The sequence below is a fragment of the Carcharhinus amblyrhynchos genome, chromosome 9 (genome assembly GCF_965287045.1).
Source record: "Carcharhinus amblyrhynchos chromosome 9, sCarAmb.v2.hapA, whole genome shotgun sequence".
Lineage (NCBI taxonomy): Eukaryota > Metazoa > Chordata > Chondrichthyes > Carcharhiniformes > Carcharhinidae > Carcharhinus > Carcharhinus amblyrhynchos.
Window position 1 is genome coordinate 13284711 of NC_137332.1, and position 288358 is coordinate 13573068.

A 288358-nucleotide genomic window follows, 5' to 3' on the forward strand; every position below is an offset into this window, starting at 1 on the left:
ATAAAACTCAGACAGTGAATTACACACATCAAAATTTTCAAATATGTATCAATATTCTATTGATAAGAGTAGGCCACTAGGGTCAAGTGTTATTTGGGAGGAAGCTGATCTTATCAGATCCCTCTTGATCTGCATTGCTGTGATGCAAATTTAAAGAAAGGCTTTATACTGAATCTGTAATATCTCCACTCACCCAATTATTTGGAAATTATCAATTGTATTATGCTTATACAATCATAGAATCCGAGAATCCCTAAAGTACAAAAGGAGGCCATTCGGCCATGTGAGCCTGCACCGACCACAATCCCACCCAGGTCCTATACGATAACCCCACATATTTACCCTGCTAATCCCCTTGACACTAAGGGGTAATTTAGCATGGCCAATCCACCTAACCTGCACATCTTTGGAGTGTGGGAAGAAACTGGAGCACCCGGAGGAAGCCACAGCCGACACAGGGAGAATGTGCAAACTCCACACAGAAATGACCAAGCAACCCACTCAGTTCAAGTGGCTTTCAAGTGGCTGTCTGTCTGTCTGAATGTCTGTCTGTCTATCTATCTGTCTATCTCGCTCTGTCTGTCTATCTATCTATTGCTCTGTCTGTCTCTCTCTGTCTGTTTGTCTATCTATCTATGTATTTATCGATCTGTCTTTCTATCTGTCTCTCTGTCTGTCTATCTGTCTGTCTGTCCAGCTGTCTGTCTGTCTGTCTGTCTATCTATCTATGTATCTATCTATCTAATGTAAACTAATTAGAAAGGTCATAGGCATGGGTAACTATGGCAAATTTAATAACCATGAACTTAAACTCCATGTCTCGAGTTTTTAACCTTGATTGGGATTTGGTGTTAACTTGAGGATTTTCAGAGTGTGTGTAGTTTGTACAGAGAAATCTCCTAATTTTAAGTAACATTTGATCCTGTCGCAGCTTTTCCCAAGCATTTCTTATTTGCACTACAGTAAAATTTAGCTTTAATTATTTACTGAATACACTCAATCTACTTGACATAAATATAATTAATTGATTTGTGAGTTTCAAAACATTTCCATTTTCTCGGTGGAATTATTTTAGCATCAATATTAATCCAGATCTATGTAAATGTCAGAGGGAAACAAGCTGCTATTTGTGTGAATTGCCTCTTTATATGAAGCCTAATAGTTGAGGTGAACTATCAGCATTAGGTCAGCACTATAGCTTTAACTCTAACTGCAGCACGTCACAATGCTCCTGGCCTGGTTCTAATGAGTGCACACCTAAAAATAAAGACAGGTTACAAAACAGCCATGTGACTGTGAAATGAATATTGGACTCTGATTTAACATGGAGACTGTTTACAGCTCAATTTAATTCCGTTTCATCTCAATCGCTGAAAGCAGGTTGTGCCAACTCATCTGTTATTTAATAGATAGTGAGGTACAGTAACAGAGAGTACGAGAGATAGATAGATAGATAGATAGATAGATAGATAGATAGATAGATAGATAGATAGAGACAGGCAGACAGATAGACAGAGATACAGTGATACAGATAGAAATACAGAAAGAAATACAGATACATAGATAGACATTTAGATAGATAGAGACAGGCAGACAGATAGACAGAGATACAGATAGACAGACAGAAGGAGAGACAGATAGATAGAAAGATAGACAGACAGAGGGATGGATGGATGGATGGACGGACAGACTGACAGACAGAGAGCTGGGGGGACACACACCGATAGGAACTGTTGTTGCGTTGTTGCTCTGTCACTTTAACAGTCTAATCACGTGTATGGCTCATGACGTCACCAGCTATTTCACGAGCTTTTGCTTCAGTCTAGACCAAGCCTTTGTTCAGTCAACAACAACGCAATAAAGCTGCTCATTGTTTTTTACCCAATCCCATGTGCTATCATGTCACGTTCTTTTTACCCAACAAGTATAGTATATAACAGAAAGATAGATGGGAGGGAGAGACATAAGAACATAAGAAATAGGAGCAGGAGTAGGCCATCTAGCCCCTCGAGCCTGCCCCACCATTCAATAAGATCATGGCTGATCTGTCGTGTCTCAGTTCCACGTTCCCGCCCTCTCCCCATAACCCTTAATCCCCTTGCCTATCAAAAACCTATCAACCCGCGTCTTAAATATATTTAGCGAAGCAGCCTCCACCACTTCAACAGGCAGAGAATTCCAGAGATTCACCACCCTTTGAGTGAAGAAGTTCCTCCTCAACTCCGTTCTAAACCACCCCCCCCTTTATCTTGAGGCTGTGCCCGCTAGTCCTACTGTCCTTTCTGAGCGGGAAGAGCCTCTCCACCTCTATCCTATCCATCCCATTCATCATCTTATATATCTCAATGAGATCTCCCCTCATTCTTCTAAACTCTAATGAGTACAAGCCTAGTTTATTCAGCCTCTCCTCATAGTTCAACCCCCTCAACTCCGGTATCAGCCTAGTAAACCTCCTCTGCACTCCCTCCAAGGCCAAAATATCCTTGCATAAGTGCGGTGACCAAAACTGCACACAGCACTCCAGCTGCAGCCTCACCAGTGCCCTGTACAGTTGCAGCAAGACCTCCCCACTTTTATATTCAATCCCCCTCGCTATGAAGGCCAGCATCCCATTCGCCTTCCTGACCACCTGCTGCACCTGCAGGCTGGGTTTTTGCGACTCATGCACAAGGACCCCGAGGTCCCTCTGCACCGTCGCATGCTGCAGTTTTTCGCCATGTAAGTAATAGTCCTTCCTACCATTATTCCTACCAAAGTGGACAACTTCACACTTGCCAACATTAAATTCCGTTTGCCAGTTCCTGGCCCATTCACCCAGCCTATCTAGATCCTTCTGCAGACTCTCCACACCCTCCGCACAATTTGCCGTTCCACCAATCTTGGTGTCATCAGCAAATTTCGACACCATACACTCGGTTCCCTCCTCCAGATCATCTATTTTTAAATGGTAAATAGCTGAGGCCCCAGCACTGACCCCTGGGGCACTCCACTAGTCACCAACCGCCAATCCGAATAGCACCCATTGACCCCCACTCTCTGCCTCCTCTTTGACAGCCAATCCCCTATCCACGCTAACACCCTACCCCCAACTCCATGCCCCCTGACCTTCTGTAATAACCTCTTGTGCGGCACCTTATCAAACACCTTCTGAAAATCAAGAAACACTACATCCACCGGCTCTCCTCTATCCACCGCCCTAGACACATCCTCATAGAACTCCAATAAATTTGTCAGACACGACTTCCCCTTAACGAAACCATGCTGCATCTGCTCTATCAAACAATTCTCCTCAAGATGCCTCGCTATTTTCTCCTTGATCACGGATTCTAACATTTTACCTACAACAGACGTTAAACTAACCGGCCTGTAATTCCCTGCCTTTTGCCTGCCACCCTTCTTAAACAACGGCGTAACATTAGCCGTTTTCCAATCTTCCGGCACTTCCCCGGAATCCAGCGACGTTTGGAAAATAATCACCAAGGCATCCACTATCACCTCCGCCATTTCTTTCAGAACCCTTGGACAGAAAGGTAAAAAGAAAAGAGACAGAAAGGTAAAAAGACAGATGGATGGATGAAGCAACAGAAAAATCCAGAAATTGTCCACTGAGGGCTGCTCAATAGCCACCCTCATTGACCCTACCACTTACTACAGCCACTGGCTCATTTCCAGATGTCTACCAAAAGTACCAAGAGCCTCTGCAACAGTCTCCAAAGGGAAAGTATCCAATAAATGGCTCCACTTTCATTGGAATATCCTAAACCTGGATCTCTCTGTGCTGTCTAGTATCAAACCAGGTACCACAACCAACTAGGACAACATATGCCCTCAAAGCTGGTAGAACCTTGACCAATAGGTTTGTAATGGGCCAAGACCTTTCTGCAGTTCTTGTTGATATGACGGCCTCATTATGCCAGGATGGAACTGAGTAGAAGACCATTGGCTTACTGAAAACTAGATAAGAGCCCACAATTAGTCAGTGTTTGTTGGAGTGACTGTTTCTCCAGCGTATATGTTCAGTGGTGGGGACGCTTTTGGAGAAGATACTGAGGGACAGGATATATGCATATTTGGAAGAAAATGGACTAGTTGGTGACAGGCAGCATGGTTTTATATGAGGAAGCTCATATCTCACCAACTTGATTGGGTTTTTTGAAGAGGTAACATAGATGATTGATGAGTGAAGGGCTATGGATGTAGTTCATATGGACTGTGGTAAGGCAGTTGACAAGGTCCCACATGGCAGACGGTACAAAAACTAAAATCACATTGGATTTGGGGTGGGCTGGCTAGATGGATACAGAACTGGCTTGGTTATAGAAGACAGAGTGGTTGTGGAGGAATGTTTTTCAGAATGGAGATCTGTATCTAGTTGTGTTCTGAAGGGATCGGTGCTGTGACCTCTGTTGTTTGTAGTATATATAAATGATCTGGAGGAAAAGGTGGGTGGTCTGTAAGTTTGCAGATGACACGAAGATTGGTGGAGTTACTGATTGTGCCGAGAATTGCCAGAGGATACAACAGGATATAGGTAGAATGGAGCCTTGGGCACAGAAATGGCAAATGGAGTTTAATCCAGACAAATGTGAGGAAATGCATTTTGGAGGATCAAATTTAGGTGTGAATTATATGTAAATGGCAGAACCTTTTGGTACATTAGCATACAGAGGGATCTCGGCAAGCAGGTCAACGGTTCCCTACAAGTGCAATGCAGATGGCCAAGGTGATTAAGAAGGCGTATGGCATGCTTGCCTTCATCAGCTGGGGCACTGAGTACAAGAGTTGGGAAATCATGTTTCAGCTATATGAAACCTTGGTTAAGCTGTATTTGGAGTAACGCATGCAGTTCTGGTCACCACACTACAAGAAGGACATGGAAGCTTTGGAGAGAGTGCAAAGAAGGTTCACCAGGGTGTTACCTAGTCTCGAGGGTGTTGGCTACGAGGAGAGATTGAATAAACTAGGATAGGAAGCTGAAGAGAGAACTGATAGAGATCACCTGAGGGTGCAAGTGCACAAGTCCCTGAAGGTGTCGGTGCAGGTGCAGAATGTGATGAGGAAAGCGTATGGTATGTTAGCCTTCATAGGAAGAGGTATAGAATATAAGAGTAGGAGTCTGATGTTGCAGTTGTATAGAACGTTGGTTAGGCCTCACTTGGAGTACTGCGTCCAGTTCTGGTCGCCGTACTACCGGAAGGATGTAGAGATCCTGGAGAGAGTGCAGAGGAGATTTACCAGGATGCTGCCTGGTATGGAAGGGCTGTCTTACGAGGAAAGATTGAACGAACTTGGGCTGTTTTCCCTTGAGAGACGTCAGCTGAGGGGGGATCTAATAGAGGTTTATAAGATTATGAAGGGGATAGATAGAGTAAATGGTGGTAAGCTTTTTCCGCTATTAGAAATGGATAGAACGAGGGGTCACGGGCTTAGGGTGAGGGGGGCTAGGTATAAGACAAATATTAGAGGGCAGTTTTTCACGCAAAGGGTAGCGGGGGTGTGGAATGCACTACCGAGTAAGGTGGTGGAAGCAGGCACGCTAAGGTTGTTTAAGAGTCACTTAGACAGCCACATGAGCGGGCTAAATATAGGGGGATATAGTAGGCCTTACTAAACATTGTAGGCTTGGGATTACGTTTTTGCCTCAGGGATGTTACAGTCTTTGCCTGTTTAATAATGAATTTTTTTGTCTCCACAGGCATTTAAGTCCAGCAAGGGGCATGCATGCAGCAGGTTGTAGTGGGCTGCTCTTGGACGTTGCTTCGGGAGTTGCCTATTGCTTCATGTCGTTAGTGTGCTTAAATTGGACCATCTCGAGGGCAACATGACAGCTCAGAGACTATCTCGGTTGCTGTGCGGACACATGGATTTGGGCCTGTGTCTGTGGGAGTTTGCACGTTCTCCCCGTGGTTGCGTGGGTTTCCTCCGGGTGCTCCGGTTTCCTCCCACATCCCAAAGATGTGCTTTTAGGCTGATTGGGTAACAAATTGTCCCTATATTGGACCTCCCTGATCCTCGCACATTAGGCGTAGACTAAAATCATGAATAGGTCACTGAGACAGTGGGACGGCGGCGCGGGCTCGTTGGGCCGAAGGGCCTGTTTCCCGTGCTGTGTGTTGTTCTTTGTTCTTTGTTCTCTTTATCTACAAAATTATGAGAGGGATAGACAGGGTGGATAATCAGGGGCTTTTCTCCAGGGTAGAAGTGTCAATTACAAGTGGGCACATGTTCAAGGTGAGAGGGGGAAAGTTTAAGGGAGATTAGGTTTAAGGAGGAACTTCTTCACTCAAAGGGTGGTGAATCTCTGGAATTCTCTGCCCGTTGAAGTGGTGGAGGCTGCCTCGCTAAATATTTTTAAGACGCGGGTTGATGGGTTTTTGATAAGAGAGGGGATTAAGGGTTATGGGGAGAGGGCGGGAATGTGGAACTGAGCAGCGACAGATCAGCCATGATCTTATTGAATGGCGGGGCAGGCTCGAAGGGCTGGATGGCCTACTCCTGCTCCTATTTCTTATGTTCTTATGTTCTTATGTGTGGGGTAAGTTTTTCACACAGAGAGTGTGGGTGCCTGGAACTCACTGCCAGAGGAGGTGGTGGAAGCGGGTACATTAACAACATTTAAGAGGCACCTGGATGGCCACGTGAATATGGAGGGAATAGAGGGATACAGACCGAGTAAGGGCAGAAGGTTTTTTTTTAGTTTAGTTAGGGCATCATGATCAGCATGGGCTTGGAGGGCTGAAGGGTCTGTTTCTGTGCCATACTTTTCTTTGTTCCCTTTGTTCGTTACAGTAGTCCATGTAGGGTGACACAGTGGCACAGTGGTGAGCACTACTGCCTCGCAGTGCCATGGACAAGGGTCACTATCTGTGTGGAGTTTGCTCATTCTCCACGTGTCTGCGTGGCTTTCCTCCAGGTGCTCTGGTTTCCTCCCACAGTCTGAAAGATGTGCTGGTTAGGCACATTGGCCACGCTAAATTCTCCCTCAGTGTGTCCAGGTAGGCACCGGAGTGTGGCGACTAGGGGATTTCCACAGTAACTTCACTGCAGTGTTAATGTAAGCCTTACTTGTGACAGTAATAAATAAACTTTGTGCTGTACTGAACATGGTTCCCCATGTAACCACAGGATGTTTCTTCATTCATGGGATGTATTATTGCTGGAAAAGAGAGCATTTATTGTCCATCCCTAATTTCTCTTGTGAAGGTGGTGGTGAACCTGGTGGCCAACTATTATCCAAATCATATTCATTAAAAATTGGTTCCAGAGAAGCTGAACTCTTGGGTTGCCTTCCTGGCTCTAACTATGGTCTATGTCACAATCTGACATATTGGCCTTTGAGCGAAAATTTTGAGAATCCTGCTCTAATGGACGACTTTTTTGATTGAATAAATGTGACAGAGTTAATGTTTCAGAGTACACATTGTATAGTGGTTAGTGCTGCTGTTTCACAGTGCCAGAGACCTGGGTTCAATTCCGGCCTGAGGTCACTATCTGTGTGGAGTTTGCATGTTTTACTTATGTCCGAATGGATTTCCTCTGGGTGCTCTGCTTTCCTCCCACAGTCCCAAAAATGTGTGGGTTAGGTGGATTGGCTTTGATAAATGCATGAGGTCACAGGGAAAAGCCTGCATGGGATACCCTTTCAGAGAGTTGGTGCAGACCTAATGAGCCAAATGGCCTCTTTTTGCACTTTAGGGATTTGATGATTCCTGTCCTTGATTTTGCTCTTCAAAACAGATTATCTGGCCATGTGTTCCATTGTTGTTCATGAAATCTGGCTGTATCTAAATTGACATCTAAATTCACCTGTATAATCAACAGTGACTACATTTCAATAGTAAATTCACCAGATGTAAAGGGTTTTGGGAGTCTAGAGAATGTGTTTCATAAATGAAGGTGTTTTTCATTCTTAAGGAAGGATTTCAGGGGAGGTGTAATTTAGAAAAAGATTGGAAAATGACCAGTGCAATCAAGTTTGTTAAATAAAGGCCCTCACCAAAATAATCGCTGCAAATAATGTATCTGACTGAGGAATTGGGCCACAGCCAAGCCCAGTAACCAAACAAAAAGTTTTTAAAAATCATCATCAAACACTGAGGCAGGAATTATTCAACTTCATCCGTGGCTGGGAGTCTCCAGTCCTGCTGCTGTGAACAGAGATTTGGCTGAGTGCCAAATTCTCCATTCTTTTGATTTGATTTATTATTGGCACATGTGTTCATATACAGTGAAAGGTATTGTTTCTTGCATGCTGTACAGACAAAGCATGCCATTCATAGAGAAGGAAATGATAGAGTGCAGAATGTAGTGTTACAGTCACAGCTAGGGTGTAGAGAAAGATCAACTTAATGTGAGGCAGGTCCATTCAAAAGTCTGACAGCAGCAGTGAAGAAGCTGTTCTTGAGTCGGTTGGTATGTGACCTCAGACTTTTGCATCTTTTTCCCAACGGAAGTAAATGGAAGAGAGAACATCCAGGGTGAGTGGAGCGTGGGTGTGTGGATTATGCTTTGCCAAGGCAGCGGGAAGTGTATTCAGAGTCAATAGATGGGAGGTTGGTTTGAGTAATAGACTGGGCTTCATTCACAACTGTTTGTAGTTTTTTGTGGTCTTGGGCAAAGCAGGAGCCATACCAAGCTGTGATACAACCAGAAAGAATGCTTTCTGTGTTGCATCTGTAAAATTTGGTGAGAGTCGTGGTGGACAAATCAAATTTCCTTAGTCTTCTGAGAAAGTAGAGGCATTGATGGGATTTCTAACTAGGGTGTCGGCACGGGGGGACCAGGACAGGGTTGTTGGTGATCTGGACACCTAAAACTCTCAACCGTTTCCACTTCATTGTAGACAGGGCCATATGTCCTCCACGATGCTTTCTCGCTGGCACCAAGGCGCGAGACCAGAGGATTCCAGCCTGGATTTTTCCGAACCAAATATCTCCACAAACTGAGGCAGAAAGAGTTACACAGAGTAATCTCTGAGCCATTGAAGAGATCTACAATTTTTAAGTACATTTGAGATCACCTTCAGAATCCCAAACCTCCCAGAATTACTTTGAGTGGCTGTTAAAATAGATATTTACCATTTACGTCAGTTGAACAGTCTCCGCAATGAAAACAGTCAAAAAGTTCTGACACAGTAACTGCCATAAAAATGTTCCTTGGGCTTCTTTTTGCAAGAGGTGAACACATTTTTACGGGTTCCGTGTTTTCACATTAAGAATTCCACGCTTAAGGAAGAAGTCTGAAGTACAAAACCTGTACTTTGATGACATCCATTACAAAACAAATTAACATTCCACCCAAACCCATTTCATTAATTCCCATGCTCTCTGGCCCAACCTCAGGAGCTTGTACAGATTTTTTGGCTTTGCCTGGGATGCCCCAGGCAATAATCAGAAGCGAATGTTCTCGCACACGGTGCTAATCCACTTTCCCTGCAGGTCAGCCTGCAGCAGTGTTTTTACTAGCCTTTTAGTTCTATTTAGGACAAGGCTGTCTTCAATGTAGCAAAACATTAAATGCAGCACAAAGCACATACTGAGGCCAAATTAAGGAGCTTATAGGCGATTGCTACTGGTTCAGCATTTTAATGTTGGTGTTAATTTATATACGCATCTTCTGTTGCCCAACAAATTTGAACCAGTCTAAAACAATGTACAGACATTCAGAATTCTCAGTTTATCTTCCATGCTGCTTTTTGAGGATTTATCGGCAGTCTTCACTACAGGTGACTCTGTATGGATTGATTCACACGGTTGAGATGTTAAAACAAGGTGCTGCCTGTCACCTCAGGTAGATGTAAAAGATCCCACAGCACTATTACTGTGCAGGGCAAGCTGCTTTTCCCCAGGGTCCCAGCCCATATTTATCCCTCAGACTATCTGGTCGTTATCTTTGATACATCTGGGAGCTTGCTGTGCACAGTTTGATTGCAGCATTTCTTCCAACGACAACAGCAGGCTACATTTCAAATGTAATCCAGTAGAAGGACTAAGGCGTTGTGAATTTGGCAAAGGTGCTATATAGATGCAAATTTTTTTTCTTTCTACTCACCATTACAGATGCTTTATCACAATGAGGTGGGGAGGGGGTTGAAGGAGAGGGTGGTTGGGGGTGTGCGCATGGATCTGGTGCTAGCTGATCTTTTTGTGGACTCAGCTCCACTTACCCACCCGCTCACCATAACCCTTAATTCCTTTACTGTTCAAAAATGTATCTACTCTTGCCTTAAAAACATTCAATGAGATAACCTCAACTGCTTCACTGGGCAGGGAATTCCGCAGATTCACAACCCTTTGTGTGAAGAAGGTCCTCCTCAACTCAGTCCTAATTCTGCTTCTTCTTATCTTGAGGCCATGCCCCCTAGTTCTAGTTTCACCTGCCAGTGGAAACAACTTCCCTGCTTCTATCTTATCTATTTTCTTCACAACCTTATGTGTTTGTATAAGATTCCCCCCTCATTCTTCTGGATTCCAATGAGTATAACCCCAATCTACTCAGTCTACCCTCATAAGCCAACCCATTCAACTCCAGAATCAACCTAATGAATCTCCTCTGCACCCTCTCCAGTGTCAGTATATCCTTTCTCAAGTAAAGAGACCAAAACTGTACATAGTACTCCAGGTGTGGCCTCACCAGCTGCAACATAACCTACCTGTTTTTAAACTCCGTCCCTCTAGCAATAAAGGATAAAATTCCATTTGTCTTATTAATTCCTGCTGCAAATCAATTCCTTGAGAATCCTGCACAAGGACACCCAGGTCCCTCTGCACAGCAGCATGCTGCAATTTTTTTACCATTTAAATAATAGACCGTTTTGCTGTTGTTCCTACTAAAATGAATGACCTCACATTTACCAACATTGTACTGCATCTGCCAGATCCTCGCCCACTCACTTAGACTATCTATATCCCTTTGCAGACTTTCAGCATCCTCTGCACACTTTGCTCTGCCACCCATCTTAGTGGCATCCACGAATTTTGACACACTACGCTTGGTCCCCAACTCCAAATCATCAATGTAAATCAGAAACAATTGCAGTCCCAACACTGATCCCTGAGGCACACCACTAGTCACTGATTGCCAACAAGAGAAATACCCATTTACCCCCTGTTATTCTTTACTTCCTGTTAGTTAACTAATTCTCTATCCATGCTAATACATTAGCCGTAACACTGTGCACCTTTATCTTATGTAGCAGTTTTTGGTGCAGCACCTTGTCAAATGCCTTCTGGAAATCCAGATACACCACACCCACAGGTTCCTCATTGTCCGTTGCACATGTAATGTTCTCAAAGAATTCCACCAAATTAGTCAAACATGACCTTCCCTTCATGAACCCATGTTGCATCTTACCAATGGGACGGTTATATCCAGATGTCTCGTTATTTCTTCCTTGATGATAGAGTCAAGCACTTTCCCTACTATAGAAGTTAAGCTAACTCATCCATAGTTACCCACCTTTTGTCTACCTTCTTTTTTTAACAGTGGTGTCACATTTGCTGTTTTCCAATCTACGGGAACTTTGGTAAATTACCACTAGTGCATTTGCTATTTCTCCCGCCATCTCTTTTAGTACGCTGGGATGCATTCCATCAGGACCAGGAGACTTGTCTACCTTTAGCCCCATTAACTTGCCCAACGCTACCTCTTTCGTGATAAGTTTTTAGGTTCTCACCTGCCATAACCTTCCTGTCATCAATTTTTGACATGTTATTTTGTGTCTTCCACTGTGAAGACCGACACAAAATACCTGTTCAATATCTGAGCCATTTTCTCATCCCCTTCTCATCCTCGAAAGGACCAATGTTTATAACAGGTTTGAGGTTCTTGCTTCCAGTCTGGACGAGGACGAGGGAGGTGAGGTCGGTGAGCAGACTGCACACGGTACAGTGATGCAGCAGGACATAGGCAAAGAGAAGGGGAAAAGGAACATAGTTGTAATTGGGGATAGTGGGGTGAAGGGTATTGACACTGTCCTTTGTCACAATGACAAAGTCCACAGAAAGGTGTGTTGTCTGCCTGGTGCTCGGGTCCGGGATGTCACATCTGGGCTGCAGAGGAACCTGGAGTGGGAGGGTGAGAATCCGGTCATTGTGGTTCATGTGGGTGCCGACGACGTAGGCAAAATGCAAACTGAGGATCTGGGGAGGGAGTATGAAAAGCTGGGAATGGAATTAAAAAGTAGAACCGACAAGGTGGTTATCTCTGGGCTACTGCCTGAACCGAGTGCAGACGGGCGTAGGGTTGATAGGATTAAGGAAGTGAATGGGTGGCTCAGGGATTGGTGTGGGAGGAATGGGTTTGAATTTATGGGGCATTGGCACCAGTATTGGGGTAGGTGGGACCTGTTTGGGCGGGATGGGGTTGGTCTGAACCGTGCTGGGACCAGAGTGCTAGCGAATCGTGTAAAGAGGACTGTAGACAGGGCTTTAAACTAATTGGGGGGGGGGGGGGGGAGGGTGTGAGGGTAGGTGACATTACGGGGTCTAAAGTTAAGGAGACGGTACAGGTAAGGATAGAGGCCGAGGATGTCCCAATAATAGAGGGAGTAAGGGGCGTGAGTATGGTTGGTGGCGTTCCAGCAAATAAGGTCCAGGTGAAGGCTGGGATGAAAGCGCTTTATCTGAATGCACGAAGCATTAGGAATAAAGTGGATGAGCTGGTGGCGCAGATCGACACAAATGGATATGATCTGGTGGCCATTACAGAGACGTGGCTGCAAGGTGACAGGGACTGGGAGCTGAATGTCCAGGGGTATCAAGTGTTTAGGAAGGATAGGCGGGAGGGAAAAGGGGGGCGCGTAGCTCTGCTGATTAAGGATAGCATCGGGGTGGTAGCAAGGGATGATATTGGAGCCAAGGAGCAGAACGTGGAATCGTTGTGGGTAGAGATTAGGAACAGCAAAGGGAGGAAGACGCTGGTGGGTGTCGTCTATAGGCCCCCGAATAATGATCTGGAGGTGGGGCGGGCTGTTAACGCGCAAATAAGTGCGGCGTGCAGGAATGGGACGGCCGTAGTTATGGGGAATTTCAATCTGCATATTGATTGGTCGACCCATGTTGGACGCGGTGGGCTCAAGGAGGAGTTCTTGGAATGCTGCCGGGATAGTTTCCTGGAACAGTGTGTGTTGGAGCCGACGAGGGAGCGAGCTATCTTGGATCTGGTGCTATGTAATGAGGCAGGTAGAATTAGGGAACTTGCGGTGAAGGATCCTCTTGGGGAGAGTGATCATTGTATGGTGGAGTTTCTGGTGCAGATGGAGGAGGAGAAAGTGGGTTCCCGGACACGCGTCCTTTGTTTGAACAGAGGGGAGTATGGTAGGATGAGAGAAGAATTGGCGAATGTGGACTGGGGGAGCGCATTGGAAGGTAGGTCTGCTGAGGAGCAGTGGAGGATCTTTAAGGAGATCTTTCTTGGTGCTCATCAGAAATTTATTCCGATGGTCAAAAAGGACCATAGGAGGAGAGGTAATAAGCCGTGGATAACGAAGGAGGTGAAGGAAAGTGTTAAATTAAAAGCGGAGGCGTTTAGAGTAGCTAAGAGTAGTGGGCGAGAAGAGGATTGGGAGAGGTTTAAATGTCAACAAAGATTGACAAAGAAGTTGATAAAGAAGGGTAGGAGAAACTATGAAGCTGGGCTAGCGCTTAATATAAAAAAGGATAGCAAGAGTTTTTATAAATATATAAAAAGGAAGAGGCTGGCTAGGGTGAACGTTGGTCCCTTAAAGGATGAGAAGGGGGACTTAGTGGTAGGGGATGGGGATATGGCTGAGGTCTTGAATAACTTTTTTGTTTCTGTCTTCACGGAGGAGGACGTGAATAATTTGCCGGATGTTAGAGATGGAAAGATGGTAGGACTGGAGGGTCTCGATGACATTACTGTTACTAGAGAGGTGGTGCTCAACAGACTGGAGGGGCTGATTGTGGACAAGTCCCCAGGACCGGATGGAATGCATCCGAGGGTCCTGAAAGAAATGGCAGAGGTGATAGTGGATGCCTTGGTGGTTATTTTCCAGACGTCGCTGGATTCCGGGGAAGTGCCGGAAGATTGGAAAACGGCTAATGTTACACCGTTGTTTAAGAAGGGTGCCAGGCAAAAGGCGGGGAATTATAGGCCTGTTAGTTTAACGTCTGTTGTAGGTAAAATGTTAGAATCCGTCATCAAGGAGGAAATAGCGAGGCATCTTGAGGAGAACTGCTTGATAGAGCAGACGCAGCACGGTTTCGTTAAAGGGAAGTCGTGTCTGACAAATTTACTGGAGTTCTATGAGGATGTGTCTAGGGCGGTGGATAGAGGAGAGCCGGTGGATGTGGTCTTTCTGGATTTTCAGAAGGCGTTTGACAAGGTACCTCACAAGAGGTTATTGCAGAAGGTCAGGGGGCATGGAGTTGGGGGTAGGGTGTTAGCGTGGATAGAGGACTGGTTGTCAAATAGGAGGCAGAGAGTGGGGGTCAATGGGTGCTATTCGGATTGGCGGATGGTGACTAGTGGAGTGCCCGAGGGGTTAGTGCTGGGGCCTCAGCTATTTACCATTTATATAGATGATCTGGAGGAGGGAACCGAGTGTAGGGTGTCGAAATTTGCTGATGACACCAAAATTGGTGGAAAGGCAAATTGTGCGGAGGGTGGGGAGAGTCTACAGAAGGATCTAGATAGGCTGGGCGAATGGGCCAGGAAATGGCAAATGGAATTTAATGTTGGCAATTGTGAGGTGGTCCACTTTGGTAGGAAGAATGGTAGGAAGGATTATTACTTACATGGAGAAAAACTGCAGCAGGTGACGGTGCAGAGGGACCTCGGGGTCCTTGTGCATGAGTCGCAAAAGCCCAGCTTGCAGGTGCAGCAGGTGGTCAGGAAGGCGAATGGGATGCTGGCCTTCATCGCGAGGGGGATTGAATATAAAAATAGGGAGGTCTTGCTGCGGCTGTATAGGGCATTGGTGAGGCCGCAGCTGGAGTACTGTGTGCAGTTTTGGGCACCGTACTTACGCAAGGATATTTTGGCGTTGGAGGGAGTGCAGAGGAGGTTTACTAGGCTGATGCCGGAGTTGAGGGGGTTGAGCTATGAGGAGAGGCTGAATAAATTAGGCTTGTACTCGTTAGAGTTTAGAAGAATGAGGGGAGATCTCATTGAGACGTATAAGATGATGAATGGGATGGATAGGATAGAGGTGGAGAGACTCTTCCCGCTCAGAAAGGATAGCAGGACTAGGGGGCACAGCCTCAAGATAAAGGGGGGGTGGTTTAGAACAGAGTTGAGGAGGAACTTCTTCACTCAAAGGGTGGTGAATCTCTGGAATTCTCTGCCCGTTGAAGTGGTGGAGGCTACCTCGCTAAATATTTTTAAGATGCAGGTTGATGGGTTTTTGATAAGCGAGGGGATTAAGGGTTATGGGGAGAGGGCGGGAATGTGGAACTGAGCCACGACAGATCAGCCATGATCTTATTGAATGGCGGGGCAGGCTCGAAGGGCTAGTTGGCCTACTCCTGCTCCTATTTCTTATGTTCTTATGTAGAAACGTTTGCTATCTGTTTTTCTATTCTGAGATAGTTTATGCTCATAATCCACTTTACTTTTCTTTATAGTCTTTTTGTGGCTTTCTGCTGACCTTTAAAGATTTCCCAATCCTTTAGGTTCCCATTAATCTTTGCTACTTTGTATGCACTTTCTTTTCATTTGATACCCTCCTTTATTTCTTTAGATATCTATGGCTGATTATCTCTTTTTCTACAATCCTTCCTTATCACTGGTATACACTTTTGCTGAGCACTGTGAAAGCTTGCTTTGAAAGTCCTCCACTGTTCCTCAATTTTCCCACCGTAACGTTTTTCACCTCAGAGAGGTGAGAATTGTCAGGGTACAGAGGGGTGCATATTGTCAAGGTGCAAAGAGATGGGCATTGCCGGGGCACAGAGGGGTGAACATTGTCAAGGTACAGAGAAGTAGGCATTGCTGGGGTACAGTGCAGTGAACATTGTCGGGGTACAGTGCAGTGAACATTGTCGGGGTACAGAGCAGTGAACTTTGTCGGGGTACAGTGCAGTGAATATTGTCGGGGTACAGAGTGGTGAGCATTGTCAGGGTACAGAGGGGTGAGCGTTGCCGGGGCAGGGGAGGGGCAGTGGTGTTGTTTGTTGCATCTCTCCTGTTGTTAGTTACTTTCCTCAGCCAGATATTAAAGGCAGGCAGTGAGTGGGTGGGTAAGTAATTGGTAAGTATAGTGTATCAAGCCCAACTCCACGACACAAGGTCAGTGTTGGAGACACTGTGCATGGGCAGCATATCTTTATCCACAGGAAGGCTAAAATACCCGAGTCAATGCTGGACGGGTGAGCAATTTGGGATGTCCGCCAGGCCCTGACACACCAGTGGCGAATATCTGAACATACGACCAGAATATCCAACTAATTTACAAATATTTTAGAGTTTGAGAAACATTTGACCTCAATGACGGCGATTAGATCATTATTTTGGGGTTTCTATCTGTGTGTTTGGAATGAGTGTCCGTGGGCAAACAGGGATAAGGATCTGGTGGGATATGAATTCTCTGTGTAAGGAGAATTTTGCTACCTCGCTGTTTATTGATTTCTGGCTTTGCAGTAACTATTGGATAATGCAGACAGGAACTCGCAGAGCAAAACACAGAAATCACTTGAGTTTGATTGTAATAAATAATTATTCACTGTTATGTCTATTTTTATAATGGTGGGAATTCTCCAACCTTGCCCACTGGAGTTCTCAGATCCTGTACGTTATGAACCCCAGGTTTTGGAATGAGCAGCACAGTGGCACAGCGGCTAGCACTGCTGCCTCACAGCACTGGGAACCTGGGTTCGATTCCAGCCTTGGGTGACTGTCTATGGGGAGTTTGTATGTTTTCCCCGTGTCTGCGTGGGTTTCCTCCCACAGCCTGAAAGATGTGCAGGTTGGGTGGATTGGTCGTGCTAAATTACCCCTTAGTGTCCCATGGTGCGTAGGATAGGGGGATTAGCAGGACAAATACGTGGGGTTATGGGGATAGGGCCTGGGTGGGATGCTCTGTTGGAAACTCGGTGCAGGCTCAATGCGCCAAAATACACTGTAGGGATCCTATGATTCTGTTCTAAGAATCTGGATCTCAGAGAGTTAGCTAAAACAATTCCCCTTTCACCCATGCTAGCTGCACCCTTCTGTTCCAGTACAACCATCCCCTGATGAAATCTTCCAGTCAGTGTTTTTTTGAAAAAGACCATTGTTTGTACACATTGATGGAAAAGGGAAGGAAATGAACTACAAGATTTATGGCTCTTGGAACAAAAGGTAAGTCAATAAAAGATCTGTGGTAAAATAATTGTAAAATATGGATATCAAATTGCATCATAGTGACTGGTCATTAAAAATAGTGAGCTCCTGAGAAGTAGTGGATAAACAAATCAGTCCTTATAGAACAAAGAACAAGAACAAAAGAAAATTACAGTGCAGGAATAGGCCCTTCGGCCCTCCAAGCCTGCATCGGCCAAGCTGCCCATTTACTTAAAATATTGATGAGATGGGAGAAGTAGACAAACACTGGCTGGTTGGCCAAGTGATGTCGCACTTAATTGTCAGTCATACAATCAGATTTGCCTTTTGGTTGTACAACTGGCCACAGTTATGAATGGGAATATTGACTAGCTTTCCTGCTCGTAATCACTGTGGCACAAAAGTTAAAAGGCAATATTCAAGTAAATCGCATGGGGGAGCCAGAGAGGCCGGAGACTTTCCGAGAGCCTCAAAAATAAATCTATTTTGAAATCCTGACGACACGGTGGCGCAATGGTTAGCACTGCTGCCAACAAGCATTAGGGTTCCAGGTTCAAATCTGGCCTTGGGTCACTGTCTTTGTGAAGTTTGCACTTTCTGCCCATGTCTGTGTGGGTTTCCTCCAGGGGCTCAGGTTTCCTCCCACAGTCCAAAGACGTGCAGGTTAGGTCGATTGGTCACAATAAATTGACACTTAGTGTAGGAGGATTATAAGGTAAATGTTTGGGATAACGGGAATAGGGCCTGGATGGGACTGTGGTCAGTACAAATTTGATGGGCCAAATGGCCTCCTTCCGTATTGTCAGGATTCTGTGGATTACCTGAATTACAACAGCAGATGATACTCCGCAGTGGCTATGAATGATGGAAAGCTATCTGATGAAGCCCAAAATAAACAATCTTTGCAAATGGAAAATGAAATAAGGTTAGAAAATGTCTGAATTGGAAGATTTCAAACTCAAGATTCAAGCTGAGTATATACCTATGGAAACACATGAAATACTAAAGCTGTCAATGAACCAAACTATTCAAGAGATGAACAAGTGTACCTTTGAGGTGTCACAGAGGTACAAGAAAGCGACTACAGAGTGGAAAACAATGGTTGGATATCTGGGAGAAAACGTGGTCTTAACCAAGTCCAGATTGGGCACAATATACATTTTCAGTCGTGGTCACTGCAACCGCAATTTCACATTGCCTGACCAATTAACAAGCAGCCAAATTGGATCGTGCGCTGAGAAAGGCCCAGCACTGCCTGGGCAGCGGGAAGAGGGTGGGTGCCGACAAATGTGAGAGCTCTTAACGTGCACCCAGAAGGCACACAGCCTCTCCAGAGCAGCCTGAGGGAACCGCAGGCACGTACACACTGCAGGAAGCTGTGTCTATGCAGCATATTCAAGCACCCAACAGCACAGCATGTTATAAAATCTCAGTCCACAGTCATCTTTTTTCACTTTGTTTGACCCCTGACATTTCATCCCGCCCTGGATCGAGGCTGTAGCCAAAACATGACAGCCACCTGGCTGACTGGCTCACTCGCCAATTATAAAAGTGGATGGGCCATGTAAAATCACCAATAATTGCCCCCTCCCCCCTTACAAAGATCAAAGAAAATTACAACACAGGAACAGGCCCTTCGGCCCTCCAAGCCTGCACCGACCATGCTGCCTGACTGAACTAAAACCGCCTACCCTTCCGCGGACTATATCCCTCTATTGCCATCCTATTTATGTACTTGTCAAGGTGCCCTTAAAAGTCCCTACCATATCCGCTTCCACTACCTCCCCCGGCAACGAGTTCCAGGCACCCTCCACTCCCTGTGTGAAAAACCTGCCTCATACATCTCCTTTAAACTTTGCCCCTCACACCTTAAATCTGTGGACCTAGTAATTGACTCTTCCACCCTGGGAAAACGCTTCTGACTATCCACTCTGTCCATGCCTCTCATAATCTTGTAGACTTCTATCAGGTCTCCCCTCAACCACCGTCACTCCAGTGAGAACAAACCAAGCTTCTCCAACCTCTCCTCATAGCTACTGTCCTCCATACCAGGCAACATCCTGGTAAATCTTTTCTGTACCCTGTCCAAAGCCTCCACATCCTTCTGGTAGTGTGGTGACAAGAATTGAACACTGTATTCCAAGTGTGGCCTAACTAAGGCTCTATAAAGCTGCAACACGACTTGCCAATTTTTAAACTCAGTACCCCGGCCGAGGGAGGCAAGCATGCCGTATGCCTTCTTGACTACCTTCTCCACCTGCATTGCCAGTTTTAGTAACCTATGTACCTGTACACCCAGATCCCTTTGCCTATCAATACCCTTAAGGGTTCTGTTATTTACTGTGTATTTCCTGTCTGTACTAGATCTTCCAAAATGCATTACCTCACATCTGTCCACATTAAACTCCATCTGCCATCTCTCCGCCCCAGTCTCCAACCGATCTATGTCCTGCTGTATGCTCCTCATCGCTATCTGCAAATCCACCAACCTTTGTGTCATCCGCAAACTTACTAATCAATACAATTTTGTTTTCCTTCAAATCATTTATATATCTTACAAACAGCAAAGGTCCCAGCACTGATCCTGAAGGACACCACTTGTCACAGCCCTCCATTCAGAAACGCACCCTTCCACTGCTACCCTCTGTCTTCTTTGACCAAGCCAAAGTGGGCCTAGTGGGCTTAATGTCAGCAGGCGGACCCGTGCCAACTGACCAGAATGTTGTATGAGACTGCGATAACACCGCAATGCATTTTAACATACACCCACCCAATCGATGTAAAATTCTGGCCTTGGAGAAACATCACAGTTCCAAGGAGAAGGACAAAGAGATGAAAATCAAGAACCTAGAATGGCAAGAGAGAATAGAGGTTTCAAAAGAACGTGTAGACTCTCAAAAACAATTATTAGCAGCACAATTATAGAATGTGAGCTTGAAGGATAGCACAGAGGAATTCCATTCTGCCAAGAAAAAACTGTTTGGTGTGGACAATCAACTTTCACACACAAAAGATATGTTTGTTAAGGATAAACGAGAACAAATGAGAGCGCTGGAGTGTTGCTCACAGGAAGCAGAACACCTGAAAGAGGGCTTGAAATGCTTAAACAATGAACTTGTAAAAAAAATTCAACGCGACATGGTGGCAGAGTGGTTAGCACTGCTGCCTCACAGTATCAGGGACCCAGGTTCAATTCCAGCCTCAGGTGACTGTCTGTGCGGAGTCTGCACATTCTCCCCGTGTCTGGGTTTCCTCCGGGTGCTCCGGTTTCCTCCCACGCCAGAAAGATGTGTGGGTTAGGTTGATTGGCCATGCTAAATTGTTCCTTCGGGTCAGGGGGCTAGTAGGGTAAATACATGGGATTACGGGGATAGGGCTTGGGTGGAATTGTTGTTGGTGCAGACTCGATGGGCCACTTTGCTTCCTTCTGCACTGTAGGGGTTTTATCCTCTGTTAAAACTTGACGAACTTCAAGCGTAGAAGGGTCCTGTAAGCAAAGCGCTGAGAAGTGGAGATGAAATTGCTCATAAATCAGAAGTTTAATGAAAGCAGAATTAACAACCAAGACTGATAAACTTCTTGAACCTCAGTCCAATCTGAATAACATAAAGGATGAGATGTGCCATATGGAAGAGCAAATCCAAATGTTAAAAGCAGGAAAGGTGAATTCTACAGAGCGGATTGAAGATCTAATGAATGAATGGAAAGAGTGTAAGAAACAGTCAGTGACCATGCGAGAAAGATTCCAAAAGTTGCTGAGCTGAATGCAAAGATTTTAGAAGCTCAAAGAACAACTGGAAAAGAGGAATGTGGTCAAAATTTTGGCTATAATAGTGAAACAAGTGGGAACAAAGGTTCCATTGGTGAAAGGTGATCTTCCATAGGAACTGCAGTGAGCTGTGCAATCAAAAAAGAGGAAAAAGTGTTGTGGGGATAAACAAAACGTTTATCCATCCCAGAAGAAAATGGAACAAGTTAACAACCATCTATCGCCACAACTGCCAAGTCAATGAAGAGTCAACACTAAGGAATGGGAAAAGGGGATATCAGGATGTCAAAATCAATATATGAAATTGATATGATTGAAATATATAAGATTCTGAATGGTATTGGCACGGTAGATGTTGAAAAAAACGTTTCCTTTTGTGAGTGAGTCCAGAACTCAATGCCCATGGGTGACACGATGGTACAGTGATTAGCACTGCTGCCTCACAGCACCAGGTTTGATTCCAGCCTTGGGTGACTGTCTGTGTGGAGTTTGCACGTTCTCCCCTTGTCTGCGCGTGTTTCCCCCGGGTACTCCGGTTTTCTCTCACAGTCTAAAGATGTGCAGGTTAGATGGATTAGCCATGGTAAATTGCCCCTAAGTTTGCCAGGTTATGTAAGCCAGGGGTACTAGCTGAGTAAATACATGGGGTAACAGGGATAGGGCCTGGGTAATCTACTCTGTTGGAGAGTTGGTACAGACTTGATGGGCCGAATGGCCTCCTTCTGCACTGTCGGGATTCTAAAATTCTATAATTCTATGAACATGGAGGTACTGTTTTAAAATGAAGTGTTGCCTTTATCGGACAGAGATCAGGAGAATTTTTTTTTCTCAGGGCTTATGCGATGTTGGAACTCTCTGCCTCAGAAGGCATTGAATACCTTAGATAGATTCTTGTGGGGCAAGGGAATCAAAGATTATTAGGGGTCTTGTATAAATTCAACATAACCTCCTTGCTCTTGTACTCTATTGCTTCTATTAATATAGCCCAGGATACTCTATGCTTTATTAACAGTTCTCTTCACCTGCTCTGCCATCTTCAATGATCTACACACCAGGTCACTCTGCTCCTGCATTTTACCCCTTATTTTATATTGTCTCTTCATGTTCTTCCTACAAAAATGCACCACATCAGCGTTCTCCAATTGAACTTCATCTGCTACCTATCTGCCCACTCCATCAACGTGTCTGTTCTTTTGAAGTTCTGCACTGTGTTCTTCACATTTTGCAATAGTTCCAAGTTCTGTATCATCTGCAAACTTTAAAATTGTCCCCTGCACACCAACACCTGGATCTATATCAGGAAAAGCAAGGGTCCCAATACCGACCCCCGGGAAACACCACTACAAACCTCATAGAGTCACAAAGTCATAGAGGCTTACAGTATGGAAACAGGCCCTTCAGCCCAACTTGTCCATGTCGCCTTTTCCTTTTTAAATCCCTAAGCTAATCCCAATTGCCTGCATTTGGCCCATATCCCTTAATACCCATCTTACCCATGTAACAGTCTAAATGCTTTTTAAAAGACAAAATTGCACCCGCCTCTACTACTACCTCTGGCAGCTTGCTCCAAACACTCATCACCCTCTGTGAAAAGAAAATGCCCCTCTGGACACTTTTGTGTCTCTCCTCTCTCACCTTAAACCTATGCCCTCTAGTTTTAGGCTCCCCTACCTTTGGGAAAAGGTATTGTCTAACTAGCTGATCTATGCCTCTCATTATTTTATAGACCTCTAAGATCACCCCTAAGCCTCCTACACTCAGATGAAAAAGTTCCAGTCTATCCAGCCTCTCCTTATAACTCAAACCATCAAGTCCCAGTAGCATTCCAGAAAATCTTTTCTGTACTGTTTCTAGTTTAATAATATCTTTTCTATAATAGAATATTTTTCAAGCTGGTAACCTTTCACCAGACTGAAAAATATCCATGGACCATTACTTCTACTTCCTAATATGCAGCCAAATTTGTATCCTAATTACTACTGTCTCTTTTATTCCATGCGCTGTAACTTTTCTCAAAAGTCTGTTTTGTTGACACTGTATCGAATGCCTTTTGAATATCTGCGTACACCACATCAACAACCTCATCAACCTTTTCTGTTACCTCCTTAAAAAAACTTCAATCAAAAATTAGTTAAACATGATTTTTCCTTTAGAAATCGATGCTGGCTCTTCCTAATTAACCCGCATTTTTCCATGTGACTAGTAATACTGTTCTGAATAGTTGCTTCTCGAAGTTTGCCCATCACTGGTGTTAAGCTGATTGTTTATACTTGCTGGTTTATAATCGATCCTTTAAAATAGAGATGAGGAGGAATTTCTTCAACCAGAGAATGGTGAATCTGTGGAACTCTTTGCCGCAGAAGGCTGTAGAGACCAGCTCATTGAGTATCTTTAAGACATAGATAGATAAGTTCTTGATTAATAAGAGGATCAGAGGTTATGGGGAAAAAGCAGGAGAATGGGGATGAGAAAAATATCAGCCATGATTGAATAGCAGAGCAGACTTGATGGGCCGAGTGGCCTAATCCTATTCCTATGTCTTATGGACTTATGGTCTTATGCTGGGCTTTTCCTTACAGTCTTATTTGAACAAGAGTGTAACATGTGGAATTCTCCTGTCCTCTGGCACCTCCTCTGAGTCTAGAGGAGATCAGAAGATTATGGCCTGAAGTTTCCATTCTCACTTCCTTTCAGATCCTTCATGACATAATTCACTTTCAAAGCAGATGCGAGACAAGCTTATGAAAAGGCAAGGAGGCCCGCGATGACTTACGTCAAGCCTGCAAGTGCCAGCAAAGCTGGGTGCTAATTGAATTCATCCCTGCTCTCAATTAATTCTGTTCTGGTGACCTGCGCTAATGCATTAGCACTTTAACAAACGTTATACTGATCATCTGCCATTGCCAAAGTGTTCAACATCTCGTTCTGTAAGTCCACACTCATGGGTTGCCTCAGTAACACAATCCACATGGTGAGCTCATACCAGGGACTACCTCAGGGTAGGGGCGGTGGGGGGAGGGATGGGAGAAAGAAATCCAACCATTAATTTTGCTTAAGCAGGGACAAATAACATGACAGGTACTACTGCCGTTTAAATTAAAATGGCCAAAGGAAACTGTAGCACTAATATTTCTTATTAACAAGCAAGAACGAAGGCTTATTAAAGGCATGTATTGCAAATCAGTTCACTCTGAAATGTATTTGCAAATCAGAGGAAACTCTTAAAGCAGAAGTTAATCAGAATATAATTAACAAAATGACATCTACAGTGTTCGTATGACTGTAGGAAAATAATTTGAGAGTGAGCAGTTTCAATTAAAATGCCAAATGGTGGTAAATTACAAAGATATCGGCTTTCTGCGAAAAATTAATCAGTAATATTATAAGCTGGTAACTGGAGTGTGAGCTTCCAACTAACTAGATCAATTGAAAATCACTGCTCTGAGTTAGTTCTGATGTAATTTTTTTTCTGTAAATTTTCAAAAAAAGCTTTGATAATATCAACCAATGTCTGATGTCTAAAGAACAAAGAAAATTACAGCACAGGAACAGGCCCTTCGGCCCTCCACAAGCCTCCACCAATCAGGCTGTCCGTCTGAACTAAAACCCCCTGCCCTTCCAGGGACCATATCCCTCTATTCCCATACTATTCATGTATTTGTCAAGACACCCCTTAAAAGTCACTACCGTATCTGCTTCCACTACCTCCCCCGGCAGCCAGTCCCCGACAACCCCCACCCTCTGTGTAAAAAAAACTTGCCTCGAAATGAGTTGCTAGTTGTGATGTTCCACCAATTGTCACATTCCCAGTGCCCAGGCAGAGATGCAAATCTCCCAAACTGAACAGTGACAAGTGCCAGAAGTGCCAGGTGACACTGAATTTAAAAAAAAAGTATTGGAGATTTCGGGATTATTACAGATCCCAAGCATCTGGGGCTAACACACATAAAAGTGAAATACTACGGGAATCTGAAATAAAAGCAGAAAATGGCAGGGTAGGATGGTGGCACAATGGCTAGCATTGCAGCCTCACAGCACCAAGGAGCTAGGTTCGATTCCCGACTTGGGTGACTGTCTGTGTGAAATTTGCACATTCTCCCCGTGTCTGTGTGGGTTTCCTCCTGGTGTTCCGGTTTCCTCCCATAGTCCAAAGATATGCTAAATAGCCCCTTAGTGTTGAAAGATGTACAGGTTAGGGGGATTAGTAGGGTAAGTGTGTGGTAAGTATATATCGTCTGAAACTGCTCGTTGAAATCTGTGCAGTTGCCTGTGTCGAAACATCTGAGAATATGCTGTCACAATAACACAAAAGAAAATGTCAAGAATATCAAGGGTAGGGCCTGAATGAGATACAAAGGTAAGCCAGTGCAGATTCAATAGGCTGCATGGCCTCCTTCTGCACTGTAGGGATTCTATGAAAGGAAATATGGACAAACTTGTCCTGGACATAAGATGATGGGGAGTGTTAATGGTGCCATTAAGAGATGACAAGTGCTAATAGTGGTAGCGAGTGAGATAGTGGAATGTGTTATTGAGGACAGCTGAACAGCCAAGGACAGTGGCCATGTAGCGGAGGGGCTGGGTCGTGCTGGGGTTGGTCGGAGAGCTGTAAAACAACCAATAATATATAATTCTTTACACTTCTACCTTTCTTCAGTTCTGTAGAAGGGCCATTTAGACTCAAAATGTTAACTCTGTGGGGAGAATTTTCCCGTCCCACCTGCACGGGAATCGTAACGGGTAAGGGGATGGACCATGCAAAGATCCGTTGACCTCAGGTGAGATTTTCCGGAAAAGTCCCATCCTGTGTCTCTCTTCACAGATGCTGCCAGATCTGCTGAGCTTATGCGCCATTTTCTGTTTTTACGATGGGTGTTGCGTCCATTCATTTGTTTGAAGAGACGAGGGGACAGCACTTGGTATGAGTTTTTTAATTCTTTTCTTTTATTGAACAGAGCTTAAAAGGTTACCATGACAGAATCAGTAAAAAGGAAACTTGGGGACTGGTTTTGTAGCCAGGTCCTTGAACTGTACTGAAACTGAACTGAATATTGAACACACTGAATTGAACTGAACACACAGTTCCAAAATATATCTTGACGCTTATCTCGTTATTGGAAGTGTTTTTCACAGGCTGTCTCTGTCTTAGAAAAACAATCCTTGCAGCTGCTGTTGTTTGCCTGCATTGTGTATCCTTCAGGAATGCAGTCAATTTTTAACTAACCTGCAGCTTTCTGATGCTGCATGTAGTCAAGTTAGCAGTCAGTTTTTCAGCCTGGCAAAACTAATTAACCCCTACAGTCTAGCATTTAAATGTTGCTGTGCATAGGTAGAAATATATTAAATTGAAGTCTTTGCATAGACTGAAGCAAACAGAGCTACATATATACAGGATCTCTCAATGGACATGTCGTAAACCCTTCCTTCTTTTAATTGATTCACAGTATGTGGCAGTCATACCAGGCAATACCAGAATTTATCACCCAAGTACTTTTGACCATTCCCCATTGCATTCTTTGTAGTGGTTTGATAAAACCAAGTGGTTCACTTCAAAACATTGACATGGTAAGGACAGCCGGATTTTTATCCTTAAAGATGTAACAATCTGGTGAAAAGTGATGGACCATCTCCCCTCTCTCTCGCCACCTCTTGGTTAAACACAAAAAATTATTTTTGCCTGGTGAAACAGTAATCCCTTGGCCATAATGCACGTCTAGGCCTTTTGGCCGAGTCAAGGGTCAGGTCACACCCAAAATCAGGTGCAATGACTCATCCTCTCAGCTTGTATCTCATTTGTATCACTTGTGGAGACCATTAATTAGATTCAGTTCAGTTTTTGGAGCTAACAAGGAGATAGATTCGAGTCCGCCCATTCTGCTCCGCGCATTGGCTTTGTAACTTTAAGAATAGAGGGAAAGAAAGATGCTTCTTTTTAAAGATTTTGCTTGCCAATTCAATGAATGTTTAAGTGTTGTGACTATAAAATACACACACAAGCAAGATTCTTGCTGCTTAAAAAGAAAAGGAAATAGTATTTATTGTTCTTAACACCAAATTTCAATAAAAGTAATAAAAATGCACTGACTCTCACTCACTTACACATTCAGGAGTTTATACACACACACACACACACACACACACACACACACACACACACACACACACACACACACACACACACACACACACACACACACACACACCAGTAAATTACAAAGTGGGGAGGGTCGGTTAAATTATTTAAGAGTCAAACAAATGTTAATTACATATGGGATCCTATAGTTTGATGGCTTGTACGGTTTCAAAGCCTCCTCGATTTTGCTTTGAGATGATTTAAATAGGTTGATGGATGATTTTTGCCCTCTCTCTCCATTGAGCAGTCCTGGATTAATATTTTGGACATTGCCCATGTCTTGTGGCTGGTCAAAAAGCAGGTGGGGAACAAGCTTGCAGGATTGCTGGAGATACAGAGTGCCAACTCAGTTTCATTCTGGTCTCCTCTATGGCTTCACTTTGATTGACTTGGAAAGAAACAGTTTTTTAACAAATAAAGAGGGTTTATTGGCTCATCATACAATCTCCTCTCACAAATTGGCCAGTTACCAAAATATGGTCATAGCAGTCCGGTGCTGCAGCAAACCTTTACTCAGTCTCATATTTATTCACGGCATTAAACATTACAAGCATACACCTCCTAACTCAACCCCACCACCATTTCAATAAGTATCTCTTTGCACTCTTGCAATAACATAATAATCAATAAACTAAACAAAAAAATGACAGGGGTACCAGCCCCTGGTGGGGCACTGTAACTAAACTTCTTAAAAGATCAAAAGGAAAATTAACTAATTAAACCAAAGAGTCATTCCTGGGGGTGATGGTACTCTCTAGCCCTGGTGGTTGCAGAAGGTAGACAACACAAGTGTCAGTTTGTATGTGCTCAAGTCAAATGCTAATTAATGTCCATCACCTGCATACAACGAAACACAATTAATATGGATGAATGCAGATAGTAAACGGGATTACTTGTTAAATAGAGGAGGCTATTATTACTAGACTATTGATCCAGAATGTTCTGGGGACCTAGGTTCGAATCCCGCCATTGCAGATGGTGGAATTTGAATTCAATAAAAATTATCTAGAATTAAGAATCTACTGATGATCATGAAACCATTGCAAGGATGTCAGAAAAACTCATCCGGTTCGCTAATGTCATTTAGGGAAGGAAATCTGCCATCCTTACCTGGAATGGCCTACATGTGACTCCAGAACCACAGCAATGTGGTTGACTCTCAACTGCCCTCAGGCAAGATGGGCAATAAATGCTGGCCAGCCAGCAACACCCATGTTCAATGAATGAGTGAAAAATATATATATAATCATTACTTTTGTTAATGAAAAGTTGCTGATACAGAGGTAGCTGTTGGGATGTGAGAAGTAAGGCAGAGCTGGAAGGAAAATTGTTTGATGTTACAGTATATGAATGCAAAACACCCACTTTTTCATTACGTTTAGGTTCTTTAAGTAGAGAGCAATGACAACACCTCATGTGGAAAGGTATGTTTTGCAGTACAACCTGCAGTAAACTTGCTAAATTAGCAGATAGTCTTCAATAAAATTCATTCAGATAATTAGACCACTAGGGGACACATTTGCAACCAGGATAATGATTTCTGGAAATGCTTCAATGCTGGAAGTAGGATCAGAAACACAGCAGACCTTAGATCCAACACTGTTTTTGATACTCAGCTCACTGCATTACCAATTGTTATTTAGCAGTATTAAGAATATGACAGGAGTAAATGTTGGCTTCTGCCACATCTGCCTTCATAACAATAGAGATTGCATTGCAAAAAAACTCACGAGTCAATACACATTTGAGGACGACTCGAAAAGTTGTACTGAGGCGCATTGTAAATGTGAGATCTTCCTCTATCTTGTGTTTCGCTATATAATGAGAACATGTTATCTGGACTGAGTGCTGCGTGGTGTCAAAAAAGGTGGCCCAAAGGGATCAACACCAGGAGCTCAGCTCCCAGGGTGGGACTGCAATGCCAGAAAAGGTTCAATGGCCTCATCAGAGTTGCCAGGTCAGAATTTAGCTCTCTGACCGATTGCTCGCTCCTCATATCTGCCACATCTGCAGATCCACTACTCTAAACACACCCCTCCTCTACCTCCTTCCACTCTCCTGCACTTACTGCTCTATCTTCCCCCTGGCCCCCACTCACACAATCTGCACCTTCCACTCTCAACACTATTGTGACTCTCACCTATCACGTTTCAAATGTAACACCCATGCACATTGGACACACCCTCAAAACATCACACAAGGCAGGCAATAACACGTAGGAGAAAGTCACGCTTGATATGTCGTGACCAGGAAACTAGAAGCCCTGAGGAATTTGTTCTAGGCAGCAGGACTGGGGGGGTGTCATGGCTGTGGCTTCTATTACTATGAGAGGAGACATCCCATTGGAATATTCCAGCTCCTCTACTCTTTTACCTGCTCAGCCAATCCCCAGAGATCTACCTCAAGAACCTTGTACATTAACTCCACAACTACTCAACAGATTGCCCATCCCTTGCAAAGGACAGAATAAATATCAATGAGTTGGACGTAGTCACATTCATATCGCTGAATCATAGCGTTCTTACAGTGAAGAAGAAGGCCATTCAGCCCATTGGGCCACAATCCCACCTAGGCTCTATTTCCGTAACTCCAAAAGTTTACTCTGCTAATCCCCTGAGACTAGGGTCAATTTAGCATGGCTAATCAACGAAACCCACACATCTTTGGACAATGGGAGGAAACGAGAGCACTCAGAGAAAACCCACACAGAAACAGGGAGTACGTGTAAACTCCACACAGACAGGATGCTGAGGTTGGAATTGAACCTGGGTTCCTGACGATTTGAGGCAGCAGTGCTAACCACCAGGATTAGTATTGTTAACTCTCACCATCATGACAATGCAGCTCCTCAAACTGCAACCAAACATGGTAATAAGTCAACCAGAGCCTGGCCCCCTCACATGAACACCAGTGAATGTAAAGGAAGTGCCCATGCCATCCAAACCATGCCCACAATGCAGAGAGGGACATGATTGTAGATTTTAAACCCCAATACATGCTGTTAGGATGGTATGTTGCAGATAAAGCCTATGACACATGAGGACCCTTTAAAAGGAGAGTCGGGGTTTAGTGGTGTTGTCACTGGACTAGTAATCCAGAGACCTAGGCATTACACCCTAGGGACCTGAGCTCGAATCCCACCCATAGCAGATGGTGAAATTTGGATTCAATAAAAATATAGAACTAAAGGTGACAATGAAACTGCTGACTGTTGTTAAAACCTATCTGGTTCACTAACGGCCTTTATGGAAGGAAAAATTTTGTCTTTAGCTGGTGAGTGCAGATTCACAGCAATGTGGTTGACTCTGAAATGGCCTAGTGGGCAATTACGGATGGGGCCAAAGTGACAGCCAGAGCCCATGAATAAAAAAAACTGTGCAACAACAACTCTTTGAAAGGAGTTGTGCATCAACTATTCCAGTCAATGGTGTCATATACAATGTCCCTGCCTTCCAAAGTCAAAGTTTGTTTATTAGTCACAAGTAAGGCTTACATTAACCCTGCAACAAAGTCACTGTGAAATTCCCCTAGTCGCCACATTCCAGCACCTGTTTGCGTCAATGTATCTTATCAGCATGTCTTTCAGACTGTAGGAGGAATCCAGAGCACCCAGAGGAAACCCATACAGAGACACAAGGAGAACGTGCAAACTCCACACAGACAGTGACACAAGCCGGGAATTGAACCCAGGTCCCTAGCGCTGTGGGGCAGCTGTGCGAACCATTGTGCCACCATGCCACTCCATATGCCTCTGTTTACCGTACAAAGTACATTGTGTGACACCTGGATTGTCTCGCAGCTTTGAAGTCCTCAAAGGTCCAGGTGAGAGCAAGGAAAAGAGAAGATGGTGGAGTGAGATGGGCAATAGGCAAGAAAGGGAAGCAGTTATGGGGCGAGGGAGTCTTGCAGTGAGGGAGAAAGCGGCTATGAGAGTGTGAAAGATGTCTGTTAAATTTGTTATGATTTAACCGCAGGAGGTAATTAATCTAAAAAGCATCCATAAAAATTAAAGACTGAATGCCTTCAGTTGCTGTCACTTTTCAATAGTTCAAAGAAATGTAAATATTATAAATTTGCACATGCTATTTCCAATCTGTTGTTTGCAGTGCCACAGTTGAACACACTAATTGTTGTAAGCTTTATACGAGATAATTGACGATCATAAAGTGAATGTAACATATGTGTTTACTGTCCTTAATATATCTCATTTTATTTGGTTTTTTTGTTGGTTATTCTTACCGTCCTAATTAAGCAATTTCCTGCGAGCCACCAAGCAGGGGAATGAGTTACAACACTGTCCTTTCAACTCTCTGACCTGTATTCAAATCCAGGAGAGGCAGATGGAATGAACTTTGTCTCTCTTTCAAGACCATTAAGTCCTCTGAATGAAACATGTCCTGGGAGTGCGGCAAGACTCCACCTAATCCCCAGTGGATGAAAGACCACAGTCTGAAACCACGCTGTTTAAAAACCACGAGGGCAGAGCATAGGGATGGCAGACGGGATCCAGAGCAGACATTTTGTACTGGCCCAGTAAGGCACTGACAATGTTTGGCAATTGCGACCAAATTGAATCCAGTGACCAAAGCCATTTTTAAAGGGAGCCTCTTCCCATCAGCCTCGGTCTGACTGGATCCTTGGACCACCTGCACCCACACATTATATGCGGACAAGCATATCTCTGTAAAAATTGCTCCAATTAGGGATAAACAAAAAGAGGAGTGAGAGTGAATGAATCTACAAAAAGGATTATTTATTAGTTACAAGTAAGGCTTACATTAACACTGCAATGAAATTATTGTGAAAATCCCTGAGTTGCCACACTCCGGTGCCTATCTGGACACACTGAGGGAGAACTTAGCATGGCCAATCCAACTAACCAGCACATCTTTCGGACTGTGGGAGGAAACTGGAGCACCCTGAGGAAACACATGCAGACATGTGCCGAAGGGAGAACATGCAGACTCCGCACAGACAGTGACCCAAGCCGGGAATCAAACTCGGGTCCCTGACACTGTGAGGCAGCAACGCTAACCACTGTGCCACCAGGTAGCGCAGTAATTGGAATGTTGTTCTCCCTTTTGATCTGTAAAGTCATGTTCAAAGTTACTTGTGGGGGCTGAGCTCTTTGCTCTAGTCTATGTTTACCAAGGTATATGTCACTGTGACTGTTATTGAATGAAAGAGAGAATGCATTCTGCGCCCCAATCTTCCACAATAATGAGCAGAAAATAAGCCACACAGTTTATCTTGGGAAACAGAAGCTAATAAAGTGGAACAATGTTAGGGCATCATGATAACAAGGTGAACACACTCTCATTATAGCTTCTCCTTAGCAAATTCTTTTTAAAACATTTCTGCATTTTTTTTTGCAAAGCACCATCCCAATCATTAATTACTTAACCTGGTCGGGTCACCATTGCTTCCCAAGAGAACTGTGACAACTATACAACTACTTGGTTAAACTTACAGGAAGGTGACCTACAAACTCTGATATGAATCACACCGCTGAATTTCTTAAACACCAGGAATAAAAAAAAACATGCAAAGCTGGGAGGCCATTCAGCCCATCAAGGTTGCTCCTTCTGTAGGACACGGGCAGCTAGAATTTCTGTGGGGGGGGGGGGGGCGTATGGCGGGGATGCGGGTAAGGGGTACAGGAATGATTGGTCATCCTGTGCAAATTAGAGGAAATCCCCAGAGAGAAAAGACATTAATGCTTTATCCAGGATTTCCACCAATCCTCTTCCAAGGCCATGTCGGGAGATTGGGACGACTCCTATGGAAATTACCGCTGGTAGGATGTACCATCTCCTCATATTTCACGCCAGCTCTTCATCTCCAGCATCTTGCATTTACATAGCCTCTTTAATAGAGGAAAATATCCCAAGACAATTCACCAGAGAGTTATCAAACATAATGTAACCTGCATACCGAGGTAGGAGGACAGGTAAGCAAAAGTTTAGTCCGAGAAGGTAGGCTTTGATGAACTTCTTAAAGGTGAGAGAGGTAGGAGAGCTTCAAGGAAAGAATTCCAGAGCTTAGGGCCCAGGCGACTGGAGGTTTGGCTGCCAAGAGGTAAAGGATGAAAATTGGGGTTGGGTGAGAGGCCAGATTGGAGGAATAGCAAGATCTCTGAGAGTTATGATGATGATACAGAGGTCTTGGATGGAGAGAACATATAGTATTTGAAAACAAGGATGGGTCATAAAGTCATTGGGGTTTGCAGCACAAAAAGAGACCCTTTGGCCCATCATATTTGCACTAGCCATCATGCACCTATCTATTCTAATCCCATTTTCCAACAATTGGTTCATAGCCTTGGATGCTACAGCATTTCAAGCCCTCATTTAAATGTTTCTTAAATGTTAGAATCGTAGATCATAGAATCCTACAGTGCAGAAGGAGGCTATTCGGCTCATTGAGTCTCCACTGACCAGCATCCTGTCCAGTCCCTGTCCCCATAACCCCATGCATTTACCCTAGGTAGTCCCCCTGACACTAAGGGGCCATTTATCATGGCCAATCTACCTAACCAACACATCTTTGGACTGTGGGAGGAAACTGGAGCATCCTGAGGAAACGCACGCAGGCACAGGGAGAATGTGCAAACTCCACACAGATGTGACTTAAGCCAGGAATCGAACCTGGGTCCCTCGTGCTGTGAGACAGCAGTGCTGACCACTGTGTCACCATGCTGCCTGTGTTGTGAGGGTTCCCGCCTCTACCACCCTTTCAGGCACAGAGTTCCAGATTCCAACCACCCCCTGGGTGAAAAAAGAATGGTCCTCAAATCTCCTGCCCCTTTACCATAAATCTATATTAATTTTGAGCTGTCTCAGATTTGTCAGAGGAGAACACTGAGAATCACCAAAGTAAAATCACATGAAATTTGGGATTGGAACCCACACCTACACCGGACTGGAATCTGAATCCAGCATCTTAGACTGCCCGGCTGTGCTACCACACTCCATATTCCACAGAAGCAGCCTGACCTGCTGAACATTTCCTACATTTTCTGTTCTTTTTAAAGGTTCTTATCTTGCGGCCTATCTCCCAGTGCCTGCGGATTCCTGCCTGATACCTAGAGTTGTTGCAGCAGTTTACTATTATTGATCTGTTAAACTGATATAATTCTATTCAGAATGTTGTCTTTGGAAGCTTTAAGGGGCAGTAACTCTGTTCATCTTGAAGACGATGTGGCGTCTTCAACGTATCATTGATGAAGACGAACATCTCGCCAGGGTCATCCCCACACCCCCACTTCTTGCCTTCAAACAACCACACAACTCAAACAGACCGTTGTTCGCAGCAAACTACCCAGCCTTCAGGAGAACAGTGACCACAGCATCACACAACCCTGCCAACAGCAACCTCTGCAACCTCTGCAAGACATGCTGGATCATCAACACGGATGACATCATCTCACGTGAGAACACCATCCACCAGGTACACAGCACGTACTCTTGCAACTCAGTGTCTGATGAGGGTTACTTCACACAGGAGTTAAGGTTTGGGTGCGTTCAGTTAGTTGGCAGCAAGTGTTGTAGAATTCTTTCCAAGTTGCTGATGATGCAGCAAGATAAGTTTAGTGTGCCAATACTTGGTCCATTCTACAGGTGATGGCAAGAACCTTCCAAAGAACCAGGCTTCAAGGAGGTTTAGACTGAAGCATGTTTTGCTGTCAGCCTGGAGTCCTGCTTTGATGTTGACAGGCTGGAAGTTTAACAACAGACTGCCCTGGATGTCCAGGAATGTAACATTTAAACTGTTCAAAAATCAAAGCAGCTGAGATCATGGGATGTTGTCCATTGATGAGTCCATTTCAGGGTAACAATCAGTTTCTATTGGCGGGATTCTCTGGTCTCATCTATGGCACGGCCCATTGCGAGTTTGGCATTCCAGCTGAAACTCCATTCACATTCAACTGCACCGAGCGAGGAAGAACATTTTCAGCCTATGCCTCTGGTCAAAATCCATTGTTCATTTTTGGAGATAGGTGGTGGCTTTTAGCAACAATGTTTCAATGGTTCTCTCTATTTCTTATAGGTCCAGACTGGCGAAACAGGCCACTTGCTGCTCCCTTGTTCACTATTCACTACCACAGAATGTACTTGAGGCCAGAACACTGCGTGATTTCAAGAGGAAATTAGATATAGCTCTTGGAGCTAAAGGGATCAAGGGTTATGGGGGAAAGGAAGGATCAGGATATTGAATTTGATGATCAGCCATGATCAAAATGAATGGTGGAGCAGGCACGAAGGACCAAATGGCCTGCTCCTGCTTCTAGTTTCTACGTTTTATGTATTGTAATGGGTCCACACAATGATAGGTGTGAGATTCAACAAGGATGAGGGTTGAGCATTCTTCTGTAATTATGGCTGAAAATTTCCACAAGTGTAGACATGACAACTATGTTCTTGGTCCATCAAAGTGCATTTTTAAATAAGCAAAAAGTAAGGCTTGATTTACACAGTTTATAATCTCTTTAATGGACATGACACTTAGGCCTCAGAAGTGAGAGCACCACCAATGGAACCAAGCAGGAAGGCACGTCTAAAATTAAGTTGAATTTTCAGCTCCAAAGCCAGCCATTCATCCCATCATGCCCATGCCAGTGATTATGTTCCACATGAGACTCTTCCTACCCTCATTAGTTCTCCCCATCAACATATCCTACTATTCTTTTGTCCCTCATTGTTTTTTACCTTCCCCTTAAATTCACCCATACTATCCACCTTGACCACCTACTGTGATAGTAAGACCTATATTCTGACCATTTAACCATTCTCAGTGGAGCAGGAGCAGGCCATTTGGCCCTTTGAGCCTGCTCCACCATTCAATAAGGTCATAACTGACCTGGTTGTGAAATCAGCTCCACTTCCCTGCTCTGGCTGTCCCCCTTTTGACTGTGTCCCCCTCCCCCCACCCTCTCCCAGAACCCTTGACCAGTGAGAATTTGGCGCTCAGCCAAAACTCCATTCACTGCAGCGGGACTGGAGAATCACAGCCATGGGTGAGGTCGAAGGTTTCCAGCGCCTGCCTCTATTGTTTAATGGAGAAATTCCTCCCGAACTCCTTATCTAGTCTCCTGATCACTATCTTACTTCAATGACTCCCAGTTTTTTGTCTCCTGACAAGAGGAAACGTAGGCCGGAATTTTACCGGAACACCTCCCTCCCCACCCCCGATCCCGGCTCGCAGAACGGAATTCTCCGTTAGCCTCGGGCGGGATTTTACGAGCCTTGCCCAAGTGAGGTCGTAAAATATCGACTGTGTTCTCTACCCAGTCTAGCCCTCTCATCATTTTGAAGATCTCTATTCGCTCACCCCCCCAGCCTTCCATTTTCTATTGAAAACCCAGGGCAAATTTTGAGCTTACTCCAGACTAATCCTTTCCCAAGCCGGAAACTACATCACAAATATTAACAAATTAGCAAGGGGGTCTGGAATGTTCACCCCTGCTAGAACTTGCTAAGATGAATTGAAGTTTTAATTTTTGCATTGCTGTACTCTGGATGACCCTGCATACTTGAACCTTATTTATTGCTGTAATTTCAAACAAATCAGTTTTTTAAAAGAAGAGGTTTATGTGAGTGTACAGCTAATGCTAGAGTGGAGCTGTTAAGTATTCAGTCACTGTGGGAACTGAAAAAAGAGTTTGTTTGCATGCAGGATAATGGGAATTGTACATCCCAGTTAAATAAGCACTTTGCTTATGTACATAATAATTTAAACTAGAATATTTAAAGTAGAGGTTATTTATTAATCACAAGTAAGGCTTACATTAACACTGCAACAAAATTACTGTGAAATTCTGCTAGTTGCCACACTCTGGGTCAATGCACCTTAACCAACACGTCTTTCAGAAAGTGGGATGAAAGTGGAGCACCCGGAGAAAACCCACGTGGACACGAGGAGAACATGCAAACTCCACACAGACAGTGACCCGAAGTGGGAATCTCTGGTGCTGTGAAACAGCAGTGCTGACCACTGTGCCCCCACCTTGCCACCCAAATATTTCTTCTGTGGGTATATGTGTAAGATCATTTTAGATGACAAAAGAGACATCTCTCTAAAACTTGAGCAACTTTGAGTGGCAGGGTGGCACAGTGGTTCGCACTGCTGCCTCAGGGCACAAAGGACACGGGTTCAAACCCCAGCTTGGGTCACTGACTGTGTGGAGTTTGCATGTTCTCTCCACGTTCTATGCGGGTTTCCTCCAGGTGCTCCGGTTTCTTCCCATGGTACTAAAGACATGCAGGGGCCATGCTAAGTTCTCCCTCAGTGTACCTGAACAGGTGCCAGAGTGTGGTGACTAGGGGATTTTCACAGTGACTTCATTGCAGTGTTAATGTAAGCCTTCTCATGATACTAATTAATAAACTTTGACTTTTATTTTAAGCCGCTAAGGTCCACATTGCTGCCTCTGTCTCTCTCCCTCAATGCAATATAACCATTGTTGACTGGAAAACTTGGAGCTGTATGTGGTTCCCACTCCATTTCCGTGGTCAACCTCGAACCAAATGCAGGAGTTGCACTTGACTTAGCCAGATCAAAGCAGACAATTTATTTTTCTTCTCCAGATCAAGAGCTCCACTCCATCTAGTGGCTGTCCATCAACAAGCACATCTCATTCAAGAGGTAAATTAAATCAGTCAGTTAATTCAATGCTTCGGTGTTACGAACTGTCAGGTCACCCTGAAGCATAAATTTTACCCCGAATACACCAATACTTCCAAGCAACAATCAGGTGGTAATAAATAACTAGCATTTTTAAAATAGCGCATTTAAATCAATTATATAAACATCAATTAAATAAGCCGATTAATCTATATTATGTGAAGTAATGAGCAAAAAAATGCAAAAGAGAAAAGTCTTTTCTACGCAGTGAATAGTTAGGGTTTGGAATGCATTGCCTGAGAGTGTAGTGGAGGCAAATTCAATCAGGATGGAATTGAACTGTTATCTGACAAAGAGGAACGTGCAGGGAAGATGGTAGAGAATGGCACTAATGAATTGCTCACACGAAGAGCCAGTGCAGACTCAATGGGCCAAATGGCCTCGTTTTGCCCTGCCCTGCGATCCTGTGAGTTTATATGGCCACCTTGGTACCAGCTTCCTTCTGGTACTTTGATATTCATCAAATAAAAACCCAGTCAGGCATAACTGGGTCAATCAAACTGATATCTAACTGATTCTCTTTCACAGCTTCCTCTCTTCACCAATTTTCCTTTAGATCTGCAACGATTTCTGCCCCAAACCATTCCCTGTGATAAACATTTTAGATTCCAACGATCCTCCTTGTAAAGAAATTTCATCTCATATCGCTTCTCACTTCCTTAAAAACAGATTTAAATTGAAGAACCCCCTCTTTGCTGACACCTTAACAGGAGAATATAGTGTTTACCCACATCATTCTATCGAAAGCGTTCTTAATTTGAAAATCTCTTCACACTTTCTTTGATCAAGTTGATTTGATTTATTATTGTCACATGTATTGGGATATAATGAAAAGTATTGTTTCTTGAGCGCTATACAGACAAAGCATACTGTTCATAAAGTACACAGGGGAGAAGGAAAGGAGAGGGTGTAGAATATAGTGTTATAGTCACAGGTAGGAGAAAAATCAACTTAATATATGATAGGACCATTCAAAAGTCTGGTAACAATAGGGAAAATGTTGTTCTTGAGTTGGTTGGTACATCTTTTCAGACTTTTGCAAGCTTTTCCCAATGGAAGAGGTTGGAAGAGAATATGTCCAGGGTATGTGAGGTCCTTGATTATGCTGGCTGCTTTCCCAAGTGAGCAGGAAGTGCAGATGGAGTCAATGGGGGGAGGCTGGTTTGCATGGTGGAATGGGTTACGTTCACAATCCTTTGTAGTTTCTTGCAGTCTTGGTCAGAGTAGGAATCACACCAAGCTGTGATACAACTGGAAAGGATGCTTTTTATAGTGCACCTGTAAACATTAGTAAGAGTCGTAGTGGACATGCCAAATTTCCTTAGCCTTCTGAGAAAGTAGAGGCGTTGGTGGCTTTCTTAACTATAGCGTCAGTATGGAAGGATCGGGACAGATTGTTGGTGATCTGAACACCTAGAAGAATAATCTGTAATTTCTTTTATTGATTCATGATTGCTTGCTCCTGGATCTTGTCAGCAGATGACACCCTAGTTCTGACTGTAACACTACATTCTGCACTCTTTTGTTTCCTTCTCTATGAATGGTATATTTTGTCTGTGTAGCTCGCATGAAACAATACTTTTCACTGTATGTCAATACCTGTGACAATAATAAATCAAATCAAATGAAGAAGGTGATGAAATTATGACAATTCAGGCTTTGTGTGTTTTACCAGTTGTTCAATGCATTATTCCTTATCATTTATAGAGGAGGTGATAACCTAGCAGTATTATCGCTTAGATTTTTAATCCAGAAGCTCAGCTAATGTTCTGGGGGCTCGGGTTTGAATCTCACCATGGCAGCTGGTGGAATTTGAATTCAGCAAAAGAAATCTGAAATTAAGAATCTACTGATGACCATGAAACCATTGTCGATTGTTGGAAAAACCCATCTGGTTCACTAATGTCCCTTTGATATAGGAAATCTGCCATGCTTACCTGGTCTGGCCTACATGTGACTCTAGAGTTACAGCATTAAGGAATCAGGAGAGCTGCAGAAGGATTTGGACAGGTTAGGAGAGTGGGCAAAGAAGTGACAGATGGAGCACAATGTGGAAAAGTGTGAGGTTATGCACTTTGGAAGGAGGAATGGAAACATAGACTACTTTCTAAATGGGAAGATGCTTAGGAAATCAGAAGCACAAAGGGACTTGGGACTCCCTGTTCAAGATTCTCTTAAGGTTAATGTGCAGGTTCAGTCAGCAGTTCGGAAGGCAAATGCAATGTTAGCATTCATGTCGAGAGGACGAGAATACAAGAGCAGGGATGTACTTCTAATGCTGTATAAGACTCTGATCAGACTCCATTTGGATATTGTGAGCAGCTGTGGCCCCATCTTTCGGATCATAAGACCATAAGGCATTATAGTACAATTAGGCCACTCGGCCCATCAAGTCTGCTCCGCCAGTCAATCATGGCTGATATTTTTCTCAACTCCATTCTCCTGTTTTTTCCCTATAACCCCCGATCCCCTTATTAATCAAGAACTGATCTATCTCTGTCTTAAACACACTCAATGACCTTGCCTTCACAATCTTCTGCAGCAAAGAATTCCACAGATTCATCACTCTCTGGCTAACGAAATTTCTCCTCATCTCTGTCTTAAAGGAGAGTCCTTCTAGCATTAGACCTTGGAAAGAGTCCAGAGGAGGTTAACAAGAATGATCCCTGGAATGAAGAGTTTGTCATATGAGGAACGGTTGAGGACACAAGTCTGTACTCTGTAGACTTTAAAAGGATGAGGGGGCGATCGTATTAAAACTTACAGGATGCTGCGAGGCCTGGATAGAATGGACGTGGAGAGGGTGTTTCCACTAATAGAAAAAACTAGAGCCAGAAGGCCCAACCTCATGCTAGAAGACTCTCCTTTAAGACAGAGATGAGGAGAAATTTCTTCAGCCAGAGAGTGGTGAATCTGTGGACCATGCAGAAGGCTGTGAAGGCCAGGTCATTGAGTGTGTTGAAGACAGAGATAGATAGGCTCTTGATTAATAAGGGGATCAGGGGTTATGGGGAAAAGGCAGGAGAATGGGGATGAGAAGAATATCAGCCATGATTGAATAGTGGAGCAGACCAATGGGCCGAGTGGCCTACTTGTACTCCAATGACTTATGGTCTTATGGTCAATGTGGTTGACCCTCAACTGCCCTCAGGCAACTAGGAATGGGCAACAAATGCTGGCCAGCCAGCGACGCCTATCTCCCATGAATAAATAAAAAGAGAAAACTCGATGCACTACTTGTGGTAGCGTAGCCCCTTTAATGGGTGATCCTTTGCGGGCTACATGACTGGGCCAGAACCAATGGAGCGCGAGCACATGAACCTGGGCCTATCGGGAGCACCCCCAGAGCAGTGAGACTACAGTTGGAGTCAGGGCATTATTAAGAGTAAACCAGTATAGTTGAGCTGCTAAACCCTTCATTATATATAGATCTTCTCAATCAATAGAACTGTTACTTACCACATCGAGTCTCCTCGAGGTACTATTGTGTTTATCTGATTGAGACCTACCTGAAAAAATTAACAGTGATTTGAATAACTTTCATAGTTCCCGCACCCAGTTATATTTTCAACAGAATGCTATCGGAATCGCAGCTTAAAAAGTACAAAATGTTTACATTTCAATGTGACCCTCCTGTTCAGATAAATTTAACAGCAGTCACTAAGTTGTGTAAGTGGGTCATGCTTTGTCAATGAAGTTACTACCATACTCAGGTTAAAAGGAAGGAGTCCTACCTCCCTCTAGTGGTCAACATGGAGATGTCCTTCAGAAACATTGACAAAATCCAGCTTCCACTGTGATGCGTTTTATTTTTAACAATGCTGTAGGCTTCTGCTTTTTAGAAATCAAAGCTCTAGATAGGCTGGGCGAATGGGCCAGGAAATGGCAAATGGAATTTAATGTTGGCAAGTGTGAGGTGGTCCACTTTGGTAGGAAGAATGGTAGGAAGGACTATTACTTACGTGGCGAAAAACTGCAGCAGGCGACGGTGCAGAGGGACCTCGGGGTCCTTGTGCATGAGTCGCAAAAACCCAGCCTGCAGGTGCAGCAGGTGGTCAGGAAGGCGAATGGGATGCTGGCCTTCATCGCGAGGGGGATTGAATATAAAAGTAGGGAGGTCTTGCTGCAGCTGTATAGGGCATTGGTGAGGCCGCAGCTGGAGTACTGTGTGCAGTTTTGGGCGCCGCACCTGCGCAAGGATATTTTGGCTCAAAAAAGACAGTAGGACTAGGGGGCACAGCCTCAAGATAAAGGGGGGGCGGTTTAGAACGGAGTTGAGGAGGAACTTCTTCACTCAAAGGGTGGTGAATCTCTGGAATTCTCTGCCCGTTGAAGTGGTGGAGGCTGCCTCACTAAATATTTTTAAGAAGCAGGTTGATGGGTTTTTGATAAGCGAGGGGATTAAGGGTTATGGGGAGAGGGCGGGAAAGTGGAACTGAGCCAAGACAGATCAGCCATGATCTTATTGAATGGCGGGGCAGGCTCGAAGGGCTAGATGGCCTACTCCTGCTCCTATTTCTTATGTTCTTATGTTCTTATGTAAACACAGTCATAATCCTCATGTTAACTGCCTGATGAATGATTCCTCCTATTTTTCCCCCACACCTTTGTTATTCCGGTCTTTGTATCAACTCTGTCCTGAGGAGTTAATTCTGGGAAGGGCAGCATTGCTCAAAAATATAATGTGCCCATGTTACGCTAACCAACCTTTCCTTAATCGCCTGCTTCAGCCATCTTGGCGTTTTCCCATAAAGGAAAAAGCGTTAAATAAAAGAGGGAAAGTCAGACAACCAAAGTCAGTCAGAGGAATAACTGTGTCACCATCCCTGTTCCAGGTCCAGGATACAATACAGAAACCACACAGTGAATGAACCGATTAGCTGGCACAGTGGTTAGCGCTGCTGCCTCACAGCGCCAGGGGCCCGGGTTCGATTCTCGGCTTGGGTCACTGTCTTTGCGGAGTTTGCACATTCTCCTTGTGTCCGCATGGGTTTCCTCCAGGTGCTCCAGTTTCCTCCCACAGTCCAAAAGATGTGCTGGTTAGGTGCCTTGGCCATGCTCAATTCTCCCTCAGTGTACCCGAACAGGTGCTGGAGTGTGGTGACTAGGGGATTTTCACAGTAATTTCATTGCTGTGTTAATGTAAGTCTACTTGTGACACCGATAAATAAACATAAACACTTCATATTAAAAGCTCTCTTACAGATGAAACAAAACGTCATTCATGCTTTTGTTGTCTCCAGACTTGACTCTGCCAACACACTCCTGGCTGCTGTCCCACATTTTACGCTCTGTAAACTTGAGGTCATCCAAAACTCTGCTGCCCAAGTCTGAACTTGCAACATGACTCATTCCCCTATCACCCTTGTGCTCATTGACCTATATCGGTTCCCAGTCAAGTGACAGCTTGCATGCGATTCACCTGTTTTCACTCAAAAGTTTTTCCGCTTGGGTGAAAACCCGAGTAAATTGCGCTGTCGCTGGGAGCATCTGTCAGGTGGGATTCTCCCAGAATCTGAAATGTTGCCCCCCCCCCCCCCCCACCGCACCCCCCCCTCCTCCAAGCAGGGAGAACTACCAACCCCTCAGCAAAGAGGGGCACCCTCTCCCCACCATGCAAATGATGGGTCACCCACACCATTCCCTCAACAAACCACACAAGCATAAGGGTGACCCAACCTGAACCCCCCCTCCTCAAACCCCACCCCCCTCAGAACCCTACTAGGCCCCCTCCCTCATTAGATCCTCACTTAGACTCCCTCCCCCCATATCCCCACTCAGCTCCCCTTCCCTCTCAGACCCCCATTCGGGCCCCCCTTTAGGCCATATGCCTTGGCAGTTCCATTGGCACACTGCCTCCTGGCATTGACAACATGGTCTGGTGCCTTGGACCCTGTTGGGGGGGGGGTCATTCAGTGCCCATGTGCCCTCTGCCACTGCCAGGCTGCAGAGGGAGGAAGAGCTCTTCACTGTACAAGAGCTGGATCTTGACTCTTGCAAAGCCCACGAAATACCAGATGACATCACGGAATGATCACGTAATTGCTCTCTTAAAGTAGCCATGCGACAACACAACAACAACTTAAATATATAACATCCTTCCCCCTTTACATCTCAGGTCCACAACAACAAATAACTATAGTATTCATACATATTCATCAGAATATTCAGGATACAGAAGGCAATGTCTCACTACACTATAACACTACAATCCAGAGGAAAGACAGTCAGGTGGGAATCTATTCCACATTGGTTGCCTGCATGCTTCAGAGATTTGGTTGTTCTTGCGTTTAGAAGTACTCTCCTGTTCTTCAGAGGACGTCTCTACCCTTGAGGGTTAACAGTCTCTTTTGCATAAGGAAGACGAGTAACCAGCAATCTCAATCTCGGCTCATTGACCTGAAGCTGCAGTTACTGTATCCGATGTTCTGGACAGCGGGTCATTCAGAGAGAGTTCTGACAATCACAGTACTGATACATTGATGTGTGTGGCTAATAATTGATCCACATGTCGCCTCCACACTAGCTGATCTTCAGTTTGCACTATATAGGAGATAGGGTCAGTTTGAGCTAGTACAGTTGGCTCAAACTGGGCAGCACGGTGGCACAAACTGGGCAGCACGGTGGCTCAGTGGTTAGCACTGCTACCTTACAGCGCCATGGGCCCAACTCCAACTCCAGCTCACTGTCTATGTGAAGTTTGCATGTTCTCCCTGTATCTAGGTGGGTTTCCTCCCAGTGTTCCGGTTTCCTCCCACACTCCAAAAGATATGGAGGTTAGGCCATGCTGAACTGCTCCTTAGTGCCAGGGGATTAGCGGGTAAATACTTGGGGTTGGGTAGATTATTGTCGGTGCAGTCTCGATGGGCCGATTGTCCTCCTTCTGCACTGTAGGGATTCTATGGTTCAGTTGCAGGAACACACTTTTCGCTAGTGGTATAGCTGCACGCCAAAATTTGCTCTCCTTGAAACAAGCATCTTTTAGAGTTACCTGCTCTTAGGATTTGGGGCCTATTGTGTTATATTATTTTGGATGTCTCCTGTGGCAAGAGTAGATCAAAGATAGTTCTCAGCTTCCTCTTCAGTAGTGAAGCTGCAGGACTGTAAGTGGTCATGTGTGGTGTTGTGATATGTCAGTTTATACAGCGATTTAATTATCCAGGTTCATGGACCTTTCAGTGAATGCTTCAAGGACTGGACAAACACTTCAGCCAATCTGTTTGTTGATGGGTGCTTATTTTATGGGTTGGATACCACTTACCTTCAGATAAACTCTTGAGCTGTGAATTGTGGTCCATTTTCACTCACTTGTTCTGGTTTCCCAAATCTGGTGAAAAATCCTATTGAGACTTTTGAGGGTCCATTCCAGAGTTGTTAGCTTCATGAGCACAACCTCTGGCCAATACACCGTGAAGAAGGGTAAGAAGAATAATCCAGATAATTACAGGGCAGTGAGCCTTACGTCAGTGGTACGGAAGTTGTTGGAGAGGATTCTGTGAGACAGGATTTACTCCCACTTGGAAATAAATGGACGTATTAGCGAGAGGCAACATGGTTTTATGAAGGGGAGGTCATGTCTTACTAACTTGATCAAGTTTTTGAGGAGATGATGAAGATGAGGGTAGGGCATTGGATGTTGTCTACATGGACTTCAGCAAGGCCTTTGACAAGGTCCCTCATAGCAGACTGGTACAGAAGATGAAGTCGCATGGGATCAGAGATGAGCTGGCAAGATGGATACAGGACTGGCTCGGTCATAGAAAAAAGTCTGACAACACCAGGTTTTAGTCCAACCTATTTATTTGATAATATACTCACAAGCTTTCGAGGGGATTGCCTCTTCGTCAGGTGAATGGAGAGTTCTGGCCTCAGACAGAGCATATAAAGCACAGACAGTTTAGAGATTACTGATTAAAATGCGAATCCTTACACCTAACCTGCTGTTCAAGACCTGAAGTGGTTGATAATGTGAGTGGAAGGAGCACTGATCACAGGTTAAAGAGATGTGTATTGTCTCCAGACAGTACAGTAAGTGAGGTTTTGCAAACCCAGGCAAGTCACGGGGGTTACAGATAGTGCGACATGAACCCAAGATCCCTGTTGAGACCGTCCTCATGTGTGCGGAACTTGGCTATCAGTCTCTGTTCAGCGACTCTGCGCTGTCGTGTGTCGTGAAGGCCGCCTTGGAGAATGCTTACCCGAAGGTCAGAGGCTGAATGCCCATCGAGCCTTCACTGACAACAATCCCACCCAAGCCCTATCCCCATAATGCCACATATTTACCCTGCTAATCTCTCCGACACCAAGGGGCAATTTAGCATGGCCAATCAACCCAACCCACACATCCTTGAACTGTGGGAAGAAACCAGAGCATCCAGAGGAAACCTACGCGGACACGGGAAGAATGTGCAAACTCCACAGTCACCTGAGGCCAGAATTGAACCCAGGTTCCTTGCACTGTGAGGCAGCAGTGCTAACCACTGTGCCCCCCTGGACAATCAAAGGTGGCAGTTATTGTTCTGCACACAAAACTGGATTGATGGTTGTTTTGAAATCTCCATAAATGCACATATTCCTGTCCTGCTTCATTACAGGCACAATTGATGTTGCCCAGTCACTAATGGTAGCTGGTTCTAACATGCCAATGTCTACAAGTCTCATTAGTTCAGGGTATTGTTCTAGCCTTCAGACTTTTATGCTGGCAATTCAGTTTAATCTTGAGTTAAACCTGAACGTCCTCCATTGAGCCAAGCATCTCTTTGAATACACTGCTGCATTTTTCCAAGATGTTCTACAGGACTGCCTTTGGATTGATCCGTCTGTCTACAGCACTCCAATTTAGCTTGATCTTCTCTAGACAAGACCAATAAAAGAGAGTTGAAAATTTTCCTTGGACAACATGCCGAAGGGCCTGTTTGTGCTGTAGTGTTCTAACATGGAGCGGCAGTTCCACGGTTTATCAATTCAATCCCACCTTGACAATGAATTAACCTCTGAGGCACAACTTCTTCAGTACGTGTCATTAAGACCATTTCTACTGGCTTCAGTGGAAGATGCTGTTTATAGGTATATTCAGGAATTAGAGATACGGCAGTGCCTGTATTGATTTCCATTCTGATAGGTTATCCATTCAAATTCGGAACTACCTAGAACCTATGTAACTAACCTTGAACAGATAACATGTTCAATGTTAGTTCTTCATCAGACTTCTGGACTGTATCTTCATTATTTTTGTTGTTCTTCTCAACCGTTTTATGAATTATTTGAATTGAATTTATTTTATTCTATTTAAATGTGCCTTGGTTCTTTTTCTGGACATTGTTTTCAGGGGAAGCTTTGTCCAGCAAACTCTTGCAATACAGCCAAGCTTTTATTGGCTGTCTTTGCTCCAGCACTCAGCCTGGTGGTTTGTCTGTTTTCGCACAGCAATGACATGCCTGTTGCTGGGTAGACTTTATCAGGGCAACAGCAATTTAATGCATCCTATTGCCTGCTCCTAGTTGAGAAGCCTCCCTAGCAGCCAGCACCATCATAATGGCTATTTCCAAAGCTGCTTTCAGATCTGAATTCCATTCAGTTAGTCAGCACTGCTGAATAGCCTTATTCCTCAGCCCACAAACCAGACTGTCTCTGATTGTATCGTCTTGGGATTCACCAAATTCAGAATGCTCCAAAACGCACTTTAGGATCACAACAAATTGTGCTATATTTTCCTCTTCAAGCTCATGTCTCTCATGGAACCTAACACACTCTGCAATAATTAATGATGTGGGTGAATAATATTCCTCTGATGTCTCAGTTAATTCCTGATATGTTTTGCCACTGACTTTCTTGGGCTGAACTAGATGACGGAGTAAATTATAGATTTTAGAGTCATAGAGGTTTACAGCAATGGAAACAGGCTCTTCGGCCCAACTTGTCCATGCTGCCCTTTTTTTTAAACCTCTAAGCTAATCCCAATTGCCCACATTTGGCCCATATCCCTTTGTCCCATCTTACCCATGGAACTATCTAACTGCTTTTTAAAAGACAAAATTGTACCCGCGTCTACTACTACTCTGGCAGCTTGTTCCAGACACTCACCACCCTCTGTGTGAAGAAATTGCCCCTCTGGACACTTTTGTATATCTACCCTTTCACCTTAAATCTATGCCCTCTAGTTTTAGACTTCCCTACTTTGGGAAAAGATATTGACTATCTAGCTGATCTTGTAGACCTCTATAAGATCACCCCTCAGGCTCCTACGTTCCAAGAAAAAAATCCCAGTCTATCCAGCCTCTTCTTATAACTCAAACTATCAAATCCTGGTAGTGTCCTAGCAAATCTTTTCTGCACTCTTTTTAGTTTAAATAATATCTTTTCTATAATAGGGAGGCTAGAATTGTACACAGTATTCCAAGTGTGGCCTTACCAATGCCTTGTACAACTTCAACAAGACATCCCAACTCCTGTATTCAATGTTCTGATCAGTGAAACCAAGCATGCCGAATGCCTTCCTTACCTGTCTGTCCACCTGTGACCCCACTTTCAAGGAGCTATGAACATGTACCCCTAGATCTTTTTATTCTGTAACTTTCCCCAACACCCTACCATTAACTGAGTCAGCCCTGCCCTGCCAATTACTGCCAATGGTGCTAAGAAAAGTTGGAACTATAAGGTCCTCTGGAATCTTTTTTGCTTAAACATAATATAGGAATTGCTTAAGAATTCCAGTTTTCTGTTTCTTCATCAAATGGATCAATGGAGCAAAACTGACCCTCGATAACAAGGACTTCAAGTCAGACTCCTATTTATTGAATACAGCTCAGCCTTCAACACTATTATTCCCACAAAATGCATCTCCAAACTCCATGGCTTTGGCCTCCGCACGTCCCTCTGAGACTAGATCCTGAACTTCCTAACTCACAGGCCACAATCAGTAAGCATAGGCAACAACACCTCCTCCACAATCATCCTCAACACCAATGCCCCACAAGGCTGTGGTCTCAGCCCCCTACTATACTCCTTGTACACTTATGACTGTGTGGCCAAATTCCCCTCCAATTTGATTTTCAAGTTTGCTGACGACACTGCCGTAGTGGGTCGGATCTCAAACAATGACAAGACGGAGTACAGGAATGAGATAGAGAATCTGATGAACTGGTGTGGCAATAATGATCTTTCCCTCAACGTCAACAGGATGGAGGAGATTGACATCGACTTCAGGAAGCGTAAAGTAGAACATGCCCCTGTCTACATCAATGACGCTGAAATAGAAAGGGTCGAGAGACTCAAGCTTTTAGGAGTCCAGATCACCAACAACCTGTCCTGGTCCCCCCATGCTGACACTATAGTTAAGAAAGCCCACCAACGCCTCTACTTTCTCAGAAGACTAAGGAAATTTGGCATGTCCAACTCTCATCAACTTTTACAGATGCACCATAGAAAGCATTCTTTCTGGTTGTATCACAGCTCAATATGGCTCCTGCTCTGCCCACGACCAAAAGGAACTACAAAAGGTTGTGAATGTAGCCCAGTCCATCATGCAAACCAGCCTCCCATCCATTGACTCTGTCTACACTTCCGACTGCTTCGACAAAGCAGCCGGCATAATTAAGGAGCCCACGCACCCCGGATGTTCTCTCTTCTGTCTTCTTCCTTCAGGAAAAAGATACAAAAGTCTGAGGTCACGTACCAACCAACTCAAGCACAGCTTCTTCCCTGCTGCTGTCAGACTTTTAAATGGACTTCCTTTGCATTGAGTTGATCTTTCTCTACACCCTAGGTATGACTTTAACACTACATTCTGCACTCTCTTGTTTCCTTCTCTATGAATGGTATGCTTTGTCTCTACAGCATGCAAGAAACAATACTTTTCATTGTACGTGAAATGCATGTGACAATAATAAATCAAATCAAACTGACCCACCAGCCCCCTCAGCGTAGTCATCAGGCCTGGTCTCTGTTTGTGGGGACCAGTAGTAATTCTCGCCAGTTTCCTGCTGTGCCCAAGGGCCGGAAAATCCAAGGAACAGTGAAAATCTGGACTCCAAGGGATTGAGCATATTTAAATACTTATTAAATACTTATTTAAATATGCTAATTTGGTCCCCACCCTTACTGGGTGAGAACCAGATTATGTCCTGGCACAGTGGCTAGGAGGATTCGAACATAGCTTCACACTGGTGCTGAATATGCTAAACCTTTCACTGGTGATTCTACGGCCTTGCTATTCTCTAACACCATCTGCGCAGTTTAAGTTTTTAAGTTTATTTATTATTGTCACAAGTAACACTGCAATGACATTACTGTGAAAATCCCCAAGTCGCTAAACTCCAGCACCTGTTCGAGTACACTGAGGGATAATCTCTGGAATTCTCTGCCCGTTGAAGTGGTGGAGGCTGCCTCGCTCAATATTTTTAAGACGCGGGTTGATAGGTTTTTGATAGGCAAGGGGATTAAGGGTTATGGGGAGAGGGCGGGAATGTGGAACTGAGCCACGACAGATCAGCCATGATCTTATTGAATGGCGGGGCAGGCTCGAGGGGCTAGATGGCCTACTCCTGCTCCTATTTCTTATGTTCTTATGTTCTTATTAATTTACCACAGCCAATGCACCCAATCAGCACATCTTTTGGACTGTGGGAGGAAACTGGAGCACCCAGAGGAAACCCAAGTAGACATGGGGAAAACGTGCAGACACTGTACAGACACTGACCCAAGCCAAGTCTGCAAGTTTTCCCCATGTCTGTGTGGGTATCCTCCAGGTGATCCAGTTTCCTCCCATATTCCAAAGATGTGCACATTAGGTGGATTGGCTATGCTAAATTCTCTCTTAGTGTACCCAAACAGGTGCCAGAATGTGGCGACTAGGGTGATTTTCACAGTAACTCCATTGCAGTGTTAATGTAAGCCTCTTTGTGACTAGTAAATAAACTTTAAGCCGAGAATCAAACCCAGGTCCCTGGTGCTGTGAGGCAGCAGTGCTAACCACTGTGCCACTGTGCTGGCCAACATAACTGGAAAATCGTGGCCACTATCTTTGCATGCTGATGAGACCATTGTAGCCTCAGATGGATTTAGTCATCTGGTGTTAACCTTAAAACCTGCGTGCATTGGTTAAGAGAAGAGTGGTGTATTATAATCCATTTCTCATGATTAATAATTTTTCTTTCTTGTTGTTTAACAGTGACTTTGTTACTCCACATTTGACTTTTGAGCCAGGCTTCTTTTCTGGGATCTACCATACCATTATAACATCAACCGCAATAGTAGCACAAGAAAGCCCAGCTTCAACCTCCGACCTGCTTTAAGTTATCTCATCTCATTCTGGGGATTGGAGAGGTCTAACAATTGGACTTATCAACTCCTGAGTTAAAGAGAGGAAAATGGTCCAGGTTTCCAATTCTCAAACACAATTGAGTTTTGTCCTGTCAGAGGTGCATGGTGTAATTGTTGGTCAGTTAAAAAAGCACTCAGCTGAATACCCTCATGACACAATGCATAAAGTCACAGATGAATAATGAGTACCTGACTGAGGTAAAGTGAAACTGAGAATGGTAAATAATTGACATCAACAAATAGACAAAAGGGAGAGAAGAATAATTTTTTTATTCAGTTTTATCACAAGTAGGCGTACATCAACACTTCATTGAAGTTACTGTGAAAATACTCTGGTCGCCACACTCCGGTGCCTGTTCAGGTACACCGAGGGAGAATTTAGCATGGACAATCACCTAACCAGCACATCTTTCGGACTGTGGGAAAAAACTGGAGCACCCGGAGGAAACCCATGCAGATATGGGGAGAGTGTGCAGACTCTGCACATTCAGTGACCCAAGCCGGAAATTGAGCCCAGACCCCTGGCGCTGTGACGCAGCATTGTTAACCATTGTACCACCATGATGCCAGGAAACAGGAACAATAAAAAATATTTCTGATGCAGATTCTCCTCTCAGTCTCTCCTGAAATAGATAGAACATGTTCCAATCAACGCTAGTTAGCATTTTATAATTGGAGGAGCTAAACAACGATCTGATTGTGACGGTTTGATAAGAATAGAAATGGCCTGGAATCTCCTGGGATTGGAAAAGTTAGATCAACACCCTAAACTTTCCACATAGTTTTATTCACTTGTAAGACTCAGCAAGATTCTTCAATGAATTAGGACATCAAAAATTGAAATGAATGAAGTAAATTGGACAACAAACAGTGTCAACTTGTATTTCAATAGCGCTTTTAAGATAGTAAAACATCCCATGCACTTCACAAGAGTGTTTGTCCAACAAATTTTGACACTCAGTCTTATAAGGAGATATTCAGAGAGGTGACCAAAAGCTTTGTCAAAGAGGTAGGTTTTAAAGAAGGAAAGACTTTTATTTGTATGGCACCTTTCACAATCGCAGGATATCCCAAAGCACTTTACAGACAATTGAGTACTTTTGAAGTCTAGTCAGGAAATGTTGAAGCCAATTCATACAAAGCAAGCTTCCACAAAGAGCTCTGTGACTATTCTATTCCTCTTATGCTGATTTAGGGCTAAATATTGGCCAGGAGCCTGCCGATATCTCTCCAGCTCTTCTTTACAATAGAGCCTTGTGATCTTTTACATTCTACCACAGCATTCCCTCAGCGCTGCACCAGAGTGTAAGCCTTGACCTTTTTGTGTTTAAGTCCTAGAGTGAGACTTGATTCCACAACTTCCTGATTCAGAGGTACAAACAGCTGAGCCACATGAAAACATTAAAGGACAAAAGAGAAATAAAATGAAGGTTGAAATTCCAGAACTTAGTCAACTGAAGGTGTGGTTGTCAATGATGGGGCAAAGTAAGTGCCATTTTTACATTCACTATATTTTAATGTCCAGCAAAGTGTGACACTGCAAGTGGAGTTAGGATGATACCATAATCCTGCTCTTCTCACTTTGTCAATGTAAGGGGATGGAATAAGATTTGCCTTCTCTTTCTCTGCTCTGCAGTGAATCTCCAACAGAGCATCTTAACCAGGCCCATCCTGGTTAATCCCATCCACGGGTGGCACGGTAGCACAGTGGTTAGCACTGCTGCTTCACAGCTCCAGGGTCCTGGGTTCGATTCCCAGCTCGGGTCACTGTCTGTGTGGAGTTTGCACATTCTCCTCGTGTCTGCATGGGTTTCCTCCGGGTACTCTGGTTTCCTCCCACAGTCCAAAGATGTGAGAGTTAGATTGATTGGCCATGCTAAGAAATTGCCCCTTAGTATCCATGGATGTGAAGGTTAGAGGGATTAGTGGGTATGATATGGGGGTAGGGCCTGGCTGGGATTGTGGTCATGCAGACTCGATGGGCCGAAGGGCCTCTTTCTGCACTGTAGGGTTCTATGATTCCCCCACCCTATTCCTGTAACCCCCATAACCTACACATCTTTGGACACTAAAGGGCAATTAAGCATGGCCAATCCACCTAACCTGCACACCTTTGGAGTGTAGGAAGAATCCAGAGGAAACACATGCAGACACAGGGAGAATGTGCAAACTCCACACAGACGCCCAAGGACAGAATCAAACCTGGGTCCCTGGTGCTGTGAGGCAGCAGTTGTAACCATTGTGCCACTCTATATTACATGTATTTTACTCAACATCTGCTCTGTCACTTTGGATCACATCTCTTTGCTTTGTCTCCATACCTGCTGACATCAAGCGAGAGTGAGCCCAGACTGGGTGAGAGACAGCAAAGATCATCGACTTCAGTGAGTTCTAGGAGGCTGCTGCAGAGCTCACCTGCAAGGACGGGGATTGCTCCTGTGGCAACACAAAGTTTGGACTCTCGCAACAACCTCGTACACACCTCTGCTCCATCACTGCACCCAATTCTGCAAATGACACTAGTACTCACAGTTAGCTTCAGTTCATCCACCAAAGCCATAATTTTGTATTTTTTAGGTGTCAGTAGACTGCAGCCAGCTGGTCAGCCCAACAGCTCTGAGCTCCCTCAGCATATCTGAGGATGAGGGAGCTTGGGAAGAACCATCACAGTTCTCACTCACCTGCACCCTTCAACAGTGCAGACACAGACACCTTGGTGAGGTGTAATTCAAGGTGAGATTTGGGTTCACTTTCCAGGGAACAGCTCACTGATACATCCCCACAGCAGTCGAAAGACAGGGACAGCCCACATCTCTGGCACTCAGAGGGCTGCTGGAGGCCAGGCACCACTCAGTCCCAGTCAGATGATGGGTCTCTGGAAGTAGCTGGAGGTGCAAAGGGAGGCAGCACATTGGACTGTCATTCAACAGACTGGAGCACACAATGGAGCAGTCCATTCGCATTCTGTCTGATGCCGTGACTCTGATGTGTGAATGCCTGAAGGTCACAATAGGAAGGTTTGTAACCACCATGGAGACCGTGGTCCAGCAGGTCTTGCCGGATTTGTGCTTGGCTCTGCACCCCATGGCCACACACTTTGATGGGCAGCATCAGGATGTAGACCAAATGGGTTTCCTCCATATGGTCTGGTTTCCTCACACACTCCAAAGATAAAACATAGAACATAATAGCACAGTACAGGCCCTTCGGCCCTCAATGTTGTACCGAGCTATGTCCAATCCCAAGGTCAAGCTATCCCCTTGTGGAGGATGTGGAAGTTAGGTGGATTGGCCATGCTAAATTGACCGCTAGTGTCCAAAGATGTGTAGGTTATGGGGACTATCAGGGCAAATGTACAGGAATAAGAAGGGGAGTGGACCTGGTTAAGATGCTCTATTGGAGAGTGGGGGCACCTTGACATCCCTCCAGGTGCCCATCCACTGCAGGAGTCATGCCAAGGCCCTCTGGCACCCAGGGGTTTCCATTCAGGAAACACAATATGTGTGCAGCTGCTCAGAGACCCTCTGCTCGTGTCCACACCTATGTCAGCAGCACATACCACCAAGATTGCTGCTACCTCATTTTGAGACTGGGCCCTCCAGGACTCAGGCCACAGGACATCTGCCAACGTCATCACAGGCTTCAGCTGTGGATGTCGGGGATGTGCCAACACGTAGTGTTAGGGTTAGGAAAGATAAAAGGTTTTAATGTCACTTCAGGGTCAATGGGTGCTCTACACTGGGAATAACCTGCATTTTCGGATAACCATTCCATGGGTATGGGAATGCAATGTTCAGGTGAAAACATTTTGGTTTGGATTTTTGCAATTATCTTATTCAACCTTTCTCACACTCAGGGTATCCCCTTTTAAAATTAACATTTGTGTCATGCCAGCTTCATGCAACATGTTACTATTGGTCACTACAACAGATCCAATGTTATCATTGGTTACAATCTAACAGATTCCCTTCTCTTTTCACATAATTTAAGACAACCAGCCTCTGCTCCCAATGTCGATCCAGCAGAAGATCTCTTCGGTTGTAGGAAATAAAATGAAACAAAACTTGTTCCAAATTATAAATCAAAGGAAAAGGTTTCATAAGGAAACATCATTACTCCAACGCTTGAAGCCTCACCCTGGGCCATTCCAAGCTCCCACAAACTCCAGCAGCTTCTTATTTATGCTGAATCAGCTGACCACCACATCACTTTGTCATTGGTTACATTGTTTACTGGGTCAGATGACCCTTACAGCATGTTACCATTGGTCACTACAACAGTTCTAATGTTGTTACTGGTTACATTCTAACACGGACAATTCCCCCCCCCCCAACCCCATATCCTTAACTCTACCCAGTTCCAAACACCTTTATTTCACTACCTTCAGAGCCAACTGTCCCCAAACAATATCTTATAGGTTTTTAAAATCTATAAACAAAATCCAATAACTGTTACCACATCAGACAGTTACATTGTTTTGGGGTTGCATTTGCCACAGGACAAAAAAAAAATGGTTTTTCAATGTTATAATGTAACCTATGATAACATTTTGGAATCTGTTATAATATAATCTATGATAACATACTGTGAGGGTAAGCTGACCAGCTGACCTGGTAGACAATGTAACCAATGGCAAAATGATGTGATGGTCAGTTGACCAGCTGACCCGGTATAAATAGAAAACAGGTGGGGATTGAACATAAGAACATAACATAAGAACATAAGAAATAGGAGCAGGAGTAGGCCATCTAGCCCTTCGAGCCTGCCCCGCCATTCAATAAGATCATGGCTGATCTGTTGTGGCTCAGTTCCACATTTCCCATAACCCTTAATCCCCTCGCTTATCAAAAACCCATCAAACCGCGTCTTAAAAATATTTAGCGAGGCAGCCTCCACCACTTCAACGGGCAGAGAATTCCAGAGATTCACCACCCTTTGAGTGAAGAAGTTCCTCCTCAACTCTGTTCTAAACCGCAACCCCCTTTATCTTGAGGCTGTGCCCCCTAGTCCTACTGTCCTTTCTGAGCGAGAAGAGTCTCTCCACCTCTATCCTATCCATCCCATTCATCATCTTATATGTCTCAATGAGATCTCCCCTCATTCTTCCAAACTCTAATGAGTACAAGCCTAGTTTATTCAGCCTCTCCTCATAGCTCAACCCCCTCAACTCCGGTATCAGCCTAGGAAACCTCCTCTGCACTCCCTCCAAGGCCAAAATATCCTTGCGTAAGTGCGGCGACCAAAACTGCACACAGTACTCCAGCTGCGGCCTCACCAATGCCCTATACAGCCGCAGCAAGACCTCCCTACTTTTATATTCAATCCCCCTCGCTATGAAGGCCAGCATCCCATTCGCCTTCCTGACCACCTGCTGCACCTGCAGGCTGGGTTTTTGCGACTCGTGCACAAGGACCCCGAGGTCCCTCTGCACCATCGCCTGCTGCAGTTTTTCGCCCCGTAAGTAATAGTCCTTCCTACCATTATTCCTACCAAAGTGGACCACCTCGCACTTGCCAACATTAAATTCCATTTGCCAGTTCCTGGCCCATTCGCCCTGCCTATCTAGATCCTTCTGCAGACTCTCCACACCCTCCGCGCAATATGCCGTTCCACCAGTCTTGGTGTCATCAGCAAATTTTGACACCATACACTCGGTTCCCTCCTCCAGATCATCTATACAAATGGTAAATAGCTGAGGCCCCAGCACCGACCCCTGGGGCACTCCACTAGTCACCAACTGCCAATCCGAATAGCACCCATTAACCCCCACTCTCTGCCTCCTATTTGACAACCAATCCTCTATCCACGCTAACACCCTACCCCCAACTCCATGCCCCCTTTCCTTCTGCAATAACCTCTTGTGAGGTACCTTGTCAAACGCCTTCTGAAAATCGAGAAAGACCACATCCACCGGCTCTCCTCTATCCACCGCCCTAGACACATCCTCATAGAACTCCAATAAATTTGTCAGACACGACTTCCCCTTAACGAAACCTGGGGTGCTTGTGTGGTCTGAGTTTTGGTGTAAAGAAGTTTCTTTACTAAACTCTTTCCTTTGATTTACTTTGCGAAGTTAGTTTTTTTATTGTTTGCAACTTAAAATCGTTACTGCCGGATGAACGTTCAAGGCAGGCTTTCTTCATAGGCACAGCTCGCTGAGAGCTAAAAACAGCTATTCCTAATGTTTTATTCTCAAAACAGTTACTCTTGCATAGGTCAAATTGCTTCAGCGATACAGTATTTTCCCCTTTGATCTTCCCTTATCTGAACTAACATCTTCAGAACTCAAACTTAATTAGTTTAATTTTGTGAATTGACCTTTTAGAATGTAAACACAACATTTACACTTTGTCTTCTCCTTTGAACTTCTGACACTTCATTCAAACCCTTTTTGTCCTATTCCTCATTGTTACCAGCTTATCTTGGGTAAATACCTGTTTGCTGTATTCCAAGGCTCATATGAAAAGCACTTGCACCATTCCCCAAGTCAAAATGCCTTGAAGCAGATCCTGTTTTTAAATTTTTTTTTTATTTAATTTCCTTAGGCAGTCCCTTGGGATGGAGGATGACTTGCTGCCACAGTAAAAACTGAATTCTCAGGTGTCTGAGGAGTCCAGATGCATGATCTACACTCTCTGTCACAGGTAAGTTAAATTTTATTTATTTATTATACTATAAAGTAGGCTTACATTAACACGGCTATGAAGTTACTGTGAAAATTCCCCTAGTCGTCACACTCCTGTTTGGGTGCACTGAGGGAGAATTTAGCATGGTCTATTTGATTTGATTTGATTTATTATTGTCACATGTACCAACATACAGTGAAAAGTATTGTTTCTTCACACTATACAGACAAAACATATCATTCATTGAAAAGGAAATGAGAGAGTGCACAATGTAGTGTTACAGTCAATGCACACCTTTCGGGAAGAAACCGGAACACCCAGAGAAAACCCACGCAGACACGGGGAGAATGTGTTGACTTCACACACAGAGTGACCCAAATCGGGAATCAAACGCAGCACCCCAGTGCTGTGGGCAGCAGTACTTGCTACTGTGCTACCCTTGTTCAATGCAGGTGATGGGTGGAGTGCCCAGTTTGCCACACGCTCCTGTCACTGTCAATGCTTAGCTTCAGCTTTCTTTTGGCGATGAGACACGAGATGCTCAGCTCCTTCCCAGGTGCTTTCTCTCCATTTCAAGCAGTCTTGGACCAGTGACTTCCAGGTATTGTGGGGATGTTGCATCTTTTCAAGGAAGCTTTGCAGATGTCCTTGAAGCATTTTCCTTGTCCTCCTGGGCCTCGCTTGCTGTGCTGAAATTCTGAGTAGAGTACATGTTTCAGGAGTCTTGTGTCAAGTAAGCAGACAAAGTAGTCCACACAATGGAGATGTTCAAGCGTAGTCCATGCTTCGATGCTGGAGATGTCGGCCAGTGAGAACACTGATGTTGATGCGCCTACCTGCCGAACAGATTTGCAGGATCTTGTGGAGGCATCACTGGTCTTTATTCTCCTGCCATATATAGGTCACATCTCTGAGCCTTATAGGAAGGTGGGTACAACAACTGTTCTGTAGACTATGAGCTTGATGCCAGGTCCAAGGTCCTGGTATTTAAACACTCTCTTCCTCAGGCAACAGAAGGCTGCGTGAGCACACTGAAGGCAGTGTTGAACCTTATTGTTGATAATAGGCTCCCAAGATAAGGAAAGTGGCCCGCATTGCTTAAGGAATTTTGATAACCATGCTCCAGCTCGGAGGGTTGGTAGATGTGTTCGGGATGTTTAATGCAAGGCCTATCCTCTCACAGTGAAGGTGCTGACAATGGCTTGGAGCTCTGAGTGTGCACACAGGTGAGCATCATCTGCTATACAGTAGTTGAGTGATAGAGGATGGGATGATCTTGGATTTGGCCTGCAGGTGGCAAAGGTCGATCAGATTCCAATCTGCTCTGTGGTTTAGCTCCCTTCTCGGGAGCTTGCCGAGAGTGAAATGAAGCATTGCAGCAAAAATATATAAGACATTGGATTTCCCTGATATTTTCATGTCAACATGATTTTCCCTTCTCAGCAGTAGGTTAACTATTCCCTCAGAAGTCACGAAATAGTTTGGAGGGCTAGAGGAGATTTCTCCTGATGATAGGCCTTAGTTTTACTCCTCTTTGAACATTCCAGCTATGAGACTATCATAGGCATGCCTCCCACATCTCCCTTCCTCCATGGTGTCCTTATTTTCTGAGGAGGGCTTCTCCTCCTCCTCCAATTCACTCTCTGCAGGGCCTCAGCTCTCTGTATAGCCAGATTGTGAAGGGCACGGCAAACTATGATTACGTTATAATGGCAGAATATTTTTCCAACAATTGAAAATGGTTTCATGGTCATCAGTGGATTTGTAATTTCGGACTTCTTCTGTTGAATTCAAATTCCACCATCTGCCGTGGCGGGATTCGAACCTGAGTCCCCAGTTAGCTGAGTTTTCTGGATTAATAGTTTAGCGATAATATCACTAGGCCATCGCCTCCCCATGCTTTCCCGTTGGGGACAGTGGAGTACATCAAAGTCCACCGCCATCACAATAGGATGCATTTTTAGAGGGAAAAGTTGGAAAGTATTGTTTCTTGTGCGCTATACAGACAAAGCATACTATTCATTGAGTACATAAGGGAGAAGGAAAGGAGAGGGATAGTGTTACAGTCATAGCTGGAGACAGGTCAGCTGCAGTGCTGGCTATTGATCCCATGTGGCCGGCCATTCCGAGTACCTCCGGGTCAGAAGTCTTTGAGGTCCGGAGGATTGCCAAATCTGTAACAGATTGAAACAGGGCATTATTAGAGAGTTTAAAAGAGTTAGAATACAGTTTTAAAAGCATAGAACGAGAATAAAGGAATTAGAGGGTATGCCAGGGACTCACTCCGGCGCATGTCTCCGATTTACCTTGTGCCTCACGATGTTAGGTAGAAATGCCACCTTCTCTCTCTAATAATGGATCCTATTGTGGTGGTGGTGAATATTGTCATACTCCCCTGTCCCCATGAAGTGCTTATGCCACATGTGGACCTTTACCCACCCCATCTGGAGACTGTATGCATCTTCGTTTACAAGGTTCTCCTCCTCCGAGCCATAAGAACTTCACAGTGGTGCCCAGATAGACATCGGTATGCGGCACTGGGTTGGAAGGAGACCCCTAGACTCCCCAGCTCAGGTACAGTACTGAACTGAGACAGTGACACAGGAGGATCCATGGGTCTAGAAACATAGCTGTCCATGAAGATTAGCTTGGCATGGAGATGGAGGGCAGAAACCAGTCTGCCCTGGCAGAGTGGTTTTCAGTGCATCAGGAGCAAAGCAACACAGTGGCAGGTAGGCTTTGTATTGTGCTCACCTCAATGTCTCTTGTGAACTGAGGACCACCTTGTGCACAGCACTCTTTATCAATCGGGTTTTAGATTGACCTATTTCCCTACTGGCATGATGCAAGATTGAAAGGTCTGATGGGATGTCAGTGAGACGCTATTCTAATACATATTCATGACTTAGAAACATAGAAAATAGGAGCAAGGGGAGGACATTTGGCCCATTCCACCTGTCTGCCATTCATTATGATCATGGCTGATCATCCAACTCAATAGCCTGAACCCATTTTCACCCCCCCCCCACCATCTCCTTTGATCCCCTTCGATTCCAGTGTTACATCTATTCATGTAAATGAATGGCCTTCATGCGACCAGCCAGCAGGAAGGACGACTTTTCATTAACCTGTCAGTGGAAGAACTGCAATGTGATTTTATACTGGGGGTTTCCGAATTTTTGGTTCTGCTAGATTCTCCCCTCCCACCAGCCACCAAACACACATTGGGTGGAATAGGAGAGATGTACCCATAGTTTGGCTTCATGGACAACATGCTGTCTTTAGGGTCTTGAAAAGTTTCGAGCAGTCTGACAATACAGGAACCACCCCCCACCTCCCTACTCCACTGCCACTCGCCAGTACCCTTGCAATTGCCTGTCAGCCACCCAGACCAAACTACTGCTAGCCAATGCTGAGGTGGTGCAGTCAGAATTCAGGCCCCTAACCATAGGTCATCCTACAAGGAATCTGCAGCCTCCCACAGGTTAGACCACTGACAGAAAGCAAAGAGGTGAACAGTTGAATGTTGTACATATTACTAGAAGGGTTCTTGGATAAAGTTACTATGGAATAGTTTGTCTATGGTGGATTTTAGGTCAGCATTTTGACTATGAAAGCAAAGTCCCCCTGACTGAGAACAGGTTTTCTGCTCAGAGACATTCGAAATCCACTCAAGAGGTCCAGCAACACATTTCTCTGTCTGAAAGATCTGGCAGCACGGAGGCACAGTGGTTAGCACTGCTGCCTGACAGCATCAGGGACCTGGGTTCGATTCCTGGCTTGGGTCACTGTCAGCATGGATTCTGCACATTCTCACTGTGTCTGCATGGGTTTCCTCTGGGTGCTCTGGTTTCCTCCCACGGACTGAAAGATGTGTGGTTAGGTGCATGGGCCATGCTAAATCCTCTCTCAGTGTACCTGAACAGGTGCCGCAGTGTGGCGACTAGGGGATTTTCGCAATAACTTCATTGCAGTGTTAATGTAAGCCTGCTTGTGACTAATAATAAATAAACATAAAGAATTTGTGTAAACTCCTCCAAAAACATTTTTAATAACTGTAGCAAAATTCAAAAACATTGCACCTGAGAGTTAAGGGATTATTCCTTTATATAGCACTGGTTGAGGTGGGTTGGCGGTGGTGGTGGGGAGCGGGGGGAGGGTGCAGGAATATCCCCTTGTGCATGTACAGTTCTGTATATTTCAGAGTGTCAACATGACCAGCATCAGACACTTCTCTAGGCTCACTATGAGTTTGGTGACAGGCACTTTTTTAAACATTGAGCTGGGGTCTTTCCTGGCCAGACAGGTCTGTCTGCTGTTGGTAGGCAACAGATAGCCCAGGACTTGCCCCCACTCCTCCCCCCACCCCACCCCAGTTGGTCCTTAATAAGATTGGTGCTGTCATTCACGATTGCCGTAAAGGTTGCTGGACAGTGGATGATATCGCCACCAGATGGCCTCACATCTCCTGGTAAAAGGCACGGCCACTCAAAGGAACATTTGATAAATTGTGAACCCATGCTGACTGTACTTCAGCAGAAAAATAACACAGGGAGGAAACCACAAGGGTGTCAAAAGCAGATTTGCTAGAGTGCTTTGTAGGTATTGTGCTGGTTTAACCAAGGAAGCAGGCTGGTTACCACAGGAAATACTGTGGTTTTTGCTATCAAGGTGCAATATCTTTCTGATTTCTGTATTTCAGTTACCCACGCGCACTGTAATAACAGTTTCTATAGACTACAACCGATTAGCTTTTCTAAGTGGATTATGGGCATGAACCTGATGACATCGCCAGAGAGAGACAGGGAAGATCTGAAATTGAGAATTATGACGTCCAAATCCTGAGTCCCTGCCAGCAACCTTGCAGACAACAAACATGGGCTCAAGATAATGCCCAACATCTTTTGTCTTGTACACAATACTTACAGTGCTCCTTGAAAGAGCTGGCAGAGACTCAATGGGCCAAATGACCTCCTGCTGAGTTGGACTCTCCTATGGTTCTATGTATGTTTGGCCATGTGTTAAACATCATGCTGCTTCTCTTCCATTGTGTGTCTTGTGCCAGGCGCACTAATGCAGTTCTTGCAATCTGCACAAAGATTTCAGACTTCAGCACATTGGACAATTCTATTCTTGAGTCTATTTATTATCAACTCCAGCAACTTCAACCTATCCACTGCTACCTTGGCAGTTACGGACATATTGCTACATAGGATCAAAATGTACCTTGCCTTCTGAAATAGCAATCCATATCTCTTGATCCCTTTAGCCCCAAGAACTATATCTAATTTCTTCTTGAAATCAGATGTTTTGGCTTCAGCTACATTCTGTGGTAAGGAATTCTACACATTCACCACCCTCTGGATGATGAAATTTCTCCTCACGTCAATTCTAAAAGTTTTACCTCTTATCCTCAAACTATGACCCCGAGTTTTAGACTCCCCCACCATTGGGAACATTCTTTCTGAACCTACCCTGTCTAACCCTGTTAGAATTTTATAAGTTTCTATTAGATCCCCTTTCACTCTGCTAAACTCCAGTGAGTACAATCCTAACCAGCTTAGTGTCTCCTCACATGACAGACCTGCCATCCCAGGAATCAGCCTGGTAAACCTTCTCTGTACTCCCTCTATAGCAAGGATATCCTTCCTCAGATAAGGACATCAAAACTACACATAATATTCCAGGTGTGGCCTCACCAACACCCTGTACAATTGCAGCAAAACATCCCTATCCCGATATTCAAATCCTCTCAGTATGAAAGCCAACATACCATTTGCCTTCTTTACCGCCTCTCTACCTGTGCACTTATTTTCAGTGACTGATGCAAGGTCTCACTGAGTATCCACCTCTCTCAAGTAATAATCTGTCTTTCTATTCTTGCTACCAAAGTGGATAACCTCACATTTGTCCACATTATACTGCATCTGCCGTACAGATGCCCATACACTCAGCCTGTCCAAATCACGCTGAAGCATCGCTGCATCCTCCTCACAGCTCACCGTCCCAACTTTGCATCATCTGCAAATTTGGGGATAATACATGTTTGTAAGGTATTATCCACAAAGTTCCAGTCAATATTTACATTTCAATAAATTTGCTTGTGGTGTACAATCACAAAAAAGAGCAATATCATGATGGCTTTTATCAGATAAATAGTTGGATGTGGAATGGGCCCAGCTGATACACACACAGACTGTAAGGATTACTGGTTTGGGCTGATTGAGCTGGGTTCAACTAGCAGTCAGTGGAGGTTACTAGACTCAGTATCCATGAACAGAGACTGGGATGGGGAAACAGAGTTCTTACTTCTGGAAGGCACACAAATGGGCTGCCACTTCAGAGCTCTGCAATGATTTAAATAATACGTTTGTTTTTAATCTTCCTGTCAAAATGGAACAATTCCACATTTGCCCACATTATACTATTTTTGCCAGATTTCTGCCCACTTATTTAACCTAATTATGTCATTTTTTAGCCTCCTTACATCCCTTTCAGGATTTCATTTCCTACCTATCTTTGTGTCATCAGCAAATTTAGCAACCATACGTTGAGTTTCTTCATCTCTAAATGGGGGCGACACCTTATTTTGAAACAGTGACCCCTAGTTCAAGATTGTTCCACAGGAGGAAAAATCCTTCCACGCCCACTGTGTCAAGGCCCCTTGGGATCTTATATGTTTCATCAAGTCACTTGTTACTCTTCTAAATTTCAGCAGATACCAGCCTAGCCTATCCAACCTTTCCTCAGAAGACCACATGCCCATTCTAGGTATCAGTCTGGTATACATTCTCTGAACTATTTCCAATGCACTTACATCCTTCCTTAAATAAGGTGACCAATAGTGTAGACATTATTTCAGATGTGGTTTCATTAGTGCTCTGTTTAACTGAAGCATACCTTCCTACTTTTATATTCAGTTACCCTTCCAATAAATGATAACATTTTAATAGCTCTCCTAATTTTTTGCTGTACCTGCATTCTAGCCTTTTGTGATTCATACACTGGGACACCCAGATCCCTCTGCATCTGGGTCAACATCCTGGAATTCCCTGCCTAACAGCACTATGGGTGTACGCACACTTCAAGGAAGTAGTTCACCACCACCTTCTCCGGGTGGTACCAGGGACCTGGGTTCAATTCCCGGGTTGGGTCTGTGCAGAATCTGCACATTCTCCCCATGTCTGCTTCAGTACCACCCACCCCCCCTCCACCCCAGAGTTCGAAAGACCTGCTGGTTACGTGCATCTGTCATGCTAAATTCACCCTCAGTGTACCCAAACAGGCGCCGGAGTGTGGCAACTCGGGGATTTTCACAGTAACTTCATTGCAGTGTTAATGTAAGCTGACATGTGACACTAATAAATAAACATTAAACTTCAAGGGCAACTAGGGTGACACCCACATCCTGTAAAATGATTTTATTAAAAAATCCGTGTCAGCAAGATAATCAGCTGCAATGGGCGCATCCGAGGGTTCTGAAAGAAATGGCGGAGGTTATAGTGGATGCCATGGTGGTTATTTTCCAGATGTCGCTGGATTCCGGGGAAGTGCCGGAAGATTGCAAAATGGCTAATGTTACGCCGTTGTTTAAGAAGGGTGCCAGGCAAAAGGCGGGGAATTATAGGCCGGTTAGTTTAACATCTGTGGTAGGTAAAATGTTAGAATCCGTCATTAAGGAGGAAATTGCGAGGCATCTTGAAGGGAATTGCTTGATAGGGCAGACGCAACACGGTTTCATTAAAGGGAAGTCGTGTCTGACAAATTTACTGGAGTTCTATGAGGATGTGTCTAGGGCAGTGGATAGAGGAGAGCCGGTGGATGTGGTCTTTCTGGATTTTCAGAAGGCGTTTGACAAGGTACCTCACAAGAGGTTATTGCAGAAGGTCAGGGGACATGGAGTTGGGGGTAGGGTGTTAGCGTGGATAGAGGATTGGTTGTCAAATAGGAGGCAGAGAGTGGGGGTCAATGGGTGCTATTCGGATTGGCGGCATAGCGAGAGGGATTGAATATAAAAGTAGGGAGGTCTTGCTGCAGCTGTATAGGGCATTGGTGAGGCCGCGGCTGGAGTACTGTGTGCAGTTTTGGGCGCCGCACCTGCGCAAGGATATTTTGGCCTTGGAGGGAGTGCAGAGGAGGTTTACTAGGCTGATACCGGAGTTGAGGGGATTGAGCTATGAGGAGAGGCTGAATAAACTAGGCTTGTACTCGTTAGAGTTTAGAAGAATGAGGGGAGATCTCATTGAGACGTATAAGATGATGAATGGGATGGATAGGATAGAGGTGGAGAGACTCTTCCCGCTCAAAAAAGACAGTAGGACTAGGGGGCACAGCCTCAAGATAGAGGGGAGGCGGTTTAGAACGGAGTTGAGGAGGAACTTCTTCACTCAAAGGGTGGTGAATCTCTGGAATTCTCTGCCCGTTGAAGTGGTGGAGGCTGCCTCGCTAAATATTTTTAAGAAGCGGGTTGATGGGTTCTTGATAAGAGAGGGGATTAAGGGTTATGGGGAGAGGGCGGGAAAGTGGAACTGAGCCACGACAGATCAGCCATGATCTTATTGAATGGCGGGGCAGGCTTGAAGGGCTAGATGGCCTACTCCTGCTCCTATTTCTTATGTTCTTATGTTCTTAAGTCAAACCTCCTCTTGTTCTCAACTGACGTATCTTGCACAACCCTAATGGGCTGAATAGCTTCCTTCTGTACTGTAAGATTATATAATTTTGAACATACGCATAATGTTCCAGGCAGGTCCAGAAAGAGTGCTGTTTCATTCTCCCCCTTCCCTAATGAAGGATGCTGGGATTTTGTATGACTTAACCAATCACTAAACTCACTTGGCTCTTGATGGAGCCGATACATGAACTTTTTTTTCTTGAAATCAATAACACTCCCTCCAGCAAAACAGCAGACATCATTACCCAGCCATTAAAGTGGAAAGTTACTGAACTTAATTTAAAATTTGTATTTGCCTTCTGCTCACATTCCAAGTAGTCAATCATCTTACAATCACACTGCCCATCAAGTATCAGAATGAAAATGTATACTTCAAAGTAATTCATTGCATGATGGGCTTTGATGTGGTAAAGTGCTTGTAAATGCAAGTGTTTCTTAGCTTATTTTGGTAAGATCTGAGTACAGGTCACGCATTCCAGATTTCTGCTGTGACCTCCAAGAGTGGGATGAAGTGGCTAAGGAAGCAACTTTAGCTTTGAAGAAAATTAAGTGCCAATGCAAACAACCTAAGAGATGCAGTTTGTCCTTTATTTGGAATATCTAAATGGTGATTTGTGTGAATACCATATTTTTTTCTTACATACTGTAGTTAATTTAGCTAAAAGATTGTGGGCTCAGGCAGCTTTAAGTAGAGTTGGTATAATAGGAATTAAAGTTAAGAATATCAATTGAATTGATTTTATAATGCGAGTTTAAAATTACAAGGCTCATTTAGTCAGCCTGACTCACAGAGTCATAGAGTCATACAGGTTTACAGCATGGAAACAGGCCCTTCAGTCCAACTTGTCCATGCCGTCCTTTTTCTTTAAACCCCTAAGATAATCCCAATTGCCCACATTTGGCATATATCTCACTTTACTCATCTTACCCATGTAACTGTCTAAATGCTTTTTAAAAGATAAAACTGTACCCGCCTCTACTACTGCCTCTGGCAGCTTGTCCCAGACACTCACCACCCTCTGTGTGAAAAAATTGCCCCTCTAGACACTTCTGTGGCCCCTCTCTCCTTAAACCTATGCCCTCTAGTTTTAGACTCCCCTACCTTTGGGAAAAGATATTGACTATCTAGCTGATCTATGCCCCTCATTATTTTATAGACCTCTATAAGATCACCCCTCAGCCTCCCACGCTCCAGAGAAAAAAGTCCCAGTCTATTCAGCCTCTCGTTATAACTCAAACCATCAAGGCCCGGTAGCATCCTAGTAAATCTTTTCTGCACTCTTTTTAGTTTAATAATATCCTTTCCATAATAGGGTGACCAGAATCGTACACAGTATTCCAAGTGTGGTCTTACCAATGTCTTGTACAACTTCAACAAGACGACTCATAATTGAGGAGTCTTTTCTGGGAGTTATAGTGAAATGTATTGATCCCCAAAACTGCAAGGATTTTTAGTTGAGATCAACCAATTTGAAAATTGCCCTAAGACCTCAAATAGGTTGTTATTTTCAGAAGAAAATGTTATGCTATAAATTGGCTTCATTATAAACTGTGAATTGGTTCCAATATAAATTATTTAATTAGATAATTGCATTCAATATTATTAGCAAATTACTGACTGTCCCATGGCACTGATTTTATTTCATCCTTGGGATGTGAACATCACTGGCTGGGCCAGCATTTATTGCCCATCTTAAATTGCCCTTGAACTGAGTGGCTTGCTAGGCCATAACAGAGGGGGGCTAAGAAATAACCACATTGTTGTGGGTCAAGAGGTATATATAGGCCAGACTGGCAGGTTTCAGCAATGGTTATTATTAGTGAGACTAGCTGTTCTGTTTTTCAATTCCAGATTTACTAATTATTTGAATCTAAAATCCCCAGCTGCCTTGTTGGGATTTGAACTCATGCTGCTGGGGTGCAAATCTGAGCCCCTGGATTGCAACTCCAGTAACATTACCAATATGCTACTGTCCTCTAGCTCACAAGGATGCTGACGATGTGTTATCTTATACTGATGGTGATAGTGATGTTATGCCTTATGGAACTGACCCCAATCTTAACGTGGGGCAGTTTTCAATGAAGTGAGCAGAAACTCATCCACTTCTTCAGAAATGAGGCCTGGGATATTTTGACTCCTGACCCTTGTTTAAATCCAGCTGGCCAATTCCCCACCCATCGCCAGGTGAGAAGGGGTAGAAAATGGCACAATGTGAGGCCCAGCTGATAACACAAAGTTTAAAGTTAAAGTTTATTTATTCGTCTCAAGTAAGACTTACGTTAATGCTGCAATGAAGTTACTGTGAAATTCCCCTAGTCCACCACATTCCGACATCTGTTCGGGTCCATGCACCCAATTAGCACGTCTTTCAAACTGTGGGAGGAAACCAGAGCACCTGGAGAAAATCCAAGCAGACACAGGGAAAACATGCAGACTCCACACAGCCAGTCACTCAAGCTGGGAATCGAACCCAGATCCCTAGCACTGTGAGGCAGCAGCACTAACTACTGTGCCACCATGCTGCCCCCAAAGGATCTCTCCCTGACCGGAGAGGGAAAGTAAAAACTGTTTTTAAATTTACCTTTTGGGCCTTGTACAGGCCTGACCCAATTCACTTCCCTGCAAGGCTGCCCGAAAGGCAATGTCAATTCACACTCAGGTTACCAAATTGAAAGTATATTTGGATCCAAATGATGTCATCAAGGCCCAATGTAACAATATTAAAAAGGACTAGTTTTGGACAGCTTTCTTTGCCCCCCCATTTGGTTGTAAACGACAATTAAGTTGCCATACATTGGGTTTCAGCAGCTGCAGGGTGGGTAAGTAACTATGTAGTTATAACATAGAAACAGGTAATTCAATCCAACCTGTTTATGGCTGTGTTATGCTTCATGCAAGCTTCCTCCCTCTTAAATTCATTGAAGCTTATCAGCATAACCTTCTAATCATTTCTCTCCAATGCATTCACAACCTTACTATAGGGTGGAGCCCAAATGAAAACCATTACCTGAATCATAATGTTAAGTTGCTGGCGTGCACTCATTCAGCACATTTGCTTCTTTGTTCCTTGAGGACTTTAAGTTCTTTTGGTCAGTTTTTATATTGGGTATCAATGCACAAACCCATTGGACAGTTTAGATAGGGAGAAACTGTTTGCACTCACAATAGGATCAAGCATGAGAAAACATAGATTAGTCATTTGCAAGAGAAGCAAATGTGATATGTGAACAAAGCATTGGAAGTGAGTTACCAATGATAACCAGAGCTGGTGGATAACAGTGAAGGAGGGAGTGAAAAGAGGCAAAGAGAAGCAAAGCAACAGTGGCAAGTCATGAGATGACACTGCAAAGAGACAGCCAGACACTGCCAAACCAATCAGTGACCTATTAGTATGCATCCATTGTCTAATCGTTTCTCCCTCATATGTTATCTAGCTTCCTCTTAAATGTGATGATGCTATTGGCCTCAGCACCTCACTGTTGAGTTCCACATTCTAATCAAACTCTAGGTAAAGACATTTTACTGAATTCCTTTGAATTTATTAGTGACTATCTTATATTCATGACCTACATAAAGATTCACTGGTATTTTCATACAAATTGTGCGTAATGTAGTAAGGTTGTTGAATGCTTTTATACTGGTACCAGACCTACATGGTGCAAACACTTTGGCAACTTGCTCCCAACGCCTGTAGTGCATGTCTTTGAATGACTCGGCTCTGGAATGCACTGCTTGGAAGTTTGGTGGAGATAGGTTCAATTGAGGCATTCAAAAGGACATTTGATGATTGTTTCTATTCAAGTAATGTGATGGGGTATGGGGAACACAGTAAGAAGTCTCACAACACCAGGTTAAAGTCCAACAGGTTTATTTGGTAGCGCAAGCTACATGCTTTCAGAGTGCTGCTCCTTCAGGTGAGTGGGAGCCCTGTTCACAAAATAGAGGCATATAAAGACATAAACTCAATTTACAAAATAATGGTTGGAATGCGAGTCTTTACAAGTAATCAAGTCTTAAAGGTACAGGCAATGTGAGTGGGGGAGGATTAAGCAAAGTTTAAAGAGATGTGTATTACAGTTAGTGAGATTTTGCAAGCCCAGGCAAGTCATGGGGGTTATGAGGAACAGGCAGGGGAACGGCACGAAGTCACGATGCTCATTTGGAAAGCCAGTGCAGAAGCAATGGACCTAATGACCTGCTATGCCTAATAATTCTGCGATTTGAAAATGTTGAGGTTAAGGGAAGACAGATAAAAATATGAAAGAGGAAAGAATTGAAGATTACACTGATGGGCTTAGATGAACTAATTCCATGCACTTTTATGTAACAAAGTCCAACACACAGTTGAGATTGGCACTTGACGAAAAAGTATAAAAGTTGTAGAAAAATACACTGAGGTTACTCTCCCCAAATAGAAACAATAAAAGCACCTGTATTATGTGTGAACTTTCTTTAAGTTATGGTCTTACAGTTGTGTCACCTCCTGTATAGCTGCCATTCAATACTTAACTTGGTTAATCAACCAGCTACATGAGCAATATAATATAAAACATTTGCTGTTGCTTTCAAAAGCTCTTTAATGAGTGATTGGGAATTAACACAGGAGCAAACCACGAGCACTTTAAAAATGAACAGACAATCTAAACCTACATTGTTCTGATGTTTAACATTGTTCTCGAGCCAGTTCCATCCAATGCATAAGAATCAGAAAGAAACTTGGAAAGGTTCATTAGGTTGATCCTGAATATGGAGGTATTTTCTTATGAGGACAGGTTGAGCAGGTTGTGCCTTTGTTCATTGGAGTTTAAAAGAATGAGAGGTGGCCTTATTGAGTCAGATAGGTTTCACAGGGGGCTTGACAAAGTATATGTTGAGAGATTGTCTTCCCTTGTCAGAGAGTCTAGGACCAGAGGGCATAATCTCAGAGTAAGAGGTCACACATTTAGACAGAGATGAGGAAGAATTTCTTAGAGGGTGGTAAATCTATGGAATTCTTTACCACAGAGAGTTGTGGAGACTGGGTCATCAAGTATGTTTAAGGCTGAGACAGATTTTTAATCAGCAAGGGGATCAAGGGTTATGCGGATAAAATGGGAAAATGGAGTTAAGAACATAAGAACATAAGAAATAGGAGCAGGAGTAGGCCATCTAGCCCTTTGAGCCTGCCCCGCCATTCAATAAGATCATGACTGATCTGTCGTGGCTCAGTTCCACTTTCCTGCCCTCTCCCCATAACCCTTAATCCCCTCTCTTATCAAAAACCCATCAACCCGCGTCTTAAAAATATTTAGCCAGGCAGCCTCCACCACTTCAACGGGCAGAGAATTCCAGAGATTCACCACCCTTTGAGTGAAGAAGTTCCTCCTCAACTCCGCACCCCCCTTTATCTTGAGGCTGTGGCCCCTAGTCCTACTGTCTTTTTTGAGCGGGAAGAGTCTCTCCACCTCTATCCTATCCATCCCATTCATCATCTTATACGTCTCAATGAGATCTCCCCTCATTCTTCTAAACTCTAACGAGTACAAGCCTAGTTTATTCAGCCTCTCCTCATAGCTCAACCCCCTCAACTCCGGTATCAGCCTAGTAAACCTCCTCTGCACTCCCTCCAAGGCCAAAATATCTTTGCGCAGGTGCGGCGCCCAAAACTGCACACAGTACTCCAGCTGCGGCCTTACCAATGCCCTATACAGCTGCAGCAAGACCTCCCTACTTTTATATTCAATCCCCCTCGCTATGAAGGCCAGCATCCCATTCGCCTTCCTGACCACATGCTGCACCTGCAAGCTGGGTTTTTGCGACTCATGCACAAGGACCCCGAGGTCCCTCTGCACCATCGCCTGCTGCAGTTTTTCGCCATGTAAGTAATAGTCCTTCCGACCATTATTCCTACCAAAGTGGACCACCTCACACTTGCCAACATTAAATTCCATTTGCCATTTCCTGGCCCATTCGCCCAGCCTATCTAGATCCTTCTGCGGACTCTCCACACCCTCCGCACAATTTGCCATTCCCCCAATCTTGGTGTCATCAGCAAATTTTGACACCCTACACTCGGTTCCCTCCTCCAGATCATCTATATAAATGGTAAAAAGCTGAGGCCCCAGCACCGACCCCTGGGGCACTCCACTAGTCACCATCCGCCAATCCGAATAGCACCCGTTGACCCCCACTCTCTGCCTCCTATTTGACAACCAATCCTCTATCCACGCTAACACCCTACCCCCAACTCCATGTCCCTCGACCTTCTGCAATAACCTCTTGTGAGGTACTTTGTCAAAGTTGAGGATTATGATATCAGATCAGTCATGATCCCATTGAATGGTGGAGCAGGCTTGATGGGCTGAAAGGCCTACTTCTGCTCCTACGTCTTATCATTTTATGGTCAATAATCTTTGGTAATGTTTGGCAAATTAGCACAGTAGTAGTACCAGTACCAGTTCTTAAACCTACATTAGGATTCATTGTTATTTTCACAATGATGGTGCTTTATGTGTATGGAATTAAGTTACAAAGACCATAAACATCCCAAGTTCAATCCTTTTTATTGTGCTGAGTTACTGATCTCAACTAGGGTGACACTGGGAACTACAACTCGCGTCAATGACCTTGGACCAGGAAAGAGACGGAAAAAAAACTTCATTCAGCAATCTAACTTTATCTTGTGACTCATTTATATCAACTGTATGCTGGCCATTATAACATTATCAGTTTTGGTATTTATTATTTCAATTTGGGTGACAACACACCTACTATTATTAAAGGAATCTATTAGTAAGTATATCCCTATGTGGCTGAGCGTTGCCCAATCTCAAGGTGGTTGAGGTAGAGAACCAGCATCTTGTACATTTCGAGACAATCAATTCAGGCGGGCTTCTTGTAAATGGAAACAATGGGACAGTGATTAAACAACATCATGGGATGGCATGAAAACCTGAATGACTGAGATTCCAGTTCAATCCTGAGTTAGTCAGTCTCAGTTTAAGCAGCAGCAGGGATATTGCAATTGACTTACTCATCAATGGGCTAAACAGAGGGAAAAAAATCCCTTGAGGCTGAAGTCATTTGAGAATGTCAGGTGACAACAATGTTACACTCAGGAGGTGAGTGTAATCTGCTACAGATTGACCAGGATCGCTCACATGGAATGTTTTGGAGGAACTGTTGATGCCCTTGGAACAGTTCCCCAGTCTTAAACATTGTCTTCAGGACAAAGGAGATGAATTAAGAAAAATCAACCAATTACCTGTGAGATAAAAATATTTACACTTAAAAACATATGCAACAGCAGCAGGAATAGGCCGTTTAGCACTTTGTGTCTGCTCTGCCATGCAGTAACATCCTGGCTGATCTTCGACCCCAACATTACTTTCCTGCAATATTCCCATACTCCTTTCAGTTGCTTAGCATTTCTTTTTTGATGTACTCAGTGACTGAGCGCCATAGATCTCTGGGATAGATAATTCCATAGATTCACAATTCTGTGAGTGAAGAAAATCCTTGCTGAAAAGGACATGTTGTCGAAGTCTTTCATTCTGCACTCATCAGGACAAACACAAAAATTCTAAATTTCAAATTATTACAATATATTCTATAGGAGAAAAGGGTGCTTGTTGGCTGGCAAGCTGACTCTGATTGGCTAAGGTGTTATTCATTCATGGGACAGGGCTGGCCAGCATTTATTGCCCATCCCTAGGTGCCCGCAGTCAATTGAGAGTCAACCATATTGCTGTGCTCCTGGAATCACAGGCAGGCCAGACCAGGTGAGGATGGCAGACTTCCTTCCCTAAAGGACATTAGTGAACCAGATGGGTTTTTCCGACTATCGACAATGGTTTCATGGTCATCAATAGATTCTTAATTCTAGATTTTTTTTTACTGAATTCAAATTCAACCATCTGGGATTCAAAAACCAGGTCTCGAGAACATTAGCAAAGCTTCTGGATTGATAGTCTAGCGATAATCATCTCCCTGTCAAGTTCCCTGCTGCCACAGAGAAAGCAACAGGGAAATATGGACTCCCCCAAGCTCCCAGGCAATTCAATAATGCTTGCTTGAAGAGACACATTCATACACAGGGACCGATTGTCTATGACCAAAATCTTGTTTCTTTTATGAATTACTGGAGTTGACTTCTCAACTTGTCAGCATCCTTTTGTCCTGTGTTATGAAGTGTTTGTCCTAATGACTACACGATGAAAAGTTTCAGCAACAGATCTCCCTTTTCAACAATATTCAAGTTCAGTACTATATTCAAGTTCATCTCCAAACTCCATTGCCTGAGCCTCGCCATCTCCCTCTGCAACTGGATCCTGAACTTCCTAACTCACAGACCGCAATCGGTAAGGATAGGCGACAACACCTCCTCCTCGATTATTCTCAACACCGGTGCCCCACAAGGCTGTGTTCTCAGCCCCCTACTATACTCCTTATACACATATGACTGTATGGCCAAATTCCCTCCAATTCGATTTTCAAATTTGCTGACAACACCACCGTAGTGGGTCGGATCTCAAACAATGACGAGACAGAATACAGGAAAGAGATAGAGAATCTGGTGCAGCAACAATAATCTTTCCCTCAATGTCAACAAGATGAAGGAGATTGTCATCAACTTCAGGAAGGGTAAAGGACAACATGCCCCTGTCTACATCAATGGGGACGAAGCAGAAAGGGTCAACAGCTTCACATTTTTAAGGGTCCAGATCACCAGCAACCTACCCTGGTCCCCCAATGCCAACACTATAGTTAAGAAAGCCCACCAACTCCTCTACTTTCTCAGAAGATTAAGGAAACTTGGCATGTCAGCTATGATGCTCACCAACTTTTACAGTTGCACCATAGAAAGCATTGTTTCTGATTGTATCACAGCTTTGTTTGGCTCCTGCTCTGCCCAAGACTGCAAGGAACTACAAAATGTCAGGAATGTAGCCCAATCCATCACGCAAACCAGCCTCCCATCCATTGACTCTGTCTACACTTCCTATTGCCTCGGCAAAGCAGCTGGCATAATTAAGGACCCTATGCGCCTCGGACATTCTCTCTTCCACCTTCTTCCTTCGGGAAAAAGATACAAAAGTCTGAGGTCACGTATCAACCAACTCAAGCACAGCTTGAAGTCTGACTGCTGTCAGACTTTTGAATGGACTTACCTTGCATTAAGTTGACCTTTCTCTACACCCTAGCTATGACTGTAACACTACATTCGCACTCTCTCATTACCTTCTCTATGAACGGTATGTTTGTCTGTATAGCGCACAAAAAATAATACTTTTCACTGTATGTTAATACGTAACACTAATAAATCAAATAAAATACTATGCGACTGAAGAAAATTCTCCTCATATCAATCTCAGATGTCCTTATTCTAAGATTGTGACCTTTAGTTCTAACCAACCATTAGATAACTACACCACTGAGGTTAATCTTCACTGTTGTGATGCAAGCATCTATTTTAAGACAATATCCGGTAAGGGAGGAATGTTGGTCAGCACAATTGTATTTTGTTATGGTTCAACAAGTTCCACAATCTCCTGGGGCTTGGGTGGGCATCAAACCACCCTGCAACCTGTCCAACATTTCCTATTGCTTTTCAACAACACTGGAAAATGTGCAAACTACAGAGACCAGACTCCAATAAGGAATAAATGAATAGTTTGCTGACCGCTCAGTTCAGACATCGATGTGGGGGCAGTGGAATTTCTACCCGAAAAAGATTAAGGAGAGTATAAAAGGAAATTTTAAATGAGAAAAATATAAAATTAATCTTCCTTTTACTCATTCAACCCTGCAAACAAATAATTTGCATTTATGTCAAAATTACCAAGAATACGAAAACATGTAATATCTGACTTTTTGTTACAAAGGAGGCAGAAGTACAATTTGTAAGTTGTTGGAAAAAAACAGACATGACATTGAAAACATACCAGAGATGCCAACCTTAATTCCAATTTTGTCAGTTACATTTCCAAGTGCTTTAATCTATAAATTGCTACATTTCAAAAAGCAATTCATCCTTGAATTTGATTAAATTACATGCTGTATTATTGGAGCATTATTTGTCATCTTATGTTTTGTTTTATAGATACTGATGTGTGAAATCCCAGCATCCTGCCAACCAGTGGTTCGTAGGCTTCCATCCTGCTTGGTGTCTTCATCTTGAAGATACTGGCTGACACAACATTTCAGCATTGTTGAGATGTTTCCTAGAAGGGGCGGCATGGTGGCATAGTGGTTAGCACTGCAGCCTCACAGCACCAGAGGCCCGGGTTTGATTTCTGTCTCAGCTCACTGTCTGTGCGGAGTCTGTACATTCTCCCCGTGTCTGCAATGGTTTCCTCTGGGTGCTCCATTCCCTCCCACAGTGTGCTGGTTAGGTGCATTGGTCATGCTAAATTCTCCCTCAGCGTACCTGAACAGGCACCGGCGTGTGGTGATTAGGGGATTCTCACAATAACATAATTGTAGTGTTAATGAAAGCCTACTTGTGACTAAAAAAACTTTAAGTCAAGGCCTCTGTCTGCTTGTTCCATTGATCACCTAAGTAGATTGAAAAGATGCAATGACACTGCATAAAAGGGAATAGGAAAGTAACCTTGGAAACTTGGCCAACATTCCTCAATGACATCATCAAAAGACAAATTGATTGGTTATCCATTCCAGTACTATTTTTGGAATGTTGCTGGCACAAGTTGCAATCTTATGTAACTACATACAACAGTTAAAAGTGTCCTGTCTGCCTGTTCAAGTGGATATTTAAGATCCCATGGCAACTACTCGACAGAGAGCAGAGTCATCCTCTTGATGTCCTGGCCAACGTTTGTCTCTCAACCAATATCATGAGAACAGATGACTGGTCACTTATCTCATTGCTTTTTTTAGGACGTTGCCATTTACAAACTGTATGCTGCATTTGCCCATCATTACAACAGTAATTATGCTTCAAAAGTAATTTATGGATCCCGAAAGCTGTGAAATACTCTGGGAATATGGAAAAAGCTACACAAGAGCATATTTCATGCCAAATGCTTCTCCAGCATTAAACCCTCTGAGAACTCTGTGCTCTTCCAATTCTGGCCTTTTCTCTATCCCAAATCATCTTTGATGGTTATGCCTTCAGCTGCTAGGGCCAAACTTATAACATTCCCTTCCTAAATTTCACTGCCTCACTACTCCTCTCATTTCTCTTCGGCCATTCCCTAAAATCTATCTCTTTGAGGAAACTTTTGGTCACCCAACCTGATACCTCTTTTTGTGGCTCAATATAAAATGATGTCCAATAACACTCTTGTGAAGTGCCTTGGGAGGGGCTTAATCTGTAAAAGGTGCTATATAAATGAAAGTTGTCATTGTTCTTCTTGGTGACACCGAGAAATATTTTGTTTATGTAAAAGTGAAGAGAGACATTGAACGCCAATGCATAATGTAGATGCAAATGTTAGTAGGTCCGAATAAGTATAACTAGCAGTATAAGCTTGCAAACAGATGAATTTTCATTTATATTAACATCGAATGCAATTCTCATGATGGAAGATACTTGATAATATTTACATCTAATATGTAAATTAGCAGGTAAAACACGTGGAGTTATGCATCTGGCAACTCAATTTCAGCGACACCACAGACGGTCCATTCTTTGTTTTGTAAATTAATGCAAAGGCAGAGATAATTGCATTTTGACATTTGCAAAAGAATGATACAATACTTTCCATTGTGCTACAGATGATCCATGAGCACTGCCACAAGGGCTCTGCTAATGATGTCTTGCCGATGGGTGCATGTCACATCTCCTATCAGTCACACTATTCTGATTAGACATGGAAGTGGTGCTACCCTGATGAACTATAAGTGACATGCTGGAAGCTGGCCAGCATCGGTAACACTGTCTCCCAGCTCGAATTAGTACCTTCAGGTGAGGAGAACTTTGGAGAGGAAAGTTACTTTGAAGTACTTTCTCCTTTATAGTTTCATAGGATTTACAGGACACCAAAAGAGCTTCTACACCCAGAATATGACTTGTAGCTAGAAAGGCAATAATGGAGATTGAGGATCTATTTGAGCTTTTTTTGAATATTAGAAAAAAGTCTAGAAAGCGACAAGAAGAGAAAAGTGACCTTTACAAAGGAAGATACAATTATAATTAGGAACATAGGAATTAGAAGCAGAAATAGGCAAATTCAGCCCTTCAAGCCTGCTCTGCTGTTCAATCAGACCATAGCTGATCTCTCCCTGGTCTCAAATCCACTTCACCTCTTGTTCCCCATATCTCCTTATTCTTTTTTTAAATAGTTTTCCTGGGATAATACGCTCAAAAACTTTGCTTAGCTTGGTTCACAATGGAAGACCAATATATTTTTTTAAATATTTTGAGACCCAAACATGATATATACAAAATTAAACTCTTGAATTTAGCCTGCATCCAACACACACCAGATTTTGGCAGCTTAATGATAGCCCCAGTAACCTGGATTTGCCTATTAAGGGTAGTGCTCTTTAAAGGAAATGCTGGATTGTTGGTGATTCTTCTCAACTGAGCTACAAATGACCCATGAGCATCGCCACAGAAGATCAGCAAACAATACATTCATGTCTTGGCGACATTTTCAATCATTCAATTCGTTTTCAATCATTTACGCTGTTCTTCATTAAACTAAATTTACAATGACTGTTTCCTGGGAAACGTTTAAGTTAAACACTTCAGGCACAAAGCAAATACTCAATTTTATCCTCTAGTTACAAATGTGGACTTATTGATTTTCCTATGTTCCACTTGTCATGATGTACACCACCTCTGTTATTGAAAGTAAAGATTTTATATTTTCCACTTTAAAAATATTTATACATTTAATGCTCTGATATACAGAACTATGAGATGAAAATATATTTTACACCGGAACATTTGACACTTAGCAAGCAACAATGAAGCATTTATTCGTATATTTTATTTGCGTGTGCTGGTGCAACAGCAACAACAACTTGCATTTATATAGCACCCTTAATGTAATAAAATATTCAAATGTGATCCTTGTCAGACAAAATGTGACACTGAACCACACAATGAAATATTTAAATAAAAGCAAAATGCTGCAGATGCTGATATTTGAAATAAAAACAGAAAATACTGGATAAACACAGCAAGTCAGGAAGCATCTGTGGAGAGAGAAACAGAGTTTGCGGTCGGAATTTTACCGGCACGCCCACCCCGATTCCGGGGGTGGGCAAAGCTTGGACAACGGCCTTCTCCGTTGGCCTCGGCCGGGATCGTATGAACCTCGGGTGGATGTGCCGGTAAAATTCTGCCCTACGTGTTGAGTTCATATGACCATGACCATATGAAATATTTAGACAGGTGACCCAATGCTTGGTCAAAGATCTGGAGGAGCATTTTAAAGAAGGGGTGAGTGACAGAGAGGCTCAGGGAAAAAATTCCAGAACCTGTGACCTAGAATAACGAAGTCATGGACACCAAGATCATCAATAGGAAATCATAGATGCACAAACCTAAGAGGCTCAGCAACACATGTAAGTTGTTTTTTGTTGCTATGGGTTAAAAAAAGTAGAATTTGTAAATGAGCATGAAAGACTGGTAACAAACTGTGGTAGGAAAATAACTTTGGTCTATATATGGTTACCATATATAGAGTGAAGAGCTCCAGAAAGAGGTGGGAGGTCACTGAACGCACTCAGACTGAAAAAAACATTAAATGAGGGAAGTTGCGTTAAGCATTCAGTCTATTGTAAATATTAAATGTAATTTTAAACATAATGAATATTGAAAGAAACTATTTTGGTTTGCACCTTACGCATTGTCAACATTGAAAGGTCATTTAATGCATGTTCTAAATTTTATGAGTTATATTCTATTTTTGCAAAAACAAATCAGGCCAAAATTTTGAAGACTTTTTTTAGCTTACTAATTTAATAGTTCGAAAGTATGGGAACAGTATGATCTTGCAATTGAGCCTGTCAATAGATGACCTTTATGAAGGTTAGTTTGTCAGGTACTGGGACCCAATAAAATGCAGTTCCGTTGGTCACTAATAATGGGTGATGCACTCCCTGTAGATTTTAAGCCAACAGTTTAAGATAAAGCCTTGTCTTATAAAGATTTTGCACAATAAAATTTCACCTAAAATATTTACATTAACAAAACTAATTGTTACCTAATAGCTGCCAACCCTGCAACACTTAAATAACTCCCCCAGTTCTTCCAGGCAGAGTTTCCAGGATTTTTAAAAAATTATAGTCCTTTAGCCATAATACATGCTCATTAGTTTGTAATTACATTTTGGATGAGTTCATGGAGGCAAAAAAAAACTGCATTATTTATCAGTAGATGCTGTTAGCTCCTCCTGGATAGATGTAGTGGCATGCTGTGGTTGTCATTCGTCATCTATAACTATCTTGTGACTGCCCAGAAATGCCCACGTAAGAGAGAAAACCTAACTACCAAAGGATTTAAAAAGCCCATGAGGTTTTATGAGTGTATGGCACAGTTACAATAAAACCAATTTTATGCTGGTTGTACCTTTTTTCTGACAATTGTTGTCTTCCTCTCATTTTCTGCTGAATTCTTTGTTTCCGAATTCTGAATCCAGGTGCCCTCCAATAACTCATCCAAGTGGTTATCTTTCTTAAATGATTTGCAAGAATGACCATTCCTGGAAGATTGTTCAGAGAAGACAACATAAATGAGTTGATCCTCTCCTTATGAAACTAACACTAATATACATACAATTCCTAGAGAAATACTAGATAGCAATCAATAACATCAATTTATGTAATGCTTTTAACATAATAAATCATCTCAAGGTGCTTCATGCTGAGATTAGCTGTAATATATCTACAGCCACCTTACTTAAAATCCCATCTTTTTCATAAATGGGCGGCACGGTAGCCCAGCAGTTAGCACTGCTGCTTCACAGCTCCAGGAACCTGGGTTTGATTCCTGGCTTGGGTCACTGTCTGTGTGGAGTTTGCACATTCTCCTCGTGTCTGTGTGGGTTTCCTCCGGGTACTCTGGTTTCCTCCCACAGTCCAACGATGTGCGGGTTAGGTTAATTAACCATGCTTAAAAAAACTGCCCCTTAATGTCCTGAGATGCATAGATTAGAGGGATTAGTGGGTAAATATGTAGGGATAAGGGGGTAGGACCTGAGTGGGATTGTGGTCTGTGCAGACTCGATGGGCCAAATAGTCTCTTTCTGCACTGTGGGGATTCTGTTCTATGATTTCTATAAATTAGGGATCGGATGTGGGGCTTTCCTAGTCTCTAAGATTCACCTAATCATCACTTAGATCCACTCAGTCATGGTTGGAAATTGGAAATTAATTGTTTGAATACTTTAATACAAAAGTCCAGTAGGACTAGGGGGCACAGCCTCAAGATAAAGGGGAGGCGGTTTAGAACGGAGTTGAGGAGGAACTTCTTCACTCAAAGGGTGGTGAATCTCTGGAATTCTCTGCCCGTTGAAGTAGTGGAGGCTGCCTCACTAAATATTTTTAAGAAGCGGGTTGATGGGTTCTTGATAAGAGAGGGGATTAAGGGTTATGGGGAGAGGGCGGGAAAGTGGAACTGAGCCACGACAGATCAGCCATGATCTTATTGAATGGCGGGGCAGGCTCGAAGGGCTAGATGGCCTACTCCTGCTCCTATTTCTTATGTTCTTATACACAAAGTTAATTAACACTGAGACTGCCCTGATCAAGGTCCCAAATAAAATTTCCTCAGCCTGTGAGCATGGTGCAATATCACTCCTTGTCCTTTCCTAGCCTCTTGCAACATCTGACATAGTTGATCATGCTTTCCCCAACCTGCACCATCTCTTTCCATTTTTCAGCTCATTGGAATTGCAAGTGTCTGCGTCCAATCCCAGATATTCAGATGGAAACAATACATCCCCAGAAATGCCTTCCTCCTCTGCGCTGGTCTATTCTTGGAGCCCTCCTTTTCTTTGTCTGCACATTGCTACTTATTACCATCATGCAGTGGCACAGTGCTCGCTTTCACATGTATGCCAACTACACCCAATCCAACCTGTTGCCTACTTTTCTCAACCCATAATAATTTCCATTCCGCCAGATTAGTTGTCTGATATTACACACTATGCCTTAGAATGTACAGTATAGAAACATGCCATTCAGTCTACCTGGTCTATGCCAACATCTCAACCCTCTCAAAATATTTTTCCATTTTTTTTCTCTGTCATGTGTTTTTCTGGCTTCCCCTTTAATGCATCTATACTGGTTGACTCATCTACTCCTGTGGTAGCAAGTTCCACATTCTAACCACTCTTTGGGTAAAGAAATGTCATCTGGATTCACTGTAGGATTGTTGCTGATTGTTAAACAGATACGAATGACTTGCAATTTTGTTCCTCTTAGCGTTAAGAAGACTACTGCCATTGTTCTTAGCACCTGCCACAAACTCTGCTCCTTTGACACCTTCCCCCATGGCCTGTCACTCAAGTTAAATAAGAAACCTCCATGTTATCTCTGCAACCTTTCTTAACCTTATCCTCCGGCACTCTTTAGTCATTTGGTCATTGGGGCGGCACAATGGCACAGTGGTTAGCACTGCTGCTTCATGGGCCAGGGATGGGGTTTTATTCCAGCCATGGGTGATTGTATGGAGTTTGTACATTCTCTCTGTGTCTGCACGGGGTTCCTTCGGGTGCTCTGGTTTCCTTCCACAGTCCAAAGACGTGCAGTTTAGGTGGATTGGCCATGCTAAATTGCCCCTTAGTATTCAAGATGTGCTGGTTAGGTGTATTGACCATGATCGTTGTGCTGGGTTATGGGGTTAGGATGTGGGATTGGCCTAGATAGGGTGCTCCTTCGGAAGATTGGTGCATACTCAATGGGGCGAATGGCCTCTTCCACACTGTAGGAATTCTATGATTCAGTAATTTGGTCTTAACCTTGTGCGTCTCTCCTTTATTTTGCATGATGATTAGTGGCAGAGCTTTTAATGCATAAGCCTTGCCCTTTGCTGCCTGAACACGTCCCCCGACCCCCTTCTCCATTAAACATCTTAAAACTAACCTTCTTGCCAAGTTGTAAACTTTCTCCTGTCCTTGACATTCCATTTCTCTTGACATGCCTTGGTATATTTTGTACTTTAAAGGCACTATTAAAAAAAGTGTAAATTGTTCTATTTACTGGTTTATCTCAGTTCATTTTGTGCTTTTATTCAACCAGGCAGAAGCAGATGTGTTCTGGTGAATCTCCTCAGCAGTGACAATTGAGAATATTGTCTGCATCATCCGCTCATTATGTCACTGAAGAGGACAATTTTGCATGAAATGCCTTCTTTCAGACAGTCTTTTGATAGCAGTCTGAAAGCACAGAACAAGTCAAGACTATCGACTTAAATCAGTAATGGCAGAGAAAAAAATACAAATTTGACTGTTTATAATATTTAGACATATAACACCATGTATTAATTCAGGAAATCACTTTTTTTGAAACACCAGTTAGATTTTATTTTGACATATAAAGATATGAAGATTTGATCTGGTGACAAGGAATGGTTTTGGGTGGGGAATGGAGTTTCTGCCTTTTGTTTGGTTACGATTATGTTTACCTATTTTACCTATCCTCCTGGAGCTTTGCCAGTCTTCCATTGAAGTTACAGAGTGACTTGAGCATAACCCCTAAGGTATTTACAGATGCTGACTGTTGTATTTCCAGAATTTCCTGTTTTCAATTCACATCTTCAGCAATTATGGTTTTCCTTCCTAATTCATCAACTGCACCCATAGGTGCACCAGAATTTAGCCAAGTTTTATTTCTTCTTGTACCAGGTATCTAAAATTAAACTCACGCATTAAAGAACTGGTGTTGTTAAAATGCTAATATTTCTATTACAATAAATAACTCCATCAAAATTATTAGTGCTAACTGCAATTTATTTGGTTGCACTCTCAACTCTTGAGTCAGAATGTTGTGGGTTCAACTCCCACTCCAGGGCATCAGTACAAGAGTCAAAACTGACACACAAAGAACAATGAACAGTACAACAAAGGAAGAGGCCCTTCGGCCCAACAAGCCTGCACTGACACATGATGTCTTTCTAAACTAAAGACTTGTTGTCTCTATGTGATATGCATCTCTCTATTCCCGGCCTATTCGTGTATCTGTCAAGATGCCTCTTAAATTTGGCTATTGTATCTGCTTCTACCACGTCCTCTGACAGTGCAATCCAGGCACTTACCACCTACCCACTGTGCAAAAAACTCACACATGCCTCTCACATCCCCTTTTAACTTTCCCCCTTTTACCTTAAACCTATTTCCCACAGTGAAGTACTGAAGGTGTACGAGTGTCATCTTTCTTATGAGGTGTTTAAATGAGATCATGTTGGTCCTATCAACTGGACTGAAAAGATCCCATGCTGTTCCCCCTAAGCTTTCACCCAATGAAAGGTCCTTGTCCAGACTGCACAGAAGTTGCCCTGTTTAGGTTACTTAGGCACATGCAAAAACTTTAAAGGACCTACACAGTTACAATAATCAGTTACACACTACAAAATACAATTAGAGGGGATGTTGATGGAGTGATAGTATTTCGAAGATGACAGTGTCCCAGCTAATATTTATCCCTCAGTCTACATAAATGTAATTGTTAGTGTCACAAGTAGGCTTACATTAACACCACAATGAAGTTACTGTAAAAATTCTCTAGTCACCACACTCCCACACCGGGGCCTGTCCACCCTGACTGTCTGCCCCTCTACCGTGGCTACGTTCACGGCCAGGTGTCCCTGGAGAGGGAGCATGCGGTGTTCACGGGCGCAGTCGACACCTTCTGTGCCCGCTGGGCATCGCAGGGGCTGGTGTGTGTTATAGACCCTTACGATCACATTTTGATTTAATGTTTTAAGTTTCCTTTGGATTTTGGTTTCTGTTCGAGAAAAAAAACATAAATGTAATTGTTAGTGTCACAAGTAGGCTTACATTAACACTGCAATGAAGTTACTGTAAAAATTCTCTAGTCACCACACTCCCACACCGGGGGCTGTCCATCCTGACTGTCTGCCCCTCTACTGTGGCTACGTTCATGGCCAGGTGTCCCTGGGGAGGGAGCATGCGGTGTCCACGGGCGCAGTTGATGTCTTCCGTGCCCGTTGGGCACTGCATGGGCTGGGGTGCATTATTGACCCTAATAATCACATTTTAATTTGACAAATTTTATGTTTCCTTTGTACTTTGATTTTGTTCGGGCTGTTCCCCTTCCTTTTGGGGAGCTGCCCCTTTTACTTTGTCCTGATTGAACTTGAGTTTGTTTATTTGGTTTGACCTTAAAAGAGGCCCACACCTGTTTGGGTGCACATCAGGAAAGAAACCTGGTCATTAATTGTTGCTTGTTGGGGCTTGCTGCATCCAAGTTGGCTGTCTTGTTTGCCCACATGACAACAGTGACTAAACTTGAAAATGTGCTTAAATTGGTTGTCAAGTTTAATTGAGTGTGACCAGGCACTATATAAATGCAACGTCCCAGGAGCCATTTTGTCATTCCTTGGCAAAGGTGACACAAGTTAAATGGGGGAGTTTGCAGATGTGCAGTACTATTGTCAAAAGTAAAGATTAAGTCGCAGAAGTTTACCCAGCCTTTGTTGGGTTGACACAACATTTCTATAAAACTCAGACGAAAATTTTAAAAGTGGTGTTTTGTTTTTAAAAGGGGGAGCAAACAGAAATATAACTGGTGGTCTGTTTAAAAAGTGTGGGAAGAGGGAATCAAAAAAAACTGAGTTTAGTTTTAAAAAGGGGGGAAGCAAACACTGATAATATAGTTGATGGCAAGTTAATGCTTGGGAAGAGGTAATTAAAAAAACAGGAGCTTTTGCTTTAAAAGGGGGGAAAACAGATAAAGCTGGTGGTCTGTTGAAATATGGTGGGAAAAGGGAATTTTAAAAAAACAATAGCTTTGTTTTGAAAGGGGGTAGGCAAACATAAGGGCATAATTGAGGGTTAGTTGAAATGTGTTGGGAAGAGGGAATTTAGAAAAAGGAATAGTTTTGTTTTTTCCAAAAAAAATGGGAGAAGCAAATATAGAGATATGGCTAGTAGTCTGTAGAAACGTGTTGGGAAGGAGCAATTAAAAAACCAAGGAGTTTGTTTTAAAAGGGGGAGGGGGAAAGCAAACACAAGGACACCACCAACTGTTTTGTATCAAAATGGGGGGGAAGCAAATATAAAACTGGTTAGTTGAAATGTGTTGGGAAGAGAGGATTAATGAATTTTGTTTTTAAAAAGGGGGACAGCAAACACCAAGGGATAAGAGATATAGTTGATGGTGAGTTGAAATGTGTTGGGAAGAGGGAATTAAAAGATGAGTTGCTTTTAAAAATAGAGAACAAACAGATATAACTGGTAGTTTGAAATGTGTTGGGAAGGGGAATTAAAAAAAACAAGGAGTTTTATTTCGAGGGGGAAGGGGAACAAACACCGATAGATAAGGACGTTGTTGGGAAGAGGGAATTTGGGGGAAAAAAAAGAGACTTGATCCTTTTTTTAAAAAAAGGGAAGCAAAACAAGAGATGGTTAGCTAGAATGTGTTGGGAAGAGAGTTAGAGTTTTGTTTTAAAAAGGGGAAAGCAAACAAGAAATATAGATATAACTGGAAAAGAGATGAGAAAAGCTGAGTTCTGTTTTTAAAAACGGGGGAAAGCAAAACACGAGAGATAAGAGATACGGTTGGTGGTCAGTTGAAATGTGTTGGGAAGAGGGGAATCACATGATGGATTAGTTAATGTGGAGGGAGGAAGCAGGCGGGCTCTCCTCAGAGGGCGGAGGCTCACGTTTTTTAAACACTCGGTTTGCGCTCCTGAAAGGGGGTAGGGGTGGAGGGGGAAGAAGGATTTTAAAAAAAGAAATAGGGACGCAGAGAGAGAGAGAGAGAGATAAAGTAATTTCAAAAAAAAACCCAGAAAGAAAACTTTTCGCGCGAGTTTGAGAGAGAGAGAGTCAGAACAAAGTCAGAAATTGGAAGTAAATGACACTTGAGAAGCAATCGGTCCTGGGTTTTTATTTGGATTGAATTGTTCCTCTCAGAGAGAGAGAGAGAGAGTTGTTTGTTTTGTGGTGAGGGGGCAGTTGGCAGGCGCCAGCCGGGATGGGATGGGGAGGGGAGGATGCGCTGAGGTGGTAGTGGGTCTCCTATGAAAAAAAAACCCTCCACAGGATTAAACATCTGTACACGCAGACTAAATGAGTAAACGGTCACCCTCACCCTCTCCCGGCGGCGGCGGCAACCCTCCTGTTGTGATCTCTTGAGGAGGAGGAGGAGGAGGAGGAGAGGGGGGGGGGAGAGAATTATCGGCGACACCGTCATCGGCGGATCCGGAGGAGAGAGAGAGGGAGAGGAAGGGCAAGATGGCGGCGGACCCAGTGCAGGTAAAGAGGCTTCGCCTGTGTGTGTGTGAGAGAGAGGGAGGGAGGGAGAGGGTGTGGGAGGGAAAGAGAAGAGGAGGAGGGGGAGGGGGGTGGGGGGAGAGAGACTGAAGGGGGGGGAAAGATTGAGGGGAGGGGGTGGTCTCAGGGCAACAGGCAGAGGGGTGTGGGCAGCATTGCTAACTCCATTCACACTTTTTTATTATTATAAGTGTGTATTTTCCCCAACTCCTTTTTATTTTCGTTTTATTTCTATCCCTTTTTTTCTGACTCTGCAAACCCCCCACCCCCTTTCTCCTCCTGGGCCTGACTTTTTTTTTTGTCCCCTCAAGTTTACAAACCAAGAGGGGAAAAAAAAGTTAATTTTCTTCCCAACGGTTTTCTTCCTGTTTTGTTTTGTGTTCAGTAACTTTTTGTGTGTGTTTCTTTTTTTTAAAGTGGGGGGAATAGAGGGAGAAAAACGTCTAGTGGGGGGGGAGGTCTAGGTCAATCTCTCTCTCTCTCTCTCTTTACCAGCACCACCCCCCCCCCCCCCCCCCAGGTTTTAGTTAAATGTATTTTCTTCTATAAAACTGTGTCAGGCTGTGTACATGTTCCCCTTTTGCCGACCGATTTTGTGCTTGCGCGTGTATATTATTTTTAAGTTTTGGTGTGCAGAAAAAGTTGGAAGTCCAGTCGATCCAGAAGAGCCTGACCTTCCAGGCCTTAAGTTTACTCTTTTTAAAATATCAGCCACTGGAGTGCTAGTGAATGAAGGAAAACTGTTTAATTGTTGTTGGATTCTTGGCTATCTGCCCAGCACCGACTCTTTCGTTTCTTTAATATCCTTTAATGGAGGCGTAGAGCGAGTTTGCAAATTCCTGCTACGAGAGCAGTTTACTTTTTATCTTAGTTCTTTGGATATGCTTTACCTTCAAAGGTAACTGTTGTGGATAAATGAGCTGTTTTGGGAAGGAACTGTATTATTTATCTTTAATGTGATATCTATATCATTTGGTTTTTGAAATTGGCAGGAATAGCGCTTTATTTTGACTGAATTTACATACTTAAGCTAGTCAGTTTTTTAATTAGCACCCTTGCTGTTCCAAGTGATTTAGCAGATAGAAGTTTTGTTTTATTTACATGATCTCTTTTGTTCTGTACTGGTTATATCAATTAGGAGATTGATGTGTGTTAATACATTTTCAGGGTTGTATACTGCTTTGTCAGCTGAGGGTGGGGGGAAAAATGTACGTTAGTCAAAGGTCTATAAAACGTATGTTAGTCACAGGTCTATAAACGTAATGTCTTAACGCATCCACATGTAAGAATCATTACAGCTTGATAAGTACTGAAATCATGTCCAAGAAAGCATCAGGAAACTAAATTTCTAAAAGGATTAGAATGAAGTTTCCATTCAAATATTTGAATGATCTCATGTAACTGGAACCTGCTCCTGTAGTAAATTCTGTAAATGTATTGTTTAGGGTATTGTATGTCCTTACAATAAACGTACATGAGCATAACTCAGCGAGAGTGTTACTTTGTAGTAAAACATTCTTTTCCTGTCAGCTGATGTTACAATCCAAGTCTAGTGTCATAATCTTGCGGATAAAACACAAATCTTCCTGCCATGTGGTGCAAAGAGGATCAGAAAAATTCTTTTTGTGACAGATTTTCTTAATTGCAGTGGTTAAGGGACAGCCAGTATATTTTACACAACGAGAAGCAAATTGCAAAGCTGTGTCTGTATACATTTTGAGGTGTGTCAGATCAAGAAGAATCACTGGATTGACTTCATCTATTACCACATCTTGTTCACGTACATCTCTCTCAACTCCTCTTGAGCAGTAGCACGAGAGATTTACCATTACACATCATTTTTTTAAAAGGAAGTATGGCTGAGTTTGTTAACTGTCATAAACCCTTGCAATTAGAGCCACCACGTTTGGTTTTTTTTTCCCAGTTTAATGGCATTTCAGTATGTTATTGTCCATACCTTAGTCATACCTACCTGTTGGCCGTTATCATTTATTTATAAACGTTAATTTTAATGTGAACTTGCAAAGTATTTAATAAGTTCTTCTAGGATGTAGATAAACATCGGCAGACCTGGGCATATTTCTCTAACTGATTTACCAGGGTAACGATTATGCAGATAACAGCTTGGGAATTAAACAGGATATATTTCATTGGTAGTATTGTGATAATCGCTGGACTAGAAATCCAGCAGCCCAAGCCAATGGAGACGAGTTCAAATCCCAACATGTTATGCCATTAATAATTCTGGAATTGAAAACTAGACTCAGTAATTGTGACCATGCAGCTCTCATGAATTGTAAAAACTGTTCTGGTTCACTAAAGCTCTTTAGAGAAGGAAATCTGCCATCCAGCCTACATGTGATTCCAGATCCACAGCAATGTGGTTGATTCCTAATTGCTGTCTGAAACAAATGCTAACTTTACTGGTGGGACCTACATCCAATGAAAGAATGAAATCAAATGAATCTTCACCAACCCCCTTCATTCGCAAAATTGTAATGCTGTGTGTAGATCCCTTGCCTTCCAATGTCTAACTTTACTTGTGTTTGAGCCCCCAGCAAGACATGATGGGTGCATTTTCTCGGGCTGGGGCACAAAAAGGTGCATTTGTAGCCAGTTTTCCAGCCTGTGCCATTTTTACCTCCATCGCTTGTCTGCGCTGAAGACCAATTTCACCCTGCTGTTTTATCTCTGTTAATGTTCCTCCCCTTTCTCCCTCAGTCCTAGTTGATGCATAGCTCCACAGCTATTTGTGACCATCAAATAAGTTGCTCAAGTGACTATTCTTGTTTGAAGTTTAGAAGCATAAGATCCAGAGTCCATTTAGTCTTCGTAGTTTTGCTTTTTTTTTTGCAAAGTCTGTTAGTCACAAGTAAGGCTTATGTTAACACTGCAAAGAAGTTAGTGTGAAATTCCCCTAGTTGCCACAGTTGGTGCCTGTTTGGGTCAGTGTGTTTAACCAGCACACCTTTCAGAATGTGGTATCCGGAGGAAACCCACATGTACATGGGGAGGACATGCAAACTCAATAGAGACAATTCCCAAGCTGGGAATCAGACCTGGATGTCCTGCCACCATTCAGTGAGACTATGGCTCATCTGTGAATATATTCCACATATCTTCCTTTATCCCATATCCTTTTTTGGTTAACATAAATCTATCAATTAGATTTTAAATTTATGATTGATCAGTGTAAATTGCCATTTGTGAAGAAGTTCTAAAATCCTACTAGCCTTTTGTCGTAAATGTCTTTCCAACTTTCATTCCTAGAAGGTCTGACTTTCAGGTTGTACCGTCTAGTCTTAGATTCAGTCGAAAGCAGAAATAGCTTCTATCTGCCCTCTGTTCTCATATCTTAAACTTTTGTACTTTCTAAGTTCCAAGGAATGCAACCCTAGTTTGTGTAATCACTCCTTATCTTTGGAGTACAGGTATCATTCGTGTAAACCTACTTGACGTTCTCTCCCAAGATCAATATGATGCCCAGAACTGCTTACAGTTCTCCAGGTATGGTGTGACCAGGGCTTTGTATAATTAAAACAATTGTTCTCCCTTGGTGTATTCTATTCCTGTAGATATAAAGTCAAAATTCCATTCATCTTGATTTCACATTTGCCTACGTTGAAATCCATTTACACAATTGCACCCATTCATTTAATCTATCAACACCTATTTTGTACTTCCTTCCATACACCCTATAATGCAGCCTATCTGTATCATCAGCAAATTTGAATATTAAATGGCAGAGCAGACTCGAGTCCAAGTGGCCTGCTCCTAATTCATATGGCTCCTTAGGCCGCTTGATTCCATTGGCTGGACAGCTGGTGTGGATCAGATTTTTATGAATAACACTGGATTTGATCCCTGTTTCAGCTGGGATTGGATCTGGGACCTGCCTTCTTGCACTACCTATGGCAGAGATCATGGTACTATGGTTGAGACCTGCCTTCAGGCAAAGAACAGAAGTAACAACATTCCTCTGCCCCCTCCTTTAGTCAACTCGTCAAAAAACTTCAATCGGATTTGTCAGGCACAGCCTACCCTTTACATATGTACTAGTTCTCCCTCTGATCAGCTGAAAAGTTTCAAGGTGTTCAGCCCCCTTATCTTAATTAGATTCTAACACTCCATCAACAGCATAATTCTTTTCTTCCCCCCTCCTTTTTAGATAGCAAACTGACATGCCTATGCACCCAATTTTCCAATCTAAAACAATCTTCGAATTGAAAGAACTTTGCTGTACCACTGTTCTCACTGACTTTTAAAACTGAGAGTTGAAAACTATCTAGTCTGGGGGAGTTTGTCACTCCTCAGTGCCATTAGTTAGGCCATTACAATTATTGTGTTTGTGTTCATTTTCGTGAGTTCCTGCCCAATTCAGTATTAGTTTCATGGAATATCTGTTGAGCTACCCTCCTCCGGTATGAGCACAAAACAATTACTCAGCAAGCCTACCATTCCTTATTTTCATTGATGTATCACCAATTAACAAACTTCAGCTTTGGTGAAAACATTGGCAGATAATTGTGGTGGTTTGATAGCCATATTTGATTTTTTTTCATCTTAAGATCTGTGTACTCTTTTAACAGTGAGTCAGATAGGAAGTAGCTAAATAACCATAGCTATTTCTAGTCCCTTCCATAATTCTAGCATGCCTACCACTGCCCAAACCAAGAGCAAGCTAGCACCAACTAGCCATCAAACTTTAGATTTTCCTGGACAAATAGGCTTACTCACTGCTATAACTAGTTGACTAATTGGGAGTTGGGTTAGCTCAGTTGGCTGGACACCTTGTTAGTGATGTAGATTGATACTAACAGTGTGGGTTCAATTCCCATACTGGCTGAGGTTATTCACGAAGGCCCTGCCTTCTCAAACTTGTGTGGCGATCCTCAGGTTAAATCAGCCTCTGGTCATCTGGGACAAAAATCAGAGGACGTGCCGTTTCGGCTCTCCCTTAGGACCAGTAAGTCTTGCACTGCTACAGGTTGTGGACTTGTTAGAGTGGCTCCAATAAGAATCCAGGATCAATCCAGACGATGACTGGGAGCATAACTGATGTCTTGCTATGTAACTTGATGGATCTGTATCGGCCTAAAAGGCAAATATGAGATACTGGCTACTTTACACTGAAAGGAAATATGTTTATTGTTCAGTCAAAAATTATTTTTACTATTGCTTCAGAAATTGAGAGGGGAAACAGGGAACAAACTACAAGTAGAAATGCAGCTCCAATTTGAAAACAAAAACAGCCAAGGTCAGCAAATCTATAAAACCAGTGCAGTAGAAGTGCCTCAATGCTCCCTTGAAAAATGACATACCTCAATCAAGAGGTCAAATGCTGAAAGGCATCATGATTATGAAAGAAAATACTCCAACAGGAAAGCTGAAAGAACTGCAGATAAAATTGAGTCATCCCAGCGTAAGAACATAAGAACATAAGAAATAGGAGCAGGAGTAGGCCATCTAGCCCTTCGAGCCTGCCCCGCCATTCAATAAGATCATGGCTGATCTGTCGTGGCTCAGTTCCACTTTCCCGCCCTCTCCCCATAACCCTTAATCCCTTCTCTTATCAAAAACCCATCAACCCGCTTCTTAAAAATATTTAGCGAGGCAGCCTCCACCACTTCAACGGGCAGAGAATTCCAGAGATTCACCACCCTTTGAGTGAAGAAGTTCCTCCTCAACTCCGTTCTAAACCGCCTCCCCTTTATCTTGAGGCTGTGCCCCCTAGTCCTACTGTCTTTTTTGAGCGGGAAGAGTCTCTCCACCTCTATCCTATCCATCCCATTCATCATCTTATACGTCTCAATGAGATCTCCCCTCATTCTTCTAAACTCTAACGAGTACAAGCCTAGTTTATTCAGCCTCTCCTCATAGCTCAATCCCCTCAACTCCGGTATCAGCCTAGTGAACCTCCTCTGCACTCCCTCCAGGGCCAAAATATCCTTGCGCAGGTGCGGCGCCCAAAACTGCACACAGTACTCCAGCTGCGGCCTCACCAATGCCCTATACAGCTGCAGCAAGACCTCCCTACTTTTATATTCAATCCCCCTCGCTATGAAGGCCAGCATCCCATTCGCCTTCCTGACCACCTGCTGCACCTGCAAGCTGGGTTTTTGCGATTCATGCACAAGGACCCCGAGGTCCCTCTGCACCGTCGCCTGCTGCAGTTTTTCGCCACGTAAGTAATAGTCCTTCCTACCATAGGGCAATAAAGTTGCAAGAAGCAGAGAAGGCACCTGGCAAATAAAAAGGAATTAACTCCAAACTAATTAAGTGAAAAAGATGAAAGAGACTGGAAGAGAAAACTTAGCAGTAACAGAATGGGATCTCCTGTCTGTTTTGCAGACCAGAGAGATTCTGTAAATGTCAACACTTGTGGCCATTATGATGCAAATTAATGTTTGCAGCTTTGTAATCTCAAACTAGACTTGCACATTTTATTCCCCTATTGCAGTTGGAAGAATCTGGTGGTTTTTAATGTCGAAGGGTGTGAATGTTGTGCTCATATAGATTTTTGACTTACTACGCCAAGGATTGTTGCTTGGTATAATACAGAATGCTAAGATGGCATAAAGATTCCTACTAAAAGGACTGTGCATCATGGAGTGTGTAGAAGGCAACTGGAGGAGAAATTTGGGCTTGGGTTACAGGAGGTAATGGTAGCTAGCTGGACCAGAAATATGGACTTCTGGGTTAGGGGAGGTAATGGCAGCTTTGGACAATAAGATGAGAAAGTAGCAAAACTTGAGAAAGAGGTAGTCCATCTCAGGCATATTGGTTTCAAAAGCAAATGGACAGTGTGATTGTAGGGTGCTTGGAAAGAATATCTTTACATAAAGTATTCTGAGGGGGAATAAGGGGCATCTTGATGAAAATGAATGGAATGCAAAAAGACATGCTAAATAGTTACTATTTACAAGTAGATGTTTGGAAACTAAATGCGATAAAGGTAACGACGTTTGCCCAGGACAATGGCAAAAATCAAGGCATGTGATCTGCGTGGCAGGAAAAACGAGGAGCTACTGAAACAGCTGGATGACCTCAAGATTAACTGTACTAGCTCCATGTTGCGAAAGTAACTGGAGGAGCTGCACCCAAGCTTTCAAAAATCCGGGTCGTCTGCAAGTCCACTGCAAGAGTCCTGACTGTCGTCAATCAGATGCAAAAAAGAGAACTTGAGAAAATTCTACAAGGGCAAGAAATACAAGCCTTTGGATTTGTGACCAAAGACGACCTGTGCTATGCGCTGTCGACTAAACAAATATGAAGAAAGTTTTAAAGACCAAGAAACAACAAAGGAAAGAGCACCTGTATCCCATGTGCAAATTTGAAAAATGTTCTACTGCAGAAGAAATTAAATTTAAGAAATTTTAAAAAAAAGTAAAGGCTATAAAATAAATTTCAAGGAGGAAACTGAAACATTTGTAGGGAGGGAGGTAATACTGAAATACTTGGGTGGTGTCACTAGAACTTCTAGCAGGATAACTTGAGGGTAAGACAGGAACTTGAGCGAAAACTGACTTAAGTTAGGAAAGTTGTCTTGAAAGTTGCACTAAAGTGAGTAGGAAATATACTGCCAATTTTGAAGTATCCAAAGTAGCGCTTGCTGGTTGTCAGAGATCAGTGACAATTGTCTTATTGAATACAGGTGAAGCTTTAGAAAAATTTCTTCAATGAATAGTTAGAATCTGGAATTATAGGGGCTTAAAAGGGAGTTAGGGAATTGGATCATTGTGAAGAGGGAGAATTTGCAGAGAAAAGGCAGGGGAGTGGAACTAGGTCAATTGCTGCCTCAGAAAACAGCACAAACACAGGCCAAATGTCACCTTTCTGTGCTGCCGTTCTATTATGTTTCTTTTAGTAATGACAAGGAATGCACCTCTCCTCTTCACCAATCCAATATAATGTAAGTCCAGATTTTTGCTCACATGATGAGCCTTGAAACGTAGACAGAAAAGGTACATTTCAAATAGCTGTGAAGTTGATGTGCCAGAATAGAGAATAGATTGTTCAGTGAGATAAGGTGCTGTGTGATTTTTGCCCCTTAAAAATTGTGGCAAGTAATTGGAGCACAGGTAATTGACATTCATTGCAAGTTGTTGGAGCTAAAGATTTGTGTAAAGGTATTCGGGTTCTATATCTGGAATTGCATCCTTACACAGGAGCACTTCGTATGAAGATTCTTCTATTTTTTCCCCCTCTCCACCCCATGTTCTTGAATGTATTTGCAATGAGCACAGCAATATTAGAACTTACATGGTTTGACCTTCACAAAGCAGTACCGCTTTGCCCTTCTGGTGTTTTTCAATGCCTTGTGTTAAAGGTTTGTAACACACTTCAATTAATTAGTTTGTTTAGAATTTATATCTATATTTTTCTTTTCTCACATGAAATTATTTACCAACTAATTACTCCTGTATCCTGCCAAATCCTATCCCAGTTTCTGTTAACAGTTCTACAAGGAAGACTGGGTGTGTAGGTTATTGGGAAGCAACTGAAAGCATTTTCCCAATGGTGTGACAGTGAATAGCTTGGAATCATTAGTGTGAATCATCGTTTTGAAATTGCATTATAAGCCTTTTCAGATGTGTGACTGTGGGAAAGGGACGTTAGAACTGAATTGATTTTTCCCTTTCCCAATATTCATGCGCAATGTCTCTAAAGCAGAAAGTTGGGCAACAAATGAATTAGAATGCTGATGCATCTTCCCTCCTGTAAACCATGGCAGCTGAAACCAATTGTAGTAACTCCGCCTTGCCTTTGCTGAGAGCTCACTCAATAAAAAGTAACCATTGATCCTCATACTTTCTTAGACAGCTGATGGCACGGTACGAAAGGTCAACCCGGTTATAGTCCACCAGGTTTATTTGAAATCGCAAGGTTTTGGAGTGCTGCTTTTTCGTCAAGTGATGGCACGGTGGGTTTGTCTGCATGCTGTTTATTAAAAAGCAGTAAAGGCAAATTTGGCTGTCATCGTAATATAAGCTCAGGTGTCATAACTGAAAAGCTTTTGAATTGTTGATGAGTGAAAGATTGAATATATTTTGGACAACCAAAAATGTGGTCTGGGGAATGTATTTAAAGGTGTAAGTAACTCAGTTACTGCTTGGGGGGGTTTTCTTGGAGATTTTCAAGTCATTTAGAAACTGAGAGTTTATTATTTTGCATGTGCAATACTAAAATCCTCACCGTGCTATGTTCACTAACTTGGCCAAATTGGTAAGCTCTTGATGAGATGCATCTTCAAATACAGTTCGTGAAGATCTAAGGAAAGAGTTCTTGTTTGTAGTTAAAATGGCTAAATCATTTTGTAACTGCTTTTGCTATTGAGTTGTGATGTAATGCCCAAGGAATTTGACTCATATTGCCTGGTACAGACAATCTTATGTGGTCGGTCCATATTATGATTGTTGTTAACAAGTGGATTCTTGATTATTTCTGATGCACACCAGAGATCATCTGTTTATGTTTATTGCCACTCCTGTTGATTGAAAGTTACATTTATAATAATCTTTTTAGGGCACTTTTGTAATAGGCTTAAATCTTGTGTTTTAATGGCATTTATGTTCGCTGAGCATAAAACCTGTAGAATTGTCAGGTTAGCATTATATTGCATAAGATCTCCCTAGAGATCACTGTTCAAAAAAGCTTGGGACTTTCTGAAATTAGTTACTGGAAGAGTTTTTAGCAGACATTTTCAGTTACAAATAAGCAGTGATGGAGAGGATATTAGGTGGAATCAGGGCTGGAGATCAGATAAGATGTTAAAATTGTGAGCATTCTGATGCCACCTTTGGAGGGGGATGGGATGGAATCAGTGACAAGAATCAACAATCAAAATCAAATGATTTCTGCGAGGATGGTGCACTGTGCCTGTTGACCTTTAACAATGCCTTTCCTCCATTTAGTTCAAATGAGTCTACCCTGCTTCCACTCTGATGTGATCCATCATCTCCAGCAATGTGTGGCTTCATATCCTATCCCAGGCACTGTTTGTTCTGGGGTGTCCCAGTAAACTATCCTTGGTACTTTTCATCTGCTGACAGCCCTTCACTCACACACACATGCTAACAAATCCCCAGATTATCCCTTTTGATCATTTTGCTGACTGACTTCTCTGACTTGTCTGATATCCAATCTTGGATGTGCCAAAGTTCTCTCCAGTGAAGTGTTGGTAAGACCAAAGCCATTGTCTTCATCCTCTGCAAAGTGCAGAGCCTTGCTACTGATACTTTCCTTCTCCCAGGTTTAACTAGGGTGTTGCAACTTTATCTTATTAACTTGGTGAATTGAGTTTCTAAATGTATCATTAAGACTGCCCAATTCCATCTCCATAAGATACTGTCTCCATTCCATCTCGGCTCATCAGTTATTGAAACCTGCATCTTAGTCAAGCTGCTTGGCGTGCTTCCCATTGGTCAAATTCTATAAAACACTGCCTGTGCCATACACTCAAGTCTGTCTCACCTATGCCCCTTTGGTGATTTCTGTATTTCCAGCTTTCCCATTATGAAATTTAAAATATTGACTTTTATTATTTATTGGGATCACAAGCAGGTTTACATTGATATTGCAATGACATTACTGTGAGAATTCCCTAGTGATTGTGCCCCCTATTATGCATATACTTCCCGAGCCCTACAAACCCCACCCTTTCCATTCTCCTGGTTCAAGTCTCATGAATGTCTCCTTCCCTTTACTGCCCACTTGCAATTATCTTCAGCTATCCACATCAAAACGTTGGTGGAATTCATTCCTTGCAACTCTGACTTTCCATCTCCCCACTTGTCTTGTAAGATTCTCTTTCCAACCCACTACTTCGGTCCAGCTTTTGGTTACCTCCTCCCAGTAACTCCTGCTTTGGATCAGCATTCATTTTTTTTCTTGATCTCTGAAGTACTAGTGTCTATAACTGAAAGTGGTGTCGGAAAAGTACTGTTGATTTTATTTGAATTCAGTAATTTTTGTGTGTATGCTAAGTCAAACCTGTGGTTGATGTTTGTTGCAGCCTTTGTTGGTTTGGTTCTTGCCTGACAGTGATGCACATTTGTGTTGATGCCATTTGTAGGAATATTGGTTGTTCTACCCCAGAGACATTAAGGCATATTCTATCCTTATCACTTGTTTGATTTATTGTTACCCCATTATCTTGACAGGTTGCTTGCAATAGCAACAAGAAATCTGATACTATTTTCTGTTACAGTAAAGCCTGAGTCTGAGAGAAGTTTGCCTTACTGTAACATTTAACAGAAAAAGATGCCTTTGATAAACTAGTTGTACCTGTGGCCTTGCTGTTGTGCATCTGCACAGACTATCTTAGCCATAGCACACATGGACGTTGAAATGTTGGTCTACAACTGTGTCAGCATGTATTACTAGCGGCAGCCTGGAAGGCAGTTGCTCTTCAAATTTAAGAAATTCATCTTCATTTTAGTGGTGCAACATTTATACAACTGTACCTACTTTCATTTAATCAAATGTTGCAAAACTCCTTTGCAATGTGAGAGTGGGGGCTGATGGTGTTTCCTTGAACACATGCAGCTGCTGGACATTATACAAGCAATATGTATGTAGCAACTTCTGGTACATATGGGCTGCCTTTGCCCTAAGCTCTTAGCCTGAGGGTGAAGCCAGTAACATGCTTGCAGCATTCCTGACCAGTTTAGACCTCCCTCTTGTTTATACATTTGTTTTAATCTTATTTTTATGACTCATGTAACTCTGAAGTTGTGTAGTTATGTTACCAAATCTTTCCATGGTACAAATGGAACAAGTTTAGGTGTTTACTTTAATATATTTTCATGCTGTTTCTAACTAAGAGTTTGTAAGTCGATCCTCTGATTAGTACCTGAACATATTGGGGCAGCAAGTTTCCATAGTCAGATTTAGTCCTTGGTGATGGCCCTGTGGGGGCTATACGCTCAGCATTTTTGACAAAGATAAATATCATTGATACTGTCATAACTCTAAACTGTTTGTTTATTTTCGTATGAACTCGAAAGAGGTTCCAGAAGACTGTTGAGGAAGATGTTTAATAGAGAATTCTGAAGGCAGTTATACCGAGCATTTTCTTAGTGAAAAATAGGTGCATTTGATAGTTTCAGGGAACATTAAATCTTACTTTTTCTAAACAACTATTTGTTTGCATTGAATGTGAGACTGAAGAAATAATAGAGAGAATGCTAACCCACCTAGACAGGCATTTCAACACCTCCAGGTTATGAATTGGACTTTTTTTTTCTGAAGGCCTTTCTTGCTTATTTACACAATTCACCATAGACACAAGCTTTCAGTTATATTGTACAAAACACCAAAAATATTGTACAATAGTTTGCATTTATATACTGCTTTTAGCATAGTTAAACATCCCAAGCCACTTCACAGGAGCATTATCAAGCAAAGTTTGATGCTGAGCCACATGAGATTGAAATAGGTGACCAGTAGCTTGGTCAAGGTGGTACATTTTAAGGAGCATCTTAAAGGGAGATAGGGATTGAGGAATGGGGAGATTAGGGGAGAGAATTCCAAAACTTCAGGCCTTGGTGGTGAAGGCATGCCCACCAATAATAGTGAATAAAATAGGGGGTGTTCAAGGCCAGGGTTGGAGGATCGTAGACATCTGGCAGAGTAGTCTAGCTGGAGAGGGTTACAGAGATGGGATAGGGCAAGACCATAAAAGGATTTGAAGGATAAGAATCTTGAAATCAAGGCATTGCTTAATCAGAGCCAACATAGGTCAATGAATGGAACTTGTGTAATAAGATATGAATAGCAGTTTGAGGAGCTTCTAGGAGATGGAATTTAGGAGGCTGGCCAAGCGTGTGTTAAACGAGTTATGTCTGGAGGTAACCAGCATTGATGAGGGTTTTGGCAGCAGGTTGAGCAGATCTGGTCGATATTGCGGAGATAATGAAACTAGACGTTATTGATTTATATATGTGCCAATCTTGGGAATAGGAGACATATTGTGAACAGTCTTGTTCAGCTTCTTGCCAGGAGAGGGATGGATTTGGTGGCTGGTGAATAGAGTTAATGGCTTCAGTTTTCCCAATATTGATTGGATAATAAATTGTTAATCCAATACAGGATGTTGGGCAAGCTACCTGTCTTTGGAGACAGTGGAGTGTTCAAGAGAACCAGTGTTTAAGATTTAACTGGATGTTGCTAGTGTACATGGGGAATGTATTGGTTGATGCCGCTCGGGGGTGCAAGTGCAGATCCTTGGGACGTTTCAGAGGTAATACTGCACGAGCAGGAAAAGAAACCATTGCAAGTAACCCTTTGACAATGACTTGAACCAGGTGAGTGCTGTTGCATCCAGCTAGAAGTTGGAAGAAGGTGTTTTTGCCAACTGTAACTGGCTACAGACAGATTGAGGGGGTTGGGGGGGGGGGGGGGGCGGCAGTGGAAGAGGCAGCCATGACATTTAAAGTTTCGGTGGTTGTGGGAATATTCCTATTTTAAACAAAGGGAGGGATTCATTCTGGGGTAGGTGGGACCTCTACAAACGGAATGGTGTACACCTGAACCACAGGGGTACCAATATCCTGGGGTGGGGGAGGGGGGGCGAGAAATTTGCTTATGCTCTTTGCGAGAGTTTAAATTAATTCAGCAAAGTGATGGGAGCCTGAATTGTAGCTCTAGTATACAGGAAGTTGAGGGTAGTAATATCATGAATAATGTTTCAAGGTCGCAGGACTATACTGGCAAGCAGGAAGGTGGTTTGAAGTGTGTCTACTTAAACTCTAGGAGCATCTGGAATAAAGTGGGTGAACTTGCAGCATGGGTTGGTACCTGGGACTTCGATGTTGTGGCCATTTCGGAGACATGAATAGAGCAGGGACAGGAATGGTTGTTGCAGGTTCTGAGGTTTAGATGTTTCAGTATGATCAGGAAAGGTGGTAAAAGAGGGGGAGGTGTGGCATTGTTCGTCAAGGACAGTATTACAGTGACCGAAAGGACATTTTGATGAGGACTGGTCTACTGAGGTAGTATGGGCTGAGGTTAGAAACAGCAAAGGAGGTCACTCTGGGAATTTTTTATGGGCCTCTGAAAAGTTCCAGAGATGTAGAGGAAAGGATTGCAAAGATAATTCTGGATAGGAGCAGAAGTAACAGGGTAGTTGTTATGGGGGACTTTAACTTTACAAATATTGACTGGAAATGCTATAGTTTGAGTATTTTAGATGGGTCAGTTTTTGCCCAATGTGTGTAGGAGAGTTTCCTGACGCAGTATGTAGATAGGCCAACGAGAGGCGAAGTCACATTGGATTTGGTACTGGGTAATGAACCAGGCCAGGTGTTAGATTTGGAGGTAGGTGAGCGCTTTGGTGATAGTGACCACAATTTGGTTATCTTTACTTTAGCGATGGGAAGGGATAGGTATATATCGCAGGGCAAGAGTTATAGCTGGGGGGCAAGGAAATTATGATGTAATTAGGTGACATTTAGGATGCATAGGATGCGAAAGGAAACTGCAGGGGATGGGCACAATTGAAATGTGGAGCTTGTTCAAGGAATAGCTACTGGGTGTCCTAGATAAGTATGTACCTGTCGGGCAGGGAGGAAGTAGTCAAGCGAGGGAACCGTGGTTTGCTAAAGAAGTTGAATCTCTTGTGAAGAGGAAGAAGGAGACTTACATAAAGATGAGACGTGAAGGCTCAGTTAGGGCGCTTGATAATTACAAATTAGCTAGGAAGGACCTAAAGAGGGAACTAAGAAGAGCCAGGAGTGGACATGAGAAGTCTTTGGCAGGTAGGATCAAGGAAAACCCTAAAGCTTTCTATAGGTATGTCAGGAATAAAAGAATGACGAGGGTAAGATTTGGGCTAGTCACGGACAGTAGTGGGAAGTTGTGCATGGAGTCTGAAGATATAGGAGAGGTATGAAATGAATATTTTTCATCAGTGTCTTTTTCCGGAGAATAGTGTGATACAAGCTATTAGACTAGATGGGATTGAGGCTCATAAGGAGAAGGTGTTAGCAAATCTGGAAAGTATGAAAATAAGTCCCCTGGGCCGGATGGGATTTATCCTAGGATTCTCTGGGAAGCTAGGGAGGAGATTGCAGAGCCTTCACTTTGATCTTTGTAGTCATTGTCTACAGGAATAGTGCCAGAAGACTGGGGGATAACAAATGTTGTCCCTTGTTTAAGAAGGGGAGTAGAGGCAGCCCTAGTAATTATAGACCAGTAAGCCTGCCTTCTGTTGTGGGCAAAGTTTTGGAAAGGATTATGAGGGAGAGGATTTATCATCTAGAAAGGAATAATTTGATTAGGGATAGTCAACATGGTTTTGTGAAGGGTAGGTTGTACCTCAAAACCTTTATTGAGTTCTTTGAGAACATGACCAAAAAGTTGGATGAGGGTAAAGCAGTTGATGTGGTGTATATGGATTTCACTAAAGTGTTTGATAAGGTTCCTACGGTAGGCTATTGCAGAAAATACGGAGGCATGGTATTGAGGGTAATTTAGCGGTTTGAATCAGAAATTGGTTAGCTGTAAGAAGATAGAGGGTGGTGGTTGACAAGAAATATTCACCCTGGAGTTCAGTTGCTAGTGGTGTACCGCAAGGATTTATTTTGGGACCACTGCTGTTTGTCATTTTCATAAATTACCTGGATGAGGCCGTAGAAGGATGGGTTAGTAAATTTGTGGATGATACTAAAGTTGGTGGAGTTGTAGACAGTGCAGAAGGATGTTGCAGGTTATAGAGGGACATAGGTAAGCTGCAGAGCTGGGCTGAGAGATGGCGAATAAAGTTTAATGCGGAAAAGTGTGAAGTGATTCACTTTGGAAGGGGCAACAGGAACACAGTACTAGGCTAATGGTAAGATACTTGGTATTGTGGATGATCAGAGATATCTTGGTGTCCATGTGCATAGGTCCCTGAAAGTTGGCACCCAGGTTGATAAGGTTGTTAAGAAGGCATATGGTGTGTTAGCTTTTATTGGTAGAAGGATTGAGTCTCAGCCATGTGGTTATGTTGCAGCTGTACAAAACTCTGGTGTGGCCGCACCTGGAGTATTGTGTACAATTCTGGTTGCTGCATTATAGGAAGGATGTGGAAGCATTGGAAAGGGTGCAGAGGAGATTTACCAGGATGTTGCCTAGTATGGTGGGAAGGTCTTATGAGGAAAGACTGAGGGACTTGAGATTGTATTTATTAGAGAGAAGAGCTGAGGTGACTTAATAGAGTCATACAGGATGATCAGAGGATTAGATAGGGTGGACAGTGAAAGTCTTTCCTCGGTTGGTGATGGCTAGCGCAAGGGGACGTAGCTTTAAATTGAGGGTTGATAGATATATGTCAGAGGTAGATTCTTTGCTCAGAGTAGTAAGGTGTGGAATGCCCTGTCTGCAACAGCAGTGGACTCGCCAACATTAAGGGCATTTAACTGTTCATTGGATAAACATATATGGATGATATTGGAATAGTGTAGGTTAGATGGGCTTTGGATTGGTTTCACAGGTCGGCGCAACATCGAGGGCTGAAGGGCCTGTACTGCGCTGTTATGTTCCATATGAAGCTTTTGCTGTGTTATGATGTTTTTCATAGGGTGAGGAACCACTACGTGGCTGTAGCAGTTACCAGTTGGAGTACTACACACCTTATGCTAATGGTGTTAACACCATTAGTGTTAAATTTCCTTTTTCCTCTTTCCCATAGCCTGAAGAATGTGAAACCTAAAATCTCCCTCCTCGGGGCATTTTTATATTTGTGCTTTTCTACTTGATGCTTTTGGAGACTTCCATTTGTATTCCTCGCGTGGCTGTTCCTTAATTTGACTCCCTTAGTCAAAAATTAGAATCCTAAGCATTTTCACGGACCTGTGATTCCATTGCTGGGGTAAAGGAACTGATCGTAGTATACCACAGAATAGTTACAGCCTAGCAGGAGGCCATTTGGCTCATTATGCTCCTGTTGAAGAAGAGGCTGCAGCTTTTGCAGCAATCTTAAGTCAGAATGACATTGTGGGTGGAAATTGTAGGTCCCTGAGCAGAGGTATTTGAATCATCAATAGTTGCAGATGAGGTGCCTGAAGATTGGAGGGTGGCAAATGTTGTGCCTTTATTTAGAAAGGGCTGCAGGGAAAAGCCTGGGAACAACAGGCCAGTGAGCCTCTCATCTCTGGTGGGTAAGTTGTTGGAACGTATTTTGAGAGAGAGGATCTAGGGCAAGGACTGATTAGGGACAGTCAGCATGGCTTTGTAAATGGAAAATCATGTCTCTCAAATTTGAGTTTTATGAAAGGGTAACCACGAAGTAGATGAGGGCAGTGCAGTTGATATTGTCTACAAGAACTTTAGCATGGCCTTTGACATCGTACCGCATGGTAGTTAAATCTCATGGGATCTAGGATGAGGGAGCTAAATGGATACAAAATTGGCTTGATGACAGAGCCAGAGGGTGGTTGTAGAGGGTTGTTTTTCAAACTGGAGACCTGTAACCATCAGTGTGCCTCAGGGAATGGTGCTGGGTCCATTGTTATTTGTCAATTATATTACTGATTTGGTTAAGAATAAAGGAGGCATGGTTAGTAAGTTTGCAGATGACACCAAGATTGGTGGCATAGTGGACAGTGAAGAAGGTTATCTTGGATTGCAACGGGATCTTGATCAATTGGACCAGTAGGCTGATGAATGGCATGTGGAATTTAATTTAGATAAACGTGAGGTGATGCATTTTGGTAGATTGAACCAGGGCAGGATTTACTCATTAATGGTAGGGTGTTGAGGAAAGTTACAGAACAAAGAGATCTAGGGTACATGTTCATAGCTGCTTGAAAGTGGAGTCACAGGTGGATGGAGTGGTGAAGAAGGCATTCAGCATGCTTGGTTTCATTGATCAGAACATTGAATACAGGAGTTGGGACGTCTTGTTGAAGTTGTGCAAAACATTTGTAAGGCCACACTTGGAATATTGTGTACCTTTCTTGTCACCCTATTATAGAAAGGATGTTATTAAATTAGAAAGAGTGCAAAAGATATTTTCTAGAATGCTACTGGGACTTGATGGTTTCAGTTAAAAGGAGAGAGTGGATAGACTGGAACTTTTTTCTCTGGTGCGTAGGAGGTTTGGAGGTGATCTTAGAGGTCTGTAAAGTAATGAGGGGCACAGATCAGCTAGATAATCCAATATCTTTTCCCAAAGGTAGGGGAGTCTAAAACTAGAGGGCATAGGTTTAAAGTGAGAGGGGAGAAATACAAAACGATCCAGAAGGGCAATTTTTTTCACATAGCAGGTGGAGAGTGTCTGGAACAAGCTGCCAGAGGTGGGTACAATTTTGTCTTTTAAAAAGCATTTAGACAGTTACATGAATAAGATGGGTATAGAGAGATATGGGCCAAATGCGGGCAATTGGGACTAACTTAGGGGTTTTAAAAAGAGTGGCATGGACAAGTTAGGCTGAAGGGCCTGTTTCCATGTTGTAATCGTCCAAGACTCTTAAGTATCGAGTGGATGGTCCATCTTGGCCTCCACCAGAGGTTCGCAGCATCTCAGATGCCAATCTTCAACCAATTCTATTCGCTCCATGTGATATCAAGAAACGGTTGAAGGCAGTGGATACTGCAAAGGCCAAGACAGATGACTATATTTCCAGTAATAGTATCGAAGGCATGTGCTTCAAAGCTTTCTGCATCCCTAGCTAGCCAAGCTGCTCTAGTCCACCTACAACATTGGCATTTATCCAGCAATGTGGAAAATACCCCAGTGTGTCCTGTACACACAAACCAGGGCAAATCCAATCTGGCAATTACTGCCCCATTGATCATCAGTAAAGTGATGAAAGTGTCATCGACAATGCAGTTAAGCTTGCTCAGTAATAATTGGTTCACTACTCAGTTTGGCTTTCAATCGGATCACTCTCTTGACCTCATTACAGCCTTTGTTCCCACACGGACAAAATAGCTGAACTCCAATGGTGAGAATGACAGCCTTTGACATTGCTTGACTGGTATTGCATCAAGGAGACCTAAGCAAAACTGAGTCAAGAGGAAAACTCTGCTGGTTGGAGTCATACCTAGCACAAAGGAAGATGATTGTGGTTGAAGCAATCCATTTCCAAATACAGCAAGGCCTGGCCTGGACTGACAACTGACGAGCAACATTTATGTCACAGAAGTGCCAGGCAACAGCCATCTTCACCATGGAAGCCTTCTGCAGAAATTGCAGATGTATGGGATTGAGGGTGATTTAGGAAATTGGATTAGGAATTGGCTGGCGGATAGGAGACAGAGGGTAGTGGTTGATGGTAAGTATTCGACATGGAGTTCAGTTACGAGTGGTGTGCCTCAGGGATCTGTTTTGGGGCCACTGCTGTTTGTAATTTTTATAAATGATCTGGATGAGGGTATAGCTGGGTGGATTAGTAAATTTGCTGATGACACCAAAGTCGGAGGTGTGGTAGATAGTGAGGAAGGGTGTCTTAGTCTACAGAGAGACTTGGTCAAGTTGCTGAGCTGGGCCGAGAGGTGGAGGATGGAGTTTAATGCGGAAAAATGTGAGGTAATTCACTTTGGTAGGAATAATGGATGTGTAGAGTATAGGGCTAACGGTAGGACTCTGAATAGTGTGGATGGACAGAGGGATCTAGGTGTATGTGTACATAGATCCCTGAAAGTTGGGAATCAAGTAGATAGGGTTGTTAGGAAGGCATACGGTGTCTTGGCGTTTATTGGTAGGGGGATTGAATTTAAGAGCCGCAGCGTCATGTTGCAACTGTACAAAACTCTGGTGCGGCCGCACTTGGAGTATTGTGTGCAGTTCTGGTCCCCACATTATAGGAAGGATGTGGAGGCTTTGGAGAGGGTGCAGAGGAGGTTTACCAGGATGTTGCCTGGTATGGAGGGGAGGTCCTATGAGGAGAGACTGAGGGATTTGAGGTTGTTTTCGTTAGAAAGAAGGCAGCTGCGAGGGGACCTTATTGAAACATATAAGATGATCAGAGGTTTGGATAGGGTGGACAGTGATAGCCTTTTTCCTCGGATGGAGAAAGCTAGCATGAGGGGGCATAGCTTTAAATTAAGAGGTGGTAGTTATAGGACAGATGTCAGGGGTAGGTTCTTTACCCAGAGGGTGGTGAGGGATTGGAATGCCCTGCCTGCTGCAGTTGTGGATGCGCCTAGTTTGGGAGCGTTTGAGATCCGTGGATAGGTTTATGGATGGAAAGGGTTTGGTTTAGGTCAGAGGGTCATTGTTTTTTAACTGGTCGGCACAACATCGTGGGCCGAAGGGCCTGTTCTGCGCTGTAATGTTCTATGTTCTATCTCCAACATGACAGAATGTAACCATCTCCCTATGATATTCAATGGCATTGCCATTGTCGAATCCCCCTCTATCGACCTTCTGGGTGTTTCCTTTGACCGGAAACTGAACTGAACTAGTCATATAAATACTGTGGCTACAAGAGAAGGTCGGAGGCTAACAATCCTGAAGTGTGTAACTCGCCTCCTAACTCTCCAAAGCCTGATTGCCACCTACAAGGTGTAAGTCAGGAGTGTGATGGAATACTCTCCACTCGCCTGGATATATGCAGCTTCAACAAAATTCCAAGATGCAATCATTCAAAACAAAGCAGGGTGCTTGATTGTTGATGGTAGAGTGAGTGCATGTATGTGGATGTGATTCCAAAGAGTGGTAGCTAGTGTGTGCCATCTACAAAATAAAGTGCAGGAACTCACCAAGTCTCCTTTGACAGTATCTTACAAATCTACGACTACTAGCTTCTAGAAGGGCAGGGAAGCAGATATATAGGAACACTACCACCTGGAGGTTCCCCTCCAAGCCATGCATCGTACATACTTGGAAATATGTCACTATTCTTTCACTGTCTGAGTCAAAATCCTGTAACAGTCTTCCTAACAGCACCATGGGTGTAACTATACCACATGGACTGCAGTGGTCAAGAAGGCAGCTCATCGCTGTCTTATCCGTGGCAGTTAGAGTTGGGCAATAAATGACATCAATGACATCTGCATCTCGTGGATGAATTTTTAAAAATGCTGGCTCTTTACGAGAGCACCTTGCCAAAGTCCTGCTTCCCCACTCTTCCATGTAGCTCTGCAATTCCTTTCTCTTCAGCTGCTTATCCAGTTCTGTTTTAAAAGCCACAATTCGTTTTAACAATAAATGTGTACAGTTGGTACACAGATGTTTCTCTTGTATTCCAAACTACCTTAGCACAATTAATAAAAAATAGTTTTCACATTTTAAAACCCAAGTTTGGCTTTGCATTGTTAACGTCATTGGTACAAAGGGCCCTTCTCTGATGTAAATTCAGCGAAAATAACAGGTTGTTACAGATTTCATTAGAATTTGGTTCTGTTTAATCAGTTTTTCAGTCAACTGTAGCCCAGAATAGTTGACTGTAACTCAGGTTAGATGTTAAATTGCTTTGCCACAACTGTGACTACCTTTCAAAACTATTTCATTGCAGTAAGTGGTTTGTGGTATTGAGGTTCTGAAAGGTACAATAAAAATGTATTTTTTAAACCTGATATATTTTTAATTATATAGCCTCATTTAACATAATATTCCATGACACTTCATGAGCATTATAAAACAAAATATTGTCACGTGAGAAATCTGACCATAGACAATAGAAGCAGGAGTAGGCAGTTGAGCCCATTGAGCCTGCTCCTTCATTCAATGTCATCATGGCTGATCCTCCCACACCATAGTCATATGTGCTCTCTCCATACCACTTGACTCCTTTAGTATCTAGAAATCTGTATTTTCTCAAATAGATTCAGTGACTTGGCCTTCACAGCCTTCTGTGGTAGAGAAAAGCCTTTATCACAGGCAGGTTTTAGTGAGCATCATAAAGCAGCAAAATTAGGTAGAGAAACAGAGGGTTAGGCAGCTGCGGGCATGGCTGCCAATGATGGAGCAATTTAAAATCCCGGGTACCCAAGAAGCCAGGATTAAAAGAGGGTTGTCGGACTGGAGGAGATTCAAGATAAGGTGGGATGTGGTTAGGGAAAGAATTGCAAATATCTTTTGAGATGTGTGGATTTATATGAAAGTGAATAGAACTGGCTTTGAAAGAGTTGTCTATATTGACAAGACATATGCAAAAATGTTTAAAGCCAGTGTTTCCTTCATGCCTTGAATATCAGTCTGAAAATGGAGACACAAGTCTGCCTACTAAACAAAGTCTGTAAAGCAATAGATCTGTCCACCCTGTTCTTTGCATGTGAGATTTGAATTGTGTACCAATATCATGCTAAGACTGCTCACTTGAACTGCCTTTCAAATCTTCTGAAGGTCAGATGGCAGGATTAGGCTGGTCAGGTAGCCAGAATGCTAACACTTGCTTACCAAAGGAAAACCTCCATGGAGAGCTTGATGTTGGTGGCAGTTAAAGTACTGGGGGACACTCAAGAGGCTTCACTTTGTTTTGATATCGACTTTTAAGCCATGGCAGAGGATAGGCCAGGATTGCTGCATACGGTGCAACCAAATTAAAAATCAGTGTGGCCTCCTCCTTCGAAAGCCAGCACACATGAGGCAAGGAAATCCTGAGCCAGCAACTCATCCAAAACTGTCTGTGGTAATCTGTCCCATTTGCAGCAGAACCTTCTGAGTGTAAATCAACCTTGGAGGCAACTTGGTGCACTACTAAATTTGAACCCTACTAAACACCCTAGGTGATGAACAAGTTCATCTTTGCCTTTAAGGCCAAACAAGAAATGAGTAAGAAATATTGAAACATTATGATTAGTGTCAAATCTATGCTAATGCTTTTATCTGATGATTCATGTGTTACTTAAAGGTGTTACAACATGTGAGTTATGTTAATTATGTGGTGGTTACTTTAGGGACTCGAGGAATACCTTTTTAAGACTGTTGTAATGGTGTTATTGGATATATAGAACATAGAACATTACAGCGCAGAACAGGCCCTTCAGCCCACGATGTTGCGCCGACCAGTTACAAAACAATGACCCACTAACCTAAACCAATCCCTTTTCGTCCATAAACCTATCCACGGATCTCTTAAACGCCCCCAAACTAGGCGCATTTACAACTGCAGCAGGCAGGGCATTCCAATCCCTCACCACCCTCTGGGTAAAGAACCTACCCCTGACATCTTATCTTTCCTTATAGCTTTCTTTGTGGCTTTCTGCTGACCTTCAAAGATTTCCCAATCCTCTTGTTTCCCACTAATCTTTGCCACTTTGTGTGCATTTTCTTTCAATTTGATATCCTTCTTTATTTCCTCAGATATCCATGGCTGATTATCCCTTTTCTACTTCGTTCCTTCTCACTGGTAGATACTTTTGCTGAGCACTGTGAAAATTGCTTTGCAAAGTCCTCCCCCGTTCCTCAATTGTCCCACCATAAAGTTTTTGCTTTGTCTACCTTAGCCACCTCCTCCCTCATTCCACTGTAGTTTCCTTTGTTTAAGCACAAGACACTGGGATTGGATTTTACCTTCTCATGCTTCATCTGTATTTTAAATTCTACCATACTGCGATTGCTTCTTCCAAGAGGATCCCTAACTGTAAGGTCATTAATTATCCCTGTCTCATTACACAGGACCAGATCTATGATAGCTTGTTCCATTACATTCTGTTCAAGGAAGCTATCGCAGACACGTTCTACATCTCCTCAAGGCTGCCTTGACCAACCTGGTTTGACCAATTGATGTGTAGATGTGGGAGATCATTTTAAGAAACAGGTCTTCCTGAATAACTGACTTTTAGTGAATCATCTGGCAGGTTCACGTTGATACTACTACTTGCTGAGCAGGACCTTTAGTTCAGAACCACCACTCCAGGGAAGAAACTACTACCCACCTTCTTCTGAAAAATGCCTTAATGAAGTTTGGGTTCATCCTAGGCAGCTCTGTTCGCTGTATGCGCTGTTCCCTGGTTTATTCGGAAGATAAACATCAATTGCTGCTCCATTGCAAAGAATTGACTATGGTTGAGTGAATGTTGCAGGTTGACACATTCCAAAATCCAAGGCTACAAGCCAGGGACGCACTTAGAGTCATAGAGGTTTACAGCATGGAAACAGACCCTTCAGCCCATCTTGTCCATGCCATTTTTTTTTAAACCCCTAAGCTAGTCCCAATTGCCAGCATTTGGCCCAGATCCCTCTACACACATCTTACCCATGTAATCTTCTAAACGTTTTTTAAAAGACTAAGTTGTACTTGCCTCTATTTTTGTCTCTGGCAGCTTGTTCTGGACACACACCATCCTCTGCGTGAAAAAAATTGCCCCTCTCACAAGCTTATGCCCTCTAGTTTTAGACTCCCCTACTCTTCGGAAAAGATATTGACTATCTAGCTGATCTATGCCACCCATTATTTTATGGACCTCTATAAGATCACCCCTCAGCCTTCTACACGCCAGAGGAAAAAGTCCCAGTCGACCCACCCTCTCCTTATAACTGAAACCATCAAGTCCCAGTAGCGTCCTAGTAAATCTTTTTTGCATTCCTTTCTATTTATTGATATGCTTTCTATAATAGGATGATCAAAACTGCATACACTGTTCCAAGTGTGGTCTTATGAATGTCTTGTACAACTTCAACAAGACGTCCCAACCCCTGTATTTGGCGTTCTGACCAATGAAACCAACCATGCCGAATGCCTCCTTCACCACTGTCTACCTGTGGCCCCACTTTCAAAGATCTAATGAACATGTACCCCTAGATCTTTAACTCTTTCCAATGGCCTACCATTAACTAAGTCCTGCCGTGGTTCAGTCTACCAAAATGCATCACCTCGCATTTATCTAAATTAAATTCCAGCTGCCATTTGTCAGCCCACTGGCCCAATTGATCAAGATCTTGTTGCAATCTGAGATAACCTTCACTGTCCACTATGCCACCAATCTTGGCGTCGTCCGCAAACTTACTAACCATGCCTCCTATATTCTCATCCAAATCATTAATACAAATGACAAATAACAGTGGATTCAGCACTGATCCCTGAGGCACACCGCTGGTCACAGGTCTCCAGTTTGAAAAACAACCATCTACAGCCACCCCCTGATTTCTCTCATCAAGCCAATTTTGTATCCATTTAGTTACACCTCTCTGGATCCCATGAGATTTAACCTTACGCAACAACCTATTACGCGGTACCTTGTCAAAGGCCTTGCTAAAGTCCATGTCGACAACATCAACTGCACTGCCCTCATCCACCTTTTTGGTTACCTCTTCAAAAAAACTCAATCAAATTTGAGAGACATGATTTTCCACTCTCAAATCCATGCTGACTGTCCCTAATCAGTCCTTGAATCTCTAAATGCCTGTAGATCCTGTCTCTCAAAATACCTTCCAACAGTTTACCCACCACAGATTTGAGGCCCACTGGCCTGTTGTTCCCAGGCTTTTCCCTGCAGCCCTTTTTAAACAAAGGCACATCATTTGCCACTCCAATCAGTCTGGAACTTACCAGCTGAAAGGCAGAAAACATTATCAAAGAAAAAACACTTGGATATCCTCTTTGTACATGCTAATATTTACAAGCCAATATCTAGGTGCTGGAATGTGGCTTTAGAATAGATTGCCCTTTTCTCAGCGCACTTGCTCCATCAGTCTTAGGCATGGATATTAAATTTAGTTTTGAAACTTTTAACTGACTTCACCTCAACAGTAGTCTTTGGCTGGGAAGTAAAGAGTTCCAGATGTCACCACTTTCTTGGGTGCTTGTCAGAAGTTGAATTGTAAAAGCATCTCCTGATTTTAAAGAGTGATGTAAAGAACTTCCTGACTTAGTTTGGTTCTTGTGTATTTAACCTGTTGAGAGATTAGGGGATTACCATTTCATCTAGATGTTTCAATATCTTTTTTCTAAACGTTGAAATAATCCCATCTCGTAATTTCCGAGCTACATTATATTCAGCTATAGGGTTCCTGACTTGGACTGTGTATAAAAATACTGATGTTTGGTGTAATCTCAATCTAGAATAATTTGTGAACAATTGGTACTGATATTGTGACACCCTCTGTTAAAATTTGCCTTCGTCCCCAATTAGATTGAGCAGATCCTGTTTGATCCTCGGGTTCTGGGCAGTTGAAAATCAGTCATAGTCAGAGAGGCTTACAGCATGGAAACAGGTCCTTCGGCCCGACTTGTCCATGCCCCTCCTTTTGTTTTTAAAACCCTCCCCCAAGCTAGTCCCAATTGCCTGTGTTTGGCCGATATCCCTCTCTGCCCATCTTAGCCATGCAAAAGCTTTTTAAAAAGACAAAATTGCACCCGCCTCTACTACTGCCTCTGACAGCTTGTTCCAGACACTCATCATCCTCTGTGTGGAAAAAAATTGTTACTCTGGATCCTTTTGTATTTCATCCTTCTCCCCTCTCACCTTAAACTTATGCCCTCTAGTTTTGGACTCTCCTACCTTCGGGAAAATATATTGGACTATCTGACAATCTAGCTGACCCTCAGTATTTTGTAGACCCCTATAAGATCATCCCTTAGCCTCCTATGTTCCAGAGGAAAAAGTCCCAGTCTATCCAGCCTCCACTTAAACTCAAACCATCAGGTCCCGGTTGCATCCCCGTAACTATTTTCTGCACTCCTAATTTAATATCTTTTCTATAATAGTGACCAGGAATGTACACCCTATTCCAAGTGTGGCCATACCAATGTCTTGTACAACTTCAAGACGTTCCAACTCCTAGATTCAATGTTCTCATCGAAACCAAGCATGCTAATCCAAAAGGAAAGGTATTGGAAAATCTCAGGTCTGGCAGCATCTGTATGGAGAGAAATGAGCTGACGTTTCGGGTCCAGATTCTTTGTCCAAGCATGCCGAATGCCTCCTCCTCCTCCTCCACCACTCTGTCCACCTGTGACTTCACTCTCAAGGAGCTGTGAACATGTACCCTAAGATCTTTTTGTTCTGTAATTCTTCCCAATGCCCTATCTTTAAGTCCCGCCCTGGTTCAGTCTACCAAAATGTGTCACTTGGCATTTATCTAAATTGAATTCCATCTGCCAGCCATCAGCTCACTGACCCAATTGATCAAGATTCCATTGTAATCCTAGATAACATTAATCATAGAACCCGACAGTGTAGAAAGAGGCCATTCGGCCCATCGAATCTGCACTGACTATAATCCCACCCAGGCCCTACCCCCATATCCCCACACATTTACCCACTAATCCCTCTAACCTACGCATCCCAGGACACTAAGGGGTAATTTTAACATAGCCAATTAACCTAACCCGCACATCTTTGGACTGAGGGAGGAAAGCTGAGCACACGGAGGAAACCCACGCAGACACGAGGAGAATGTGCAAACTCCACACAGTGACCCGAGCCAGGAATCGAACCCAGGTCCCTGGAGCTATGAAGCAGCAGTGCTAACCACTGCTACCGTGCCGCCCCAAGTGAATATTCACTTTCCACTGTGACACCAATCTTGGTGTCATCTGCAAACTTACTAACCAAGTCTCCTATATTCTCATCCAAATCATTAATTATAAATGACAAATAATAGTGAACCCAGCACCGATCCCTGAGGCACACCGCTGATCACAGATCTCCAGTTTGAAAAACAACCCTCTACACCCACCCTCTTGTCTTCTGTCATCAAGCCAATTTTGTATCCATTTGACGACCTGTCCCTGGTCCTGTGAGATTTAACCTTATTCAAGAAAATTGAAGCCCATGCAAAGACACCCAGAACGACAGATTTTGATCGCTACAAGGTCACGAAGGCCAAGAAAATGAGAAACAAAATTATCAAGCACGAGTTGTCATAACTGAAGCAGGAAGCTGGCAAGAAAGCATAAATGTTCATTGTTTAAACAAGAATAAACCTGATACCAAAATTTAAAAAAAAACCTAGCATGTGGTACCTTGTCAGAGGCCTTGCTAAAGTTCTTGTAGATATCAACTGCACTGCCCTCATCTACCTTCTTGGTTACCTCTTCAAAAAGCTCAACCAAATTTGAGATACGATTTTCCACTCTCAAAACCATGCTGACTCTCCCTATTCAGTCCTTGCATCTCTAAATGCTTGTAAGTCCTGTCTCTCAAAGTACTTTCCAACAACCTTCCCACTATAGAAGCGAGGTTCACTGGCCTGTTGTTCCCAGGCTTTTCCTTGCAGCCCTCTTTAAACAAAGGCACAACATTTGCCAATCTTCAGGCACCTCACCTGTGGCTATCGATGATGCAAATATCTCTGCAAGGGGACCCGCAATTTCCTCCCTAGCCTCCCACAATGTCCTGGGATACACTTCATCAGGTCCCACGATTTATCTACCTTGCTGCACTTTAGGACTTCCTCTGTTATATGTACACTCCTCAAGACATGACTTTATTTATCTAAGTTCCCTAACAATCATGCTTTTCTCAGCAGTGAATACTGATGAGAAATATTCATTTAGGATCTCACCCATCTCTTATGGATCTGCACATAGATGACCTTGTTGATTCTTAAGAGGTCCTATTCTTTCCCTAGTTACTTTTTGACCTCTATGTATTTGTAGAAGCTCTTTGGATTCTCTTTTGTCTTATCTGCCAAAACAATTGTGGATGCACCACATTTCTCATGGGTCGGAACAAGGGGGAGCAAAATGTGCTTGTGTTCAAGTTAGTCCAACATTAATTTAGTGCAGTTTCAACTGCTATTATTGATAACCTGGTTAGACTGACTGATGTGATTCTTGTGTTTATTTGAGAATCTCTGAGTTCAATTGATCAGCATTAACTGGGGGAGAAGAGGTGGTGGTGGGAAGATGCTGTCATGTATTTATAGTTTCCTGTCTTGAAAGCTTTGTCATCGTTTGAAGATTAAAATTTGGATTTATGTGTCTAGCCACACCAACACTTGTTTGGAAAATGTGGAGTCTGTGATGAGTTATGCACACATTGGATCTTGGCCTGAGATATAAGGGTGTCCCAGCCAGTGAACAGGTGCATACACGCTACTCGTGAATCTCGTGCTTTAAAATGGCTGCAGCTGTCTCAGCTGCTCCCTCACTCTTGGCTTTCATTCAGTCTTGTACAATCTTTGTCTTGGCTACTGTGGGAGGAACAGTTAAAGAATTTAAAAATATGCAAGCATGTGAATTTGCAAGAGGACATAATTGACCGGGGCAGCAGGGGCATACATTTCCTACTTGCAAATTAGCTGTTTTGTAAACCAGTTAGGTTTGTGAGCTGGCAACAAATGAATGTTGGATTTGACAGGTTTTGCACTTAAATCTAAGTTGCATAACTGTAACTCACTGGTTGGTGTGTTTTAGGAAAGGGTCCGAGTAAGGTAACTGATAAATTGGGGAGAGTTTGTGACGCAAATTCTAGTCCAATGAGGCTGCTTGTTCTGATTTAATGTAGGACGATTGTAGCTCAGGAAAAAGTCTCATTAGCATGGACTTAACCTCTGTCTCGGATGAAAGGACAGTGTGCAGTGTGCTTAACCTATATTTTTTTTCTAATGCCTTTCCTTTCCCTATCCCTTTTCTTGAAATACTTTTTGCATCATTGTAAGTTTCTTGATGTGATTCCCATGGAAAATAATATCCAATATGCCAATTTGTTGTGTTTTTTTACTTTTCTCAAAGCCTAATTTTGGTGACTTGTTGAAACACTTTTTTTGGGAATATTTGGGCTGTTTCTAACATGGCAGATGGTGACGTTCAATCCTGGAGCATCGATTTGTGTAGCACTGGCCTTGCTAACTGAGCAAGTAGGACCACTCCCATACTGACATGGATATGTCAGGAGCTTGCCACTTTAAGCATTTGTGGTTAAATTGTAACTTTGTTGTGCATGCTAAGTGGATTCCTGAACGTTTGTTACCAGATCTATCAAAGCTTTCCATTTCAATTGTTCCTAAGGACTGTATCAAACTTGCTTAATAGAACCCTTAAAGGGGTAAAGCATCAGACATGAATCTGGGAATTACACATGGGTGACTTGCTATGTTTTAAATGGTAGAAGGGAGTCATTTGGCCTCTTGAGTAATCCAGTCAGTCCCAATCCCTAGCTCTGTTCCTATTGCCCTGTAAGATTATTTCCTTCAAATGCCCATCCAAATTCCTTTTTAAAATCATTAATCGTCTCTCTAACACCACGCTTGTGGGCAGCAACTCATCACCATTCATTGCATATAAAGAAATGAAAGTTCTTCCCTGTAACCACCTGTGCACATCTTGCCCAAAACCTCATTCCTGTGACCCAAGTGCTTGTGCCATAAAGTAATGAGGAACAGCTTTTCTTTGGTAACAACTGGCATTAGGTAGACAATCAGAGCTTTGTAAAGGTTCAGTGTAAATTTTTTGCTTTTGTACTGTTTATGAAGCCCAAGATCCCATGTGCTTTACTAACCACTCTCTCAATATTCCCTTGTTGGAACCTACCTAACCTGCAACTAAAACAGGTTCTTTTATACTTGTCGACCTTTTGGTTCTATTTTACCCTGGCTAAATTCTCTCTCCTCATCCCATTTGATAGCCATCTACCAATTTAGAAGGTCTTACTCCCCCATACAAATATATAAAACTCTAAGATGTGATCACATTTATCCAAGTATTGTTGACCAGCAAGGGGCATGCATGCGGCAGGTTGTAGTGGGCTGCTCTTGGACGTTGCTTCGGGAGTTGCCTATTGCCTCATGTCGTTAGTGTGCTTAAACTGGACCATCTCGAGGGCAACATGACAGCTCAGAGACTATCTCTGTTGCTGTGCGGACACGTGGATTTGGGCCTGTGTCTGTGGGAGTTTGCACGTTCTCCCCGTGGTTGCGTGGGTTTCCTCTGGGTGCTCCGGTTTCCTCCCACATCCCAAAGATGTGCTTTTAGGCTGATTGATTGGGTAACAAATTGTCCCTATATTGGAACTCCCTGATCCTCGTACATTAGGCGTAGACTAAAATCATGAATAGGTCACTGAGACAATGGGACGGCGGCGCGGGCTCGTTGGGCCGAAGGGCCTGTTTCCCGTGCTGTGTTGTTCTTTGTTCTTTGTTCTATTCCCTCAGAGACAGGTGGCCACTTGGCATCAACAGAGTTGCTCAGTAGAACTGTTGTCCCACAGTGAGGAAGGAGCTGAGTGCAGTTCAAATGATGGTTAAATCATATTAGAGGAGTTGGGAACGTGAATATTTCCTTGCCTTCCCAAAATGTTCTGTTATTTGATCCGTTGTTAGGAAGTTAACTCCTGGAGCTAGCTGTTGATTACACAATGACATTTCATAATGTTCTTGAATGATAATGTGATTTACACTTAATATGCTTCCAAGGTCAAGTTGCATCTTGCTAGAAGTGATTTGTCGTTATTAAAATTTTCTTGAATACCAATTGGAAATTAAGGCAACTCTGATTCAAAATCCCTACACAACTTTGATAGATCCTTACCTATTGTTTTCATTAATGGGCTGTTTTACTGAGTGACTCAATCCTTTTTATGAGACCTCTGACATTTTCCAAGATTATTGCCATTGTTTTGGGCACTGAAATCTGTAACTGCCTATTTTTGCATGAAAACTAAACTTTAACTATTTGTTTCCTAGCCACTTTTGAAAAAAGCTTAATAGTAAAAATCATTGGCGTTCTCATTATAGAGATTATAAGTTGCAAATGATTGTGATACTGCCTCAGCAAGATTAGAGTTTGTGATTAAACGTGGAATGGCGTTGGTACAATTAGTAATTGTTGATTCTGCAGCTAGATATGGTTATTTCACTGTCCTCTAGCTGTATATGTTTTTGCTGAAGAATGATTGAAAGGAATGTTCGCTGATGTGATATAAGCCTCACATCCCACGCATTGCAAAGCATAACTTTTTTCAACCTTTTGCAAAATTCTGCTCCATTTCTCTCTCCCTTCTTTCCCCATCTTTCTGCACCTGGGTTTTTGGGGGGCGGGGGGACGCAGGGTGTGTGTGTGCTGGTGAAACGAGAGAAAAAAATGCATGTACTGGAGCTTACTTGCCTGGAGAGATCTCTGAACATTTTTAAGGGTCAACCCATGTTTGCTTTCATTTTATCTTATATTCCTCTTCCTGCCTCAGTTCACATAATAGCTAGCTTCATTATGCCAGAGTTGTCACTTTGGCTTAGAGTGGTTAAATCAGTACAGGCCAGGTATCACATGGGAAGCTTTCTAAGCTGATTGGGACAGAAAATATAAAAAGTCTCTCAACATCATGTTAAAGTTCAACAGGTTTATTTGGTAGTAAATGCCACTAGCTTTCAGAATGCTGTTCCTTTGTCAGGTAAGTGGAGAGTTCTGATCACAAACAGGGCATATAAAGGTACACACAATTTACAGAATACCAATTGGAATGAGAGTCTTTACAGCTGATCTGCTATTCAAATCTTAAAGGTGTAGACAATGTGAGTGGAAATAGCATTAAGCATAGTTTAAAGAAATGTGTATTGCCTCCAGACAGGACAGTGAGATGTTGCAAGTTCAGGCAAGTCATGGGGGTTACAGATAGTGTGACATGAACCCAAGATCCCGGTTGAGGCCATCCTCGTGTGCGGAACTTGGCTGTCGGTTTCTGCTCAGTGACTGTGTGCTGTTGTACGTCATGAAGGCCGCCTTGGAGAAGATCAGTGGCCGAATGCCCGTGACCGCTGAAGTGTTCGCCAGCAGGAAGGGAACAGTCTTGCATGGTGATAGTCTCCCTAATGTACCATGCCTCGGGACATCCTTCCCTGCAGCATATTAGGTACAGTAAATAGTCTGACAACACCAGGTTTTAGTCCAACCTATTTATTTGATAATATACTCGCAAGCTTTCGGGTTAGCCCCTTCGTCAGGTGAATGGAGAGTTCTGGCCTCAGACAGAGCATATAAAGCACAGACAGTTTAGAGATTACTGATTAGAATGCGAATCCTTACACCTAACCTGCTGTTCAAGACCTGAAGTGGCTGATAATGTGAGTGGAAGGAGCACTGATCACAGTTTAAAGAGATGTGTATTGTCTCCAGACAGTACAGTAAGTGAGGTTTTGCAAACCCAGGCAAGTCACGGGGGTTACAGATAGTGCGACATGAACCCAAGATCCCTGTTGAGACCGTCCTCATGTGTGCGGAACTTGGCTATCAGTCTCTGTTCAGCAACTCTGCGCTGTCGTGTTTCGTGAAGGCCGCCTTGGAGAATGCTTACCCGAAGGTCAGAGGCTGAATGCCCGTGACCACTGAAGTGTTCGCCAACAGGAAGGGAACAGTCTTGCCTGGTGACTGTCGAGCGATGTTCATTCATCCGTTGTCGTAGCGTCTGCATGGTCTCCCCAATGTACCATGCATCGATGACATTTTCTTCCTTTGGCCTCATGGTGAACAATCACTGAAACAACTATATGATGATATCAACAAATTCCACCCCACCATCAGACTCACCATGGACTATTCCCCAGAATCAGTTGCATTCTTGGACACACGCATCTCCATTAAGGACGGTCACCTCAGCACCTCACTGTACCGCAAGCCCACAGACAATCTCACAATGCTCCACTTCTCCAGTTTCCACCCTAAACATGTTAAAGAAGCCATTCCCTATGGACAAGCCCTCTGTATACACAGGATTTGCTCAGATGAGGAGGATCGTGACAGACACCTCCAGACCCTGAAAGATGCCCTCATAAGAACAGGATATGGTGCTCGACTCATAGATTGGCAGTTCCGATGCGCCACAGCGAAAAACCGCACCGATCTCCTCAGAAGGCAAACACAGGACACAGTGGACAGAGTACCCTTCGTCGTCCAGTACTTCCCCGGAGCGGAGAAGCTACGACATCTTCTCCGGAGTCTTCAACATATCATTGATGAAGACGAACATCTCGCCAGGGCTATCCCCACACCCCCACTTCTTGCTTTCAGACAACCACACAACCTCAAACAGACCATTGTTCGCAGCAAACTACCCAGCCTTTAGAACAGTGACCACAATACCACACAACCCTGCCACAGCAACCTCTGCAAGACATGCCGGATCATCGACATGGATACCATCATCACACGTGAGAATACCGTCCACCAGGTACATGGTAAATACTCTTGCAACTCGGCCAACATTGTCTACCTGATACGTTGCAAGAAAGGATGTCCCGAAGCATGGTACATTGGGGAGACCATGCAGACACTACGACAACGGATGAATGAACATCGCTCGACAGTCACCAGGCAAGACTGTTCCCTTCCTGTTGGCGAACACTTCAGTGGTCACGGGCATTCAGCCTCTGACCTTCGGGTAAGCATTCTCCAAGGCGGCCTTCACGAAACACGACAGCGCAGAGTTGCTGAACAGAGACTGATAGCCAAGTTCCGCACACATGAGGACGGTCTCAACAGGGATCTTGGGTTCATGTCGCACTATCTGTAACCCCCGTGACTTGCCTGGGTTTGCAAAACCTCACTTACTGTACTGTCTGGAGACAATACACATCTCTTTAAACTGTGATCAGTGCTCCTTCCACTCACATTATCAGCCACTTCAGGTCTTGAACAGCAGGTTAGGTGTAAGGATTCGCATTCTAATCAGTAATCTCTAAACTGTCTGTGCTTTATATGCTCTGTCTGAGGCCAGAACTCTCCATTCACCTGACGAAGGGGCTAACCCGAAAGCTTGCGAGTATATTATCACATAAATAGGTTGGACTAAAACCTGGTGTTGTCAGACTTTTTACTGTGTTTACACCAGTCCAACGCCGGCATACCTACATCATGCATATTAGGTAGACAACATTGGCCGAGTTGCAGGCATCTAGAACTGAAGTCCATAATCCTGGAAAAATGCAGACAGTTTCGTGTTGATCTCTCAGGCTTCACCAGAGAAGGAGAATCAAATTTACACCAATTTCATAGTTAACTTTACTGACCTAATGTCTGTCTGTTGAAGCCTTTTTTTTGTCTTGGGTTCGCATTGGCAATGTTGAGAAATAATACAGCAATATTGTTGTTGCTCAATATTCATATTTACTCTTACTCGTTGCGTAAACATAATTAAAGTTTTAACAAGCTAACAGTTTTAGCCAAAGAAGTACGGCCTTTCAAAGGGATTCTTTTGGAAATCTCCCAGTGCACTATTTTGATTAGGAATTCTATGATCACTGGCATTTATGGTATATGCAAACAGAATTGAAATAGCCCATTGCCATTATAAGCTGTTGTAAGATGAAATCATCAGCTGGATGCAATTATGAAATCTGAAAATAAAATTGCATAATGGTGGCTTTATACTGGAAGCTAGACTGAAAGAAGTGATACAATAACATGAATTAGTGAAATGGTGCCAGCCTAAAAACGAGAGGGAGGCATTACCTCTAGAATCAAAGAAAAACAGTTCTGTTTTGCTCCAGGCATCAGCAGGTTGTGCACTTTGGCTTGTATGGGAGGCTGGCAAAACCATGTCTAGTGGCTCCAAAATAGTAGATATGATGCACCAAGATCAAAACTGACAAATTGTTTAGTTGGGAGTACTATTCTTTTTAAAATTGAAGAGAAACATAGAACAGTCAGCATCCTAGAGATCTGTTGATTGCTATCTTTTACACTTGAGTACTGACTGATCTGGAAAACATTTTTATGCTGCTAAATTGGATATGTTACACCTTGTATGTTCTTAAGTGTTCTCGCCTGTGGTGTTTCTTTCTCTTGCCTGCTCCACCTCACTTGCTCTCGCTCGCACACTCTGAAGTCTGGTGGTGATTTGCCACAGTCTGCTTGTATCTTCCTGGGTTAAGGAATATTGAGCATCAGATGCAAATGATGAAGATTAACTCGTCAAGGCTGGAAGGGAACGAAAGTTTGTAAACGAGCACAAAGAAAATGCAAGAACTGTGATAAGACCAGTGGAAAGACACACAAACTGATTTTAAAAAATTTTTTGATCAACTTCAAGTATGTATATCTGAGGAAATGCTAATTAGTTTAATCTCTGCAAATACAACAATTTTACAATGTGTGAATTCCATAATGAGATTACCATAATCTCTTTCTTTAGAACAATGGTGAGACTTAATTTTCAGATCATTTATTTGCTTAAGTCTTGCACCCACTAGTATTAACCAGTATGGATAACAAAGCAAACAAGTATTTGCAGCATTGGCAAAACCGCGTCTGGAGTACTATGTACTATTTGGTCTCCTTGTGTAAGAAAGGATGTGATTGCATTATAAGCAGTTCAGAGAAGGTTCACTTGACCGATTCCTGGGAAGAGTGTTGGGGAAAAGTTGGACCTGGATTCATTGGCATTTGGAAGAATGAGAGGTGATCTTATTGAAACGCACAAGAACTGGATGGTATTTGATAAGGTGGATGCTGAGGAGGTGTGGGAGAGACCGGAAATATGGGACATGGTTTAAAAATAGAGTCTCCCATTTAAGACTGATAGGAGAAATTTTTTTTTCTTGGAGGATCATGAGTCTATGGAACACTGTTATAAAAGCAAGTTACTGCCGATGCTGAAATCTGAAACCAAATCAGAAAATGCTGGAAAATCTCTGGAAGGAGAGAAAAGAGCTGACATTTCAGGTCCAGGTGACCCTTTTTGATATATTACTGTCACATGTATTAACATACAGTGAAAAGCATTTTCTTGCACATGATGCAGACAAAACATACCATTCATAGAGAAGGAAATGAGAGAGTGCCGAATGTAGTGCAGTACTAGCTAGGGTGTAGAGGAAGATCAACTTAATACAAGGTCAGTCCATTCAAAAGTCTAACAGCAGCAGGGAAGGAGCTGTTCTTAAGTCAGTTGGTATGTGACCTCAAGCTTTTGTATATTTTTCCAGAAGGAAAAAGATGAAAGAATGTCCGGGGTGCATGTGGTCTTTAATTACGCTGAGGCAGCGGGAAATGCTTAATTAAAAATGCTTAATTTTGCTAAGGCAGTGGGAAGTGTAGACAGAGTCAATAGATAGATTGGGCTACATTCTCAACCTTTTGTAGTTCCTTACGGTCTTGGGCAGAGCAGGAGCCATACCAACCTGTGATACAACCAGAAAGAATGCATTCTATGGTGAATCTGTAAAAGTTGGTGAGAGTCGTAGCTGACATGCCAAATTTCCTTTTTCTTCTGAGAAAGTAGAGGCAATTCTGGGCTTTCTTAACTGTAGCGTTGGCATGAGGGGGAGGGGCAACAGGAGCAGGACAGGTGGTTGATGATCTGGACATAACGTAAGAAATAGGAGTAGGCCATCTAGCCCCTTGAGCCTGTCCTGCCATTCAATAAGATCATGGCTGATCAAATAGTGGTTCAATTCCACTTACCCGCCTGCTCCCCATAACCCTTAATTCCCTACCTATCTATCTACCTGTGACTTAAATACATTTAACGAGGTAGCCTCCACTGCTTCAATGGGCAGAGAATTCCAAAGATTCACCACCCTCTGGGAGAAGTTGTTCCTCCTCAACTCTGTTCTGAATTGACTCCCCCTTATTTTGAGGCGGTGCCCTCTAGTTCTTGTTTCCATTCTAAGTGGAAATAATCTCTCTGCTTCTACCCTGTCCAGCCCCTTCATTATCTTATATCTCTATAAGATCTCCCCTCAGCCTTCTCAACTCCAATATGTACAAGCCCAGTCTACTCAATCTCTCCTCATAAGCTAACCCCTGAATCCCCGGAATCAATCTGATGACCCTTCTCTGCACTCCCCCCAAAGCTAATATCCCCTTTCTCAAATAAGGGGACCAAAATTGCACACAGTACTCTACGTGCAGTCTCACCAGTACCTTATACAATTGCAGCAAGACTTCCCTGCTTTTATACTCCATCCCTCTCGTGATAAAGGCCAACATTCCATTTGCCTTCTTGATCACCTGCAAACTGAGTTTTTGTGATTCATGCACAAGGACCCCCAGGTCCCTTTGCACAGTAGCACGTTGTAATTTTTCACCATTTAATTAATAGTCCACCTAAAAACTTAAAAGCTCTTGACCTTTTCTACTTCATCCCCGTTGTTGTAGACAGGGGTATGTTCTCCACTATGCTTCCTGAAGTCGATGACGATCTCCTTCATTTTGTTGACATTGAGGGAGAGATTATTGTTGCCGCACCAGTTCATGCTCGCTCTCATTCCTGTACGCACTCTCGTCATTGAGGTCTGACCCACCTATGGTGGTGCTGTCAGCAAACTTGGAAATCAAATTGGAGGGGGATTTGGCTGCACAGTCATGCATGTATAAGGAATATAGTAGGGGCCTGAGAACACAGCTTTGTGGGGCACCAGTGTTGAAGATGATCGTGGCGGAGGTTTGTTGCCTATCCTTACTGATTGTGGCCTATGAGTTAGGGAGTTCAGAATCCAGTCTGAGGGAGGTGCGGAGGCCCAGGCCACCGAGTTTGGAGATGAGTTTTATGGGAATAATAGTGTGGAAGGCTGAGCTGTAGTCAATAAATAGAAGCCTGACGTAGGTGTCCTTGTTATCTAGGTGTCTCAGGGTTGGGTGCAGGGCCAGGGACGTGGTGTCTGCTGTGAACCTGTAGCAGCGGTAGGCAAATTTTAGTGAATCCAGGTTGACTGGGAGGCTGGAATTATTTCGTGTCATGACTAACCTCTCGCAGCACTTCATAATGGATGTCAGGGCCACCGGCCAATAGTCATTAAGTTTAGTTTTTAAGCTGCCTAGTTTTTCTTACGTACTGGGATGATGGTTGTCTTCTTGAAGCAGATAGGGACTTCAGATTGACAAAGGATCATCTGGACTCAATGCCAGCTCTTTTCTCTCCTCACAGATGCTGCCAAACTTGCTAAGATATTCCAGCATTTTCTCTTTTGGTAATGGAACAGTCTTTCCTAGAAAGCAGTAGAGGCAAGGTCATTGACTATTTTTAAGGCAGAGGTAGATAGATTCTTGACTTGCAAGGGATTCAAAGGGTATCGGGATATAGCAGGAAAGTGACATTGGGGTCACAGACCAGCCATGATCTTATTGAATGGTAGAGGAGGCCAGTAGAGTCAAATAGTCTACTTCTAATTCGTATGTTGGTATACTGCTAGAAATTCAAATAAAGTGCAACAAGTCTTTGCCTTAGATCGGATATTTTTTGAACTTCCAGCTCATCAATATATTCAATAGCCCAAGATTATACTCATCAAAATGTTTCTACTTTATACAGTGGATGAAGCAAAGAGCATTGATTGTCCTACACGATAGTAATCATTCTGCACCAAAATGCACCAAACAACACTGAGGAATTAGGACCATTGCTATTCTTGTCTGTATAAATAGCTTGGAAATTATATGGAGGTCCAGTTTCAAAGTTTGCAGCTGATATAAAACTTGGCAACTTAAATACTAACTGGAAAGAAAAAGACTTCAGGACGTGCAGACTGGTGATTAAGGCAGATTCACGGCAATTTATTGTGGATTGATGTGAAGTAATGAATTTTTGAGGGATAAAAGTTGGAGGAGTTGTAGACAGTGAGGATGGATGTTACAGTTTGCAGAGGGACTTAGATAAGCTGCAGAGCTGGGCTGAGGGGTGTGGCAAGTGGAGTTTAATATGGAAAAGTGAGAGGTGATTCACTTTGGTAAGAGGAACAGTACAGAGTATAGGACTAATGGAAGGACTCTTAGTAGTGTCGACGAGCAGAGAGATCTTGGTGCACGTGTGCATACCCCCTGAAAGTTGGCACCCAGATTGATAAGGTTGTTAAGAAGTCTTACAGTGTATTGGCTTTTATTGGTAGAGGGATTGAATTTCGGAGCCGTGAGGCCATGTTACAACTGTACAAAACCCTGGTGCGGCCGCACTTGGACTATTGCGTGCATTTCTGGTCGCCGCATTGGAAGAAACATGCGGAGGCATTGGAAAGGGTGCAGAGGTGGTTTACCAGGATGTTGCCTGGTATGGTGGGAAGGTCTTGTGAGGAAAGGCTGAGGGACTTGAGGTTACCTTCTTTAGCGAGAAGAAGGTTACGAGGTGACCTGATTTGAGGCGTACAAGATGATCTGAGGGTTAGATAGGGTGGACAGTGAGAGCCTTTTTCCTGGGATGGTGTTGGATAACACGAGGGGACATAGCTTTAAATTAAAGGGTGGTAGTTATGGGACGGATGTCAGGTAAGTTCTTTACTCAGAGGGTAGTAAGGGCGTGGAATGCCCTGCCTGCAGCAGTTGTGGACTCGCCAACTATAAGGGCGTTCAAATGGTCAGTGGATAAGCATATGGATAACATTGGAATAGTTTAGGTTAGAGGATCATTCGATTAGTTCCACTGGTCGGCGCAACATCGAGGGTCGAAGGGCCTGTACTGTGCTGTAATGTTCTATAATATGGAAAGGCAGTAAAACAAATTGTATTTTAATGGAATGGTGCAAGTTCACAAATCTTCAAAGGTGGATGGGCCAGTTAATAAGGCAATTAAGAAGCATATGGGATAATAGGCTTTGTAAATAATGGCATTGAATACAAAAACAAGGAAGTCATGCTAAATCTTTAGAAATCACAGATTAGGCCTTACTCCCTCAAGGGCGATTCGGGTTGGGCGATAAATGCTGGCCTAGACAACAATGCATACACCCTGTGAAATAATTTTTGAAGTATGAGTGCCACACTTTAAGAAGCCTATGAGAGGTTACTGAGAAATAACAAACTTCAATAACTTGCCGAAATTGCAGAAGCTATGATTGCCTCCTTGAAACAGAGGAATATTAAGGAAAGACCCATGAAGGAAATTTTGGGGAAGGTGGTAGTGTTGTAGTCTCACAGGACTAGTAATCCAACGACCCAAAATAATGCTCTGATGACCTGGGTTTGAATCCCACAACAGCAAATGGTGAAATTTGAATTCAGTAAAAATATGGAATTAAAGTGTAATGATGACCATGAAATCATTGATTAGCATAAAGCCATCGGGTTCACTAATGTCCTTTTAGGAAAGATAATCTGCTGTCCTTACCTGGTAAGGCCTACATGTGACACCACACCTAACAATGTGGTTGCCTCATAAATGCCCTCTGAAATGGCATAGCAAGCCACTCAAACTGCTAAAAAGTCGAAAAGGCACGGAATTGGATGGACCACCTAGCGTTGTCATCTCCGGCATCTAAGTTAATGCAAACTTCGCACTGCCGACCTAGCAGAGCCCTCCTTACTGAAGGCTACTGCCAGAGTTAGGAAAGCTGTCTCACAGCAACAGCCTGACATAGCCTGTATGACAGTGTCCAAGGCACTGCCATCGCCATCCCTAAGCATGCCCTACCACACCTTCAGGACAGACCCAGCAGATGTGGTATCACAGCGGTATACAGTTGGGAGGGAGTTGTGTTGGGAAACCTCAGCATTGAATCTGGACCCAGTGAGCGCTCATGGCATCAGGTCAAACATGGGCAAAGAAACTCCTGCTGCTAACCTCCGTAGGTTCCTGCATCACAGATGTCAGCCTTCAACCCATTTGATTCACTCCATGTGCTATTGAGATTTGGCTGAAGGCATTCGATACTGTAAAGGCCATGTGCCCTGACGCTATTCCGGCAGATCCACCAGGTGTTGTGGAAAATTGCCCATGTGTGCCCTGTACACCTGACCTATTACTGCCCTATTGGTCTAATCTCATGGAAGATGTCATCAAAAGTTCTATCAAGTGGAACTTGGCATTTTCCCCAGTTCAGATTCCAGCAGGGCCACTCAGTTCCTTACTTCACAGCCTTGGTTTGAACATGGGTAAAAGAATTGAGTGCCTTGACATCAGTTTGACCAAATGTGGTACCAACTGTCTGCTGGTTGGAGCTGTACCTTGCCGAAAGGAAGATTGTTGGAGGTCAATCATCTGAGTTGCAGGAGGTTATGGCAGGAGCTCTTCCAATGTAGTCTCCAAGGCCCAATCATCAGCTGCTTCATCAATGTCTTTGTTCTATTGTAAGTTCGGAAATGGGGATGTTCATTGATGATTCAGCATGATATGCTGCTACCATGATGCTGAAGCAGTCCATGCTCAAATGCAACAAGACCTGGACAATATTCAGGCTTGGGCTGACAAGTGGTAAGTTGCATTTGTGCTTTGCATGCCAGGCAATGACCATCTCCAAAGTAGAGAATCTAACCATTGCCCCTTTGCATTCAATGGCATTAGCGTTGACCTGACCTGAACTGAACTAGCCAAATTAATACCGTGGTTACAAGAGCAGGTCAGAGACTTCAAAGTCGGCAGTGAGTAGCTCACCACCTGAAGCCTGTGCACAAGGCACAAACGAGGATTATAACGGAGTACTCTCCACTTTCCCAATCAGTTTCCCAACAGTGCAAGAAGCTTGACACAATCTGGGACAAGCCAGTCCGCATGGTTTACACCCCTTTTACAAAATCCCACTTCCCTCATCACAACAAGCAATGACAGCCATGTATGCCACCCTCAACGTGGCAGCAATTCATCAAGCCTCTTTTTAGACAGTACCTTCCAGACCCATATCCACTGCCATCTGGAAGGGCAAATGCAGCAGACACATGGGAACACCACTTGGAAGTTCCACCCCCAAGTAACTCACCATTCCTGACTTAGGAATATATCACTTTTCATTCACTGTCGCTGAGTCAAAACCCTGGAAATCCCTCTCTAAGGGCACTGTTATTGTACCCCACCACCTTCCCAATTAGGGATGGGCAATAAATGCTGTCCTAGCCAGTGATGCCCACGTCTTTCGAATAAAAAGGAACAATTTGAAGTAGAGGGATTTTATAGTGCAAGTAGAAAGAAATAGTTTTCTCTAGCATGTGGACCTGTAATCAGAAGGCATAGATTTAAAATGATTGGCAAACAAACAGGATAGAAAATGAGAAATGTTTTCAGTGTTAGTATCAGGAAAGTGCCATCTAAAAGGATGATCGGAATCTTGTGGTGATAGAAATTTCACATGGCAGTTGGCCATGTTCTTGAAGTGGACTAAAGTGCACGGCTATTTGGGGAAGAGAAAGCCGGGCTGTATGATTAGATTGAACCATTCATTTAAAACCAGTACAGGTAAGATGGGTTCAGTGACCACCTCCTGTACCAAAATGTTCTATGATTCTAATGTCTGGTTGTCGTTTTTGGTGTTGGTTAGGAATGAAGAACTTCTTCCTAAATGGTGCTGTGTATTTTTCTTTTAACTAGAATAGGCAGACAGAACCTAGATTTAATATTTCATTTGAAAGATGGCACCTTTTGACACAGCACTCACTTAGTAGAATGCATGATTGCCAACCCAGCAAGTACAGTATTTTTAAATGTGGCAAGTGAGTTGTCTAGTTATTTACAGCGAGACTTTAATGATGCTTGTATGCAAAATTAAGGAAATTCGGTGCACACAAAAAGCTGAGACTAATTATGGCATTTTTCGTATCTCTTCAGAGTGCGTGTTTAAATAAAATCCTTCGTGTTTAAGTGAGCAATGCATTGGTGATTGGTATTCCAGTTACTTAGCAGAAACTTGGCCTTGTCAATGTAAAGCTTCTAACCCATCATCTTGTGTAAATTTACTCTCCAAGAGTAGCGTCCAGTTTTTTAATTCTTGGTTTTTGTTTTTATGGCTTGGCTACTGGGGATTCTCAATTATCTACCTTTTTTTTTCCACTATCCCCTTGGGGGAGGAGCTTTCTTCTGTAGCATTAAAACTAATTAAAACACCGCCCAAAAATCAAAAAGGGAAATATCTGATGGTTCATCCATTTGCTGTTAATGGGATCTTAGTGTGCGCAAATGGATGCCATGTGTGCCCTCACAGTAGCTCACTGAATGTGAAGCACTTGGAATGTTTAATTGGCATGCTAACCAAAATCAAGCCCTTTACCAGAGAGAAAGGAGGTTCCATTTGAACAATAAAGTGTAAATTTTAATCCAGGGTTTTATTGGTCTATAATGAGTTGTACCATTCTCTCAGACCAACTGGATATTCAATTGATATGCGTCTCATTGGCATTTATTGCCCATTATTAAACTGAGAAATACCTTCTGAATTTTCACATTTAACTGCAACACTTCAGCTTGTCTGATTTTTGTGCAGGAATAGTGAGCGTCATTAGCCTATTCTTGCAATAAATTCTGGCCCACGATCATAGTGTCTTTTTGTGGAACTAATGTTTATCTGATTAAGCAGGCAGGTCATATATAGTTGACTGTGGTTTGTTACTGTTTTTGTAAATGGAAACAATACCAGCACAAAACTTGGCTCCGAAGTTTCAGCATAAATAGCACTGCAGAACTCAGTAAACACTGAGGGTGACATGTTGGCTGAAAGGTTGTCCCTTGGTATATGTTGTATAACTCCATTGTTTCAACATCATATGCATTATCACTCTTTTTCAAAAGAAATGTTGTACTGCCCCCAAATACATCTAACAGCTGTAGTGAAATTGGAGGGCTATTTGCATTGTATTGAGGTCATGTATCTTTGTGCTGTATGATTTTTGATTTTAATTTGCTTCATTACCTCAAGTTGCTCCTACAGATTTCTAACTGCATTCCAGTACTGTACTAATTCAAATTTCTTTTCAGTCTCACAACCAAAAATTTTGGAAGATTAAAATTAATAATTGTACTGCTGGCTGTTGTGCAGTTCAAGTGGGCATGACATGGAAATGTCATCATCTCACCATTATGCTTTTGGCAGCAGCATGGTGGCACAGGCTGCTGCCTCTCAGCACCAGGTTCAGTTTCCAGCTAGGGTCATTACCTCTGTGGAATCTGCATGTTTCCCCCCATGTCTGCGTGGGTTTCCTCCCACATGTCCAAAAGACATTCTAGTTAGATGCATTGGCCATGCTAAGTTCTCCCTCAGTGTTCCTGAACAGGCAGTAGTGTGGCGACAAAGGGATTTTCACGTAACTTCGCTGCAGTGTTTAATGTAAGCCTACTTGTGACACTAATAACCGAATTTAAACTTTTAAACTCAGTTTGGAACGGGTTAATTGTCGTCACAACATGCCTGTCCTATTGTGGCCTAAATTGTTAAACTTGACTCTTTAAAACCCGGATTTCTTCAACCTTTGGAGATCTTAGAAGCCCAGTCCTCCCCCAAGTCATTGGATTTCTTTCTGCCAGTGTAGATATGGGGTGATGTCAGGCAGCATTTCTCCTTATAAATGCTGGTGGAAAACAAGAGTTGTTGCCTCAAGAAAGTTGTGGCGGCTAGGACAATTGCAGGTTTCAAAACAGATTTGATTTTTAGGTAGGGTATTAAGGGATCAAAGGGCTCAGTAGATGCAGACGCAGCCATGATCTAATTGAATAGTGGGACAGGTTCAAAGGGCTGAATAGCCTCCATGTCATTAGGTTCCAGTATGTTTTTAAAGAAAGTTTGATTTAATTGGATGTTTCTCCTCAGTGTATTCTTGTTTCCTTTGGATTATTGGCCAGACATTAGGGCGAGGGGGGTCTCTAGAAAGATGCTTATATTCAAGGTGGGAGATTTTGCAATAGTACCATGCTCCTCTGCCCAAAACCTCTGTTGAAAATTCACCAGTTTTTTCAAAGATTGTATTGCAGAAATATTGGAACATGAGTTCCCTGAAAATGTTGTTGGAACAATTATTTGTCATTTATATTAATGATTTGGATGAGAATATAGGAGGCATGGTTAGAAACTTCGCAGATGACACCAAAATTGATGGCATAGTGGACAGTGATCAAGATCCTGTTGCAATCAGAGGTAGCTTTCTTCAACTAGGCCAGTGGGCTGACAAACAAGAACATAAGAAATAGGAGCAGGAGTAGGCCATCTAGCCCTTCGAGCCTGTCCCGCCATTCAATAAGATCATGGCTGATCTGTCGTGGCTCAGTTCCACATTCCCGCCCTCTCCCCATAACCCTTAATCCCCTCGCTTATCAAAAACCCATCAACCCGGGTCTTAAAAATATTTAGCGAGGCAGCCTCCACCACTTCAACGGGCAGAGAATTCCAGAGATTCACCACCCTTTGAAGAAGTTCCTCCTCAACTCTGTTCTAAACCGCCCCCCCCCCCCCCCCCCCTTATCTTGAGGCTGTGCCCCCTAGTCCTACTGTCCTTTCTGAGCAGGAAGAGTCTCTCCACCTCTATCCTATCCATCCCATTCATCATCATATACGTCTCAATGAGATCTCCCCTCATTCTTCTAAACTCTAACGAGTACAAGCCTAGTTTATTCAGCCTCTCATAGCTCAACCCCCTCAACTCCAGTATCAGCCTAGTAAACCTCCTGTACGCTCCCTCCAAGGCCAAAATATCCTTGTGTAAGTGCGGCGACCAAAACTGCACACAGCACTCCAGCTGCGGCCTCACCAATGCCCTATACAGCTGCAGCAAGACCTCCCTACTTTTATATTTAATCCCCCTCGCTATGAAGGCCAGCATCCCATTCGCCTTCCTGACCACCTGCTGGCTGGGTTTTTGCGACTCATGCACAAGGACCCCAAGGTCCCTCTGCACCGTCGCCTGCTGCAGTTGTTCGCCACGTAAGTAATAGTCCTTCCTACCGTTATTCCTACCAAAGTGGACCACCTTGCACTTGCCAACATTAAATTCCATTTGCCAGTTCCTGGCCCATTCGCCCAGCCTATCTAGATCCTTCTGCAGACTCTCCACACCCTCCGTGCAATTTGCCGTTCCACCAATCTTGGTGTCATCAGCAAATTTCGGCACCATACACTCGGTTCCCTCTTCCAGATCATCTATATAAATGGTAAATAGCTGAGGCCCCAGCACCGACCCCTGGGGCACTCCACTAGTCACCAACCGCCAATCCGAATAGCACCCATTAACCCTGACTCTCTGCCTCCTATTTGACAACCAATCCTCTATCCACGCTAACACCCTACCCCCAACTCCATGCCCCCTTACCTTCTGCAATAACCTCTTGTGAGGTACCTTGTCAAACGCCTTCTGAAAATCAAGAAAGACAACATCCACCGGCTCTCCTCTATCCACCGCCCTAGACACATCCTCATAGAACTCCAATAAATTTGTCAGACACGACTTCCCCTTAACGAAACCGTGCTGCATCTGCTCTATCAAGCAATTCCCCTCAAGATGCCTCGCTATTTCCTCCTTGATGACGGATTCTAACATTTTACCTACAACAGACGTTAAACTAACCGGCCTATGATTCCCTGCCTTTTGCCTGCCTGCCTCCCTTCTTAAACAACGGTGTAACATTAGCCGCTTTCCAATCTTCCGGCACTTCCCCGGAATCCAGCAACGCTTGGAAAATAACCACCAAGGCATCCACTATCACCTCTGGCAGATGGGATTTAATTTAGATGCAGGATGATGCATTTTGGTGAATCGAATCAGGGCAGGACTTACTCAGTTAATGGTAGGGTGTTGGGGAGAGTTACAGAACAAAGATCTAAGGCTACATGTTCGTAGCTCCTTGAAAGTGGAGTCACAGGTGGACAGATCGGTGCGGAAGGCGTCAAGCATGCTTGGTTTCATCGGTCAGAACATCGAATACAGGAGCTGGGATGTCTTTTTGAAGTTGTACTTCAAAGTTTTGAAGCCACACTTGGAATTCTGTGTACAGTTCTGGTTACCCTATTTATAGAAAGGATATTATTAAACTGGAAAGAGTGCAGAAAAGATTTACTAGAATGCCATCAGGACTTGATGGATTGAGTTATAAAGAGAGGCTGGATAGACTGGGATTTTTTTCCTCTGGAGCGTAGAAGGCTGAGGGGTGATCTTGTAGAGGCCTATAAAATAATGAGGGGCATAGATCAGCAAGATAGTCAATATCTTCTCCCAAAGATAGGGGAGTCTAAAACTAGAGGGCATATGTGTAAGGTTAGAGGGGAGAGATACAAAAGTGTCCACAGGGACAATTTTTCAGAGGGTGGTGAGCCTCTGGAACAAGCTGCCAGAGGCAATAGTAGAGGTGGGTACAATTTTGTCTTTTAAAAAGCATTTGGATAGTTACATGGGTAAGAGGGATATCGAGGGATATGGACCAAATGCAAGCAATTGGGACTACTTGGGTTTTTAAAAAAAAAGGGCAGCACAGACAATTTGGGCCAAAGGGTCTGTTTCCATACTGTAAACCTCAATGACTGTATTCTTTAAAGTGAATCAGATAAACCTTTAGTGTATGTTGCGCTTATAAACTTTCAAGTTGTAGTAATCTTTGTAGACGTATATTATCCAGTTGTCCATTCTTACTATTTGGTAGATGTTTTCAGATTTTTAACTTTATGGATATGGTAGTAAAGTCAGTTAATAAAATGAGCAGGTGTTTACATTTTTAGTTTTGCTTTGACAACTTTGACCATTCCTGGGAAGCTTCCACTAATTTTGGTACTTGTATTGTGCTCAGATTGCAATACCATGCATGAACTATGCACCTATACACTTTGAACAGAAGTCACTGAATAAATGATGGGGGCAGACGCTCTTAAAGGCTCTCTTTCAATCTCTCTTCTCTCCCTCTGCAGATTTTTTATTATTATAACATTTTATTGTAATTATTTGAATGTTAAAACAACATTTTTGCTGGAAACTTAGAGCTTAATTTGAAGCTTGTAAAATTTGTCATTTAAGAAATATTTTGTATATAATACTTGTACGATTTTATCAGTTGCTTCTGACTAAATTTGAAGACTGTCAAATGTGGGAGTTGGTTTGTTGGGTGGGGTGAATATGTGAGGATTGCTGAGCCGATTGCCTTAGTTTTGTAAACCAAATCTTGTACTTGTTTAGGATACAACCTCTAGACATGTAGGCACAGAAGTAGGACATTTAGCCCCTGGAACTTGTTCCAGCATTTGCTGAGTGTATAGCTGAGTTGTATCAAGGGGAAAGAACTTGTCCCTTGATTGGTAAAGTTAAGACTGCTGTCCTTAGAAAAAAAGAGGGTGGAAAGGAGATTTGATAATTGATGGCATGGTCTCTGGGAGTGTGGTGGTGGCAGGTTCAGCTGAAGCATTTAAAAGGGAATTGGACTGTTATCTGAAAATGAAGAGGTCTGAGCGAGGGGGATGAAATTGGATGAGTTTTTCATTCAGAGAGCTGGTGCAGAAATGATGGGCTAACTGTTGTCTTTTGTACTTTTTTTTTCTATAGAGTCATCACGCAGGCCTGTGTCCAGGCAAAAGTGAATATGATCATACGAACTCTGCCTCCCAGTCCAAGACATTCTGTTTTACCTTTTAGATTGAAAGGGATTAGTTTTTTTTAAAACGTCTCATGCTTGGAAAAATGTTGGACTTAAACTAGATAAGTGACCCAGCATCGATTTCACGGTTTCATTAAAGGGAAGTCGTGTCTGACAAATTTACTGGAGTTCTATGAGGATGTGTCTAGGGCGGTGGATAGAGGAGAGCCGGTGGATGTGGTCTTTCTAGATTTTCAGAAGGCGTTTGACAAAGTACCTCACGAGGTTATTGCAGAAGGTCGAGGGACATGGAGTTGGGGGTAGGGTGTTAGCGTGGATAGAGGATTGGTTGTCAAATAGGAGGCAGAGGGTGGGGGTCAACAGGTGCTATTCGGATTGGCGGATGGTGACTAGTGGAGTGCCCCAGGGGTCGGTGCTGGGGCCACAGCTTTTTACCATTTATATAGATGATCTGGAGGAGGGAACCGAGTGTAGGGTGTCAACTTGCTGATGACACCAAGATTGGGGGAACGGCAAATTGTGCGGAGGGTGTGGAGAGTCTGCAGAAGGATCTAGATAGGCTGGGCGAATGGGTCAGGAACTGGCAAATGGAACTTAATGTTGGCAAGTGTGAGGTGGTCCACTTTGGTAGGAATAATGGTAGGAAGGACTATTACTTACGTGGCGAAAAACTGCAGCAGGCGACGGTGCAGAGGGACCTCGGGGTCCTTGTGCATGAGTTGCAAAAACCCGGCTTGCAGGTGCAGCATGTGGTCAGGAAGGCGAATGGGATGCTGGCCTTCATAGCGAGGGGGATTGAATATAAAAGTAGGGAGGTCTTGCTGCGGCTGTATAGGGCATTGGTGAGGCCGCAGCTGGAGTACTGTGTGCAGTTTTGGGCGCCGCACCTGCGCAAAGATATTTTGGCCTTGGAGGGAGTGCAGAGGAGGTTTACTAGGCTGATACCGGAGTTGAGGGGGTTGAGCTATGAGGAGAGGCTGAATAAACTAGGCTTGTACTCGTTAGAGTTTAGAAGAATGAGGGGAGATCTCATTGAGACGTATAAGATGATGAATGGGATGGATAGGATAGAGGTGGAGAGACTCCTCCCGCTCAAAAAAGACAGTAGGACTAGGGGGCACAGCCTCAAGATAAAGGGGGGGCGGTTTAGAACGGAGTTGAGGAGGAACTTCTTCACTCAAAGGGTGGTGAATATCTGGAATTCTCTGCCCGTTGAAGTGGTGGAGGCTGCCTGGCTAAATATTTTTAAGACGCGGGTTGATGGGTTTTTGATAAGAGAGGGGATTAAGGGTTATGGGGAGAGGGCGGGAAAGTGGAACTGAACCACGACAGATCAGCCATGATCTTATTGAATGGCAGGACAGGCTCGAAGGGCTAGATGGCCTACTCCTCCTATTTCTTATGTTCTTATGTTATGTTCTTATGATTTATTATTTGTGGGTAACAGTGTTACATAGCTTAACTCCTGAGAGTCTATAAACTTGAGCCAGTTCCAAACTCAGAACTGAGACTTCCTATCCTATTATTTAAGTCATTAAGGCATAGTTGAGGCACCAGCAAATCACTGAGACACCACTAGCAACATCCTGCCAATTATAGTTGCTCATTACCTCTAACTTGTCTACTGCTGTTTAGCCAATTTCCTAACCAGGTTAATAATTTGTCCTCAATCCAAGAACTTCAATTTGGTAACTAACAGTCTCCTGGGGACTTTATTGAATGCCTTCTAGAAATCCATACATAAGTAGCTTTCATAGACATTGAACTGTTCACTATATTAGTCACCCTTCCAAAACATTTGAGCTCATCAGGCATGACTGTACCATTTACAGATCCATGCTGGATCTCTGATCAGCCGGAAGTGTTCAAGTGTGCTTTCGCCCTATCTCTCAGCACTTTCAACAACAGGTATTAGACTGGTCTATAATTCCTTAGTTTCTCTCTCACTTTTCTAGCATAGTGGCATGTGCAATTTGGGATGGAACGTGCTTCGTTTAATTTGAGTCTGCCCCGATCCACTAGTTTCCTTGGGCTATTCTTTTAACTATAACTACTGACACAAAATAATTATTTTAATGTCCCATATTTTCTTTCTATTTATATCACCAGTCAGTTTTTAAAGGACCCTAATTATTACTCTTCACCTATTTTTCCTAATGCAATTGTAAAAGCTTTTCATGTTGATTTGAATATATCTTTCACATTTCCTTTCATGCTCCTTTTGTACTGGCCTTGCTCTGCTCTTATACAGATATCCTTTCCATTCATCAGGACCTGTGCTTTTCTTTTAACTTGTCTCTTGTCTCTTCTATTGTCCATGGCTTTTTTTAAAGTTGATGGAGGTATAAACCGGTTCTGTCGCATTAAACCCTTTTGATGTTTGCCACTGATCTTGACATTTTATCAACAGATTTTTGCAATTTACTGTGGACAGCCATTGTTATTTTGGTGGGTGATTTTTAATCAGTCTTTAGCTGCTTTTTGTTTCTCCCTTTCAACCACTGAATTTGACCATCATGTGGCAGTGTTAGATATATATGTTCACATCCCATTGGGCTGCAAACTAAATCTGACTCATTGCTCATCAAATCTTTCCTGACTTGAGTCCCTTGATTGGAGGGCACTTATAGAAGGCTATCCTGTACACACCAATAAATTCAGTAGGCATCCACCAAGAACTTCTAGTGAAGTTCAATTTCCCTATTGAAATTATTCTGCCTTTACTGTACCGCATACTTGTTCCAATCTCTCTCGATGCACTTTGACACATGATCAAAGGCTCAGTATACAACTCTCATCCCAGCCTTAAATACCCATAGAATAATACAGCACAGAAGGACACCAGTCAGCCCCACTGTGTCCCTGCTGGCGTAGTTTCCTACTAAATTTACCCAATGACCTGTTTGCCACCCTCCAAGTTAAATTTGTGCCTGCAGTTTGTCCTTGTATTTTGTGCATTTATGTAATGAACATTTTGGGCTTTATTATTGTTGTTATTTTGTTTATTATTATTATTGTCACAAGTAGGCTTACATCAACAGTGCAATGAAGTTATGGTGAAAGTCCCTGAGTCGTCACACTCCAGCACCTGTTTGGGTACACTGAGGGAGAATGTAACATGACCAGTGCACCTAACCAGCACGCCTTTCTGCCTGTGCAAGGAAACCAGGTCACCCGGAGGAAACTCATGCAGACTCCGCACAAACAGTGACCCAAGCTGGGAATTGAACCCAGGTTCATGGCACTGTGAGGCAGCAATGCTAACCAAACTAACCTGTCCTGTTCTAACATTTCCTTTCTTGAGTCATAGTTTTCTCTGCTAATTTAGTTGCCCTTGTTTTCTTTTTACTTACAACTGACTTTTTATAATTTGTTTTATAATTAATTTTGATACTGCTGTTAACTGAATCCTTGTGACCACCTTATCTATCCTTTCTACTTGGATCCTGGTTCAGGTGGAGTTCTTCCCATTGGAACTGTTCCTTCCTGTGACTATGTTTAATGAAATGCAACCCCCCTTTCACCCACATATTCACCTCCTTAATTTCCTTATCCCCATGCCAGTATCCACATGAATATTGATAATCTAGAGATTATAACCTTTGAGGGCCTGTTCTTTAAATTCCCAATAACGTGTTAGCTAAGTAGGTAGCGATTTTCTAGATTTTGTTTTGTTGCAAATGGAGTATACCAGAATCAGTTTCCACAGGTTGGTCGGTGATGTTAATACTAGTTTGCAAGTATTTTTGATCTATTTATATCCCCCAGGATTATTTACACACAAAAAAATACCTGGGAGTCATTATAAATCAGTAATCTCATTAAGGGATTGAAAGGACATCTGAATTAGCCAGCATGAGACAAAGGTGGTTTAGAATGTAATCTCAACTGTCTTTGATAATTAATTAATGTGGAACGATTTTATAGGCTTCTGTTTTCCTCTTCTCTCTTAGAAGCATACTTCCATCCTATGGCCCAATGAGTTAAATAAAAACATGCTGGAGAAACTCATATTAGATCTGGCAGTATTGGTGGAGAGAGGAACCTGTAGTGTTAAATCCAGTGAGTCTTTTTCTCCCCACAGATTCTGTAGACCTGCTGAGTTTCGCCAGCACTTTTTGTTTCAGGTGGGACATCTGTAATATTCTGCTTTTATTTATTAATGAGTTACAACTTTAGAGTTTATTTGTTAGTCACAAGTAAGGCTTACATTAGCATTGCAATGAAGTTACTGTGAAATTCCCCTAGTCACCACACTGCAGCACCTTTTCGGGCCAATGCACCTAACCAATGTGCCTTTCAAACTGTGGGAGGAAACTGGAGCACGTGGAGGAAACCCAAGCAGACACGGGCAGAAGGTGCAAACTCCACACAGACAGTGACCCAAGCCTGAAATTGAACCCGTGTCCCTGGCACTGTGAGGCAGCAGTGCTAACCACTGTGCTGCCATGCTGACCCTTGGATAGCAGATGCCCTCCAAATTTTGTCCCAGTGGATGTAATCCATACGCAAACCTGAGCAGTGAATGTTAATAGGCATTCTACCCGAGACTGGACCAACAAAACCTGCAATGTCCAAACATGTAGTTCCAGCTGGAGTTATTATTTAGTGATTTAGAAGCGAGAATATCGACTAAAATTCTTCCCTTTCCATGGACTTGTTAGCAAACTTTAGTGCCTCCTTGATGAGGATCAAGCGGTGACCTTGGAACTTTTCTAGTTTGTACATCGCAGGAACATTAGTTTTTTAATGCTGTAATATTCAAGGTGTGGCTTTTTTTGGTGATAAGTTTAGTAACTTAGTAGCTGTTCAGTAATTTTTTAAAAATATTGTCACAGTAGCCTTTTGTTGACAGGTAGTGAGTTGCTGAAGGATTAATCTCCAAGTGTGTGAAAGAATACATGGAAGTATTTTGAAGAGAAGGGGCATTATCCTTGGTGCCCTGCCTAATATTTATCCCTTGATCGTCATCACAAAAAATAGATGATCATGTCCAGATCACGTTGCTGTTTTGTGGGAGGTTGTTGTGCATAAATTGGCTGTCGTGTTTGCTACATATTCTTCTTTGGGATGTGGGTGTTGCCGACAGGTTTAGCATTTGTTGCCCATCCCTAATTGCTCTTGAATTGAAGAGGTTGCTAAGCTATTTCGGAGGGGAGTTAAGAGACAAGCACATTACTGTGGATCTGGAGCCACATAGAGACCAGACCAGGTAAGGACAATAGATATTCTTCCATGAAAGACATTAGTGAACCAGATGGATTTTTATGACATTGTGTCAACAGGCTCCCATTACTGAGACTCTTTTCAATTTAACATCCACCAGCTGCTGTGGTAAAATTTGAACCCATGTTTTGGGGTATTAACTTAGACCTCTGGGTTACCAGTCTAGTGACATCACCAATACACCACATCATAGAACATAGAACACTACAGCGCAGAACAGGCCCTTCGGCCTACGATGTTGCGCCGACCAGTTAAAAAACAATGACCCACTAACATAAACCAATCCCTTTTCGTCCATAAACCTATCCACGGATCTCTTAAACGCCCCCAAACTAGGCGCATTTACAACTGCAGCAGGCAGGGCATTCCAATCCCTCACCACCCTCTGGGTAAAGAACCTACCCCTGACATCCGTCCTATAACTACCCCCCCCCCCCCCCTAATTTAAAGCCATGCCCCCTCGTGCTAGCTTTCTCCATCCGAGGAAAAAGGCTATCACTATCCACCCTATCTAAACCTCTAATCATCTTATATGTTTCAATAAGATCCCCTCTTAGCCGCCTTCTTTCTAGCGAAAACAACCCCAAATCCCTCAGTCTCTCCTCATAGGACCTCCCCTCCATACCAGGCAACATCCTGGTAAACCTCCTCTGCACCCTCTCCAAAGCCTCCACATCCTTCCTGTAATGTGGGGACCAGAACTGCACACAGTACTCCAAGTGCAGCTGCACCAGAGTTGTGTACAGTTGCAACATGACGCTGCGACTCCTAAATTCAATCCCCCTACCAATAAACGCCAAGACACCGTATGCCTTCTTAACAACCCTATCTACTTGATTCCCAACTTTCAGGGATCTATGTACACGTACACCTAGATCCCTCTGTTCATCCACACTATTCAAAGTCCTCCCGTTAGCCCTATACTCAACACATCTGTTATTCCTACCAAAGTGAATTACCTCACACTTCTCCGCATTAAACTCCATCCGCCACCTCTCGGCCCAGCTCTGCAACCTGTCTAAGTCTCCCTGCAAACTATGCCACCCTTCCTCACAATCTACCACACCTCCGACTTTGGTGTCATCAGCAAATTTACTAATCCACCCAACTATACCCTCATCCAGATCATTAATAAAAATTACAAACAGCAGTGGCCCCAAAACAGATCCCTGAGGCACACCACTCATAACCGAACTCCATGACGAATATTTACCATCAACCACCACCCTCTGTCTCCTATCTGCTAGCCATCACCTGTCTATAAATTGCAATAATGGCCACACTTCTAAAGTACATAATTGGCTGTGAAGCACTTTGGGATGTTGGAGTTCATGCATAATGTTATGTAAGCCATCTGAAGGCATCTTGTTCTTTAATTAGGATTTAGGGAGCGAATTCCAGAGCATGTAATATCATTGGTCACCAATTGAGAGACACAGGCAAATGATGCACAGAAGATCAGAGTGAAGAGCGGAGGGTTTGGGGATGAGGAAGTGTTGTAGAGCTGGAGGTGGTTTGAGAGATGAGCAGCAAAGCGCTGAAAAAAATTAGCATAAAGTTGAGTTTTGAAGAAAGGTGAGCAGCAGAATAGAATACAAGTCAGTAGTGAATGGAAAATAAGAGACTGGCCTGAGTATTGAAATAGCCGTGACTGAAGATGAAAAAGATGTGTGGACTTCAGTGGCACAAGGACTGGGGTGGGGTGGCTAGTGGAAGAGGGCATTACAGAAATCAGATTAGATGGTCTTTTGTAATGGAGAGTATATTAAATTGGAAGTGCGGCTCAGGGTTGAATATTACATCAAAGTTGGGAGCAATCTGTGATGGTGAATGAGGAGGGTACAGAAACTATTAATGAGAATGTGGAGTTTGTGGCAAGGGTCCATGGATATAGCTGCAGCCTTTCTAATGTTTAACTGGAAGAAACTGCAGCTCATCCAAAACTGTACATCATGTAAACAGTCTGACAACCCTGCTACAGCAGAAGGGTGAAGAGAGTGCTGGGTGTTGTCATTGTTCATTTGGAAACTGGCCCATGTCTGCGAGTGATGTTGCAAGGGACTGCACATAGATGAGGAAGAAAAGCTGATCAAGTACAGATTCATGGGTGACTCGAGAGGTTGCAGTGCAGGGGAAGAGAAGTCTTTGCTGAGACTTTGGCTGTTAGATAAAATGGGACTAAGCCAGGATAAGCCCACTGAGCTGGCTAATAAAAGAACTTTATTGGAGGAGGCCTGTGATCTACGGTGTGAAAGGTCAGCAAGGTTTGAAGAGAGGTAATGCACCTTGGTCACAGTCACCATTTTGATTAAGGCTGCATTAGTGCTGTGACAGGAATAAAAATCTGATTGGAGAGATTGAAATATGGGTGACGCAAAAAAAATTGATGTGGATTTGGGAGGAAATGTGTCCCAAGAGCTTTGGCGGGGAAAAGAAGTTGAGAAAGAATCGTACAATCCCTACAGTGCAAGAGGCGCTATTGGGCCCATCAAGCCTGTACTGACAACAATCCCACCCAGCTCCTATCCCCGTAATGCCATGTATTAATCGTGCTATTCTCCCTGACACTGGCCATGCAAAATTGCCCCTTAATCACCCTAACCTGTACATCTTGGAGTCTGGGAGGAAACTAGAGCAGAAAGGATGGTGCTTTACAAAGATAAAAAGGATTATGGTAACTTCAAAAATGAGTGAATTAATTATTTAAAGTATCAATTAGTCTAGTGGCCAGTTTTATGACAAAGGGGCACAGGTGTAAAAGGGGTGATGATAAGCTACTTTATTTTTGAAAGTGTCACTGCTCCACTGTAAAGAAGTGGAGTGGCGTTTGATAATGAAGAAAGATTAGACAATAAAGGGGTGTTAGGTAGTCAGTCTAATTTGGAATAGATGCTGTGGTAGACTTAATAGAGGGATTAAGGGCTGTGAATTTCTATAGCGTCAAAATGTTCAAAGGTGCTTCCAGCAGCATTATCAAACAATAGTCAATATTAAGTCACAAAAAGTTTGACGTGGGTGACCAAAAGCATTGTCAAAGAGATTTTGAGGAGCTTTTTGGATGTAGAGAGAAATAGCTGGGGATGTTTTAGAAACTCCAGATTTTGTGCCTAGACAGTCCAAAGGCATAGTACTGACGATAGAGCAGTGAAATTCATGGATGCACAAAAGGCATTGGAGTGGAGAGATTTCCTGATTGTTGTAGGGGCTAGAAGAGTTAGAGTTTGTGGGGGGGGGGGGGGGGGGGGGGGGGGGAGCATGCAAAGCCAAGCCTTTAATTTGAATTTGAAAAGGTGCAGATTTTAAAATGGAGCCGGTGTAGGTCAACTACCATGGGTGAAGTGTGAAAAGGATTTGGTGTATATGGAATAAGCCAATAGTTTTTGGATGAGCTCAGATTTGAAGAATGGGTAACAGGGTATTTATCATTCAATCAACATTTCTTCGAAAAAGAAATCATGTTTGATAAACATCTCAGAATTTTGAGGATGTGACTAGCCAGATACATGAAATGGAAATTAGTGGCTGTAGGAAACTTGGATTTTTAAAATGTTAGATAAGGTGTCACAAAGTTGTTGCACAATATAAAGGCTCATGGTTGGAGAATGACAAAGAAACGGTATGAATTAACAGGGCATTTTCTGGATGGTAGTGTTATGGTTCAGGTCAGAAATTCCATGTGGAGTCCACCTGGATCATAAGTTTTGCACATTGAATTTGGTGAGGATAAGCATGATATGTTTCAGATCGGGTATGATTCAAATAACTCACTAGGTAGCTTTTATCAAACAAAGTTTATTTAAGAATATAGTTAACATGTATTGTAAGAAAATTAGTAAGAACTTTTATCAGTTACAAAAATGATATAATATAACCCTTAACAAATGTATCTAATATGTTCCAATCAAACCAATCTCAGACAAGAAAACTTTTCACAGGTTTAACACTGCAAAGACTAATACTCACATTATACTTGAGAATGACATCTGCAGTTCTCTGGATAGACTCAACAGTTTGAAGTCGGAACAGCTTCTCAAAACACCAAGGACTCTAGGCAAGCTGATTTCCACCACCATCCCCTACCCCTCACCCCCTTCATAAAAAATTTCCAAAATCAGGGACAGACTTTTCAGCTTGATGTCGCTCCTAGAACTAAAACTCAAACCAGCAGCTCCAAACGGAAATTGGGAAGAAAAACTCATCTGACCTGCCAACCAGTTTTTCTCATAACAATGCAGAGTCCTAAACATCCCAGTAAAAATAAACAAATCCTTGTTTAAGCAGCAATAAAAAGACATTCGTAGGCAGTCCGGCAACAATAAGGGAAAAACAAACTGAAAAGGTTTGCTTATAACTGCAGAGTACATGATTTAAAAAAAACACTTCTTAAAGGTACACTAATGTCACACTAGACATCTTCTAGTTGGGTTCTGCAAAGATCTCTGCTGAGGCCTTAGCTTTTTCTAATCCATATTTATGATTTGGTTGAAAGGGGTGAGTGTAGTGTGTCTGTTTGCCCGTACAAATAAAAGCAAACTGTCGATGCTGGAGATCTGAAATAAAGTGCTGGGGAACATCAGGTCTGAGAACAAAGAGACATGTTGGACTCAACATTAATTCTGTTTCTCTTTCCTTAAGTGCTGTCAGACCCACTGAATTTTTCCAGCTCTTTTTTCATTTGCTGATACAAAACTGGGTAGGAAAGTTAGCTGTGAGTAGTCTACAAAGGGACTTTTTTTTTGGTTAAGCTAGAGCCCTCTTGCCATAATTAAGTATAACATGGGGAAAATTAGGTTATTTACTTTGTTTAAAATGGTGAGAAACTTTTTTTTAAAAAAGTGTTGATGGTGAGAGGGATTTAGATGTCCTTGCACATGACATGCAAAGTTAACATCCAAATATAACAAGCAGTTTGGGAAGGGGAATTAAGGCCTTAATTGCAAGGGGTTTTGTGTATTCGAGTAAAAAAGTCTTGCTGCAGTTTTACTGGGCTTTGGTGAGACTATAGATGGAATACTTCATATTGATGGAGGATATGCTTGAATGAGTATGGCAAAGATTCACCTGATTGATTCCTGGGATGAGAGGGTTGCCCTATGCAGAGAGATCGAGTACAATGGATCTATGTTGGCTAGAGTTCAGATGAATGAAAAATAAGCTAATTGAAAATGTTAAGATTCTCAGGGCTTGACACAGCAGATGCAGCGTGGCTAGAGTCTAGAACTGGGCATCACCTTTAGTATAAGGAGTTGAACACTTGGATCGGAAGAGAATCACAAAGTGGGAATTGAGCAACAAAGAGAAATTTAAACATGAAATTATCCATGATCTTATTGAATGGCAGAGCAGGTGACAGGGCAGTATGACCTCTTACTGCACTGTTGAATGTTCGCGTGTTGAACAAAATACATGAATTACCAATGCCACAAAGGTAGAACTAAGGCATCTTGGTAATGCATCATATACGTTGAGTGCCATTTGCTATATGTCAAAGTGCTTGGTTCTGTCTTTGCAATATCTTGCTCTGCAACCATGTCCACATGTTCCTCACCTCAACATAATTTCTCATTTTCTGATCCTCCTTGCTGGCCTCTCAAACTTTTTCTAATCCATATTTATGATTTGGTTGAAAGGGGTGAGTGTGGTGTGTCTGTTTGCCAGTACAAATAAAAGCAAACTGTCGATGCTGGAGATCTGAAATAAAGTGCTGGGGAACATCAGGTCTTATGTTTGCCACTCATGCTGACCTAAACCATGCCCCACTTATCTTTGCTGTCGTGCTCAGGCTTCCTGTTCCCCAAAGCACCCAATTTCAAATTGTTTCCAATATATCCCTTCATTTCCAGCCTTCATGACTTCTGTTCTGTGAATTTTACTTTTGAAACGCAACCTGTCCGAAAACAGCCGTTTAGCTCATTGCTGGTTTGAGATTTTTATATGCACGGTTTGGCTGCCACGTTTTCCTGCATTAGAAGTACTACTTTGGGGTATACATGGTCGTAAAGGATGCTGTACAAGTTCAGGATTTGTTTTTTTTTGTTGCCCCCAAAAATGTTCGTTCTGCTTTTTTAAAAGGCTCTTCAGGCTCTCTACTGTTCTACCTTGTACATCTTGGGATATTCCTCCTTCTGTAATGGTGCTTTATAAATGCAAGTTCTTAATATATTGTATAGCAGTGATTAGAACAAATTAATTATTGAGCAATATACGCAAATCGGTTGGTGACGCCTGCAAATGTTATGCTAAAATGCTGCAGTTCGGTAGTCAAATCATACATCGAATACATAGCCAATTTCAGTTATGAAGGTGTTTATAAAAGAAAAGCCCAACACCTGTAGGCAGTTTGGTTTGGAGCCAGAGATGGGTTCCTAGCCCTGGAAGAATGATACACGCAGGCAAAGTTAGAGAACTTGGTTCTTTTAATTTGAAAGGTTAGTGTTTAATGGTACAGACGTGAAACATGACTTCAGGCAATCTATGTTCGTCGGACATGGGTTTAAGCTGGTAACGGGCAAATTTAGAATCTGGTTTTCAGAAGTCATTGGAGGTTTTTAAAATTCATTCTTGGGATGTGAACATCTCTGGCAAGACTGGTGTCTGCCCATCCCCTATCCTTGAAAGTGATAATGAGCAGCTGCAGTACTTCTGGCAAACATACATCCACTGTGCTTCAAGGAAAGCCGTTCTGAGTTTTTGATCCATTGATGGTGACAAAATAACAATATAACTCTGTGGCTTGGAGGGCAACTTGTTGATGGTTGTATTCCTGTGCCTCTGCTGCCTTACTCCTACAAGGTTGTGGAGATGTGGGTTTGGATGGTGCTGTTGAAATGAGGCTTGATGAATTGCTCCCTTGTAGCTGGCACACACAACTGCTATTGTGTCTGTTATGGAGGATGTGAATGTTGAAAATAGTGGATGGAGTGCCAATCAAGTGGGCTGCTTTGTCTTAGATGGTGTCAAAGCGTCTTGAATGTTGGGAGCTGCATTCATTCAAGCAAGTGGAGAGTATTTCATCATACTCCTGCATTGTGCCTTGGACAGTCGGGCAATTAGTTACTTTGTCACAGAATTCCCTGTATCTGACCTGCTCTTGTAGCCACAGTATGTATTTGCTGGTCCAGTTCAGTTTCTGGTCAGTGGTAGCCCCCAGAATGTGCTGGTGGTTTCAGAGACGGTAATGCTGTTGAATATTGAGGGGAGATGGTTAGTTTCTCTCCTGATATTAATATAGTACAAATTTTAATTGCCACTTTTAGCCCATGTCTGAAAGTTTTATAGGTCTTGCTGCATTGGGGAGCAGACTGCTGTAGTATCTGAGGAATTGTGAACATTGCAATTGCCAAATATTCCCATTTGTAGTTCAGTGATGAAGGGAATGTCATTGAAGCCACTGATGATGATTGAGCCTTGGACACTACCCAGGGGACCTCCTGCAGCTGTTTTCTAGGGTTGGTCTCCAACAGCCACAACCATCTTCCTCTTAAATGGAAGGCACGGAGAATTCTCTCCCCTTTCTGTCCCCCTGATTTCTGTAAACTTCAATTTTGCTGCAGCTCCATGACGCCACGCTGTCAAATGTTGTCTTGGTGTCAAAGGCAGTCATTCTCACCTCATCACTGGGAATCCACTTTTTTTTGTCCATATTTCGACCAAGGCTGTAGTGAACTCTGAAGTCTAGTACCCTTGGTGGAACGTAAATTGCGTGTTGGATGAGCAGGTTATTGCTGATTTGTGTCCATTTGAAAGTTTCATTGACAGTGCTATCATTACAATGCTGATGATTTTGAGTAAACGATGGGGTCATAATTGGCCAGAATGGAATCCAGCATTTACACAATTTTTCTTGTCTATTTTAAGTGCAAACCTCAGTTAAAAGTCCATTTGTCTTACAGTAAGCCTACAGTTTCTGTTTTGAATGGTTGAGCTAAAATGAATTGAAGAGCCAATCTTGTCACTGGATTAACAAAAGGAATGTTGTTTAAAATCGCTGCTGATTATTGTAAGTTGCCCTTTGCACGTTTGCTAATTACCAAGAAAGAAGGAAGATGAGCCCAGCTTTGATTTCCAAAATTATCTTGCCAGCATTCATTGTCAAAGTTCATAAATAAAAGCAGTGGCAGTTTGTGGAAGATACTTTAGAATTATGCTCTAATAGATCAAGAGAACAGGCAAATTAAAGAAGAGTTTGGATCTAAACAGAATTTCAAACGTAGAATAAATTCCAAGTAATTTGGCAAGCATAATCACATGAATATTGCCAGTTATTAGGAACGTTGATTTCAAAGTAAAATTATACAAGGGTTTTGAAGGAATGAAGTTAGGGATGGGAGGAAAAGAAATGGGGTTGCACAAAAGCCTAGAGTTCTGAGCATTGTTTGGGCTGGAAAAGGTTAAAAGTGGAGGCACCAAAAGCATTTGAGCTTGAGGTTGAGAATTTTAAGTTGGAGATGTTGGATAACCAGTGTTGGCCAGCAAGCATGAGGTAATGGCTGAGTGGGACCTGTTAGGATACAGGCAGTAGCATTCTGAATTAGAAGTACGGTGGGTGGCAGGACAGCCGGGAGAATATTGGGGTAGCAGCAACAAAACTTGTAATACCTTTCCTATAATAAATCCCCCAAGATGCTTCGCAGGAGCACTTTAAGGAGCTGAAGGTTTCAGCAGCAGATGGAATGAGATAGGTTTGTCTCTGACAATGGAATACTGTAGGTGTTAGATGATATGGGATTGAAAATTCGGCTCAGTGTCAAGGTAAGGTACCATTATCTTAGGCTGAATGCAACTGAAACATCTAATGCAACTAGTCCAAAGATGTGTGGGTTAGGTTGATTGGTCATGCTAAAATTGCCCCTTGGTCTCCTGGGATGTGTGGGTTGGATGGATTGGTGGGTAAACGTATGGGGGTGGGGCCTGGGTGGGATTGTGGTCAGTGTGGACTCGGTGGGCTGAAGGACCTGTTTCTGCACTATAGGGTTTCTGCTTTCTGTGTTCTGTGTAACCATGACTTGGGGACTCATGGCAAAATTACTTTTTAGCTGCAGGAAATTGTTTTTCATCCAACCCTTTATATCAGACAAATCAGTGTGACAATACAGAGACAATGGACTGGATGGTAGCATTCATGTGGAAGCACAGGAAGAGGCAGCATGATTCTCTTTGTGCTGAATGAACCAGTGTCAGGCTGGGCGCTCATTGGGATGCTATAATTCTTCCTTATATTCTAGGTCAAGAAGGAGAAAATCAACAAGTTTGTTAAAGATTGTTTTGGATTTCAGTTGAGAAAAGGATCTATTTGAATTGTGATTCCCTTAAGTTGAATAGTGTGCCACCACTCAGTTTCTGGGCTTACAAACAGAATGGCTTACAAGGTATTGACAGGCTCCTCACGATCCTAAAACTAAATAGCAAAAACAGGTTTGTTCCCTTATTACAATTTTCCCTTTTAGTAGATTTCATTTTTTTTGAGATTGCCTGGATCAAAATTTGGAATGATTCCTGTTCTTCCAAATTATAAAATTATATTTCAGTAATTTGGTTAGGTTTGGAGTGGCTGCCCACAAATTCAGCATTATGCAAATACAAAAAGTATTCCAATGAAATGAGCTGGAGTTGGCAATTTAGCCCTTCAAGCCTCTACTCCAATTCAGTTCAGATCATGGCTGATCTGTACATCAGGTCCATTCATCCACATTCATTTTCTGGAAAGCCCTACCTAACAAAAAGTTGGGCACTAACCCGTGATAGCTGGACAAAATTATACTGGAGCTCTTCTACACACCATCTGTGGTTAATAGCTTCTGTCATCACCTGTTGCAAAGAGGTTGCATGTTGCTTTCCATTTGCGTGTAGTTGGAACAGAAATACTTGTGCACGCACTGTTCAGGGCCAGCCAGATAAAAGGAATGCTGATTTCCATTTGCTCTGGGTTGCCACATTTTTGTAGTGCTCACAGTGCATATCAAAAGACAGACTTCTAAGCTGCTACAGTTTGAAACCTAACTAATACAGGAGCTACTCTTACACTTGCTAGTGCAAGTGAAAGCTAACTATGTAATAACGTTTTCTGTTCCTAAGCTGCAGTAAAGTCAATGTGCGGCATTGGTTCCTTAATCCAGATTTGAGTTTGAGCATTGCTATTTCCCGAGGAATAAAGTTACCTATTAGAAATTCAAACAGGTCATAGACTTGAAATGTTAACTCTTGTTCTTCTCTCTACAAATGCTGCCGGGCCAGCAGTGTTTCCAGCATTTTCTATTTATATAATCAAATTATTGAGTTTGTCCACAAATACTGGCGCTGCACCAGTCACTTATTGTTGGGTTGAGCAAGGTTTAAGCTGCATAGCTGTAGACTGATATTTTAGGATGTTTATAATTAAAATAGTGTATTTAATTGTACTTTTCTTACTGTAATGTGTAGATAATCTTTGATCAGTTAAACTGATCTTTTGAAATATACTTAATGTCAGAAAAGGCAGATTTGGGCATTTTGCACTGGCATGTGACCACTTGCGACATTTCTGGTGTATGACATTAGGTAAGTGTATACTTTTAACAATGTTGTGTTTGAAAAACTGCACCTTTTGAATGGTTGACTGTGCTGTGTTCAAATGTTAGTGCATTGCCAAGTGGTTTAGATGGTTACATGCAATGGAGTAGTTTAGCAATTTTTCTTCCAAGTTTAAAAATGATCTAATTTTTGCACAGGAACAGAGTTTCTTGGACAACAATGTTTGATATAAACCTCTTGCTCCTTTTGTAGGGTGATGGCCGAAGTCACCCAGTCTCGGAGTGTTTGGGGTTAGGCCAGAATTTGGATCTGTCGGACACCATGGTGCAACAGAGGCTGGATGAAATCAAGGATTCAATCAAGCGAGAGATCAGAAAGGAACTTAAAATCAAGGAAGGAGCCGAGAACCTCAAAAAGGCCACAACTGATAAGAAAAATCTAGCCTACGTGGAAAACATGTTAAAAAAATCAAACAAAAAGCTAGATGAGCTTCACCAAGAGCTGCAAGAGTTGAATGCACACATTGTTGTGAAGGATCCTGAGCTGGCAGGTAAACAACATACGGTGCTGCTAGTATTTTTAATGATTCTTCTTCGTATAAATTTAGTGGGCTAAGAATGCAGAATACATATGGATTTGCACAAACAATGGTTGTGAAAAGTAAGAATGAATTTTGACAGCAGCTGCAGTGCAATCTGAAGAACCAGCAGCGCAACTTGAATTTTGGAAGAGGACAGCTATGCCAGCCTTCCCCAACTACTTACCCCATTTACATTTCCAGCTGGTGAAATTCCTTATCAGGTGGCAGTTAAGAGCAGAGCTGGCAAGGCCCACAAAAGTGAGTCTGTTGCTGACAGAGCAAAATAACTTGACCCTTTTTTCTTGTTCAAGTGTAGCTGGCAAACCCACACGTTAATCATCAACTGCCCATTCATAACGTAGCAGTAAATGTTACAGTTGCATTTTATTAAAATGGGATTGGTCAAAAGACATGTATGTTCTGACTTGCAATTAAGTGTGCTCGCTCTTAACCAGCTTTCCTGATCTAACTGGCCAGATGATTTTGGCTGCCACTTTTAGCAGTAAATCCCATTGAAAGTTTGTATAGAAAGAGGCATGAGATTCAGCATTTATATATGTGGCATGAGATGATCCAGCATTACCATTTTAACGTTTTTTTTACGCATCACATTCCCTGATTGAGGAACCAAGGGTGAAACTCCAGGTTTTAACTAATCTGGCTGGATAACAGATTGCCAGGGAATATATAACAAGACAAACCTGTTCTTTCCTTGCTCCTGTTCCCCACCACCCATCCAAAAAGCGATTTGGGAAGAAAAGACACCTAGTTCAATTTTAATTCTGCTTGATTATGTGAAAGGACATTCTGTAACTTCATGGTGCAGATTTATCAGTATTCCATATCACTGGGCCATGCCAATTAACAATAATGACCTCAGCCATATTGCGATGTCTGCAAGTGCTCTGATTTGTGTACTTTATTTCTACTTTCCTATAGTTGCCTTTTAATTTTTTAGCTGTTAGCTATGGTCAACCCTTTTTACTGCAGTATCTTTGAATGCAGATGCATTGATCCCAATTTTTCTACATGCTGTAAGAAAATTGAATGGTGTCAAAACATATCCAAAGTTACAAGTGGTTATCTTTATTCAGTCTTTTAGTTGTCAGTTTTATATTTCCTCCTCCCTCACAAAAGTAACGCCTGTGAATCTTTCTGGTACTAGGTCTTTGCCTTTTGGCTAAGATCAAGTGTTGGATCAAGCCCAAGATGGGGTGTAATGCCTTATCTTGTCAGCTTGGAAGTTGTTTGTCTCTTTTGTGGGGACCATGAATTGGATTCAGTTGGGTTTTGAATTTGATTTTTGGAACAAGCAAGGAATGGATTTGGGTCTGGTCCACAGTATGAGGATGGAGTGAAATTTCAAAAAAAAACAAATAGTGCGACATTTCTGTTAACCACTTTTCTTCAAATTTTAAGAACATAAGAACATAAGAAATAGGAGCAGGAGTAGGCCATCTAGCCCTTCGAGCCTGCCCCGCCATTCAATAAGATCATGGCTGATCTGTTGTGGCTCAGTTCCACTTTCCCGCCCTCTCCCCATAACCCTTAATCCCCTCTCTTATCAAGAACCCATCAACCCGCTTCTTAAAAATATTTAGCGAGGCAGCCTCCACCACTTCAACGGGCAGAGAATTCCAGAGATTCACCACCCTTTGAGTGAAGAAGTTCCTCCTCAACTGCGTTCTAAACCGCCTCCCCTTTATCTTGAGGCTGTGCCCCCTAGTCCTACTGTCTTTTTTGAGCGGGAAGAGTCTCTCCACCTCTATCCTATCCATCCCATTCATCATCTTATACGTCTCAATGAGATCTCCCCTCATTCTTCTAAACTCTAACGAGTACAAGCCTAGTTTATTCAGCCTCTCCTCATAGCTCAATCCCCTCAACTCCGGTATCAGCCTAGTAAACCTCCTCTGCACTCCCTCCAGGGCCAAAATATCCTTGCGCAGGTGCGGCGCCCAAAACTGCACACAGTACTCCAGCTGCGGCCTCACCAATGCCCTATACAGCTGCAGCAAGACCTCCCTACTTTTATATTCAATCCCCCTCGCTATGAAGGCCAGCATCCCATTCGCCTTCCTGACCACCTGCTGCACCTGCAAGCTGGGTTTTTGCAACTCATGCACAAGGACCCTGAGGTCCCTCTGCACCGTCACCTGCTGCAGTTTTTTGCCACGTAAGTAATAGTCCTTCCTACCATTCTTCCTACCAAAGTGGACCACCTCACACTTGCCAACATTAAATTCCATTTGCCATTTCCTGGCCCATTCGCCCAGCCTATCTAGATCCTTCTGCAGACTCTCCACACCCTCCGCACAATTTGCCTTTCCCCCAATCTTAGAAATTTTAGAAATTAGATGCTATTGTGTAGGGTAATTGAGCATCACATTTGAACTTAAGTACTGTTTTTGAGCAAATTGTGCTTCGAGTGTTATTTTTCCTTTTCAAACTTTAGTTTTTTTCTCTTCTGGCCCTGCTGTTGATACAGGCACTTCACAAGAGAGGTAGTAACTATTTTCCCTGCAGAAAAGCCTCACCAAGAAAAAATGACCTTAATTGGTAATTAGTGATTTGTATTTTCTTTCATGTAAAATTCAAGTTTAGCATGTTCAATTGCCTATCTGCTGTCAGTTTCAAGCATTAGAGTGTCTCACCGTCACTCAAATCTTGAAGTTAAATTCTAGATCTAACAGTTGAACTATATATATAGTATATAAATATATATATCATCCATTTACTGGCTTCTGAGTAAGTGTCTGATTTCTCTCCCTTTTTTTAAATCTGGCTTCAATCATAGAATGGAACATAACATTCCTACAGTGCATAAGGAGGCTATTTGGCCCATTTGAGTCTGCACTGTCAACAATCCTACCCAGGCCCTATCCCTGTAACCCCACGTTTTCCCTGCTAATTTCCTGATACTTAAGGAGCAATTTAGCATGGCCAACCAACTTAACCTGCACATCTTTGGATTGAGGGAGGAAACTGGATCATCTGAAAGAAACCCAAGAAGACAGGGGGAAGAACATGAAAACTCCACACAGTCACCTGAGGCCAGAATTAAACCCGGGCCCTTGGCGCTGTGAGGTAACAGTGCTAACCACTATGCCACCTTGCTGCCCAGTAACCAATTGATGATTTTTATTGGTAGTCATAAATCTACAAACAAGATCCTTGGCAAAACTATGGCTGTCTTTTCATTTTCTTTCTTCTATTTCTCATTAAGTTTCAAAATCACATCAACTGCGATGATGATAACAAGTGTTTCACAAAAACAGACGTTTTAAAACAGTGGTAAATCCCAGACATTGACATAGATTTCCCATTCTGAATTGAAGTAACAATAAATATAACTTGTACACAGCTGTGTAAATGTATCTATGTAAATGGATTCCCCAGAGCTTTGACTTCACTAGTGTTCATGGAGATCAAGCAGTCAGGATTTCAGTGGATCCAGCAGACAATCTGGTTTGTAAAGGTGTTCATGTTAAAATGTGTGTTCTGAGGAGTAGCACTTGCAAGTGTACAAACTAAATGGTAAAGGATTTAATGATGGGTAGCAATAATGCAACAGCAAAACTTGGCTGAACCTTGAATGTAGAGATACACATCAAAGGATTTTATATTGGTGTAACCGGGCAAAAATCAAGTTGTAAAAAGCTGGGGAACCAACAAGCTGGGTATTAAACGAAACAAGGCAGATGGAAAAGCAGAGAAGTTTGAGGAGATTCCAGGTTTTATTCTCACTATGTAGTTGAAAGTTTGGTAGCAGTTCACTATATTTAGCTTGTGGATACGAAAGACTTGCACTTTTCACAAACTCAGGACTTTCCAAAGCAAACCACAGCCGTTCACATACTTCTGATGTGTAGTCACTATTATAATATAGAAGGCCTACCTTCTCAACCTTGCCCCTTGCTGAAGATGTGGTAATCTTCACGTTAAAACACCACCAGTCAGCTCTCCACCTCGAAGGGGAGAGCAACCTATGATCATCTGGGACTTTGGCAACTTTACCTTTATAATATGTAAAAAGTCCCAACCCTAACATTAATTTTATAGTTAATTTTTTTGCAGCATACTCCATTGCATCTGTTATTAGAATGCATTTCACACCCACTGGTTAGCTTTCTAAATCGTTTGCTTAGGAAGGGCTGTTGAGGAAAAAATAAGTGGCAGTTTCCCACTCCAACCTCGGTGAAGAGAGGATGAAATGCACAAGAGGCCAGAGTTGGAAGAATGCCAAGATCTTAGGGTTGAATGGCTGGAGGAGGTTGCAGAGATGGGGACAATGAGGCCATGGAGGTATTTAAACACAAGGATGAGAATTTTAATTTTGAGGCTGTGTGCCAAGATAGGTCTATGAGCATAGAGGTAATGGTTGAACAGGACTTGCTGCAAGCTAAGATATGGTCAGCAGAGTTTTGGATGGAGGATGGCAGTTGGGAGGCTGGCCAGGAATGTATTGGAATAGTGTCTGTGGGTAACAAAAATATGAATGACAGTCTTGATTGAGGCCAGGGTGCAGATATATATTACAGATGTGAACTAGGCAGTCTTTTTAATGGAGAGGATTTGGGTCTTGAGTTCAGCTCGGTTAAATAGGACGCAAGTTGCAAACAGTCTGGTACTGCTTGGGACCATGGCTAGTGGGGTGGAATCAGTGGCTAGGGTTTGTGCTTAGATTTGAAGACAATGACATTAGTGTCTCCTATATGTAATTGAGGAAAATTTTCTTCATCCAACGTTGGACAAGCGCTCTGACAGTGCAAAGACAGTTGATCTGATCTGTTCCTAAATGAAGTCAGCACGTAGAGAAAAGGGATAGAACAAGGTTGCGGAAGGTAGAGCAGGGAGAGAGGTCGTTACAGGAGATTCTCAGGCTATAATTAGATCAGTAAAATTTGAATGAGGCAAGGGCAATACCACTCATCTGGCCAACATTGGATGAAGATGGTGTCAAAGAATCAGATGGAGAAGGATAAGGTGGGATCATGCACCCTAATAATTGTTGCGTAGAACGCTGCATAGGACTGTTAGAGCTGTTTCAAGGCTGTGACAGGAGCTGAAAACTGTTAGTATGTGAAAGAGAGACAGGAAATTCCCCACCAGTCTATCCAATCTGATCTAGTTAGCATTGATCCCTCTTACAATATACACACTCCATGCAGCTGGAAGAGTGTTTTTAAAGGAAGGCCAATTAGAAAAACAAAGATTCCTTTTCGAGATTCCAGTTTAGGATGATTGAAATCCAGGTCAGATAAGCTCTGATTTGTGTCACAGATGTCTGCCTACCTCTTGCATGCAGTATCCGCTGCCCCACTCAAAAATAGCTCCACTTTGCTCTTGAAGGGGTGTAGTGAGCCAACAACCTGTTTCACTGCTCTCTTGGGGCAGAGCTGCCTTGCATCCAATCCAATTACACCTTTAACAGGACTTGGAAACATGATCCCCTATTCCTTCCTAACCTATTCTGTCAAAATTTCTCTCTGTATACCATCCAATATTATTTTTAATCAAACTACATCAAGTCCCCTTTTGTTTTGCTAAAATTATAGAGAACAAGCTTTTTGAGACTATCTAAATAACTAAGGATTAAAAATTGCAAATTGATCTCGAGGCCGTGTTCCACAAAGTTCACTCACCACGTGAGCAAATGAGAGCTGTGGTGATTAGCCAAGTAAGAGGTCTCGCAACACCAGGTTAAAGCCCAACAAGTTATTTAGAATCACGAGCTTTCAGATGAATGTTTTGAAAGCTCGTGATTGCAAATAACCCTGTTGGACTTCAACCTGGTGTTGAGACTTCTTACTGTGCTTACCCCAGTCCAATGCTGGCATCTCCATCTCATGACTCACCAAGTTCTTGTAAGAACAAAGTGGAATCCTTTTGCTTTTTTGTAAAAGGAACTTCAAACCGTGGCCCCTTCAGCTATAGTTTCCTGGCAGTGGTCATGGCTGTTATGAAATTGATACACTAAAACACTTGGATCTTTCTCTTTCATCACTGATTTTCATTGTTTTTTGGATGTATGTATGTTTACAACTTGATCTGCCCACATGCAAGGCTATGACTTTTGGAGTTAAAAATATTGCCAAACAATGACCTGACCACCAGCCCTCAACTGTGCAAATAGATCTACTTGTGGCAATTATACATCTCTACAGTCCTAAACCTAGCAACTATCTAGCTGTTGATCCACAAATTTGCAGATCAGTTCCACTAACACCTACCAGAAATAAAAATCCCTGCTAATCCGGCAACCACTGAAAATTTAGCAAATGTTAATCCATTAATAGTCACTTCCTGCCCACAAGCATTCAATCCACTGTAGTGGATTACCACTAATTTCACAGATTATTTTTATGGAGAAGTATGGAATATAGGCCATTCAGCCCATGTGTGCACTCACTCAAGGAAATTCGGTTCCTTCTCCTTTTTAACTCTTTTTTATCCAATTTTCTTGAATCTGTATCTACCACCCTATCAGGCAATGCATTCCTCTTCCTACTCATTACAAAATGTTTTTTCTTGTGTTGCTTTTGCTAATCACCTTTAAATGTGTGCCCTCCGGTTATGTCAGGTTTGAATTCCAGTTTCTGTGACTGCCTGTGTGGAGTTTGCATGTTCTCCCCATGTCTGCATGGGTTTCCTTCGGGTGCTCTGGTTTCCTCCCACAGTTCAAAAAAATGTGTGGATTAGGTGGATTGACCATGCTAAATTGCCCGTTAGTTTCAGGGGATCTAACTAGGGTAAATGCATGTGATTATGGGGGTAGGGCCTAAGTGGTATGTGGCCAGTGCAGACTTGATGGGCCGAATGGTTTTCTCCTGCCCTGTAGGATTCTCTGTTTAGCACCTGTTCCTGGCTTTTCTGTATTTATAAGCCCAAGACCCCTTATGCTTTAAATTGTTATTGTTAACCATCTTAAAAGATTTGTGCATGAACTACCCGTTTGTCTCCTTGTATGCATTATTATATGTTATCACTCTTCAATCTTCCTACCTGAATGCATCCCCTCGTGCTTTTCTGTCATTGTAACTGAAGTTAATCTGCCATGTATCCGTGCATTCCACCAGCCTGTACGTCCTCTTGAAGTCTATTACTATCTCTCTCTCTTTACTATGCTTCCAAGGTTCATGTATTTTGTAAATTGAAATTGCATACTGTACGTTTTAAGTCCAAGTTGTAATATTTATCAAAAACATTGGTAATTCTAATACTGAACATTTGCTATATCATCACTATATATCTTTCTCTCCAGTCTGAAAAGCAGCCATTCAGTATATTGTTTCCTATCCCAAAACCAGTTTTGTACCCGTGCAACTCCCCCAAACATTTTATTCCGTGGACTTCAATTTTGCTAACAAGTCAAATGTATTTTAACAACTGCCTTTTGAAAGTCCCAGTTCATCATATCTGAGCTACCTTCATCCACCCTCAACTGTTAATCTCATCAGAAAAACTTGGGTTAGTCAAAGATGATTTCCCCTTAACAAATTCGAGCAGGCTGACCTTTATTAATCCATGTGTGTCCCAGTGGCTGTTTATTTTCTCCCACGTCATTTCTAAAATCTCCCACCGCCAGTGTTAATCTGGTCTGTAGTTGCCAGATTTGGTGGGTTTTTTTTGTACAAGGATGTAACGCTTAACAATCCTCTGGTCTGTAGATTATGGTTGGTAGCTGCAGTGTGGCACGATGGCATAGTGGTTAGTGCTGCTGCTTCACTGTGCCAGGGACCCGAGTTCGATTCCCAGCTTCGATTTGCGGCTTGGGTCACTGTCTGTGAGGAGTTTGCACATTCTCCCTGTGTCTGCGTGGGCTTCCTCTGGGTGCTCCGGTTTCCTCCCACAGTCTGAAAGCCATACTGGTTAAGTGCATTGACCCAAGCAGGCACTGGAGTGTGGTGACTAGGGGAATTTCACAGTAACTTCATTGGAATATTAATAAAGCCTTTCTTGTGACTAATAAATTAACTTTTAATACTCTTGGGTACATCGAGTGCATTCTATCCATACCACATGACTTATTCTACTTTAACTACTTTTAAGTACTGCCTGGATTATTTATTTTACTTTTCCCTAGTCTCTTGGCAACTTCCTTGTTGATTTGTCGCTTTTGAAAAATCTTTTTCACGGTAAAGACTGATGCAAATACTAACTTTAGTACCCCAACCATGCCTTCTGCTTTAATTCCCCAGTTTGGTCTCTACTTGGACCCTCTGTTCTTCTGATAATCCTTTTACTGTTGATATACCCAGACCTTAGCATTCTCTCTATATTAGCTGTCTTGGCAATCTTGTACTGTCCCTTTTTATTTCATTCTCCTCTGCCTCCCTCACATCATGTTAATATCTGCCATGTACCCCTTTCTAATGAGTGCTTTATCCAATCTTCCTGCTCTATCATCCAGAGGCCTCCTTGTTTTGGATGGCTTATTTTTTCCCTGTTGTAGAAATATACACAGGCTGCAGTTGAACCATCTCTCTGAAGTCACCTATTGCTCGCTTACATTTCTACTCGCCAATCCTTCGACTCAAATTTGCCCAGAGCAGATTCGACCACCTCAGTTTTCTGAAATTACTCCTCACCCAGTTAAGTATGTTTATTCTAGACTATTTCTTGTCCTTACCCATATCAATCTAAACTTTATGATACTCTGAGCATTATTTCTAAGTTGCTTCGTCAATGTGAGATTTTCCATTGACCCACCTCACTCTTGTTTAAAAATTAGTCTGTTTTAACCCTTATATGGTGGACAAATAACTTTGAGTAGACGTCTTATTAGTACAAACAATATTTATTTAAACCCACACAATAATCACCCACCCGACCAACAATAAGTTATCTTACAGAAAATACTAGAATTCAAGTACAATACAAGACCTTGACTTAACTTTGCGTGACTGACAAGTACCCAAACAGATATTGGCCTTTATCTGTGTGCTGGTCTTGATAGTTGTCGATGTAGTTTGGTCCTTTGGTCTGGTCTGGCACTCTGGCTGTGGTCTCTCTTCCTTCCTTCTCGGGTGTGGTGGCTCTCCTTTTGCTGGCGATGTTCACCATTGTTGCAGCTCGTTCATGTGGTCAGAGGGAGATTCCTGGTTGTGCAGTACCCTTTATACCCCGTTTGGTTTCACGCCCCTTTTTGGCCATTGCCAATCAATCGATCAGGACTTGATCACCCTGATCGATAAGAGTCCAATCAGGTGCTACAACACCGATCTCTGAGTGTGTCCCCAGCGGCCATGCCTGTAGGTGTTGTAGGCACATAGGTCACATACCTTCCTCCTAAATAAGGATTCACGGTGCCTTTATGTCTGGCACACAACCCATTGTGATCAGAAAGTCTCTTTCATCCTGGAGATAGCCCATATCCTGTGTATTCACTCATCAGGGTTGCAGCCTGTTTGTCTGTCTTTAAACTGCAACCTGTCGGTTTAGTTTCTTGCCCAGTTGTCCCAGAGTGCTTTATAAAATGCCATTTTAGATGGCCTGTTTGGCTACATTCCCCCCTTTGATCCTGAACGCGAAGTGTGATGGATCACAAACTCAGGACCAATATGTGTCAGGAATTCCCCAGTCACTCAACAGTCAAGCAAGGCCCAGGCATTGACATGTACAGTAATAATACATCCCTACAACATATTCCAGAAGCTACAAACAACCGCCTACAAATACAAACAACCACATATTCTAAACCCCATTATTACAATAAGCTAGTTACCCACATACAGACAATCAGATATTCTAAACACCATTTTAGGTTTAGAGTTATGCATAGGACAATAATAAGTCTTTGATGCAGATGCAAAAGGGAAATAGGTTTAAATTTGGACTGGAGGCTCATGCACTCAAAAGTGCTGAAGAGGTAGGTTTAACTCTCCAAAGTATTTGTAATTTAAAAATTATCCAAATTTGCATAATAAACATCTTTTGTCACAGTTACCATTTTAGATGTGAACTTCCACAGTCACAGCTCAAAATCTATTTCCTAGCATACACATACTATGTTTTTATGACTCAATTAATAGATTGTAACCAATGTACAAGTTCAAGTAATTCAAATAATTTTCTACTTGTTTAACAAATTATAGAGAACTCCTCCAGCATTCTGTCTACTTTACCAATTTTATTTATGAATAACCATAACTTGCACAAATGGTTTATTTGTTCCCCTTTTAAGCATTTTACTCTTGTAACCCCAAATAACTAAATACAGGGAAAATCCCATCATCTGTTGTAAAGTCATTGACACTCTCCAGAGCCCTTAACTTTCCAGAAAAATTAACTCCCAACTTGTTAGCATTTACATACATTGGACTGAACAAACATTACATGTGAACACGAGGATTACCACAGATAACATTTACTCAGTATACAAATGTCACAAAACAAACAGATATTACTTTGTAAAACTTTCTCTCATTCAAATGGTTACATCATAAACTGAGAATATGTTTCAATGCATCCCTCTTTGAAACACAAAACTCATACAGACTCTCTTTCCATTAACCTTTATTTGTCAAAATTAAACTAACTTATCTCTTTAGAATTTAAGCAACTTCCCATTTATAAGTTGGTTATTTTGTGTACTCAATTTGTTCTATCAGTTAAATGTCACAAACTGTAATGCTTAAGTGTAACCAATCACTTTAGTTTGAAAGTTAATAGTGAGAAAATCTGAATGAACCAAACTCTTCAAGTCTCAGTCATTGGTTGTGATAAACAATCTTGCTTGTCTTGAAGCTGCTGGGCTTGTTATTCATGAGCCGTCTATTTAAAACAAAACACAAGATACATTTGGCTTGGAGCCAAATGAATTAATTTGGTCTCAAAAACTGTCAAATTAAAACAAAAATAAAACTTAGAACCTCCAATGTATATAATTTTTAATTGCCGGATTAGGAACAGAAGATGGTGAAATCTATATTGATTAAGAAAACCCAAGAAATAAAACATTCCAATGTGATGTCACGATTCCTTCAAGACAAAGGAAAGAGCACATAGTTCCCTCCAAGGTTAACAAAATTCAAACTCAGGATTATTCAAAATTCAAATTGGTTATTTCAAACTTCAATTTATGTTCTTCGATTTTGAAATTTCAATTTACTTTCCAAACATTGTGTTCAAAGTAACATCCCACACTCTCTATGATTAGATCCTGCAATGTCTTCTTCCTTACTGGACCAGAAATATACCAATTTGAACAGATTCTCCTGAACACATTTCAGAAATTCTTTCCTTTATGCTCTTTAACATAGTCTTTGCCATTTTCAAAATGAAAACAAATAGTGCTGAAAGAACTCAGCAGATCTGACAACATTTGTGGAAATCTGAAACTGTGATAATGTTTTGAGTCTGTATGACTCTTCAGCCCTTTATCCCTTTGTGCCAGAATCAGAATTGCACAGTTGTGATGTCACCATCCTTGTCTGTATTCAGTGCTGAATGTTACTTTTGAGTGTGCCATAATCCTGGAGGAAAAGTGCACTGTCTTCCTTGCCCTTCTAGGTGGCTGTCTATTTAGTGGGCACACATTTGCATTTCTGTTTGTCTTGCTGCAAACTGACTACCTCCTGAATCCTGTGATCCAGGAAGCATACAGTTAGTCCAGTGTTGCCTCCAAGTCAAACTCTCAGCATACACTTGAGCTGCTGGAGAGTGGACCCTGGAATACCAAAAGTGTCCTAGAATTTTCACAAGGCACAGGGATTGCAGACTGCAGGTTATTGCTGTTTCTTCATTCATTTCATTTCATATATAATCAGACAATTCAATTGGATTATATTCAATAGTAACTGTTAACCGAATTACTTAAACCCGTCATTTGCACATCTACAAAAGTGCACCCTAATCCTAAAGTAGCCGACAACCTAAGCAACTAGGCCCAATATATGATGGGTGGAATTTTTCCTTCCTGCCCACCACAGGAATCGTAGCAGACGGGACAGAAAATTTGGTGGACTGTACAAAGGTCCATTGACCTCGGACGGGAATTCCCAGTCTTGGGATGAGCACAGCTGGAAAATCCTGCCTAATGAGTAATGAACCGGCATTTCAAACAATCTGATGATGCAATGTCCTTCCTAATGTCATTGAAGGTGATATTAGATTTGAAAGGGAGCGTCTAATTTGACTTATCTTAGTGGGTAATATATAAATGGATGGGTTGAAATAAATATTTGATGCAATTCAAAACCAATTCATTCTCCTAAAGAGAAACAAATAAGGAAAAAGGCTGTTGTGTCAAGTTCAATTAAGTGCTTGAAGAAATGCAAGGAAAATGGAAATCTAAATAATTATAAGAACTATTTAAAAAAAACTTAAAGGACTACAAACTAGTGCTCAAAGGGAGAATATGAAGAGAACAAGCAAGAAATATTAAAGCTGATTGTGAATATTTACAAAAATGGTAGAGTGGAAGTGGTAAAGGGAATTGTGAACCCATTGAAGAAAGATCCAGAAGAGACTGTGGTGGTCTATAAGGAAATGATGAACTTGTTGCCAAGTAGGAACGGTCACGGTTTTGTCATACATGGAGTGGTTTTCCTTGGGACCTGATTTGATTTTACTATTGTCACATGTATTTCATGTGTATATTTCACACAGTGAAAAGTATTTTTCTCGCACACTATACAGTCAAAACATACCGTTCACAGAGAAAGAAAGGAGAGAGTGCAGAATGAAGTGTTACAGTCATAGCTAGGCTAGAGAAAGATCCACTCAGTGCAAGAGAGATCCATTCAAAACTTGGATGACAGCAGTGAAGAAGCTGTTCTTGAGTCGGTTGGTGCATGTCCTCAGACATTTGATTCACAGAATACTACAATGCAGAAGAGGCCCTTTGACCCATGGAGTCTGCACCAATGCATGAAATGCCCTGACCTGCCTATCTAATCCCAGTTCCCAGCACTTGGCCCATAGCCTTGACTGTTATGGCATGCCAAGTATTCATCCAGATACTTTTTAAAGGAGGTATCCTGCCTCCACCACCCTCCTAGGCAGTGCATTCCAGACCATCACCACCATCTGAGTAAAAAGGTTTTTCCTCAAAGGCTCTGAGCCCTCACTTTTAGCTTATGTCCCCTTGTAATTGACTCCTCAACAAAGAGGAACAGCTGCTCCCTATCCACCCTATCTATGCCCCTCATAATTTTGAACACCTCAATCAGGTTGCCCCCTCAGTCTTCTCTGTTCCAACAAAACAACCCAAGCTTATTCAACCTATCTTCATCACTTAAATGATCCATCCTAGGGAACGTCTTGTTGAATCTCTGTACCCCTTCCAGTGTGTTCACATCCTTCCCATAATGTAGGGACCAGAACTGGACACACTGCTCCAGCTGTGGCCTCACCAACATTCTGTACAACTCCAGCATGACCTCTCTGCTTTTGTAATCTATACCCTGATTTGTATTTTTTTCCTGATGGAAGAAGGTGGAAGAGAGAATGTCTGGGGTGCGTGGAGCCCTTAATTATGCAGGCTGCTTTTCCGAGGCAATGGGAAGTGTAGACAGTGTCAGTGGGTGGAAGGCTGGTTTGAGTGATGGACTGGGCTTTGTTCACGACCCTTTGTAGTTCCTTGTAGTCTTCGATGGAGCAGGAGCCATACCAAGCTGTGATACAACCAAAAAGAGTGTTTTCTATGGTGCATCTGTAAAAGTTGGTTTGAGTTGTTGTGGGCATGTCATATTTCCTTAGTCTTCTGAGAAAGTCAACACATTGGTGGGTTTTCTTAACAATAGAACTGGCCTGGAGAGTCCAGGACAGGTGGTTGATGATCTGGACACCTAAAAAATTAATGCTGTCAACCATTTCTACTTCCTCCTTATTGATGTAGACAGGGGCACGTCCTCCACGATGTTTTCTGAAGTCAGTGACGATCTCCTTCATTGTGTTGACATTGAGGGAGAGACTATTGTCATCACATCAGTTCGCCAGATTCTCTATCTGTTTCCTGTACTCATCATTGTTTGAGATCTGACCCACTATGGCACTATCAAAACCAAACTTGAAAATTGAGTTGGAGGGGAATTTGGCCACAATCATAGGTGTATAAGGAAATAGTAAAGGATGAGGCCATACTTCTGGTGTTGGGGATGATCATGGAGGAGGAGGTGTTGCCTATCCACACCGACTGCGGTCTGTAGGTTAGGAAATGCAAAATCTAGTCGCACAGGGAAGAGCTGAGCTGAAGGAGATGGGGTTTGGAGATGAGTTTTGTGGAATAATGGTGTTGAAGGCTAAGCTGCAGTCAATAACAAAAGACAACTATGTCAGACTTCTATTTATCAAAGTATTCCAGGATTGAGTGCAGGGCCAGGGAGATGACATCTGCTGTGGACCTGTTGGGGTGATAGACGAACTGTAGTGGATCCAGGCAATCTGAGAGAATTGATTCACGCCGTGACTAACCTTTCTAAGCACTTCATAATGATGGATGTCAGAGCCACTGGATGATGGTCATTAAGCATGCTATCTGGGTTTTCTTTGGTACCGGATGATGATCGTCACCTTGAAGCAAATAGGAACCTCAGATTGTTATAAAGAGAGGTTGAAGATATCTGTGAATACCCTCACGAGCTGGTCTGTGCAGGATCTGAGTGCTTGTCTGGGTATCCCATCCGGGCCAGTTGCTATTAGTGGGTTGACCTTCAAGAGGGTTGCTCTGATGTCTGTAATGTTGACCTCAGATACTGGTTCTTCCAAGATGGCGGGCATGCTCATGTTGACCTCTTGCTCAAAATGGGCATTGAATGCATTGAGCTCATCAGAGAGGGTGCATTGGTGCTGGCGATTTTGCATGCCTTCATCTTGGAGCCTGTTACGTTTTGCACTCCTTGCCATAGTCAACAAGGGTCCGTGTGGCTAGCCTGGGACTGTAGCTTGGTCCGGTACTGTCTTTCAACATCTTTAATGGATCTCCTTAGATTGTATCTGGCTTTCTTGTATCGGTCAGGATCACCTAGCGTGAACACCTCAGACCTGGACTTCAGTACGCATCTCTGTTTGTCCATGGTTTCCGGTTGGGGGAACACAGATTTGCTGCTTTGGCACACAGTCTTCTACACATTTATTAATGAAATCAGTTACTGTAGTGGCATCCTCGTTCAGGCTGGTCACAAGAGTTTTTAAATACTGACCAATCTACTTACTCTTAAGCAGTCCTGTAGGAGATGTTCTGATTCTTCAAACTAACATTGCACAACGACTTTTGATAGATTCTTTAACCTGTGCTGGGGCCTCAGGTTTTCACCATTTATATCAATGACGTGGGTCGAAGAATGGATGTGTTATCCAGTTATGCAGATGAAATTAGATTAGAAGGCACAGTAAGTTGTGTAAATGTGTGCAAGAAGTGACAGCAATGGGTCAGTTGAGCAAAACTGACGCAGGGATTTTAATGTGGATAAGTGTGATCACATCCACTTGAATTCAATAAAAACAAATGGGATTAACAATGCAGGATGAGCAGATAGATTGGGTGTCCTCGTGTATCTAAATCATTGTTTTTGTATCAGTGAATCTAGCTTTTAATAAAAAGGCCAATGGATTGTTGGCCTTTATCTCAAAGAACTTGAAATACGTTAGTGATGAAATTATGCTTCAGTTAATCAGAGCTTTGGTCAGGCCATATCTGAAATCCTAAAGTTTGTTTATTAGTCACAACTAAGGCTTACATTAACACTGCAATGAAGTTACTGTGAAAATCCTCTAGTCGGCACACTTCGGTGCCTGCTCAGGTCAGTGCACCTAATCACATCTTTCAGACTGTGGGAGGAAACCGGAGCATCTGGAGAAAATCCACGCAGACAAGGGGAGAACGTGCAAACTCCACAAAGATAGTGCCTCTGTTTTGAGCACCAAATCTCAGGACAGATGTACTGGCTTTTGAAGGGGTCTAGTACAGATTCATCCAAACAGTGCTGAGGCTTAAATTTATAAGGACAGGTTGCATAAACTTCACTCCTGTGAGTGTACAAGGTTGAGAGAGTCTAATTGAGATGTTTAAAATGATCAAGTAGTTCATTAGGGAGGATCAGTTTGCTTTGGGGCAATCCAGAATGATGAAGCATGGCCTGGACATTAGACTAGGTGATATTGTCATGTGTGAAATCAGGAATCACGTTTTCGCATTCAAAGCAGTGCATATCTTACTCTTCCCAAAAAGCTGTGGATGCTGGGTCAGTTGAAGTGCTCGTTGACTTTTCATTATGTATGACGCAAGATGGAGAAATAATAGTAGGAGGGATTACTATTTAAAGGGCGAAAAGTTGCAGCATGCTACAGTGCAGAGGGACCTGGGGGTCCTTGTGCATGAGTCGCAAAAATCCAGTCTGCAGGTGCAGCAGGTGATCAAGAAGGCGAATGGAATGCTGGCCTTTATAGCGAGGGGGTAGAGTATAAAAGCAGGGAGGTCTTGCTGCAACTGTACAGGGTACTGGTGAGGCCGCAGCTGGAGTACTGTGTGCAGTTTTGGTCGCCGCACTTGCGCAAGGATATTTTGGCCTTGGAGGGAGTGCAGAGGAGGTTCACTAGGCTGATACCGGAGATGAGGGGGTTGGACAATGAAGAGAGACTAAATAGACTGGGCCTGTGCTTGTTGGAGTTTAGAAGGATGAGGGGGGAATCTTAGAGACGTATAAGATAATGAAGGGGATGGATAGGGTAGAGGTAGAGAGATTCTTCCTGCTTAGAAAGGACAGCAGGACTAGAGGGCACAGCCTCAAGATAAGGGGGGAGCAGTTTAGATCGGAGTTGAGGAGGAACTTCTTCACTCAAAGGGTGGTGAATCTCTGGAATTCTCTGCCCATTTGAAGTGGTGGAGGCTACTCGCCAAATATATTTAAGTCACGGGTAGATAGGTTTTTGACAGACAAGGGAATTAAGGGTTATGGGGAGAAAGCGGGAAAGTGGAACTGATCCACTTCAGATCAGCCATGATCTTATTGAATGGCGGGGCAGGCTCAAAGGGCTAGATGGCCTACTCCTCCTATTTCTTATGTTCTTAAGGTGGGTAAATGGAATTGAGGTTCTGTACTAATTGAATAGATTGTTGGGTTAAATTTCTGGATCAGACTTGAATGATTCAGTGTTCTAATCCTGTTCCAGTTTTCTGTGTTGGACTTTGCATAACTGCATTTCTGTGTTGGACTTTGCATAACTGCATTTATTGCTCATGGATTTCTTTGGTACCAAGATTGAGACCATCTGATCAGCTTCCTGTGCCACATTCTTTCCTTCCCCTAGCCTGCCAAGCTGAACTTCTCAGATTCCGCTTGCCTTAGCCCTGAACTATCTCTCCCCATGCTCTTTCCTAGTTCGAGACCCAACTCATGTTCTCAATTTTATTCCAATTAAAATAATTAATGACTAAAATAATTAATGACTAAAATAATTACTACAACTCTCTTGTTCCCACGTTAGCTGACACTTATCAATTCTCTCTGCTCAAGTTGTCATGACACCTTTGTTCCTGCAAGTTATCTCCAATCTCTTGGTCCTTGAACATGTTATTGCCTCAAATCCTCTCATAGAACATAGAACACTACAGCGCAGAACAGGCCCTTCGGCCCACGATGTTGCGCCGACCAGTTTTTTTAAAAAAAAACACTGACCCACTAATCTAAACCAATCCCTTTTCGTCCATAAATCTATCCACAGATCTCTTAAATCTCATCCTTGCCATCTTCCCCAAAACTCCAAATCTCTCCAAACAGGTTCTGCCCCTATCACAGTACTGAAACAGCTCTTATCAAAGTCTCAAATAGCATCCTGTGCAAACTACAAACTATCCTTTTTGCTCCTTTATTGGTCTGCAGCCTTTGACACAGTTAATCAGAATATCCTCTTCCAGTGCTCTCCGCTGTTATTAATTGGGACTGTACTTGCCTAATTCCACTATTGTTTATCTGATTGTAGCCATGGAATCGCTGTTACCTCGGGTGATACAAAAATTTATCTTTGGCCCCTTCCTCTTTCTCAGCTACGTGCTGCCCGTCGGTGACTTATCCAGAAACACACAATCAGTTTCCACATGTATGCTGACAACATCCAGCTTTGCCTCACCACTTGACCTGTCTACTGTATCTAATTGTCAGACTGCTTGCCCTACGTCTAGTGCTGTATGAGCAGAAATTTCCTCCAATTAAATATTGGGAAGACTTGAAGCTGTTGTCTTCCAATCGTTTGCTCCTTGAGTCTGTTCCTTGGCCTGATGACGGTCTGAAGCTGAAACAGACTATTAGCAACCTCAGTGTCACAATTGATCCCAAAATGAGCTTCCAGCAACATGCTTGGCATTGTGGAGACTGCCTGTTTCCATCACTGTAATATCACCCCACTCTGCCCCTGCTAGCCCCTCTGCTGCTGAAATTCACTACAAGATCTGACTATTCCAGTCTGCTGCTAGCTGATTTCATGCATTCTGCCATCTAATGTCATCCAAAATATTGTTTATGTCCTAACTCGCACGAAATTTAGTTCACCCCGTGCTCACGTACCTACATTGACCCCTATTAAGAAATTTCTCTCTTTAATTCTCATCCTTGTTTTCAATTCCCTCCTATTGCTGTCAACCTCTCAATTCTTTCTATCTCTATAATCCCCAGTTCTAAAACCCTCTTGAGATAGCGACACTAATTAATTCTGGCCTCTTGAGTGAGCCAATTCTATTGGTGGCCTCCAACTGCTTAGATTCTAAACCACTGCACCTCTTACCTTTATGGTAGTCCTTTTTAAATCTACCTATTTGACCAAGGTTTTGGCTGCCTTCCCCATTATCTCCTTTAATGTAACTGGGTGACTTTGCACTTTTGAGCAGACTCAATGGGCCAAATGGCCTAATTCTGCTGCCATAACTCTCTGGAGTCCTTGGGATATCTTATTACATTAAGGTACAACATAAATATGTTATTGTGGCCATTGTCTTTTGTTTGAGTAAAAGTTGTGAGCAGAAGGTTCAGCATCTTCTATTTGCTCTCTCTGGTAATAATTTTGAAGACCAGTTTTCTTTTTGGTGTGTAGCCCATGAAAACTGAATAGAAGCCACTCAGTAATTTAACTTGTTCCAATCATGCCATTATCCAAGATGTTATAGTTATTGGAGACCAGTGAGTAACAGTTACCCCAGTCAATTTTTTTAATTCATTCATGGGACGTGAGCATCGCTGACTGGGCCAACATTCATTGCTCATCCCTAATTGTCTTTGAACTGAGTGACTTGCTAGGCCATTTCAGAGGGCAGTTGAAAGTCAACCACAATGTTGTGGATCTGGAGTCACATGTAGGCCAGGTCTGGTAAGGATGGTAGATTTCCTTCCCTAAAAGACATTAGTGAACCAGATGGGTTTTTCTGACAATCACCTATGGCTTCATGGTCATCAGTAGATACTTCATTCCAGGGGTTTTTATTTGAATTCATATTCCACTATCTGCTGTGGCAGGATTTGAACCCGTATCTCCAGAACATCGGTTGAGTTTCTAGATTAATAGTCTAGCGATTAATATCACTAGGCTATTGCTCTGTCCTCTTTTCCCCCCCCCCCCCCCCCCCCCAAACAAAATGCTCACAATTAGTGGATGTTATTTACTACAACAACAATGGTTTAAAAAGACTAATAAGCCATTACTGTAAAAACGGAAATACTGAATCCCTGCCCTCTTGCCTTTGCAAACTTTGGCTCAAGATGTGTCAGCCGCACCACAATCTATTTGATGTCAAGCTGATTAACCGCTGTGGAGGTTAGAGAGCAATGTGAAAGCAGTCTCATGATCATGATTGATCATTTGAGACATGTCTCAAAAGATGTCATGTCAACATTATAAAGGTTCTGTTAGTATTTCATCATTTCATCTTTTCCTATGCCAAGAATTGAGCTCCAGGAAGTATTTTCAGTCATTGAACGGGAGCTTTGCCTCTTTTACCAGCACTTCTATCCAACTAATATTTTAATGATTGCGTATTTTGTCAAATGAATCCCACTGAGCAGATTCCTATAGAGTATCATGCCAGGGGTTTACATTGCAATAATTCTTCCAAAATATTTTTTCTCAACAAACTGTTGCTATTTTGATGCCTCAGCACAAAACAGTAATGGAATTCCATACACAAATTCTTTGTGATTTCAGATTGTCCTCGAACTCCAGATACTCCTAACCCTGAGTCTACAAATAATAGCCGCATTGCTGCCTTGAAGAAACAATTGGACATTGAGCTGAAAGTGAAGTTGGGAGCTGAGAATATGATTCAGATGTACTCAAATGGATCTTCAAAGGTAGGTTAATGTGCTAAAATACACCTGCGTGATTGTACACGATACTACCATGTATATGCCAAAACAAATCTATTCAAACTAAACCATTGCTTGCTACATACATGTTAGTGCATCCATTTGTTTTCAACTCTTCTAGTTGAAACTGTGTTCCTTTGCTAATATTCCAACAAAATAATTATAGAAGGTCAGCTTCAGTCACTGTTCTGGAATTATTATATTTATCTGTGCAAGTAGAGCTCTGTCTTAACCTATGGGCAGTGCAGCTGCAAATCCAAAGTAAATTAGTTGGAATATTCTTAAGGGCATTTAACCAGGTCTTAACAGCCTGAGTAAATCCCAACAAGTTTATTTTCAGGTAGCAGTCAGCTGTGCAAGACTCACCCATTGGGAGATGATGCTCGACTCTCAAGTGCAGTATGAAAGCAGCTAAACAAATCTGACTGCTGCTAAAGCCAGACTGGGATTGATATCTCATCTCCTGGCTCTAAAGGTTGTACTTGAATGTGTTTGACTATTTTCAATCGAAACCCTAATGGCACACATCCAGTGCATGATTATTGCTGGCATGAGGTGGGCTGGGATAAACACTGATGTAGCACAGGGTGTTCTTGTGAAGTTGGGACTAAGGTACACTGTTAAAACAGTGTAGTGAGATCATTACTCTGCATCTGAGTCCTTGTTGCTGACTGATGCTTGAATGGAAGGCATTCTGCTTCCTGTACCTGCATCCTTCACCTTGATCACATAAAATCACCAACAGATGTAAACTGAGTGAAGTTAAGGCAGTGGCTGTATCTGTAAATTTATGTGGTGAAGATCCTCATGGGTATAATATTTTATGTCTTTGTGGATTGTTCCAAAATTTCAACCACACCCTTGTTTTATGCTTGTTCGCTCCTGATTTACAGGCCACAGTTTACTCCCGGTCACTGGGAATTCTCTGGAGCTCATCCAAGTGGCTTCCAAGCATTCTTGATATGCGCAATTTGTTGCCACAGAACATGATTTAATATATTAAAATATACCTCCCTGCTACATAACTTGTCCCATAATATTTTAAAAAGTGGTTAACCAAAAACACCAGATCTTTGCAGGTTTTATGTTTGACAATACTCAATTGTTTTCTTTGCAGTGAAGTACACTGCTGAGTACAACTGATATATCAGTCATAGAATCCCTACAGTGCAAAAGGAGGCATTTGGCCCATTGAGTCTGTGTCCAGTGGAACATTAAGGGGCAATTTGGCATGTCCAGTCCACCAAACTGCACATGTTTGCACTGAGACACTAATCTGGAGCAAACCTATGCAGACACTGGGAGAACGTGCAAACTCCAGGGAAACGTCACCCAAAGCTGGAATCGAACCCGGATCCCTAGCACTGAGACAGCAGTGCTTACCATTTTGTCACTCAGAATGTACCTTTCTATTTTAAAAGTACATCTTTCTCTTCCAATTTCTCTTGAAGCTACTGATTTAGATATATGGCTCTGCAGGAGCTGGAAGTCTCTTGGACCTCAACTAAGTGTCTTTTTTTGTGTGAGCTTGTTTTACTGACTATGCATGTGTGATTATGGTCTGAACTTTGTCCTTGCCCAAGATGGTCATAAGCATTTCCAATTAGAATTGCTAAATAAAATGGAACAGCAGAAGCCTAGGTTTTGTTTTCCTCCTCAGTCAGGGCTAATGAAATACCCCAACAAATTTCTTGACTGTCATCAGCATAGTCCTCGGCTTGAACCTGATACCTTCTGGTTCATGTAGCTAAATAACACACCAAATGTGCATTTGTTCTCTAAACCATCTGGGAAGCTGGTCATATTCTCTTAGGACTAAACTCTGCTGCGTATTTTGTTTGGCACAAAGGCAGGGCAATCTCTAGACTACAGCTGTACTGTTGAAATCACAGTGCTGAAGCATTATACATCACCTCCTGCTTTTTTTCCGTTGAAAGGCAGCACCAATTTATTTGTGGCTAAAGGCTTGGGGAGTTCTGTCTGACTAGACGAAGTATTCACCAAACTAGACGACTGTTTGTTTTCTATAGAAACCAAACCTTGGCTGGAACTTTTAATATTAGTAAGTTCAGTAATAGAACACATTACGTCTTGTAGTTGCAACCCGTTAGGGAATGACTAGGTAAAATGAGAGATTGTGATTGGAAATAGTTGACGTTCTTCAGCTAACTTCCTTGCATATAGATGCAAAAGATGCATCTATTTCAAAACGATTATTGAGAATTTTCTTATCTGATTTTGGCTGCAGAAAATTTACTGGTTGCCCTGACAGAAGAAAGCAATTATACCTTGAGCTGCCTTAGTTTTAAACTAAAAATCCATGTTGTGTTGGCACAATGCAGGATGAAAAAATGAATGTAACAGCAAAGGTTGCTGTTTATTTTGAAGTAATGCAGATTAGCACAAGTTTCTGTTAGTTGTAAGTTGGTAATGGAAAAGGAAAACTGGAAATGCACAGTGGTTCTGTGCATCTGAAAAGAAATTAGTATCTGTGGTGGAGATTGTAGACCATTCAACTTTTGCTGTGTACTTCCAGCACTTTATGTTCCAGGTTCTGGAATTTTTCAGCGGAATACTCTTATCTTGGGAGGGGCAAGGAGCATTTAGCATGAACGTTCCTGTAGTGTTAGCCCTAATAGAATATGAAGTTTGGAAACGAAAGTAACAATTTCCAGTTCTATGTTGCTTCATATATTCAAAATGTCCAAGTACAATTAAGTAGAAAACATAGAGACGTAGAAAAATATGAGCAAGCCCCCCCCCCCCCCCCCCCCCCCCCCCCACCCAATCAATCCCCTTCCCATATTGTTTGATCCTGTTCACCCCAAGAGCTATATCTATCTTGCAAACATGTAATGTTTTGGTCTCTGTTAGTGAATTGCATAGGCTTACCACATTCTGGGTGAAGAGATTTCTCCCCAACTCAGTTCTAAAAAAGTTTACCCCTTAACCTTGGACTGTGATCCTTGTTTTGGACAGCCCAACCATAGGAACATCCTACCTGCATAATCTCCCTGTCTAGTCATGTTCGAATTTTATAGGTTTCTATGAACTCCAGAAAATATAATCTAAAAACTCAATCTCTTCTCAAAAGTCAGCCCTGTCATTCCAGGAATCAATCTAGTAAATTTTCGCTGCACTCCTTATAGCAAGAACCTCCTTCAGAAGTGTGGCCTCACCAAAACCCTGTGTAATTGGAGCAAGACATCCCTGCTACTATACTTTTAACCTCTCACTCTGAAGGCCAACATACCATTTGCCTTCTTTAAGAACATAAGAACATAAGAAATAGGAGCAGAAGTAGGCCATCTAGCCCTTCGAGCCTGCCCCACCATTCAATAAGATCATGGCTGATCTGTCGTGGCTCAGTTCCACATTCCCGCCCTCTCCCCATAACCCTTAATCCCCTCTCTTATCAAAAACCCATCAACCCGCGTCTTAAAAATATTTAGCGAGATAGCCTCCACCACTTCAACGGGCAGAGAATTCCAGAGATTCACCACCCTTTGAGTGAAGAAGTTCCTCCTCAACTCCGTTCTAAACTGCCCCCCCCCCCCCCTGCTATCTTGAGGCTGTGCCCCCTAGTCCTACTAACCTTTCTGAGCGGGAAGAGTCTCTCCACCTCTATCCTATCCATCCCATTCATCATCTTATACGTCTCAATGAGATCTCCCCTCATTCTTCTAAACTCTAACGAGTGCAAGCCTAGTTTATTCAGCCTCTCCTCATAGCTCAACCCCCTCAACTCCGGCATCAGCCTAGTAAACCTCCTCTGCACTCCCTCCAAGGCCAAAATATCCTTGCGTAAGTACGGCGCCCAAAACTGCACACAGTACTCCAGCTGTGGCCTCACCAATGCCCTATACAGCCACAGCAAGACCTCCTACTTCTATATTCAATCCCCCTCGCTATGAAGGCCAGCATCCCATTCACCTTCCTGACCACCTGCTGCACCTGCAAGCTGGGTTTTTGCGACTCATGCACAAGGACCCCGAGGTCCCTCTGCACCATCGCCTGCTGCAGTTTTTCGCCACTGCCCACTTGCATGCTTTAGCAACATGTTGCATATTCCCTCTTTCAAGGTTTAGCTATTCAGATAATCTATCTTCCTGTTTTTACCCACATCATACTGTACCTGCCATGCATTTGCCCATTCAATCAGCTTGTCCAAATCACATTGAAGTATCTCTGCATCTCCCTCACAGCTCACCCTCACACCCAGCTTTGCATTATCTGCAAATTTGGAAATATTGCATTTGTCTCCATAGTTATTGTGAATAATTGAGGTCCCAGCATTGATCACTGTGGTACCCACTAGTCTGTGTGCCATTCCAAAAACACCTGTTTATTCCTACTGTTTCCTGTCTATCCATCAGTTTTCTATCCATTTCAGTACACTTACCCCAATCCCATGTGCTTTACTTTTTACGTGCTAATGTCTTAAGGGCTTTTGTCAAAGCCTTTTGAAAGTCCAAATAAACCACATCGTCAGACTAAATCCTCAGATTCTACTAGTTACACCCTTGAATAATTCCGGTAGATTTGTCACGCATGATTTCCCTTTTGTAGATCCATGCTGATTCCGACCAATTTTACCACTGTTTTCCAAGTACTCTGCTATAAAATCCTTGATAATGGGCTTTAGAATTTTCCTCCACTATCGACGTCAGGTCGACTGGTCTATAATTCCCTATTTCCCCTCTATCTCCCTTTTTACATAGTGGGATTACATTAGCTACCCTCCAATCTGTAGGAATAGTTCTGGGGCCTACAGAAACTAGGAAGGTGACCACCAGTAATCCAATATTTCTAGGGCCACTTCTTAATCTACTCTAGGATGTAGATTATCAGGCCCTGGGGATTTGTTGGCCTTCAATTAGATCAATTTCCCCAACACCATTTCACTACTGATACTGATTTCCTTCAGTTCCTCCTCCTTGCTAAACCATGGTTCCCCAACATTTCTGGTATAGGACATACCAGAATCGTTCTCATAATTTCCCCTAATTCTGACTGTAAGGGATCTACATTTGCCATCTTCAATTTTTGTCCTCCTCTATACCTATTATTTTGAAGAACAGTCAGTGTGATGTAGGCAGAGGTGACAAGATGGGTGTGACAGAGGTATTGGCTTTAAAAAAAACACATCTCAGTCCTTCGATATCTAGACATTAGTTCCATTCTGCTTTTCACATTTGTGGAGCCTCTTTAGTGATTCCATACATGCAGTAAGAAATCTAAATGTACTATATTGAAACCAAACTGATTTGGAACAACGTGTTGCCAGGTGTCAGTTCGTTTATTCTAAGTCGGTCACACTTTGAAAATGCCGTATTAAAAAGTTACTTGTAAAATTTTTGAGTATGGATTAAGCATCTTTTTATTTTTCAGGATCGAAAACTATTAGCTGCAGCTCAACAAATGCTTCAGGATAGTAAGACAAAAATAGAAGTTATCAGGATGCAAGTTCTTAAATCTACACAAACTAGTGAAACAGCCTTTGAAAATTCAGATGGAATAGGTAAGGCCTAAGATTTGAATATTAAAAATCTATTCTGTACCATTGTTACAGTAAGATTTAAAAGTTATTAAAATATAGTAATATTGATGTGCTATTATGATACAGGGATTAGCCCCAGTTGGGCACTGGTATATCTAAACCTCTGATGTAATAGTTTTTTGTTGTTCCCTCTAGTATAGATTGGTATAATTTATTCATTGTAATAATCTATTTGTATGTCATCCAAAAACAAAAATTGTTACCAGGATTTTGACAGTTTAATTATGGATACTTAGATAGTTATTGCCTGTTACTGTGTCATTGCCTGTTCCTTGTGAAAGCCCTCGTGCAACTATATGAATCTGGCTCAAATTCCTGGGAAACCTTTTAACATCTCAAATAAAGAATACAAGATCAGCTGGTCCATGAGTCTGTCGGATACTGTCATAATGTGACTTCTACACACCACCCTAGCTCGTTCCTCTCCCAGTATTGCTTCTCAGCCCCATCAATAATGCTAGAAAGTGCAGAAAGTTTTGAATCAATTTTGGGGGAAGAAAACATTCTTGGAAATTCCCTTGCAATCACAAAAGTGTGCAGATGAGTTCCAGCTGACCACAGTGATGGGGGGACATCCCCAATACCTTACAAATCTTCCAAGTTACGTTGGTCACATTCAGGAACTCTGCCAACTTGCTTTGTGAATACTTGCAGTCAGATTGCACTCACTGCGCAACCACCAATTTGCTGTGGAGGTTGCTGTCTCCCTGTAAAGAAGTATTTCCTAACATCTAATTTTGTGTTTGTTGCCCCAGTTTCCCCTTACCTCTCCAGTTTGAATATCTTAACCAGATTGATTTAAGTTGTTAAATAATGAAAGGTTACACTCGAGGCCCCTTTTAGATTTGAATTTTGTTCCTGTTGTTTTTGCTGTTGTTAAAGAGCGCCTTTAAACTAGAATCTCTGAATCTTTTCTATGGCTACTATATTCCCTACCATGTGAGGGGGCTAAAACTACACAAAAAGCTCTGAATGAGGCCTAATCAAGGCCTTGTATAGGGACTGATCTGTATTTCTTCACATTTAATTATCCAGGCAACACATCTGAACACTCGCTTTTGTATGAGCCTCACTGCAATGGTCATGAACCTGAAACAAACCATACGCAAACACTCAAGACCTTCTGCCATCCAACTTTGAGCAGGCAATCTATCAGAGTTTGCAACTGCTTGCTGAAGTTCTTTAATGAAGTTTGTAATACTATGCAAATAGCCTCACCACACGCACACGTACATCTCCAACTGTAATTGCATTTATGTGACAAAAGCTATTTTTCTTATGCATTTCAAGTCAATAAACTTTTACAAAAAAGACCCAGAAAATGTCCAATTTCTAAGCATCCAAATAAGTGCATTTGTTGTAATTTTTTCCTCACTTCTCCTGGGTTGTGTGTGCACCAAAATGCTGGAATTGTATAGTCTGCTTTCACGTTGTTGCCCATAACTTGACATAGCCCAGACTCTTCCCTTTTCTTCTATGTGCAATTGTCTTTTCCTTTGTAGAATTGCAAATTGTTGCTAAAAATATTAGGAAATGAGAGTTGCACTTGAGTATTAATTATTTCTCTCGTTTTGGAGTATATTAGTGGTCTTTTTCAGCAAACTGATTAGAACAAAAAACTGGGTCACCTTCATGCTTTACATGTCTAATGTTGAAATTGTATGAATGAAGTTGGATCAATGATTTCAAAAGGAAATTAGATTGGGACTTGTGGAAATCGTTTTGCAGTGCGATGGGATAAAGTGAGAAATGAAACTGACTGGAATGTTCTACGTAGAGCTAATAAGAATTTGGGGGCTGAGTGCCCTTCTGTGCTGTAATGACTGTAGGGTGACGATGGGAGCTGTATTTAAAATGTATTGAGACATGCCCAGTGACTATGCTGATAAACTGTTAAAAGAGCATTTAGTCAGCATAGGATTCTCCATTCCAAATATTATGTCTCAGCACCATTGCTGTGAATGGCAGCCTACTGATATCCTGATTGAGGTAAACAAACATTGGTAAAATGTCAATAAAAAAGGAACTTTCTCCTCATTTAGCTTGTGAAATACAGTTTTTAAGTTGCTGGATGTTATGATAAGTAAATTGTGGTGCAGAACTGGATGTAAATAGAAAGTCTCTGGTTCAGTCTGTGGTCAGGCTTGACTTTGCTAATCTGTTTGAGGGGGAGTAGCAATACTGCATTTGGCCTTGGCATCCCTGGGCTCAAGAAGTGCATTTGCATCCACTTGCCCTTGGGTGAGGCTACGGCATGACTGCTTCCTTCCATCAGTTAGCTCACTGTTCAGATAATCATTTGTGTGATCATCTGGATGAGGGTCCAGATACTCCGACATGGATTTCCCACAGAGGATTCATTTATAAGTCTAATCTTTTTTTAATGACACAACTCCCTTTTAAAGCATTCATTTGTCATGGAAGAAATAGCTCAATGTTGTTTAGAGAGTCTAAGTACAAAAATTCCCTTTGCACAATGTTGCCAGCCTTTTCAATGAAAGTTTTCAGTTCAAGTCAAATTTAACTTGTCTTTATTGTGTTGAATGTGTGTGCATGTGTATGTATTTTTGCCACGTGTGGCTTGATGGCTGACTGCGCCATGTCATTTATTGTTGCAGAGTAACAATCCGCATCTATTAAAATTTGTTTTTATTTAAGCAACAAAGCCTGTGATAAGCCCCCTGGAACTTAGGGTTGAAGAGCTTAGGCATCACTTCAGGATAGAATATGCAGTGGCAGAAGGAGCAAAAAATGTCATGCGACTTCTTGGATCTGGAAAGGTTCCTGACAAAAAAGCACTTTCAGAGGTAATTTGAAAAGTTATCTATATTGCATGATATGGAGGTGCCAGCGTTGGACTGGTGTGGAAACAGTAAGAAGTCTGTCAACACCGGGTTAAAGTCTGTCTGTCTACATATGCTGTTTGTTTACCTAACTCTCCATTCACATGAGGAAGGAGCAGTGTTCTGAAAGCTCGTGATTCCAAATAAACCTGTTGGACTTTAACCTGATGTTGTGAGACTTCTTACTATATATTGCATGTTTATTATTGCAAATCTTCAGTACATTTGGTTAAGTATTTTCCTTTTTCCTCAATAAGGCACAAGCAAGATTTAATGAATCAAGTCAGAAGTTGGATCTTTTAAAATACTCATTGGAGCAAAGATTGAGTGAGCTTCCAAAAAACCACCCAAAGAGCAGTATTATCAAAGACGAATTGTCAATGGTTTCATCACCAGCCCTCAGTCCGCGTCACAGTGTGCTTTACCCCCAGAACCAGTACAGCACACTGTCTAAACCTGCTGCATTAACAGGTGTGGATTTCAAATATCTTACCGTTATCAGTTATTTTAAGAGTATGGTTATTTTGCAGGGGGGTAGTGCTAGGTATAACCACCTATTTAGATATCTGGGAAACTCAATTCCTTAGCTGAGAGATCACTATTATGTGGCTCACTTTTCAGAGGGGTCATACCATCTGAAAAGGTACAAGGATCTTTGGTATACTGGTGATCTCCAGCACCATGAGTCTAGTATGGGGCATCTAAATACAGCATTGGTGGTAACCTGTGATCTTACCCTCTTGCAGACTGGAAAATGAGTGATGAGCTAAGGATTTGTTGGGCTAGGGAGTGGAAGGGGTGTGGGTGGAGAGATAACAGTGCCATTTATTCAAAAGATTCACCCCTTTTGTTTTGATCATAATGCATCCAAGTTCAACACAATGGCTCCAAGTGTGTATGCCACAAATATGTCAGTGTTTTGTTGTTTACACTTGTGTTATGCTTTTAATTTGCATTATCAGAGTATTAAAAACCCATATTGACCAATAGGATAGAAGACCTTTGAGAGGTATTCAAACAAGATGGAAATGCATGATTGTCATCTCTCTTTGCAAGTTGTCAGCTTACAGGAAACTAAAACCAATAATGTATATATTTCCTACTTGAACAAATGGTTCATGTTACTAAATTGGTTATAGAATTGATGCATTTCTAGCTTGCCCTTTAGTTTATGGACCCACCACCTACTTGCAGAACCCCATACACTCAGCAAAGTTCTAACTAATATTTCCTTAGATCCCTACAGTGCAGAAAGAGGCCCTTCGGCCCATCGAGTCTGCACCGACCACCATCCCACCCAGGCCCTAGCCCCATATCCCTACATATTTGACCCACTAATCCCTCTAACCTAAGCATCTTAGGACACTAAGGGGCAATTTTTAGCATGGCCAATCAACCTACCCTGCACATCTTTGGACTGTGGGAGGAAAGTGGACATGCAGAGGAAACCCACACAGACATGAGGAGAATGTGTAAACTCCACACAGACAGTGACCTGAGCCGGGAATTGAGTCCAGGTCCCTGGAGCTGTGAAACAGCAGTGCTAACCACTGTGTTACCATGCTGCCCTCGGGCGTTGTTCCCTATCTTTGAAGTTGTTGTCATAGAATCGTGCTCTGTGCTTTCTCCATTGCCTTGTGCAGCACCATGAAAGTTTTTAAAAGCCCCCTTTACCAACTTATACCATTCAATACTCTCAACTTCTCAGATACTTTGCTGCCAATCTCCACAACTTGCTCTTTAAATGGCTTTGGTTTCTATTCTGTCCTACAGCGCAAAGATTACCCAGGTCAAAATCACACCATTCTGTGACTAGGAGTGATGGCGCCCTGTAATATTTTGACCTTTCTGATACCTTTTGATACAGACCACTGCTCTAGCTCTTCATCACCATCCTATCTCTTCCATGGTCACCGGAGTGGCCAACTCGTGGACCAACTGTTTTTAATTTTCATGCAAACGCTCCAGTCTCCATTTTTAGATGATTTCCAGTTCTTCTTTGTTACGTGGCACTTGAGTAATATGATCAGCACATATCGAGTCAGCTTCTATATTTAAAAGTGATTCTCGGTGCTATCTTTGTGCAACGCTTGATTCTTTTGTCTTGCCATGCATCTAGCTGTATCTGCTAGTCGGTCTCTTTGAGCCAGAACACACACAGCTTTATGCTAGCAAAATCAAAGCCAGTTCCCAGCAGAATCTTTATATACCAGGTGCTAATTTTATTTTCCAGCTCTTTATTCAGATTAAATCCAGTGTTAATCAGTATCGTTTCTGAAATTCTGAGCTTCAAACTGCACACCTTAGCCACACCAAAGTTACTTGCTTCCAACTCCCAGAATATCATCTTCCTGTGGCCATACCTTACCCTAGTGTTGTCAAAACCTTCAACCATATTTTCCATCAGCTTGATGGTCCACTCCTTAAATGCTTTTCCTGGCCTCCCCTCACCACCCTAATAAATTCCCAATTTGTCTGCTCCTTGTATTTTGACCTCACACCCATCAACCCTGCTGGCCTGCACTAGATCCCCATTGCAAATGCTGACAGCCGAATACTTAATGTTGTATATATGAAAGGAGGAGGACAAGGATACGAGCAACTGATCCGCCAAGCCTTGTCCATACATCTTAATTTACAATATGTTTTAACGCCAACAACCATGTGATCCACTGAAGAAGATATAAAAACTAAAGCAAATTTATGGAGAGGGAAAATATGGGATTTCTTTTTCTTTGGGCCCTTAAGGCAGTCAAAATCATTTAAACAGAGAACCCTCAATGGTTTATATTGATGATTTTTCCACCCTCGTGTATTGTGATCTCTTCCTTGGCTATTAACTGATCCAGCTCTCTGGAGATATGCAACAAAGCTGCACTTCCCATATGTTCCAATATCTTTCTAGCTCCTAGAAATCTACCTTCCTGATATAACTTAGTTCTAGCCTCATCCAAACCACTCTAAAGATGTGTGGTTTAGGTGAATTGACCATGCTAAGTTGCCCCTTAGTATCAGAGAGACTAGCTAGGGTAATTGCATGAGGTTTTGGAAATAAGGGCCTGCGTGGGATTGTGGTTGGTGCAGACTCGATGGGCCAAATGGTGGCCTCTGCACTGTAGGATTCTGTGATTCTTGTACCTTTCTTCACGACAGTTTTCTTAACAATTTTTTCCATACTTCCATAAGCTTTGTTATATTGTGAGGTGCATTATCAAAGGTTTCCTGAAGTTCTTAAAGTGTACGACGTATTTTGTCCTTCCTTGAATTTCTCCAGGACTTTGTCAAAATCTATATTCATCTTTTGCTCCACCTTTCAAGCAGTGTTGTGTATCATCCCTGTCCATTCTGCTTCATTCTCTCTCCCTCAGCTCTGAGTATCTTGCTCCACGTTCTTACTCCAGTAGATGTTTTATGACATTGAAGATGTTCCATAAATGTATGTTGCCTTCTGAATTAGTCTCAAAATTGACCATTGCATTTCTTTTACCTGCTTGTTTCTCAATTCTGTTTCCTCTGTGAAGCACCTTGGAATATTACTTAAAACTGCTTAATGCATGTGTGATTTGGATGATGTTGAATGATCAAAGTATCTTGCATTACGAATTCAGCTAGCTGAAATATAAATATTAATTTATGTTCTTTGTGTGTGAAAATAAACCTTTTGATTTTCTGTTTAACAGGGAGCTTAGAGGTTAGGCTTATGGGATGTCAAGACCTGCTAGAGACAGTTCCTGGTCGATCAAAAAATACATTTGTTCCTTTACCTGGTTGGAGTCCAAATGAAACCAGATCCTCCTTTATAAGCAGAACTAGCAAAAGCAGAAGTGGGAATAGCCGGTATCCTGTCAAAACAGAAGACTTGTCCAGTTGAGTAAACGTTTTTTTAAAAATTGTGTGTAGTTGTAATAGTGCTTTTGTATGGTTAGTTGGTCTGAGCATCACCATCTCCTCTGAGCGTTAGACGTTTTACCATCTTTGCGAATAACACACTACAAAAAAGTTTCTTTGCACTTGGAGAAAACAGGATTTGTTGGGATGTAACATATTGGCTTATGTATTTGAGCACACTCTTGCTCTGTTTTGTCTAACCTGAATATAACTTAGAATTCTGATTTTAGAATCACAGAACCTGTAGTGCAGAAGGAGGCCATTTGGCCCATCGAGCCTGCACTAACAATCCCACCCAGGTCCTATTCCAGTAACCCCAAATATTTGCCGTCTTAATCCCCCTGACACTATCGTGGCCTATTAACCTCCCACATCTTTGGACTGTGGAAGGAAACTGGGGCACCTGGAGGCAACCCATGCAGACACAGGGAGAACATGCAAGCTCCACACAGACACTCACCTGAAGCCGGAATTGAACCCAGGTCCCTGGCCCTGTGAGAGACCCGGGTTTTATCGGGCCATCCCTGCCACTTTTCACCACCTTGTCCGAAAGGTGACATGATGGCACGCATTTGCAGCCCTTGTTTTAGTAACATAACGGGCATAACAGCTGAAATTCTTCATGGTAACAGTTTTGTTTTGGTTTAAATTTGTTCCTAGAATAAGTAACTCAATGCACCCTAGCGTGTGTGTGAGAAAGAGAGTGAGAGCAGTGTGTATTGAGAAATCTAGGTCAAAGATCAAGATCCCATAATGCAGGCCACCAGCGTGGTTGAAATGAGTAGAACAAAAGATCAACTACAATTAAAGTAGCGGTTGGGTGATGCCAAGCTTGGTTTAAAACCTCTGGTTTGTAGGAGGAAAGGAAGTATGAATGGCTAACTTGTATTTACTTTAGGGTTATTGTGGTATAATGTTGGGTGGGACATTCTGAAGGCAGAGTGTGGAATACACTCCTTAAACTCATTGTACATTTCAAACAGTGTTTAAATCTGGAAGCTTGCTGGTCCTGGCCAGTAATGTGAGTTTGCACACACATAGGCAAATGTTTCTCCCCTACCTAAGCTTGTAAAATAAGGAATCCTGCTCATTTTTACTTACAATTTGTTAAAGGTTGTGCAGTTGGAGAGACCTCGTAAGAGAACAAGTCCTCTTGCATGTCTAACCGAATATTTATTATTTCTGTACAGATGAGATTGGTGCTGTGTTGAAGCTGGATAATACAGTTGTTGGGCAGACTAGTTGGAAACCAGTTTGCAATCAGTCATGGGATCAGAAGTTTACATTAGAGCTAGACCGGGTAAGCGAGAGAAACTGCATACCATTCTTTCTTGGAGTAGAACATTTATTAATGAGGGCAAAGTTCTGAGCTCGAATGTAATCACTGCAGTCTTAATGCTGCTCTGACTTCTGCATGAATGAATAGCACAATATGGAATTTAAACTAAATTCTGGCTGCAAAACTAAATTAGCCATAGTATTTTACTTAGTAGCCAGCTTTTAGTTGGGCCATGCAAAAATGATAAGTGTAAGGTTGAATGCTATACTTGGGTCCCCACCCAACAGATATTTGCACCAGCCTTGCTTCTGAGCTTGTTAAAATAACCCATGTAAATTTGCTGTGCAAAGTGAATATCTCTTCCTTAAAACTGACCATTTTTAAATGTCAAAACTGCAACGACAAGTCCGAAGCACAAAGAGGAAGGACAGCAGGAACTTTTGACACATGATAGCACGTACACAGAGATGTTTGCGCATCAGTTAAGAGTAAAGATGGGTTTCACAACCACATAGCTGCCTTTAACCAACTCAACATTGACATGTGATGGAGGCCTATTCATATTGCTTTGTAATCTTCTACTTATATGCATGAGAAATCTGCATCAATCTCGTTAGATTTTCCTTCGTCCCCTTGGGACAATACTTAATAGCTTCGCTTCCCACAGGAATAATCTCTTGACACAAATTCAAATCCTACCCTGCTGTGGTGGACAAACCTGTCACTGGGCAATTAGCAGCGCTGCATTTGTGGTTGCCTTCACAAAGAAATATTGGAAGTGAGACCAAATTGTAGCTCAGTTGAAAATATGGAGCATTTTTCAGGGCAATACAATTTTAAACCATCACAAGTAACTCCAGATGAATGAAGCTTGACAATCTTTCAAATGTTGCTGAATTATGAGATCAATTCTAGCTTATCGAGTAACCAGATTTGATTTAAAACTTTTAGTCACGTGAACTGGAGATGTCAGTTTATTGGCGCGACTGGCGTTCCCTCTGTGCTGTGAAATTTCTGCGATTGGAAGATTTCCTAGATAATCAGCGGCATGGAATGTGCTTATATCTCGAGCCACAGGGTACACTCTTTGCAGAGGTATGGATCATCAAAAATTGTAACATTTTTGTTTTGGTTCTTGTATTTGTTCCATGGGTGACCATGTTGAATCGTATTTTCCAGGTCACTTTTTACAATCCAGTCATTGAAAGACGGCCAAAACTTCAAAGACAGAAGAAGATTTTCCCAAAGCAGCAAGGTAAAAATTTGAATCAAAGAGGAAACCATTTTGATTTCTTCCCCATTGGTGAAAGTGTATGACAGTCAAAATGAAATGTTGCAAATGCCAGAAAACCTTAGCAGGTCTGACTGCATCTGTGCAGAGAGAGAAACAGGTTAACACTTCGAGGCTGTATGACTCTTCAGAGCACAAAATGTGTGCCTGTTAGGATAAGGCGTGTAAAATCTTTTGCAACATTTGCTCTATTTTCTCATCACTGTAGGCAAAACGTTCCTTCGAGCCCCTCAAATGAACATTAACATTGCCACATGGGGGCGATTGATGAGGAGAGCTGTTCCTACAGTAAATAATTCTGGCACCTTCAGTCCTCCAGCTTCCATCCCTGCTGCCGTACCAGCAGTTTCTCACTCAGAAAGAACAGATTCAGCTGGGTATGTATCCATTTTTAAAGAATGTTTTTGGAAGCCATTCAGTTATGATGCAAGTTTTTTGATCAAGGTTCCCAATTTTATATTTTAAAAAAACACATGATTTATCTTTTTTGAGATTTGGACAAATTATTATTTTTTGACTTTTAAGTCACTCCTGTTAGTTTTGAGCACTCCTGTGGTGTCAGCAGGGTGCAACCCTAGAGCAGTTCTGTTGAAAGCATTGGGAATGTACGTAAAGTATTCTCCTTTGTGCTTTGATTAGGTTTTGGTCATAAGCCATCCGTGTTAGTTTGGTAGACAAACTTTAGTCTGTCCTAAAGTTGCCATAAAAGCTGTATCTGACAGGTGCTGCAGTCAGGACCATTTTTATCCCGTCGAGTTGAAGAGAAAATAGGTTGTGTACCATGTGAATCACTAGGAGTTTTTCAATCCTTTGCATCCTGTGGGGCTATATGCTCGGCATATTGTCTTAAAAGTGTGCTTTTTGTGGGGTGGGAGGAATTTCACCTCAAGCAAGTGTCAGTCTTGACTGAGTTTTTCAAATTTATTCTTTCATGGGATGTGGGTTTTGTTGACTGGACCAGCATTTGTTGTCTGTCCCTAATTACCCTTGAAAATGGTGGTGACTTCGCAACTTGAACCACTGCGATGTGAGCACACCCACAATGATTCAGGAGAAGAGTTCAATGATTTTGATCCAGTGAGGGAATGGTGGTGTAGTCAGGATGGCATGTAGCTTAGAGGGGGACTTTGCAGGTGGTGGTACTTTCCATCCTAAGTGGTGGAATTCACAGGTTTGGAAGGATGTCCAAGGGGATTTGATGAGTTGCTGTAGTGCATGTGGTATATTGTACATGCTGCTGCCACTGTGTGTCAGTAATGAAGAGAATGTTTTGTGGCTAGGTGCCCATCAAACAAGTGGCACAGTGGTTAGTTCTATTGCCTCAGCTACAGGGACCCGGGTTTGATTCTGGCTTTGAGTCTCTCTCTGTGTGGAGTTTGCATGTTCTCCCTGTGTCTGCGTGGGTTTCCTCCCACAGTCCAAAGATGTGCGGGTTAGATTGACTGGTCACACTAAATCGACCCTAGTGTCAGGAGGATTAGCAGGGTGAATGTGCGGGCTTACAGGAATAAGGCCTGGGTGGGATTGTGGGCTGAATGGCCTCCTTCAGTACTGTAGCAATTCTGATTGTTCTGGATGGTGTTGAGGTTTAAATGTTGTTGAGCAGCACTTATCCAGGCAAGTGAATGCCATTCCATCACATTCCTGACTTGTGCCTTGTAGCTGGTGAGCAGGCTTTGGGAAGTTGGGAGTTATTTGCTACAGGATTCTAATGATCTGACCTGTTCTTGTAACCAGAGCATTTATGTGGCTGGTCCTGTTAAATTTTTGGCCAGTGATGAACCCCAGAGTGGTGTTGGTAGGAACATGCTTGCCTCTGAGTTCGGGGGGTCGAATCCCACTTCACTTTGAGCACCATCTGTGTTCTAATGTATGTCAGATTCTCATTGCAATAATTGAAGAGGAAATGAGGAGTTTCTAGGTTTCTTGGTCAGCATCATTTAAAGTAGATGGTCAGGTCGTTTTTTTCTCATTGCTGTATATATGCTGTACAAATTGGTTGCTATTTTTATCACTAATTTAGTGACAATGCTGGAAAAATATGTCATTAGCTGTGAAATGATTTGGGACATCCTAAGTATATGAAAGGGAGTATATAAAGGCCAATTAGTCTGATTGCAATTGTGGGTGAATTCTTAGTCATCGTAGCTATTGAAAACTTAGAAGCAAAAGTAGGCCATTCAGCTACTTGAGCCTGCTTTGCTATTTGATAACATCATGGCTGATCTGATTATGACCTTAACGTCACTTTCCTGACTACCTCCAAGTCTCTTTGACCCCCAAATTAGTCAAGAATCTATCTACTGTCTAAAAAAAAAATTCAGTGACCTTGCTTCCACCGCCTTTTAGGGGGTGAGAATTCTACAGCCATTCAACCTACCGAAAGAAAAACTTTATTATCTCTGGCTTAAGGGGGTTTTCACAGTAACTTCATTGCAGTGTTAATGTAAGCCTACTTGTGACTCTCAAATAAACTTAACTTAAATGGGGTATCCCTTATTTTGAATGCCAAAAAATGAACAACGATATAAAATAACTGGCATGGATTTGCGAAAGAAAAAGCACAAACAAAAATTGTTTCGCAATGACTAAGCTTGCATTACCAGCTCACTTTGACATTGTACGTGTTCAAGAGTGGGACCTATGAACTCATTTCAACTGGTGCTGTAAAGTTTCAGGTGATTCCATTTATATAGGAGTAAGCCTTTCAGTGTGTCAATTTTTAAGACAGTTGATCCATCTCAAGCCACAACAGCTTTTCTGAGCCAAGAATTTGATTTCCATTTGTGTGAAGAAATGCTTTCTGATTTAATGGTTCAATGGTTTAGCTCTAATTTTAACATTATGTTCCCCTTGATCTGGACTTCCCTCCCCTGCCCACAAGGAAACAGTTTCTGTCCAACTAATCTGTTTGACCATTTACCCCATTAGCTCCTTTGAATCTTAGATTATCTTTCAATATTCTACACTCAAGGGAAGTCTTTATTTTCTTGCATCTCATGAATGCCTCAGGATGTTTTACTGTCATAAGAAATACCATGAATGTGAATGTAAGTTGTTTCTATTACAGCTTTTCGTTAGACTTCCCTGATTGGGAAAATCCACAAACAGAGTGCCTCATTTTGACTCTGGAAGCGTGAGGAGCTGAGACACGGGAGCTTTAAAGTTTTTGAGCTTCTGCTTTGACTTTGAGGAGGAAAGAAGGGATTTTTTTTTTAAAATTTGCATTTGAGGGTTGTCATATTCATCTTGTGGCCTAGTCAGTGCTCTGACAATGTATGTGACAATCCATTTCAGAAAGTTGAATCACTGTGTCAAAGTTAATATTGTAGAATAAGTACTATATCAAAATAACCTACTTGATCTGTTGCACCTCTGCTGCATTTTAATTTAAAGTCTGTTACATGAAATGAACCGAAGGTTTTGACATTTAGATCGATTGTCAATGCTTTACAGAGACCTGCCAGTAACAAAGCTAGAATTTGAACCAGAACCACCACCTGCTCCTCCACGTGCTTCGTCTCTTGGAGAAAATGGAGGGACCACAACAGAAGTAAGAATTCCAGACAATATACAGGTATGAGCTTGAAATACTGTTTAAAAGGGAAGGCTTAATGTCATGATGGAGGTTTCCCTTGTGCTGTTTTCCAGCTGTGCAAATGTAAAGATATCAAAAGCTGATCCAACTTGTCTGTGGTGCTCCTTTGTTTTACTGTTTATGCCATTAGGCCTCCTACACTGCAAGGATTTCTTCCTGTTGAGTGATACAAAATAATACTACAAAGACACACAGTTTTTCTGGCTGTCATGAATGGAAATAGTAGGTCATAATCAACAGTGCCCATTGTTCTTGAAACACAAGTTTCTGTTGTCTTGTTATGGAGGCTCTGTGTGGAAAGCCTGCATCCAGACTGCGTCAAGCCCCTGATTTAATCTTGGTAGGCTTTGAGTCCACCAACCGGTATGTGTATATTTTAAATCAATGTGAAATTGCAGAACTGGACTTTGCACAGAGATGCAGCTCATATTGACCATCCAACTGTTTTAAATGAAAACACACTCGCATTAGGTCAGGCGGTCATAACAGATTGAGTGTTTGGATTCCAACCACAAGCTGTTCAATAACATTCATAGTAATGAAATCAGGGCAGGAAAATGAGTGAACAATGTGTTGCTCGCTGCAAAGTGGAACTTAATCACAATAGGCGTTGGCCAATGTCAACGACTGATCTGAAAATAGAACAAAATCATAGAAAACTACAGAAGTAGGCCATCATAACAGTGCTGATTTTCGAAAGTGCTGTTGTGCTTAAACCTACATCCCTGCTTTTTACTTAGAGTTATAAGCTTTATATCCTCAAGAAGCTACCCAATTTTTTAAAAAGTAAAGTTAAAGCATTCCAGATCCTGACAACTGACGGGGGGAGACTCTTATTTCTCCTCTGAATATTTTGTCAATATGAACTCTGGTTATTGATCTACTTGCCAAAGGGGATTGTTTTTCCTCTGCTCTGTTAAAACCTCACAGCTTCAATCTATTCGATCACCTATTGGCCTCATCTCCCAGAAGAACTCTGCCCTGACCCTTCAATGCTGCAAACCCTATCTTAAGTGACAACTGTGAAGGTTTCTTGAGGAGAATGAGGTTTATAGCACTCAGATTATAATTTGGATGACAGATGTTGGAATGTTCAATGTGTTGTTAGACTTTTTGTGATGCTCTTGCTATTCATCCCTTTTGGAAAACCTGTTACAATAAAGTTCTGCTATTTTCTGGGGTTACATTCCTTCAAAACTTTGCAAACGGTGAAATCATGAATGATGAACACACTTCATTGTGAGAGACAGTTAGGTTCCAGCCTTTCTAAAATGTTACATAAAGGATCATAAGCAAAAAAACTAGATTCTTAATACATTTCAAGAGAAAATTACTGGAAATGATTTCATAAAACAAGAAAAATGTAAAAATTTGTCACACTTGGAATGTATACTTGAGAGCTTAAGTGGACTGTGATCAGGAATTAAATCACAGCAACAAGGTATACTCACATACAAACTGGCGGATGATACACTGTGCGCATATTCTACTGTAGGAAAAATACTTCGTCAACACCTTGCTTTTTTGAGCTTTGTTTAGGTGCTTTTTTTTGGCATTTTAAGGATGATTTTTATTTATTCTTGAAACCATTGAGTGGACATTTGGGCTGTGATGGGTGAACTGGTGCCCAAAGACATTTGTGGGGATAAGTCATAGAGGTTTACAGCATGGAAACAGGCCCTTTGGCCCAACTTGCTCATGCTGCCCGTTTTTTATACCCCTAAGCTAGTCTCAATTGCCCGCATTTGGCCCATATCCCTCTATTTGCCCATCTTGCTCATGTAACTGTCTAAATGCTTTTTAAAAGACAAAAATTGTACCCGCCTCTACTACTGCCTCTGGCAGCTTGTCCCAGACACACTCCACCCTCTGTATGAAAAAATTGTCCCTCTGGACCCTTTTGTATCTCTCCCCTCTCTCCTTAAACCTATGCCCTCTAGTTTTAGACTCTCCTATCTTTGGGAAAAGATATTGACAATCTAGCTGATCTATGCCCCTCGTTATTTTATAGACCTGTATAAGATCAGCCCTCTACACTCCAGGAAAAAAGAAGTCCCAGTATATCCAGCCTCTCCTAACTCAAACCATCAAGTCCCGGTAGCATCCTAGTAAATCTTTTCTGCGCTCTTTCTAGTTTAATAATATCCTTTCTATAATAGGGTGACCAGAACTGCGCACAGTATTCCAAGTGCGGCCTTACCAATGTCTTATACAACTTCAACAGGACGTCCCAACTCCTGTATTCAATGTTCTGACCAATGAAGTGGAAGAGGAAGTCGGGAATGCCAGAACTTTGTTGTATTTGACAGTATGTTTTTACCATGGAGTAGGAATAGCACTGATTCTGTTTGATTCTTTTACAGGAAGCACTCTCAACTTTTGATTTTCTGAATGATAGAAACAATATTGTTTCAAAGGTAGAGAACAATATAATTTCTGTGCCAGAGCTACCCCATCCAGAATTAGACTTTCGAACATTCCCACAGTCGGAAGATAAACGGTATATAATTTATATTCTTATTTGTATCATGATTCAAAGAAATATGTAAATATGATTGTGATTTAACTTCAGTCCTGAAGGAAGCAACAAGGAGTTGAGACTTGTAACAAAACGTTTCATGTTTTAATTCTTCAGAATGCAGCCAAGATTCCAGTTTAGTCTTTTGGACTTCCGGTGTGTTGCTGTGCTTGGCAGGGGTCACTTTGGAAAGGTAATCCTGATGTGAGAAATGGAAAGCCTTTTGCTTTCACCTTGCATCTGTTCAGAGTCAGTGAAATAAATATTTGACGCTTAATCCGTATGTATCACAGGTTCTTCTTTCTGAGTACAAAGTCACCGGTGAAATGTTTGCCATCAAAGCCTTGAAGAAAGGAGATATTGTGGCTCGTGATGAGGTGGACAGGTAAGTTCGTAGGAAATTTGTATCTGTAGCCTGATAAATTTCTTTTATGAAAGAGACCTGTACCCTTGCAAAGATGGAAACACGATTTTTTTTTAAGGAATTTCAAACATTTTCTCTCAGTGCACCTTTGGAAGCAAGGTGGCACAGTGGTTAGCACGACTGCCTCTCAGCACCAAGAACCTGGCATCAGTTCTGGCCTTTGGTGACTGTGTGAAGTCTGCATGTTCTCCCTGTGTTTGCATGTTTCCTCCAAGTGCTCCAGTTTCCTCCAAAGTGAAAAATGTGTAGGTTAGATGGATTAACCATGGGAAATGTGTGGGGATAGGGCCTTGCTAAGATATTGTGTTAGAGTTGGTGCAGACTTGATGGGTCAAATGGCTGCCTCCTGCACTGTAGGAATTCTGAGAACCCTTAATAAACCATTTTTAGTTATTTTTGCTCTGCCACTGGCATTGAGTGACACAGCAAACACTAAATCTGAGGTGAGCCTTCTCTTTTGCGTTGTGTTTGGCTGATCTGATCCAAGTTTATTACTTTTTAACTTTAAAGCCGTATTTTGAATTCAGTTGTAATCAATGCACCATTGGTAGTCACGCAAGGAAGTCACTGTAATGAAATGCTGTCTCGACTGATAAGTAAAATACTACAAAACTGCACCATGTCCATTCTCCTCTTAGCACTGCAGATTTTCACTGTTTTCAGGTTTCATTTTTAACACCGTTATTAATCTTGCATAGATGTGTCTTAGCTATGGCAGACGTTTGACTATGTTTCTTGCCTATATTTACATTCATCGTAGCCTCAAGTTTGAGCCAGTACCCGCATTTAGAAACCAATGTTTAATTTAAAGTGAACTATTGTTACAAACTACCACTTTAGATTTTTTAAATGTATACAGAACTAATCATAGCATCTCAAACATTTGTCAGCTTCAATAATAAATGACTATTTTGTATTTTTGATGAATGCTTTCAGAATTGCTTTCATTGCTGGATTGCAGAATTTAATTATTTGTTGTTTCTTTCTGCAGCCTTATGTGTGAGAAGAGGATTTTTGAGACTGTGAACAGTGTCAGGCATCCATTTTTGGTCAATCTCTTTGCCTGTTTTCAGACCAAAGATCATGTATGTTTTGTAATGGAATATGCTCCTGGTGGGGATTTGATGATGCACATTCATGCGGATGTTTTTTCTGAACCCAGGGCTGTGTAAGTACTAACTCATATACTTGTAATGCATGGTTTTTGGAAGGTACATTGCCAACTTCGCAGAGTACCTAACTCCCTCTGGCTGTTCGTTTACATTTTTTAAACCTTCTGAACATTGAAGGCAGGAGAACTTTAATGATTACATTGCAAATGTTTAATGTAAATCCTTGCTGCAACTTTGATCATCTCAATCTCTTTAAATATCTTCTGGTGTTTATCTTTTTGTCACTAGTTCACAATAGTGAAAAGACAAAATATCGCATGATAACCAAATCCATCTGTGCTGCGTGTATAATGGCTGTTTTTAAAAAAAAACTTTCCTCACAAAGCTTCTGGGAATGAGAGAGAGGGCTTTCCTTACCAACATTTTGCTTTTAATCACGCTAAAAATAGATTAATGGACTTTTTTTGTTCATGGGATTTTACTGTGTTTTTCCTCCATTAGTGACTCACTACAAAATAACACATGAAAATTAAAAAGTTAATGCAGAATTGAGTGTAAAAGAAATTGTATTTAAAATTACCGTTCTTGTCTCTCTTCACAAATAGTGAAAGCTATTATTATCTTGCTGATGTGATACTTGTTTCAAATTAAACATCACTAACCATGTAAGTGTACCTACATGGGCAGTACAGTGGCTAGCACTGCTGCCTCACAGCGCCAGGGACCCGTGTTCAATTCCCAACTTGGGTTACTGTCTGTGTTCTCCCATGCCGTGTGAGTTTCCTCCAGGTACTCTGGTTTGCTCTCTGTCTGAAAGGTGTGCTAGTTAGGTGCATTGACCCGAACAGGTGCTGGAGTGTGGTGACTAGGGGAATTTCACTTCGTTTCAGTGTTACTGTAAGCCTTACTTGTGACTAGTAAATAAACTTTACTTGCTTTACTACACCTGCAGTGATTCAGAGGAGGTAGCTCACCACCATCTCAAGGGAAGCTAAAGTTGAGCAACAACTGTTGGCATTGCCAGTGGCACACTTATCCCATGAAAGAATTTTGAAAAGTACATATCTTTTGTGCAGGAAATGACATTAACCGAACAGACTAATGCGTCAAACAATTGTAAATGCATTCATTTTCAAAAAAGCTAACATCTATATGCCAAGTTTGGAAAGAATCTAATTTATGCGCTTCATTGCAATAGCTATTAGTCTGTTTTATTGTAATAATAACGCTGAAAAGAGAGGCATTGCTGAAACTTTTCATCTTGCACCCATCAGGGCAAACACAAGAATGCCAATTGATCCAGTACCCTTTTCCCTGTGGTATAAATTGTTTGTTTGAAATTTTGCATTCTTGCGTTTGTCCAAGCGAGTGGAAGAAGAAAGGATGTGGAAACATGTTTCTCTGTCCAGCAGCATTCAGGTTCTGCACTACCAAGTGTGTGAAGTTAGATTGTGGATCTGCTTGATCTCATTGCAAGGTGAAACAGGCTTGAAGGGCTAAATGACTTCCTGTTCCTGTGCAAATAGACTCTTGCTGGTCTGTTGCAGTTTGCATGCTGCCTCAGGTCAGCTTGCAGCCGGTAGCCTCAGCAGACAAATGGGGAGGGAGGATTAGCCCCTTTATTGGAAGAGCTTGTGGGAAGCAAGAGAAAAGCACTTTTTAAAAAAGTTGTGGATTTATTGCTTTTGTTAAAAATTTAGCATATTGCCTGAGGAAAATATAATGGTAATGAAGGCATTATTGCTTTATTTCTATTGACCATTAACTTGACTTTCCCTGCAATAGGTTTTATGCTGCTTGTGTGGTTCTTGGTTTGCAGTATTTGCACGAACACAAGATAGTCTATAGGTGAGTAGGAGAAAGATTACTTTTTGCTAATGGTCTGCTTTTAGAATCCATTTTTGCCAGAAGTATTAACATGTATTAATATCAAGAAAAGCAAATTACTGCAGATGTTGGAATAGTATGGAATGTGAATAGCAATAGTACTGAATTAGTATTAACACTAATTCTGATGTGATGAGCTTTGTTTCAGAACTGTTATAGACCCCGCTTCTTCTTGAAAAAGTGTCCTTTGTGTTTCAGGGTTTATTTTTTCTCAGTATTTTTACACTATGCTCTTAAGAGTTCTGCTTAGACTTGAACAGCAATCAACTGCGCAATTACAATAAAGCTATTGAATCACCTTCCAACCACTTAATAGGCACACTATTGATAGTCCAGCTGTGGAGTATGCAAATGTTTAATGCTGATGGAGTGAACAAGAAAACACTTAACCGCACTTCCTTGATGAGGCTCTGCAAATAATTTTGAGCAACAAGGCAATCTTCCAAAAGTCAAAAGAACTGTGTGTCATTAAACAGAGGTCCCAACATGTCTGGGAAATAAACACACTGCGTGCATGTTACGTAAGGTTAGCAAAATTGCCATGTTGCAATTACCACACATCTTTTATACTTGGACAAATGAAAACCCTTGAGGTTCGAAAGCCAAAATGTACCTTTAAACCGTAAAATCTTTACTATCGTAACTACATGTCTGAGAAACTGTTTCCAGTGACAAGCTGGTAATCAGGAGGATACGGGTTTTATATGATTGGCAAAGCAACAAGAGGCAGCATGTTTTTATTATTTTGATCCATTTTCGATGCTCCCTTTGATCTGTGCACTCGTGAGATTATACTTAGTTACTGGTACGTGTGGAGATAGAAGTTATAGGTTATATGGGGCAGTACGATGGCACAGTGGTTAGCACTGCTACCTCACAGCGCCAGGGGCCTGGGTTCTATTCCCTGCTTGGGTTAGAGTTGGTGCAGCATCTGCACATTCTCCCCCAATCTGCTTGGGCTTCCTCGGGGTGCTCCGGTTTCCTCCCACAATCCAAAAGTTATGCTGGTCAGGTGCATTGACCATGCTAAATTCTCCCTTCAGTGTCAACGAATAGGGGATTTTCACAGTAACTTCGTTGCCATGTTGATGTAAACCTACTTGTAACACTAATAAATAAACTTTAAAGAATCTGTAGATTATAATATTGGACCTATCTTCCCTTAAATTGTAGTCATACTCTAGTAATTTAAACTGGTTCATTATATTTAAACAGGTGGAGATGTTGCTCCTGAGCACCACGTGTTCCAACCTCTAAGTCTAGCAGATTGCTGACTGTCAGTAATACATCACCTACGTCAATCGTTAGCAGATCCATTCCTTACACTGCACGATCTGAAATACCGCTAATGAAAGGGTGGTGGAAGCAGATTTAGAAGTAGTATTCAAAAGAGAATTGGAGAGCTGCTAAATGAGGGGGAAAATATACAGGTTATGGGAGAAGGGCGGGGAGGAGTGGGACTAATTGGTTCAAAGAGCTGACATAGGCACACTGGGCTGAATGGCTGTCTGCTATTCTGTATCGTTCTGTGATTCTAAAAAAATCCTCTACCTGCTATTTGATTTATTCAATCCTGGATGTAATCATTCAAGATACTGCTCGTGGTGAGTGCGGCTCATAATTGGAGTTACGATGTTGTGGCCCTGATCTCCACTTGCTACTAACAAAGCTTTTTATGCTCAGAAATTACGACCTTTACCTTTGTAAGCTGGGGTTGTTGAGTAGAAATTAATTTGAGCAATTTTTTGAATGTATAGAGAGTTGATAAAAATGTTGTCCCCTTGCAGAGATTTAAAGCTAGATAACCTGTTGTTGGATAGTGACGGCTATGTGAAGATTGCTGACTTTGGTCTTTGCAAGGAGGGTAGGTATTAAAACTCTTGTTCACTGAAAACATCCTGATAGTTTGAATGCATGTATTGTCCCATAATACTGTTTTAGCAGTTACTTCCTATTGATTGATAGCAGGATGCTTCCTATGGTGATTAGTTCCTTCACGTGCCATCTTCATTCTAATAACAAAATACGTAGTTGTACATTGTCTCAAATTAAAATGCATGCTAAAATGTTTTTGGAATTGAAATCTGTAATATAAATCTGCTTGCATTGTTGTGAATCTTGATATTGATAAGTTGTGGAAATCTGCCAGTTCCTTGTCAGTTACAATGTATGAGCAGCCTAGGTACCACAGAGAAGGAATAACTTGTCAAATATGCTGGATTGAATTGATTATATATCGTCAGTGCTGAATAATGGAAGTGCAATAATGCATTGGCCATGTCAACAGTGATCGTGTGCTTAAAGCAATAGTTACTAAGAAGGCAGCGTGCCCAGGCAACTGGCTGCAGTGCAGTGATAATCCACAGCTACTTAAAAGGCAATAATTGTGTACCAAAATGAGCCATGATCCAAGTAGATCACCTGATATTGCATTTTGCAGTCATCACTGTACTCCCCAATTAAGCTAATTGGCATAAACCACTAGAACAGATTTTGATTCCTTGTACAACCATTTTGCGGGTTTTGTGCCTAAAATGTTCCCATGTGGCCTGCCACATTAGTTTCAGATTTGAATCTACATGTACTAAATGCTGCTTAAACATAGAAACATAACAACATAGAAGATAGGAGTAGGAGGAGGTCATTTGGCCCTTCGAGTCTGCTCTGTCCCATTCATTAAGATCATGGCTGATCATCTAACTCATTAGCCTAATCCTGTTTTATCCCCATAATCTTGGATCCCATTTGCCCCAAGTGCTATATCTGGCCGCCTCTTGAATACATTCAATGTTTTGGAATCAACTACTTCCTGTAGTAATGAATTCTATAGTCTCACCATTCTTTGGGTGAAGAAATGTCTCTTCACCTCCACCCTAAATGGTCTACCCTGAATCCTCAGACTGTGACCCTTGGTTTTGGACCCCCTCAGCCTTGAGAACATCCTCCCTGCATCATTCTGTCTAGACCTGTTAGAATTTTATAAGTCTCTGTGAGATCCCCCTCTCATTCATCTGAATTCCAGCGAAAACAATCTTAACCTTGTCAGTCTCTCCTCATACACCAGTCCCACCATCCCCAGAAGCTTTGCTAGCTGTCAGTTTTGTTCTCCTACATCTGCTCTGGTTTCTTCCCACGCTCCGATGTGCGGACTAGGTGAATTGGCCATGCTGAATTGTCCCATCGTAACCCAAGATGTGTGGATTAGAGAGATCAGCGGGATAAATATATTGCGTTACGGAGATCAGGTCTGGGTGGGATGCTGTGTTGGAGTCTCAATGCAGACTCGATGGGCCGAGTGGCCTGTTTCTACACTGTAGGGATTCTATGAATTCGAGTACACTTCTCATGTCACTCATTTTAACATATTATCATTGCTTTTAAGATCATTTAAGTGACCTAACTGTATGTTACATAAAAGGTTATGCAACTTTGGATTCTGTTGGTAAATACAGCTGTGAAATTGATTCTGTTGACATCATTTATTTCAGGAATGGGTTTTGGCGATCGAACAAGCACATTTTGTGGCACTCCTGAGTTTCTTGCTCCAGAAGTACTGACAGAAACTTCATACACGAGAGCTGTGGACTGGTGGGGACTTGGTGTTCTTATCTATGAGATGTTGGTTGGTGAGGTGAGTACAAATGGTTGGAATGATTATTTTGTTATGCACACTGCATTTAAACAATATAAATTATTTTTTTCTTGACTCTTGTCAGTCGCCATTTCCTGGGGATGATGAAGAAGAAGTTTTCGATAGTATTGTAAATGATGAAGTGCGATATCCAAGATTCTTATCTACAGATTCCATCTCCATCATGAGAAGGGTATGTTTCAATGATTGATTTGAGAACAAAAAATTCACTTTTTTTAATAAACTTGGCTGCTTTGAAGCTCTGCAGTGTTGTCAGTAATATTAATTCCACTACTTTTTGGATAGATTGTAAAAACTAAGTTTCCGTTATTATTTCATCTTTTTTGATTTTTAAGCATTCTTTGAATTAGTGCTCATCAAACTGATGTGAAATAAAAATGAGTATTATGTAAATGTATCCATCATAAAATAAGGAAGTATGTTTGGGATGGTCACAATGGTTTTGTATTTTAAACGATCATTCCCTTCAAGTAGTCAGCCAAAGTAAGAGTGCATTCAATTTGATTTATTAAAGAGAACTATAGCTATATGACTCTGAATAAAGCCATTCAGAGTGAAAAATTCAGAAATATATCGGCAATTAAAGTCTCAGCTTTGATTACAAGTAATTAGCATATATCAATAAAAAGAATAGGCGTTATCTTCATCCAGTCATAAAATGTTACATCATATGAGGGTGACACAGTGGTTAGCACTGCTGTCTCACAGCTCCAGGGACCCGTGTCCACTTTCTGGCTTGGGTCACTGCCTGTGTGGAGTTTGCATATTCTCCCTGTGTCTGCATGGGTTTTCTCTGGGTGCTCCGGTTTCCTCCCACAATCCAAAGATGTGTGGGTTAGGTGGATTGGCCATGCTAATTTGCCCTTTGGTGTCCTGGGATACATAGGTTAGAGGGATTAGTGGGGTAAATAGGTGGGATTATGGGGATAGGGCATGGCTGAGATTGTTGTCGGTGCAGACACGATGGACCGAATGGCCGCTTCCTGCACTATAGAGTTTCTATGATTTCTATGATATCAAAGTACAGTTTTTAAAACAGTCACTTGTTTAATTATGTTATCCAATTAATGTAAGGTTTTTACTTCAGTTGGGTATTGTTTTCACCATCTTTAGGCATTCCAACTGTCTCTGATTATTAGAACATGGACAACTCCTTTGTCCAATGCAGATATCTGACATAATGAGACCTTGGTGTCTGTTGTGAAGACTCTTTTATAAGAAGACCTTTTTTTTCAAAGCAACTTGTGTGATTTTTAAATTTGGGTGATATTAGTGTTAAAAGCTGCCGTTATTGAAATTGTTCAGTTATGTTAGAGAGGCAGATACACAAGTAGAATTGATTATAACAGCATGGTCTGATCAAATGGTGGAGCAGTGGATTCAGGAAAAGTCTTGGTTCATTGTAGGGCAGTGTCAGGAAACAGTTAGTTCTAAGTAATCTATATTTGAATCTGTGGGTTTTAGGTTCAAGTAAGTTTAATTTTGTGTGTATGAAAGGGTTAAAACTTTAGTCAGCTTCAAGATAAAGGTGCCTGTGTGTCTGGCTTTTTGGTTTCATTTCAAACTCTGCCTGCGTTATAATTAAAGTTTTATGACGTAAAAACAATTATAGAGGTTAGAAAAAAGCTAAGCTGTTGCTTAGCAATCAGGGAGCCACATTGAAAGGCATAAGCAGTTGTGGTTCAGTTGCATCCTGAGATGCAACTGAAGAAAGCTGCTTGCACGCAAACTGGCAGCACAAGCGGGACAATGGACTAAGGTGCAGAAAGCAAATCCCAGAAGCTATAAAAAAGATAGTTCTTGAAAACAGGGATTGAATATTGGAGGTCTAGGAAGACTGAAGTCAAAGGGACAAAACTGGAATCCGAACACAGTACTGTTTGCTGAAGTTAAAGAAAGAGCAGAGAGAAGTTCCCAGTTAACAATAGAGTTGAAAGATGCAGACCTGGTGAAGTCAACTAGTAAGAAGCTAGACATCAGAAGTAATTCTAAAGTTAGTGACACCTTTAATTTAGCTCTGTTGGCATGGATAGAAAGGCACAGAACTTACATTGGGTAACAGCTGCCACTTGGTTTCAGAGTGTGGTGTGCCTAATCACAGTTGGCCTGTTGGCTTGCATAGACTGTGTACTTAGAACATTATAATACAAGATCTCTTTTGTAACTTGTGTCACCTTTAAAAATCTGTGAAGATGTAGATGTGGTGATGGGATACTGTATCAACACTGTTTTCGTGTTTAATGTTGTTTTATTGAAAGCCAATCATCAGTCCTGTGATTCTGTTCATTTGTCTCTCTAAATGAAAAATAAAAGTTAACAATCTGTCGAGCCATCTCTGCTGTAATAGCATCAGCTGGGATTATAACAGCAGTGGGGGCATTTAACAATAACATGATATTATCTTTTAAATACCAAGTTGATGCAACTTGAATGATGCCTTCAAACCTTGGTCAGGTTTAAATATTAACAGTCTTCAAGTAGAACTTCGTAGGTGTGTGACAGGATCTGTGAAATAGCTGTTGAAATGTGTAATCCTTCTCTTGTCATAAACTGTTGCTAAAACTATTCCACGTGCATAAGTATATTGTATCCTATTCCTGTCAAATGACATCGGACAGCAAAGATATTATGCAATATTAAAGATATTGTGTAATAGCAACTGAGAAGCTGAAGGGTGCTAACACCAGAATTGTATGAAATCAAAATCCATCTGTACAGATTAAGGGCCACTGTTGGATCCCGCTTGGTTGGAACTTGTGTGTTTAAACCTGTTATTTCAGCACATGTATGATTGTAGATCTTTTTCTGAAAGGAGTTATGCAAACACTAACTAGCATTACTGTTGTCATTAGCTCCTGAGGAGGAACCCAGAACGGCGTTTGGGTGCAAGTGAAAGGGATGCAGAAGATGTAAAGAAACAAGCGTTTTTCAGAGTAGGTGTTTGTTCTGATTACTTTTCAATTCTGTAATTTTGTGTGGGAAAGCGGTGAATGTGGTCTGTGTAATATTTATGCATGGGTTCCAAAAGTAATAAAAATGATTATTTAATAAGTTGTGAAGAAAAAGATCTATAAGAGAACATAACTGACCAAATACTGTTAAAATAGAGGGCAGCAATTGTGAAACGAACAAAAAAACTTGCGCAAGACTGTACGCCAACTTAAGTGATATAAACAGCCCCTAGTCAACCATTAAAAGGTCAGTGACTTGAGTGCAAATTTGGGAAACATTTCCTAGGACAATTTAGAGAGAGTGTAATTCGATGAAGGGCAAGAGATGACGATTTCTGGCTTTAGGTCATCTATCGAAAAGGTGAGCAGAAACAGGTTACCAGAGCTCTTCATCGGGCCCTCATCAGGTCAAACAAAAATTTCAAATAATTGTCACAATTTACAACACGAGAAATGGATGTTCATTTGTTGGCAAGTCAACCCTGATGGCCGAGATGTCGCCATGAAGAAAGCAACAGGGATCAATTGGCTCCCCAGAACTGTTAAAATTGCCATACCACAGACCAGTCGCTGCAAAGAGAAGGAATATGTTCAAGCCCTGGGACATTTGGAAGCCTGTACTTCCCAATGCTTTCTCCAGTGCAATACTGAACTTGCCAACTAATCAGCACCTTTTTCTCCTGCAGTATAAATAATAGTTTGAAATATGGCATTCTTGTGTTTGTCCTGATGAGTTCAAAACAGAAAGCTTTGACAACATGCTTCTCTTTTTAGGAATATCAAAGAGGTGTTTATGCTGCATTTTTATTACTGCAACACAGTTACAGCTTTGAATTGATACTAAAGTTTCAGTCTAACTCTGGTTGAGTGCCTGCCTACCTCCCATGAGTACTGAGTAAAATGGTCTCTGATCATTTGGGTTTGACACTTTGTGTAGCGTAACACCAGTATTGCTTTTATGGAATGCTCATGGAATCCCTTCAGGAGGAACTTGAAATGTCTGTGTGGATGCTCCATCATGTGCTGTCTAAGCATTGGCACTTTAATAGTCATGAAGGGAGGGAGTTGTGAGTTTGTGTAAACGGCTGGCACAGTGGTTAGCACTGCTGCCTCTCAGTGTCAGGAACCTAGGTTCGATTCTAGCCTTGAGTGACTGTGTGGAGTTTGCACTTTCTCCCCATGTTTGCGTGGTTTCCTCCTAGTACACCTATTTTCCCTCGCAGTCCAAAGTTGTGTAGGATAGGTGGATTAGCCATGCTAAATGTGCGGGGTTATGGGGATCAGCTAGAGGGTTGGGCCTGACTGTGTCTCAGAGTCAGTGCAGACTGAATGGGCCAAATGGCATCTTGCTGCATTATAGGGATTCTATGGTTTAATATTTATATGGTGTTCTTTCTTGAGGGAAATAGTTATTATGGACAGCAAGTGTAAATATTTTACAGCCATAGTATATTGCACTTACATTAGATAAAAGAATAAGGGAGGACCATGAACTAAACATTTAATGGGACTTGATGTAGTTGTCCTGAATTTAAGGGCATGACATATAAAGTGAATGATTGCACGTTCTTGTTGAGTTATGGATGCTGCTTCAGGTGAAGCAGTCATGAATTATACTGATTCTACAATTGACTTGCAAATAACTGGACGGACTAATGCTCACTGCAGTCTCTCGTGATCTATTTCAATTGAACTGCAGTTGACATACTTATTAACCCAAAGCATTGCTGACCTTTTTTTTTTAATCCCCCTTCTTTTAACAGGCTGTTGATTGGATTGCTTTGTTAGCAAAGAAGGTAAAGCCTCCATTCCAGCCCATAATTCAAGATAGAGAAGATGTCAGTAATTTTGACGAAGAATTTACCTCAGAGGCACCGATTCTTACACCACCACGAGAACCAAGGGTCCTGGTCGATGAGGAACAGGGAATGTTCAAGGAGTTTGATTACATAGCAGATTGGTGTTAAATGCAACAAGTACATTTTGATGGAGTATAGAAACTGTGAATTCATCGCTAACTGTAGCTCACAGAAATGTCCTCTTTGTGGCAAATAATGGATACTTCCAGCCTTTTACTGCAGTCTGTGCCATCTGTAGTCCTCCAAATTCATGCAACTGAAGCTTCCTGAAAGAGCAACATCACGACGGCGAGAAGTGGCAACTCTGAATCCTTCACCTTTAGGACCATTGGGAAAGCTTTTTGTTTGTGCCCTTTATCTTTGATCTCCTCGGCTTTGCTCAAACTGACTGAGGTCAGGGAATCCCAGTGTAGACTTTGCACTGTTCTTTCTTGTAACTGTACTAAAGAACTCCTCTTACTATGGTCTGTTCACTTTATAAATGGTAATTGTTGCCTTAATTAGGAGAGGGTGTCGTAAGAATCATTCCTTGGGCTGAATGGAGAACTACTTTCTCTCTGCCACATTACCACTTCAGTTTGAGGTGCTATCAGCTGATGACACTACAGTATGGTCTCACCTGGCATAAGGCAGCTACTGTCTTGACTGCTGATAAATAATTACTGTGTGTGGCCAAGCAATGTGCATTTCAAACAGACTGATTACCCTGCACATTATTTGGTCCCAGATAATGATTTTAAAAGCTAGTTTGATGCCTTACCTTAATGTTGTAAATTTTAATTGTATTTATTATGTAGATTTGCAATATGCCTTAACATTGTGAGACAGCACTAAGTGCTTCCAGACAGATTTCTTTGCAGGTACTGAAAGCCTACCAAAGCCACTTGCCAAACAGCAATGTCACCTCCACGCTCCTGGAACTGTATGTAAAATGGTGGGCGCTGGCCTATTCGCTTCATGAAGAGAAGTCTGTATTTTTTAAATGTTTTGTCTGTAAGTTTTAAGTCTTAAGTGTGAAGAACTAGCCATGAGTGAGATCCTCCTGTTTCTCTCGCACTTCTGAAATTTCCATAACCCAAATTATTTCTTATGTTGTACCATGATCAAAGAACACAAAAAAGATTTTTAATAGTTTATATATCATTTAGTCAGTGGATCATTTCCTTTTATCTGCTGTACATGACAACAGTACTCTCGGCTTCTAAGTTCTTATGGAAATGTATACATGTTTGATTATAGTATTTTAGTTTACATTCACACAGAATTTATAGTGTACACCTTTAATGCACAATGGCCATGGGGAAATGTGTTTTGAAAATGTAGCTAGTCAGTGTGGTTTCTAACTGTTGGGCCATCATAATGCATAGATCGTGCTTTGACTCAGCAACACACTACGTACTGTTGATAATGGTTTGTATATTTTAAGTTTAAAGAAATCCCCCCCCTTTTCTTTTCTCTTGCTAACCACAGCAGGCTCCATGTCAAAAACTGCACAAATAACCAAACAATTTAAACATAAGCTACTGTTTTCCATTCTTTATTGTTCATCCTGTCCTGGTCACAAGAAGGTGGCAATAGCAATAAATACCGCAATATTTGAAATGGCAAATGGACATTTTTTATAAAGAACAGTACATGTAAATAAGCAGGGTTAATTAATGAAAGTTTTAAATAGTTTTTTAAAAAAGTAAATGACTAGCAAAGGTATGTTTCCAAAGTGTATAGAGAGAAGAGAAACATTTTTTTAAAAAAAAGAGAAAATTAAATCACTAATGTTGTAGAGGGCAGGGTGAAAGTACAGAGATGAGCTCAAAGCACTAATTTTATCTCTGACATTTTTTTTAAACAAATGTTTTAGTCTGATTTCAAATTATTGAGAATATTTTACATTATTCATGGTATATTCATTATAAAGTGGCTGCTTAAGCACTTTGTAAGAAAATAAAAGAAGGCGTGTTTGGAATGGTACACTACTATGCATTTACCTTTAAATGTGCCCAGCAGAGTCTCTGGTTGAGAAACATTGAAAAGGGTTTTGCAGTCATTACATTTAAATGCACAAAATTAAAACATTTTAAGTAGGGTATGTTTGTTCCATTGTCCTCTTTTGTGTGTACGTGCAATACAACTCCTTTTTAATTAAAAAAAAATCCTCCTCTTTAGCCTCCAATCATATACTTGCCTTGACACTTACACATGGGCACTCGCAATTGGAGCTCCTGCTACTCCCTCCCTCCCTCTCCCTTTTCTCTCCCACCAAAGTGTATAGCTGTTCTGGCACTAAGAGAATGAAGTGTTATGGGCATAGGATAGGAAAGCTAAGTTGATATAGAAATTTAACTGTGGCCTACTTCTGCTCCTATTTCTTGTGTTCTTAACTCTGTTCAAACCTGTGATCTTCTGGTTTGGAAGGTTTCTCTTGGCTTCACTCATCAACCTTCAGAAGAGCTCTGAAACACACTATATGCTTCATCTGAAAAATTATTTATTGCATGTCTCTGTATCTTTTCCTTAATTTCTACCATTAGTCTTGTTCCTCATGATATGAATTTTTTAAGTCTTTTAAAATGTAGAAATGGTGGACATCAGTATTCTTAAACTTTGTATCATTAGATGTCCCCATTGTGGGAGTTATTTCTAGAATCTGCAGCAACTTGCACTTACAATGTGCCTCTAACCAGATTAGTATCCTTTAGGATTTAGAAGCCTAACCCTGACAAAATCAGCAGTGAGTCAGAAATAACAGTTAGTTGTGTTAAAAGTACGGATTTTAAGGAGATTAAGAGAAGGAAGCATGTTTTAGGGATGTAGTTCCAGAGTTTCAGGCCTATGGTTGAAGGCATAGCTACTATTGGTGTGCTGAAGGGATTTCACGTTGATTTACAACACCAAAACTGGCCATTTAGCCCAACTGGCTAATGCCAGTGTCCATGTTGTGCACACAAACCAATTCCCAACCTGCTAACTCAGCCCATGTATGCTATTCACACCTTCCTCAAGTACTTGGCTTTCTCTTTAATGCATCTATGCTATTTGTCTTGACACTCCATATTACATATTCCAACCACTCTTTGGATACAGAAAAGTGGATTCATTATTAGATTTATTAGTGACCATGTTTGTTACATCTAGATTTTACATTTATATATGTAAGTATCATCCTGGTGGCTACCCTATTAAACCCTTTCATAATCTTAAAGATCTCATCCCTCAATAATTCCAGATTTCAGGAGGCACAATAGGTTGGTGTTGGAGGAATGCAGAAGGGAAAGATTTGTGGCTTTATCATAGGCTCGACCTGGGGCTTTAGATATCATTCCAATTTCCTTTCATCAATGCTCCAGATGATTACATTTCTGACTTTTTTTTAAAATGGTGGTCTTCTCATTCTGCCAACTCATTTCACTTTGTTCTCCAAAATCATGTCTTCTTTGATCCTTCCTTCCTTCCTTGATTCTTCCTTCTTGACCTACCTTCCCTCCTGCACTATTAAGGCTTGACATAGTTCACAAACCCACTCTGCATGCCTTGTTGCTTTGGTTTCACGAAGTATCCTGGCTCTCTTAGAGCTAAAACCTCTGTTGTTTTGCCTACTTTGTACTTTTTCAAGAGTTAACTTTTCTAACTCATACCCCATCTCTCTTCCCCTTCCACTAAATGCTACTGTCTCTCTCCTCACTTGGCATCACCCCTAAATGTCCATTCCCCTGCAAGCAAATCCTTACCATCCTTTTGTCTTGCAGGAATCCTACCATTGTCAAGAATATGGTCAAGCCAGGAAATCCTTCTATTTGTGGAAATCTCTCACTCAGCTATGCATTCCAAATCACCGAGGAAAATATTATCCTCTTTAATATCTGTGCTTAGTCTTGCCCACTGGCAGCTTCACCTTTCAAAACCTCACTCTGTTCCAACCTGTTTTTCACTTCAATTGCAGCACCACACAGCCCCCCCCCCCCCCCCCGCCCACCAAATGTCTGGGTGTTAAGTAATTTCTCATTGTTAACTCCAGCAACCTACACTCCTCCATCTTGTCATCTCTCGACTTTTTGCCTCGCTAGCCACCTCAATCCCACATTTCCCATGGCTGCCCCGCAATCTTGCCTTCTCCCATGTCAATCACCTCTGCATCCTTACCTTTTTTTTACCCCACTCAGATCTCCAACCTCAGGAAAACAAAAGCAAAATATAGCGTATGCTGGAAATCTGAAATAAAAACGTGTGTGGAAAAATCTAACCAGTCTGGTGCCATCTGCGGGAGGGAAATGTTGGCAAGTGCGAGGTGGTCCACTTTGGTAGGAATAATGGTAGGAAGGACTATTACGTGGTGAAAAACTGCTGCAGGCGACGGTGCAGAGGGACCTCGGGGTCCTTGTGCATGAGTCGCAAAAACCCAGCCTGCAGGTGCAGCAGGTGGTCAGGAACGCGAATGGGATGCTGGCCTTCATAGCGAGGGGGATTGAATATAAAAGTAGGGCGGTCTTGCTGCAGCTGTATAGGGCATTGGTGAGGCCGCAGCTGGAGTACTGTGTGCAGTTTTGGTCGCCGTACTTACGCAAGGATATTTTGGCCTTGGAGGGAGTGCAGAGGAGGTTTACTAGGCTGATGCTGGAGTTGAGGGGATTGAGCTATGAGGAGAGGCTGAATAAACTAGGCTTGTACTCGTTAGAGTTTAGAAGAATGAGGGGAGATCTCATTGAGACGTATAAGATGATGAATGGGATGGATAGGATAGAGGTGGAGAGACTCTTCCCGCTCAGAAAGGACACTAGGACTAGGGGGCACAGCCTCAAGATAAAGGGGGGTGCGGTTTAGAATGGAGTTGAGGAGGAACTTCTTCACTCAAAGGGTGGTGAATCTCTGGAATTCTCTGCCCGTTGAGGCGGTGGAGGCTGCCTCGCTAAATATTTTTAAGACGCGGGTTGATGGGTTTTTGATAAGCGAGGGGATTGAGGGTTATGGGGAGAGGGCGGGAATGTGGAACTGAGCCACGACAGATCAGTCATGATCTTATTGAATGGCGGGGCAGGCTCAAAGGGCTAGATGGCCTACTCCTGCTCCTATTTCTTATGTTCTTATGAAAACCATTAACATCGTGAGTGCAAAATGACAATTGTTCAGAATTGGGGAGGTAGAAATGTGATGGCTTTTATGCTGTTGAAAATGGGGGAAAGATTCAGAATGAAAAGGAAGGTAAAGGATAGTTTGGAAGAGAGAAAAATGCAAAAGGTGTAATTGAACAAGAGGCCAAAGGAATGGTAGTGGTTGTAGCAAAAGAAAAGTGTGAATGTCAATGGCAGAATAATGAGCAACTCTGCCTGAAGGCAAAAACATGGAAACAAGATACAGACTAGCACAAGCCAAAAGAAACTAATCAAAATGGGGGACAGAGTTGATGGTCTGAAGTTGTTTGAATTCAATGGGGAGTAAGGAAGGCTGTAAAGTGCCTAAGCGGAAGTTGAGATGCTGTTCCTCCAATTTGTGTTGGGATTCACTGGAACGTTGTAGCAGGCCGCGAATAGAAATGTGAGCACGAGAACCAGATAGTGAATTGAAATGGCAAGTGACTGGAAGGTCAGGGTTATGCTCGTGAAATGAGTGGAGGTCTAGTTTGCATTTAGTTTCCCCAATGTGAAGGGACAGCTTTGTGAGCAGTAAATACAGGATGCCAAATTGAAAAGAAGTACTAGTCAATCACTCCTTCACCTGTAAGGATTGTGTGGGATTTTGGGCAGTGCAAGAGAAGGTAAAAGGGCAAGTGTTTGCACCTTCTGCAATTACATGGGAAGGAAATGGAGAGTTCATGATAGTGCATCTGGATGTCGCCAAGGGAACAGTCCCTTTGGAATGCAGACAGGAGGGGAAGACAATGCTGTATTTGGTAGTGGCACTCTGCTGGATATGGTGGAAATGGCAGAGAATGATTCTTTAAATGTGGAGACTGGTGGGATGGAAACTTGAGGACAAGGGGGACCAGTCTGTATCTTGTTTTCTTATTTTTGCTTTCAGACAGGGTTTTCCTTTTATTCTCCCATTATGGATCTATGCATTCTCTCTTTACAACCATTAACACTCCTTTTGCCTTTTGTTCTATGATATTTAACCTATGCCACCCTCTAACCTAACCTGGATCTTTCTGTTCTACTTGCTCCTACCGTCTCATCCACCTTCCTCCCTCTTCCCTGCTCTCCACCCTCCCCCAGTGGAATAAAACCATCACATTTCTACCTCTTCTAAAGTAATCTGATTAGTCTCAAAGTTATCTCTGTTTCTCTCTCCATACAAGCTGCCGGATCTTTTGAGTATTTCCAGCACTCTTATCTATCCTCCATTGATGGAGGAATCCATAATCTCCTAACACCACCTCCGTCTATATATGCAGCAAAGTTCTTTCTTTGTCTGCTGAATTGTTTTCTCACTTCTACCTTTCTCACTTCTACCTCCCAACTCCAAGACTTAAATCATCAAGTCTCCAACTGGGACTATTGTGGCCATGGCAGCAGGAGTTGGTCTATACATAGTCCATCTTTTCTTCAAGTAAGAGGACATAAAGCTGGTTGTACATTCCATACAACTATTCTAGTCCATTCAATACTCTAACCTGTATTATGCCTCTCCACAAGCAAAAAGTGTAATCTTTAAGGTTACCCTGAAGATTACTGTTGGCGACACAGTAGCTAACATTGTGGTTTCACAGCACCAAGGACCCGGGTTCAATTCCTGACTTGGGTCACTTTGCACATTCTCCCCATGTGCTCCGGTTTCCTCCCACAATCTGAAAGACGTGCTGGTTAGGTGCATTGGCTGTGCTAAATTCTCCCTCAGTGTATCCAAAGAGATGCCGGAATGTGATGACTAAGAGATTTTCACAGTAACTTCATTGCAGTGTTAATGTAAGCCTACTCATGAGACAAAAAAAGTAACTGATGTCGTATTCCTCTACCCAGGAATCTCAAACCTTTTCCTGACTATATTCTCTTCCCTGTTCACTCAAGCTACATTATGCAAGAACAGAAATGTGGCCTGCTGTTTAACCTGGCCAAAACTTCCAATGCTACATCCTTTCCATTACTCAATGGTTTGCTTTCAACTGCACTTGCATTGCCTATGTCTGCCCTTGCCTCAACCTTAAACACCTTTGTGCTTTCTGACCTGATTCTTTTTACTCAGTGACTTTGCTCAACCCTCCTCTCCATTTTTCCAGAAATCCAGCTCTGTCCTTGCTCATTTCTCTTTTGGCCTGCCCACTGGCACCATTATCAGCCAGGATTTGTTTTCCCATTCTCGCTCCCAGTATAGTAGATATAAGATATTCCATCTTAAAATTTCCACCATGATTTCATTCCAATGTGTATCTGCAGTCTTCTGTCTCCTTCCCAGCAGTTAAAATCATAGAATCCTACAGTGGAGAAGGAAACCATTTGGCCCATCAAGTCTGTACTGACCACAATCCCAACCAGGCCCTGTCCGCATAGCATTTACTCTAGCCAGTCCCCTTGACACTAATGGGATAATTTAGCATGGCCAGCATATCTTTGGACTGTGGGAGGAAACCCAAACACTCGTGGGGAGAATGTGCCAACTCCACACAGTGACCCAAGCTGGGAACTGAACCCAGATCACTGGCATTGTGAGGCAGCAGAGCTAACCACTGTGCCACCCAGTTATTTGACTGACTTGTGTATCCAACTCAGTCAAATAACTGAAATTCACCTAAAAATTTCTTTGAAATGTCTTCAGCATTGGATTTCATTGACCTTTTGCATTGAGTGTGAAGCTGGAGAAAACATATGCCAGAGTAGAGATTTGTGACTTTGAAAGTGGATGCCACTCAGATTGCCTTAAAAGGGAGCTCAGTATTTCCCAGCCAAGTGCATACTTCTGGTTCACTCAAGTAATGATTTACCTAGGTGTCATTAACTAGGTGGGGACAACTTTGGTGCAGTAGTTGGTCACTAGCTTTTTGATCTGAGGTAGGCTGAAGGGCAATGAAACAATGTTCTCACATCCATGTCCAGTTCAAATTAATGCAGAGAAAGAAAGTGTAAACCTTTTTGACAAGTTAGTGATTGTGTGTAATACAAGAATATTCAAATAACCTAATTTAATTTTTCTAATTGTGCTGCTAATGTGCTTGTGTTATAACTATATTTGCATTATATTTTTTCACTTAACTTCCAGTCTGATGTGCTTGTGTTTTAATGCGTAGCTTGGGGGGGTTTAAGTGCACACCATCAAAGTACGATGTGAACCTATTAGCACCTGTGGAGAGACAAACAGCTAAGATTTCAGATCAGTGACCTTTCCTCAAAGCATGTGTTGTGGCAACCAAATTCAGCAAGTAATTTCTTTTCTCTCATAGAATCTCTAGCGCAGAAGGAGGTGGCTATTAAGCCCATCAATCCCACCCAAGCCCTGTCCCCATAATACCATGTATTTACCTTGCTAATCTCCCTGACACCATGGGGCAATTTAGCATAGCCCATCAACCTAGTCCGCACATCTTTAAACTGGGAGGAAACCAGAGCACCCGGAGGAAACCCACATAGACACAGAGAATGTGCAAACTCCACACAGACAGTGATCCGAGGTCGGAATTGAACCCAGGTCCCTGGCGCTGTAAGGCAGCAGTGCTGACCACTGTGCCACCATGCTGCCCAAACTTTGTTCATTTTGTCCGTCATGTGTTAACTCCAAAAAAGAGTTGAGGTTCCAAGTGAGTTTTCCAATTAAGTCTCAGCATGAATTAAAAATGGATCTAGTTGATTGAGATAGCTAATAATACATTGATAAGAACTTTGAACTTGGCTCTAATTAAATATGATGTGGAGATGTCAGCGTTGGACTGGGATGGGCATGGTAAGAAGTCTCATCACCAGTTTAAAGTCCAGGTTTATTTGGAATCACAAGCTTTTGGAGCGCTGTCCCTTCATCAGGTAACCTTGACCATTAACCAGATAAATACCTGATGAAGGAGAAGCACTCCAAAAGCTTGATTCCAGATCAACCTGTTGGACTTTAACCTGGTGTTGAGACTTCTTACTAATTGAATAGGTTCCTCAGTGAATCCAATATCCCTGTTTCTATTAAGCTCTCCCACAATCAATACAAATGATGAACTCCAAGTGAGAACAATAGGTGGAAAGCGGGATTGAAGACAGTCAAATAGAACGGCTAGCTGATGTGAAAGGGAACCACAAAATCTTCCATAAGCTTGAAACTAATAGTAGGTCATAAGAGTGGAATAAGTGCTGTTAGGGACAAATAGGTTAACGTACAGAGAGGTGCAAGGCAAGAATACTGCACGAGTACTCTGTGTTTATGAAGGAAGACGATGCTGGCAGAATACCGGTGGAAGTGGCAATGATAAAAGAATGGATGAGGTAAAAATTAAGAGGCAGTTAGTTTTGGAAAGATGATAGTCTGAAATTAAATCTGTAGAGTGAAACAGTTAATTTTTCAGTGCTGTGACCTTTCATCAAAACTGAAGAGAGTTGAGATGTGATTGTGTAATTGTCCCACCCACGCCTTACTCAACCAACAAGGACAAGAGGAGAAGGTCTGTGATAGGGTGGAAGAGAGAGGAGATATTGAATGAAAGAAAAGGCGACGGGGCCAAGAAAATAAACCAAAGTTGTGCCTAAAGCAGATTTGCTGCTGACTGAAAGCAAAGCTAAAACCTGCTTGGAAAAGGAAACAAAATGGGGGCAGAGTTAATGGTGTGAAGTTGTTAAACTCGATCTGATTAAGAAGGTTGTAAAAGCACCTTTATTGAAAGAAGAGGTTCTGCTCCTCAGCTTTGCCTTAAGCCTCAGTACAAAGTACAGGAGGCAGAGGACAGAGATGAGAGCAAGGTGGAGAATTAAAATTACAGGTCACTGGAAAGTTACGGTCATACTTGCGGACAGAACTGAGGCATTCCACAAATCAGTCACCCCATCTGCGTTTGGTCATCTCAGTGTAGAAGAAAATGATGCCAGTGTTGGACTGGGGTGGGCACAGTAAGAAGTCTCAACACCAGGTTAAAGTCCCAACAGGTTTATTTTGGAATCACAAACTTTCAAAGGAGAGCAGTGCTCTGAATGCTACGCTTCCAAATAACCTGTTGGACTTTAACCTGGTGTTGTGAGACTTCTTACTGTGTAGAAGAAAATCAGTGTGAGCAGTGAATACAATAGACTAGATTGAAAGAAGTACAAGTAAATCACTGCTTTAGCTGGAAGGAATGTTTGAAGTCTTGAACAATGAGGAGGTAAAAGGGCAGCTGATCCCTTTGGAATGCTGAAAGGGTAAGATGTGTTTTAATTCATTCATAGGATGTGGGAATTGCTTATTGCACATCCCTAATAGGCCCCAAGAAGTTGGTGAGTTGCTTTTTTTGAAATGCAACAATCCATGTGGTGTAGATCCACCTGCAGTGCTGTTAGGGAGGGAGGGAGTTCCAGGGTTTTGACCCAGTGAGTGGTGATATATTTCCAAGTCAGGATGGTAAGTGGCTTGGAAGGATACTTCCAGGTGGTGGTTTTCCTATAGCCTGCTGCCTTTGTCCTTCTAGATGGTAACAGTTGTGGGAATCTTGAATTCCTGGAATGCATCTTTGGTGCACACTGTTGCCACTGAGTGTCAATCAAGTGGGCTGTTTTGGATGGTTAAAGTTTATTTACAGTCACAAGTATGCTTATATTACACTGCAATAAAATTACTGTGACAATCCCCTCGTTGCCACACTTTGGCACCTGTTCGGATACACTGAGGGAGAATTTAGCATGGCCAATGCCCCTTACCACAGGCCTTTCAGACTGTGGGAGAAAATTGGAGCACTCAAAGGAAACCCACGCAGACTCGGAGTACATGCAGACTCCACAAAAACAATGACCCATGCTGAGAATTGAACTGCGTCCCTGGTGCTGAGACAGCAGTACTAACACTGTGCCACCATGCCGCCCATGCTGTCAAGGTTCGTGACTTGTTGGAAAGTGCTCATCTAAGGAAGTAGCGGGTATGGCATCTCATTCCTTCATTGACTAATATAGATAGTAGACAGACTTTGGTTAATCAAGTGAGTTACTCACTGCAGGATTCCTAGCCTCTGACCTCGTAGTAGCCACAGTATTTATGTGGTTAGTCCAGTACAGTTTCTGGCCAGTGGTAACTGAGGATTGTATATGGGGATTGTATTATTGAATGTCAGGAGGTTGGAGATGGTCATTGCTTGGCACTTGTGTTGGTGCGAATGTTGTTTGCTATTTGGTAGTCCAAGCCTGAATATTAGCCAAGTCTTGCTGCATTTGGACATGGACTCCTTCAGCATCCAGGGAGTTGTGAATGGTGTTGAACATTGAACAATCATCAGCTAACATCCCTACTTCTGACTGGAAGTTCATTGATGAAGCAGCTGAAGATGGTTGAATTTAGGACACTACCCTGAGGAATTCCTTGTAATCCTGGAACTGAAATAATTGACCTTCACTGACCACAGATGACATCTATCACTCAAAGTAGGAGAGAGTTTTCCCACCACGATTCCCATTTAATCCACAGTTTTGCTAGGACTCCTTGTCACAATTGATCAAATGCTGCATTTGATGTTGAGGACTGTCACTCACCTCACCACTGGATTCACCTTTTATTAAATGAAGGCTGTAATGAGGTCAGGAGCTGAGTGCCCCTGTTGGAACACAAACTGAGTATCTGTGAATGTTATTGCTGAGCAACTGCCATTTAATAGCACTATTGATGACCCTTCCATCACTTTACTAATGATTTGAGAATAGACTAATGCAGTGGTAATTGGCTGGGATGGATTTGTCCTGCTTTTTGTGCACAGGACATAGCTGGGCAATTTTCTGCATTGCCAGGTTGATGTCAGTGTTCTAGTTGTACTGGAACAGCTTGGCTGGAGGAAGCATAAGTCTTGAGTACTATTGCAGGAGTATTGTTAGGGCCCATAACCATGGCAGTATCCAGTATCTTCAGCCATGTGTTAGTGAATCAAGTTGGCTGAAGACTGACATCTGTGATACTGGAGACCTCAGGAGGAGGCACTTATGGCTGAAGATTGTTGCAAATGCTTCAGCCTTACCTTTTGCATTGATATGCTGGACTCCTCTGTCGTTGAAAGTGGGATATTTGTGAAGCCTCTTCCTCCAGTGAGTGGTTTAATTGTCCATCACCATCCATGACTGGATATGGCAGGACTGATATGATCTGTTGGATGTGAAATCTCTGAGCTTTGTCTATATTGCTGGTAGATTTTGCTGTTTGCCACTTGTGTTCCTGTGTTGTAACTTCACCAGGTTGTATCTCATCTTTAGGTATGCCTGCTGTGGCTCCTGGCATGCCCTCCTGCATGTTTCATCGAACCAGGGTTGATCCCCTTGTTTGATGGAAATGGTAGAGTGGGGGATATACTGGCCAACAGGCCCTCAGCCACCTCAGTTTCCCAACTGAGTTGCTCGATCTGATCGAAGCTTATTCCATTTAGCACAGACACCATGATGGAAGGTATTTTCATAATGATTTCACAAGGTGTATGCAGTGGTCACTCCTACAGATCCTGTCATGTATGCATCTGCAGCAGGCAGGTTAGGTCAAATGTGTTTTTCTCTCACTGCAGATCCAGTCTAGCAGTTATGCCCTTTAGGATCCAGCCAGCTCACTCTGCAGTGATGCTACTAAGCCACTCTTGGTGATGTACATTGAAATCCTCCAACTGGAGGATACTCTGTGCCCTTGGCACCCCCAGTGCTTCTTCCATGTGAAGGTGCTCAACATTGAAGGAGTGCTGATTCAGCAGCTGATGGGGAATGGTAGGTAGTAATCAGCAGGAGGTTTCCTTGCCCATGGTTGATGCCATAGGAGCCAAAGTTGATGTACTACATGCTACCATCTCTGCTGTGTCTGTTTTGCAAGTGAGACAGGATCTACCCAGGGATGATGATGGTGATATCAGAGATGTTGTAAGGTATGACACAGTGTCTGACTGTGGGTGTCAGTTGACCACTCTGTAAAACAGTTCTGCTAATTTTGGTACAAGCTCCTAGGTGTTAGTAAGGTGGACTTTGCAGGGTCAGCAGGGCTGAGTTTGATGGTGGCATTATGCAGAAAATGATCCATTGAATACAGAGGCTGATGGGTTGCAAGATGAGGACAAGCAGAACTCATGGTATTTCTGGGAGAGAGCAGAAGAATGGGAAATATAGCAGACGTGATCGAGGGCCCTTCTGAACACAATGAGGGTGAATCTTTGAGGAAAAAATGCCACCTTGCTCTTGCACTAACATCTCTGTCCTCAGTCTATCGCAATGTTACTGAGTGGTTCAATGCAGGCATGAGGAACAGCATCTTATTTTCCAAATAAACATATGACCCCAGACCTTTTGTATCTTTTTCCTGATGAAAGAAGGTGGAAGAGAGAATGTCCAGGGTGCGTGGAGTCCTTAATTACGCTGGCTGCTTTTCCGAAGTAGCAGGAAGTGTAGACAAAGATTGGATGGGAAGCTAGTTTGCGTGATGGATTGGGCTATGTTCATGATCTTTTGCAGTTTCTTGCAGTCTTGGGCAGAGCAGGAGCCATACCAAGCAGTGATACAACCAGAAAGAATACTTTCAATGACACATCTGTCAAAGTTGGTGAGAGTTGTGGCTGATGTGCCAAATTTCCTTAGTCTTCTGAGAAAATAGAGGCATTGGTGGGCTTTCTTAATTATTGTGTTGGCACAGAGGACCAGGCCAGGTTGTTGATCTAAAAACTTGAAGCTTTCAACCATTTCTACTTCTATAGACAAGAGCGTGTCCTCTACTACACTTCCTGAAGTCACTGACAATCTCCTTCATTTAGTTGACATTGAGGATAAGATTATTGTTGCTGCACCAGTTCACCAGACTTGACACTGAACTCAACAATTTCACAATGTCCATTTCCTTTGCTTGTTTTTGGTCTTTGTCTTTCCAGCTGGAGTTCCCTCTTGATATACCTTATGTTTCCTTGTTTCTTATCAAGTGGCTCTTCTATTTGGCCCTGAAAGGTTAATCTTTCTCACAATCAGTCTTTCCTGTCTTCCCCTGAAAATGTTCAATAGCTTCAGGTTTCTAGGTTCCAGATCACCAACAACTTGTTCTGGTCCCTCCACGCTGACACTATATATGAGAGCCCACCAAGCCTCTATTTTTCTCAGGAGGCTAAGGAAATTTTGCATGTCTGCTATGACTCTCAACAACTTTTACAGATGTACCATAGAAAGCATTCTTTCTGGTTGTATCACAGCTTGGTATGGTTTTTGCTCTGTCCAAGACTGTAAGAAACTACAAAGGGTTGTGAACGCTGCCTCGGAAAAGCAACCAGCATAATCAAGGAGCCCCATGCATCCTGGACATCCTCTTTTCCACCTTCCATCGGGGAAAAAGATACAACAGGCTGTGTCCTACATACCAACTGACTCAATGCAAGGCCAACCGCAGCAGGGAAGCAGCTGTCTTAAGTTGATCTTTCTCTATACCCTAGCTATGATTGTAACACTACATTCTGTACTCTCTCCTTTCCTCCTCTATTCTTTATATAGCTTACAAAAAACCATACTTTTCACTAACACATGCCAGTAATGAATCAAGTTTTAAAAAAATGCATCACATATTAGTCCTCATTCCTCATCCCACCTCTCACTTAGAGGATACAACAGGATTCATCTAGTTCTGAGGAAAAGTTACAGTCCTAAAACATCAACTTTTTCATTCCACTACAAAGGGCAGCATAGGTTGGGGACCCAGGCTGTGTAGAAGGGGGCAGGACACATTGAGAGAAGGGTTGTCAATGCATTTGGTAACTTGGACATAAGTAGAAATACTGAGTGTAAAAACAGGAAAGAATCTGAGCTCTGCCTTGGCCACCACAAGTGTAAACCAGCCAGTTCTGGTCACCATACTGTAGGAAGGATGTAAGGGCTTTTCAAAGGGTGAAGAGGAGATTTACAAGATTGGTCCCAAGATGGAAGAAGTTGTCATATTGGACTCAAAATATTGATTCTATTTCTCCACAGATGTTGTTAGACCTGTTCAGTATTTTCAAGCCTAAGTCATGGGTAGATTTCTGATAGACAAGGGAATTAAGGGTTATGGGAAGAAAGTGGGAAAATGGAACTGATCCACTTTAGGTCAGCCATGATCTTATTGAATGGCAGGGTAGGCTCAAAGGGCCAGATGCCCTACTCCTGTTCCTATTTCTTATGAGCGCATTGTTTTTGTTTTTATTTCTGGTTTCTGACAGCCACAGGAGGTTCCTTTTCTTGTAGTTCAGAGATGGGGATTTTGGCCATGAGGATGGATTGGAGAAGATATTCTTTTTTGGAGTCTGGGCAATTGAGGGGAGATTTAATAGAGGTGTACACAATTATGATGTTTTGACAAGGAACATTTATTCATATTGGTTAATAGTACAAAGTCTATGGGACAAAGATTTACAGGTTTTGATAAATGATGAGGCAGAATAGGAGGAATTTTTTTTTAAACCAAGCAAATGGCAATAACCTGGAACCACCTATGCACAAAACCAAGACAACTTCAAAATGAAATTGGATCAATGATGACAAACTTAAAGGGGTAGAATGGGGAATAGAACTGACTGGATTACCCCATGGGGAGCTGGCAGGCACTGAATGGGCCAAATGGCCATGTCCCCCAAGACACTATGTGCTCAGGTGTTTTTTTTTTAAGACTTGCTTAAAATTTATTGATTAGTGTCATAAGTAAGCTTACATTAACACTGTAATGTCATTACTGTGAAAATCCCCTGCAAGAGGCACGTAGGGTTCAGAGTCTCACTGAAGAATGTATAGTTGGAAGGGATTCACTACACATGGCACATGGACTGAATATGTTCCAATGTGTGGAGATGGATTTAATTGCTGTGGATTTTGCTGCATCTCTGATGGGAAAAGACTTACTGGGCCATCCAGCCTTTTCCCTGTAATTGTTCTTGTAAAATTCATGTGAGAGATATGGGTGTCACTGGTTAGACCAGCCTTAACTGCCCATCCCTAGCTGCCTTTGAGGAGGTGGTGGTGAGCTGCCTTCTTGAACACAGCCTTATGTATCATGACCTCCTGAAGGAGGAAGTAAAATCCAGGCTAATTAATAAGCACAAAAACTAAAAATTCCTCCCCCAACTCAGTGATCATAACTAAAGTTATTTTAAAGTTTTAAAATTTATTTATTAGTGTCACAAGTAGGCTTGCATTAACACTCCAATGAAGTTACTGTGAAAATTCTCTAGTCACCACACTCCAGCGCCTGTTCAGATCCTGAGGGAAAATTTAACATGGCCACTGCATCTAACCAGTACTTCTTTCGGACAGTGGGAGGAAACAGAGCACTCAGAGGGAACCCACCCAAAAACAGGGAGAATGCACAGACAGTGACCCAAGCTGGGAATCAAATCCAAGTCCTTGGCAATGTGAGCCAGCAGTAATAACCCCTGTGCCACTCTGGATATCACATTGCATCGAGAATATCACACTGGCCATAGTTTACATTACCTGTTCTGATGAGGTGATTTCCAGCCTAACTAGACACGGGTCCAGCTGTAGCATCAAAGTATGTAGTAAGTTAGTATGAGCTGGGAATCTTTGTGTTCTACAATTCTCAGGGAGAACCAGCACCTGTAATACAGACTTAATAAAACTTTTTAAAGTAAGTTCTGTGTTTCCTTTAACAATTGAGGTAGTCCTCTAGATAAGTATGATCAGAATTTTATTTATTTATATATATATATATGTAGAAAAGATATATTTATATACCCTACATTTAACACTTCAGTGTGAAGAGATCTAAGGATGTGCATATTTAATGTGTAGTAAACTGGGAATTTTTTTTTAAACCAGCTTTTCTATCATTTCCAAAGCTTTTCGTGCCACCCACCCTTAGGACAAAGTTGGACACATTATTCCCAAGTTGTAACCAAGGCCTTGTGCAAACCGAAAATGGAATTATTTTTATGGTGAATTGTTCAGTAAATGAACCCAAACAGTTCAGCTATAGCTTCATGGCATTGGTCATGACCTCTCAAGACTGATGCATTAAAACATCACCACTGACTTTAACTTTTGCTGTATAGTGAGGTTATATATCCTTAATATTCAGTATACTCACACGCATATTATATTTCTCTAATCTTAGAATCCTACAGTGCAGAAGGAGGCCATTCTGCCCATTGAGTCTGCACTGACCACAATCCCACCCAGACCCTATCCCCAGGCATTTACACTAGCTAGTCTCCCTGACACTAAGGGCCAATTTAACATGGCCAATTGACCTAATCAACACATCTTTGGACTGTGGGAGGAAATCCACATAGACATGGGGAGAATGTGCAAACTCCACACAGACAATGACCCGAGACTGGGAATCAGACCCAGGTCCCTGGTGCTGTGTGGCAGCAGTGCTGACCAATGTGCCACCATGCCACCCTTTAAGTCATAATCTTAAGCATAATTTGCCAGTGGCCCATTCCACAGCACACTGGTCTGCTTGTAGTAGTCAAGGTATTAATACAATATCTCTCATACTCAAAGATTGCCTTGTAGTGTAACTGGAGAATGACCTGAGTAACACTTGGCATAACTCTTCCCATCACTAGTACAATTGTTCGATTGGGTTTTCCATTAATTTGAATTGGTTAGATCTGTAGTCTTTTTAAAACCGCTCCTAGTGTTTTGCTGTGTGCCTTGTACTTTCAGTTTATGTTAAATTGTTTACATTTATAAAGAAAAATTGCCCGACAGTCACTGAAAGTAACAAGTTATTTCAATAATGCAATATGGTTCCATGCTACTGATGTTCAGTAAGAAGGGATAATCCTGCAATTATATATTGCCTTTCTCATCCTCATCTGTATCATTATTAATTGCAATAAGTCTCACAACACCAGGTTAAAGTCTGACAGGTTAATTTGGAATCATAGCTTTCGGAACACTCCTTCCTCAGGTGATGAAGGAGCAGCACTCCAAAAGCTCATGATTCCAAATAACCTGTTAAGACTTTTTACTGTGCCTACCCCAGTCCAATGCCGGCATCGCCACATCATTACTAATAACAGCTACAGTTGACAAGCAGGCAGGAAGTGGACAGCTCTAAGTGGGAGTGTAAGATCAACTAACTTTAGCGAGAAGAAAATTAAAGAGTAGACCTGAATTTATACAATACTCTTCGTAACTACCACACACCTCAAAGCCAGTGACATTTTTTTTGAAGTGTAGTTGCTGTTAGATGAGAAACATGACAAGCAACCTGCACACAAGCCCCCACAAACAGCAATGTAATGGTGAAGAGATAATCTGTCTTTTGTTGATATTGATCAGATAAAAACTGACCCAGACACTGGGGATGACTCTCTGGCTCCTCTACAAAACAATGGCATCGCATTTTTTAAATCCACTAAAAGTCAGCAGGTGGGGCCTCAGTTTTAGTGTCCCATTCAAAGGTCAGCATTGCCGACAGTGAGGTACTCAGAATGACAAGGATACATTTATACTACAGCATTACTAGACGATGGCCTAGTGATATTCGACTACTAATCCAGAAACTTAGCTAATGTTCTGGCGACCTGGCTTCAAAACCCACCATGAGAGATTATGGACTTTTTTCCAAATTTGATTTATTATTCTCACATGTATTGGTATGCAGTCAAAAGTATTGTTTTTTGTATTCATTCATGATTCATGGGCATCACTGACTGGCCAGCATTTATTGCCCATCCCAAGTTCCCCAAGGACAGTTGAGAGTCAACCACATTGTTTTGGCTCTGGAGTCACATGTCCACCAGACCAGGTAAGGACAGATTTCCTTCCTTAAGGGCATTAGTGAACCAAATAGATTTTTCTGACAATCAACAATGGTTTCATGGTCATCAGTAGATTCTTAATTCTAGATTTTGTCTTACTGAATTCAAATTCCACCATCTGCCATGGTGGGATTTGAACCTGGGTCTTCAGGACATTAGCTGAGTTTCCGGATTAATAATCTAGCGATAATACCATTAAGGCCATTGCCTTCTTGCACACTATACAGACAAAGCATACCATAAATGGGGGAGAGAGTGGAGAATGTAGTTTAAGAGATAGAAAAAAGTTTTAGAAGCCATAGAACAAGAGTAAAAGATAGGATTAAAAATTATGTTGGGCGCAGCTTGCAAGAAGTCACCTCACTCCGGCACCATCTTGAAATCAATAAAAAATATCTGGAATGAAGAATTTACCAATGACCATGAACCTGTTTGTTGATTGTTGAAAAAACCCATCTGGTTCACTAGTGTCCTTTAGGGAAGGAAGTCTGCTGTCCTTACCTGGTCTGGCCTACCTGTGACTCCAGAGCCACTGCAATATGGTTGACTCCCAATTTCCCTCAGGCAACTAGGGACGGGCAATAAATGTTGGCTCAGCCAATGACAGCTATGTCCCACAAATAAATTTTGCTGCTGCCTCAGTTGGTTAAGTGAGCTGCTTAGACTCATAAGAATCAATCTCTGGGCTTTACTATCATGTATCTTGGAAACAAGGAATCTTGGACCCTTGGAGGGGCATTTCAGATTTCTATATTTGTTGAACTTGGAGTGACAACACGATTATCTTTTGGGAGCTGACACTTCAAGGCCACGGATCCATAAAGCAGAAAAAGTTACTTGCTAATATTGTCTTGTAATGATCATTTCCACAGAGTTTCGAAGGGTACATTTATACTACAGCATATGTTTGGCATCTGTATTAAACAGTTTCCATTTCGCACCAGTACTGCATTTATATCTGGAATGATGCCCTGGATTGAGTCAAAAGCAGTACAGACCAAGCCTCCCTTTCGGGTTAGGTTGCATTTATGACATGATTATTAAGGGTGCAACAACTCTGCAGTGATAGAGAGTAAACGTCTAACTTCAGCTGCTTGCCAGATCTGAATGATAGAAGCGCTGGACACGAAACAAAATAGAATGTAGCCTTAAATATTGGCAAATGGTAATTTGCAGGTAATATAAAAATGGTTCTGCATTCATCCTCCACACATCGTCTTGCCAAGCTATTTTGTGCTGTCTTTCAAGTAAAGTGACTGCCAGGTAGTGCTAAGTTTACTTTTTAGTGTAGCAAGTAGGTTTACATTAACAATGCAATGAAGTTACTGTGAAAATCCCCTAGTCTCCACACTCCAGTGCCTGCTGGGGTACACTGAGCATGGCCAATGCACCTAACCAGCACATCTTTCGGACTATGGGAGAAACCAGAGCACCCAGAGGAAACCTATGCTGACATGGGGAGAACATGCAGACTCCACACAGACAGTGACCCAAACCAGGAATCAAACCCAGGTTCCTGGTGCTATGGGGCAGCAGTGCTAACCACTCACTGTGCCAGCCTAAAATTACAGCGTCTTTAGCTTGGTAATTTGAAAGTTGGAAACATTTGCTATTCTCTAAACAATTTCCACTATCTGCATTCCATCAATTTATAGGATCTGGTTAATATTGATAATAGTGTGACCTTGGACTAAGACTCTGGATGTTGTTACATGTCAGTAGTTTGTCTTTGTAACACATGGATAATTTTCACAAATTGGTAAAGCCTTGATTGTTAATTATTTGTTCTTCATGCACAGTGGGGCTGGATCTTAATAGTCCCTAGGTAGAGAACAAAATGTCTGCCAAACATAAAGGCCAAAGTCCAGCCTCTGTCTCCACTCTTGGCCATGTTCATGAAGGCAGGTCAGGCCCCTGAACCCGCCCCCTTCCAATGCAGGAGACAACCCCGTCAGCACTGTAGTCTGACTGACAGCCTGTCCCAGGTACGTTCACCAGCATAGTGGCTGCGGTTTGTAACATCTCCCAGAGGAATTGCAACAACTTGCAAAGGCATCTTCAACTGCACCTTCCAAACTCACGACCTATAATCACTGGACTGACAGACACATCAAAAACTACCACCTCAATCTCTCATCACCCTGCCGCAGAGGTATATCACTGTTCTTTCATTGTCACTGAATCAAAAGCCTGGAACAGTGGGCGTATCTACACCACATGGACTGTTGCATTTCAAAAAGGCTCATAACCACCTTCTCAATGACAATAACAGGTGGCCAATAAGTATTGGACCATGAGTAACACTCATCCAATGGATACATGTTAAAAAAATAGACCTTTCTCTACACTCTAGCTGTGACTGTAATACGACATTCTGCGCTCTCTCCTTTTCTTCTCCCATATGTATGCTATGCACACATGAACAATACTTTTCACTGTATCCCAATACATGTGACAATAATAAATCAAATTATATATTAAAACAAATGATGCTTCTATCAAGGAAAAGGGAACATGAGCTGTTAGAAGTCAAACAACAAAACAGTCAGAACCCCACAGCAATTCCACTGGCTAAGAAAAAATTGTTCTGCCAAAGGATTTCCTTCCTTAATTACAGACACTAACAAAACACCTCTTTATAAAGACACTAAATATCGTATGATGTTGCACACATGCAGCAAGTCAACTTATTGGCCTAAAATGATTGATGTGCCTTACGTTTATGGCTAATTCTTTTAAACGAGGAGGTGATGGCCTAGTGGTATTATCGCTAGACTATTAATCCAGAAACTCAGCTAACGTTCTGGGGAGCGCATTCAAATCCTGCCACAGCAGATGGTGGAATTTGAATTCAATAAAGAATCTACTCATAACCATGAAACCATTGTCGATTGTCGGAAAAACGCATTTAGTTCACTCGTGTCCTTTAGGGAAGGAAATCTACCATCCTTAACTGGTTTGGGCTACATGTGACTCCAGAGCCACAGCAATGTGGTTGCCTCTCAACTACCATCCAAGGACAACTAGGAATGGGCAATAAATGCTGGCCATCCAGCAATGTCCAAGTCCAATGAATTAAAAAAACCATTACACTATTACTTTCTGGGTGACACAGTCAGTACAGTGGTTAGCACTGTGGCCTCACAGCACAAGAGACCTGGGTTTGATTCCCGGCTTGGCTGATTGTTTGTGTGGACAGTTTGGACATTCTCCCTGTTCTGCATGGATTATTCTAGGTACTCTGGTTTCCTCCCACAGTCCAAAGATGTGCAGGTTAGGTGGATTGGTCATGCTAAATTACCCTTAGTGTCAGGGGGATTAGCAGGGTGAATGTGGGTTTATGGGGATAGACCTGGGTGGGGTTGTGGTCAGTGCAGACTCAACGGGCTGAATGGCCTCCTTCTGCACTGTAGGGATTCTATGAAAATGTTGGCACTGGACACAGTATTATCACATTTATGAAATACCTACATATTTTAAATAAAACTAGGATTATGTATTTCTGTTTTTAAAATGTGATTCATTATTCAGAACCAAATTTTGTGGAGTAGGAAATGAATCTGAATGCAATGTATTTTTAAAAATTAATTAAACACTACATTTTTTTGTGGGAAATGGAAGAAACTAAATGTAGAGATATCAGCAGGAAGGGGCAGGTGGCTGCGACAAGGGTGCAATGAATGCAAGTGCTCCCCTGGGGCAGAGTTGATCCCTGGCCAAGTGTGCAGCCTGGGGGAGGGGAGGGGGAATAAACAATGGGAGCCGTGAATAAGGTAGTTTGCCAAAAGATAAGCAAGGTCCAAAAGTGCAAAGCATTACAAATCAGGAATAAAATCAACTACTACTATGGATGATGGAGATCTGAAATAAAACAGGAAATGCTGGAAAAACTCAACAGGTCTGGTAACGTCTGTGGACAGAGAACCAGAGTTACCATTTTGTGTCCAATCTGACTCTTCAACATTATTGCAGATTATCAATGGGTATCAGGGCGGCAAACTCTCTACTAGTTTGAGTCATACCTGACACACAAGATGATGGGGTCGTGGTTCTGAAGAGTCAGTCATCCTGGCTCCATGGCATCTCTGCAGGGGTCCCTCAGGGTGGTGTTCAAAGCCCAACCATCTTCTGCTTGATCAATGACCTTCCCACCATCATAAAGTCGTAAGTGGAGATGCTTACCAACGATTGCGCAATGCTCGGCGCCATTCGCGGCTCCTCAGATACTGAAGCAGTCCATGTCCAAATGCAACAATATCCAGGCTTGGGCTGACAAGTGGTAAGTAATATTTGTGCCACAAACAACCATCACCAATAAGAGACACTAACAATCACCCCTTAACATTCAATAGTGTTACCGACACAATCACCCAACGTCAACATCCTTGAGGTTACCACTGACTAGAAATTCAACTGAACTCGCCACAAACACAATGGCTGCAAGAGCAGGTCAGAGGCTAAGAATAATGTGGCGGGTAACTCACCTCCCGATTCCCCACAACCTGTTCACCTTCTACAAGGCACAAGTCAGGCATGTGACAGAACACTCTGTACTTTCCTGGATGGGTGCAACTCCAGCAACAGAAGCTCAATACCATCCAGGACAAAGCAGCTGGCTTGATTGCTACCCCTTCCACAAACATTCAATCCCTCTGCCACTGAAAAACAGTGCTGGCTGTGTGTACCTTCTACAAGATGCAATGCAGGAACTCACCAAGGTTCCTTAGGCAGCACCTTCCAAACCCATGACCACAACCATCTAGAAGGACCAGGACAGCAGATACAAGGAAACTGTTCTTTCAGTCACTGGGTCAAAATCCTGGAATTCCTTCTCTAATGGCATTGTGAGTCAACCCACAGTACATGGGTTGCAGCATTTCAAAAAGGCAGCTCACCACCTCCTCAAGGGCAACTAGGGATGGACAATAAATGCTGGCCAGCCAGTGACACCCATGTCCCACAAATTAATTTTAAAAAAACTTGTTATAATCAAGAACAGCAGTACACAGATCAGCAGCTGGGAGGATATTTAGTCAGTGGGCAGCCAGCCACATTGCAATGGGATGGAGTGGATTGAGGATCTGAGCTGACAATAGAGTGGACACTAAGAAAGGATCTTCAAGAAAACTGAAGAGTTAAATAGGAGTCAAAGGACAGGATGGAAAGTTATGGAGGAACAAATGAGTTCAATTTTAAACTGAAACTATTTGGTTTATTGGAAAGAGTGGAGGGTTGGAGAAGATTGACAGTTTGCACATGGTTGTGTAACTCAAACTTGTTGGTTCCTCAATATGGGTGGTCCTATAGCCCCACCTGGTGGTATAGTTGATCAGTTGGGACAGGGACTGATGCATTCTAATTGTTCAGATTAAACTTACAGGACATCAGATGAGAAGCTCCACCTAGAGGCACCGCAGGAATTTTCAACAGTTGGGGCTTCAATGGAGTGCATGAATTACTGTAGTCCTGAAACCTGGCACCAAATGTGGGCAATACAAACTACAAGACCCACTGGATCCAGTGGGTCTTGTTTATCCAGTGTGAGGCCCACTGGATAAAACAGGCGAGCTGCAGGATACAATTGCTTAAGGAATTAAGGAACCCAGCACTGCTGGCTTCACAAGTGCAAGTGTAAGCCTTTAGTCAACAGCTTCCAGTAGTTCAACTTGGCTGCTGCAGACCTGAAAAATTGAAAAAAAAAAATCAGTTGAATTATTGGCCTCCATGAGCAGATTCAGGAACCCTGATGCATTTCACACAGGTAGCATGGATACATTTTTAAATTTTTCATTCAAGGATGTGCTTTGCTGGCTAGGGCAGTATTTATTGTCCATTCCTAAAATGAGCTGCTGCAGTTCTTGTGGCATAGGTACACCCACAGTGCTGTTAGGGAAGGATCTTGACCCAGCAGCAGTGGAGGAGAGCTGATATTTCCAAGTCAGGGTGGTGAGTTGTTTGGAGAGGAATCTCCAGGTGGTGTTGTTCCCAAGTATCTGCTGCTCTTGTCCTTTTAGGTGGCGGAGGTCATGGGTTTGGAAGGTGCTGCTTAAGATACCTTGGTGAGTTCCTACAGTGCATCTTGTAAGTGGTACACACCACAGAAGCCCTGTGCATGAGTGGAGGAAGTGAATTTGTGGATGTGGTGTCAATCAAGTGGGTTGCTTTCTACTGGATAGTGTAAGCTTGAGTGTTGTTGGAGCTGCACCCATCCAGGCAAGGGGAGAATATTCCATCACACTCTTGATTTGTAGATGGAGTCAGGAAGTGAGCTCCACACCACAGGATCCTTAGCTTCTGACCTACTCTAGTAGTCACAGTATTTGTATGGTGGGTCCATTCAGTTTCTGGTCAACTGGTTATGGGGGTAATTTTGCAATCTCGCTCACCCAAAAATTAGACCTTGAAAAGTCCATAGCCTTCGGGTGAGATTTTCTAGTTTTGGAGAGAGCGTGGCCAGAAAAGACCACCCCCATTTCTTCAAGGAACTTGTTTTCTTTCAGTCCACTCCTGGCAATGTTTCCAGATTGATGTTAGAATTCAGCAGAACACTCAACAAGGGTCAAACTGATTGATATCCAAGATTCCATGCAGAAATTAAAGCTTCATTTATTGAAAGTGGAGTTAGCTTCTTGGGTGAAATAGCATACAGGCTCAATAAAGATTCCAGATATAGATTAGACCTGCTTTATATCAACCTCACTTGCTACTGGATGTATCCTACACTTAAAGGTGGCTTTTGCATTCAAGTAATCACCCCACAATAAACCTTGAAATTTGATCTCTAAGAGGGGGGTCAATCATTAACTTCAGTTAGGACATAGAACAAGCAGCTTAATAAATATAGCCTTTATCAGGCGAGGGAAAAATAATTGGTAAAATGTTGTGGAACAGTTGAGCTGGTCTTTGACCGAGTTATCTGCCGTACCTGTGATATTAAAGCACTTCCTCCACTATATCTTGGATTTGCCTACTTGTGGACACAGGTTTGCAAGAATAATCCCTACACTATCAAAGATAAACCAAATCATAGAGCATATAGTACAGAAAAGGCCCTTCAGCCCATCAAGTCTGCACCATGAGCAACACCTGAACTCCCACCTCATTCCATCTACCAGCATTTGGCCCACAGCCTTGAATGTTATGCAACAGGTATTCAGCCAGGTATTTTTTAAAGGATGTGAGGTAACCCACTTTACCACCCTCCTAAGCAGCACATTCCAGACCATCACCACAATGGTCTTCAGATTGAGAATAAGGTTTAGTCTGAGACAGAGGCCAGGGAATAATGATGATGGTTGGACAGGATGGTAGTTTGAGTCTCCAAGATGTTGAGCTGAAGCAATTTATATCTATACAAAACTAGATGCTGTACAAGTTGCCTGACAGAGGCATAGAAGATGGTGAGCAGCATTAGGAGAAATGAGCACACCTGGATGCCATACTTACAGAACTAAACTTTGCTTCTCAGATTCCATGAAGGCAGGCTGGTGCGATACTAGTCAGTCCCACAACAGAATGCTACCATACACTGGAGGAGAGTGATGGCTGCTGCTGCCTTTTGCATTCTTTACTGCAATCAGAATTCCTGCCCCACTCCCCTCCTCAACGTCAAGGAAACAACTGATGATTCATGATCATTTTTTATGTAGCAGCTGGTTGGCACTGGATTCATTATTCTATTCCCTAGTTTTAAATTCCTTGGACTAAGTGCGTCTAGTTCCATGGAAAAAGCTGAAAGCAAAAATAAAACAGCACTTGGCAGATGCATCATTTATGCAACAATTAGTTTTTTATTTCTATCTGTACAAATCACAAAAAGGTAATCTACCAATTTCATTAACTACTCCTTCAATGGGTCATCCACCGGCAAGCATGCCACTGAAAGGAACTTCGAGTAACATGCACATTTTTCAAATATGTAACACTGATGAAGTGGTGTTGTTTCCATAGAAAATCTTGCCCTGAATATAAACTCGATTTCTGATGTACTCAGTTCAAACACTGCACTTTTCAGTGAACCATTATACAACAATTCCTCTTCCCCTAAACTACACAATTTATAGTTTTAGGAAACATAAATACTACACACTTTATTCAATATTCCTCACATAAATAAAATTTCCAACAAAAAATTCAGTTCAATTATCCGACAGACTAAAGAACCTACAAGTTATCTTGAGGACCTCAAACTACTTACTGGTGCCAAGTGCAATTATCCAAAGCTCAGCAACCACTTCTTGGTAATAAATACCAATCTTGAAGTTCAAGAAGTCAATGTAGATACAGAAACAAAGGAAAAAATGGTCATTTATTTATGAAGACATCAAGCATCTCGCTAACCTGAATACAGGCATGTCAAATTACAAATTAGTAATTCAGCATGTAAAAAGAAAACTAAATCTGAGCCAGTCCATCTGCAGCCTTTCACAACACAATATCCCCAATTTTCATATTATATACAAATTATCTGGTTAAGTACAAATTCCTCACTTGCAAATATACAAATTAGCGGACGAGTACAAATGATCTTGAAATTCAGCTTTGGAATGTACATGCCGTATTCAGACACAGCAGAACCATTCGCTGCTACATAGTCTCATTGGTTCTCGTCTGGGTTCTTCACTTGAGTGAGTTTCCTAAGTCAGGAGGTCCAATCAATTTCTTTCAAACACTGCTGGGGAGTAGTGTTTTATTTATAAAAAACACCACATTCTTGTGCATATTGTGAGTAGGCTGGTTCCATTTACAACTGGGGCAGTTTGTCAACCGGAGTATCAAATTTAAATTCGGCAGGGAAGAGGTCAGCAGCACGTGGATAGACCAGTCGATAGGACTGCCTGATTGTGACATCAGCTACGCCAGCAATGTCTCCGATCTCTAGAGGAGAAGAAAAAGCAGCAATTAAACCCCAAGCTCAGTGAGCTCAGTGAACACACACACCATACCTTGCAACGAAGGGGGAATGAATAGCCAGATGCCAAAGCTTGTGAACACCATCAGTTGCCAATAACTTTGAGAAGCATCAATTCTAAACATCAGCTACTTGGGAGGAAAGTGATTCCAAATGAGGGGGAAAAACCACCAGCGTCAGTAAATGTTTCATCAGGCTTGGGGAAAGAAAATAATAAACTCCTATTCTTTCACTATAAGAAAGATAGAACACGAGCAGAAGTGGAATTTGCACGAAGAGGAAGGTGATGGCTCAGTAGCACTAGTGCTAGATTAGCTGAATTTGAGTTAATGTTTTGGGGGTCCAGGTTCAAATCTTGCCATGGCAGATAATGGAATTAAAAATCTACTGATGATCATGAAACCATTGTCAATTGTCAGAAAAACCCATCCAGATCACCTAATGTCCTTTAGGGAAGGAAATCTGCTGTCCTTGCCTCATCCGGCCTTCTGGTTAATATGGTTGACTCTGAACTGCTCTCCAAGGGCAACAAATGCTGGCCAGCCAGCATCATTCACGTCCCACGAATGAATAATAAAATCTCATTATGGGGGCAGCACAGTGGTTCATTGCTGCTTCATGCCACAAGGGACCTGCACTGAATTCCACCACTGGGTGGTTATCTGTATGGTGTTTGTGCGTTCTCCCAGTGTCTGCATTCTCTCTCCAGGTACTCCAGTTTCCTCCCACACTCCAAAGATGTGTAGGTTAGGGTGGATTAGCCACAGTAAACATGGGGTTACGTGGATAAGGCCTAGGTAAGATGCTCTTTCAGAGTGAAGGTGCAGACTCAATGGGCCAAAATGGCCTCCTACTGCACTGTAGGGATTCTATGTATATGCAAGCATTAATCATCTACTTCTAAAAAGTTCTGACCAGTGCCAACTGACCAATTAGACCAGCATAGTTGTGTTAGGGAAAGAACTGGGTTAATTTTCAATGTACCGACATTTCCCATTGTCAGGGTCCTTTATTATGCCAGGCTGTTAAAGCATTGGGTAGTCAGGCATTTCAAATCAGATCCAATTTAAGATTTGCCAACAAGACAGTAAACCAAATACCTTTTTGTGTCCGTTTGTCTGCTGAAGCCTGCGATGCCATATAAATCGCTGCTGCAGCTACAGAAATAGGACTCCTGCCAGGCACCAAGTCCAGTTCCACAGCTTTCCTTGCAATGTGCGTTGCGGCCATTTGCACTTGTTTAGGCAATCCCAAGTTTGAACAGAACCTGGACATAAAATCTCCCGTGGTGATTAGATCCACACTGGTTTCCAGAGCTTTCAGAATTAACTTGAAGCAACGGCCTATTTCCTTCTTTGAAATCCGGGACACGGCACAAATTTCTAATGGTGAAGGGGGACAATGTTAGTAGCGTAACAAGAATGGATCAACTGAAAGTAAAGGTGCTGTTAACACCAGAGATTTGAGCAGAGTGGGGCTATGTAATTCTTAGAAAAAAGTCCAGATTATTTCAATTCACTGAAATTGTCCAAACACTTGGAAGATGCTTCACCCACCCTGACCACTAACTACTGGCAAAGAGGGTCCTACAACAGACAGGACTGCTCTATTTGGTAGATGTTGATAAACAGCATTTAAATACATGGCGCAAGATACACTGCTTTGCACAGAAGCCTTGCAACGTATCCATGTATTTTATGTTAAATTGATTAGCATAGCAAAAAACTGGCCCACAATTCATCAAAATCCTTAAGTGATCAAGGCCAGAACAAAAACCTGTTAGGTTATTGCATCTACCCAGCAGACAGATGTAGAATTTCCCATAAGGATAGGAACCCTTCTCAATGAAGGGGCAGCCTGCCAGTTAGACCAACAGCACTGGAATTACTTTTTTTTGTATCCATTTTATACAGATATTATGTGATCCTACAGAGATTTATATTCATCTACTAACCCCTCCATTCTGCGAACAGACTATTACATGCTATGCAGCAACAGTCAAGCTGACACTGATGCATGCTATACAATAACTTGCATACATTGCCATATTAAAAGTCTTAATGCAGTGTAGTTGCCATCCTTATCCATAACACCCACAAGCAGTGACATTATAAAATATGGCCACGTTTGATTAGCAATGTTATATACGAACATACAAATTAACAGGAATAAGCAGCTTGGCCCCTCGAGCCTGCTCCACCATAAGGTCAGGCTGATCGAATTATAACTTCAACTCCACATATTCCTGTCTATTCCCCAATAATCGTTCACCGTCTTTTTAATCAAGAATCTAACAAACTCTTGTGAGAAACGCAGCTCACAGTCAAACAATTTAGTCAAGTCAAGTTCTGAAGGAGCAAGATATTTTATTTAATGTTCTTGCAAGAGCGGGTGTCCAATAAAATAGGCACACCTTACATCGATTTGCAGCACATTTTTATACTTTTTTATAAGCATTGTAATGGCTTTGCAATGTGACGTTCTCCCCTAATTGGTGGTCCCTGTCCCATCTATGTGTTGTCATTCCCCTATTGGCTCGAGGTGCCCCAAGTTTCCATCCCCTCTACTCCCCATCTAACAATGTCTCCTGTTATCACAAGAGTGCATTAGCAAACCCATCCATCTTATCCAACACTGTTACATGTCCAGTTCAGACTGGCGGTAATCAATCCTTTGCCAACTTAATCACTGCTGTCCCGACTATCTCAGTGACCTTTTTCCCCCTTTTATGCTTAGTTGTAGAAACAACACATCTTGCAGACCATTTGCTTTTTGTTACTTGGACCTCGTACATTCCTTCAAGATGTGGTGTATGCTTCACTGCACACCACACCTCTGGTGTTATTTCTACACCACAGGCGGTCTTTTTATTATCCCTAACTATTGCTCTGTTAGCAGCAGCGAATCTTATGCCCTATGTTTATGACTAAACTCACAGTTGTTTCCATAATGTGGGTTATCAATGTGCCTGGCTATATCCAGTCTACCTGACTTTAAGCTATTTCTCTATGGTGTACAGATATATGTGTTAACAGCATCTTTACCTGTTGCTCACACTCTGCCTTAAAAATACTCAAAAGCTTCTGCTACCTTTCGAGAAGACTCAACTCAAATAAATTCTCATTGTCTTAAATGAATGACTCCTTATTTTTAAGGAATGACTACTAGTTCTATATTCTCCAAGATGAAACATCCTCCCCACATCTAACCTGTGAACACCCCTCAGTATGAAAGCCTTCAGGATTCTATCAGAAATCCTACAGTGCAGAAAGAGACCATTTGATCCATCAAGTCTGCATCAACTACAATCCCACCCAGGCCCTACCCCCATATCCCTACATATTTACCCACTAACCTATGCATCTCAGGACACTAAGGGGCAATTTTAGCATGGCCAATCAACCTAACCTGCACATCTTTGGACTGTGGGAGAAAACCAGGTCACCCAGAGGAAACCCACGGAAACACAGGAGAATGTCCACACAGTGACCCAAGCCAGGAATTGAACCCAGGTCCCCGGAGCTGTGAAGCAGCAGTGCTAACCACACGCTACCATGCCACCCTGTGCTTTGATCAGGTCACCTCATACTTTAAGCTTTAGTGGACACAAACCTAAACCTTTCCTCCAAAGACAACCGGCCACCCCTAGCATTAGTCTAGTAAACCTTCATTAAGCTGCTGACACATTAATATCTTTCCTTAAGGAGATCAATACTGTACTGTACTCCGTGGTCTCCTTTATAATTGAAGCATAACAGCTCTACTTCTGTAAATCAATTTCCTTGACAAGAGGCAATAACTATCTATTAGGTTCCCCAAGTACTTTGCTGTACCTGTATACCTTGTGATTCATGCACTAGAACACCCAGATTCCTCTACACCTCAAGAGCTTTGCAATCTCACTACTTAGATAAGCTCTCTTATTCTTCCTGCCAAAATGGACAATTTTAATTTGCACATTTTTGCTCACTACAACCTCTTCACAACTTGCTTTTCCACCCATTTTAGCAAATTTAGCTATACTACTGTCCCTTCATTCAACTCTGATATAAATGGTAAAAAGTGGAGGCCCTGTGGCAAACCACTTGTCACATCCTGGCACCTTATCAGGTAACGATCCAGAAATTATCACCTTGGAGGTTCTGTTTCTCAATTCAGTGCCTAGCTTCCCATACTGATTATGAAGAACCTCCTTCATCCTGTCTATATCACTTAGCATGTAGTATAAAAATCCTGAAAAATCAGGAATCCTCAGCCTCATTCCAATTTCTTTGGAATGAAAATTTAGCTCTCATTCCTCTAAAGGAAAACTTATGTTTAAAACAAATGGAAGATTTCTATTTAACACTTGCACTGATATCAAGCAAGCACAGTGTAGAGACAATATGGGGTTAAGTACAGAGTCAATTTTACTTCTCAACACCTAAACAAAGGAACATTTTGTTCTGGCAACACATACCTACTGAGTACTGGATTGAGGTGGCTCAAAATGATTTCACTTAATGGCTCTTACAGAAAAACAAACCTTTCCTATCTTCCTGGATTTGAATCCAGGTGCTAAATGTGAAAGAAGAGTGTTAACTCAGACCGCCAAGCACATTCCCTTCTGAGCTTTGAGCAGATGTAGAAAAAAAATGAAAGGCAGATCAATAAAAAGCCACATTCTTTCTTGCTGCCTGGTCTTGCATGACAAATGGATGATCAATGCGTACCTCAGAAAGGTGACCTGCAATGCTCATTTCAATCTATCCTCAGCAGCCAGAACAGTTATGATGGGCCTTTCCTCATGCAAGCCTAAAACTGTTATGGGGAAATACTCAAAAGCCAGAAAAAGGGGAAAAATTAATATTGCAATTAGGTAACCTGTGTTACACCAATTTCAGCTTTGGTTCGGGACCAAGAGTCTTGCCTCTGAGCTATTCTGTTGGAAGAACTGCTTTTCAGACATGTAAACTGAGATACAATCTTCCAACTTGGGTATAAATGTAAAAATCTCACAGCACTATTCAATTAAAAGGAGAGATGTTCTAATGTCTTGGCCACAATTCCCACACCACTACAGGTTACCTGGTCATGTGCCTCACTGCAGTTAGTGGAATTATAAAATGTGCAAGTTAGCAGCTGCATTTGTGTACACCACAGGACTGACTGCACTTCTAAAGCACCAAGGAGGTGAAAGGCACTACAAAAATGCAAGTTCTTCATTAAGATATACATTTCAGTCAACTTCTCACCCATTTAAAAAATTCTTTCAATGCAGGCAGTCACACTTACCACCTCCTAGACTTCCTGAAATTGAGGGGCTAGGCTTTGAGCAATTGCAACGTGGTTATGATCACACTCCCACATGTTGCTGGGTAATGATCCAACAACAATGGAGGAATGTGACATAAGTTAAAATGGTGAGTGACTTGGAGTTGGAAGGCGATGGAATCTTGTTACATTACTGCTCTTGCCTTTAAGGATCAAATAGGAAATGCTATCAAATGACCTCAGTAGCAGTGTATCCTTGAACTTGTATATACTGCAGTCACAATGTGCCAGCAATGCAAAGGATGTATTATTTGGCCCAGTGATCAGATCATCAGCCAAAACTGCTCCATCCCCAAAACTGTTGGGGCATTATGAGCTGGAGTTACCAGTTGCGTCATTCCAGACATGAGTCACACCACTCACTTTGAACCTTGTAAATAGTGAAAGGTTTGAAAGATCAGACAGTGACCCAGCCACTATTGATGTGGCTTGGCCAGTTCAGTTTCTGGTTAGTTGTACCCCCAGGATTATTGTTGATTATTCAGCAATGCTGGTGGCTTTGAAGGTAAAAGTGCAAGTTGGACAGGCTGTCTTTGGTTCTGGACCATCATTACCAGACACTTAACAGTCTGATACCAGCCACTTGTTAAAGTCATTTTGATATTGCCCAGTATCTGCTGCAAGCAAACATGGGCTTCATGATGACTAGAGGAGTTGTGAATGAGATCAAACAACAGTCCTCATGGAAAAAATCATAATTCTGATCTTACGAATGAGGGAAGATCATTAATAACCAGCTGAACCTGAAAGGGTCAATAAGTCTTCGCTGATGATCTTCAACTTCTAGCAATCACAAGCAACTTCCATTGTGTTGGGTCGAGATCCAGCCACCAAAGCTTTCTCAACCCACCATGTCATAATCAGTTGAATGCTGCCTTGATGCACACATTTCCGCTCACCCCTTTTAGCCTTCAGCCAGTGTACATGGCTGGATTAAAGTTGCTGACTGAAATAGTAACATAACCTTCTATTAGCAGTCACTGGAATAATTACTTTGAATCAAACCAAAAAATCCTACTGATAACAATGTTGTGAAATGAGTTTTTTTTAAACTTGGAAACAGTGCTATAATTTGGCATTGATTCCAGATATCTTACCTTTGAATGTCCGTGGTACACCTTCTTGTCTGCAAGCAATGTACAAACAGGCAGAAGCAATGGCATCATTACTCCTTCCCTTTAGGCTCTTTTGCTCATACACTTGTTTAAATAAATTATTTGTTCGATCCTAGGAAGTGAAAAGGGAAGATTCAATCACGTACAGGCCATTCAATTAGTAACAATATTAAAGTTTTATGCCTTCATTACAATGATTGAATGGTGCAATATCAGGATAAATCAAAGGCTACATGAACTTACAACTATATTTCTGGGGAGATTTATTCTGTCAGACATATTGCTGATCTCCTTAAACGCATTCATCATTGCCCGGTCAGAGCTACTCATAGTTCGACGGTTTTGATATTTTGCATTGCCAAACTCATCAAAACTTGCAGATCCAGTACCCTGTGAAGAAATGCAATGCAGATAACATCCAAATGAAAAATACTACATAACAAAAATAAGCTTCTTCAATTGCTGTTACAAATCTCAAATCCAAAGCCATTAGCCAAGATATAATCCAAATATTGGTCCAAAATCAACCCGGAATCTACTCTGGATTTTGGTTTCCCTACTTCCTTTAAAAGCACCTTCAAAAAGCATACTCCAAGTTACATCACAAACAAATCCTTCATTTCAATTTGTAAATAATTCCACTTAACTGTTCATACCTCAAAATCTCACTTACCAAATTCCCTTTTATATTTTTCAAGTGTTGATTCAGGAACACCCTCCATTGTTGAAGCAAAGCACAGTTCCAATTGGAATAATTTCATGCATTTAATTGAATGCAAAGTTTTTATTTGACAAGGAACCTCACTACATGAACTCACATTCAACTAGACCCATTTATGGGCATTTTTCAGAAAAATGTTAACATCAGTCTATTACAATTCATACTGTACATCTTTATTAATGAAGATTTTTTAAAAACTTCAGAAAGTTCTCTCCTCCACATTCCAGAGGCCCTCTCCAATCAACACAATCCCCAGTTGTTTGTTTAGCTTTCAGATTTTAAAAAAACTCATTAGTTTTCAGTTGCAGCCACCTCTCCACACCACATTAACTGTTGCCTTCCATGGTTTCCCCAAACACATTCACAAAACGTAGGCAGCATCATTAATGCTATAGCTATTGCGCAGGATACGCTGAGGGTATATGGTTTCCCTGGACTTTGGTCAATATTACTGAGCTGGCCATTTTGGATATTCACTATATTTAAATTGATGTCCTCCAACTTCACTTTATTACAACAATTCAGGCAAGATCAGCCATTCAATAGCTCGGGGAGCTTAAGGCAACATAGTTATCATACCAGTAACAATAACATGATGCACCACAAAACATGTCTACAACTGCTTATGAGACAAGGAAGCCAGTCTTGCCACTGCAAAAATGACAACTAGCAGAGATGCCTCATCTGTGAGGTGAGCTGAGCAAGTACATTCATGATGTACCAATTTAACAACCCCCACCCCCCCGCCATGCAAAATGAGTCAGTGACCAGAAAGGTGTCAGGTTCCACATGTTCTATGCAAAGTTACCTGATCACTGCACAAGTGATTGGCAATAGCTGTACAACTGCCTTTTGCAACAGCAGATTTGATGAAACCTAACTGAGGTGCCTTACTTCACCATATTTACAAAATGCTACATACTGCAATGAAAGAAACTGAACTGCTTTATGTAATAATGTACTCTTTCAATTTTATAAAATATGTTTTTGGAAAAACAAATCATGAGACTTGACGTGGGGTAAAAGTAAAAGGAGTTGGGGACTAATCTGGTAACACCCACTATTTAAATTCAGTTGAGTAATAGCCACTTAAATCAGATATCTACCTAATGCTTGCCAAATTACCTCAAGAGATCAACACATTTGGGAAAAAAGGAGCAAAGTAAAGATGGGGTAGGGAAAGCTTACTTTTCTTTAGAAACACAAAGGCCATTTAATTATTGTGCAAGTACTTTGTTACTTCATCAGAGATGTGACAGAGGAGTTTAAAAAAGAAAAATGCAGCTGTTTTACATGCCTATTCTATTGGTCAAGTCGCACTGTTACCTTTCCAATCATTGTTGACAAATCACCACCATTTAGCAGTGGATTCTGGGCATCACCAACTCGAGATGGATCTTTTGTTGCTTTGTCATTGCTAAACGTTCGCCACTCAGAGCCAACATCTATAACTCTATCACCTGTAGGAAGAGATGCGACATCAAGCTTAGTAGGAAAATTTGATTCAAATCACAAGAAATTGACCCAACAGCATCTCTCCAAAGAATCACACAAATTCTGCTCAAATGGAGTTACTCCCTTCCTGAGCATACACAAGTTATATTCTAATACATTTGAAGTGCTCAACACTAAACTACCAGTGTTAAATGAAGGACAAAATTTTGGTTGCAACCTGCTTCACACTCCAAAATGACCAAATACCACCATCCTTTGGGTCAGTTCACCTTGACCCATACATTGTACCAGCTGGTTTCACAGAAGGGTAGTGACACAGTTGTATTTTCACTGTGAGTAACCCAGAGTAATATTCTAGGTTTGAATAGAGGAGATCTCAAACATAAAATTCTAACACGATTAGACAAGGTGGGTTCAGAAAGAATGTTCCTGTTGGTGGGAGAGTCTGCAACTCGGGGTCATAGTTTGAGGATTAGGGTAAACCTTATAGGACGGAGGTGAAGAGAGGTGAACTTTGTGGAATTCACTGCCATAAAGTAGGAGGTCACAATATTGAGAGTTTTCAAGAAATTAGATGTAGCGCTTGGGGATAAAGGAATCAAGAGATATGGGGAAGGTAGGATTAAGATATTGAATGTGATGATCAAAATGAATAGCATAGCGGGCTCAGAGCCAAAAGGCTTACTCCTGCTCCTATTTTCTGTTTCTATAAATCCCATCACAGATGGTGAAATTTGAATTCAATAAAAATCTGGAATCGGAGGGCCAAACGTTGATTGATGTAAAAAATCCATCTGGTTAAATAATGTGCCTGAGGGAAGAAAATCTGCCGCTCTTACCTGTATAATATGCAACTCCAGACCCATAGCAACGTGCACAACTCTTAAATGTCCTTTGAAATGGTCTGGCAAGCCAATCAGCTCAAGAGCAATTTGTGATGAGCAATAAATACTGGCCAAGCCAGCAATGCAGACATCCCATGAACGAAAAGGATACAGAATGTCAGGCACACAGTCAAGACCAAGGACAGTTTTTAGCTGAACTTAAATAGGAGTAGGCTGTTCGGCCCCTTGTGCCTGTTCTGAGATTCAAAAAGATCACCTGCATCAACTTTACTTTGTCGCCCTATCTCATATTCCCAGGTTCCCTTAGAATCCAAAAGCAGAAGTGTAAGCAAATGATCACTCAGCCAGGTCACATAGTAGTGTGTTCCCATTTTCAAGTTGAACTCATTTCCATAGTGCTACAGTGAGTACAGAACTGGACAGAGCAAGATTATAGTTTCCATTATAAATAGAATACAGGAATTTATTAAAATATGAAATAAGGGGTAGATTAAAAATTTAGAGGAAATGTTGACAAAGTGATCTCGGCTTTAACAGATATGCAGCTTGTACATTTTATGGTGTTTATCTTCAGTCTAGATTTCACTTGCTGCTTAGTAAAATTAATTCTGTTTTAATGAACACAGCAAGTCGCAACATTCTTTCATTTAGTTAGCAAATGCATAACCAATGACATGGAGTGTCTTAAGTTTATCTAATGCTTGGATCAATATTTGCTTTGGACCAATTTTATCTCCCATTCTTCTTATGGGGAACTTCTCCAAAATCAGTTGCATTCAGAACCCAGCTACAATCAGTTGCAGCTGTTAACTTGTTAATATCTCAAACATTCAATTTACTTTGCTTTAAAACATCAGCATTAACAATGAATCACCCACCTTTTTCACTAATTATTGTGGAACTTTATTCCAGTTAAAGAGTGGACTTGGTCAGGTCAGATGTGGCTAGAAATGTGGACCAATCCTGGTTTAAACCACCAACCAGCATTAGGATAGGTGGGAAATTGGATTAGAATGGGCAGCTCTGATGTGGAATGTACTGGCACATACACGATGGATCAAATGATGTCTGCCTGTGTCAAGAATATCAATACTTCTATAAAATTGGCCAATTGTAGAGGTGTGTCAGACTTGCATCAATAAAGAACACAATCCCTTATTATTTGCCCTGCCATGATGGGTAAAATGGATATAATCAAGTCATGGTGCAGCAAGAAAGGCAAACAACTTGCTGAACAGAGGAGAGGCAGCTAAAGGGAAACACCTCTTAGGTACAATTGGCAAACTGCATTCACATAAATGCACTCACTCACATGCAGTGGAAACTTGAATATTATGCAATGAGCAAGAAAATCTAATTACCAATTAATTACAGAAGAACCACTCAATTCTAAAATCTTTCCCCTAAAAAGATCATTTTTCTTTACTCTCATGAGATATAGGCATTGCTGGTAAGGCCAGCATTTGTTGCTCATTCCCAATTAAAAAAGTGGTTTATTTATTAGTCACAAGCAAGGCTTACATTAACATTCAATGAAGTTACTGCAAAAATCCCCTAGTTGCAACACACTGGCACCTGTTTGGCTACACTGAAGGGGAATTTAGCATGGCCAATTCACCTAACCAGCACATCTTTCAGACTGTGGAAGGAAACCAGAGTACCCAATGGAAACCCACAGAGACACAGGAAGAAGGTGCAGCCTCCGCACAGACAGTGACCCAAGCCGGGAATCAAACCTGGGTTCCTGGCGTTGAGAGGCAGCAGTGTTGACCACCGTCACCATGCTGCCCTGGAGATGGTTGAACTACTGCAGGCCATGTGGTAATTCTGATATCTTCAAGTTGAGATAAAAAGAAAGCAACCTTAGGGACAACATTTTGGCAACATGGATTACAAAACATTTGCATTCAAACATCTCCAAAATGAAGGTTTCAGCTCCAGGGTAAACAACATTGCAGAAGGAGCAACAATAGGAAAAAGATCAGATATTGTACATAAAGCAGAGTTTTAAATTAAACGTCCTTGAAAAATCTAGCCAAGCATAGCAAAAGGCAAATAATACCAGCAACTACAGAAAGTGTGGTATTTTAGGCATTATAATTCAGAAACGAAATGCCAGCAATATATCCAGAATTGCCAACAATGCACTTCATTAAATCCAACATTGTCTAAATGAGCAGAAAAGTATATACATAGAAAGTTAAATTCAAGCATGAGGTTTTTTCATCTTTTTCACCATTTGATACAAATTCTTCACTAATGCATCAAGACATCAAACATTATAAACAGATCATTTGAAATGTGAAATTGACATATATACCCAAGATACACAAATAAACTTTTACAATTTTCAAGGAGTGCAAACTCAATAATAAAAGGCGTGTGTATACCCTAACAAGGCCTTTACATGGACAGCCTAAAACCAGGATCAAAAATTTTCAAAACATACCCAAATCCACTATAGTTTTCATGTCACTTATGAAACTACAGTGACTGGAGAGCAAGATAGTGAGTGTTAAGGGCAGAGCTTTGACAAGGACAGCTTGGTGGCTGGAATACAGGAGACTAGAAAACAGAATATCAGAGTAGCCACATCACTGGGCATCAAGAGTAGGGATAAAGGATGAGTGTATACAGCTGAAGGCAGAATGGCAATAGTCAGAAACGCATCTCAGGGCCAAATACAGCACCAAGGTTGCAAATGGTCTGGTTCAGCCTCAGACAGTGGACAGGTAAAGAGATAGGAGTCAGTGGGGGGATCTGAAGACAGATTCATTCTTGACAACACATTAGCTAAAGAAAGCTTCTGCAGTATGATAAATCAAGGACAGCAGAGAGGTGAGGCAGAGCTGGATGCTGTCAGTTCACAAGCAGAATTGGATGACTTTACTGAGAAAGAGGGAATTAGGATAGGTTCTTGGGGAATTCCAGAGATTACTACCTGGAAACCAGAAGGGAAACCATTGCAACGAATTCTCCCTGAAACAAGGGCATGGTGTTTTACTGGGAATCAAACAGCAGAAAGCAGCAACATACAATAGAAGTGTGCAAGTAATAAATATGGAAAGGACTGGATAGCATGACATTAAATTTGCTATGTACAGCACACATCTGGATTTTACCTGTCAGTAAAATAGTGCACTCCATGTAAAAATATCACTACCCATTTAAAAGTAATGATCAAGTCAGCAGCTCAAATGAAGCAGCGCACACCAAATGCAAATTATAAAATTACAACACCAGGGATATTAAGGGAATTGTGCAGCCTTGTAACATTTGGACAAAACAAAAATGAGTCTTTGGACCACTGACAATGGACTAGATAGCTTCAAAGATGCAGAGTCCAGGGCAGGAACTTGGCTGCTGGTTAAAAGATGAGATGCAGTTTAGGCACATACCCCCTAATCTGCAAACGTAAATAGCAGTGTATGATAGGCGACTGTCAATGAACAAATAAGTACAATACACTAAGCACAGCTACTTGCTTTATAAATTGAAGAGTAAGTTGTTTGACAAGTTTTCATTTCTATAAAGCAGTCTCAATATCAAATAGTAATCAATGCACTGAGACAATACAGAAATAATAGGTGCATACACATACATTTTATATATAATACATAGATCGATGCAAGTAATGGAAACACTTCTCTTTTTTACCTACTACCAGCCCACATTCAGGGCAGATCATGTCACCAGCACGGTAATCTTCTACCAGTATGGCATCTGGATGGTTTGGACATTGCACTCTGGGCAATGGATCCCCACTAAAACAGAAGACATTAGATAAAAATTCAATATCACCGTAATTACTGCAAATGTCATTATTTGTAAAATCAAAATTACTACGGCCTATTATTTAACTTCCTTCCCTTCAGCCACAACAACAAAACTCAGCCAGACTTCATCACCTCTCTCTACCCCACCATAGTGTCTGATCGGTCAGACTGGGGTGGCACAGTGGTTAGCACTGTGCCTCTCAGTTCCAGACACCCGGGTTCAATTCCAGCCTTAGGTCACTGTCTGTGTGGATTTTGCACTTTTGCCCATTATTTGCATCAGTTTCCTCCAGGTGCTTCAGTTTCTTCCCACAATCCAAACCTAACCCAGGTTGATAGTAGGGCCTGCGTGAGATTGGTGTAGGCTCAACAGGCCAAATGCCTTCCTTCTGTACTGTACGGATTCTATTCCATGATTGTATGTCTGACATCCAGCACTGGATGAGCAAAAGTTTCCTCCAGTTAAATAGTCATCTTCAGTTCCCACCACAAAACCATTCCCTAGTCACCGACTCCATTCATTTCTTTGAATGACAGTGAAGCTGAATCAAACTACTCAAACTTGGTATCTACTTAACCCTCCAATGTTCAACTACATATCCTACCATTACCTCTTCTCTAAATTTGCACTCCTTCATTGTGGAGTCCATGAGATGTAGACAAAAGTCATAGGTAGGAGGATTGGAATGAGGCAGTGTTAAAATGGGCAGCGCAGGTTTGTAGGGCTGAAGGACCTGTTTCCTGTGCTGTGTTGTTCTTTGTTCCAATACAATCTACATCTATCTCCATACGGTGCTGGACAATTAAACAACACACTGGAGGAGGAAGCAGCTCCACAAATATCCCCAACCTCAAGAACAGAGGAGCCCATTGCATCAGTGTAAAAAAAGAAGCATTTGCAACGATCTTTAGCCAGACGCAGCGAGTAGATGATTCACTTCAGTCTCCTCTGGCAGTCCCCTTCAAACAACTGTGCAACCTCAAACAGGCCGTTGTCTGCAGCAAACTACCCAGCCTTCAGGAGAACAGTGACCACTACATCACACAACCCTGCCACAGTAACCAGCACAAGACGTACTGGATCATCGGCATGGATGCCATCACCTCATGAGAGCATCATCCACCAGGCACATGGTAGATACTCTTGAGACTCAGCCAACATTGTCTACCTGGTACGCTGCAGAAAAGGATGTCCCAAGGCATGGTACATTGGGGGGACCATGCAGATGCTACAACAACGAATGAATGAACACTGCTCAACAATCACCAGGCAGGAATGTTCCCTTTCAGTCGGGGAACACTTCAGCAGTCATGGGCATTCAGCCTCTGATCTTCAGGTAAGTGTTCTCCAAGGCAGTCTTCATGACACACAACAACATAGAATTGCTGAGCAGAAGCCGATAGCCAAGTTCCGCACACGAGGGTGGCCTCAACTGGGATCTTGGGGTTCATGTCATATTATCTAACTCCCAAGACTTGCCTGGGTTTGCAAAATTTCTAACTGTCCTGGCTGGGGAGAATACACATCTCTAACCTGTGCTTAACCCTCTCTCTACTCAATGTCAGTACCTTTAAGACTTGATTACCTGTAAAGACATGCATTCCAATCATTATCTTGTAAATTGAGTTTGTGTCTTTATATGGGATCTAGAGCAGTATACAGCTTGTAGGAAGGAACTTAAGGAAATTAGGTGAGCCAGAAGAGGTCATGAGAAGGCCTTGGCAGGTAAGATTAAGGAAAGCCCTAAGGCATTCTACAAATATGTGGAGAGTAAAAGGATGAGATGCGAAGGAATAGGACCTATAAAATGTGACGGTGGGGAAGTTTGTATAGAACAGGTAGAAATAGCCGAGGTGCTTAATGAATACTTCGGTATTCACGATGGAAAAAGATCTTGGTGGCTGTAGTGCAGGCTTGCGGCGGACTGAAAAGCTTGAGTGTGTGGACATTAAGAAAGAGGATGTGTTGGAGCTTTTGAATAGCATCAAGATAAATAAGTCGCCGGGACAGGATAAGATGCACTCCAGGTTACTGTGGGAGGTGAGGGAAGAGATTGCAGAGCCTCTGGCAATGATCTTTGCATCATCGATGGAGAAGGGACGGGTTCCGGAGGACTGGAAGATTGCGAATGTGGTTCCTATATTCAAGAAAGGAAATAGAGATGGCCCAGGAAATTATCAACCGATGAGTCTAACATCAGTGGTTGGCAAGTTGATGAAGAAGATTCTGAGAGGCAGGATTTATGAACATTTGGAGAGGTATAATATGATTAAGAATAGTCAGCATGGCTTTGTTAAAGGCAGATCATGTCTTACGAACCTGGTTGAGTTTTTTTGAAAATGCAACTAAACACTGACGAAGGAAGAGTAGTGGATGTGGTTTATTTGGATTTCAGCAAGGCGTTCAATAAGGTGCCCCATGTAAGGCTTATTGAGAAAGTGAGGGGGCATGGGATCCAAGGGGATATTACTTTGTGGATCCAGAACAGGCTTGTCCACAGAAGGCAAAGTGTGGTTATGGATGGGTCATATTCTGCATGGAGGTCAGTCACCAGTGGAGTGTCCCAGGGATCTGTTCTGGGACCCTTACTGTGATTTTTATAACTGACCTGGATGAGGAAGTGGAGGGATGGGTTGGTAAGTTTGCTAATGACACAAAGGTTGGAGGTGTTGTGGATAGTGTGGAGGTATGTCGGAAGTTGCAGCGAGACATCAATAGGATGCAAGACTGGGCGGAGAAGTGGCAGATGGACTTCAACCCACCACCTGGTGTGAAGTGGTTCATTTCGGCAAGTCAAATAGGATGGCAGAATATAATATTAATGGTAGGACTCTTGGCAGTGTAGAAGATCAGAAGGATCTTGGGGTCCAGGTTCATAGGACTCTCAAATCGGCTTCACAGGTAGAGGATGTGATTAAGAAGGCGTATGGTGTGCTGGCCTTCATCAATCGAGGGATTGAGTTTAGGAGTCGGGGGATAATGCTGCAGCTTTATAAGACCCTGGTCAGACCTCACTTGGCGTATTGTGCCCAATTCTGGTCACCTCATTACTGGAGGGATGTGGAAGCCATTGAAAGGGTGCAGAGAAGATTTACAAGGATGTTGCCTGGATTGGGTGGCTTGCCTTGAGGATAGCTTGAGAGAGCTCAGTCTTTTCTCCTTGGAGAGACAAAGGATGAGAGGGGACCTGATAGAGGTATATAAGATGAGAGGTATTGATCAGGTGGACTCAGAGGCTTTCCCCCAGGGCTGAAATGGCTGCCACAAGAGGAGACAGGTTTAAGGTGTCGGGGAGTAGCTAGAGAGGAGATGTCAGGGGTATGTTTTTCACTCAGAGGATGGTGGGTGAGAGGAATCAGCTGCTGGTGGTTGTGCAGGCAAATTCGTTAGGGTCTTAAGAGACTTCTGGATGTGTAAATGGGACTTAATAGGATTGAGGGTTATAGGTAGAGATATGATCAGAGCAACTTGTGGGCCTGTATTCTAGGAATAGCCAACCCTAGTCAAGCTGGTTCCACAACACTGGCATTTACTCAGCAATGTAGAAAATTGCTGAGGTATGTTCTGTACACAAAGCAGGACAAATCCAGCCTGACCAATTACCACCATGAGTTTACTCAGTGAAGCGACACAAGAGGTATAATGAACAGTGCCATTAAGAAAGATATTTATTTCATGTCTCTTGTAAGAGGCATGTTTAGAATTCATATGTTTTGTTGCAGGGTGCATAAGGAAAAACTTTTAAATTGGTAGTTGGGAACATAAATACTCATTTTAGACAGTGTCCAAGTAGAGCTAATGCATTTGCATTTACTTAGGTTCCCTCTGGGTGTTTGAGTCGAGTTTGATTGTGTTAATTGACAGTCATGTGATTAATGGGAGGCGCAAAGTTTGCAGGAAATAATGTCTTCAGTTTTGTTTTAAAATAAACAATTGCTACCAGGACTTAGAAGAAAGCAATGTCTCTCTCCAGAGAGGCTTGAAAAGTTCCAAAACTGATAATCCAAATCACAGCAAGTATGCCCATTTTGCTAAAAAATTTTAAAGAGGGGGCTTAAGTTGATAACAGCAGTATTGTTTGACTTGAAATTCAAGTGATAGGTTAGCAGTTAAGAATCGTTTTATGACATTTATGCATTGTTCAATTGTTAAAAGCTAATTCATTTGTTATAGTTAAATATTTGTTTTCGCTACAAGCAGACACAGGTTTAATGTGCTGGGGAGTAGGTACAGAGGAGATGTTGGGGTAAGTTTTCCACTCAGAGGGTGGTGAGTGAGTGGAATTGGCTCCCATTGGTGGTGGTGGTGGAGGTGAACTCGCTGGGCTCTTAAGAGAGACTTCTGGATGAGTACATGGGATTTAATGGGATTGAGTGTTATAGATAGGCCTGGTAGGTAGGGATATGATCGGTGCAACTTGTGGGCCAAAGGGCCTGTTTGTGTTGTAGTGTTCTATGATAAAAGATCAGAAATGTCAGTGGAATTGTGCCTGGATTAAAACATTTTATCCTCACACTAATGCCAACATAGAAAATTGTTGGGATTTAGTCTGGCTTCATAATATGCCTTAGGTTTCTGACCCAGTACTCTAACAGAGGTCATCAACAGCCACCTTCAAGTGGTACTTACTCAGCAATAAGCTGTTCACTGATGCTCAATTTGGGTTCTGCCAGAGCCATTTAGCTCCTGATCTCATTACAGCTTTGGTTCAAACATGGACAAAAAGAGCTGAACTTGAGGTGAGGTGAGTGATTGTCCTTGATGTCAGGGCAGCACTTGGCTGGTATAGTGTCAAAGAGTCCTAGTAAAACAGGAATCCATGAGAATCATTGGGAAAGCCCTCCGCTGGTTGTGGAGTCATATTTGGCTCAAAGTCACAAGTAAAGCTTACATTAATACTGCAATGAAATTACTGTAAAATTCCTTCAGTTGGCACAGTCCAGAGCCCGTTCAGGTACATAGAGGGAGAATTTAGCATGGCTAATGCACCTAACCAGCACATCTTTCAGAACGAGGGGGAAACCAGAGCATCCCCATGCAGACACAGGGAAAATGTGCTCACTCCACACATTGTGACCCCAGCCAGGAATCAAGCCTGGTTCCCTGATGCTGTGAAGCAGCAGTGCTAACATGGCATCCAAGATGGTTCTGATCATCAGAAGTCAATCATTTAATTTCCAGGACATCATTGCAGCATCACAGAGTAAGCTCTAGGCCTGATCAGCTTCAGCTGCTTTATCAGTGGCTTTTCTTCCATCGTAGGGTCAGAAGTGGGAACATTTGCTGATGAGTTCACAATGCTCAGTACCATTTGAGATTTCAGATACTGAAGTAGTCCATGTCAAAATGCAGCAAGATCTAGGCAATATCTAGACTTGGGCTGACAAATAACATTCTTGATACATGAGTGCCAGGCAATAATCACCAACAAGAGCAGATCAATCCATCTTCTCAGCTGACATTCCACAGCATTACCATGCTGTGTCCCCCACTATCAATATTCTGGGGATTACCATCAGCTAGAAACTGAACTGGCAATAGCTAGTCATGGTTACAAGAATTGGTTAAAGACTAGGAATCCTGCAGTAAGCAATTCACCTTTTGACAAATGTAGAACAGTACAGGCCCCTTGGCCCTCAACATTGTGCTGAATGTCCAAAATCCAAGATCAAACTATCCCATTCTGCATAATTCTGGTGCGCTCCACAGTGCCTATTGTGGAATAGGATACTTTAGGAACTTCCAAGTTCCTAAAGTATCCTATTCCACAATAACAGTAGGCAGTGTATTCCACACCCCAAACAGTGAAGAATTTATTTTGGACATCCCTATATTTACCACCATGAACCTTATAGTCGTGCCCCCGGTAACAGCTACATCCACCCGATGAAATAGTCTCTGCACTTCCACTATCTATCCCCCTCATCATCTTATAAACTTCTATTAAGTTGCCTTTCATCCTCCTCCACTTGAGAAAAGCCCCAGCTTCCTCCACCTTTCCTCAAAGACCTACCCTCCAAACCAGGGAGCATCCCAATAAATCTCTTCTGCACACCCCAATGCTTTCACATTCTTATAGTGAGGTGACCAGAACTGAACAATGTTCCAAACGTGGTCTCACCAAGATCTGACATAGTTGCAGCATAACCTCACAGCTCAAACTCAAGTCCCCTGTTAATAAATGCTAACACACTAAGCCTTCTTCATGGCTCTATCCACATGAATGGCAACCTTCAGAGATCTGTGGATATGAACCCCAAGATCTCTGTTCCTCCACATTCCTCAGAACCCTGCCGTTGACCCTGTAATCCGCATTCAAGTTTGTCCTACCAAAATGAATCACCTCTCACTTATCAGGGTTAAACTCCATCTGCCACTTTTCAGCCCAGCTCTACATCCCATCATTGTCTCTTTGCAGCCTGCAAGAGTCCTCCACCTCATTCACTACTCCAACCTTGGTGTCATCAGCAAATTTACTAACCCACCCTTCAGTCCCCTCTTCCAAATCATTGATAAAAATCAGACTCCACAAAGCCTGTCCACCATCTCCAGGGCCCAAATTAGACGTGTTCTTGAATGTTTTCCACCTGGACTGAATGAACTCCAACACTGAATCTCAACACCATCCAGGACAGATTGTTACCCCTTTGACAAACAGTCAATGCCTCCTCCACCAATGGTGGCATCAGATGTGTATCATCTACACAATGCACTGCTGGAACTCACCAAGACTCCTTAAGCAGCACCTACCAAACCCATAACACCACCACTTAGAAGGCAAGGGCAGCAGGACATGAGACCACCACCTGGCGTTTCCCTTTCAAGCATATACCATCCTAACTTGGAAATATATTGCTGTTCCTTCACTGTCACTGGGTCAAAATCCTGGAAGTCCCTCCCTAACACTGTGGGTGTACCTATATCTCGGACTGCAGTAGTCCAAGGTGGCAGTTCTCCAAAATGGCAAAGAGGAATGCACAAGATCATGACAGATAGGCTATCCTTATTCAAAATCCTAGAATAAAGAACAAAGAGCAATACAGCACAGGAAACAGGCCCTTCGGCTCTCCAAGCCTGCGCCACTCATCGGTCCAACTGGACCATTCGCTTGTATCCCTCCATTCCGAGTCTGCTCATGTGACTATCCAGGTAAGTCTTAAACAATCCCAGCGTGTCCACCTTCACCACCCTACCTGGCAGTGCATTCCAGGCCCCCAGCACCCTCTATGTAAAAAAACCCTCAGAGTTAAACCTCGCCCCTCACCTTGAATCTGTGACCCCTCGTGATTGTCACCTCCGAACTGGGAAAAAGGTTCCCACTGTTCACCCTATCTATACCCGTCATAATTTTATACACCTCTATTAGGTCTTCCCGCGTTCTCCATCTCTCCAGGGAGAACATAAGAAATAGGAGGAGTAGGCCATCTAGCCCTTCGAGCCTGCCCCGCCATTCAATAAGATCATGGCTCCACTTTCCCACCCTCTCCCCATAACCCTTAATCCCCTCGCTTATCAAAAACCCATCAACCCGCGTCTTAAAAATATTTAGCGAGGCAGCCTCCACCACTTCAACGGGCAGAGAATTCCAGAGATTCACCACCCTTTGAGTGAAGAAGTTCCTCCTCAACTCCGTTCTAAACCACACCCCCCTTTATCTTGAGGCTGTGCCCTCTAGTCCTACTGTCCTTTGAGCAGGAAGTGTCTCTCCACCTCTATCCTATCCATCCCATTCATCATCTTATATGTCTCAATGAGATCTCCCCTCATTCTTCTAAACTCTAACGAGTACAAGCCTAGTTTATTCAGCCTCTCCTCATAGCTCAACCCCCTCAACTCCAGCATCAGCCTAGTAAACCTCCTCTGCACTCCCTCCAAGGCCAAAATATCCTTGCGTAAGTACGGCGACCAAAACTGCACACAGTACTCCAGCTGCGGCCTCAACAATGCCCTATACAGCTGCAGCAAGACCTCCCTACTTTTATATTCAATCCCCCTCGCTATGAAGGCCAGCATCCCATTAGCCTTCCTGACCACCTGCTGCACCTGCAGGTTGGGTTTTTGCGACTCATGCGCAAGGACCCCGAGGTCCCTCTGCACCGTCACCTACTGCAGTTTTTCGCCACGTAATAGTCCTTCCTACCATTATTCCTACCAAAGTGGACCGCCTCGCACTTGCCAACATTAAATTCCATTTGCCAGTTCCTGGCCCATTCGCCCAGCCTATCTAGATCCTTCTGCAGACTCTCCACACCCTCCACGCAACTTGCCGTTCCACCAATCTTGGTGTCATCAGCAAATTTCAACACCATACACTTGGTTCCCTCCTCCAGATCATCTGTATAAATGGTGAATACAGTGTCAATACCCTTAACCCCACTGTCCCCAATTACGACTACGTTCCTCATCACCTTCTCTTTGCCTATATCCTACATCTGCATCACTGTACTATGCACAGTTTGCTCACCAACCTCACCTCCCTCGTTCTCGTCCACACTGGAAGAACCTCAAACCTGTTATGCATATTGAAAGGCTGAGGCGTCCGGTCCCCACCCTCCTTCCTCTGGTCCCCACCCTCCTTCCTCCTCTCAGCAGCCCCCTCTTGTTCCTGACCCTTAGAGTTAGCCAGTCTAGGGGGGGGTGGATGTCTCTTGCACCCCATTGACAATGGCACCCTCTCTCCCCCTGATGAGCCTCAGTGTCTGAAGCTCAGAGGCCAGCTCATCTATCTTGAGCTAGAGCTCCTCCAGCAACCTGCACTTACTGCAGACATGGTCACTGGGAAGGACCCTGGGGTCCACCAGCTCCCACATCATACAGAAACAGCACATCACATGCCCCTCCATTATTCACTGTAGTAGTATTGAAAATTTCCACACGAACTTACCTGGCCCTTTTTCTCCCCAGCCCTTTGATCCTAAGCCCTAATAGCTCACTCTGCTTCCCCCTCACTCCACTGCCCGCTGTCTACACCAGGCCTCCTTTTAAACCTGGCACTGTTTTAAAGCCTGCTCACCCACAAATCCCTGCTATCCACTCCCTTAGAATTCTTAAAACGGTAAATATAAGAAGCCCGCAAAAATGCTTTTAAATGATTTAAAGAGTTCTACAAGATAAGTTCTTACTACGAAAGTGCTTTAAACTTATTTAAACAGGTTTTTAACAGGTAATTTCTTATTGACTCTCTGCTCCCTCACTCGTCTGCTCCAGCAAACAACGAACCACCCCAGTTTAACCAATCTCTCCTCATAGCCAAGACCCTCCATACCAGGCAACACCCTGGTAGACCTCCTCTGCACTCTCTCCAAAGCCTCCACGTCCTTCTATAAGATGATTAGAGGTTTAGATAGGGTGGATAGTGATAGCCTTTTTCCTCGGATGGAGAAAGCTAGCACGAGGGGGCATGGCTTTAAATTAAGGGGGGGTAGCTACAGGACGGATGTCAGGGGTAGGTTCTTTACCCAGCGGGTGGTGAGGGATTGGAATGCCCTGCCTGCTGCAGTTGTAAATGCGTCTAGTTTGGGGGCGTTTAAGAGATCTCTGGATAGGTTTATGGACGAAAAGGGATTGGTATAGGCTAGTGGGTCATTGTTTTTGTAACTGGTCGGCGCAACATCGTGGGCCGAAGGGCCTGTTCTGCGCTGTAATGTTCTATGTTCTATGTTCTGGTAGTGCAGCAACCAGAACTGGACACATTACTCCAAATGTGGCCTAACCAATGTTCTATACAGCTGTAACATCAGACTCCAGTTTTTATACTCTATACCCTGTCCTATAAAGGTAAGCATGCCATATGCCTCCTTCATCTTCTCCACCTGTGCTGCCACCTTCAAGGACCGGTGGACTTGCACACCCAGATCCTCTGGGCCAACTGCATATGGATATCAAAATTTTGATTTTCCAATATTGCATGGAAGCCTAGATTTACTTAGACCAAAGCCAAGGCTAGCTATAATTTACATTAAATAAACTGGCTAGAAAAGTAGGAAATGAATAATACATAGGGGGTACCTATAAATGAGCTTGTTTTCAACATGCTCACTGCAAAAGTCCGCAGTAAACTGCACAAACTAGACTTCATGCTTCCATGGTTGAAGTATGAAAATGTGCAGTTTTTGGATGTATGGATAATCGATCTATTCTTTACCACTGAGCAGATGCAAAAATGAAGTATTCATATTTCAGTTACTGGCTCTGCCACATTTGACCAACTTGTTGAATACCAAGTTTTATCACTATCTTTAAAATGTGAGACAAACTAAAAAATTAGATCAGATCTAGAAAATGATAGTGCATGTTTTAATTTTCAGTGTTTACATAAACAATGTTCAGTAATTGATCAGTCTGATCAAACTAAGGTTTTTGATTACTGAAAATCACATGGTTAATATTTAACTTAAAATTGGTGTGGTTTACTGATGGATCTATAATATTTTAAAGACTATTTCATTTCCCTTGATTGCAATGCCATTAGTCATACTACATAACCCATCAACTCCAGAAACAAATGGAACTAAATGTAGGCAAATTACAAATATACAGTGCATCATATTACTGCATTATCAAGAATGCACATGCAATGACATCAACTAGACTAGTATATCCAATCTTGGATGTGTACATTAATATTTTTCACCATTACACAAATTAAAATATAGATACCATATTGAGCACATAGGCTTAGTATGATGACAAAACAACTTGAGAACTATTAACCTCTAGAAACGTATTTGTGTATTTTTGATATTCTTCACATTGTACAGCGTGTCTGAAAAATATACCACATATAATACAGTCCAAGGATTCAAAGAAATATTGCTATTGAACAGAATACTTCTGCTTGCAACACATATGGAATGCATGCTTCTGCGCTATGACCAGATACAAACTTAATCAAATGTAAACGAGCTTTTTTTAAATGCGGCAGAAACTCAGCAGTCCGGCACTATGGAGGTGGAAACGATTAAATTTCAGATCAGTGATTCTTCGTGAGAACCATTTCTGCCATTGTTCCAGTCTTGACAAAGTGTTATCACACAAAAATGTTAACTGTTTCTTTTTAACAGTACCTCTGGGCCAAGCATGTACGTCAGTATTTTGTTGTAGGGCGACAGGAAGTAGTAACAAGCCTAAAGAACCAAGAATAAGCAGAGATATTCAGGATATGAGAAGGAACAGGAGCTTTTTAACAGGTACAAAGGGAGCAAATCAGTGAAGGCAGAGTGGAGTTCAGAAAGTGCAGGGTGGAGCTTAAGAAAACAATAAGAGCAAAGAGGGGATATGAGAAAGCTCTGGCTGGTAAAAGTAGGGAAAAATCCCAAGATATAGATATCAATGGGAAGACAGTAACCAGGGCAAGAATAAGGCCTATTAAGAACCAAGAGGTTGCATCTGTGGGTGGAGCCAGAGGACAATGGTATTGTGTTAAATACTTCACGTCCATCTTCACCCAAGGAGAACGAGGATAAAGGTATGGAACTCAGACTGAGAATTCTTGAGCAAATTGACATAGGGAAGGACAACGTATCAGAGGATCTGGCCAGCTTAAAAGTAGACAAATCTCCAGGTCCAAGGCTGCTGTGGGAAGCAAGGGAGGAGACTGCAGGGTAGCCATGAGAGAGATGTCAACACTGGAGAACAGCTGATGTGGTTGTTTTTTGGGTGGGGGTGGGGGGTGGTAGGGAGGTGGTGGTGGCAGTGATAGCCTAGTGGTATCATCACTAGAATATTAGCCCAGAAACTCAACTAATAGTCTGGGGATCCAGACCTTGGTTCGAATCCCACCACAGCAAATGGTGGAATTTGAATTCAAACAATATCTGAAATTATGAATCTACTGATGACCATGAAACCATTGTCGATTGTCAGAAAAATCCATCTGATTCACTACTGTCCTTTAGGGATAAAAATCTGCCATCCTTACCTGATCTGGCCTACATACGACTCCAGATCCACAGCAATGTGGTTAGCTGCCCTCCAAGGGTAATTAGGGATGCACAATAAATGCTGGCCAGCCAGTGATTCCCATGTCCCACAAATGAATAAAAAATAAGTAGCGTTGTACAGATACGCCTGGGAATGACTGAACAGAGTCTCATGTCAGTGGTAAGGAAACTATTGGAGAACCTATCTACACTTGGCGGGGCCAGATTTGCTCAGGGATAGTCACATGGCTTTGTCAGCTGGAGGTCATGTCTGTCTAACAAACTTGCCTGAATTTTTTGGAGGTAACCTGGTTTTAGATGAGGGCAAAGCTACTGATGCAGTCGCTATGGATTTCAGCAAAGCCTCTGACAAGTTCCCACATGGGAGAAAGGCAAGTGCATGTGGGACACTAGGTAATTTGACAAGGTGGATTCAAAATTGGCTTTGTTGTAAATTGATGACAGAAGGCTGCTTTAGCGACTGCAGACCGGTGTCCAGTGGTGTACCACAGGTCCCCTATTATTCGTCATTTATATAAACAACATAGATGACTACGCAAGACGTTGAATGAGTTTGCAGGTAAAACCTTTTTACCCAGAGGGTGGTGACTGCCTGGAATGCTTTGATGGGAGGGGGGGTAGTATTGGAGGCAGGTTGCCTCTCATCCTTTAAAAAGTATCTGGACAAGCACTTGGCCTATGTGCCAGGTTCTGGTAAAAGGAACTAGCTCATGTTGGCATAGATTCAAGCAACCACTTCTCTCCAACATCCCCCCACCCCATCAAAAGCATAAGTTTGGATTTTGTTTTGCTTGCTTTCAAAGCTCATCTTCATTCTGCTATTAACATCTACTCTGGACAAATTGCTTGTTTCTTTACTACTACCACTACCATTTAATATCATCTTTGCCTTTCATTCCATTACCCCTTTAGCATTTAATCTCCCTCACCCTCTTCGTTTCACCTGAAAATTCCCCTCCCCTTTTTCAACAGTATAAAATCCACATTTCTACTTCTCTCTAGTTCTAAAGTAGAATCACATTGGACTTGAAACATTAACAATTTCTCTTCAGACCTGGAGAGTCTTTACAGCACTTTTGTTTTTATTTCAAAACTTCAGCATCTATTAGTTTAATTATATATAAGATCAGACACCCAATTTGTTTCCTGACTAACGAGCATAAATTTCTTAATTTTTCCTCACTCATTTCAGGTCTTTTTTGCACTAGGAATCAAGCTCATGGTTTGCCTTCAGCTGGGTGGGCCACTCGAGGTTTGTTCAGACAAAAGGGCTATACATTTTGGCCACAGCTTGCGGTCTTGTCTTCTACTCTGGCCACTTATGTCAAAATTTACTTCTTGAAAAACTCCTGATCTGCAATGGTTACACAAGTTAACATTAAGATTTCTGCAACAATTGCTCTCACTTTATCATTAGTTATTTTTAAACAAGCACATTCCTGTGGATTTGAAGTCACATTTAGGCTGAACTGGTTAAAGACAGGGATTTCCTCTCCTGAAGGATAGAAACAAGCCAGGTGGGTTTTGACAAAGCAGGAAAGTTAAAATAAAACAGAAGGCTCAACTTTGTTCCAACAAATTGCACATCATCTGATTGGGTTCCACATTTGGAACATAGGAGATTAAGAAACTGGTCTTATTCTACAGAAGCCCCTAATCATGTGTAACTTCTTACTATGCCATCAACATGAAGACTAGAGAAAATTTCCTTTCCAATCTTAAACAACTCATTGCTTTGTTGTACTCCCACAATAATTTCAGTGAGCATTCCCCAGAACAGCCAGAAATTTGGTCTTGCCCAGATATGCCAGCTTCCAGGTTTCTGCAAATATTTCTCCTACAGTCTGTTGGCATAGTAGCCCCCACATGTTCCAAACAGAACTCAGAGGACAGGGCTGGTTAGCAGTGGGGACTCAATATCAAAGTCAGCAGGACCGAGGATCAATTGGCAATACTACGTTCACTGATGACTAGCTTTCACAGTGGATCACCCCAGGTCCATGTCAGTATCAATTCATGGATTCCACAGAATATTGGAATTTTAAAATTTCGAATAAGACTCCCCTGCAAGGGAACTGTTGGGACATGATTCCCACTGTTTCTGGAAAACAACCTGTTGCAGTCCACCCCAATTTAATGCCTTACAGTCAGATGCCTACATTTGATACCCACTAAGTGTGGCACCATGCCCTTGAGTTGGTGGGGGAGATGCTGGTGTACTGCTTCCCTGCTGATTTTCAGAATCAAACATTTTCAATTTGATGAATTCAGCTGTTGTAAAGAAGTTGTTTCTAACAATTATTTCAGAGATTAATAAATTAATTTCCTGCACAGAACTGTGCCTGCCTACTGAGTGGACCCAAATTACCAAATATTCTCCCATCAGCTGAAATACTGCTGCAAATGCAAATCTGTACATTTAAGTTTCTGTTTCAACGTATCACATGTATGAAATGAGGAATCCGTCACTGCTTCTCAACGTCATTAAATAGTTTCAAATTGAGATTTGTTTTGGTTCAAATAATCTTTCATTTTTGAGGAAGAACATGGACACTCTCCCTGGTGTCCTGACCAATATTTATCCCTCAATTAACATCTAGATTATCCTGTAGTTATCAAGTTGCTGTTTGCAAGAGCTTTTGGTGCACACACTGGCTGCTATTTGCTTTATATGTTAACAGTGACTACAATTCAAATAATACTTGAATGCAAAACACTTTGGGACGCCTGATTGTCATGAATTGCACCAAAAGCAAATTTTATCTTGTGTCGATGTGGTTCAGACAACAAGGAGGAAGACCATAGAAAATACACAATGGAATTTGAAGAAGTTAATACAGGTGGAATAGAGAGATTATGTGAAAAGATTAGCAAGCAACATTAAGTTTAAAACAAAATTTTCCTTAGACCTAGAGACAGAGGTTGTGGCTGAAGTACTTTGCATTTATTCTCTCAAACAGGTTACACCAAGATAGTACTGGAGGAAAAGTACTAAAAATTAGTATTACTCAAAGATGGAAAGTCACCTGATCCTGATAGGGCATTCAAAAGGCAGAACTCGCAGAGATAGTCATCACAGTCTTTCAGTCCTCATTGGATACAGAAACAGAGCACTGGAAGGTTGCTATTATACATCTATACAGAAATGGGAGGGGGTTAACCTAAAACTACAGTCAGCCTAACACTGAGGCATGGGGGGGGGGGGGGCGGTGTTGGTGGTGGTGTGTGGAGGAGGAGAGAAGTGAGAGAGAGAGATGACGACAATTCAGGTTAATCAAGTAGACCCAGCAAGATATTGTAGGCTAGTAGTGTCCAACACGCTTATTCTATTTGACGTTAATAGAGAAGGTTGACAAAGGTAGTGCAGTGGATTTACATGCAGACTTTTGGAAGATATTCGACAAAGCACTACATTAGGAGGATGAAGATCATCAAAATTCAAGAAATTATGGGAAAAGCAGCAGCATGGATACAAAATTGAGTCCATGACAGAAGGGAATTGATGGTAGTAGATGGATATTTTTCAGACTGAGAGGTTTGCAAGTGGTTTTCACCAAGGGTCAGTTTTGGGTCCATTTCTCAGTTTGATTGTCACGAATGGCTTGGGTTCAGATCTAGGGAGTAGCAATATAAAGTTTGCAGTTTACAGAAAATGTAGCAAAGTGGTAAATGATGAGACAGTTATGGGCTTTAGGAAGGTGGATTATGTTAAAATAGGTAGAAGTACGGTTGACTGCATTCAATGCAATAAATGTAGACTGCTGCATACTGGGGTGGACTAATAGAAGATTTTGAAAGCAAAGATAACACATCTTGGTACCCATGTACACTAACCCTGTGGGTGAAAAAGGTACATGGATTACATGTAATCAAGAATAGACTAGAGGGGGGGGGGACAAACTGGCTGTAAAAGTTTCTATATGTAAAATGAATATTAAATCTCCAGATCCTGATAATTTTCATCCCAGAGTACTTAACAACATGACCCTGGAAATAGTAGATCCATTGGTCGTTATTTTCCAAAATTGTTTAGACTCTAGACTAACTACCAGAACTAGAGGGCACAGCCTCAAAATAAGGGGGGAGCAGGTGCAGTTTAGAACAGAGTTCAGGAGGAACAACTTCTCTCAAAGGGTGGTGAATCTCGAGTTCTCTGCCCATTGAAGTGGTGGAGGCTGCCTTGTTGAATATGATTAAGTCACGGGTAGGTAGATTTCTGATGGATAAAGGAATTAAGGGTTATGGGGAGCAGGTGGGTAAGTGGAAGTGATCCACTTCAGATCAGCCATGATCTTATTGAATGGCAGGGCAGGCTCAAAGGCCTACTCCTGCTCCTATTTCTTGTGTTATGTAGACTGGTTTCTACAGACTGAGGGTAGAAGAAAACAGAAAACCATACAGCAATGAGTTTAATGTCAGTACTGGGGAAATTGCTAAGATCATTATCAAGGATGACTTAGGTCAACATTTGAAAAGCAGTAAAGAACATAAGATCATAAGAAATAGGAGCAAGAGTAGGCCATCTGGCCCTTCGAGCCTGCCCCACCATTCAATAAGATCATGGCTGATCTGTCATGGCTCAGTTCCACATTCCCGCCCTCTCCCCATAACCCCTAATCCCCTCTCATCAAAAACCCATCAACCCGCTTCTTAAAAATATTTAGCGAGGTAGCCTCCACCACTTCAACTGGCAGAGAATTCCAGAGATTCACCACCCTTTGAGTGAAGAAGTTCTTCCTCAACTCTGTTCTAAACCGCCCCCCCCCTTTATTTTGAGGCTGTGCCCCCTAGTCCTACTGTCCTTTCTGAGCAGGAAGAGTCTCTCCACCTCTATCCTATCCATCCCATTCATCATCTTATACGTCTCAATGAGATCTCCCCTCATTCTTCTAAACTCTAACGAGTACAAGCCTAGTTTATTCAGCCTCTCCTCATAGCTCAACCCCCTCAACTCTGGCATCAGCCTAGTAAACCTCCTCTGCACTCCCTCCAACGCCAAAATATCCTTGCGTAAGTACGGCGCCCAAAACTGCACACAATACTCCAGCTGCGGCCTCACCAATGCCCTATATAGCCTCAGCAAGACCTCCCTACTTTTATATTCAATATATAATCAAAATCAGTATGGATTTGCAAAAGGGAAATCATGCTTGACAAATCTACTGGAATTCTTCATGAATGTAACTAGCAGAGTTGACTGAGGAGAACCACTGGATGTGGTTCATTTGGACTTACGACAAGGTTTCTCATAACAGACTACTATGTAAAGTTAAAGCACATAGGATTGCACGTAATTCCTCAAGCTGGATAGAAAGCTTGTTAGCAGACAGGAAGCAGAGTTGGCAAAAGTGGGTCTTTTTCTGATTGGCAGTCAGTGGGGCTCTGCAGGGATCTGTGCCATGACCCCAAGTGTTCACATTATATATTAATGATTTGGAAGAGGGAACTGAATGTATTATCTCCAAATTTGCCAGATGATACAAAGGTGGATGGGAGGGTGAGCCATGAGGAGGATGCAGAGATGCTTCATAGAACACTACAGCACAAACAAGCCCTTCAGTCCACAAGTTGCACCTAAGAGGCCATAGAACTATCTGTAACTCCCAATCCCATTAAATCCCATATATTCATCCAGGAGTCTTTTGAAAGACCCCAGCGAGTTTGCCTCTACCACCACCGACAGCAGCCAATTCCACTCACTCCCACCCTCAGTGAAAAACTTACCCCTAACATCTCCTCTGTACTTGCTTCCCGGCACCTTAAACCTGTGTCCTCTCGTAGCGACCATTTCTGCCCTGGGAAGTAGCCTCTGAAAATCCACCCTATCTATTCCTCTCAACATTTTATAAACCTCCATCAGGTTGCCTCTCAACCTTGGTCTCTCCAGGGAGAAGAGACCTAGCTCTCTCAACCTATCTTTATAAGGCATGCCTCCCAATCCAGGCAACATCCTTGCAAATCTCCTCTGCACCCTCTCATAGCTTCCACATCCTTCCTGTAGTGAGGTGACCAGAACGGCGCACAGTACTCCAAGCGAGGTCTGACAAGGGTCTTATAAAGTTGCAGCATTGTGATTTGGACACAGAGGGGGCATCTGCATGGCAGGTGCAGTATTATGTGGGCAAATGAGGTTATCCATTATGGTAGCAATAATAGGAAGGTGGATTTCTTGAACGGTTGTATATTGAGAGGTGTGGATACTCAGCAAGACCTTGGTGTCCGAGAGAATCAGCCGCTGAAAGCTAGTGCACAAGTACAGCAGGCAATAATGACATACTGGCCTTCATAGCAAGAAGATTTGCATATAGGGATGTTTTGCCACAATTGTATAGGGCATTGGTAAGGCCACACCTGGGGTATTATGTGCAGTTTTGGTGTCCTTATTGGAGGAGGGATGTCCTTGCTATAGAGGGAGTACAAAGAAGATTTACCAGGTTGATCCCTGGGATGGCAGATCTGTCACATGAGGAGAAATTAAGTCAGTTAGGCTTTAGCAGAGAGGATCTCAATAAATTTGAACAGAATAGATTCAAAAAGAATATTCCCAATGGTGGGAGAGTCCTGAACTGGGGATCATAATTTGAAGATAAGGGATAAACATTTTAGAACTGACAGAAATTTCCTAACTCAGAATGTATGGAAAGTAGTTGAGGCTAAAATGTTGTCTGATTTCAAGAAGAAATTAGATATAGCTCTAGAGACTAAGGGATCACTGGCTATGAAGGGAAGAGGGGAATCAGAATATTGAATCAGACGGTCAAAATGAATGGTAGGGCAGGCACGAATGGCCTAGTCCTGCTTCTAGTTTCTACGTATCCCATTTCGGCTGCAGGTATTGGAGACAATTCTGGGCCCCACACTTCAGGAATGACATTAATGCTTTAGAAAGAAAGAGGAAATTTACCAGGAAAAAGGGACTCCAGTTACAAGGAGTTGGATAAGTTAGGACTGATCTCCTTGGAACAAAGGAGCTTAAGACTTCCAAGATGAGGTTAAGAAAAGAGATTTTGGCAGTTCAACTGGAGAACAATTATTCCCTCTGTTAAGTGGATCAATAACTAGAGGTCACCAATTCAAAAGTATCAATAGATAGACAGAAGATGGGGATTTTATTTTCCACTTAGTCATCTGGATCTGGAACTCTAATTATATAGGTGCAAATTGATACTGTAAATAAATTATAAAAGCAAGTTGTACAAGGGGCTTGAAGATGAGGAGCTTACATTCAAAAAGGCAGGAACATGAAACTAAGTGCAACTGCCCTATCAGAGTCAGCATAGATACTATGGACCAACCAGTGCTGCAATTTTGATTTGATGCCACATTTATTGAGATATAGTGAAAACAATTGTTTTTTTGTGAGCTATACAGATGTAGCTTTACCACAGTGCACAAGGGAGAAAGAAATGAGAGGGTGCAGAATGTAGTGTTACAGTCATAACTAGGGTGTAGAGAGAAAGATCAGTTTAACATATGGTAGTCCATTCAAAAGTCTGATGGCAGCAGGGAAGAAACTGTTCGAGTCAGTTGGTACATATTCTCAGATTTTTGTATCATTTTCCTGATGGAAGGGATTATGTCCGGAGTGGATGGGGTCCTTGATTAAGCTGGCTGTTCTTCCAAGGCAGAAGTGAAGACAATCAACAGATGGGAGGCTGGTTTACACGATGGACTAGGCTACATTCATGGCCTTTAGCAGTTTGTGGTCTTGAACCAGGAGCCAAACCAAGCCATGGTGTGGTGCATCTGTAGAATTTGGGAGACAGTTGGAGCAGACATGCTGAATTTCCTTAGCCTCTTGAGAAAGTAGTAGTGGTGGGCTTTCTTAACTAGATCCTCAATGTGGAGGAATCAGGACAGGTTGTTGGTGATCTAAACAATTAGAAGCTCTTGACCATTTCCACTTAGTCCCTGTTAATGTAGACAAAGACAAGTGTCCTTGTTATCCAGGTGATCCAGGGTTGAGTGTAGGGCCAGAGAGATGGTGTCTATCATGGCCCTGTTGCAGTGATGGCAAACCGTAGTGAAACCAGGCAATCTGGGAGACCAGAGTTGATACATGCCATGGCTAACCTTTGGAAGCACTTCATAATGATGTGTTGCCAGAGACACTGGGCAATAATCATTAAGCATGCTGCTGGTTTTTCTTTGGTACAGGAATGACAGTTGTATTTTTGAAGCAGGTAGGGACCTCAGATCAGTGCGAGAGATTAAAGATGTCTGCAAATATCACCGCCAGCTGGTCCATGCAGAATCTGAGCCTGGGTTAACTTAAGGAGTCCCAACTGATGTCTGTAATGGTGATGTAAGCAGACAGAATGCATTGAGCTCACTGGGGAGGGGTGCATTGTTACCAGCAATTCTACACATCTTCACCTTGTAGCCTGTTACTTCATGCAGACCTTGCCACAATCTGTGGGTGTTCGTGAGGCTAGCCTGGGACTCTAGCTTGCTCTGGTGCTGTCTGTTGGCATCTTTGATGGTTCTCCATAGATCGTATCTATTTTTCTATTATAGGTCAGGCTCACCTGACCTGAATGCCTCAGACCTGTTCATCCATGGTTTTCCAACATGGATTTGCTTCTTTGACAGAGTCTGCTACTACGCACTTACTAATGAAGTCTGTTACTATACTGGTGTACTTATTCAGGTTGGCCTGAGTTCTATGGTTCAATGCAAATTGCTCAGTTTTTCTTTTTCCAACTCATTCTGTAATTTAAGCTGGTTCCTCTGATGCCGCTGTCTGGTTTGGTATCACAAATATGACCACTTTGCATTTGCAGGCTATCTGAGGTAATTTATGTAAATTAGACAGCATTGCTCTCAGTCCCAAGGATCACAATTTAACACTTTCCCTACTAACAAGTGCCTCTCAAGTACTCAATGTTTTCTAGCATTCACGATCATCAGCAAAGTTAATGTCATCATCAAGCTTTAAACATTACCCTTTTATTGTATTGTAGAGATTATCAGCCCTAAAAAAATGATACAGGGAGAACATTCATAGATCCATAAACACCTGCAATGCAGAGGGGTGCCATTTGGTCCATCATGCCTGCACCGTCAACAATCCCATCCAGGCCCTATCCCCTTAACCCCACATATCTACCAGTTAATCCCCTTGACATTAAGGGGCAACTTAGCATGGCCAATCCACCCAACCCACACATCTTTTGACTGTGGGAGGAAACTGAAGTGTCCAGAGCAAATCCATGCAGAAACAGGGGGAATGTGCAAACACCAGTCACTCAAAGCCAGAATTGAACTCAGGTCCTTGGCGCTGTGAGGCAGCAGTGCTAACTGCTGTGCACTCAACCAGAATCAGCATTTCTTTGTTAATACCTGTTCATTGGATGATGAGCATCATGGGCAAAGCTGGCATTTACTGCTAGTCACTCACTTTGTAAGGCAAGTTCATTTTGAACTTTGCATGACATCAGTAAATGTCCAAAGCAAGAGTACATCAGCTGTATTAATGGGACAGAACCATTTGACCTGAAAGACCCTAAAACAAAAAAGTTAATTAAGCTGCGCAGTTAAGCATAAATACATGAATTACCAATTATACTCAAAAGCCTTCAATTGGTGTCGGTCCTGAAATAGAAACCTATTAGCATGATTGGGAGATGTTGAGGATAGGGTTATCCCAAGTGAAAACAGCTAGCTCAGCACACGCTGGAGATTAAACCTGGAGCATTTATGATTGGTTGACCTGAAGTAAACCATCGCAACAGGCTGCTAGAATATGACAACTTTGTTTTGTATTCAAGTTGCTGTAATTATGTACTCTGGCAGCAATCCAATAAAACTAGTGTACCCAATTTTAAAAAATAGACATGCAAGTCAATTAGGTTATGCAATACAACACCAATGCACTATACCATGAAAAGACAATATATTCTCTATCTGAATGCTCTACAATCTAGTCTGCTACTTGTTATGAGGATGTTCTGAAGGTCTTTCTCTGGGGGCACAGGCACAATTTTTAGATTCTGCCACAGGCAGGAGCAGGCACTCCATAGCTACCCTCTATGTTCATCTAGATACTCGTCATTTCAACAAAAAATAGTTCAATGGTTTGTGACAGCTGTAACTGGGAGATCTAGTTGTTGTACATCCTGTAGATTGGGTGAAGCATTAAATAATGTACAATGTGCAGATGGTGGACCACCGATTGAGAAGCCAGGAGGGCCCATGATCAAAAAGCTCCACACTCCATGCAAAGTACACAGCCTTGCTCTACACCAACCACTACGTTGATTTGGCTCCCAAACCTTGATGGTAAGAACGGTGATCCCATTGAAAGCTAGAGGGAGCTAAATTTGCTTCCTTATTTGAAGATCGCCACCGGCTGACATTTGTGGCAAATATTACTTGCATCTTGCCAAATTACATACAAAGTAGGAGAGAAAAAGTGATCTAAGCATTTCACATGTCACTGAAACAATGCACACCACATCCCTAAACAAAACTTCAATTTCTTCTCCAAACTGAGGCAACTAAATAGGCTCCAGATGATGACAGCACTATCCTGTCAACCTGACTAAAAATGTGCAATAGCTTCCACTTGCAGGAAGCTCTCCATCTCTCTTTTGGACATTCAAAATTAATATAATTCACCACATGCAGCAAGGAACTTTAGCAATAACTCCAGCAACAATGTCCTAGGGCTCTGATAAATTGAGTCACACCAGGACCAGTCTTTGGCTTCAGTACAACTGGATGGTCTACCCCTCCAATGCCTCTTCACCCACTCCTGGCTGTCATACTTATAAGAACTGTATCTACTTTCAACCCCCAATTCCATGTCTGATGAAAGTATGAAACAAACACCAGAAAAATGTTGCAACCAAATTTGAAAAAGACTAAGCTTACTTTTGGCTGGCCCTTAATCACCATTCCTAACTGCACAGTCTGGAGATAACATAACCTTCAGTTTGGTATATTGAAATAGGAATCCACAAGGGAAGAGAGAGAACATGGCCTGTTGAAACGAGATGAAATAGCTTTTTGTGGTGAGAAGTGCAGGAGATGCAAAATCATGCATCTATCTCAGTATATCATCTGCAATGTTTTCCCGCCTTACAGATACAGGATATGGAACAGGTGCACATCAAGCTCAAAATTACACTTGAAAAAACCCATTGAAAGTGACAACAGACATGACTTCACAATGTCCTGATAGCAAGTTACATCTCTCCTTTGTTACTTGTTTTCATTGCACCCAACCTCAGAATCAACCAGCATTTCTTTGTTAATATTCATTCGTTAGATGGTGAGCATCATGGGCAAGGCTGGCATTTATTGCTCGTTTGCTCACTGCCCTTTGTAAGGTGATATAGCCACCATCTTGAACTGCTGCAGTCTGTACTGTGTAGGGACACCACCCACAGTGCTGTTGGGAGGAAATTACTGGATATCTTGACCAAGGGGCAGCAAAGCAATGGCGATATATTTCCAATTCAGAATGGTGTTTGGAGGTGGAAGGAAGAAAACAAGATACGTAATGAATGAAATGAATGTAAATGAACGCTGCAAAGAAACTGAGGTAAAATTGGGTTCAAATGCTTCTGGGGAAGGGGGGGCTAGTGGAGGAAAGAGAATTTCAGGAGACTGGACAGCAAAGAGTGGAGCAATTTGTGGGGGGGGCAGGGTGGGGGGAGAGAAACAGCACAGACCAATCTTTTGGGGTGGGGGAACAGGACAGCCCAACATGTGGGGGGGGGGGTGGGTGTGGAGGGGAGACAGGATGGACCAATGTGGCGGCGGGGTGGGGGGGAGGGAGGGTGGGGGAAGAGAAGGACAGACCAATTTTGGAGGGCGGGGGGGGAAGGAGAGAAAGACAGACCAATTTTGGGGGGCGGGGGGGAGGAGGAGAGAAGGACAGACCAATTTTTGGCGGGGGGGAGGGGAGAAGAGAGAAGAGAAGGACAGACCAATTTTGTGGGGGGAGAGGACAGACCAATTTGGCTGGCTGGCTGGCTGGCGGGCGGGCGGGGGGGCACAAAGGTTCCCAATGCCAATTGTGGCAGCTGGGTTTTGTACCAGCTACAACTGATCAGCCTGGGCGCGGGACGTGGGCGAATCTTCCGAGGGTTCGGCCTGGTGTTATGGGTATTCGTTGCTAGGGATGGAGGCGGCGCGGAACGAGCTTATTGACGAGTTTTGGGGTGAGAGCAGCGGATTAAAGCGGCCGCACTCCCCACACCTCAAGGCTCCGGGCAGCCTCCCCGCGCACGCGCACCGGAGGAGTGGGGGGATGGGCGGCGGGCTCGCGAAACAGAATCTCTAGGCCGCTCGGACCGGAGCCGCGCGCCGCACTCCCACCCTCCACCGCGCGCCCAACGGCCGCAGCAACTTTCCTCCCCTCCCCTCAAACCAGCCAGCCCGTGCAAACTCCCCTGGCCATCATCTCCCTTCATGACTCATCGCACCATTGTGGCGACGTGAATATATAATTTGTTACTTAAATAAAAATTGTCCTCAACCGCCCAGGATGAGCGGGAGGACGAACCGACCCGTCATCATTCAGAACCTCCCGCCGCTTACCGACTACCAGACGCCATCTTCCTGGTGAGCAGTCAGCGCCAGGCGCCGCTGCGGCCTCCTTTTATAAACGCACGGCGTCACGTGACGCGCCGGGCTGGACGCAGCAAAGCTCGCGTTGCCTGAAGACGGGAGTAGAGGCCGAAAGGGGGCGGGGCCTTTTGTCCTAAGAAGGTGAGGGGCCTCTTCCACTGAGGGGGTGGGGGCTTTCAGCCCGGGAGTGGGGTAGTTTCCTATACTGAGAGGGGGGAGGGGCTTCGTCCCCTATACTGAGGGGGGAGGGGCTTCGTCCCCTAGTCTGAGAGGGGGGAGGGGCTTCGTCCCCTATACTGAGAGGGAGGAGGGGCTTCGTCCCCTAGTCTGAGAGGGGGGAGGTGCTTCGTCCCCTATACTGAGGGAGGAGGGGCTTCGTCCCCTATACTGAGAGAGGGGGAGGGGCTTCGTCCCCTATACTGAGAGGGGGAGGGGCTTCGCCCCCTATACTGAGGGGGAGGGGCTTCGTCCCCTATAATGAGAGGGGGGAGGGGCTTCGTCCCCTATACTGAGGGGGTGGGGCTTCCTGCACTCAGAGGGTAGGGGCTTTCTGCACGGGGAGGGGGAGGGGGACGACTCCTTCCATGAGAAGGTGAGGTTGGGGTGCCTCTTGCACTGATGGAGAGACATATCTATCTCTTTGAAACCATTCAACGATTCAGATTGCACTGTGCTATAGTGCAGCAAGTTTCACAAATTCAGCACTCTCCATGAGAACTTTTGAGGGGGGGAGCTGCCTTCTGCATCATTGTGGGGGAGAGTCGCTCCCTGTATTCACACAGTCTCCCTGCCGATAACTGTGGGCCATTTGAACTCCAGTTCCTTTGGATAAAACTCCGAATTTGTACTGTAAAATTCAATAGAATTTTCTGAATTAAGCTGAATAGAAGGGCCACACAGATAAAGGTAAATTACTGTGGATACTAGAATCCGAAACAAAAACAGAAAATACTGGAAAATCTCAACAGATCTGACAGCATCCGTGGAGAGTGAATAGAGCCAAGATTCCGAGTCTAGATGTCCCTGCAGAAGGGGGCAAGGAAGAATGGGGGTCTGGCAGTGGGCTGCAGAGTTTGAACCTACATGCAGACTTGCCCCTGTTCTCTCTCCACGGATGCTGTCAGACCTGCTGAGATTTTCTAGCATTTTCTGTTTTTGTTTGAGAAAGACCCACACTTCAACATAGTGCCTTTCAAAACTGTTGGGTGTCTTGAAGTGCTTTACAGCCGCTTCCCTGACTATTTGCAACATCGAAAGTTAGTTTGCACCCAGTAAGTTCCCAGGCCCAGCAGAGTGTTAAGAACCAGACAATCTTTTTTTCCCATTGAGGGAATACTGTAAACAGTTTTGGTCCCCTTACCTAAGGAAATATATACTGGCATTGGAGGCAGTCAAGAGAAGTTTCACGAGGTTGATCCTGAGTATGAAAGGATTTTCTTATGAGAGGTTGAGTAGGTTGAGCCTGTACTCATTGGAGTTTAGAAAAATGAGAGGTGATCTTATTGAGACATATAGGATCCTCAGGGGAAGGGGGGGCAGGGGGCTTGATGTGGAGAGGTTGTTTCCCTTTGTGGGAAAGTCTAGGACCAGAAAGCATAATCTCAGAGTAATGGATCATCCGTTTATGACAGAGATGAGAAATTTCTTGAGAGAAATTGATCTGTGAAATTCTTTACTGGAGAGAGCTGCAGAGGTTAGGTCATTAGGTCTGTTCAAGATTGAGATAAACAGATTTTTAATCAGTAAAGGAATCAAGGGTTATGGAGATTGGATAGGAAAGTGGAATTAGGATCTTTGTTTGAGATCAGAATGATCTAATTGAATGGCAGAGCAGACTCAATGTGCCAAATAGCCTACATCTTATGGTCTAACTCACCTGTTATTCTTCAGAATATTGTCATGACAATCTTTCACATCCACCTGATGGGGCAGGCAGATTGTGAGATTAATGTCTCATTTCAAATACAGCAACTCCAAAGGTGGTCATTTACCTAGGCATGATGTGGAGATGCCTGCATTGGACTGAGATGAGCACAGTAAGAAGTCTCACAACACCAGGTTAAAGTCCAACAGGTTTATTTGGTATCACAAGCTTTTGGGGCACTTTGGACTCCACTCACCTGATGAAGGAGCAGCACTCCGAAAGCTTGTGATACCAAATAAATCTGTTGGACTTTAACCTGGTGTTGTGAGACTCATTTACCTAGAGTTTACACTCAAGTCCCATGCTGAGACTTGAATCCTGAAACAACCTTTTGCTTCAGAGATGTGAATGCAGTTCACTGAGCTACAGCTGACTGTAATTGTTCAATGCCATATTAATTAAAATTATGCTTTTTAATTCCTGCAAAGAGCAGCTGGTTGTTCTCAGTGGTGAATCAACTCATTACATCAGCACAACACTGGAACCTTTGGGTGAGCAAGGAGAGAATGTGATGAAAAGAGGGGATTAAGGGTTATGGGGAGAGGGTGGGAATGTGGAACTGAGCCACGACAGATCAGCCATGATCTTATTGAATGGCGGAGCAGGCTCGAAGGGCCAGATGGCCTACTCCTGCTCTTATTTCTTATGTTCTTATGTTCTTATAAGAGATGCAAAGACAGGGCTACAATATTAGTGTGTCAAGGAAGAGAGATGTTTCATCCCATCACTACCAAAATACTCGTTCATACCTCTTCAGGCCAACTACTCTGTTGATTGATCATTCTACTGCACAACTCCTCTCTGTTCTCCAATCCTATTGTGCTACTTGTGATTCCATTTCCTCCTGCAGAAAGGATCTACAGGCGTTTAGAGATGCAAGTACTGATTAGGGACAGTCAGCGTGGCTTTGTGAATGGAAAATTGTGTCTCACAAATTTGATTGAGTTTTTTGAAGCGGTAACCAAGAAGGTCGATGAGGGCAGTGCAGTTGATGTTGTCTACGTGGACCTTAGCAAGGCCTTTGACAAGGTACCGCATGGTAGGGTGTTGCATAAAGTTAAATGTCACAGGATCCAAGGTGAGGTAGCCAGTTGGATACAAAATTGATTGATGACAGAAGACAGAGTGTGATTGTAGAGGGTTGTGACCAGCAGTGTGCCTCAAGGATCAGTGCTGATCAAATAAATGACTGTTATTTGTCATTTATATTAATGATTTGGATGAGAATATAGGGGATATGGTTAGTAAGTTTGCAGATGACATCAAGATTGGTGGCATAGTGCATAGTGAAGAAGGTTAACCAGGATTGCAATGGTATCTTGATCAATTGGGCCAGTGGGCTGATGAATGGCAGATGGTGTTTAATTTAGATAAATACGAGGTGATGCATTTTGGTAGTTCGAACCAGGACAGGACTTTCTCAGTTAACGGTAGAGTGTTGGGGAGAGTTACAGAACAAAGAGATCTAGGGATACAGATTGCTAGCTCCTTGAAAGTGGAGTCACAGGTGGACAGAGTGGTGAAGAAGGCATTCGACATGTTTGGTTTCATTGGTCAGAATATTGAATACAGGAGTTGGGACATCTTGTTCAAGTTGTGCAAGACATTGGTAAGGCCACACTTGGAATACTGTGTACAGTTCTAGTCACCCTATTATAGAAAGGATATTATTAAACTAGAAAGAGTGCAGAAAAGATTTACTAGAATGCTACCAGGACTTGATGGTTGGAGTTATAAGGAGAGGCTGGATAGGCAGGGAGTTTTTTCCCTGGAGCATAGGAGACTTAGAGGTGATCTTATAGAGGTCTACAAAATAATGAGGGGCATAGATCAGCTAGGTAGTCAATGTCTTTTCCCAAAGATAGAGAGTCTAAAACTAGAGGGCATAGGTTAAGATGAGAGGGGAGAGATACAGAAAGAATCCAGCAGGGCAATTTTTTCACACAGAGGGTGGTGAGTGTAGTAGTAGAAGCAGCTACAATATTATATTTTAAAAAGCATTTGGACAGTTACATGGGTAAGATGGATATAGAGGGATATGGGCCAAATGCAGGCAATTGGGACTGGCTTAGTTGCTTTAAAAAAAAGGTGGCATGGACAAGTTGGATTGAAGGGCCCCTTTTCATGCTGTAAACTTCTGTGACTCTATAGCATCGAGATAGAAAATCAGCCATGATCCAATTAAATGCTGGAGCATGCTCAAGAAACAAGTAGCCTACTCCTGCTCCTATGTTCCTGTCTTCCTTGTGGCTCAGTTAACGCCCTTACCTAACAGAAACAGTGACTCTCACATTTGAATCATAATGTTCCATGTCAGGATTTCAGTGCAAAAATCTAGGCTGACACTCCTGTGCTACCCTGTGAGAGATGACACCTTTGGATCAGATGTTAAAATGAGGCCCCTTCTGTTCTCTCAGGTGGATATAAAAGCTGCTATGGCACTATTTTGAAAAAAAAGCAGACGAGTTATCCCTAATATTCGAGCCAATATTTATCCCTCAATCAACATCACTAAAAACAGAACATCCTATCATTATTGCATTGTGGGAGCTTGCTAGGTGAAACTTGGCTGCTGCATCTCAACAGTCACTAACTTCAAAAGTACTCCATTGGCTGTAGAATGATTTGGTATGTTCTGAGGTTGTGAAAGGCTATGTAAATACAATACTTTGTCTGAGTACAGCTGTGGAAACTCCAGCAATAGTTTCTGGGATCCCTCAAGGATCTATATCAAGTTGTCTCCTCTTCCTCATCTATGCTGCCACTTGGTGACAACATACACAAACGCAGCACCAGTTCATTTGTCTGGTTCTAACACTCACTTCTTCCTCTTTGTACTTCCCTGACACCCCTGACAATTTTCACATAATTAGATTGCTTTGGGTGAGTCAAAATGTACTTCAGCAGAATACATGTTACCTAGGAATAGAACTAGGCCATTTTGAATATAGAAGCATAAGGGGTGATTAGACTGAAGATTTTGAAAGTAATTGATAGATTTCATCGAGAGAAACATTTTCTGTTGGTTAAACGGTTTACGACAAGGGGACAGAATCTTTTAATCAGAGCCAGGCTATTCAGAAGTGAAGACAGGAAACACTTCTTCACACAAAGGATGCTAGAAGTGTGTCACTCTGACCTACAAAAAGCAGTAGATGCATGCTCAAATAATAACTTTAAACCTGAGATTGGTGAGACTTTTGTTTGCAAAGGGTATGGGAACATGGAGTCACAATTAGTTGGATGCAGTTAGGATATAGATCAGCCATGATTCCACTGAATGACAATGCCTAATTGTCAGTGCCTGACAATGGCTTAATTATATTGTCATCTCCTATGGTTCTATAAACTGAACGGGTGCCAGAGTGTGACGACTAGGAGAATTTCACAGTAATTTCATTGCAGTGTTAATGTAAACCTTACTTGTGACTAATAAATAAACTTTACTTTCAGTCCTTCAATTCTGTTACACCACTCCATTAGATTATGACTGATTGGTATTTCAACACAATTTTCCTGTCTTTTTCCTACCCCTTAATGCCCTTCCCTAACAAAAATCTATCAACCTAAGTCTTGAAAATTTCAGTCAGATCCATCATCCACACTCACTCTGGGACACAGTTCAGATTTCCACTACCCTTTATGCAGAAGATAGAAGCCAAAACTTTTATCCATTAACTGCTCTCTTGCAAATGACTTCACCCTCCTGATTTGAAATGTGCAAACATTCCTGTCTTACTTGCTCTAGATTTGAAGTTGATAGAATCCCTATAGTACAAATGGAGGCTATTCAGCCCATCGAGTCAACCACAATCCCACCCAGGCCCCACTCCTGCAACACCACACATTTACCCTGCCAATCTCCCTGACACTAGGATCAATTTAGAATGGCCAGTTAATCTAGTCTGTACACCGTTGGGCTGTGGAAGGAAACCACACTGACCATACTCAATTAAGCATTTTGTTTTCATTTCTCCTCACCATAGTGACAGAGCATGCAGGAATCTTAACCCATTTCTTTGGAATGCCTTCGTCCCAAAACTTTTTTGCCCCTTCACTTCCCTTTCTTTGCACTTCTTAACATTTCTCAACAACATAATTTCAGTTAAGCATTTTCCTTTTCATTTCCTTTATGTTGTTCTACTCCTGGGTAAGCATCTTGGAACTACAAAAGTCGTGAATGTAGCCCAATCCATCATGCAAACCAGCCTCTCATCCATTGACTCTGTCTACACTCCTGCTGCCTCAGCAAAGCCGCCAGCACAATTAAGGTCCCACGCACGCAGGACATTCCCTCTTCCATCTTCTTCCATTGGGAAAAAGATACAAAAGTCTGAGGTCACGTACCAACCGACTCAAGAACAGCTTCTTCCCTCCTGCTGTTAGACTTTTAAATGGACTTACCTTGCATTAAGTTGATCTTTCTCTGCACCCCAGCTATGACTGTTACACTACATTCTGCACTCTCTCGTTTCCTTCTCTATGAATGGGATGCTTTGTATAGTGCGCAAGAAGCAGTACTTTTCACTGTAAATACATGTGACAATAATAAATCAAATCAAAGGGATACTTTTTTATATTAAAGGGGTGATAGATACAAATGCCATTTGTTGTTGTGAAGCTGCTACTTTCAGTTATGATAATCATCAGTAATATTCAATATCTGGTACTAACTGGATTTGAACTAGAACAGTTAATAGTATGTTTGCGCCACGAATACTGATGCTTTTTTTTAATATTAGTCCAGATTTCAAAGTCAGTAGTGAAGCAACATTACTTGTCACTGACCTTGAAGTAAGTTTACCACAAAGATCTAGCAATTTCTCCTTTCCCAATATTAGTTTCAATCTGGAGCTAATTATAGAAGCCCTACAGTACAAAAGGAGGCTATTCAGCCCATCAACTCTGCATCAACCACAGTCCTATCTATGCCCTATCCCAATACATGCATTTATCCCAGCCATTGCCCCTGACACTGAGGGGCCACGGCCAGTCCATGTCTTTGGACTGTGGGAAGAAACCAGAGCACCTAGCGGAAACCCACGCAGACATGGGTAGAATATGCAAACTCCACACATACAGTAACCCGAGGCCGGAATTGAAACTGGGTCCCTGGCGCTGTGAGGCAGCAGTGCTAACCACTGTGTCACCGTGCCTCAAGTCAAGGGTTTATCAAGGCATCCAACAACAGTTATCAAACATGGTAAGCAACAAATCACATTGCCACCATTTTCACAGACAGAAAAATGTGAAGTATAAACTGAATCTTTTCACTTTTAAATTTTAGAGAGAATGAATTTTGCCACATATAGTTGAATTAATATCTAGACATGGAAAATAGGAGCAGGCCAATCAGTCTTTTGAGCCTGCTCTGCCATTTAGTATGATCATGGCTGATCATCAAATTCAATATCCTGATCTTACATTCCTCCATACCCCTTGATCCCTTTAGCCCCAACAGCTATATGCAATTTCTTCTTGAAAACACACAATGTTTTTGCCTCAACTACTTTCTATGGTAGTGAATTCCACAGGCTTACCACACTGGGTGAAGAAATTTCTCCACATCTCTGTCCTAAATGGTCTACTCTGTATCCTCAAGAGTGTTACCCCTGGTTCTGGTCTCCCCCACTGTCAGGAACATCCTTCCTGCATGTCCACAACTCTTACCAACTTTTACAGATGCACCATAGCTAGCATTCTTTCTGATTGTATCACAGTGTGGTATGACTCCTGCTCTGTCCAAGACTGTAAGAAACGACAAAGGGTTGCGAAGAAAGCCCAGTCCATCACTCAAACCAGCTTTCCACCCCATTGACTCTGGCTGCACTTCCCACTGCCTTGGAAAAGCAGCCAAGATAATCAAGGATCGAATGCACCCCGGACATACTCTGTTCCACCTTCTTCCGTCGGAAAAAAAGAGACAGATATCTGAGGACACCTACTAAATGACTCAAGAACAGCTCCTTCCCTGCTACCATCGGACTTTTGAATGGACCTACCTCATTTTAAGCTGATCTTTCTCTACACCCTAGCTATGACTGTAACACTATATTCTGCACTGTCTCTTTCCCTTCTCTCTGTATGTTATACTTTGTCGACAGAGCACGCAAAAAACAATACTTTTCACTGTATACGAATACGTGACAATAATGAATCAAACCCTGTCTAGTATGTGAGAATTTTATAGATTTCTACATGAGCCCTGCCTCATTCTTTGGAACTCCAGTGAATATAACCCTAACTAACTCAATTTCTCATCATACACCAGTCAAACCATCCCAGGAATCAGTCTGGTTCTTTATCATGAATTAAGACAGAAGGTGAAATATCAGAAGAATAAATTTCTTGTAAGCTCCTCTGATTTGAACTTATTTTTTGGAACAAAACAAAAAAGGCAGCAGACAATAATGTCAGTGCAACAAGTTAGCACAATCTATTAAGTAAATGATTGAACATAAATACTTAACAATCGGTGATGGTATTCAACCTGCTTTTGAACATTGTTCCTCAAAGCTGTCTGGAATCCTCTCTGGATCATCCTCTTGTATCAAGGTTCTTAAGGTTCCAAGTTTTGTATCCCCAGGTCTGCCGAAGTGAAATCTGGGACATGATCCTCTGCCTATGTGCAGCTGGGCTACCTGACCTCTTGCTTACATGTAGCCTGGCTATTTACCATTCAATAAGCCTGGCTTATTGAAACCATTTGCTGTCCATGTGATACTGAAGCCCATGTTCGGCACCAAAGTTATAGAATCCCTAGAGTGCAGAAGGAGGCCATTTGGCCCTTTGAGTCTATACCTCTCTGACAGAGTGTTTTATCGAGGCCCTCTATCCATAACCTTGTGCATTCACCATGGCTGATCCATCTAACCTACATATCTTGGGTTACTAAGGGAGAATTTAGCATGGCCAATCCACCTAACCTGTACATCTTTAGACTGTAGGAGGAAACCGGAGCACCCATTAGACATAGGAGCAGAATTAGGCCACTCGGCCCATCAAGTCTGCTCCGCCACTCAATCATGGCTGATTTCCACCCTGAGAAAACCCATGCAGGCATGGGGTGAATATGCAAACTCCACAGTCACCTTAGGCTGGAATTGAACCTGGTTCCCTGGCACTGTGAAGCCTCGCAACACCAGGTTAAAGTCCAACAGGTTTATTTGGTAGCAAAAGCCACCAACCTTTGGAGCACTGCGAAAGCTAGTGGCTTTTGCTACCAAATAAACCTGTTGGACTTTAACCTGGTGTTGTGAGACTTCTTACTGTGAGGCAGCAGTGCTAACCACTGTGCCGCCCAGCAATTTTTCTGTGGCAAGCACTCCTTTTTTTCATAATTAATCCTTTAGTTCTCCCATAGTTGCAAACAGCACAATCAAATATTACAAATCAGAACATTCCCATAAATAATATATACTAATAAGAATTTCTTAAATTAATTAAGTAACGTATTTACAATTTCCCACATTATTATGAATTTAGTTCACCATCAAAAACCTAGTTGCATCTCATTCATTAGAGTGTAACTTCGCTGAGGGATTTTCCAAGGTGAAAGTGGAAGTTCTTGTCATTGGCTTCAAATTCAATGCAGACCAGCGAGGGACTTCAAAAGTGCATGTTGTGAGAAATGTAGAATCAATTATAGCAGTACATGTGTGGACTCCAGAAGGAGCTGTAGCAAAACAATAACTGCAACAAATGCTGCTAGTTATGCCACCATTACTGTTGCAAATTCCAGACCATGACATTTGCAACTTCAGCAGACATTGCATAGTAGCCCAGCTGAAGCTGGAAATTTGGAGCAAATTCACAGAGAATAGGAGAAGGATTGTGGAATGGAATTGATGGGAGCAAGTTAGAAGTCCAACAATACAAGAATCACAGCTGAATTTTGTAGTGGATAATCAATCAGGGCAGAAATGTGGAGTAGGAGAGCATCTTATTAGTAATGGTCAGAATATAATAAGGTTAAAGTAAAATTTATTTATTAGTCATATGTATGACTTACATTAACACTGCAATGAAGTTACTGTGAAATTCCCCTAGTCCCCCCACTCCGGCACCTGTTGGGGTACACTGATGGAGAATTTAGCATGGCCAATGCATCTAACCAACATGTCTTTCAGACTGTGAGAGGAAACCAGAGCACCTGGAGGAAACACATGCAGACATGGGGAGAACGTGCAAACTCCACACAGACAGTGATCCAAGCTGGGAACCCACATCCCTGGCGCTGTGAGGCAGCAGTGCTAACCACTGTGCCGCCCCTGATTAAGATGAAGAGTAGGGCAAAGCCTAAGATAACAGATTAGGGAAAAGCAAATTATGAGGTAATGAGGGTGAAATTTAGGAAAATAAACCAGGAAAAAATCTTGAAAGGAAGGAGAAAGAAAATCAGTGTGAAATCTTTAAATCTCACTCTCCTGCAAGTTGTACCAGAACACCAGTAAATGCATGATGCTTGAGTATGTTGTACTGGAAATGCCATCTGCAATTTTATTTAACTAATAGCAGAGAATACTGACTCCCACCACTTCAACCCAGCATTACTTGAAATAAACATCCTGCATCTGTTGCTGTAAATTGTTTTTACCTCAGCAAAAGTTAGGTGGGCGGGAACAAACAGCTTGTGTCTGTTCAATTAGACTGTCAGGCAGCAAGATTATTGAGTAGATTACATCAAAAGTGCCTCTGAATTTAACATGAGCATTGTGCCTACCAACACTATCAAATTAAGGAATAGAGCTTTTTTGTTTTCATTTCTCACGGGAATGTTGGCTGCCTAAATTACTGCCTGCCTGAAAATCATTCCTCTCGACATGGTGTAAACAAGTTAAAAATCAGCCCCACTGGATTCAGTTCCCAAATTGACAGTTTCCGACTGAAGCTGTAAGTATTTCCCCTTAGAGGGGAGGAGAGATCTTGACATTCAACTTGAGCTTGCTTTAGACACTTTACAGCTTTCAGTTACAGAGCTTGAAGCAACTTTGGCTTGTTTTCCCTTACAGAAGAAGTATTTAGAATATGCATAAATGCTTCACAATTAACTATCCCCCAAGCCAGTAGTGTGAGAGCCTGCTGGAACATGTTCTGTTATTTATAATTCATTGAATTTGAATAAAACCACATTTTTCCACGAGTGAAAAGCTCTCCCAAGGCAGGATATGATAAAAGCTGAGAGCTAAAAAGCTAAATTTAAAATGTTGTTTGTATCTTCAGATCACTCCATGGCACTCAGCTTCTGTAATGTTCTTCAGCTTCTTTCTTTCCCTTTTGCAACTTTCAAACCTGGCTTTTTGTTCACTATTATTAGTAATAGAGTCTTCCCCTTTAATCATGGCCTACTGCTCAGATCTCCTTCCCCAAACATCTTGACCTCCCCAGTTTAAGAAAGAAATAATCTTCAAACCTTAAGTTTATTTATTAGTGTCACAAGCAGGGTTATATTAACACTGCAATGAAGTCATTGTGAAAATCCCCTAGTCACCACATTGTGGCACTTTTCAGGTACACCGAGGGAGAATTTAGCATGGCTGATGCACCTAACCAATATGTCTTTCAGACTGTGCAAGGAAACCAGAGCACCCGGAGAAAACCCATACAGACACAAGGAGAAGTACAGACTCAGCTCAGACAGTGACCCAAGCTGGGAATTGAATCTGGGTTCCTGGTGCTGTGAGGCAGAAGTGCTAACCACTGTGCCACCATGCTGCCCGAATGGAATAAATCTAGGAACAGTAACCCCCATTGTTTAAGTAAGAGGGAGAAAGAAAATGGGAAATTACAGGCTTGTTAGTCTGACATCATTAGTAGGAAAATTGTTAGAACAGTAATGTAGGATGTGATAACTGGACATTTAAAAAATAATGATATGATTGGGCAGTGTCAACATGGATTTGTGAAAGAGAAGTCATGTTTGACAAATTTGTTGGAGTTGTTTGAGGATGTTACTAGCAGAATAGATAAGCAGGAAGCGGTGGATGTGATTTGGATTTACAGAAGGCTCTTGATTAGGTCCCATACAGGAGGTTAGAAGCAAAATGACAGCACATGAGATTGGGTTAATGTACTAGCATAGGTTGAAAGTTGGTTAATAGAGAGAAAACAGAGAGTAGGGATAAATGGCAGGTTGCAATTACTGAGGTGCCAGAAAGATCAGTACTTGGGCCCCAGCTATTCACAACCTGTATCATAATTTGAATAAGTGCGAGATGATTCATTTTGATAGGACAAACTTGAATGCGGATTACAGGGTCAACGGCAGGGTTCTGAGGAATATGGAGGAACAGAGAGATCTTGGGGTTCATATCCACAGATATCTGAAGGTTGCCACTCAAATGGATAGAGCTGTGAAAAAGGCTTATAGTGTGTTAGCGTTTATTAACAGGGTGTTTGAGTTTAAGAGCTGTGGGGTTATGCTGCAACTATACCGGACATTGGTGAGACCACATTTGGAATATTGTGTTCAGTTCTGGTCACCTCACTATAAGAAGAATGTGAAAGCATTGGAGAGAGTGCAGAGCAGATTTATCAGCATGCTGCCTGGTTTGGAGAGTAGGTCTTATGAGGAAAGGTTGAGGGAGCTGGGGCTTTTCTCTTTAGAGCAGAGGAGGATGAGAGGCAACTTAATAGAGGTTAATAAGATGATGAGGGGGAAAGATAGAGTGAATGTGCAGAGACTATTTCCTCTGGTGGATGTAGCTGTTACTAGGGGGAGATATAGGAGGGATGTCCGAGGTAGATTCTTCACTCAGAGAGTGGTAGGGGTGTGGAATACACTGCCTGTTGTGATAGTGGAGTCAGACACTTTAGGAACTTTCAAGCGGTTATTGGATAGGCACATGGAGCACACCAGAATTATAGTGAGTGGGATAGCTTGATCTTGGGATTGGACATAGCTCGGCACAACATTGAGGGCCAAAGGGCCTGTACTGTGCTGTAATGTTCTATGTTCTATGAATATGGAGTCCAAATAATGGCCGTGATTCTCCCTTTACAACCCATAACTTTTTTGTCGAGTCGTGGTGGGAGATGTGTGTCTCCAGCCTTGAACAGGGATTTGCGCATGTGTTGAGTAAGTAATTTAAACTTTTTCTGCATGTACTTGGGGTATGAATATTAGTCAATTATTGGGACCTTTCAGTGAAATCCTGCCAGAATGAAGGAAGGGGGGCAATTGAGGCCCCCCAGGGGATCAGGCAGCGGGGTGGATGGTGCTTCCTGGCCATGCATACCCTGGCAGTGCCAGCCTGTGCCCCTGGAGCTGCCCAAGGGGCAGAGTGCCCATGCTCAGAGGACACCTTGGCATTGCCCATCAGGCATCAGGCAGTGCCAAGAGTGCTGGGCCTATTGTGGGAGGGGCCTAGGGATAGTTGGTGGGATGGGGGGTTTCTGCTGCCACCCTGCACGGGGATCAGTCTGGGATGGAGAGAGGGCAATGATTAGGGTGGGCTGATTGAGGAGGTGGTCGGCCAGGAGGGTGGGGGGAGTGGGGCTGTGCTGTCTCTGAGGGGCGGGGGTCTGATCCCGGGAGGGTCAGCGGGAGGGCAGGGACAGGGTCTACTGGGGTGAGGGGGTGGGGGATTGCCACTGCTGTGGGGGGGTGGTGATTATACATTGGGCTGCTGTGGGGCGGGGGAGGCTCAGGGCTGGCCTGGGAATTGTTGTAGGTGTCGCAATAAGCCAGTGGGTGAGGATTGGAGGAACAGCACTGCGGTGGCCCAGGCTGGCCAACAAATGGGACATTGACAGTTTGGGACCACTGCGCATGCGCAGAGTTCCAGAACTGTCAAACCCTGCTGTGAATGCACCCCGCACCCCCCCCCCCCCCCCCCCCCCACCCTCCCCACCTCTGCTAGGTTTTTAATGAGATTCCTGACTAGGACCTCTTCAGTGCACAGAGTGCGGAGATTCAGGTGAGAAGCTGAACTGTCAGAATAGACGGGATTTAAAACAGTTCTCCCACCAATTCAGCAGTTTTGGGAGAATCGTGGCCAATATTTCCAAGTTTGCCGATAACACAAAAATGGATGGGAAATTCAGATGTGAGGAGGATGCAAAGAAGCTTCAAGGGGTTTGAGATGGGCTATGTGAATCGGCAGGAACATGGCAGATGGAATATTGTGTGGATTAGCCCACTTCAGCAGAAAAAATAAAAATACAGAGTATTTTTTAGATGGTGAGAGATTGGGAAGTGTTGATGTCCAAAGGGACGTGGGTGTCCTTGTTTATAAGTCACTGAAAGCTAACATGCAGGTGCAGCAAGCAATTAAGAAGGCAATTGATATGTTTGCCTTTATTGCAAGAGAATCAGCACAGGAGTAGAAACTTAGTGTGACACCACCTGGGTACTGTGTACAGTTTTAGTTTCCTTACCTAAAGAAGGATATACTTACAGGAGAGAACGTATAACTAAGATTCACCAGACGGACCCCTGGAATAGTGGGATTGTCCTATGAGGCGACATTGTGGAGACAGGATTCTATAGCGTTTAGATTGGAGAATGAGAACTGATTTCATTGAAGAAGACATAATTCTTATAAGGCTGATCAGAATAGATGCAGGAAAGATTTGTGTGTGTGTGCGTGTGTGTGTGCATGTGTGTGTGTGTGTGTGTGTGTGTGTGCGCGCGCGCGCACGCGCCTGTGTGTGTGTGCATGTGTGTGTTCTGTATTTTAAGATATCAAGGGATTTAGGAATGGTAAGAAATGGTTTTGAGGTAGAAGGTCAGCCATGTTCTAGTTGAACAGTGGAGCAGACTTGAGGGGGTTAATGGCCTAATCCTCCTTCTCCTATTTCCTAAGTTCCATTACTGATTTTAAATATTTGTTTCTCTTCCCCATCTCCTTGTGTAAAACACCATTGGATGGTTTCTTCCTTAAAGGTCTTTTTAAATTGTAACTTGTTACTGCTATAGTGACAAACTGATACCAACAGACATTTCAGTGTAAGGAACCTGTTACATTCCTGATGTACTGGGCAAATTAGGCAACAGAGTTGCAGTAAAACACAGAATTGCAAAGTTGGTCCTTTTATGGTTTCTGAATAAATGTAGTGAATGTGTGAAGTCCAATCTATCCCCATCTAGGGTAGCATGGTGGCACAGTGGTTAACATCGCTGCCTCACATTGCCAGAAACCAGTGATCGATTCGCAGCATAGGTCACTGTCGGTTCTCCCATGTATGCATGGGTTTCCTTGTGCCTGTATGGGTTTCTTCCCACAGCCCAAAAGAGGTGCTGGTTAGGTGCATTGGCCATGATAAATTCTGTCCCTGTGTACTGAACAGACACCTGAGTGTGGCAATTACGGGATTTTCACAGTAACTTCATTGCAGTGTTAATGTAAGCTGATTTGTGACAACAATAAATAAACTTAAGACTTAAACTTTCATAACTGAGCAGCTGACACAGAAAGGACGTGCTCTCATTCAGGAATGTTATTGACAAATTCAGGAGCATCAGGCACTGAAGTACAACTTCTTCACGAAAGAACACTGTTAAGCTACGAAATCCAAGATCACATTGGGCCTGAACTTTTACAGAGTTGGATTGTCACTCCGCTTTTGCTTTCCTAACTTGCAATTTAACTGATCCTTTCTCGCACAACCTTCCAATTCAGGCTGAGCGGGTATGGTGGAGGGTAGTGCATTCCTGTGATCTTTAGCCCAGGGTTCAGAGTCGGAGATAAGGAAGTCATGCCTCCTTTTTTAGTGGCGTTGGGGGGTGGCTCGGGTGCAAGTGTGGGCTCCACATTTCTCACCTGGACTTCCAATCTGGGCTTCCTGAGAAATGTGAAGTGTACTTGCATCTGGAGTCCTTCCCTCATAGTACAGGAACATTGAAGGAAACAGGCCTTTATGGCACTAGCTGCTGTAGTCTGTTTAAATTTAAGGCTTAAATGTCTCAGCCACTTAGACAAGCTAGGAGAGAAGTTAAGTATAAGGTAAGTGGGAGGTCAGCTGCTCTGGAGGTGTGAGGGTTGGATGGTTAAGGTGTATTCAGGGGGTCTTGGGGTAGTTGCAGGGTGGGGTCTTGTAGAGGTCTAGTGGGGGTCAGTGTGATAGTTATCATGAAGTTTGAACTGGTTTAAATCCAACATTCCCTGAGTGACCATTCTGCTAAGTAAGTCAGAAGAATGCTAAATTGCCCCTTATTAGAAACATAGAAAAACTACAGCACAATTCAGGCCCTTTAGCCCACAAAGTTGTGTCAAACACGTCCCTATCTTAGAGATTACAAGGCTTACCTATAACCCTCTATCTTACTAAGTTCCATGTACTTATCTAAAAGTCTCTTAAAAGACATATTGAATCCACCTCCACCACTGTTGCCGGCAGCCGATTCCATGCACCCACCACTCTCTGCGTGAAAAACTTATCCCTGACATCTCCTCTGTACATACTCCCCAGCACCTTAAACTTGTGTCCTCTTGTGGCAACCATTTCAGCCCTGGGAAAAAGCCTCTGACTATCCACTAGATCAATACCTTTCAACATCTTATACACCTCTAGCAGGTCACCCCTCATCCTTCGTCTCTCCAAGGAGAAAGGGCCGAACTCTCTCAACCTA

The 288358-nt window shown here is 42.4% G+C and overlaps 2 protein-coding genes, 1 long non-coding RNA gene and 1 pseudogene across 3 annotated transcripts; 2 read left to right on the top strand and 2 right to left on the bottom strand.

The window, feature by feature from the left end:
• Window positions 1-76319: 76319 nt before the first annotated feature.
• Window positions 76320-83612, bottom strand: LOC145347593 (uncharacterized). The gene is made up of 3 exons (XR_013887834.1): window positions 83527-83612; window positions 81011-81143; window positions 76320-76688 (listed from the first exon to the last, which is right to left on the bottom strand). It is a non-coding gene; the product is annotated as an uncharacterized LOC145347593 (long non-coding RNA).
• A 4192-nt stretch (window positions 83613-87804) lies between these two features.
• Window positions 87805-207950, top strand: LOC145347594 (serine/threonine-protein kinase N2-like). Its single transcript, XM_080195184.1, has 22 exons — window positions 87805-87881; window positions 152889-153186; window positions 173350-173495; window positions 178902-179031; window positions 181729-181877; window positions 182171-182384; window positions 185594-185779; window positions 186992-187101; window positions 188032-188175; window positions 188260-188335; window positions 188580-188748; window positions 191828-191948; window positions 194333-194469; window positions 194605-194680; window positions 194781-194872; window positions 195903-196079; window positions 197809-197871; window positions 199698-199774; window positions 201399-201541; window positions 201627-201734; window positions 204415-204495; window positions 206277-207950. Exons 1-22 carry the CDS (start codon window positions 87861-87863, stop codon window positions 206478-206480), a joined length of 2922 nt encoding a protein of 973 aa, XP_080051310.1. The 5' UTR covers window positions 87805-87860; the 3' UTR covers window positions 206481-207950.
• On the top strand, window positions 94877-95279 carry LOC145348216 (large ribosomal subunit protein uL29 pseudogene; annotated as a pseudogene).
• A 25543-nt stretch (window positions 207951-233493) lies between the features above and the next one.
• On the bottom strand, window positions 233494-271953 carry gtf2b (general transcription factor IIB). Its single transcript, XM_080195185.1, has 7 exons — window positions 271833-271953; window positions 247222-247328; window positions 242591-242724; window positions 240787-240933; window positions 240526-240655; window positions 235216-235497; window positions 233494-234081 (listed from the first exon to the last, which is right to left on the bottom strand). Exons 1-7 carry the CDS (start codon window positions 271847-271849, stop codon window positions 233948-233950), a joined length of 951 nt encoding a protein of 316 aa, XP_080051311.1. The 5' UTR covers window positions 271850-271953; the 3' UTR covers window positions 233494-233947.
• Between the last annotated feature and the right edge of the window lie 16405 nt (window positions 271954-288358).

Coding starts and splice junctions, on each gene's coding strand:
- gtf2b (XM_080195185.1), bottom strand. Junction 242,725..247,221: donor TGAATGTGGGCTGGTAGTAG/GTAAAAAAGAGA, acceptor CTCTTCCTACAG/GTGATAGAGTTATAGATGTT. Junction 240,934..242,590: donor TGTCAACAATGATTGGAAAG/GTAACAGTGCGA, acceptor ATTTCTTCACAG/GGTACTGGATCTGCAAGTTT.
- LOC145347594 (XM_080195184.1), top strand. CDS start 87,861: ATGGCGGCGGACCCAGTGCAG. Junction 185,780..186,991: donor CAAAACAGAAGACTTGTCCA/GTTGAGTAAACG, acceptor ATTTCTGTACAG/ATGAGATTGGTGCTGTGTTG. Junction 188,749..191,827: donor GAAAGAACAGATTCAGCTGG/GTATGTATCCAT, acceptor AATGCTTTACAG/AGACCTGCCAGTAACAAAGC.